This window comes from Pseudorca crassidens, chromosome 20 (genome assembly GCF_039906515.1).
Source record: "Pseudorca crassidens isolate mPseCra1 chromosome 20, mPseCra1.hap1, whole genome shotgun sequence".
Lineage (NCBI taxonomy): Eukaryota > Metazoa > Chordata > Mammalia > Artiodactyla > Delphinidae > Pseudorca > Pseudorca crassidens.
The window spans coordinates 36,113,221-36,359,314 of NC_090315.1; the positions used below are offsets into that span (position 1 = coordinate 36,113,221).

Sequence of the window (246,094 nt, forward strand, 5' to 3'; positions counted from 1 at the left end):
CTTGGCTTATTGTAGATGCACCTGTCGAGAGAATAGCGTTTACTTAGCTGAGTTACACGGAGGTGGACGGATTGCCTTGCTTAATTACGGCTCAAGCATACCCACCTCCTTCGATGTCATCCACACCATGTGGCAAGTTCCCTTGGGGACCCACACTGTGAAATAAATCTCTCAGGAAAGAGCTTATGTCTTCAGGCCCCCAAGATGGCCTTTAACCCAGGGAAGCCAAAGACAGAGAAATAGTGTAGGGGTGACTTCTTAGTAATATTCTCTGTGGGACCCCTTTGTTCAGTGATTCCACACCTGTTCCCTTCTAGAAGTGTAATGGATGGTAGGTGTCTGCCTGATGGCCCACTCATTCCCTGTCAGATTTGGGCCACAGTGTCGGAAGGTACAAGCCAAACAGTTTTCCCAGTTTGAGGATGGCCTGGGAGCCGGGTCAGCCACAGTTCACCCAGCTCTCTCCCTCCTGTCCACAGGATCATTCTTTGTGCCTCTTCTCACAAACCTCCAGCCTCTACTCTGGGTTTTGTGCCCAGAATTTGTTTTGGAGGCCTCAAAGGCAGTGCCACGTCTGCCCCTTCCAAATTCTTCCCAAAATAAACAGATGGTAGAGGAGTGGAGAGTTTCTTATCAAATCTCCCTCAATTGGTAGCTGCTACCCAGTAGCTTAGAGCTGAAAGGGCCCATAAGAATTAACTGTTTTCCAGGCTGGTAAAATAACTCTTTATCATGTTACATTTAATACATGTAAAAGAATGCCAGTAACATATCTTTAGATTATGAAGTGTTATAATAACAAGAATACCCAGGGACTTCCACTCACTTCAGTTCTAGAAAATAATCAATACTTCTGGTTCCTTTTGCATGGTTTCCTGCTGCCCCCGCCCCCAGAGTTACCACAGTCCTGGGTTTTATGTTTACTATGCCTTGTTTTATATATCTAATGAATATTATTTTGATTTGGTTTTGAACTCTGTCAAAATAATACCCTGCCACCCACATGCTTCTTTCACTCAATTTTACGTTTTAACTTTCAACCATGTTTTTGCAGTTCATTTTTACTGCTGAATGTTACTCGATTCTGGGAACATGCCACGATTTCTATAAGCATCCTCTTATTACTGGACATTTGGTTCGTTTCCAGTCCTTTTTTCTATTACAAACATTGTCACTGTGCACATTCATCCTCACATCTGAATCATTTATTTAAGAGTTGCTCTTGGGTAAGTTTCACCTAGAAGTTAAATTGCTGGCTTGTAGGGTCTGTGAGTGCTCAACGGCACAAGACGCTGCCAAAATGTACCAATTTACTCTCCCATCTGCTCGGTATGAGTCCTCATTATTAGATTTCTTAATTTTTGCCCAGTTAATGGGTATAAAATAATACCTCATGGTGATGCAGATTTGCATTTTCCTGAGCACTAATGAGGCTGAATATTTTATTATATGTTCATAGGCCATTCATGCTTCCTCTTCTGTGAAATTCCTTTTGTGTCTTGCTCATTTTTCTCTGAGGACATTTGTCTTTTTCTTACTGACCTATAGGAGTATTCTGGATACTAATCCTTTTTCAGTTATCTGTGTTGTAAAAAATCTCCCAGTTTGTGGCTTGTCTTTTAATTTTCTTTGTAGTATCTTTTGATGAATAGAAAAGTTCTTAACCTACCTTTGTTTTTTCTTTAAATATTTATTTATTTATTTGGCTGCACCGGGTCTTAGTTGTGGCACATGGGATCTAGTTCCCTGACCAGGGATCGAACCCTGGCCCCCTTCATTGGGAGTGCGGAGCCTTAGCCACTGGACCACCAGGGAAGACCCTACCTTTTTTCAATAAAAGAGAAAATAGGCACAAATAGGTAAGAGGAATTTTTCAATATAAAAGTATTACTATAGAAGAATGAAGTTGGACCCTTACCTAACACCATATACAAAAATTAACTCAAAATGGGTTAAAAACCTAGATGTAAGAGTTTCAGTTTTGTAAGCTGAGAAAGTTCTAGAGATCTGTTGCACAACAATGTGACTGTATATAACACTGTTGAACTGTACATTAAAAATGGTTAAGATGGTAAGTTTTAGGTTTTTTTTATCACAATTAAAATTTTTTAAGTGTTGTAGCTAATGACATCTATTATTTATTGAGTGTTTACTCTGTGCCAGGCACTACGATACCCACCTTATACACATTATCTTTTTATTTCTTTTATTCTTTTTTTTTTTTTTTGGTTTATTCTTTACAACCCTGAGAGAGAAATTACTGTTTCCCCTTATTTTCCAGAGACAGAGACAGGCTTAGTGAGGTTAAGCAACTGCCCAAGGTCACACAGCAACAAGCGCTGAGCCCAGGGTTGGAACCCTGATCCAGCTGATCCTGAAGGGAGATCTTAGCTGCTCCACTGTATTGTCCAGTAAGCAGCAGAGCCTGGCCAGGAACCATGGACATCCTCTTCCCACCACACCACTAGGTGTCTTTCTCTTCAGCTTTGGTCCTTCCAACACAGCTTCTCCAGGCATCACCACGCCATCACTCCTAAACATCTCCTTTGGGAAAATTGGCCCAAGTTATGCCTATATCACATAACCGTTATCTGCAATATAAATAGGACTCCTCTTTCTGTTTCAAAACACTGCTCATGTCATTGACAATTTGTGCTCATTCCTGAGATACAAGTTGCTATTTTTGAAAAGTTATTTTGCGTGGCATCTTGCCCCAGGGGCCCTTGGCCTGCTTAATCTGGTATCTCAATTGGCAGAACACAGTGCAGCCCTCTGGATTTGATTATGTGTCTAAGCTGCAACTTTGGCTGTTCCCAAACCTCCACTGCCTCCCTCCATCCCCACCCCACCCCCTCGCTCAAAACAAAGTGCTTAGAGGCTGATGGTTGACCTAATGGCAGGGAGGTCTGCAGAAAGAAGAGCCCACAGGGCAAGCCTGGCAGGTTTTCCGGCCTCTTCCAAAGTGGATTTCACTGAGAGCAGAAACTTATCCCATTCCTTCACTTCTCCAGTGATGCTCTAGCCTGTGCAAGCGCTGGGCACCGGGTCTACAGTGGGGAGTGGAATGGTCACTCCTCCCTGCCCTTGTGGAGTTTACATTCTCAAGGGGGGTTAGATCTGATTAACACAAGATCTGTGATATGAATTAAAGGGCGTGTGAAGGGGAACAGCTCAGGGGACCTTCTTTAAACTGGGTTCATAGGAGGCCTCTCTAAGTTAGGATATGCAGTCGGCCAGGTGAAGAGCCCAGAGAAGAATATTCCAGGCAGTGAGGGTAGCAAGTGCCAAGGTCCTGGGGCAGGAAGAAGTGGGGTCTGTGGCTTGGCCTATTCTGAGGAAGGGAAAGCAGGCCTGGGTGGCAGGAGCATGGAGGGCAAGGATGAGAGTGACAGATAGTGAAGTGGGGGAGGGAAGCAGGGGCCAGGCCATCACAAGCAAGAAGCCATACAAATTGCCTGAGAGCCTATGGCTGAAGCGCCATCCCAAGGTTGGCAGAGGGGCTGGAAGGGAGGGCCTCCAGGGGAGTGACATTTAAGCAAGATCTTATAGCAGTGATTCTCAAAGTGTGGTCCCCAGACCAACAGCATAAGCATCACTTGTGAATTGGTTAGAAATGCAGGTTCTCAGGCCCCACCCCAGACCTACTGCATCCCCCAGAGCACAAAGGACCAGGCCTGTACCCAGTAGATGCTCCATGTACTGCATGGTGAGTTGCAAGCTGCCCAGCTCCATAATGTGCCCCAGGGTTAAAATGCAGAGTCCTGTGATGGGGGCACACCGTGGCCAGCGGGTCGCACCCACCCGGGCACGGAAGAAGGACAGGGCTCGGCTCACGTGGGTTTGGCTGATTTCAAGGTGCAAAAGTAGAGACAGAAAGTGAGAGAGCGGCATGGACATATATACACTACCAAATGTAAAATAGATAGCTAGTGGGAGGCAGCCGCATAGCACAGGGAGATCAGCTTGGTGCTTTGTGACCACCTGGATGGGTGGGATAGGGAGGGTAGGAGGGAGACACAAGAGGGAGGGGATATGGGGATATATGTATACATATAGCTGATTCACTTTGTTATAAAGCAGAAACTAACACACCATTGTAAAGCAATTATACTCCAATAAAGATGTTAAAAAAAAAAAAGTAGAGACAGAAATGCATCTCTACAGCTCTGCCAAGTGAAACTTCACACCTGGCCTCCGTGTGCCCTGGGGCAGTGCTTAGACTTTTACAAGGTGTGGAAGGAATGAACATTCATTGGAAGACTTTAAACTACTTTTGAGTTACAAAAATCAGGCCAAAAACAAACAAAAAAAAAAACAAAGGAAAAAACACCAAGTAGCAGAGAAATTACCTAATCTTCAACCTCAGCTAACTCAAGACCAGCTGCAGAGGATGTTACCATATTATCTGTTAAGAAAACCCACTTTGGGGCTGGGAACCAGCCTGAGACGTCAACCCCCGGGGGTCCTTTTGAAAAGAAAGTTTTCCGCCTGCGAACAGAACAGAACGCTCACTTTTAAAAAGCCGCCTCCTACAGCACTGCAGAGCCTCAGTCCTGGACACTTTAATCACCCTGAGAGAGCAGGTTAATGGGGTTTTAATGAAAATAGAACCCAAATGGGCATTGAGCCCTATTTTTTTGCATCCAGGGGCGCTGCCAGAGTTGCATTTCCACAGGTGTTAGGGCTGGCCCCCTTTATGCAGTGAGACCATGCTGAGAATTACCTAAGGGAAGTGGGCTCATGGAGTCAATAATTTGAAAGTCCACAAAAAGCAGTTGGCGAACTCTCTCATCTATGGCCTGTTCTATCCAGGAAAAGACAGGTCAAATCATGTCCTCAAATCACCACAGGCGTTAAAAGCTTGGGCGTGGCATGTCCGGTACCACGGTGTGGCCAGTGAAGTTCATTGGCTGCTCCTCCAGCCAGTTCCAATCTTCAAAAAGTAAATAGGGTGCCGGTTTTCATCTCATTAGTGGTTTTAGGCAGGATCATTTAGTAATGAGGGACTCAGGTCCTGGGCTGAAGCCACCTGGGTTCGAAGCCCACGTTGGCCACTTTAGAGTTGCCCAGCTTGGGGGCAAGTGGGGTACCTCTGCGCCTCGCTTTGCTCATCTGTAAAATGGGTGTCATGATTGTACTGGTGTTGTAGGGTCTTGAAAGAACTGACTGGGTGGTCTGTAAAGTGCTTAGAGCCGTGCCACACCCACGGTAAGCCCTAGAATAGTGCTGGCTAGTGGGGGAGATTGGGAATCAAGTAGACATGACGATTTCAGACAAGCATAGGCCCAGGAAGCAGGTACGCAGACTAATGTGATGGAGAAACTGCGAGAGGGCTGGGGGTATAAGGAGTAGCCAGGCTCACAGAGGCAGCGAGAGCAGAGGCCCCGGGCAGGAAACAGCACAGAAAGGCCAGGGCGGCTGGAACACAGTGTGCAGGTTTGTGGCCTCGGAACCGTGATGAGAAAGCCCCAGGGAGAAACAGGTTTGGCCAAGATGATATAATCCCACCTGGCCAACAATGTGGCCCCTCCGCCTTTACCCTGGGCGCGCTGTGTGTAGTTTCCCACTGGGCTTTTGTCACTTAATTTCCAAGCTGCTCCAAGATCCTCACGATCGCTGCTCATGCTTAGGGCATAAGAATGTGCAGTAGGTCTGCGCTCCCGTTTACATAACCACCTGCCCCTGCCCGGTGACTGAGCCTGTTTCCAATCCTGACAGTAACCAGGATCGTGGTCCTTCCTGAGACTTCCTGGCAGCTTGAACGTGGAGCCCCTGAGCAGCCCCATGGTGGGGGGAAAGCACTTCGGAGTTTGGAGGCTTTTTTAATCTTAGAACTCTTTCATAGTTTAACTGTGTGTGTTGTATTTGGTTACATAAATAATATGTAAAAGATTCAGACAATCCAGAACAGAACATGAAGTCCCTTCACCATTACCTCCCCTGCCCAGCTCCCAGCGCCTCCCTGCAAGTAACCATCATCAACAAACAGGCGGCTTCCTTCCAGACCCCTTTCAAGGCCTTTACACTCTTACGCTCGTCCTTTGTTTTTACCAAATAATACATCTTGTGGGAGAGTCAGAGATCTAGCTACCGTGTTTTCTTTTTTTTAACAGCTGCACAGTTTTTCTAATATGGTGGTATTATATTTTATTGAATATTTTATTTTGTTTATTTTATTTACTCACCTTCTCTGAGGGTTTGGGCTGTTTACTAATTTTCACAATGCTTTCATGAATGTCGCTGGACTTATATTCGGGCTCACAGGCAAGAATTTCTGTCCAGCAGATTCCTGGAAATGGAATTGCTGGATCAAAGGGCAGGTACGCTTAAAATTTTCATAGCTTCTTCCAAATTATCCTTCCCAAATGTGCCATTTTCTTAAAAAAAAAATTCCTTTGGTTACAAAAAGTAATTCATGTTCTTGCAAAACGTGCACAGAATACAAATAAGACCAGAAAAGAAATTTTAACATACTCATAATTCCATCACCCAGGAATAACAGCTATTAACATATAGTTATTTGAGCTTTTTACTGTATCTCACAAAGATCTTTTCAAGTCATTAAAGCGTCTTCTCTGGTGATTTTTCTAGGTTGTTAATGTGGTTTAGGGACAAGACGAGGAAATCTTGTGTGGAAGGAGGGAAACTAAAAAGAAATTTTTTAAAGACTGTGCTGAACAGTTGATAACCCATGTGCAGGATATGTTCACCTGAACTACGTATGTAGAAGAATTACTCTACAATGCTGGTTCTTGGATGTCTCTGAGAATCTGATAAAGCTGCCTCCTTCCCAGCAATGTGTATGATCACGCAATTTACATATAATTTCAGGGGTTCATGTCCCTTGTCCCCCCACCAGAAAAAATCCATTGTCTACAGCATCATTTTAAATGGTTGCATTGAATACCTCAGGGTGGCTGAAGTACAGCTCATGTAACCCATAGGGTGTTAAGAATATGGACTCGAGGCAGACACACCCCATCAAATCCTGGCTCGACTGCGTGCTCTTCAGTCCCTCTGCCCGTTCCCTCACTTGTAAAATCCAGACAATAACAGGTGGGTTATAGGGTGGTCGGGAGTTTAAAGCGTTCATGTGCGTAAAATGTTTAAAACAGGGTCTAGCACGTGGTAAGTGCTAATTAAATGTCAGCTCTTATTATTTCCAGTGTTTGGCTTTTATAACATTTCTAACTCTATCTTTGCACACTTCTGTGATGACTTCCCGGGGATAAACTCCTAGATGTCGAATAGCTGCGTGGAAGCATTAGCGTATTTGTAAGATTTTGGATACATAATGCAAAACTCCTCTATAAAGACTCAGATTCAATCATTATCTAGGACTGAGTTTCCAGTGGTGAACAGATGGATGAAAATCCATGCCTTGGTGGAGTTTACATCAGAAAAGGGGTAGACCGTGAACAAAATAACAACGTGACCTATTAGAAGGTGACAAGTGCTGTGGAGAGAAAAGAAGCAGGGCTGGGGTGGGAGGGCTGGGATGGGGCGGCGGTTGAGGTTCTGAAGGGACCTGAAGGAGGCAGGGAAACGGGAGGACCGTGTTCCAGGTCGAGGGGACAGGTATGAGGGCTTGGGGGCAGGGACGTGCAGGGTGTGCCTGAGGGGAATCCAGGAGGAGAGGAGGACAGAGCTGGAAGGCGGCAGGGACACTTCATGGAGGGCCCGCAGGCTGAATCAAACTACACTTTGGGAGCAGTTTTAATTCTGTCCAACGATCAGTCTAGGAAGGATGAAGTAGGTGTTCAGGGGACAATTGGAATGAACTGAAATTATGTCTTCCTTGTTTCAGTCTATGCTTAAGGGCACTAAAAGGAAAAGACAGCTCTCAACGTTTCTCCAAGAAAATCAGAGGTTCCTTGTTTTCTGAGTAAAGCGTGTGAATGTCTCGCCTACTCAAGTCCAGTCTTTTTTCTTTTTTTTCTTCCTAGAACAGTAAGAACCAAGAACAAAATGAAAGACACAAGCTTGTTTTGTTTGTTCCTGGGCCGTGTTCCCGGGACAGCCTGTTTGCCAGGTGTGTGATTCTCAGATGATGTTTATCAAAGGAACTTAGGTCTACAAGTGTGAGATGACATTGCCCAGGGTCGAGGGTCCCTGGGCCCCACGCCTCACCCCCTCTTGTCTTCCCTGCACCCCGCAGCCACGAAGCATCAGCCCCAGAGACACATGCAGGGGGCAGAAAGGCCAGCTCAGAGGTTGCAGTTCAGGGCAAAGAAGTAGCAAACCACATGTTCATCTTGGGGACACCATGGCGGAGATAAGTGACCTGGAATTTCTACGCACTTCTTCCAACTGCAGAACCTCTGCTTCAAATAAACCAGGAAGTTCTGGGGGGTTGGGAAGGACCAGACTTTGAGCTGAAATGGTTAGAAATGAGAGGAGACGAATGGCTGTGGAAGTGAGGCTGGTGGGTGTGGGTGTTGCCGTACGGGGTCAAAGCTGAGCCCTGACAGGACGCTTGCCCCTCCTGTTTGGGTGTCATCTACACCTTTACAGGCGCTCCCATCGGTGACTCGGCTGGTCGACAGTATGTCATTGATCACCTACTGCGTACACTAGGCACAGGGCCGGTGCCACAGGAGAGGTTATAAAGAATCGTACCCGGAGGAGCTGCCAGTTCCCGCCGGGGAGGGAGGGACACTTTGCTCCACTTGTTGGCTAAGTGCCCCGCAAGCCTTGCCTGCTCCAAGTTAACACCAATCAGCTGGACGTTTCTTTGTCTCCACTCTCTCCCTTCCCTCCCTTCTTTCTGTTTTGCAGGTGGTACAGTTTTGTCATTATGAGATGGGGTTAGACATAATAGATAACTTCTCCTAATAACGGTACCTCAGTTTAAATTTTTAGCCAACTTCAAGCAAGTTTAAATGCTCATTGAAAAGGTAAAACTATATAAAAACAACCAAAGAAGAAGGGCAAACCTTCACCGCTTTTACTTCCTGCTCTTCGTCTCCCGAGATACCCGCTGTTAACATACCAGTATTTATTTACCAGCTTAGACCCTTTTTTCCCTGTACACACCTATTTCTGCATACAGTTTTTATACAGAAAGAGAGTATAAACCCTTGTTTAATTCACTTCTGTACTTCCAGCTTCAGGAACATGATAGACACTGAAAATATTTGTTAAATGAATTAAGAATTTCTGAAATTTGTCCTTCTCATTTAAAAATGCACCATGGACGGCCTTCCATGTCATCCAGTTCATTCTTTCTATGGCTGCGTAGTATTCTACAGAATATCTGCACGGTTGTTCAACCACAACCCTATTGTCAGACATGTGCTTACCCCTGCTTTCAGTATTGAAGCCCTTGCGCCTACCCCCTCCCACACTGACGTATTTCTCTAGGCAACTGCGGTAAACAGAGTAATGGCTTCCCAAAGATGCCGGCGTCCTAGTCCTCAGAGCCTGTGAATTTGTTTCCTTCCATGGCAAAAGGACTTGCAGGTGTGATTGAGCTGAGGCTCTCGAGACAGAGAAAGCCTTCTGGATTATCAGGTGTGTCCAATATAAGGCACTTTATAAGAAGGAGGCAGGAGGTTCAGGGTTGGCGGAGGAGTTGCGCGGAGGAATCTGGGGGAAAGCAGGCGCTGTGCTGACAGCAGAGGTTGGGGTGACGCCATTGCTGGAAGGCGTCATAAGCCAAAGAACGCGGACAGCCTCCAGGAGCTGGAAAAGGCAAAGAAATGGACTCTCCTCTAGAGCCTCCGGAAGGAATGCAGCCCCGCCGGCCCATTTTGGACTTCTGACCTCCAGAACTGTGAGATAATCAATTTGGGGTTTTTTTTTCCAATTTTTTTATAGTGGTAAAAATTTTACAGTGATAAAATTTACTGTCTTAACCTTTTTTAAGTATACCGTTCAGTGGCATTAAATACATGCATAATGTTTCATCAACACCATCTATCTCCATAACTTTTCATCTTGTAAAACAAATTCTGTACCTATTAAACAATAACTCGCCATTGCCCCCTCCCCTCTGCCCCGGCAACCAACCTTCTACTTTCTGTCTCTGATTCGGGCCACTCTGAATGTCTCATATAGTGGAATCATATGGTATTTGTCTTTTTGTGGCTGGCATATTTCACTTAGTATAACGTTCTTAAGATTCATCCATATTGTAGCATATGTCAGAATTTCCTTCTTTTTAAAGGCTGAATAATACTCCATTTTATGGTGGTGGATTTCTAGGCAGAACTGGGACAGGCATTCTTAGCTGAGACGCCAAGAGGTGGTTAAAACAGTATGAGAACATCAAGGTAGCTGATTCCAAGCAGAAAAAACAGCTGACAGTGTAGCGATGTATTTGAATCTGCTGTAATTAAGATTTTCCACAGACTGTGGGCTGGGTGAGAGACCTCGTTGACAACTTTATCAAACTTGTGATGTTTAAATTCAACAAAACGTTTACATAACAGATTTCAGAAGGAAATTAAATCTGTTTTTGTTTCACTTTTCTATTTTTAAAAAATATAAATGGGCTAAATGAAAGCTGATTTGATGTAGAATACTAAAGTGTGTAAATATGTTGGGGTCTAAAGCCCGTGGAGACACAAACAGGTGTGAGAAGTTCCATGCTCTTGATGGTCAGAAATGGGTGTGTAAATCCTAGAGAAGCTTTAATTAAACAGTTCAAAAAAGGTAGCTCCTTTCTACAGGTGTTTTGCAGATTTTGATAGTTGTAGATTCTTTTTTGCTGTGTTGTAAAACAAAAAACAAAAAAGCTAACTTTTAAACCAGAAAATTTTGTTTACCCATTCATTTGTCAGTGACCACTTGGGTTACTTGTACGTTTTAGCCATTGTCAGTAACGCTGCTATAAGCATTGGAGTACTAATACCTCTTTAAGATCCTCCTCTCAGCTCTTTTGGGTATATATCCAGAAGTGGAATTCCTGGATCATATGGTAATTCTATCTTAAATTTTTTGAGGAACCTTCATACTGTTTTCAACAGCAGCTGTATCAGTTTGTTTGTTTTTTTTAATTTATTTTATTTTTGGCTGCGTTGGGACTTCATTGCTGCACTCAGGCTTTCTCTAGTTGCGGTGAGCAGGGGCTATTCTTCCTTGCAGCGCATGGGCTTCTCATTGCGGTGGCTTCTGTTCTGGAGCACGGGCACTAGGCATGGGGGCTTCAGTAGTTGTGGCATGCTGGTTCAGCAGTTGTGGCTCGTGGGCTCTAGAGCGCAGGCTCAGTAGTTGTGGCGCACGGGCTTAGTTGCTCCGCGGCATGTGGGATCTTCCCAGACCAGGGCTCGAACCCTTGTCCCCTGCACTGGCAGGCGGATTCTTAACCACTGTGCCACCAGGGAAGTCCCTGTACTAGTTTTTAATATTCGCATCAGCAGTGCTCAAGGGTTCCAATTTCTCCACATCCTCACCAACACTTGTTTTCTGGGTTTTTTTTTGTTGTATGTTTGTTTGTTTTTAGTAGTAGCCATTCTAATGTGTGTGAGGTGATATATCATTGTAGTTTTGATTAGCATTTCCCTAATGATTAGTGATACCGAGCATCTTTTCATGTGCTTATTGGCCATGCGTATATCCTCTTTGGAGAAATACCTATTCAAGTTCCTTTGCCCATTTTTTTTTAATTTTTAAAATTTTTATACAATTTTAAAAGTTACACTAGATTTATTGTTATTATAAAATATTGGCTATATTCCCTGCGTTGTACAATACATCCCTGTAGCCTATCTTACACCCAATAGTTTGTACCTCCCACTCACCCACCCCTATATTGCCACTTCCCTCTTCTCTCTCCCCATTGGTAAACCACTGGTTTGTTGTATTTTTTAAGATTCCACATATAAGTGATATCATACAGTGTTTGCCTTTCTAACTTATTTCACTTATCATAATGCCCTCCAACTCCATGCATGTTGCTGCAAATGGCAAAATTTCGTTCTTTTTTATGATTGAGTAGTATTCCATTGTGTGCGTGTGTGTGTGTATATATATCACATCTTCTTTATCTATTCATCTGTTGATGGACACTTAGGTTGCTTCCATATCTTGGCAATTGTAAATAATGCTGCTGTGAACATTGGGGTGCATGTATCTTTCTGAATTAGTGTTTTTGGTTTTTTTTTAATATATATATACCCGGGAGTGGAATTGCTGGGTCATATGGTAGTTCTGTTTTTAGTTTTGTGAGAAACAGCCATACTGTCTTCCATAGTGGCTGCACCAATTTACATTCCCCCCAACAGTGTACAGGGGTTCCCTTTTCTCCACACTCTTGCCAACATTTATAGTTCATGTTCTTTTTAATGATAGCCAACCTGACAGGTGTGAGGTGATAACTCATTGTGGTTTTGATTTGCATTTCCCTGATTAGTGATGTTGAGCATCTTTTCATGGGCCTGTTGGTCATATGCATTCCCTCTTTGGAAAAATGTCTCTTCAGTTCTTCTGTGCATTTTTAAATTGGGTTGTTTGTTTTATCAATGTTGAGTTGTATGAGCTGTTTATATATATGATGGATATTAATCCTTTATCAGTCATATAATTTGCAAATATTTTCTCCCATTCAGTAGGTTGTCTTGTGGGGTTTTTTTTTGTTGTTGTTGTTGTCTTTGCGGTACGCGGGCCTCTCACTGTTGTGGCCTCTCCTGTTGCGGAGCACAGGCTCCGGATGCGCAGGCTCAGCGGCCATGGCTCACGGGCCCAGCCGCTCCGCGTCATGTGGGATCTTCCCAGACCGGGGCACGAACCCGTGTCCCCTGCATCGGCAGGCGGACTCTCAACCACTGCACCACCAGGGAGGCCCCAGGTTGTCTTGTATTGTTGATGGTTTCCTTTGCTGTGCAAGAGCTTTTAAGTTGAATTAGGTCCCATTTGTTTATTTTTGCTTTTTACTTTAAACCCTTATATATATGATTAGCAAATATTTTCTTCCATTCTGCAGGTTACCTTTTTACCCTGTTGATATTATCTTTTGATGCACGAAATTTTTAATATTCATGAAGTCCAGTCTATCTTTTTTGTTTTGTTGCCTATACCTTTGGTGTCATATTCAAGAAATGATTGCCAAATTCAGTGTCATGAAACTTTTTTTCCTGTTTTCTTCTACGGGTTGTATAGTTTTGGGTCTTACATTTAGGTCCTGATCCATTTTGAGTTAATTTTTATACTTGGCACTAGGTAAGGGTCCAGCTTCATTCTTTTCTGTGTGGATATCCAGTTTTCCCAGCACTTTTTTTTTTTTTTTTTCCCCCCGATACGCGGGCCTCTCACTGTTGTGGCCTCTCCCATTGCGGAGCACAGGCTCCGGACGCGCAGGCTCAGTGGCCATTGGCTCACGGGCTTAGCCGCTCCGCAGTCAGATTCTTAACCACTGCGCCACCAGGGAAGTCCCCTATTCTTTAATCTTTATTTCCTTCCTTCTGCTAGCTTTGGGTTTAGTTTGTTCTTTTTCAAGTTCCTTAACTTGTAAAGTTATGTTATTAATTTGAGATCTGTTTTTTTTAATGTGTTTATAGCTGTGCATTTTCCCCTTAGGACTGCTTTTGCTACATTATAGTTTTGGTATGTTGCATTTTTGTTTTCATTAAAACTAAGGAGTTTCTAATTCACCTTGTGATTTCTTCTTTGATCCATTGGTTGTTTAAGAGTGTGTTGTTAAATTTCAATATATTTGTGGATTTTCCAGTTTGCCTTCTGTCACTGATTGCTCACTTTATCTCATTGTGGTCAGAGAAAATATGATAGTTGTTTTTTTAAATCTGTTGACACTTAATTTTTGTGGCCTAACATATGGTCTAACCTGGAAAATATCCGCGTGCACATAAGAATGTGTACGCTTTTGGTGGTGGGTAGAGTGTGCAGTGTCTGTTATATATAGTTGGTTTGTTGTATCTATTTCCTTACTTCTGTCTGCTTGCTCTATCCATTATTTCTCTCTTCAATTCTGTCAATTTTTGCTTTATTTATTCAGTTGTATGTCATTAGAAATGTGTTTATAATATTACAGCAAGAGGATATATCAAATTTCTATTAATATATAATGTCCTACTTTGTCTCTTGTAAACTTTTTGATTTAAAATCTGTTTTGTAAAAAAAAAAAAAAAATCTGTTTTGTCCAGTGTTAGTACAGCCACCCCTGCTCTCTTTCGGTTACTGTTTGCATGGAATATCTTTTTCCATTCTTTCACTTTTGATCTAAAGTGAGTCTCTTGTGGATAGCATATAGTTGGACTGTGTTTTTTTAACCATTTTGCCAGTCTGTCTTCTGGGGTGTTTAATCCATTTACATTTAAGAGTAGTTACTGGGAAGGAGAGACTTCTGTCATCTTATTTGTTTTCTATACATTTTACGGCTTTGTTTCTCACTCCCTGCCTTACAGTACTGTCTTCCTTAGTGTTTAGTTGACTTTTTTTTTTTTTGGTAGTGAAATGTTTAAATTCCTTTCTCATTCCTTTTTGTTTATATTCTATAGCTATTTCCTTTGTGGGTACCATGGGGATTACAGTTAACATACTAAAGTTATAGCACTCTTATTTGAATTTATACCAGCTTAACTTCAATAATATACAAGAACTCTGCTCCTTTACAGCTCCATCTCCACCCCTTGCTGTTGTTATCACAGAATTACACCTTTATACATTGTGTGCCCCAGAATAATGTAAACTAATAATGATTTTTAATGCATTAGTCTCAAGTCATTTAGAAAACAAAGTGGAATTATAAGCCATTGTTATAATAATGTTAGCTTTTATAATTACTTGTTTATGTACCTTTACTGGGATCTTTATTTCTTCATATGGCTTCGAGTTGAATCTTTTTCTTTCTGTTTCTCAGTCTTGATTATTTCCATTGTCCTATCTTCAAGTTCACTGATTCTTATGCCTGTTCAAATTTGCCTTTGAATCCCTCTAGTTAATTTTTCATTTCAATTATTATACTTTTCAGCTCCAGAATTTCTTTTTGGCTTCTTTTTAGGTTTTATGTCTCATGATTGATGTTTCCATTTTTGTTCATACATTTTCCTGACTTCTTCCAAATCTTCCTTGAGTTCTTTGAGCGTCTTTAAGACAGTTGTTTTAAAAGTTGTTTTGTCTGCTGTATTTGCCATCAAGTCTTTTTCAGGGATAGTTCCTGTTGGTTTTATTTATTTTTTCTTTGAATGGGCCATACTTTTCTGTTTATTTGTATGCCTTATGATTTTTTTGGAAAAAATTTGAATATTTGGATTTAATAATGCGGTAATTATGGAGACCAGATTCTCCCTCTTACCGAGAGTTTGCTGTTTTTTGTTACTGCTTTGTTTAATAGCGTTTTTTTGTTTGTTTGCTTCCCATTGCTGTAGGCTATCTATGTGACAAGGATCAGCTGAGGTATAGTTTAAAGTCTTGGGTCTTTTCAGAGCCTTTCCTTGGGCATGCACGATCACTTGCTAACTTCCCCCATATATGCAGTTGTTTTGCATGTCTGATGGTTAATTTTGTGTCAGTTTGCCTGGGCTAAGGAATGCCCAGATAGCTGGTAAAAAATTATTTCTGGGTATGTTTGTGAGGGTGTTTTCAGAAGAGATTAGCAAAGAGATTAGAAGACAATCAATACACTGAGTGAAAAAGATCTGCCTTCACCAATGTGGGCAGGCCTCATCCCATGCATCAAGGGTCTGAATAGAACAAAAAGGCGGAGGAAGGGCAAATTATCTCCCTCTTTTTAAGCTGGGAGGTCCATCTTCTGCTGCCCTCAGAGATATCAGAGCTCCTGTTTCTTGCACTAGCAGCCCCTCACCCCCTGGTTCACAGGCCTTCAGCATTTTACTGAATTATGCCCATGGCCTTCCTGATTCTCCAGACTGCAGATCATGTGACTTCTCAGCCTCTGTAACATGAGCTGACTCCTATAATAAATTTCATATAGATATACATAGAGAGGGAGATATCTATATAGAGATATCAATCTACATATACCATATTGGTTCCCTTTCTCTGGAGAACCCTAATACAGTATCCTTGTCTTTAATGTTTGGCTCTAAAAAGGAGGAAAAAGAGAAAAATGAAGAGGGCAGTAAAGGGCACCCACCCTTTAAATCCCTTGGACGTCACTTCAGCTGGAGGTGGAGGGGCAGCAACAATCTAATCAGAAGCAGCAATGGGCAGTCAGAGCATAGATCGCCAACATTTGCAGCACAGGGTCCTCTTTTGCCCAACCTGGCTCCCACAAGCTGTATGCAAACAGCTGCCCACCATGGGAATGGGGGGATGGGTAACTGCTATGCTCAGAGCTGAAACTGACCAAAATGAAGCACAGTTTACCTGTCCAAGTCTTCCTCTGGAAGTTGCAATCCTTCAATAGACTCCAGAGTTCCAAAATACTTACATGAGACAGATTCTGCCGGTACAATTGTTGTCTGGGGGGCGGGGGGAGATAGATTGCTGATGCTTCCCATCCAACTATCTTTCCAGAATCCTTTCAATCTGTGTTCTTTGAAACCACCTAGTTCACAGTAATTTGTTATAGCAGCAGTAGAAAATTAATTCAGCAAGAGACCTAGAAATTTCTAGTTCAAAGTATAAACTCATTTTCTCAATTCATTTATTGTCTCTCATATAGACATGGTAGCCATCCTGGTCACTGCCCTCCTGACAATTCCCAGTGTGCCCATGTTCCTCTCAAAATGTCAATCCCAGAATGACCCACTGCTCTAGACCCTGCCCACTGGTACAGAGTAAGCATTTTGTTCGATTTGATCAGCGTGTCTGGGAATCTCGCATTAAGCTGTGCTCATTAAGCTAGAAATGAACTGAACACCTAAATCTACCTCAGTCCCATCTCTTTTGTCCTGTTCTTGTGTCATTGGTTTGTTTTGACCTTGGGGCAGGACTTTATCCTTTCTAAACTTCATGTTGTCTAAACAGTGAAATAATAGCATCTCCAGCATCAAGCTAGACTAGTTGTTTGTTGCCATTTCAATTCCTTGTGCTTTCGGAGAATAGAAAGAGCAGGTAGATTTGGCCCCTTAACCTGGGAGGAAGCTAATAGAGACATTATAAATAGAGTAGGTAAAAGCCACCATGTTAAAACTGGCTCAGCTTCAGGGCTTTACATGCCTAAGATGTTGGGGGTGGGCTCCCAATCCGGTTCCATCCGGTTCTCCCCACCGCCGCGGGTCCCCCCAGCTCGGGCGGCGAGAGGAGCGGCAGCGGCCAGGCAGCCCGGCTTCGAGAAGGCTCTCGGTGCGCCGCGGCCCGCAGGCACCGGGCACGCGCCCGCCCCGCCGCCGCGATGCCAAGAGGAAGGTCAGCTCCGCCGAGGGGGCGGCGAAAGAGGAGCCCAAGAGGAGATGGGCGAGGTTGTCCGCTAAACCGCCTCCTGCAAAAGTGGAAACGAAGCCAAAAAAAGGCGGCAGGAAAGGATAAATCTTCAGACAAAAAAGTGCAAACAAAAGGAAAAAGGGGAGCAAAGGGAAAACAGGCTGAAGTGACTAACCAAGAGACTAAAGAAGACTTAGCTGCAGAAGATGGAGAAACTAAAAACGAGGAGAGCCCAGCTTCTGATGAAGCAGGAGAGAAAGAAGCCAAATCTGATTAATATCACACACCTGGTCCTATCAGTGGTCCCTGTCTCCTTTCTTGTACAATCCAGAGGAATATCAACTATTTCGTAAATGCAAGTTTTTTAGTAGCTCTAGAAACATAAAAAGGAGGGAATCCCACCTCATCCCAGTTTTTAAGTGTAAATGCTTTTTTTAAGAGGTGAAATCATTTGGTGGTTGTTTATTTTTTCGTACAACCAGAAAATAGTGGGATATTGAATATGCGAGGCTTTGTCTTGTGTGTCAGCTTAACATTCCACAGATGGAGGGTAGCTTTTATAGCCTATAATACAAAGCATACTAAATGGCAGTTTGGAGTCAGTTGTGCATTTAATGTCTTAAACCCTTTACATTACTTCTCTTCCCATGTTACTTTTGGTAGAATTGTTTCCTAAAGCAAACCACTCACCCCTTGATCTTGGCTCTCCTGGGCAGAGTTTTGTGCACTCTCTAACATCTTTGGTCGGTGGTAGTCCAGTTCTCGTAACTGTTAATGTGCTGTGAACGACTGACAATTTGAGTATGTAGTGTATATGATATTGTGAATTAGTGGGACTTACGATGTAACAGCCTATCAATATTTGAAGATATTGGTACTTGATATACTGTGAAGGAAATTTTGCCTTCAAATTTTAAGCTGGAAAGTCCCTGGAATAACTGTTCAGAAAAGAATCACAGCTACGTGACTTTTTAGATTTTTGGAATGTATGTTGAGAATTGTGTACAAATTGAAATGTGTGTGTACTGATCCTCAAAACAATCAGTAAAATCTCAATTATGAAAAAAAAATGCCTAAGATATGATTTATAGGGGAAAACTTCACCAAAGAGCCCAGCTCAAAGCAGGGACTGAATTTTTTTTTTTTTTTTTTGTCGTATATGGCCTTTATTATGTTGAAGTAGGTTCCCTCTGTGCCCACTTTCTGGAGAGTTTTTATCATAAATGGTGTTGAATTTTGTCAAAAGCTTTTTCTGCATCTATTGAGGTGATCATATGGTTTTTATTCTTCAATCTGTTAATAAGGTGTATCACATTGATTGATTTGCGTATATTGAAGAATCCTTGCTTTCTGGGGATAAACTCCACTTGATCATGGTGTATGACCCTTTTAATGTGCTGTTGGATTCTGTTTGCTAGTATTTTGTTGAGGATTTTTGCATCTATATTCTTCAGTGATATTGGTCTGTAATTTTCTTTTTTTTGTAGTATCTTTGTCTGGTTTTGGTATCAGGGTGATGGTGGCCTCATAGAATGAGTTTGGGAGTGTTCCTTCCTCTGCAATTTTTTGGAAGAGTTTGAGAAGGATGGGTGTTAGCTCTTCTCTAAATGTTTGATAGAATTCACCTGTGAGGCCATCTGGTCCTGGACTTTTGTTTGTTGGAAGATTTTTAATCACAGTTTCAATTTCAGTGCTTGTGATTGGCCTGTTCATATTTTCTGTTTCTTCCTGGTTCAGCCTTGGAAGGTTATACCTTTCTAAGAATTTGTCCATTTCTTCCAGGTTGTCCATTTTATTGGCATAGAGTTGGCTTGTAGTAAGTAGTCTCTTAGGGTGCTTTGTATTTCTGCAGTGTCTGTTGTAACTTCTCCTTTTTCATTTCTAATTTTATTGATTTGAGTCCTCTCTCTCTTTTTCTTGATGAGTCTGGCTAATGGTTTATCAATTTTGTTTATCTTCTCAAAGAACCAACTTTTAGTTTTATTGATCTTTGCTATTGTTTTCTTTGTTTCTATTCCATTTATTTCCGCTCTGATCTTTATGATTTCTTTCCTTCTGCTAACTTTGGGTTTTGTTTGTTTTTCTTTCTCTAGTTCCTTTAGGTGTACGGTTAGATTGTTTATTTGAGATTTTTCTTGTTTCTTGAGGTAGGCTTGTATAGCTGTAAACTTCCCTCTTAGAACTGCTTTGGTGCATCCCATAGGTTTTGAATCGTCGTGTTTTCATTGTCATTTGTCTCTAGGTATTTTGTGATTTCCTCTTTGATTTCTTCAGTGATCTCTTGGTTATTTAGTAACGTATTGTTTAGCCTCCATGTGTTTGTGTTTTTTACGTTTTTTTCCCTGTAATTGATTTCTAATCTCATAGCATTGTGGTCAGAAAAGATGCTTAATATGATTTCAATTTTCTTAAATTTACTGAGGCTTGATTTGTGACCCAAGACGTGATCTATCCTGGAGAATGTTCCGTGCGCACCTGAGAAGAAAGTGTAATCTGCTGGTTTTGGATGGAATGTCCTATAAATATCAATTAAATCTATCTGGTCTATTGTGTCATTTAAAGCTTCTGTTTCTTTCTTTATTTTCATTTTGGATGATCTGTCCATTGGTGTAAGTGAGGTGTTAAAGTCCCCCACTATTATTGTGTTACTGTCGATTTCCTCTTTTAGAGCTGTTAGCAGTTGCCTTATGTATTGAGGTTCTCCTATGTTGGGTGCATATATATTTATAATTGTTATATCTTCTTGGATTGATCCCTTGATCATTATGTAGTGTCCTTCCTTGTCTCTTGTAATATTCTTTATTTTAAAGTCTATTTTATCTGATATGAGTATTGCTACTCCAGCTTTCTTTTGATTTCATTTGCATGGACTATCTTTTTCCATCCCCTCACTTTCAGTCTGTATGTGTCCCTAGGTCTGAAGTGGGTCTCTAGTAGACAGCATATATATAGGTGTTGTTTTTGTATCCATTCAGCCAGCCTTTGTCTTTTGGTTGGAGCATTTAATCCATTCACATTTAAGGTAATTATCGATAATGTATGTTCCTATGACCGTTTTCTTAATTGTTTTGGGTTTGTTTTTCTAGGTCCTTTTCTTCTCTTGTGTCTCCCACTTAGAGAAGTTCCTTTAGCATTTGTTGTAGAGCTGGTTTGGTGGTGCTGAATTCTCTTAGTTTTTGCTTGTCTGTAAAGCTTTTGTTTTCTCCATCGAATCTGAAGGAGATCCTTGCAGGGTAGAGTAATCTTGGTTGTAGGTTCTTCCCTTTCATCACTTTAAGTATATCATGCCACTCCCTTCTGGCTTGTAGAGTTTCTGCTGAGAAATCAGCTGTTAACCTCATGGGAGTTCCCTTGTATGTTATTTGTCATTTTTCCCTTGCTACTTTCAATAACTTTTCTTTGTCTTTAATTTTTGCCAATTTGATTACTGTGTGTCTCGGCGTGTTTCTCCTTGGGTTTATCCTGTATGGGACTCTCTGCGCTTCCTGGACTTGGGTGGCTATTTCCTTTCCGATGTTAGGGAAGTTTTCAACTATAATCTCTTCAAATATTTTCTTGGGTCCTTTCTCTCTTTCTTATCCTTCTGGGACCCCTATAATGCGCATGTTGTTGCGTTTAATGTTGTCCCAGAGGTCTCTTAGGCTGTCTTCATTTCTTTTCATTCTTTTTTCTTTATTCTGTTCCTCAGCAGTGAATTCCACCATTCTGTCTTCCACGTCACTTTTCCGTTCTTTTGCCTGAGTTATTCTGCCATTGATTCCTTCTAGTGTATTTTTCATTTCAGTTATTGTATTGTTCATCTCTGTTTGTTTGTTCTTTAATTCTTCTAGGTCTTTGTTAAACATTTCTTGCATCTTCTCTTTCTTTGCCTCTGTTCTTTTTCCGAGGTCCTGGATCATCTTCACTATCATTATTCTGAATTCTTTTACTGGAAGGTTGCCTGTCTCCACTTCATTTAGTTGTTTTTTGGGGTGTTATCTTGTTCCTTCATCTGGTACATAGTCCTCTGCCTTTTCATCTTGTCTATCTTTCTGTGAATCCAGGGACTGAATTTATGTTGGGAATTTATTTTGTCATTAGTGCCAGAGCAGCCAGGCCATCCAAATGTTGGCCCCAGATGCTGCAGACTTCCTCCGATGCCAGAAGAGAGGAGATACCCTGGGAGCCCCCAGGCTTCACACCTGTGTGACAGGCACCTCCCTTCAGCCCCCTGGGGCCCCACCCAGCACTTGGCCAAGCGAACTCTCAAGGACTGATAATTCTTTGGCACTTTGTTGTCTGATGGAGCTGGGTGGTTTTTACAAATGCAAAGCAAGTTAGAGTTTGGAGAGAGCCAATTCCATCCTGGTTCCTCTTTTACAGAGAGAAAGCCAAGGCTAGTTTGTGTAGACTTCAGAGTTCTCTAAGTTATGCTTTGTGGAATAGCCTCATGGGAAGTCTCTGTGGGGGCTTCCCTGGTGGTGCAGCGGTTAAGAATCTGCCTGCCAGTGCAGGGGACACGGGTTCGAGCCCTGGTCTGGGAAGATCCCACATGCCACGGAGCAACTAAGCCCGTGCGTCACAACTACTGAGCCTGCACTCTAGAGCCCGCGAGCCACAACTGCTGAAGCCCATGTGCCTAGAGCCTGTGCTCTGCAACAAGAGAAGCCCCCACAATGAGAAGCCTGCACACCGCAACAAAGAGTAGCCCCCGCTCGTGGCAACTAGAGGAAGCCTGGGCACAGCAACGAAGATGCAGTGCAGCCAAAAATAAATAACTAAAATAAATAAATTTAAAAAAGGAAGTCTCTGGGCATTTTTCACTCCAGCCAACGGCGGGTGTGCTGGGCCAAACCAGGAAAAATGCTTCCACACAGGGCTCACACATACTTGTATCGGAAGCACTAGATTCGTTTCCTAGGGCTGCTGTAACATAGTACCACAAACTGGGTGGCTTAAAACAATGGAAAGTTCTTGTTTCTCAGTTCTGGAGGCAGGTGGTCTGAAATCAAGGTATCAGCAGGGCCAAGTTCTCTCTGCAAGCTTCAGCGAAGATCCTTCCCTGCCCCTTCCAGCATCCGGTGGCTCCCGGCGACCCCTGGCATTCCCTGGCTTGCAGGTGCATCCCTCCAGTCTCTGCCTCTGTCATCACACAGCATGCTTTCTGTGTCTCTGCATCATCTTCCCTTTGCGTATGTCCATCTCTGTGCCCAAATTTCCCCTCTTGTAAGACCACCAGTCCTATTGCATCAGAGCCCACTCTACTGGGGGCCCTCTTCTTAACTTCATTACCTCTGCAAAGACCCTGTTGCAAAATAAAGTCACATCCACGGGTACCAAGGGTTAGGACTTCAATATCTCTTCTAGGGACACAATTCAACTGTAATAGGAGCTTTCTACCGGGAGACAGAATGAAGCAGGTAAAAAAGGCCTAGGGATGCTGGTTCCGTTAGCCATGTCCTAACTGAGATATGAGGGCACCTGGACAGGCAGCCCTGCAAACTAGTATTCCTGGCTCCCCCTGATTATGAATTGTAGAAGGAAGGGCTGATACAGGGCCCAGTCTCTGCACTGACTCTTTTTTTAACTTAAAAAAAATTTTTCTGGCCACACCACAGTGGCATGCAGTACTTCCCCAACCAGGGGTTGAACCCAGTGGAAGTGCGGAGTCTTAACCACTGGACCACCAGGGAAGTCCTCTGTACTGTTTTGAGAGCCTTCCTCAGACCCAAACTTGCTTCCCTGACTTGGCAAAGCAAGCCCCGGAGTCCCTTCGTCACCTGCCTCAGGATCCAGTTAGCAGTTGTTATCACTTGTATCAGTATTACTTATTCCACCCTCACTCCTTCCCAAAGTACTCCTTCTACCCCACACACGGCTTCCCCTGAGAAGAGCTCTGGTTAATTAATACGACCTTCCCTCCGCTTGCTGCATTTCCAATGTGCCATGGTGGCCTGTACGCACCGGCATCCCAGGCAGCCCCCCGGCACACCAGCCCCTCAGCCTCACTCTCCTCGCAGCTCTCGGCCGTGGAGGGTGAGGCTACCCCACTCCCGGGCCTCGCTGCCAGGGGAGCCTGTGTGCTTGGGTATTTTCTGGTTCCAAAACATTGCCAGTGACCTGCTCTCTCTGATCCTTAATGACACTTCTCACTTCAGTAAAGATTTGCAGATGCGTCCAAATCCACCACCTGGAAGATACCAAGAACCGTTATGTCCCATTTGAGTGGGGCCACTCGGGCTAATCGTTTCCGCAGGGGCAGTGGAGGGCCTGCATTGCTTCATCCCAGGGTCTTACATCCTTGACTGGAAGCATTCTCCAAGCCCACTGCAGCCTAGATAGAAAACTGCAGCGAGACTTTCCATTAGGTGGTTCTAGAAATGCCACCTTAGAGAACCATGAACTTGCCCGCGAGTGACAGGACTGCAGGTATTAAACTGTGTGTGCCATGCTGTCCCAGGCCTGCAGGCGAGGGCCCTGGCATCACCCACTCCATTTCCCTCCATACCGTCCCCGGAGGGCACTGCCATTGCCCAACAGGTTCTGGGAGATAGAAAGGAGAAGAACCATCCTGAGGGAACTGAGGTCAGGGGCAGCACATCTGCAGCAAGGGGTACAGGGCTGCTGTGCCAACTCGTCCATTCAATACACTGTGAGCAGTGCCTTCTGGAATTGGGTTCTGGCAGCAGTGCAGAGGCCTGGCAAGGGTGGGGCAGACATCCGTGAGTGAAGGAGAAGTTTTCTGGAAAGGAAAGTGAACATCTCATGGGAGCTGTATGATATGACGGAGAATGGTCACTAGACTGGAAGTGCCTGTGCCATCTGTACCTGGACCTGCTTTGTGCTCAAAAAGACGTGAACACTTTTTGGAACTTCAGTGGGCTGTGTTTCTTTGAGACGCTGCACCAGGATTGGATCACATGGGTGTTAGAGCCTCAGTGGGGTTCCATGTGCTTTGCCCTCTATAATCCTCATAACCACCCTGAGATGATGGCGGTGGTGTTATTATCCCCATTTTACAGATGAGAAAACCTAGGACCAGGCAGATTAAGTGACTGGTTGAAGATCTCCCATGACTGGTTTGTGCAGAGCTGGGATTTAGAACCCTGGCCTGGACACGTCACCTCTTCCCATCTCCTCGGTGACGTGTTCCTTGAGTCAGAATGGCCCAGCCCAGACTTGGGAATCCGGTGCTCCAGGGCCTGGAATTGGCCAGAGCTCTCAGAGCCATAAATAGACCCCATTCCCAGTGGGATGTGCTGTGTGGAGACACCGAGTCTCCTTGCAGCCCAGGAAAAGCATCAGCAATGCCCACAGGGAGAGTCTGCAGGGCTGCTCCCCCCCGCCGCCCCCCACCCCCGGGGAGAGCGTGGAGCTGCAGGTCCCACAGGGAAGGAAAGCCAGCCCAGCCTGGCTTTGTGCCTTTCTCCATTTGGCCTAAGAATGGAGGACACCCTTTGGATACCCCAGGACTTCACGGGCCGTGAGGGCCACAGTGGCCAAGAGGAGATAAATCTGAGTGCGTCCTTCTCAGTGGGCTGTCGGCGTGAGATTACAAATAAGTGACAGTTTCCATAATTACTGTGCTGTCTATTCTGAAGCGAGGGTGGATGCGGGTCAGGGCTCTAGAATCAGCGCCGGGTTCAAGTCCTGGTGCTTCTGTGGTGTTGGCCTCATGACCTCAGGCAGGTGAGCCAGCTGGCAAGACTGACCTTGGACTCGGCTCACCCTCACGGCTGCTTTCCCTCCAGACCAGCACCCACCCAACCCCACCCAGCACCCATCCCCACAACCAGCACACGAGTGGTGCCAAGACTCGCAAGTGGTGTGAACCAGACTACCTAGCACCTCCCATGAAGACATGCCCAGAGTTTGGGGCTCAAGCAACCTAAACAGGAAAGGGAGGAAGACATCCTCCAGATCAAGGGAGCCCAGAGCCTTCTCCGGGGTGGCTGGAGAAGGGCCTACACCAACCCACAGGACCCCCCCTGCCATTCCAGTGACCTCTTAGTCACACACTGCCACATCCACTGAACATCCACTCATCCATCACGTGCTAATAGGGAGCCCCCCAGTCTTATGGCATTTTGTTACGTCATCCTGAGCTAAGACGGTGCAGCTCCAGGCACAGAGTGTGTTTCTGAAGCCTCTGGTTCATTTCCATCATTAGGTTCAGGGCTGGGCACCAGTCAGCCAGGGAGCTGCACCCACCACCGTCAGGTTCTCCAGGGCTGATGACTGACACCGCATTGCCTGATTGCTTCCAAGGAACTGAGCCCCCAGCTTATCAGCCACTTGGTACCACACTCCCCATGCGCAGCCCTGAGCTGGCAAGGGTCTGTGCCAGGTCACTGTTCCCACATACCTTGCTCCAAGGGAAATCTCTGCATGGCTCCCAGCTCCCCAGGATCTGACATTTTAAAGCCTCCAGCCCCTCCCCCAACCCAGGTTGAAGGGATGCGTCAGGAACTCACTGGGTACGCAAATGTATACGTGTGTGTTCATAACACAATAGGCTGGATTCTTTCCTGATGTTTCACTTCAGACTGAGGTCTGCTGCAAAAGAAGACACTGGGAGGGGCTCACACGTGAGAATAGGATTCAGTTTCTGGAGGGTGAGAGGCCAGGCAACGGATGCCTGTCCAGAGAAACAAGGTGTCCCAACAGGCAGGTGTGCAAGCACAGCAACAAGAAATTCAGACAATGCACAGGAATTAAGTGCCTGTTGTTTGCCAGGCTCTGTGAGGGGCTCTGGGATACAGGCAGGACACAGGCCAGGGAGGCTTAGAAGTCAAGCTGTAGAATCAACCACCCCTGCTCCAACCCTGGCTCCATTTAGCATCTCTATGAAGCCAAGAACATCTTTTTTTTCTGCCAACATCCATTCTCAGCCCCTCTGGTAACTATACCCCTATTGTTGTCTGGGGAACCATCCCTCTGGTTCACGTTGTCCCAGAGAAGCTGACGTCAGGCCCAGTTCCTGGGGAAGAGTGAGGGATCCCCTCACCCTGAGCCAATCACTGGCTCCCAGGAGCAGGCAGGCACGTGACCAAGCCGGGGGCCCTGGTCACAACCCTAGACGCCCCTGAGCTCCTGCCAGACCTGAAACCAGAGAGGAGGTAGGGACCACTTCCTGTCTCCATCTGGCCGCTAGACAGAGCCCCAAACTGAAGCAAACACAAGGGAAGCAAGAACCAGAGACGGGCGGAAACTGAGGCCTGACAGCATGTGAGTCTTGGGTTAGCCATGCCTGAAATAGCTGCATCCCCACACCTCTCAGTTCAATAAGTAAATTAATTACCTCTTTTCTTTTAAATTGCCTTGTATAAGCCAGATTAAATTAGGTTTCTGCCATGTACAACTCTTCCAATACACATACGTACCCAAAGCAATTGCAGATTTATGAAAATGGAGAATGAACCAAGACAACAGTGTCTCCAGGTTGTACTTGGTTACACACGGTTGGTGAGGGGTAACTGATAAGATGCCGATTTGTGGTTAGCGTTGGCGAATGTCAGATGTAGGCAGTAGGGCTTCTCATCTAAGTGGCTTTGTGGATACCAGATAAAGTCTGACCTTTCCCCTTCTTTTTTTTTTAGGAGTTTATTCATTTATTTATTTATTTTTGCTGTGTTGCGTCTTCGTTTCTGTGCGAGGGCTTTCTCTAGTTGTGGCAAGCGGGGGCCACTCTTCATCGCGGTGCGTGGGCCTCTCACTATGGCGGCCTGTCTTGTTGCGGAGCACAGGCTCCAGACGCGCAGGCTCAGTAGTTGTGGCTCACGGGCCTAGTTGCTCCACGGCATGTGGGATCCTCCCAGACCAGGGCTCGAACCCGTGTCCCCTGCGTTAGCAGGCAGACTCTCAACCACTGTGCCACCAGGGAAGCCCTCCCCTTCTTTTTTGAGAGTGCCTCACAGGCAGACTGGTTACTCCTTGGGTACCCCAAGGGGTAAGAGCCTCACCTATCACTCTAGGGACCCTGAGGTTAGAGGTTTTCAACTCCCCACCCTGACAGCCTGCAATGGCCATAGCTCCATGCAGATTCACTGACCCCTGAGCGAGCACTTTCAACTCATCCAGGAACGGGATTCTTAGATTAAAAGAGGGGCAGGGAAAGGCACATTTCTGGAGAGAAGGCGACCTGAGCAGGAGATGGAATTCTGCGTGCATGTGGGGAGGGGCAGGGTCTGGCACCCAGAGGTGCTTAATAAACTGGTTCTTCCATAGATATGAATGAGTTAATGAGCAGACCTCACAGAGGGGCAGAGTATAGAGATGGTTATTATATAGGGAATTTCCTAAGATCTCAAAAGGCCTTGGGACATCAGTTGGCAAAATGTGCCTCAAATTCGTCAGATTTCTGCCATATTTGCATGCCACCTGACTGTTATCTACTTAACATTTTTCTTTAAAGTACCCCCTTTTTTAACTTAAGTATACCACTATGGCAAATACATGTACAATCCAGATGCAGTGATTCTAAGCCTGAGGCTGGGCTCTTTGCTCAAAAGGATTAGCCAGAGCTAGAGAGGCATTAAAGACAGCCAGCACCGAGCAGAGACTTCCTCTTTGCGTACTCAGCACTGAAAGGAAAGACTTAACTTGATATTTACTGCTATTTAATTATATGTTAGGTTATTCACTCAAAATCATCATGTATATCTTCTATATCCCAGGAAATACCGGCATAGCTCGAGGATGTTATGAATTCAGTTCCAAACCACTGCAATGAAGTGAATATCGCAATAAAGCAAGTCACAAGACTTCTTTTGTTTCCTAGTGCATGTAAAAGTTATGTTTACACTATACAGTGGTGTGTTATTTATCGTAATGTTTAATTTAAATGTTTAAATTATTTAATGTTACAATATTGCAAGAATTACTGAAACATGACAGAAGCATGAGGCGAGCAAATGCTGTTAGAAAAATGGAACCTATAGACTTGCTCAATGCAGGGTTGCCACAAACCTTCAATCTGTATAAAATGCGATGTCTGCAAAGTGCAGTAAAACAACACACAATAAAACCAGGTATACCTGTATGTCCTGAGCTGCCGGGACACTCAGTACAAAACTGCAGGACACTGCCAATCAGTGGCCTGTGGTCTCAGGGCTGTGCCCTTGGCTGGTCTAGTGAACCATCCTGCCACCCCTCTGGATTACCTGTGGGGCTGCTCACTTTCTTTAGGTTGAGGTCCTGGGTTTTTCTCCTTGATTCACAGGAGGCCAGCTGGTGCTTGGATCCTAGACTGGGTTGTTCAGGACCCTCCTGTTGAGCTCCCCATCCTGCTACAGGCTTATTAACTATCATAATTTCAAAGTAGTGACGAACAAAAACAATGTTTCAAGTTATCTGTAACACTTACGGTGATATGAAAATATCTGTGAGGGACTTCTTGGTGGCGCAGTGGTTAAGAATCCGCCTGCCAAGGCAGAGGACACAGGTTCGAGCCTTGGTCCGAGAAGATCCTACTTGCTGCGGAGCAACTAAGCCCGTGCGCCACAATTACAGAGCCTGCACTCCAGAGCCCGCTAGCCACAACTACTGAAGCCTGTGAGCCACAACTACTGAGCCCGCGAGCCAGAACTACTGAAGCCGGCGTGCCTAGAGTCTGTGCTCCGCAACAAGAGAAGCCACCGCAATGAGAAGCCCGCGCACAGCAATGAAGAGTAGCCCCCGCTCACCGCAACTAGAGAAAGCCCGTGTGCAGCCAAAAATTTAAAAAATAAATAAATTTATAAAAAAATCTGTGATTTCTCGTGCAGCAAAGACACTAATACTGCTGAGATGACTATGGTTTGTTGCCTACAGCTATAATTAAGGGAAATGCTGAGTTGAGTTAGAGGTTAGTGAAAAGAAAGATAGAATCTTTTTTGCTCATTGTTTTAAAATGTAGATTTTATTATCATTCAGATATGGTAAGGCCAACAGATCAAGAGATGATTGCCATTGAAAAGATAATTTGTGACTCCCAGATCCCAAGAGGAGGGGTCACACTGTGCCATGCCACACGGGGCCACACGGGGAAGCACCAGGGAGGGAGAAGGAGCGGGAGGAAAGCGTGGGGAAGAGCCTTTACCGTGGTCTATGGGAAAGAGGCAGTGATGCAAGGTAAGCAGGCTTAGGATTGGCTAGTTTGAATCATTTCAACGGGCTCTGGGGTGTAGAGGCTATTCTGGTTGGTACCTGCCCCGGGGAGATTGATGTACAATGGTTCAAACCCACTTAGGAAGAGGGAAGAGTGTTATCTGATAGATCTAATTATACACCTACACAATGACCCAGAAAGTCCTCTTAGCTCTTTAGCTAGGAGAAATGAAAGCATAATGCTCACCAAAAAAAAAAAAATTGCAAAAAAATGTTCATAGCAGCTTTTTTTCATAATAACCAAAAACTAGAAATGGCCCCAATGTCCATCAACAGGAGAATGGATAAACAAACTGTGGTTTATAATGGAATACTACTTGCCAATAAAAAAGGAACAACTACTTGGCAATAAAAGGAACAAACAACGATACACAAGCTAACATGGATGAAAAAAAAGAGTGGATATATGTATATGTATAACTGATTCACTTTGCTGTACACCTGAAGCTAACACAACATTGTAAATCAACTATACTCCAATAAAAATAAAAAAATAAAGATCATTGTAAGCCTCAAAAAAAAAAAAACACGATAATATGGATGAATCTCATAAACATGTTAAGTAGGAAAAGCCAAACGAAAAAGAGTATATTCCATTTATACGAAATTCTAGGACAGGCTAAGTCATGCACAGGACAGCCCCCAAGAACAAAGAATTATTTGGACCAAAATGTCAATGATGCTGAAAATGGTGGGGAAAAAATCAGAACAGTGGTTGTCTCTTGGAGGATGGAGGCAAGGATTGCCTGAGGAGGGCCATGAAGGAATTTTCTAGGGTAATGGTAAGGTCTCATATTTTGATTGTAGTTTGGGTTACACAGGTGTATTCATTTGTCAAAATTCAGCAAATGTGTACTTAGGATTTTCGCCTTTCATTGGATATAAATTTGATTAAAAACAAAAAAATTGAACATTAATGAATGACAAGTGTGCTGAAGTATTTAGGGGAGTGCAGTGATGCCTGTAATTTGCTTTGAAATACATTAAAAAATAAGGTGGATTGATGGATGGATAGAGGGATGGATAGATGGATAAATATATCTAGGTAATTATTTTTTCTTTTTTAAAATTTTATTCATTAAACTGTAGTTGAATTACAGTATTGTATTAGTTTTCAGGTGTATGGCTTTAGATTCTTTTCCATTATAGGTTATTACAAGATATTGACTATAGTTCCATGTGCTATGCAGTTGTCCTTGTTGTTTATCTATTTTATATATAGTGGTGTGTATCTATTACTCCTAATTTATCCCTTCCCCTTTGGTAACCATAAATATGTTTTCTATGTCTGTGACTCTGTTTCTGTTTTGTAAGTGAGTTGATTTGTATTTTTTTAGATCCACATCTAAATGATATCATATTTGTCTTTCTCTGTCTGACTTACTTCACTTTGTATGATATTCTCTAGGCCCATCCATGTTGCTGCAAATGGCAATATTTCATTCTTTTTAATGGCTGAGTAGTATTCCATTGTGTGTATATATATACATATATATATATATACCCCACATCTTCTTTATCCATTCATCTGTCAGTGGACATTTAGGTTGTTTCTATGTCTTGGAGATTGTGAATAGTGCTGCTTTGAACATTGGTGTACATGAATCTTTTTGAATTAGAGTTTTCATCTTTTCCAGATATATGCCCAGGAGTGGGATTGCTGGATCATATGGTAACTCTATTTTTAGTTTTTTTGAGGAACCTCCATACTGTTCTCCATAGTGGTGGCACCGATGTACATTCCTACCCGCAGTGTAGGAGGGTCCCCTTTTCTCCACACCCTCTCCAGCATTTATTGTGTGTGGACTCTTTGATGATGGCCATTCTGACCTAGGTAATTATTTACATTAAATTTTCTCCATTCATATGGTTAACGTGGCTTCTGTTGCCCACGTGGACCTTCCTGGATACGTCCATTGAGCAGCCATTCTAAAAGGCAAATGTGATCATGCCACTTCCCTGTTCAAGACTTTTTAATAGCTCCCCATCGCCAACCAGATAAACTGCTTAGCCCATCATTCAAGGCTCTTCAACATACAACAAACACACACATTATATACTCTAAGTTGTAGTCACAGCCAGCAACTTGCTATTTCATGAACACAATTCTAGCCTTTCTACAACCACTACCCCCAGGAGAGTTTGTACCTCCTCTTCTCTTTGCCTGGAATGTCTTCCTTCTCCTCCTGGAATGTCACCTGCTCCTCCTGGTAACTTCAATGTGTCAGTTACCTCCTCTGAGAAGCCTTCCTTGATTTTTCTCAGGGAGAGAAAAGAATTGCCTCTTGCTGGGCTTCCCTTGTGTCCTCCCAGAGCACTTATCCAGCTGTGTGAGTGCTGGCACCACTGCCTTCTCCCAGAGCAGTGGCTGCTCAAGGCTGGGGATCCATCCCTGCCCCTTACTGAAGCCTGTGAACCTAGAACTGCCTGGCATTGGGCAAAACTCAATTCGTGTCTGTTAAGTGAAAACCTATAGAAACAGATCTACCCTTCAGTCGATTTGCAAATTTAAGTCAAATCATGCCCAAGGGTAAAGAAGAACAGTATCTAAGATTTAACAAACAATAAAGTTAACGTTTTAAAAACTCAGGTTCCATCCCATTTTTTAAAAATTTATTTATTTATTTACTTATTTTGGGCTGCGTTGGGTCTCCATTGCTGCACGTGGGCTTTCTTTAGTTGCGGCGAATGGGGGCTTCCCTTCGTTACGGTGCACAGGCCTCTCATTGTGGTGGCTTCTCTTGTTGTGGAGCACGGGCTCTAGGTGCATGGGCTTCAGCAGTTGTGGCACGTGGGCTCAGTAGTTGTGGCTGGCAGGGGCTTCCCTTCGTTGCAGTGCACAGGCCTCTCATTGTGGTGGCTTCTTTTGTTGTGGAGCACGGGCTCTAGGTGTGTGGGCTTCAGCAGTTGTGGCACGTGGGCTCAGTAGTTGTGGCTCATGGGCTCCAGAGCACAGGCTCAGTAGTTGTGGCGCACAGGCCCCGTCGCTCAGTGGCATGTGGGATCCTCCCAGACCAGGGGTTGAACCCGTGTCCCCTGCATTGGCAGGCAGAAACACAAAAATTATTTTACAAACATAATTGTTAGCCTGGGTCTCGTTTTCCCTCTTTGCACAGAGTTCTACTCATTTTCAGAGAGAGGTCTGCTTCTCGGAGTGGCTTTAATAAATTCATAAAAGGTCATTTGACAAGTTTATAAAAGTTCATTTAACAAATTCATAAAAGCCAGACTTGCCTTGACACTTTGCCAGAAGGGTCAGTTTCCTCTTATTGCATGCATATTATTTTTAATTCTATTTTATTATTAAAATTATACATGCTTTTGTAAATTAAAAACAATGAAAAGTAAAACAGATAAGAGATGGGTAAAGAAGAAACTAGAAACTTCCTTAAAATCCACTACCCAGAAATAACCATTTTAGCATTTGGTGGACAGAATGCGCCAGTAAGAACCCAAGCTGACTCTTTTAAAAATGATCCAGTACTTTAGATTTTTCATGATTTCAGACTGTCTTTCTGCCTGATTGCTGAGCCTGGGCACACAGACAGTCAGGGCCTTACCTGTGGGAAGGAGACACCCCAGTCACAAAACACAGGTCTCGGCTCTGAGATCCACAGGGGTGGTGTGAGCATGGGTTCAAAGAAAAAAACAACAATGGGAAGATATCTCTGGAGGGTAATGAAATGACAGTCCAGTGAACATGTTTCAAAAGCACACTCATTTTTGAAAGATAGAGCTATTAAATTAGCAAAAAGGAACACATTAGACCCCACAGAGCTGAGTTTCCAAATGTCTTTTTGAAATAATTAACTCCAGGCATCAGGGATCAAGTATATTCACTGCAAGTGGGAAGTGGCTGCGGGACCTGAAGCTGGAAGGTGGCCCTGGAGAAGGGTGTGTGGAAGAGGGCTTGGGGAGGGGGCTGTGTCAGGAAAATAGGCATTTCCACCAACATGAGGAAGCTCTTGGGAAGAGGCGTGAAGAGCACAGGCTTGGAGATCTGGGCTAGAGTCTCTGTCCACCACTTACCAGCAGTAAGATTGCTAGTGAATTTCCCCAAGCTTTGATCTTCTCATCTATAAAATGGGGATAATCTCAGTTACTAGTTCATAGGATTATGGTGACAAATATATAGAACATTTCAGATGGATTAGCAGTCTGTGGTCAGCAGTTAATGCTTGCAGGTGATTCCTGTGGTTGCTCCTAGGATGAATGAGATGGAAGAGGTTCATAGCCAGTTCTGGAGTAGGAGGGGACAAAGCACCACCAGCGTCACCAAAATGACTTGGAACCTTAGAACCAGACTTGCTGATTCACTATAGGCAAGGAATCATACAGCAAGATTAAAGCAGGCAAAGTTAGCCTCAAGAGCCTCTGAAAAAAATAGATTGATCCTGGTGAACTAGTCAGCTATGGCTGCAATAATGCTGTGTAACAAACCACCCACAAATTCAGGGGCTTACCACCACAAGTGTTTGCTTTTCTTGCTCAGGGGTCTGCATGCTGGCTGGGGCAGTTCTGCTCTAGTCCACAGGGCATTGTCAGGCCTGCTCCCTGCACCTCATTCTGTGGCCCAAGGTCTGTATGTGGCAGCTACCCAGTGTGTGTCCTTTTCAATTCAATAGGCAGGAGTTCAAGGGCAGGCTCTTCAAGTTGGGCTCCCAAGTCTGGGGAAGACTTTGCTGGGATCCAGCTTTGCTCACTCCCCTGTGCTTCCAGGGAGGGGCATCCACAGAACAAACGTCAGTTGTCCTGGGTCCAAGAATAGTTACGGTGATTAATTAAGCTACAGAATTAATTAATTAATTAATCAAGCTACAGATACCAGCAATGCTAAACTGGAGGAAGTGGGAGGTGGTGAGGTTTGGGGAAGCCCACTCGTTCCATTCTCAGGGTCCTAGGATGGAGGACAAGGAAACAGGACTCTGAAAGGACTCCTTCCATGGGCATCTGGAAAAATCCCCAGCCGGTGGATTGGTGTCTAATTTCTCACAGTGGGCCACCTGCTTTGGAATCGTTGAGGAAGATTATTAAAGTCACAGATTCGTTGGTGCCTCTGGTCCCTCCTAACCAGGGTCCCGGAGTCAAGGCTTAGGGGCTGTGTGGGTCACAGAGTCTCCAGATGATTCTGAGAAACTTCAGCTAATCACTCAGGACCTGGGAGTTTTGAGTTTAAAATCGAGGAGGAGAAACAAATGCCTGCCCTCTGGTTTTATGTGCTAACATGTACCAAAAGCCTTAAATTCTGAGGAAAAGGGAAAATGTACAAGAAGTAATTTCCTGGAGTTTTCATTCTCATCTTCCAGAATTCCATGGCGCCAGCCATGATGTTAAGCAACTATTAACTTCAGCTATTGACCATTTTACGGACATGGAAACTGAGCTGAAGGTGACCCAGCTGCTGCCTAGACACCAACCAGTCGGGTCTGCAAGACTTTAGCTTCTGCTTCTCCTTCCCCGTCCCCAGGTGCCCTTCCTCCCAAGAGTTTGTGATCCAAATTAGTCCTTCCTTGCCTAGAGGAAGGCAGGATAGGGTGCCTGGTCAAAAGGTGTGTATCAGCGTTCGCTGTCCCTCAGGCCCTGCGCTAGTTGCTTCACAGGAATTCTCGTCTAATCCTCCACTCAGGGAAGTAAACAAGGAGGCAAATAAGGACAGAGAGATTAAGCAACTTGCTCAATGTCTCACAGCTCTAAGGCTGTGGGCTCCAGGGGCCTTGGGGATCCTGCTCCCAGCCTTAGCTCTTTTTTTAAATTTATTAAAAATTAAAAAAATTTTTTTTGGCTGCGTTGGGTCTTCGTTGCTGCACGTGGGCTTTCTCTAGTTACGGCGAGCAGGGGCTACTCTTCATTGCGCGTGGCTTCTCTTCTTGCAGAGCACAGGCTCTAGGCTCGGGGGCTTCAGTAGTTGTGGCACGCAGGCTCAGTAGTTGTGGCTCGCAGTCTGTAGAGTGCAGGCTCAGTAGTTGTGGCACACAGGCTTAGTTGCTCCGCGGCATGTGGGATCTTCCCGGACCAGGGCTTGAACCCGTGTCCCCTGCATTGGCAGGCGGATTCTTAACCACTTCACCACCAGGGAATCCCCCCAGCCTTAGCTCTTGACCTAAGCACCACTTCCCAGTTGCCACGGTGACTTAGCTTTTGGCTACAAGACCCAGAAGAGGCAACTCAAACGTGTTCAACTGTGAGCTCTTAAATCCATGCCCCTCTCCTGCTCCATATATAACATAAACACATGCCCTCCTCTCATGACACACATGCACACACATGCACATACACACACCATCCTCCCGTGCACACACACACTGGTGATTCGAGCCAGGGCTGTGATAAGGGGATGGTGAGTTTGGACTGTGCAGCTGCCGCTGCTTTTCTCAGGAAGCCGGGAGCTCACTGGATGTGTTGACTGCCTTGGCAAAGAGGAAAGTGCTCACAAGTCAGCAGAGGGGACTGGCTGTGCCACACCCCAGGGGCCTGCCAAGACCCAGAGAGGCTTCGAGGGGGAGGGGAGAGAGGAGAGCGAGGTCCTTGGTCCTCGCCATGGGATGCAGCAAGGTCACAGCTCTAGCAGGCAGCATCTGGGTGCCTACAGGAGGTAAGTAATGGGCCATAAATAATGCATCAGGGTGAGGCAGGAGCTGGTGGAAGAGAGAGACTCTGGATTTGGAGCCAGGAGACCCAGGAAGGAATCCCACCCTTGCTTTGAATTGAGGAAGGCTGGGACCTCCGTCTCATGAGCTGTTTCCCAAAATGTAAGCCAGGGGTACTAATCATAATGACTGGCCACTGTGAGGATAACAAGAGAAAAGAGGATGCAAATGAGTGTGAACAGAAAGGTCTTATCTAAATGTGAGGTGGTCTTATTGCTCTTACAATCGTTATTCCATCTAGAGGCAGTAGAGCGCAGTGGGTAAGAATAGAGACCCTGGAGCCCCCCTGCCTTTGTTTAGGCCCAATTACTGGCAGTAACTTTACCTTTCTAGACCTCAGTTTCCTAATCTGTAAAATGGGAATAACGATGGCACCCATCACATGGAATCATTATGAGGGCCGAACCAGTTAAGGATGCCTTGTACAGTGCCCAGCACAGTGGAGAAAGACACAAGAGCTGGCTATTCTCTCCTCTGGTGGATTGGTATCATCATGGTACTTACACAGTAGGGCTTGTTATGGACGGAATGTTTGTGTCCCCCAAATTCATATATTGAAATCCTAATGCCCCCCTGCCAATGTGATGGTATTTGGAGTTGGGGGCCTTTGAGAGGTGATTAGGTTATGAGGGTGGGGTGTTCAGAAGTGGGATTAGTGCCCTTATAAAAGGATCCCAGAGGGCTCGCTCTGTTCCACCTCCTCCTGCCCCATGTGAGGACACAGTGAGAAAACAGCTGTCTGCAACCTGGGAGAGGGTCCTCCCCAGGACCTGACCATGCTGGCACCCTGATCGCAGACTTCCAGCCTCTAGAACTGTTTATAAGCCACCCAGTTATGGTATTTTGTTATAGCAGCCTGAGCCGACTAACAGCTGTTAGGACCTGCCAGCAGAGGTACAGACTCAGTGCATGGTGTCCCTTCTGCTTATGGAAGCAGCAGGCGTTCACCCAAAGATGGCATCCTCAGGCCTGAGGCCATGGGCAGTCCAGGATGCTGACTCAACCTGCCCAGCAGCACTGCTCACTCACACCCTGGGGCTCCCTTCCCCTAGAAGGCCCCTCATGTCATTCTCTGTGACCCCACTCAGCCCAGCCTGCCAAGCCAATGGCTAGGATCAAACTCTAACCCATCCTGAGACTTGAGACCTCCCGATTACGCCGCTGATGTAGTAAATCCAGAATATACAAAAATACTTTTTTCTCGTATGTCTTTCCTGATAGTGAGTGGGGTGCATACAGTAATAATCTAATTCAGCTCAACAGTCATTTAATAAGTGACCTAGGTGTGCTCCTCAGCGTCAGGCATTGGGCACCGTACTGGTTTTTATTGCTGATGTGAAAAATTACCACATTAGTGGCTTAAAACATACAAATAAATTTTCTTATAGATCTGGAGGCCCAGAGTCTGGAATGGGTCTCCCTGGGCTAAAATCAGGATGTTGGCAGGGCTGCATTCCTTTTGGAGGTTCTAGAGGAGAATCCATTTCCTTGCTTTTTCCAGCCTCTAGAGACCATCTGCTTTCCCTGGCGTACGGCCCTTTCCTCCATCTTCAAAGCTAGCAGTGCCACCAAGCCAAGTCCTCATGCTGCCGTCTCTCTGGTTCTCTCCTGCCTCCCTCTCCCGCTTTGAAGGATCCATGTGATTACATCGGACCCACTCAGATAATCCAGGACCATCTCCTTCCTTTCAAGTCAGCTGAGAAGCAACTTCACTTCATCTGCAGCCTTCATTCCCCTGTGCCCAGTAATGTAACATATTCACAGGTTCCAGGGATGAGGACGCTGACGTATGTGACCACAGATCATTCACGGTGAGCCAAGTGCTGCATTGGTACTTTGCAGTCATTCACTCACTCACTCATTTATTCAACAGATATTGGTGGAGGGCTCCCACCTACTGAGCTCATCGTAAGTACCAGGCCCAGTGCTGGATGCTGAGGCTTAACAGCCAACAAGACACAGTCCCTGCTCTCAGGAAGCTCATAGTCCAGGGCGGAGATGGACCGGCACACAGACAACCACTGTACAGCTGAGCCAGTTACTTCACTTCTCTGAACCTGTTTCTTCATCTGTAAAATCAGAAAAATATAACTATAGCTCTCTCTCCAAATGTTGGGAGATTCAAATGAGATAACGTATGTAGGTAATGCTCTTAGCACTATGCCTGGCATATAGTAAGGGTTTCTTAAATGGCAGACTATTATTATTGGTATTATTATTGAGAATGTGGTATGATGGAAGCACAGAGGAAGGCAGTCAGGGAATCAGGGAGTCAGGTGAAGTCTAAATTGACACCCCCAGGGATGAGCAGGATTAGCCCAGGGAAGTGTAGGAAGTGGAAGGAAGGGGTCCCTGGGCAGAAAGAATGCACGTGCAAAGGCCCTGTGGTGAACAGGCCTCTCGATCCTCATGATACCCCAATAGCCCACCAGGTCTCTTCCTGCTGTGTACATGAGTTGTGCTCCCACTCCCAAAGTCCAGAGGCCAGAAAGACCTCCTGGCTTCTAAACACCCAGCTCCAAGGCAGTACTGCACCCACTGTACTCATCTCGAGGATCCCACCTACCCCCACACTTTGTACCTGGAACCACAAAATTCATTGTCCTAACAGCCACTCATCAGTGGCCCCCTACTAGGTGCTGGGCCCTGAGCTGAGGGCTCTTCAGTTAGCAACTCACTAACTCCTCACAGCTATATAATTAGACCTGTTGGAGAGAGGAGGAAATTCTGCAAGTGGGTGAAACTTATCCGAGGTCACCCAGGTAGTAGATGGTGAAACCCAAGGCTGTTCTGACTCCCCATCTCAAGGCCCGATCAGGCCAACAGCCCAGGCCTTTGATGGCTCAGCTCCATGCATGGAGGCTGGACCACGAGGAAACGAGATGAAGTGGGACCTTAGAAGAACATCTGGTCTACCCTAGAGTTTGAACTAGGGGTGCCTGGAGCCTGAGGTAAGGGCCAGGGCAGGGGCCAGGGCATTTGTTAAAAAGAACAGGCTCGTCTCTTTCCCAGGATAAGCTGCAACAGCAGCAAGGCGCAAGAAAACAAAGGACAAACTGGCTTGGACACTTAAGGAGGGTCCCAGACTGAGCCCTCCCACCCTCAGCAAAGCCTGGTCCTACCCAAGAGCGGGGACACCCGACCCAGAGCTAACGCAGGAGCCAGAGGGAGCTTCTCAGCCTATCTGTTCCTTGACTGGGGACAAAGCTGTGTGGACAAACAAGAAAAGCATATATGTCAGAGTCTTGGTATACACTGGTGGCTCCTGGCCCCTTCCCTCATCTTCAAAGCCAACAATGTAGGGCCACCTGTTTTCTCTTGGGGAGCGCTAACCCCTATCACATCATGATGTCCGGACTACCTTCTTGGAGCTAAACTTCTTTTCTTTTATGAAATCATGGTGATAATAGACGACAGTGTGCGTGTGCTTGTGGCAAAATAAATGATTGGTATCTGTGCAGCAAGGGGTTAGCTCAGCAGGCTTGGATTGCTCGAATCCTGGACTTTCCAAAGAAAGGACTAGTCCTTGGTGCTCCTGCTGCCTGGCGGGAGTGTTTGTGTGTGTTTCAGGCCTTGGGCCACACTGTATGGGTCTGACCAGATAGTTAACACTCACAGTGTGACCTCTGGGGAAAGCCTGTGTTGGAGGCCCGAGGCCCTGGGCCACACTGTGTCAGTTTGACTTCTGGGGGCCTGGAGACTGAGTAGCTTAGGTCAGTTGCGCAGGTGCTGCATGCCTATGTGACCGACTCTCAGTAAAAACCCTGCACTCCAAGGCTCAGGTGAGCGTTCCGCGGTTGGTACTCTGCTTGTGTTATCACACATCAGTGCTGGAAGCATTGACTGTGCCCCTGTGCGACTCCACTGGGAGGGGCACTGGAAGCTTGCGCCTGGTGTCTCCTGGACTCCACTCGTGCACCCTTCCTCTTTACTGATTTGATCCGTGTCCTTTCGCTGCAGTAAATGGTAACCATGAAGGAAATGGCTTTTCTGAGTTTTATGAGCCCTTCTAGCAAATCATCAAGCTTGAGGGTGGTCTTGGGGACCCTCAACACAGCATCCTCTGTCGGTTCCTCAGTTTCTATTGTCTGGAAACTTGGTTGGAACCTCTGATTCAACCCAATCCTGTCATTGTGGTGCTGAGGAACTGCAGCCCCCAGAGAGGGAGGTGTGCCCGGGGCAGCCTACCATAGGGTCCGCCCTAGGTCTGGGGCATGGCACCCCAACTCTGGGCATGGCTTTAGCTCAGGCCTGGGGTGGGGCTGGGACAATCACCCTGTAGAAAGGGGGCCATTCTCTCCAGAACTGCAGGACAAAGGCTTCTCCAGACACGTGTGTCCGCTTTGGAAGGAGAATGGCTTAGCTCTCCTCCAAAGAGCAAATCTTAGCTTTTCGTCTGCTTTCTGCAAATTCACGTCTACGTAAGAGCTCCCTGGGGCCCAGGGAAAGCTGTGCCTCCTCCCTGACCTCTTGGTCCTCCCTTCCCGCTGAAAGTGGGGTTGATCAGGTCCCTCAGGCTCACGACTGGGGCCAGCAGCAGAGTTAGGATCAAGGAAAGCCTGGAGGGCCACCCAGCACCCGCCAGGAGAGCTGTCTTTCCCTGGAACACTTCCTGTCCTTCAGGGGAAACTGAGACAGGGAACTCTTAGCTCTGGACCTTGTGACAAAGTGTGGACTTAAAAACATTCCTGGGCTTCCCTGGTGGCGCAGTGGTTGAGAGTCCACCTGCCAATGCAGGGGACACAGGTTCGTGCCCCGGTCCAGGAAGATTCCACATGCTGTGGAGCGGCTGGGCCCGTGAGCCATGGCCGCTGAGCCTGTGCATCTGGAGCCTGTGCTCCGCAACAGGAGAGGCCACAGCAGTGAGAGGCCCGGTACTGCAAAAGAAAAAAAAAAAAAAACATTTCTGAATCTGGGGCCAAATAGTTCCCTTCAGGACTGCCTTGGGTGTGTTTGTTTTTTTAGCTTTTTATTTGAAATAATTATAGATTTACAGGAAGTTGCAAAATAATAGAGAGAGGTCCTGTGTACCCTTAACTAAGTTTCCTCCAGTGGTAACACCTTACACATACAAGATCAAAAAAACTCAGGCTTTAAAGTGAAATTAGCACAATTGGGAAGGTGGGGCTGGCAACCACTCCACTCCTTCTCCGAGATTCCCCCAAGAACCTGCATAGGTGCGAAGCCAATCGGGACACCACACACAGGTCTCCTTTCAAGGATGGATGGGCTGGCATTGGCGGAGATCAGAGACCAAGCACCCAGGCAAAGGGAGGCTGCAGAGTGGCCTTAGGAGGTCATCCAAGAGATGTGGGCAAAGCAGCATCTTGGGGTAAATTGCTAGCAACACTGTTTCCAACAATGCAAAATTGGAAACATCCTAAATGCCCAACATGGGATCGGCTAAGAAAATAATGAAGCATCCACACAGTACAGTGCAGCTATTATTATTACATTGCGGAAGAATAGTTTTTATCAGGGTAAATGTTCACGATATACTGGCAAGTGAAAAAAGATTGAGTGGCAAAAATATGTGCAGTATGATTCCTTGGGGGGAAACACACACACACACACACACACACGGACACACACACACACACACACACACACACACACACACACAAATGCTGAAGGACATACCCCTCCCCTCTGTCCCAATGTTAATATGTTAACACTGGTTATCTTTAGGCAATGGAATTATGAGTGATTTTAATTTTTCCTCTGCATTGAGTTTTCTGCATTGAGCATATATGACTATTGGAATTTTAAAAATATATTATCAGACCTACCCCTTGCCTGGACTCAGCACATACTGGGGCTCCATGTGTCGTAGAGCTTCCAGGGGAGGTGGAAGGGCATTCTCAAAGGGACGGGGAGGAGGTTCTGCTGTCCTCTTGGATCGGGGAGGACAGATTGGGGTGTCTGGAGTCTCCTGGAGAGCAAAGGGCAGGCACTGAAGGGGGAGGGTCTTAACATGTTATGGGAGAAAGGGGGTGGCAACATAGCCACTGTGTGGTCCAGGGTGGCCCAGGAGCGGGGAGCAGATAATCTGGTGGCTGGTGAAATTCCAGAGGCAGCCTGAGACCAGACACTCACCGCTGCCTACTTGCTCATTCCAGCTTCCTCACCATCTGCTCACGCACACCCAGCCTTCTCCACCTAAATGCACGAGCTCCTGTCAGAGGGCAGGGCTGCAACATGCTCAGCTCTGTGCCTCCCTGAGCTTAGCATGGGGCCTAGCTGACCCACTGTAGGATGGATGGATGCTCTCCCCCGAACACCCTCTCTTCTATCTCCATCTGCTGACCTTCTACCTCTCTGCAGGCTCAGATGCCCCTACCTCCATGAAGCCCTTGCTGACCGCTCCAGGCCCCCCGTGTACTGCACGGTAACCTCAATTGCACATGTTAGCAGAGTCCGCCCAGTACCCAGATTATGGCACTCTGAGGTGGTTTCCTCCATTGGGGCACAAACCTGAAAGGCAAGGTCAGTGCCTGGTCTGCTCTGGTTCTCCAGTGCACTCAGCACAGGGCTTGGCACCAAAGAGGCACTCAACCAAGCCTATAAAAGAAGAGAAAGGATCCTCTCTTCTCTCCCTGAGGCCATCTTACTCATCATTAGTGAGGGGAGTGTTTGTGGGGACAGGGGGACAGTTCCTGCTCAACCTCCCCCTGCTAACAGAGGGAGATTCAATGGCCCCAGGCTCCCCTGCACCCCTGACCCCACCTGCTGCTGCTTTTCACTTGCTCCCAGTCACGGTCACAAGGGGACTGGAGAGGAACGGTGACTCAGCCCAATTCATCACCACAGTGGAAAAACCCAGTCACCTGTCCTCCTGGCAAAGGGACCGGAGCTGCCTCTGCATCTGGAAGGGCAGCAAGCCATACTTTTCTCAAGGTCCTTTTGTCTTTCACCTGCTGAAAAATCAAAGAGTAAAGGATGTAGGAATATTATCACTTGACACTGTAGACTTGCAGTGTGATATGACTCTCAGTGACCCGGGATGGTGTGTTTCCTCCATGCCAGGCTCCGAGTTAAGTGCCCATGTGTGTCATCTCACAGCAGTTTCACAACAAGTCCATTATTATCTGAAGTGGGCACTGGCCACTCTTTTGGCCATCAGCATCTGACATGCCCTTCCTATGAGGCAGAGTCCACCTCCTACTAGAGGAACTGAAAACACATTTTTCCCAGCCTCCCTTGAAGCTTCGACAGAGTGCCTTTTACAGGCATCTCCAATCAGACATCACATTCCTGACTGTGAATTAGAAACTGGTGACACGAACAAGCCGAGACCAAACCAAGTCCATTCTGGTGACAGTGTGGCAGTGGCAGCAGCAGCCCCTCTGGCTTCAGAGGCAGCCATGGTCCTGATGCCAGCACCCCGTGTCCCTGCCCAGGGGCGGTGCTGGCTGCAGCATCTGTTCCCGGGGATGGCAGCAGTGGTTTTGACCCCAGACCAATGCTACAGGGTTGGGCCTGGCTCCTGAGGTCCTGAGGGCTGCCCGTCATCCTTTTAACAAACCCTGTTTTGCTTAAATCAGACAGTAGGTTTCTGTTTCCTGCAGTCACCCAGACTGATTCGGTAGCCTGAGTTTCCGGATGGGGAAATGAAGGCCCAAAGAGATGTTCAGACAGGCTGGGTCTCGTCTCTAGCTGAGGTACAGGCCAGTCTCCTCCCTGGTTTACAAATGGGAAAAGGGAAGTCCAGAGAGGGCCACAACTTTAGCAGCATCTTTCAGGTAATGAGGAGCAAGGCTTGAGGGATGTGACTTGGAGCCCCCCCCCCCCCGTCCCAGCCAACAGCTTGGCCATCTGCCACGCTTGGCTTTCCTCTGTTAAAAACCCTGCCACCCAGCCTGCCCCCAAACACCCTGCCTCCCTCAAAGGGATGAAGAAGAGCCCCGGAGCAGAAGGAACTGAGAGCGTGTGCTTCTGCTCACTCAGCTGGGACTCTTCTGCCCAGCATGACTGACTCCTCCAGAAGGGGTCAGGGCCTCCCTCCCTGCCTATCCCATGAGCACCTTTTCTTTCTTTTTTTTTTTTAATAAATTTATTTATTTTTGGCTGTGTTGGGTCTTCGTTGCTGCATGCAGGCTTTCTCTAGTTGTGGCAAGCAGGGGCTACTCTTCGTTGCGGTGCGTGGGCTTGTCATTGCGGTGGCTTCTCTTGTTGTGGAGCATGGGCTCTAGGCGTGCGGGCTTCAGTAGTTGTGGCACGCGGGCTCTAGAGTGCAGGCTGAGTAGTTGTGGCGCACAGGCTTAGTTGCTCCACAGCATGTGGGATCTTCCCGGGCCAGGGATCAAACCGTGTCCCCTGCATTGGCAGGCGGATTCTTAACCACTGCGTCACCAGGGAAGTCCTAAGCACCTTTTTTTAAAAAATAAATTTATTTATTTATGGCCATGTCGGGTCTTGTTACTGCACGCGGGCTTTCTCTAGTTGCAGTGAGCGGGGCCTACTCTTCGTTGCGGTGCGAGGGCTTCTCATTGTGGTGGCTTCTCTTGTTGTGGAGCACGGGCTGTAGGCACAAGGGCTTCAGTAGTTGTGGCACATGGGCTTAGTTGCTCCGCGGCATGTGGGATATTCCCAGACCAGGGCTGGAACCCGTGTCCCCTGCATTGGCAGGCGGATTCTTAACCACTGCGCCACCAGGGAAGTCCCCTAAGCACCTTTTCTTGATGCAATAGCTCCCTGGTAGGAGTGCTCCCTGGTAGTGTTCTCAGAATCACATTGCTTCATCATCTATTAAAGCTTTATTTTTTAGGGGTTTAAATCTTCAACCTAACCCCCCACACACAAATGCCCACTTGGGGTTCATGAATTATCTAAACCAGATGGATTTGTCTGCATTAGTTCAAGTCTATGGCAGACACCATTCCACACACAGATCTGTCTGTGTGCAGATGTGTCACAGTGTCAAAGCTCTCATTAGGCAGCCTTTTACATCCTCCTGGGGCCTGTATTCCAATTCAGAACAGGCTAGGCCTCATGAATTACGTTACTAGAACATCAACAGTTAGTTTTATTCAATAACCAGGCCTGAAATTATTGGAAAGGATAGAATTCAGAAAAGCCTGAAAGAATCTATAATGCAATAATAACAGTTTTATCCTCAGTAATCACAAGGACTGTTTATTGAGCACTTCATCCATGTGTCTGGCACTATGCTAAGCATTTTATGCCATCATTTAATTCTTAGGAGCCCTCTGAGGTCAGCATTATCCCAGTTTTACAGAGTATAACATGAAGCCTCAGAGAGAGTAAGTCATACGGCCGGGAAATTATAGAACCAGCCTGTACTCTTAAGGACCGGTTCCAGGCTTGCATATGTAGAACCAGTTTCCTGGACGTTTTGGATGTAGAGGTTTACTCTGTCACCACCTCCCCTCATCATCCCTTTACAAAGGAGGAAACTGAGAGGCAAGAATTTCCCCAAGGTGAGCCCCAGAGTTGTAAGGAGGACCCAAGCTTGCTGCCTTCTGTGCAGTTTATATACTGCACCCCAAGCAGGAATGTGCACCCCATCTGGGGCCACCAAATCTTACCAGCTTCCTAAACGTTGCAGAGTCGGTTAATTCAAAGTCATAGTAGCTTTCACGGAAGCCTGGAGCCGAGGGAAAGCTGGGACCTCATTACAAACCAGCCCACTTAAAGGTTCAGTGAAGGGGGAGACGCACTGAAGGATCCTTTGACGTCTCAGCCGGCACCATCCCGGACCTCCCAGATGACCTGGTCCAACACAGTCACTCTGCACCGGAAAGGCTGGAATCGGGAGGGGCAGAGCCCCGCCCAAGGTCAGTGGCAGAGCCTGAATAGAACCCCTGTCTCCAGGAGCCCTCCTCTTGAGCTGTCTTGCCCAAGTAAATTTTTTCAGGTCATCACATTTCCATTCACCCTACAGTAGGACTCCATCCAGGGACTTTGGTGTTCCCTCTTTTGGGGTAACAGGTGTGAGAGCAACGTCACTGGGCCTGACCAGAGTGAGCCTGAGCACAAAAGGGGTCCCCAGTTCCCTTTCCTGCTCGCTCAGATAATGGAGGGTGAATGGGGGAGAGCAGGGACCTCGCCACATTCGGGGGGAGGGGGCGGGGCAAGGGCCCAGAACACCTCTGGCTGGAATCACTCCCGCATGAGTTCCCCAAGGAAACCCTAGGGCTCTGAAAACGGGGGACGACGACCCAAATCCCCCTCAGCGCCTGGCTCTTCCCAACCCCCAAGGGCTTTTCCCCAGCAGCTCCCAGCTGGCGACAGGGACGGGGGAGGGGGTGCTGTCTCCTCCAGGCTCCTGGGGAATCTAAACAAAGACTGGGGCAGAGACCGCTCCCTCCCGCGGGAGCCCGACGCCACGCGGCTACCAGGGGACTGGCGGCGCGGGCGGGGCCTCCCACCGCCCCCGGCGCACTCCGAGCAGCGGGGGACCCTTCCTCCGGGCGCCTGCAGGAGGTGAGGAGCAGGCCGATCGACCCGGGGTCTCCGCTAGGTTCGGGTGTCCGGGGGTCTAGCTCGCCAGCCCACTGGGCACTCCAGCCGCAGCGGGAGGCGGAAGCCGAGTGCGCAGAACCGCCTCCCGGGTCCAGACCCCAGGCCCGGCCCAGCACCCGGGCCGAGCGCCCACGCTCCCCGCGCCCTCGTGGGCACGCCCCCCGCGGCGCACCACCCCCGGCCCGGCCCCCGCCCCCAGCAGCGGCGGCTCTGCAGAGGGGCCGGGCGCTGCCTGCACCTGCACCCGCGCGTTGGCTGCAGCAGCGCAGAGGCCCGGCTCCCCGCCTGCGCGTCTGTCTTGCTCGCCTCACCCTAGGTGAGTCGGCGGCGCCCCGAGACCCATCTCCCCCCATTCCCCAGCCACTGCGGCCGCGGCCGGCCCCCCGCCCCGGCGCAGCCCCCGCGAGCGGGCCGCCTTGTCGCCGGGCCACACTTCGCCTACGAGGGCGGCACCCACCCCCTCAGCCCACTCCGCCCCGCTCGGGCTCTTCCTCCTCGCCTTCCCGGCCAGAGGCGCGGACCCCCAGGGCCACGGCCCCGCGGCCGCCCGCGCCTCCCTGATCGCGACATCGGGGGCGGCCGGGCCTCTCTGTTCGGGCGGCGGCACAGGGGCCCACACCCGCCGCCTCCCAGAGTGTCATCCGCACCCACCCCGCGCGCTCTCTCAGCCTCCCGGAGTTCACCCGGACCAGGTGGCGGCGGGCGCCTTTGAGGGGTGCGCGGCCGTGCAATTGGTGGATTTTTTTAAACCTGTTTGGAGGGGGGAGCGCGACGTGGGGGGCGGCGAGAGCTCTCCCGGCTCCCGGTTGCTCTTCCTGCTTCACTTCTCGCTCTCCTGCTGTTTCCCTCCTCGCCTCCCGCGCTCCTCTCCCCTGCTCGGCTGAGCGCGGGGCGCAGACATGAAGGTGCTGGGACACAAGATAGAGCTGCTGACAGGTACCGCCGGCCTCTCCCCGCCGCTGCCCCTCTGCGCGGCCCTCGCTGCCCGCTACTTGCCGAGTTGGAGCGGGACTTGGTGGCTGTGGCCGCGGGTTTGGGGTGGCTCGGGTTCGAGCAGGAGGAGGGGGTGCAGATACCAGCGAAGTCCTAGCTTGTGCGCTGCGGGTTCCTGTGCGGAGCCTGGCCCCGGGAGAGGACTTGGGGCGGTGCCCTGCTCGTCTTTGCTCTCTGAGGGGCCCGGCGTTTGGGTGGGTAGAGCGCTTGCCGCAGGGGCGCGCGTTCGAGGACTGGCCCCCTGGAGTCTCCGACTAGTCAAGCTCTAGGTCCCCAAAAAGGGAAAGAGAGCTTAGAGCCCCTGCCCTTCAATCAGTGTCACTCAGTCCCCCCAAGAAAGGAGCTTCCTGGGCTCCCAGCAGGACCTCTGCCGTGGGCCTCTGAGTTCCTGCTCCCCGTGAGAATCTGAGCACCTCTCCCTGGGAGGAGAAGTTACTTGCTTGGAGTAGAGGCCAAGTGGCCAGGAAAGTGGGAAGCCAGATTGGGCCCTGGTGACTGGGGAACTTCAGCCTTGGGGCCTCTGTGAAGAAATGGCCAGACACCCCACTGGAAGCCATATCCTGGGTGCTGTGGCTGGAGATAACAGAGGACACTGGGTCTGCCCAGAAGAGTAGGCGGGGCCAGGGGTCTGAAGGGTGGAGACGCTCTCCCAGGCATGAAGGGCAAACAGTACAGGTGGCTTCTGTGGTCTCCCCAAGGGAGAGGTGGGGAGAGACCTAGACAGGAGGATGGGGGCTAAGAAAGGGAAACAGTTGGGAAGTCCAGATCCCACCAGGTCCTGGGCTGTCGAAGTGCTCGATCAATGTGTACTGGATGGACATGTGGATTCCAGAAATCGTCCCCTGGCGCCTGGGAGATTTGATCCCTGACTTGGAGGACCTTACCATCTAGTGCAAGGGGACAGCACAGGAGCCCTGTTACAAGAAAGGGAAGGGGGCAACAGTGTGAGGACACACTCAGGAAACAGGTTGGAGTCTGAGGGGGGGGCAGGAGGAGAGCAGATAGATTTGAGCACGTGGCAGCGTTTGAACTGGACCCTAAACGACAGAACTTCTATTAACCGAGTGGGAGGTGGCATTACAGGCTGAAGGATGGACGGACCAGCATACGCAGAGGCCCTGGGATGTGAGAGAGGCTTGAACTGGGAGTGATGTGACGTGAAGCAGAGGCCGGAGGGCCTGAAGTGTGTGGGATGGGGTGGGCTGGGGGTTGGGTGAAGTTTCGGGCTGTGAGTACGTGTTCAAGTAACAGTGGCCACTCCTTAGCTCATGCCAAGCTCAGAGGGAAGAGAAGGTGGGCGCTGTTCCTGGAGCGCTAGAAACACTGGCCAGGTGCTCAGAAGCGCGAGATCTGAGCCCAGTTAGCCGTGCGGCTGGCACCCCCCCCCCCCAATCCCTTGCCAGCTTGCCTTGTAGAGCTCACCTGAGGCAGGCCAGTCCTCCTGACTCCAAAGGGAACCACAGCAGCGGCTGAACTTGTTAATCCGGCCCCCCCCCGCCCCGCCCCGCGAGGGAAAGTTTGCACCACCCCGTGGGTTTTTAGAGCCCTGCATGCAGGACAGAATTCCTAGATCCTTCCCCTTCTCCTCTTCCAGCCCCAGAAGGGCCTGGAGGAGGAGTGTTCGTGGGAGACATGCGTGAGGGCTGCAACGGGGGTCCAGGCTTTGGGGTCCCAATACAGTGTACCCTCGTCTTTTGGGTTCATGGGTCAGGGCCCCTCCTCCCTCATCAGACAGACGTGCCCGGTTCTCACAGGCTCTCTAGACCCCTGGCCAGTCTGGAACAGGACTCCGTCGGTGACTATCATCAGTCTTGGACTCCCATTGCACCTCTCACCAGGCCCTGGGAGACAGGCATCCCTGCCAGCCGCGCCACAGTGGTTTTTCTAGCCTTCCCTCTTTCTCCAGCTGCCTCCCATCTTCTTCCTCGTCCCACTGATCTGGGTTCAAATCCCAGCCCCGGTTCTGGCCAGCCGTGTGATTTCAGATAAGCTGCTTAACCTCCCTGACTTCAGTTTTCTCATCTTAGAGATGGAAATGTTGACCCCTCCCTCTGAGAGCTGGCGTGAGGCTCACTGAGATAGTAGAGGTGGCACACCCGGCTGGGGCCTGGCCCTGGTGGGCACCTCGTGGGCTTCATCTCCCCTCAGGTTCCTGGTCTTGGCTGTCCCTGTGATGGAGGGGTCCAGCTGCGCTGGCTGGTTGGCCACGAGGAAGTTTGGATGTATCTCCACCCACTTTATCCGTGTCACGTGCATCTGTGAGATTTTGACCCGTCTCCTCTGTTGGATGATGGGCAGGTCACAAGGTGGTGGCCGGTTTATTGTGGTGGCATACAGCAAGTGCTCAGTAGTTGTTGACTGAGTCCAGGCTCAGCAGCGTCTCCAGGATGATTTCTTAGAGGTCTCCAACTCCTTGCCCCACACCAGCATTAGGAAATTATTTCACTGAACCTTTTGTTAAACTCATGTTTATTTAGCTGTTTATAGTTTTCACATTCTCCCATTTTATCATCATGATCATTTACCAATGAGGTCAGTCTCTGCCTCACGTCCTGTGGCTGAGAAGAGGTGGAGCTGGGTTTCAAACCTGAGTCCTGAGCCCTGAGCCATCCCATGCATTTCTTTTTTATTTTTTTTTAATCTTTCGTGTTCGCCTTCCCGCCTGCCTTCCTTCCTTCTCCACACAGCATGTGGGATTTTAGTTCCCTGACCCACACCCTGTGCACTGGAAGCACGGAATCGTAACCACTGGACCACCAGAAAAGTCCCCCCATGCGTTTATAATTGCCTGGCTCCGGGCCAGTCTCATAGCTGCTCTACATTTCACTTTCCTCATCTGTGAAATAGGTTCATTGTGGTACCTCCCATACAGGTGTGAGACTGTATGTGTGTAAAACGTTGAGAGCAACATCTGGCAGGCAGGCAGCAAATGGCAGGTGTAGGGCTGTTGTCCCCGAGCTACCTTCTCTGGGTCCTGGAGTCTCCTCCCCTTCCCCCTGTGCTCCAGTCATCAGATTCCCTTCCTCAGGGAAGTTCCAGTTCCTCCTCTGGGTTCTCCACACAATCCAGGCCTCCCTGAGATGTGCCTCTGGGGGACCCTGCTTTGGCCTCAGGTTCCCGTCACCTGGGACAAGGTGAGGCACGACATCTGGGGTTGGGCCCTGCTGGCCGGACATCCACAGCTCTGACACCAGGTGGGCAAAGCCAGGTACCCCTCACTTGGCTGGAAGGATGCCCATGAGTTGTCACACGCAGCCCGAACATGTCTTTTTGTTCCAGAGGGAAGAAGGGGCTGTTCCTTCACAGGTGAGCGATGCTTAGGCGGCCGGCACTTAGAATTACAGACACCTTTACAGAGTTTTCCGGTGTAGGGAGGGCAGGGATTTGGGAATCAGGATGTGAATTTCAGGGTTTCCTCTCCACTTGTCAGCTCCCGAGCAAATTCTTAATTTCTCTCAGCCTCAGTCTCCTTATCAATAAATGGGAATAAAGGCCCTTCCTCGTTAGCGTGGTGAGAAGGAGCCCGGAACTCTGTCCTGCCCACACACAAGCTCCCTGTAGAGTCCCCAGAGGGCAGACTCTCGGTGCCTTTTTTTATTTCTTCGTGAGATGGGGAAAAGTGGGACATTCGTCTGTTTGCAGTAGAAAGGTGATGGTTTCTGTGCATTTATATTCCAATGGTCGGTCTCCAAGATGGTTCAGAGTCAGAGATCTAAAATGGCAGATTGAGGGCTCTGAAATAGTCCCTTGGGAGCCTCGGTATTAGACGTTGGAAACTTTAAAAAATATACTTGATGTGTGATTAGAAAGCAAGGCTTTTGCCAGTTCAGTCTGGAATTTTGGTATCATTTTAATGCATGGAATGTGTATTTAAATAGTGTTTGATTGTTGGCAGGTGTGTTGACCCATATATTTATATGTGGGGGAAACGGAGGCATTGATTTAACCCAGGAGGCTGAAAATAGGACCCTGAATCCTCATGTCCAGTTCATCCATTTTAGGAAACTTCACTGCTTCGCTGGGGTACTGCAAGAGATAGGTGTGAGGGGACACGTGGCCTGCAGGAAGAGGGGAGAAGGGAGCAGTTCATTAAGCGGGGCGTGGGGAGATGGGCAAGCTGTTCCGCTGGTGCAACTTCTATGAAGGGCAAGTTGGCAATGATGTATCAAAAGCTTAAAAATATGTATCATCTGTGACTCAGCAGTTGAATTTTTAGGAAAAAATAAAGATGTGTTCAGAGGTGTTTGTTCAAGGATGTTATCCCATAGTTGTTTATAGAAGAGAAGAAAAAACGGGAAACAACCTAAATGCCCAACAGTAGGGGAGGTTAAATAAATAGGAATGCATTCAAACCAGGGAACCCCAGGCAGCTGTGAATTATGCTACCAAAAGTTATTTACCCACCTGAACAGATGTCTCCTTATATACATGTAATAACGTGATGACAGCTCACAGCATGGCATTTGTCATGTGCCAGGCACAGCCCTAAGCACTTTCTGTATGTTAACTCATCATCATAACAACCCTATGAGGTATGTGCCGTTATTTCCTCCTTTTAACAGATGAGGAAACTGAAGCACAGGTTAAGTAACTTGCTTAAGGTCACACAGATGGCAAGTAACTGGCTGAAATTTGCACCAGGTTATCTGGCTCCAGAGTCCAAAATACGTTTCAGTTTAAAAAAACAAAAACCTTTTTTTCAGTGTATAGATTATTAGCACTGAAAATGAAAGGAGATAAGCAAAAATGTTAACAGTGTTTTCCTCTGGTTACTAGGATTGTATGTGATTTTTTATTTCTTTTTGCTCTTTTGCTTCTCTGACTTTTCTCAGTGAATGTGTATTGCGTGAAATTCAAGTTCTATTTTTAAAAATGAAAAATGAACAAATGTACAGGGGAGAGTGCTAAGTGCTAAGTGCTGGGGTTCGGGTGAAACCAGAATTCCTACAGGAATTCTGAAGGAGAGCTGAATTCCGGGGTTGTTGGGAGGGTGTGTTCTTGGAAAACTCGAGATAGGAAGAGTCATTCACCATGGGTATTGAAGTTGGCTTTCCATGTTTATAGGGAAGAGGATACAGACAAAGTGAGTAACGCAGATGGGGCTGCAAGGTCGTGGGGTGTGCGTGTGCGTGTGTCCAGGCGTGCTAGGCTGAATTATGGCCCCCAAACATACTCAGATCCTAATTCCTAGAACCTGTGAACGTTACTTTATATGACAACAGAGACTTTGCAGTTGTCCTTAAGTTAAGGATCTGGAGATGCGGAGATTATCCAGGTGAGCCCTAAATGCAACCACATGTGTTCCTGTAATGGGAGCCAGAGGGAGATGCAGCCGCAGACCACAGAAGAAGAAGGTAATGTGACGTCTGCAGCAAGGCGCTTCACTTGCTCCCACTGCTGGCCTTGTAGATGGAGGAAGGGGGCACAAGTCAAGGAATGCAAGGAACACAGCTCTAGAAGCTGGAAAAGGTGGGAGAACACATTCTCCCCCAGCACCTCCAGAGGGAGAGTGGTCCTGCCAATGCCTTGATTTCAGCTCAGGGCCACTGATTTGGGCTCCTGACCTCCGGAAGTGTAAGACAATAGACACGTCTTGTTTGAAGCCACCAAGGCTGTGGTGATTGGTTAGAGCAGCGCCAGGAAGCCAGTGCTGGGGTGCCTGCAGATCTGACCCGGTGCCTCAGCCACCGTAGAGGGTGGCCCTGTGGCCATGGGCTTGGGGTCTGGAAACCTGCTTCTGATCAGGCCCTGGCTGTTTGACCTTGGGCTGAGCCCACAGAGTAGTTCCGAGGATCAGCCGGGGAGATCATCATGACACTGTTTTGTAAGCACGAGAGCATCACCCACCCAAGCATCGGTAGGATGTGAGCTTCTGCTCGCCTGCCACAAACCTAGTCTCTGTGTCATAACAGAAAAGCTTTCATGGCACGCCCTTCCCCTTTCCTTAATCCTCAGGTACTGTAAACTCCAAACCACAGATGAAAGGTGTACTCCAACCAGAATGGCCATACGTCTTAAGCCCCGTAACCAATACCTTTGAGGACTGAGATGTTTTTTCAGTTCACGTGTTGGGGGCAGTGCATGGCAGGCACTGTGTGCCTGGAGATGCTCCAGTCCCGGGCAAGTGAGAATCCTGGCCTGTCCCACCTGAGCATACCCCTGTTCCTCGTCCATCAAGTGAGTGTTCTAAGCCCACTGCGCCCAAAGTCCTTGCCAGCTCCAGAGTTGTTTGCTTTGGAGACAGACATCATATGTGAACCCAGCATCCTGGGACAGGGCAGAGAGAGACAGTGGTCAGCGGTGGCCTGGAGGTCCCCTGCAATCTGAAGTGGTCATCCAGGAGGACCACAGGCCGCAGAATGTTCTGGGGCTCCTTTTTACCATTGCATCTTCGGATTCACCTGATGGAAGTGCCTGGGTTGGAAAAGGCCTGAACTGCCAGGGTGGACCGTGGTGTTGCCATTCAAGTGTGGTAGGGAAGCCCTGCCTCCAAGCCCATGAGCCCTCTGACCCCACGCCCAGGCCTGGCTACCCTGTGTGATTGCCAGACAGGTGGGTGCTGGGCTTCGCTTGGCCCCTCTGGACCATGCAGGTGAAAAGACCTTGCAAGTGACAGAAACTGAACTTAGCCTGACACAAAGAAGGGAGACTAGGGTGTCTGTGCAGCACAGTGGACCTATGGCCGCTGAAGGCCATCAGGCTCTGTTTCTCTCTCTCCCCCACTCCTATCAGTTCCATTCTTTGGGTTGGTTCGGCCCCAAGTCAGTCCCTTCCTCGTGGTGGCAAAATGGCTGCTGACTCACATACCATCCTCCTGATAACCCCAGCAAAGAGCTTCTCAAATATTCCAGCAAAGGCCTTGCCCTGATTGGAACCCACACCTCTCCCTGAACTGTCTCTGAAGCCAAATGTAGTGTGTCCACTTGGTTGCCGCACCCCGCTCCTACCTCTCCAGCTGTTCCTGCACACTCTCTACTGCTTTCTCCTCATCTCCTTTCTCTAGGGCTCATCCTGGGGCCGCTTCTCTGTCCTCACTCACTCCCTAACTGACCTCATCTAGTCTCATGCGTTCAGACATCGTCTGTGTGGTGACGTCTCCAGTCCCAGACTCTCCCCTGAAGTGCAGACTCTTATAACCACCTGCCATTTGCAGCCCCACCTGACTCAGGTCTAAGCCAGCCGCCTGGGCTTTCCCCCCACCTCTTTTTACCAAGGTCTTCCGGGCTCATAAATGGCAGCTCTCCCCCTCCAGTGGCCCAGGACAAAACCAAATCACCCTTGACTCTTCTCTCTCTCATACCCCACAGCTGATCCATCCGCAGCTCCCCCCTGGAGCTACCCTCAGAACATACCCAGAACCTGAGGACTTCTCACCACCTCCACAACGGCCGTCAGCATCTCTCTCCCGGATTAATACAGTGACTGGTCTCCCTGTTTCCACCCTCACCCCCTAGGTCTGTTCTACACATAGAACATGGAAGGAAATCCTGTCACATCATCCCACTGCTCCAAACCCTCCAAGGCATCTCACTCAGGAAAAGCCGGAGTTTTTCTAACAACCTTTTAGACGAAACGTGATCTGATGCCTCTGCTCTTCCCTCTTGGGCCGCATTCCTCCTTGTCTCCCCCAACTCACTCTGCTCCAGCCACGCTGGCTTCCTCACATCCACCTGAACACGCCAGGCAAACCCCTGCCTCACAGTCTTGGCGCTTGCTATTCCCTCTGCCCTGAGCGCTCTTCCAGGCATCCACAAGGGCCCCTCCCTCACCTCCTCCACGTCCTTGCTCTGGTCACCTTCTCAGTGAGGCCTGCTCTCACACCGTTTCAGATCGCAGCCCCCAGCCCCATGCTCTTTCCCCTTCTGTGACATTGCTTCCTTGTGCACCTGGCATGTCTGACACTGTATTTACTTAGATTTGTTGATTGTTTGCCTACCCCCTCCCCTGAAAGTTCCACAAAGGTAGGACTTTTTGTCTGTAATGATCAATCTTTTATCTCTGGTGCCTAGAATAGTGCTTGACACATAGTAGCTGCTCAATCAATATCTGGTGAGTGAATGAATGAATGAAAGAAGGAAGGAAGGAAGGACTTAGGCCTGGGGCACTTGGCCGCCCCTGGCCGCCCCTGGGGGTGTGGTCATCCCTGTACCGCATGGACTGAGGATGGGGCAAGGGTGCCATTTCCACAACCAGGTGCTGTTATGAGAAGAAATGGCCTGGGGTTGAGCAGGGCCCCCCTTCTGCAGACATCATATGTGAGGCAGGAAGACCCTGGGAGTTGCTTGGAGCGGGCGCTCCTCTGCCAGGTGGGTGTGCCGTTCTTCAGAACACGAGTGCGTGAGGCAATTCAGAGGGAAAGGGGGCTTTCCAGGAGAGAAATAGCCAGTGAGAAAGCTGCCCCTTTGGCCTCGCTCTCTCCTGCCGACCACGTTGCAGACCTCCGAGCTGGAGGAGGCTTGTTGCCTCGGCTTACCCCTTTGAATCTGGCGCAAAGATCCAGGACAAGCGTATCTTTGTTTCTGGAACATTTGCCAAATTAGGCAAAGATACAGGACTGAACTGAGGCACCTGTGTTAACGAAACTTGATAATTTGTGGCCGAAAGTGCCAAACTGAGCTTTTTAACTTTTGGATGTGGGTCCTAGTGACTCGTGTTGATGCAGTTACTGTGTGCTGGAAGGGGCTGGCGCACTCCCTGAAGCGAGGATGCTGTTCGATGCAGAGAGGAGGCTGTAGGCTCTGGATCAGCCCTAGAATTTCCCTGTGTCCCCTTGGGCAAGCCCCGTCCTGTTCCTTTTCTTTGAGTTCCTTTAGCATGTTATAGGCTGGGTCTCCAAGAAAACTGTCCCGAGTTTAGATTAGCTTCAATGACATGTGACAGAAAACCCACGATAATAATAGATTCAACAACAAAACAGAAACAGACTCACAGACATAGAAAACAAACTTATGGTTACCAAAGGGGGAAGTGGGGGGAGGGATAAAATAGGAGTTTGGGATACACAAAGTATAGATATGTGCTACTATATATAAAATAGATAAACAAGGACCTACTGTATAGCACAGGGTATTCTACTCAATACTCTGTAATGACCTGTATGGGAAAAGAATCTGAAATAAATAAATATATATATATATATATATATAAAAACTGAATCACTTTGCTCAACACCTAAAACTAACACAACATTATAAATCAACTATACCTCAATTAAAAAATAGATTAAACAAGATAAAAGTGTGTTTCCCTCTTTCATAAGCAGAGTCTAGAGATAGGCCGTCCAGAATTATGACTTCATGATTCTCAGGAACCTAGACTTCTATATTGCCACTCTGCCACCTTTAGTATCCAGCCTCAGGGTCCAAAATGGCTGTCAAGCTCCCACCATCACATCTATATTCCAGCCAGCAGGAGGAAGGAAAGGTTGAAGAATGACATGTCTCCTCCCTTTAAGAGCACTACCCCAAAGTCACATGCTTCCACTTACATCTAACTGGCTGATTGCTGTCACATGGTCATAAATAGGCTTTATTCCCATTGTCTACCTGCTTGTCTAAAATTTGGGAATCTATTAAGAAGAAGAAGAGAACAGGTATTGGGGGACAATTAACAGTCTCTGCCCCAGTAGGACTTTTTACTGGCTCCGTACAGAAGCTGCTCACATGGAGTGTGTTGTTGGGATTCCAGTTCTGTCTGCCCTTGCCCTTGGTCTGGGGATTGGAGGCTTATTATGTCTGCATTTATAGCAATTTTTTTTTTCTCAACCACTGTGCCACCAGGGAAGCCCCTATGTCTGCATTTAATACCTGGAACCACGTGTGTACAGAAACAGAGTTCACACATTGCTGCTGTACCTCAACAGAAGAAAGTTTTATAAAAGAGCTATGTTGGGCTTCCCTGGTGGCGCAGTGGTTGAGAGTCCACCTGCCGATGCAGGGGACACGGGTTCGTGCCCCGGTCTGGGAAGATCCCACATGCCGCGGAGCGGCTGGGCCCGTGGGCCATGGCCGCTGAACCTGCGCGTCCGGAGCCTGTGCTCCGCAACGGGAGGGGCCACAAGAGTGAGAGGCCTGCGTACGGCAAAAAAAAAAAAAAAAAAAAAAGAGCTATGCTATGGCAACTGGAAGATGCACCTTTTTTTCATAACATCTCTAAAATACAGTCTCTGTTGGTAAGTTGGGCACCAGGACTACTGTCCTTGCCATCACATGTACACCAAAATTTGCTGCTTGGAGAGAAATCCTGGAATCAGTAGTAGAGCACTCTTGGGAAATGCTGCACCACAGATGATTTTAATGTCAGAGGAGCTGGGACTTCATGGAAAAGCATAGCCAGCAACAACTTCAAGATGGAGTGATTCAGAGGCACTGGACCCTGAATGTGAAGAAGTTTTAGGAAGACCCGACACAGTTTATTTCACTTGCATTTTCCTTTTTAAGAATTTACAAGTGTTGTAAGCAACTATACTTCAATTAAAAAAAAAAAGAATTTACAAGAGTGATAGATGCTTTTAAAAATTTGGGTCTGGGACTTCCCTGGTGATCCAGTGGCTAAGACTCCGCACTCCCGATGCAGGGGGCCCAGGTTCGATCCCTGGTCAGCAAACTAGATCCCACATGCCGCAACTAAAGACCCCACATGCTGCAACTAAAGACCCCGCATGCCGCAGCTAAAAGATGCCACATGCTGCAACTAAAAGATCCTGCACAGAGAGACGAGGATCCCGCGTGCCGCAACTAAGACCCAGCACAGCTAAATAAATAAATAAATATTTTTTTAAAATTTTGGGCCTAAGTCTAAAAGAATAAAATATTAAAAAAATAAAGTATGTCCCCAAAGTTCTGAATAGTAAGAACTCATTATGTGAGTAGCAGTTCTGAAATTACTTTGTGTGTATACTTGGAGTGAACAAATAAAAATATTGGGGATAATGAGAACCAGGTTTCTCATTGTGGAAGAAAAACAATTACAAATAAAGGGGGGAAGTTAGAATAAACTGAGAGGTGTTGAATTGGAATTAGAGGTATCAGTATAAATTCCAGACTTTTAATAGATATACAGATACATAGATATAGAATGTGTGTGTGTGTGTGTGAGTGATTGAGGCAGAAAAAATGCAAGGTGAGTTTGGAACATCATATAGGGCTAGAAAATTAGAAATGACTCAAAAAAATGATGGGCGCATGGTGAAAGGGCCCAAGAGCCAGCTTGAAGGAACTCCCAATGGCCAAATCTGGCACAATGAGAGCAATAAAGTAATAATAGAGATTGATTATAACCCATAGAATAAAATAAGTAATTGAATAAATAAGTAGATGGAGAAGAAAAGACAGCTCTTTTTCTTTGAGGAGAATTCCAGTTAATGTAGAAGAGATGATGGAAACAGAAAATTATCGTTAAGCAAATACCACAGTAATAACTGTAGGCAAGCATCATCCATGGTTGCTAAAATTAGTGCACGAAAGTATGATGAGAAACAGGATGTCTGCATAGTCTCAGAGTATCTTCCCACAAGATACGTACTAATTACAAAGGAAAAAATAGTAACTTTATACTGGAGAAGCGTGGCAGACACCACCTGAATCGGGTGATCAAGCTTAACATCCCCAATAATAAAACAGATTGACATCTTGTAACCCATAAAATGGTACAATGACAAGGGCACATCTCTTCTGCTGTATTCTTACTAAAAATGCATCACCTTGGTCTAATCATCAGAAAACAACAGACAAACCCAAACTGAGGGACATTCTACAGATTTAACTAATCAGTATTTTTCAAGTGTCAACATCATAAAAGACAGACTGAGGCACTGTCCCTGATTGGAAGAGACTGCATGACAACTCTGTGCAATGTGGCATCCTGGACTGGGAGACTATTGGGAAAACTGGTGAAATTCATCTCAGGTCTGCAGATTACTTCACCATATTGTATCAGTATTTTCTTTCCTGGTTCCTCTTAATTGTATTAAGGTTCTGTAGCATGGTGACATTAGGGGAAGCTGAGTGAAAGGTATATGGGAAGTTTCTGTGCTTTGTTTTTTCTTTGATTTTTCTAAATTTGTAATTATTTCAAAATAAAAAGTTAAAAGGTAGAGGACAGTATTATGCCTTAATTTAATTGGCAGTGTTTTTTCTCTTCTTTTGGTACATAAAATGTTAGTGTCAGCTATGAGCGATGGTATCTTAGATTTGATAATATCTGCCGTGTAGAATAAAGTCTCCTTTTAGACCCTTCCAAACCCATATCCTTCTCCAGAGGTGAGCATTACTGTTACCCTGATTCATTTGAGGATTTAATTTGCAAATATATGTACCTGTTTGATGCATGTATTTTTTACATAAATGGGGCTTATTTATTTATACTTACTATTCTGCGGCATTCCTTTTTCTCTTAACTGCATATTTTAGAATGCTTTCCCTATCTGTGTGAGTGGAGCTGCCTTAATTTTTAAATAGCTGCATGGTGCTCTGGGGTGTAGATGTGCCATGGTTTATTTAACCATCCTCCTGACATTTGTTTGGGTTGTTTTCAGCTTTTTCCTGTTCCAAAGAGTGCTGCAGTGAGCATCCCTGTGCACAGCCTCTTAGTGTTTTTCTTTAGGATAAATATCTAGAGATATAATTGCAAAGTTGATAGATGTTTGCATTTTTGCAAACTACCAGCCCGCCCTCCAGATGAAGGTGAACCCACTGCAGTTGAGCCAACAGTGTATGAGAGTATGTGCTATTTCCCCACAAGCTCACCAACGCTGAATGTTACCAGTCGTTTAATACTTTGCAGTCTGGGTGAAGAAGCATTCCTTCACTCCATCTCATTCAACAAAAACATATCAAGTGTCAGAAAATATTAACAATCGTTTTCGTCATTATTGTTGTTGTTGTAGGGATGTGATAGGGAAAGGTATTTCAGGCAGAAGGAACGGCATGAACAAAGGCACGTGCTTCCTGTGGGTAGAATGGACCTACTGTGCTGTCCCAACCCTCTGAGGTAAGGGTCGGGACAGAGAGAATGATATGAGGGGCCAGCTACCCGGAGGCTCGAAACCCTCTACATAGCACAGTTGGAAGTTGAGTTTCTTGATTTCTGGGGTCCCTGAGTTCTGGGGCTTCTTTTCAAACCACAGGGCTGGCGTGGTGTGGGTGGAAGGACCTCAGGTGCTCAGGCTTGAACGTGAGTCGTCTGCCTGCCCTTAGCGACATCGTTCTTAATATGTGGCACAGACCCCTCCCCCAGGGCAGAGCTGGCCAAGCCAGGTTGGCTCTGCTCCCTGTTCCATTTGCTTGCGGCTTTTCTTGTAATAACGGGACCTTATAATCAGGACTTTCAGGAGTGCACCATCCACAGGGCATCTTGGACCAAGACCTTGACCATGACCTGCCAAGAGGCCCCCTCACTCCTGTGGTTAAAAAAAAAAAAAAGCCATTCCACAGCCCTTCCGCTTTTACAGTTTGGTTTCTCCCTGTCCCACAAGGTCTGGTTCGTCTGCATGTGCTAACTTTACCCTGTTGATGTCTGGCCTTCCTTCACCTTCAGCTCTTGCATTTCTTGGTGGGACAGGTCTGGGTGTTTTGGGGTGGGGAGCAATGCTTGGCTGGGCAGCACTGTCCTCACACAACCTTCCACGCCTCTGGCTCCCGGGTACTAAATGCTGTAGGAGCCCCCAGTGGCTGAGACAACCCAAAATCCCCACGTGTGTTTCCAAACGCCCCCTACTACTGCTGCGCCGCGCTCCCACTCAGCAGTTGCTTTATTCCATAGGTTGTGTAACTGCCGCTGATCAATTGAATTGAAGCACTTATGGACAAGGCTCAGGAATGATCATAGTAATTGTTTATAGTTTTAACCCTAATAAGTGTGAGGGTTCACGTGGCCCAGGATAGAATCACATTTAAAGAAGCACGAATCAGCAACCAAAAGTAATTGAAAAGAAATGCAGTTCCCCATAAAGAATCCACCCACATTCACGCTGCTCGGGAGCTCCTTTCTGTCCCCCAGCCAAAGAGCCCGGGCTTTCTCTCCCTCATCCCTTTCCCGTCCATTTATTGAAATATCAGCGGAGCCTCCCTGCCAGCAGGTATGAACCCTTCCTTAAATAGGAGACAAGAGAAAAAGAAACTGCAGAGTTGTCTTAAGTAGGCAAAGGAAGGTTAGGAGGACCCCAGTCACTTACATTATTTTTGTCCCATCCAAATGGGTCCAGAAATCTTCCATTTAAAAAGCATGTTTCTATCTGTTGTCTCTGTTGTACCTCAAAGCTCTCTGAGGTGGGCAGAGGAAGGCTACTGCTCCCATTTTGCAGGTAAGCAATCCTCTTAGTGATCTGCCCAAAATAAAGCTAGGCAGTGAGTGATACAGAAGAGATTCCAGGGACTCTAGGCCGGACCACCGAGAAGCTGAGGGCTGGAATTCACCCCAGGCCCATTTGGTTCTAACACTCTGTGTTGCCCTTAGAGAATCTGGGATCAAGAGGGAAAAAAAGGCAAAGTGAAAAGGTCCCTTGCTATTGCTTCACAGACCCCTGGGATCTCGCACCCCATTTGCCTTTTGCTCCCTGATTCCTGACACACCTGACTCAGGCTTCCTTGTGGGCGGTTGATAGGAATCTCACGCTCTCTTTTATTTATTATTTTTGATTTTTCTGAACTTTATTTTATAGCAATTGTCATGATTAGAGAAGTAGATAACACATTTAAAAACCTTCTCAGGGGGCTTCCCTGGTGGCGCAGTGGTTGAGAGTCCGCCTGCCGATGCAGGGGACACAGTGTCGTGCCCTGGTCCGGGAAGATCCCACATGCCGCGGAGCGGCTGGGCCCGTGAGCCATGGCCGCTGAGCCTGCGCGTCCGGAGCCTGCGCTCCGCAACGGGAGAGGCCACAACAGTGAGAGGCCCGCATACCGCAAAAAAAACAAACAAAACAAAAAACACCTTCTCAGGGCCAAGGGATGCCAGAATATTTACAAACACGTTCACGCTCTTTTTCTGAAAAATTTTTTCCGGCTTTATTGAGATACAGTTGACATATAACATTGTATAAGTTTCAGGCATACAATATACTGATCTGATGGGAATCTCATTTTCTTGTAACATCATCTAGCTGCTTTTTTTAAAATCATAACTTTCTTAGGAAGAAACTCGTCTGCCACCACCCTGTGGGAATGTCCCCTCCGGCCTCTGTTCCCGAGCCCCACATCACCTGCTGGGCCCTGGGCTGTCCCTGTTTTCCACAGGCTGACACATCCCCAGTTCTCTGGATTATGAGGTTTCTCTCTGCAGCCCCCTTCCCCGCCACCCCCTCATCACAGCCCATCTGTCCCTGCGCTGCCCACTCTCAGCCCTTTTAATAGAACCGTCCTTGGGGAGGATGGTCTCCACTGTGGTTTCATAACAGGCCTGGGAGAGGGCGGGGACACCCCAGTGCTGCCAAAGCTTTTAGTTGAATTCAGTATTCAGGGGGGTTGGCGGCTAAAAAGGCCCTAATGGGAGAAGAGTTTTGCAGGGTGCCCCTTCTTGCAGCTCCCCACCCGGATGGATGGATGAGTGTGCACATGTCAGAAAGGGTGGAAGAGAAAATGGGGGAGAGGGGAGAGGACGCCTTTCTAAAAATACAGCCCGTCTGCGTTGTGTTAGCTGGTTTCCCCAGAAGCCGCTGGGAACTGAGAGCTCCAGCATGGCACTAAGGTGCAGGGACCTGGGTATCTGGGTGGGCAGGGGCCTCCCTGCCTGGCCTTTTCATGCTGGGGACAAGGCTTTCCCAGGGGGGCTGCACAGCTCTGGATTAATCTTCCAGGAGGCCTGAGTGGCTAGCGGCTCCCAGCCCAGCCCCAGCACATCTCAACCCAGACTAGACTCAGGAGGGGAACCCCATGCGATTACAAGGCGCCGTCTATGTTAGCATTCTGGAGGACTGGTGCTCCCTGCTTCTGACAGGATGGAAGGAAGCCCAGGCAGTGTCTGGAGCTACGACCTGGTCTCAGGACCTCCCTGCCACAGCAATGGGTTCCATCCAAGGCCATGTGCCCTTGGGTCCCAGGAAGCCACTGCGCTGACTCCCCAGTCACTAGGGCTTCCACGGGGAGAAGCCAAAGGAGCAGGGGTGGGCAGGGCGGGGGGGCATCTTCTGACCAACCAGCTAGTGGGACTGTCAGCCTTTCAGGGCAGAAGGGAAAGTCTGAGGGCTTCACTCTTGAGAAAGACTAAAAATAGAATTGGGAAGGAAGGGAAGAGGGGTGGGAGGGAGGATGGGAGGAAGGATAGGAAGTCATCCTTCCATCCTTCCAGGTCAGGCCGCACTTCCCATCAGGGTGAAATCTAATAGTACAGGAAAGTGTACCTTGGGAGATGTGAAGTGCTTTGCAAGAATAAAGAGTTGTTAGTGATCTACAAACGGTCTTTCCTAAATATTGTTTTTTCCTGATTTCAGACTGTAGACCCTAATTTTCAGTCCTTCGCCCAGGGATAATGCCTGTTAACTTTGTGAAAAGCCTCCCAGGCTTTTCTATGGAACTATTCATATTTCTCATAATTTGGATAATACTGTATGTTTTATAACTGCTTTTTAAAAAAATCTATTACAACACAGGCATTTTACCGTGTTATTAAATAATCTTTTACAAGTTATTTACCCATAGTTTGTCTAGTGCCCTACTTATGGACATTTCGCTTTTTTAGCTTGTTTTGGATTTGTTTTTTTTGGATTATAAATGGCACTGTGGTGAACATTCTTACAGATAAATCATTAGGTGCCGTCTCTGGTTTCCTTAGGAAATTTCTCCCAGGGAGAAGATTGCTGAGTCCAAGAGTAAGAACCTTTTAAATGATCTTAATTCATTCTGTAAAACTGCCCTCCAGAAAGACGTACCGATTTATACGCTCACAAGCAGCGTGCGAAAAGTGCCAGTTGGGGTGCATCTTTGCCAGCACTGCAAATGTTGCCAATTCCATTGGCAAAAAAAAAAAAGAAAGGATATCTTTGACTTCTGGTGAGCTTGAACATTGTCCCGTGTATTTACTGGCCAGTTGTAATTCTTCTGTGAATTTCCAGCTCATCTCCTTGCCTAGTGTTTCTCTTGGTGCACTATGATTTGTGCCATCCTGAAATCCAAGTGAGGAATGGCAGTGCCAGGCTAGACAGACAGATTGTGGGGTCCTGGCACCCTCTGTCTGCCTTCCCCCACCACTGGATCCTCCAAGCACACACGTGCACATATGACCCCTTCCTCTCCTGAGGTTCAGAGGCCTGGGGTCTCCCACGAACACGCAGCCATTAGGGTCTGGGCCCCTCTGCCTGGAGGCTGTGGGTTGAGTGGTCACTGTGTCATCCCTCCCTGCTGGTGGTACATCATGACCAGCACCTTCAATGTCACTCTGCCTGCCACACTGCCAGGCCCGCCCTTCTGCCCTCTCAGAGCCATCCTCACCCAGGCCTGTCCTTCTAGGCACTCAGGACAGCCCTCAGCTCTCTTCCTCTGTGTCCTCCCGGAGCCCACTGTCCACTTCTGACCACAGGGCGCTTCCGACCCTGTGTTTGGCTTCCCCACACTTGTCCCTCTGTTTCTTAATAAATGCAGTTTACTTGAACTTATTCAAGGGTCATCCTGTATTGTGTCACCTTGCTTTTCTTTTCCTCTTTTTCTTTCTTCCTTCCCTCCATCCTTCCTCCCTCCCTCCCTTCCTTTCTTCCTCCCCCCGCCCTTGCTTCTTTCTTCCTTTTCTTTTGGGGGAGGCAGGGAACATGTTTTAACTTTTAAGACCAAATAATACAATGACCTTCCCTGAGCCAAGCAGGCGAGTCTTGCAGACGGAGCCTTGCTGCCCGGGTGAAGCGCCGCGCTGGGCCTGCGCTTGGGAACCGGGGGTCCGGGGATGGAGGGATCGGTGTGGTCCCCGGTGCCCCTGCCCCAGCCCGGGCTTGCGCTGTCCCCTCCGCCCGCCGAGAGAGTCCGAGCAGGGCCCAGGCGTGCCTGTCGCAGCAGGGCCCAACCCTCGTCCTCGCCTTCCCTCGCTAGGGCTGCTGCTCCACGACGGGACCATGGCCGGCCTGCAGGAACTGCGATTCCCCGAGGAGAAGCCACTGCTCCGGGGCCAGGACGCCACTGAGCTGGTGAGTCGCCCCTTCGCGGTCCTGAGGGCGGAGGGCGCCACCTCGTGACCGAGAAGGAAACCGCGCGCCTTCCCTTTAGTCTATTTTCTTTTAATTTATTTTTTTTAACATCTTTATTGGAGTATAATTGTTTTACAATGGTGTGTTAGTTTCTGCTTTATAACAAAGTGAATCAGTTATACATATACATATGTTCCCATATCTCTTCCCTCTTGCGTCTCCCTCCCTCACACCCTCCCTATCCCAACCCTCTAGGTGGTCACAAAGCACGGAGCTGATCTCCCTGTGCTATGCGGCTGCTTCCCACTAGCTCTCTGTTTTATGTTTGGTAGTGTATATATGTCCATGCCACTCTCTCACTTTGTCCCAGCTTACCCTTCCCCCTCCCCGTGTCCTCAAGTCCATTCTCTAGTAGGTCTGTGTCTTTATTCCCGTCTTACCCCTAGGTTCTTCATGATCTTTTTTTTTTTTTCTTAGACTCCATATATATGTGTTAGCATACGGTGTTTTTCTCTTTCTGACTTACTTGACTCTGTATGACAGACTCTAGGTCCATCCACCTCACTACAAATAGTCTTGCTGATGGCTAGGAGATGGCCCTCCATCCCGTGAGCCACCCTGAGAAGCCTTGTCCCCGCCTTGGGAGAGTTCCCGGTGGGCTGAACGCCCACGCAGCTAAAACCCAGCCAACCTCGCTGTGGCTTTGGCTGTCTTTGAGGCTGGGAGGCTCTGTAGAAGAGTTATTCCCATTTTAGTGATGAGAAAACCGAGGCACAGAAAGGTTAACTCACTTGGCCAGGGTCACACAGCTCTTGGGGAATGAGGCCCGTATTCAACCCCTGGTTGTGAGCGGCTGTTGAGCCCCAAGAGGGTCCCCGCTGGGCAGTGCTGCCTCCAGTAGGGTCACGATGCTTCCCCAACTACCTGGGCCTTTCATGTCTGCAGCCTCTCTTTTTTCCTCATAAGCCCCTGAGGTATGAGGGAAAGTATTACCAGCAGTGTTTCCAGGAGCAGTGGCATCAAGGCATCTGAGGTTGTTATTTTATCCCAAAGGGCCCTCGTCTGAACACCAGGCGTTAGATTTCAGAATTAGCTCTACCCACGTTTTCTTTTTTTTTTAATAGCATTTTTAAAAAATGTTCTTAATTTTATTTATTTGGCTCCGTTGGGTTTTCGTTAATGTGAGCAGGCTTTCTCTAGTTGCGGTGAGCAGGGGCTGCTCTTCATTGCGGTGCTCGGGCTTCTCATTGCGGTGGCCTCTCTTGTTGCGGAGCACGGGCTCTAGGCGCGAGAGCTTCAGTAGTTGTGGCTCGCGGGCTCTAGAGCGCAGGCTCAGTAGTTGCGGCGCACAGGCTTGGTTGCTCCGCAGCATGTGGGATCTTCCCGGACCAGGGCTCGAACCTGTGTCCCCTGCGTTGGCAGGCGGATTCTTACGTTTTCTTGTGGTAATACCCAGCACAGCTTCCCTTTCCCTCCTGCAGGGAAAAGCTATGGGTCCATTGCTCATAGAATTCTGGGGCATCACGGCTGTAGGTCCCTGCTGGTTATGCCGCCCAGCCCCCCTCGCTTTACAGGTGGGGAAGCCAGGAGCCCAGTCCCTGGATCCTCGGCACACCCTTCTTTGCTCTGCCCCAGCCTCCCAGATTCTCCCTCCAGAAGGAGATAAGCCCAAGAGCTGCTGAGTTCCACATGTTGGGACAGAGTGGCTGTCCAGGTGCCAGGGGCCCAACCACATGAGGCCAGCAGTCTTGTCCCCAAGAAGGGTACAGTCTTCTTTTTTTTCTTTTGCCCCGCCACTTGCGGGATCGTAGTTTCGCCCACCGCCCCCCCCCCCCGCCCCTGACCAGGGATTGAACCTGGGCCCTCAGCAGTGTGAGCGCGGGGTCCTAACCACTGGACCACCAGGGAATTCCTAGGGTGCAGTTTTACTTTTAAAACAGAACCTCAAGTTAACTTATGAGACCTGATTACCTGAGGGCAACCCCCAGGAATGGTCGGGGAACAGCTGTTGAGCTGGTCACTTGGTAGACTTTTGATTCTAATTCTACTTCCTCCCTGTTCCAAGCCCCCATCATCTCTTGCCCAGGTGCTCCCCGCTGGTACGGGTGTGCATCTGTGGGCGGCACAGAAAGCTGAGGGCACCTTGGCCTCGCATGTTCTCTTCCACTCTTCGCCTCGGCACGGCAGCCCCACCCGCCTTCCTTCTGCTTCAAGGAGCCTCCCCACTGGTCTCCTTGCTCTGTACAACCTTGTAAACTACATCGTGTCATTCCTGGCTTTCTGACGTGTTCCGTTCACTTGTTTCAGCCCTTCCTGAGTCCTGCCCTCGGCTTGGTAAGGCACCCTTGTATCCTAATTATAGATTTCCCTTTTTTGCTTAGACTGACCAGATTTGATTTCTATTACTGGCCACCGTCCCTCCTGAGGCCAGTTTTTAACTATTGTTCTTGGCTTTGGTAAGGTACCCCCGTAATTTTATCCTTTTTGCGTAAACTAAAAATTCCACACATCATGTCACTTTTCTGCTTCCAGCTGGCCAGTGGCTGCCGTAGCACTCAGAGTTGCAGCCACAGTCCTTCCCGGGGCCCAGGGTGTGCTCTGCACCCCCTCCCCCTGCTGGCTCCTATCCTGTCTCCCAGGCTCACTGCTCTTCCTCGAACAGGCTGGTCATATTCCCGGCTGTTTCCTCTGCCTGGGACACGCGAGCCGCAGGACTCCTCAGGGCTGGCCCTTCGTTTTGTTCAGGCTCTGCTCAGATGCCCCCTCGTCAGGAAGGCCTTCTCCGACCACCGGCTCTAATATTGACACCCGCACACCCTCCGGGCCTGGCACTTAGGGCTCTCGGGCTCTGCCCCACAGGCTCCTGGAGCAGAGACCCTGTCCGTTTGGTTCCCCGATCTCCCCAGTTCCTAGCACAGTGCCTGGTACACAGTAGGCTCTCAGTAAAGACTTGGGTCGGGTGGAAGCTATAGATTGTGATGCAGCTCAGAAGAAAGAAGAAAGAAGTTTTTCAGAACTCTCTGAAAAGTCCCTCCTCCCCACAAACAGCCCATCTTTCGAGGCATGCGAGCAGACACCAGCCTTCTTGTGAGGGCGTGGTGGGCCGGATGGTGGCTCTCAGGGACCCCTGCACTCATCACCAGGGCTCAGGGGTAGGGGGCTGCCTGCTGGTATGGGGTGTGCAGCTGTGGGTGGCACAGAGCGCGCAGGGCACCTTGGCCTCACACGTTCCATGCCTGTCTCTTCCACCCCCCCACCTTGGCAGGGCCCCTCGCACCCCTTCTCTGCCCAGCCTGGCCCAGCACCTTGCTGCCCCTCCCTCCCTGAGCCCCTTTGACCAGCCCCCGGGCTCTGCCTTCTTCCTGCTGCATTTGGTGTCTCTTACCTCATCCCACCTGGACCAGAGTTGGCTCCCCTGCACGATGGTCTGCGTCTCAGTCCTCCACGGAGGCTGCGAATCCCCAGCTGAGTTTCTCTCCTTTCTCGGGTCAGCACAAGCCCTGTAGACCTGGTCACTGGTCACATCTGCTTTTCCCAAGGCGTACTAATGGCCCCATCCTCAACCCCCCAAAATCCTCCTAGGTGCTCCCAGTGTGGCCTTTGCAGATTTCAGTGACAACTGGTGCAGTCCTGTCTTGAAGCTCTGCCTCGCTCTCTGCCTCTCTCTCCCAGGCGGTTACACCCACGGACAGATTCCCCTGTCCAGCTGCACGGGACAGAAGTGCCAGTCCTTTTCACTTTTTAAATCTTCCTCAACCTTCCAGGTGCAAATTCCCTGAATGCATTGAGGAGCAAATACTTCCACACGGTTACCCACCGTCCCTCCGCCATTGCAGACTCGCTTGCTTCTGAAGTCTTTGCCTGGTGTGTCCAGGGCTACGTGGAAGAATTGTTGATTCTCCCCATGCCTGCATCCCCACCTGGGTCTCCTTAGGCCGCTCCTGGGCCTGCTCCCCTCCTCTCAGCTGGGCCCTCTCTCCCACCGGTTTTCCTTGGAATGTTCATGTGGTTCCTCCCAGGCCTCCAGTGTCTCTGGATTGGCTTGTATTATGCCTGCTGTTTCTTGGTTTGGGGTCCTGCCCATCTGAAGCTTCCCATCCCCTTGAAAATCTCCTGCATCTCTTTCCCTGGCCCCCCCTCGGGCAAGGTCTTCCAAGGTAAGAGGATTCATTGATAACCAGCCTCGACCTTTTCCCCCAGACCCCTGCCCCCTTCTTTGGAGGGTCCAGGAGTGGCCACCATGCTCTCCTCCCCTCCCCAGGCAGAGCCCCCAGGCCCTGGAGGAACCAGGAGGGGAGGAGAGCCATTGTTGATTTCATCTGAGAGCTGGCTTTCCTTTTTTGTGTGAGAGCCTCTAGTGCTGTCTGATTTTTTCCATCACCCCTCCCACTCCAACTGCCAGAATGCAGGTGGGTGAAAACATCAGGTTCGCTGCTTTTCAGTGTTTTCCTCCCTGCTCCTGTGACTTGGGTTCATTTTCCTCCTTGTTGCACCTAGTAGCCAGTAGCCCTGCCCTTCGCTCGCTGTCCTCCCATAATATCCTGGTTCTCGTCTGTCTCATTTATCCACATATGTATCCAGTAGCATCTGTAGCACACAGAGTCCAGTGCAGCAGTGCCAAGGAAAGAGTGACTGCTCTCTGTGCCCCTTGTTTAATCCTCACAGACACTGAGGCTTGGAAGCTAAGTGATCTGCCCGCAGTGAGCAGAGGAGAGCAGAGAGGGTTCTAGACAGACCCAGTAGAAGGCAGGGCAGAGGCCCCAGATCTCTGCTCTTCCTGGATATGTGGGATCCCCCCATGAGGTTCCTTCCCCAGACAGAGACCCAGGGCGGGTGTAGAGTGTCTGAGGGCCGCCGGGCTGCATCGGGGAGAGCCTGGCGACGCAGACACATGGGGTTCAGGCCCCCATTCCTCCACTCTCCATTTTTGCCACCTTATAAACAGTGGGTATATGTAAGCCGTGCTCCCCTCACTCATGAAGTTAGACTTGTTCATCCAAATCTGTTTGTGTTTGAGGAGCCCGGTCCATGCCGGGCTTCATGCTGAGAGCTGAGCCAAACGTGGTCCATACCCTCCCGGTGCCTGCAGTCCAGTGGGAGGGATGGGCACCAATCAGAGACTCACACCAGTCACCATAAATGAGCCTAAAAGCAGGGGATTTTGGTGCTTTGAGAGCATGAAGCAGGCAGGTGTGGAAAGGTGAGAGCAGCTACTGCAGAGGCCCAGACAGCGCCTTTGTGCAGGTCAGAAAAGCCCCCTTCTCCCTCAGCTTCTCCATCCCTAAAGTGGGTGTGATAGGCCCGCCTCTGCGCTTGTGCCCTGATGGGCACCTCAAAAGTCATCTGTGGGGACAGCGGGCAAAGTGCTGAACAGCAAGAATTTGGGGTCAGAGATTATTCCATCACTTTCTAGCCATGTGCTTCCATCTCTCTGAGCCTCACCCTTCTCACCTGCAAAGTGGAAATCTTCACGTTTTCAATTAATAGGTAAAAAAAAATTAACAGGTAAAATCAATGTGTGTAGCTGCTCGTAGCCTCATCTGTCAGGTACTAAATGGCCTGATGCCCGGCGCTTGGGAAGCCCTCTGTCACTTTTGTTAACATTAAGATAGACTGGGGAGGGAATTCCCCGGCGGTCCAGTGGTTAAGACTCCGTGCTTCCACTGCAGGGAGCCGGCTTTGATCCCTCTTCTGGGAACTAAGATCCCACATGTCGCATGGTGTGGCCAAAAAAAAAAAAAGATAGCCTGGGGAACAGCAAGCGAGTCTGCTCAAGGCAGAGCCCCTGTGGCCGCCTGCCTTCCCTGCCTGGCCCAGCCTGGGGCCTAACGAGCCACCCCCTCTGTTTGCCTTGCTTTAGGAGAATTCCGACACCTTCCTCTTGGCTGTGGACACAGACTGGAAGGTAGGTCTCTGCTCAGCCTCCCCAGATGGGGACCAGCTGCTGGCTGGCCCCTCCCCCACCCAGCCTGTTTCAGAGGAGGCTCACAGCCCTTCCACGTGCCCCCAGCCTGAAGCCACAGGGACTGGGCAGTTGGAAGCCTCCAGGACCACCCCCACTGCTCACAGTGGCTTTGCCTCCCCTCTGTCCCGTGGAGAAATGCCCCCTCTCTCCTTGAACAGGACAGGGAAAGGAGGAGAGGTCTGGGGGAGTGAGGATGCTGTCATCTGAATCAGCACTTTCCTCCTATGAAAGCCAGGTTGATGCTCTGAAATAGCTCCCGTTTCCATGGCAACAGTTGCCCAGGACAACCATGTCCTCTTTAGTTTGATGCCAGATTCCCTGTGAAACTGAAATCATTCTTTGTTTTTATTTCTCTGCATGATGATTTCTGATTTTGCTTACTTGGCCAACCATTCCTCCCCTGTGAGTCCCATAGTGGCCGTTTATTTCCGGGTCTCAGAAAAGGCATGACAGCAGACACAATGGGAGCCTCACAGGGCTCCAGGGCCCCGCTGGCCATCATAACCTACCGAACAAAGTCAGGCTTTTCTGGGACCTTCCTCCTGGCTGGCAGGAGCTAGCCCCCAGGCCACCATCCAATTTGGGTCAGTCTCCCAGCCCCGTGACAGCCTCAGCCCTGTGGTCTGGACGCAGGGGTGACGTGGAAGGAGGGGTGGCCCGCCGGCTCCTCTCCCAGGCGCACGGAGCTGCAGCCAGGATCTGAGGATCTGGATACGAACTGTGCTTTTGACCCTGGGTCACCCGTCCTTCAAGGACGCAAGCAGAGGCATCAGAGTGGCCCTTGGGCACATGCTCTGGTCTCCTGGGAGCACCAGCTCCAAACACAAAGGCCTCTGGAGCTCGAGAAGACAGGATGAGGCCGGGGAGGTGTCCACAAGGTGGCCCAGGCCCAGCCAGAGTTCCCTTTGTCCTCCCTGCTCCAAATGAGGGCTGGAATGTGTGAACAAACAGACCCTCCTCCACAGGACGGGGCTGCTGAAATAAAGTCCAGAGCAATCAGCCCCTGCCCGACATTGAGTGGGACTCACTGGACGCCAACGGTGCTGACTGCCAGCCCCCAAAACACACGCACCCTGGGAGGCAGATTGGAGGGTGAAATAGGTGATGAGAATCCTGGGGTCCTCTGCACCCATCTGCCGGGCCCAGACTAGGGTGGTCACCCCATGTGTGTGGGACCTTGGTTCTCAAGATCCTTTGCTTGGTAAAGTGCAGCGTGTGTTGAAAGGTGCCTTACTGTGTACTCTGGGTACACCACACAGCGGCTGCTTTTTCTTTTAATTGTTTTTTCAGTAAAGCAGCTGCCAGGAGGGCCCTTGTCTGGGCCAAGGCCTGGCAGGGATTTTATCCTGCTCAGTCCCTTGCCTCAGTGGGCCCAGCCAGTGGGGGAGGCAGAAGGACAAACTAGAACTAGGAAGACCTGGGTCCAGGTCCTGGCCCTGCCACCTGACCTCCAGTACAGGTCACTACCTCATTTGTAGAGTGAGGTAGGCAGCTCAGCCCTCCCCGGGTGTTTGCAGGGTCAGGGTTGGTGCCCTTGGGCTGGGCACTCAGACCCTGGGCTGTGACTAGTGGCCACTAGAGCCAGACTGCCTGCGTGTGGTTCCTGGCTCTGTACCCACTGGCTGTGTGATGTTGGGCAGGTTGCAGAACATCTCTGTGCTTCATTTTCCTTGTTTGTAAAGTGGGTGTTCAGAGGATAAAATAAAGTAACATGTGCAAAGCATTTGGATGGAGTATGGCATGTGGGAGATACGGTACTAAGCATTTACTACTCTTAATGTGACCTCAGGCCCGGGGTGCTGAGCTCCACTGCTTACTAGCTGAGTGCTTCAGCACTTCATCCTTTCTCATAGGTTTGTGAAGATTATGTGTTACCCTTGCTCCCTAAGGCTACCTGTGCAAGCAGCTACACTGCTTTTCTACCATTTACAGATGTGGAGGCTCAGAGTTGTTGACTGACTTGCCTGAGGTCACACAGCAAAGACTAGCAGGGTTTGGCTAGCAGGACCTGAGCCTGCCTTATTCAGCCACAACTGTACAACCTCCAGGGAGGAGGCCAACAGGTTGGAGAGACACACAGATTATTCCATCTCTCCCCTGGGCAGGCCTGGGAGAGGCCTACATATAGGCCTGCATATAGGCCGCTACATGTAGTGATGTATGAGGATTTTCTTCATCCTAGCAGCTCTGTGAGGAAGGCACAATTCCTATTTGACAGTTGAGACCAAGGCACAGAGGAGTTTAAAAATCTTGTCCAAGGTCACCCAGCTAGTGGGTGGGGAAGCTGGAATTTAAACTCAGGTCTGTGGATTTGAAACCACTGAGCTGAGCAGAATTGGGAGGCCGTGGCTTGGGGTGGGCAGTGTCTGAGATCTCCCAGGTCCAAGGGTGGGAAAGGCTACTCAGAGGTTCAGGTGGGCATAAGGTTGGATGGGGACCATGAAGGGGCAGGGTTTTAGTGGCAGAAAGGGTGGGAGGCCACCCCACCCTGCCCCTATTCCAGAAGCATATGGGAGGATTTTGTGGGCTTGTCTGCAGACAGGGCTGTGCTTTTGCACACCACCTGAATTGCCAGAGCCTCTGCCTGTGCCGAAGTGGCTGCAGGGAACAGGGAACATGGACAGAACAGGAGGGGCTGGGGGATAGCCCATTCCACACCCCAGCTGCCCTGGGAGACCACAGGCCCCCAGCACTCTGCACTAGGCCCGCAGTGCGAGAGGTCAGAGAGGGGCAAGGAAAGTTATTGATGCCCCCCAGGCAGAGTTCATGGCCAGGAATAGCATACGTGGCAGGTGCTGGCCAGGTCACTAGGCACCCAGAAATGGGGAGGTGACCACCTTCCCCCAGGGCAGCCAGCCAGCGTGCAGGGCTGTCGGCATAGGCTGGGACGAGTGGCGTGTTCCCTCACCAAAGAGACAGAATGGGGGCACGGGCCCACACCCCTCCCTCTCTCTGTTGCTCTTGCTTCTCTCAGCCCTTGGGCTCCCTCCTCTGCTCCCCTCCCTGGCCTATTTCCTCTCCTTCTCTGCTCTCCTTTCCCTGCCCCTTCTAATCTCTCTACTCTGCCTGCATGTCTCTGGCCAGCTCCACCCCCAAATCTTGAGCCACGTGACCTCCAGCACCTGTCCTGCTGCTCAGGACAGCGGGAGGCGGGAGGCGGCTCGAGCCTCCTGCTCCCCAGAGACTCGAGAGCCAAGCCCCAGGCTGGGTGGCCCCAGGAAAGAGGGCTGGGTGTGTCTGCGGCAGGTGGGCATGCCCACATGGACAAGCTGCCTCCCGTCCCTCCTCCTGTCTCTAGTGGCCTCCAGCCCCTTTTGCAGGGTGGGGGTGGGGGAGGGCAGAGCTGGTGTGTGCCCACCATCTCCCTGGTCCTGCAATCTGCCCAGGCCCCCTGGCCCCATTTCCCCAGCATGAGCAGGCGCTGCGTATACATGTGGGCAAAGTGGGGGCTGCCCAAGGGGAGACCCTGGGGGTGGAGAAGGAGCAGTCCCCTGGAGTAGGGTCATGACCCAGGTTGCCCCAGGCAGCAGTGACTCCCCGTATCCCCTCAAGGTTAAGGGATCTAGGCCTTTCTGACGTGGAGGCTGGGCTTGGGGCGCTCTCGGGCCCTCCCTGCTCCCAGGGTATGGGTCAAGGGCTCTGCTGTCTAGGGCATGCCTGTGTGGTCCACCCTGCCCTGCTTCGGTGTGCTCGTCTTTGAGAGGCTCCTGTGTGCCTGTCACAGGGCACAGCTGTACACGTGGCCTCTTGTCTTCCTAGGACCCGTGTGCAGCTGCTGCTGTGAGCCTCTGTGCTGGGGGTGGGCCGGCTGCAGGGGCTGGGGACCATCAAGACTGATGTCTTGCTGGGGGTGGGAGGAGCAGGAGATGGGGTGAGTGAGAACCTCGGAAGCCAATCAGAGCCAAGTTTGTCTCCTGAAAGCCAATCTGGGAGCAGGGGCTCCGGGTGAGCGAGTGGCTGCTCAGAAACCCCGCAGGGAGGAGGGGCCAGCCCAGGGCCCCACCCCCCCCGCCACCCCCTGGCTCTACATATAAATGGCCCGGGAGCTGTGCCCCGTCATAGAGCCGCTGGTCTCCTACTTGCGTTGCCCCCTCTCTCTGGACTCTGGTGACTCAGGCCTTTGTTTGCCCTTCCTAGTCGAGGCGGGTCGCCTCCCTCAGCAAGATGCCGGAGTGCTGGGATGGGGTGAGTGCGGAGTCTGGCGGTGGCGAGGCGGGCGGGGAGGGAGGGGATCCCTCTACCTCTGTCTGGTGGTGGTTCTGCCTTCAGTCGCCTCACCTTGGGGGTCACTGGGCAAGGCCAGCAGGTTCCAGGCACCCTGGTCTGCTGCAGCGGTTGTGGGTAGCTGCTGGTCAGGGTCCGCAGGGAAGGGCGGGGAAGGCTGAAATCTCTGCACAAACTGGAACGGGCTGTGACTTGTTTGTAAGCCTGTACGGATCGGTGTGTAGGCATGTGTATATTCCACTGACGGTGTGCCCTCCGCCTGGCATGTGCCCACCTGGCTCTGCCTGGCGCCTGTGACCACCTCAGCCCTGTGGAAGCTGTTCCCTGCGTGTCTGTGCCAGCAGACACCTCCTGACCCTGCGCGGGTTGTCTTGGTTGTTTGGGGGACTGCAGGGTGCTAGTCAGGCAGAAGTAGGGAAGTCTGGGTTATGGTGTTAACTGGTCCGTCAGGCTGGGGTCCCTGAAGGGAGAAGGGGGTCGCTGCGCCTTATTTTCTGGGCGTAGGAAGGCAATGCTGGAGGGATGAACCTGCAGGGCTAGGGGCCCCGGGGGTACCAGGGTGCCTCCTTCTTCTGCCTGGGGGCAGCAGGTGCCCAGGCTCGGTGCTGTTCTAACTCCAGGAGGGAGAGGCAGGGGCACACATACCCCTCTACCCCGTAGCCTGCCCTGCCGGGTCCGGAGGCCATGGGGCCGACCTCTACCCAGGCAACGACGTCAGCGCCTACCCGCCGCTGCAGACCCGGTCCTTGAATTATTGATGCGGTTGATGGGAGGAATCCAAGCAGCCCTGCGCGCACTCAGAAGGCCCCCCCCGCTCCCCCCCCCCCCCCGCAGCGCTCAAGGTCACAGATGAGGGGAGCCGGACAGGCAGAGAGAGAGGACATTAGAGCCCCCTCCCTTGCTGCCGCAGTGCCTCGAGCTGGCGCCCACCTGGAGGCGGGGACGGGCTCTGACGTCACCAAGAGCCAATGAGAGCCCTCGGCCCTGGGGATCGGGGGACTCAAAGCGCGTCTGGCTGCGGCCTTTGGGGCCCCCCTCTTGGGGACCTTTGGCCTCTATCAGGATTACCTGGATCTGCACTCCTGGGTCGAGAGGGTGCAGGGAGGTCGGTGGAGGGTTGAGCCAAGGTCAGTGGGCCACCGGGCTGGTGCTCCCGATGGCCTGTCCAGGCCCAGCCCAGCCCAGCCCATCCCCAGGGGCCTGAGCCTTAGTGGTGCAAGCGCTGCGACTTAGTCCCGTTGCCCCTGGTGGGGCATGGGGACCTGGGCGGCCACACCGGGACTGGGAGGGGCAGACACTGCCCTCACACACACACCCACGGGGCAGTGGAGATCTGGGAGGACCACGCCCTGGGCCCTGACTTGCGCTCTGCTGGCTAGAGCTGACCCCGCTCCGAGAACTATGCCGCAGGAAGCGCACTGCAGCTCTTGTGCTGTGGACGCCCTCTCCTGCCCCCAGCCCACCCTACATAACACCGTGTGCCCCTCCTGCCCCATCCCACCTTCCTTAGCACTGTGCACTCTTCCTGCCCTCCAGCGCCAACAGAGCCTGGGGGGTGGGGATGAGGCAGGGGCCCCAGCAGGGACACGCACCCTGTGGAGGGGCTGCTTGCTCAGAAGTCTCTTGCATGGAGCCTGAGGTCTTCCTCAGAAAAAAGCAGCCTGAGGCTGGCCCCTGGCAAGGTTCCCCTCTGCCTTCTCGGAACTTGGCCTTGGGCAAGTCAGTTCTTTCCTAGCCTCAGTTTCCTCCTCTGTGAGGATAAATAAGAAGATACATGAAAAGCATCTGATCAGTGGTCAGTGAGCAGGAATTGTTCCTTGTTTTGATAGCCCTGAGGGAGGACAGGCCTGGGCCGTGGGGAGGCTGTGGCGGGCTCGGGCCTGCCTGGAGGACTCCCAGAAGTGTGGCTCCCGGGGTGCAGCCTCGAGCCACAGGGTTGGCACTGCCTTGTCTCTCCCCACTGGAGACAGGCCTCGACAGTGGTCCTCTGAGCCCAGACCCAAGAAGGCCAGTCTCCAAGAAGATGTTCCCTGCCTGAGTCTCCACTTTCCTGTCGGAGGCAAGAACTTAGGTTGTCTCTGAATCTGAGCATCCTAGTGTCCTCCACTTGAAAGATGGGGAAACGAGCTCCTTCTCTCTTGCATAACACCTGGCACACAGTAGGTGCTCAGTCACATCTGACTGTCCTTGACCCTAGCCCCACCTCCAACTCCCTGGGGCCACCCCCCTGTAGTTCCCAGGACTCCCCCTGGTGCCATCAGGGCTGTTTATTCAGCTTTGACAGACCCTCTTGGAGCCTCCCCATGAGTGGCCAAGAGGGAATAGTTTGCAGAAGGACCAGCCAGCAGGGCGCCTCCCCAGGGCTTAGAGATGCCCACCCACGGCAGCCCCCTTTCTGGGCCCCTTTCCAAGTGCTAAACACTCGGCAGATACCAGCTTGTTTAGTTCTCACAGAGTCCTGATGAGGTGGCTTAGGCAGCGGTGGCTGGGGCACAGAGAAGTGCATGCCCTGCTCAGAGTTACACAGTAGGGGCCGGAGCGGGTCTTGAACCTGCAGCATCCAGCTCCTGCTTCCTGGAGAACTGACGACCCTGAGCAGCGAAAGCAAAGGCGTGAACACGAGAGGACCTCAGAGTGGCCGCTGCAGAAGGCCTTTGGGGAGGGGGTGGGAGTCTAGCCTGAGGGAGGCCTTGGGGATCACGGAGGGGCAGGAGCAAGAGCCTGGAGGTGGAACCAGGGGCAGGTGTCGGGGTGGGAGGCTGGGCTGGCTAGCAAGGGGTCTTTGCCGTGGATTCTAGGTGAGCTGCTGAGGACAGTCCCCTTCAGGAGCTGCGGCCCTTTTGAAGGCTTTTGAGTCGAGGGGGAACATGGTGGGGGCGGGACTCAGTGGGGATGGCAGAGCTGTCCTGGAGGGGCTGCAATGAGATGGGGAAAATGGGCTTCACTGGACCCTGCAGGCCTGAGTGCAGCAGGGCCTGAGCCTAGGCCTGGGCAGTGGCAGCTTGTCCCACTGGCTGGTTTGCAGAGGAGACCAGAACTTTCACATGCAGACCAGTTCACGTTGCCCCTGTGCTGAACAGCCTTGGGAAGGGGTGCTCCCTCTGGTCTGTCCTCTTTGGGGGTGGCTGGGGGTGGTGAGAAGGGGACGCCCCACCCTATGGGGGTGAAAGTCCCGCCAGAGGCCCAGCAGCCCCCAGGCTGCCCCACAGCATCATTTCCCGGAAGAGCCAGGACTGGGGGCTGCCCGGAGTGTCCAGCGCTGTCTCTCCCCTCCAGGAGCACGACATCGAGACGCCTTACGGCCTTCTGCACGTGGTGATCCGGGGCTCCCCCAAGGGGAACCGCCCGGCCATCCTCACCTACCATGACGTGGGTCTCAACCGTAAGTGCGCCTCAGCGTCCTTTGGCCCTCCACTGCCTCGAATCTCCTGGAACAGAGAGGCCCCCCTCCCTCTTCACAGAGCCCCGTAGATCCCCACTCACACTTAGCTCTGTGCCCCTAGCCATTTGGGTCTCGGTTTCCCCGCTGAACCATGAGGCTGATCACCTCTGCCTCGACCTCCCTTGCAGCATCCATGGGCCTCCCTGCCCGCCTCTCCCGGCTCAGCCACAGCTGAGAGCTTTGTCTTTGCAGACAAGCTGTGCTTCAATACCTTCTTCAACTTCGAGGACATGCAGGAGATCACCAAGCACTTTGTGGTGTGTCACGTGGATGCCCCCGGTCAGCAGGTGGGGGCCTCGCAGTTTCCTCAGGGGTAGGTACCTGGAGCGACCCACTCCCCAGCTTTCCCCAGCCCTGTACCCCCCGGCTGCCCTGGGCCTGACCTGGTGCTCTGCCTGCAGGTACCAGTTCCCCTCCATGGAGCAGCTAGCCGCCATGCTCCCCAGTGTGGTGCAGCACTTTGGGTGAGTCCTCGCCCTGCCCTGCCCCTGTGCTGGGGGCCAGGGGGCGCCCACCATCTCCGCAGAGCCAGCAGGCTCCAGCTGAGCGCTGAGGGCTATGGGTGGGTCTGCTGTGGATGGCAATCATGGGAAACCCCTAGAGTGACCAGCCATGCTCTCTATCAGGTTCAAGTACGTGATTGGCATTGGCGTGGGAGCCGGAGCCTACGTGCTGGCCAAGTTTGCAGTGAGTCTCTCCACCCGCCCCTGTAACTAATCCCAGGACTGGTCTCTCCCAGGGGCCAGCCCCACAGGAACTTTCCTTCCTGTCTTCCTTTCCTCCTCCCCCTACTTCCTCTTCACTTAGGAAAAGTCCTTTTTTCTTTTTTTCCTCCAAGGAAATTAACTTTAAAAAAAAACAAGGTTACTTTTTCTATACAATTCCTTAAAACACTATGAGCCATAAGTTGCTTCAACCATTATCCAAAAGCAAACTTTCTCTTAGCAACAAACTATACAGCTAATTACTCCAGCCACTAAACAAGGATTATCCTAATCACTCATTCACTAATTAGGGTAATACTTAAACATGAATCATTTTTTAATCTAAAATTACACTTATGATAAGTTTGCGAGGTTTAAAGAAATTGAGGTTTCAGAAACATCATGTCGGGTAGGAGCTCACAAGCTTTCCATCTCTAAAAGCAAAAACTTAATTTTTAGGATTCAAAGTATTTCTTTCTTCAAAAAAAAAAAAAGAATAAAACAAAAAAACTGACCAAGAATTTTCAACTCCAATTTCCACTGCAGTACTTAACCACTTTGTTAACTGTCAACTATTCCCAGCCACCCCCAGACAACCTTGACATGACCTCAGTATTGTATATATATCACCATTTTCCCCTAACACAGGCAGACAGTCGAACAGAAAACTCGAATCTCTTTTACAATGTCTAACACAAAACAGGCTTTGGGGAGGTCAGTTTCTTAATATCACTAGGGTTTTTTCTATGAAAGCAAAGAAAGAAAATATTGCATTGAAGATGTTTAATCCTTAGTGTTGCAATAGTAACCTCTTCAAAGGTATATTAAAGGGGCTGAAAAACAGCGAAATAGGCATAGATAGATTCCAAATAAAAGGGTTTTGAAAGGTTCCAGTTGGGGAGGAGGATGGGCAGGGGCTCCCAGCTGAAGGCACTTGGTTATCAGTGGTACCTTGAAGCCCTTGCCGAGCGCGGCCTTCTCTTCAGATCCTAGCAACCGCCTGTGAGACGGGCAGGGCCAGAATTTTACAGTCCGTTTTCCAGGTGGGAAGACTGGGCTCCCTGCCCCGCCCCCCAAGCCCTGTCTCCCTGTCCCGGCAGCTCATCTTCCCCGACCTGGTGGAGGGGCTGGTGCTGATAAACATCGACCCCAACGGCAAAGGCTGGATCGACTGGGCGGCCACCAAGGTGAGCGCGGTCCGCCTGGAATGGGTGGGGGGGCGGGGGGGGCGGGGAGGGGCGGGGCGTGGCGTCCCGTCCCTCACACTGGCTCCGCCTCGGCCCGCAGCTCTCCAGCCTGACCAGCACTTTACCCGACACGGTGCTCTCCCACCTCTTCAGGCAGGTAAGGGGGCGGAGCCGTCCTCACGCGGGAGCCGGAGCGGCGGGTTGGGACTCTCCCGAGGGCCTGGTTCTGCCCCCCGCTCCCGGCCGGGCAGGAGGAAGAGGGTGGCGGGGTGATGGGGCATCAGACATGCCTCACCCCTACCCCGGGATCAGCCGCGAGACTGCAGCACCCGTGACGGACTGGGGAGACGGATGGGGCGGGGTCCCCTCCCCTCCCAAGGCCGTGGGCTCCCGCCACACATCCTTCCCCCTCCCGCCACACATCCTTCCCCCTCCCCCCACACACCCTTCCCCCTCCCCCCCTCCCTCCACACCTCTGGGGCTGGGGCAGGGGCCGCTCCGGCCAGAGATGCCCCCTCTGAGCCAGTCCCGGTCTGTGGCTCCACACTGCCCTGCCGCCCGTGCGCTCATCCCCCGTCCCCGGGGCCCAGGAGGAGCTGGTGAGCAACACAGAGTTGGTGCAGAGCTACCGGCAGCAGATCGGGAATGTGGTGAACCAGGCCAACCTGCAGCTCTTCTGGAACATGTACAACAGGTGTGGGCGGCTCGGGTCCCAGCTGGCGGCACCAGGACGGGAGCGCTCACGCAGTTGGGGGACCCCCCCCTCCCCGGTACAGCTGCCCACGGCTGGCAACACACTCTCCCAGTTCGTAGATGAGTGGACCGATGAGCCTCCGAGAGGGGTGACCTCTTGCCCAGGGTCACACCCCGCGAGGGGCAGAGGGGGAGCAGAGCTCTTCCACTCCTCCCCCTCCCTTGGGCGTTGCCAGTGGGAGCAGCGGGGGATGTGGGCGCCACCTGCTGCCCCCACTGCCCTGAGCCTCAGTGCTGACATCCCTAAGTTGAGAGGAGGTTGGATTAAGTGCTCCTTGGAGCCCCTTAGGGGTTGCCCTGCAGGGGAGTGGCCGCCCCCCCCCCCCCCCCCCCGCTGGCCTGCCCCTCCTTCTCTTTCTCCTACAAATATTTATTGAACGCCTGCTGTGTGCATGGTGCTGGAGAAACACTGGAGAAGGAGGGAAGCCCTGGCCTGCCTGCCTCTAAGGCACGGGACTCCCAGCACAGGTGGTGGTGCACAGCCCGTAATGAGAGCCAAATGTGAGGGCCCACCTGGCATGGCTTGGGGGGTCCCGGAAGAAGTCACGTGAGGGGAGCCCTCAGGCCCCTACTTGTGCAGAACAGGTCTCTGTCTCCCCAGTTTACCAATGGCATGTGTGAGGCTTTGTCTCACCGTTGAGACGCTAGAGCGTAAGCCCCCAATCTGGGGCCAGCCCAGCACCTCCAGGGCTGTTGGGCCATAATTGCCATGTGGAGGGACGGGGTTGAAATACGGCAGCGTCAGGCTTGGGGACATTCCCCAAAGCCCCGCCCCGGGATGCAGTCCTGGGATACCCACCTCCGCCTCTCCCTGCAGCCGCAGAGACCTGGACATTAACCGGCCTGGAACAGTGCCCAACGCCAAGACGCTCCGGTGAGTGCCCTGCCCCCTCCAGCCTGCCAGGCCTATGTAACCCCCTCTCCGGTGCCCAGGCCAGACAGCCCTTCTCCTCTGTGTCTGCAGCTGCCCTGTGATGCTGGTGGTCGGGGATAACGCACCTGCCGAGGAGGGGGTGGTGAGTGAAGGATTGTGCCCTGGTGCCAGTGGGTGGCAGGGGCAAAGGGGTCACTGGCTCCTGGCCAATGGGGCCAATTCCTGACCCTGCCCCGGGAAGCCTCGGGGGGACGCCGGATGGTGGGCTTCTCATCCCACTTCCCCACCATCTTGCCAGGTACCAGTGCCTGAGACAGCCCCCATCCTTCAGGTGACAGAGGCCTGGAGACAGGAGGGGCCTGGGTCCAGGACCGGCCCACCTGATTGCCCCGCCCTACCCCTCCCTGCAGCACGGCAGCCTCTCCACACTCTCCACCCATTTTAGGCCCAGAGACTAAGATCTCTCTTTTCTCTAAAATTGGATTCACTTGTTATGAAATAAGCAATTCATGAGCACAGCAATGGTCCCTCTTTGACCATCACATGCATCCATTATGTTTGGGGATCATTTGTCACCTCTCCTGTTGGAACTCTGAGGGCAGGCAGCCCGGGGTGTTCATGTCCCCCCAGAGGGTCAGGGGTCCAGGAGTGCCCAGAGAAGACCCCAGTGTGCACCCAAACTGCGACACCCTCCGTGTGCCTGAGGGCTTCGGGGAGCAGGGCTGTGGGCTGCGCCTGCCGTCTCGACCCCGGCAGGGTCAGGGCTTCAGAGTCTCCTGCTGACCCTCGGCCCTCCTTCACCTCTGACGCCCGACTTCTGGGGTGCCTTGCGCTTTCCCAGCCTCCCCCGCCAAGGTGGCCCTGGCTCGCTGTGAGGCCGCTGCCCAGCCCCTGCCCCCAGCCCAGCAGCAGTTGTGAGTGCAGTAGAGGGTCTCAGGCCCTCAGGGGGCTGCTTCCTGATCCCCAGGGCCTTGGCCTTGCCAAGGTGCCTGTGTCTGCCCCCTGCACTCCCTCCCTCACCTGTAGAGCCTCGCAACTCTGGGGATAGACCCTCCCTTAGCATCTGGGGCAGGGAGACGCCTGATAGCCCTCGGGCGCCTCACTCTGTTGAAGCCTGTTCCTTGTCCCCAGGTTGAGTGCAACTCCAAACTGGATCCAACCACCACGACCTTCCTGAAGGTGAGGCCCTCCTCCCCACCCTGCGCCCAGCCACAGGGAGGGGCCTGCCTGGGGGCCCAGCCAAGGCGGGAGCAGAGCAGGACGGTGTGTCTGGTCAGGGGAGCCTGTCCGGGTGTGCCAGGGACAGGCAGGGTGTGGTGTGAGGGGGCCCCTGCTCAGCTCACCCCCCTCTCTCCCCTGCAGATGGCAGATTCCGGGGGGCTCCCCCAGGTCACACAGGTGAGACTCTTGGCCCTCTCTCCGTCCCTTACCTGGCCAGGGGTTGGGGAAGCCTCCCCTCCCCCTGAATCCCAGGCAGGCAAACAAAGCACGTACCTGTCCCTCGCCCTGCAGCCCGGGAAGCTGACAGAAGCCTTCAAGTACTTCCTGCAAGGCATGGGCTACAGTAAGTATACCTCCACCCCACCCTGCCCTAGAGACTGGGGGGCAGGCAGCAAGTCGGGGCTGACGCTGTGCCTGGGGGCCTCTAGGGCATCTCCACCTAGGTTGTAATTTGATTGTCCCAGGCCAGCTTTGGGGCACTGTTCTCCTGACAGGGCTGGGCCTTTTGGGGTCGGGGACTCTTCTCCCAGCTCTGGGGCGGAGGGCCCGGGGCTGAGTCCTGCCGGGGAAGCCTGCCTAGGGGTGAGTCACTCACCCCACCCAGCGCCTGCTGGGCCTACAGCACCTGAGAAGGGCTGAGAAGATGCCGGATGGTACCAGGGGCATCAGAGGAGTGGACTTGGAGTCTGGGGACTGGGGAAGGCATGTGAGGCCATCTGGGTGTTAGGAGAGCTGAAGGCAGCCAAACTGGGGGTGGCATATCTGAAGACCCCGAGGAAAGAGGGGTGGAACTGGCTCCCTGCCCGCCCCCGACTTCCCCTCGTGCGGGGTTGAGACACTGCTCATGAGCACCACCAGCGCACATGCCCCCTTGTTGACACACGTGCATCTCCTCAGTTCCTTCCGTCTCCCCCTTGCGCCTGGCTCTCCTCCTGGAAGCAAACTTCCTCTGACCGAATTTTTCTTCGCCCCAGACCTCAGCCTCTGGAGCTTGGGCCTTCTGGGGAGGACAGGCCTGTGGGGGAAGGCTGGGGGGCCAGCCAGGAACAGACCCCCACCCCCCCGCCCCCAGGGGACCGGGGCCCCCTGCCAGCTTGTCTGTGGAGAAGTAGGGCAGCAAGAGGCCAAGACCCACAGTGAGACCCAGCAGGGGCTCTGAGGCTGGGCGCTGAGCCCAGGAAGTGCCTGGCGGACGCTGCTGGGATGGGTGGGTGAGCGGTACTTGTCACGGGGCTGGGACCCATTCTCAGGGCCCCAGGACAAATACCACCAGGCAGCCCAAGAGCTGGGAAGGATTTGGGAGGTCATACGGGCCTCCCGCGTTCTGTCCACGGGGAGAGTGAGCCCCAGCAGAATGGAGAGGGTGCTGGCACTAGGTTATAGGCCTTAAAGGCGTTGTGGGCGTGAGCCCCCAGTGCTGCAGCCCAGGCTGGAGAATCGGGGGGTGAGACGAGCACCCCACCCTGCTCTCCCAACTCCTAGGGCCAGACTGACATCAGTCAGTGCTGTGGTTCCTTCTGTGGCCGCTGCTTCGGTGGGTGGGCAGGAGGGGGCTTCCTGAGGCTCTGGCCCTGCCCCCAGCCTGCTCTGTGCCTTCCTCTCCTCTCTGACCCATCTCGACGCCCTCATCTCACCGGACCTCCTCTTCACCCGTGTTCTGTCTCCCCAACCCTGCCCCTCTGGCTCTGTCTTCTCTCTTAGTTGCATACTTGAAGGACCGAAGGCTGAGTGGAGGAGCAGGTAGCCCCGCATCCCCTCCCCTAATGCATGGACCGCCCCCCAGCTCCCCCCCGCCGCCACCCCAGGAGCCCCAGCTCCTTCCTCTGTGCAGTGCTGCAGCCAGGCCGCATCTTGCCATGGGAACTTCTTGTGTCCTGCTCTTCCGTGGGCTCTGTCCCATTTAGGGCTCCAGATTGGCTGGGTTTTAGATCAGCCTGCCTTCTAGGTTGCCATGGGCCCCGTGGCTTCCAACACTCTGGCAGTTGGAACCAGAACTTCTCAGAGGTGTCGGCCCTGGGGTCAGGGGCAAGCCATGCCTGAGCTGGACAGGTGGCTAGTTGAGGTCAGGAAGGTAGAATTTGCTTCCTGCAAGTCTCGCTTGTAAAACTCTGAATAAGGGCAGAAACAGGATTTAGGGCAGTCTGGGGCCATCACACCTCTTGCCCTTCTTTATAGAACTGGTCTCATTCCCCCTACCCCATCATCCTCTTGAGGGAGGCAGAGTTGAAAATAATGTCCCATCCTTGCTCCAGCTTAAGGACACCCCATTTTGGCCACAGCTCTGGCCAGCTCTTGTGAGGAGGGTCCTGCCGGCCTCCGTGGCCCCCCGCCCATTTGGCTCACTCCCTGTCGCTGGCGTTGCATGCCTGGGGCTTGACAGAGCAAGTGTAGAGCCCTGGCTTGGGATGAGCCTCCATGCCTTCGTCGGAAGAACCGGTCTCGCTGGCCGCTTTGCTTGCGTAAATCCTTCTCCCGCCTGCCTGCGCCCGGCCCCGCCTGCTGGTCCTCACCCCCAGTGCCCTCTCTGTCTGCAGTGCCCTCGGCCAGCATGACCCGTCTCGCCCGCTCTCGAACCTCGTCCCTCACCAGTGCCAGCTCGGTGGACGGCAGCCGCCCGCAGGCCTGCACCCACTCAGAGAGCAGTGAGGGGCTGGGCCAGGTCAACCACACCATGGAGGTGTCCTGTTGAAGCCCTTGGTCCCACGAAGATGCTCACCTGCCCCCCAACCTGCATCGACGTCCCACTGCCATCCTTGTGCAGCTCATTTCCCCTTTAGTTTATTTTTGCGAGGGCGAAGGGGAGGAAATGGGGTTACTTTTCTTTTGTTTAAAAAGGTGAGGGGATCCGTCCTAGATGCTGCAGTGGAACAGTCTCCAGATGGTTTGAGGGGCTCACTCCTCCCCTCCCCCCCTCCCCCCTCACCTCATTAACTTGGCTGACTTAGACCCTCTCTTCCAGTTTTCCAAGGCCCAGGCACAGTCAGGGCAGGGCTCCAGGGAAGAAGGAGATTAGCTAAGGGAAGACTTTGAGTCCTTCTCTGGCCAGGATCCAGGATAATATGCTGGATTAAAGAAAGCATGGGTTGACCCCCTCAAGCAGGCAGGTTTGAAGGTGGGATGGGGTTTTGAGACGGTAGGTGCTGGGACAGCAGGAACAGGGTCCAGCTCAGGCACTGGCATGAGAACCAGGAGACAGCAGCAGGGAGCACTCAGAGGCAGGAGCCCTGGAGCTCTGCAGGCCCCTTTCCCACCCCCGAGCCCCACAATCAAGCACATCTGTTTCTGATTTTAGCACCCGTGACAATCATCTGAACAGTAGCCACAAGGGGGCGCTTCAACCAGACAGCAGTTTTCCTGGTGCTCTGTGGGTGGGCCTGGTGCTGTAGGGCCAGGCAGGTAGGGGCTGAAAGGGGTTTCTCTGCCCAAGGAAGACAGAACACAGAGGACCTTGAGGGCAGGGACCCCACAGACTGTCCCAGCCCACAGTCTGCCGCCTCCTGGCCCTGTGCCGTTTCTGAGCCAAGGCCCTGAGGCAGAAAGTCACCTGGTCCTCTGCCTCTAGGGAGCTGACTAGGGCTGAGGTTAAAGGCTGGGGTAGCCTTTGAGTGTTGGGTACGCCTCTGAGAACTTCGTGGTGACTGCCTTTGGAAGCCAGCAGGCAGTGGTGGCTCAGAGTTCCTATAGAGTTCCCCCAGAGACCCCCTTTTCACCCCTAGGTTCCATGGAGGACAACTTAATCAGCAGCAGCATGGCCAAGGCCACTGGAAGCATTTCTAGGGAGAGTTCTAGTCAAGCTATGCCAATGTTTCACGTAGGCATCACTGAGAGAGTTCATTTGGAGAAAACTGGCCCAAGATAGCAGGACTTGGCAGTCCCAAATCACCATCCTAGCCATTTGGAGTAGGCTCAGGCTGGGGCTTGCTGGGTCCTGGGGTGGGAGGTAACGTTTCCTGAAATGAACAAGGGCCAGGCAGAGGAGGAAGGCTCCCCACACACCCCAGCCCCTTCCAGCCAGCTGAAGCCCAGGGCTGTGCCATATACTTCCTGTTCATCCACCTTACTGGGTAGAATCTCCTGACCTAGGAACCAGAAGCCATTTGTCTCTGAGCCTAAATCAGCTGCCACAAGCCCTCAAATGAGTAAAACAGAGAAGAGGGGAGAGCAATGAAAAATGCAGGGCTGTGGAGGGTGGGTGGGTGTGTGTGGGGCTAAGGGGACACCTGCATCCACATTTCCTTGGCACACATCACCCCCTTCTGTCATCTTAAGCCATTATAGAGCCCAGTGGAGTGTCTGTTAGTTCTATTCACTCACGTGCTTCCTTTGAATATAGAATGTGACTGTTTGAAAAGCCGGTAGAATTAATCCCTTTTACTGTAGATAGCGCTGTGAATCTTGGATTTTTTTTCCCGTGTTCTTTCAGATGAGATCTATAAATATCTATACATTATATATATATGTATATTGGGTACTCCGGCGTGTGGCTTTCCATCGGAGGTTGTCTTCTTTGGTCAAAGTGAACTATTAATGGAATTTGTTATTTTCTTCTCTGTACAAAGTGAAGAGCCTACTTTTGTGTATTCTGGTGCCTGATGTCATGAGACTTTGAGATGACAAAATGTAAAACAAAAACCCTTGTCAACGTAGAAAGAGTTAACTGTGCTGAAAAACTAATAAAGAAACTAAGAAGAATTTGAGTATGGTGATGCCATGCCCATCATGAGAAGCTTTGGAAGAGACAATGTTTAAACTGGTGAGGCTGGTGCTTCTTGGGTTTAGGTGGGTTTGACCGTTCAGAGTGAAGACAGGCATTTCCATCTATCTCTGTATTTCCATATCTTGTCACATCATCTTACCAATCCTTACATTAATTCCATAGGGTAGATACTAATTATCTTAGTTTCACAGTTGAGGAAACTGAATTTGCCTTAATAAGAGGCCAAGCTGGGAGGTGGCCTTGACAGTATTTGACTTCAAAACCCAGACCTGTAACTTTTATATTCGTTGCCTCATTTTCTTAAATTTAACGGCATGCTATTTCCCCATGTTTAACCACCATTTCTGATTCATTTACTCAGCCATTTATCCAATAAATAGATACTGAGTTCTTGCTGTGTGTCAGCAACTAAAGCAGCAAGTAAATAAAAATAAGCCCCTCCATGTGCTACCAGACGATGAAAAACTCAGCGGGTGTATTGTATCAATAGTTCTGGGAGCCCTGACTACACAACTCCGAAACACCTGCACAAACTGCTCTAATTGCGCACCCAGCCGGCCTCCAGCGAGGCCTTCCCTTCTCATCCAGAAATGGGATTTTGCACTTCAACCGGACTTCTACCCCCAGGGGTTTCAGCTGCCACAGACCAAGACTGGGAAGGGTTGTGCCTGGCTCAGACCAGGCTCAAGGCGGCAAGGGGACACATCTTCCTGCACCCGGCGGTTTCTTAACCCAAGTGGGGACACCCGGCCTCAAGGATGTTTTCAGCAGGGGTTGTACGACCAGGTGCAAACCCTCACTCTTCTTCCGCGTGGAAGTCGAAACGAACATCACGTGGTTCCGGGGCGGGAACATAGGCCCCGCCCCTGAGAGTCCTGCCCCCAGACGCCGGAAGCGCCTGCGCTGGGCTGCGGAGTCGCGGGGCTGCGCGCCCTTGGACCATGGCGACCCAGGCGAAGCGCCGGCGGGTGAGTTGTGGCGGCAGACGCAGGAGCACCCCTCTCCGCCGCGCCTCGCCGCTTCCCCGTCCGCAGCGCCGTCCCGCACGCGGCTGCGCGGCCTGCCGCGGGTCATTTGCCGCACTCCACATCCCCTCCCCCAACCCCGGCCCTTCCTCCGCGCGCGCCGCCGTCTTCTCCGCCCCCAGCGAGCTCTTCCGGGCGGGGCAACGCCACTGCGCTTGCTTATCTCAGGTGGCAGGGCTTGCGGGCAGCGAGGACCCGGCCCCGGTGGCCAGCTTCCTGAGCTGGTGCCGGCGGGTAGGACTGGAGCTGAGTCCCAAGGTGAGTGGGGGGCGGGGTAGAGGCGGGCGCGGCGGGGAAGCGGGCGCGGTGTAGCTCTGACCGGCCGCTCTCCCTGCTCAGGTGGCGGTGAGCCGGCAGGGCACGGTGGCCGGCTACGGCATGGTGGCCCGGGAGAGCGTGCAGCCCGGGGAGCTGCTGTTCGCGGTGCCGCGGGCCGCACTTCTGTCGCAGCACACCTGCTCAATCAGCGGCCTGCTGGAGCGAGGTGGTTACGCCGGCGGGGGTGGGACGCCGAGGCGGGCCTGCGGGGCCGGCCGGGGCCCTAACCTCTTCGTCTCCCTCAGAGCGAGGCGCGCTGCAGAGCCAGTCGGGATGGGTGCCGCTGCTGCTGGCGCTGCTGCACGAGCTGCAGGCCCCGGCCTCGCCCTGGAGCCCCTACTTTGCGCTGTGGCCCGAGCTGGGCCGCTTGGAGCACCCCATGTTCTGGTGAGAGCCGTAGGAGGGGCAGCACCGTAGGTAGCCTGGCTCGAACCGCCCTGCCCTTGGGACACGGGTTCCAAGCGCTAGTCTCGGTAGGTGGTGTGAAGAACCTGGGTGGGGGTGTCACTGCAGGCCAGAGGAGGAGCGCCGGCGATTGCTGCAGGGCACCGGCGTACCCGAGGCTGTGGAGAAGGATTTGGCCAACATCCGCAGCGAGTATTATTCCATCGTGCTGCCCTTCATGGAAGCCCACCCCGATCTTTTCAGCCCCAGGGTTCGCTCTCTGGAACTCTACCGCCAGCTCGTGGCTCTTGTGATGGCCTACAGGTCAGTGAGCGGAGCCTTAAAAAGGACCCTTTTTTTAAGAACTCTATTGAGGGACTAGAAGGGAAAGAACAGTGAACCCCACTCGTCTCTCACCCTGCACTGGGCTTTAGCAAAGTTCTCTCTGTGGCAGCTTTCAGGAACCACTGGAGGAAGAGGATGATGAAAAGGAGCCAAACTCTCCTTTGATGGTGCCTGCTGCAGACGTACTAAACCACTTAGCCAATCACAATGCCAATCTAGAATACTCTCCAGTGAGTGGATCTGTCCCAGTTCTTGTTCTTATGTGCTTGGATGATTGGGCATGTGATTCAAACCGATGTGTTATTTATGCTGGCCTGGCAGTTGAGCTAAACACTCCATTCTCCTCATACTAAAAATGTGTAGGTGGAATTATCTCCTCCTGTGTGTACTTTGCGTATTCCACTGAAATCGCCTGAACTGAAAACATCTCAAAACCTTACAAGAAGGCTGGGGTTAATCCTCTGATAAACCTTGCACCCTCACTGATTTGGTTCTATAGGTTGGTTGGTTCTGTGCAGTGCTAGTGAGCCAAGATTGTTTCCGGGCCCTGTGGACAGCAATCTGGAACAGCCATAGTGTCAATACTTTTCACAAGAGGGGATGTTCATAAGACCGGTTTAAGATGATACCAAGGCTGTGTTTGTATCAATTCTATTTGCTAAGTGGAAAGTTGCAAAAAAAGATCTAAGTTTATGGGATTAAAAATTAGGAAATGGCTGTTTAAAATAAATTTATTTTTGGCTGTGTTGGGTCTGTTGCTGCATGCAGGCTTTCTCTAGTTGCAGCATGCAGGAGGCTACTGTTCGTTGTGGTGTGTGGGCGTCTCATTGCGGAAGACGGGCTCTAGGCACACGGGCTCAGTAGTTGTGGTGCACGGGCTTAGTTGCTCCGTGGCATGTAGGATCTTCCTGGACCAGGGATCGAACCCGTGTCCCCTGCATTGGCAGGCAGATTCTTAACCACTGTGCCACCAGGGAAGTCCCTGGCTATTACTTTTAAAAGCTTGTGTCCATTTGCTGTTCCTACTTTGATCCTGGTTTTTTGCGTTTTGTTTCTGATTTTTTGCCACACTGCACAGAGCCTAGTTCCCCCTGCCCAGGGATTGAACCTGGGGCCCAGCAGTCTTAACCACTGGACTGCAAAGGAAGTGCCTAATTCTTCATTTTTGTAAAGCTAGCAACTTTTTGGGGGGGCTGTGTCGGGTCTTAGTTGTGTCACGCACGCTCTTTGTTGCTATGCACAGGCTTCTCTCTAGTTGTGGTGTGCGGGCTTTGTTGCCCCGTGGCATGTGGGATCTTAGTTCCCTCACCAGGGATTGAACCTGCGTCCCCTGCATTGGAAGGCGGATTCTTAACCACTGGACCACCAGAGAAGTCTCCAAAGCTAGCAACTTTTTTTTCTTTTTTGCGGTACGCGGGCCTCTCGCTGCTGTGGCCTCTCACTGCTGTGGCCTCTCCCGCCGCGGAGCACAGGCTCCGGATGCGCAGGCTCAGCGGCCATGGCTCACGAGCCCAGCCGCTCCGCGGCACACGGGATCCTCCCGGACCAGGGCACGGAACCCGTGTCCCCTGCATTGGTAGGCAGACTCTCAACCACTGTGCCACCAGGGAAGCCAGCTAGCAACTTTTTAAGTGTTTGTGAGATGACTGAGCAAAGATTACCTACTAAACTATGGGGATGACCTTTGACCTTTAAGTCTCGCCACTTTTATTCTACAGTACAGGATCTTAACAAGAACTAAAGGTAGAATGTTGGTAGGTATAGTGTCAGTCCCACCATCACTGAACTATACCTGCTGGAGGGAACTGTACCCTCCTAGGAGGGAAGTAATCTTCATGAGGCTGGCCTGGAAGGGCCTGGCCCCAGCTTCTCCCTTCCACCCCAGAATTGTCTTCGGATGGTGGCCACTCAGCCCATTCCTAAAGGCCATGAGATTTTCAACACTTATGGGCAAATGGCTAACTGGCAGTTGATTCACATGTATGGCTTTACTGAACCGTATCCTGACAACACGGATGACACGGCTGACATTCAGATGGTGACGGTTCGTGAAGCAGCGTTACAGGGTGAGTGATTAAACCTTGGACACTGGTGTATGTCTCCATCCCTGCCCCAGGTGCTCTGCCAATAGTAGTTGTTCCCTTTTTGTAGACTAAGGAGAAATGAGCTCTTGGGTATACTGACTTTCACACCAGTACTTTCTGTCTACAGGAACAAAAGTTGAAGCTGAAAGGCTCCTACTGTATGAACGCTGGGATTTCTTATGCAAACTGGAGATGGTAGGGGAAGAGGGAGCCTTTGTGATTGGGCGGGAAGAAGTGCTGACAGAAGAGGAACTGGCCATGACACTCAAGGTAAATGCTCAAAATAAGTATTTTAGATCTAGGTGCGAGGAAAGGTGGCATGGATGGAGAGGACACTTAAATGCTGTCACGGCAGGTTGGCTTCTCTAAATCAATTTCGGAAATACCCAAGTAAAGGGCCCCATGGTTGCTTCTAGGTACTGTGCATGCCTGCTGAGGAGTTCAGAGAATTTAAAGACCAGGATGGATGGGGAGATGATAAAAGGGAAGAGGACAGCCTGACAATCACAAATATCCCCAAACTCAAAGCATCATGGAGACAGCTTCTTCGGGACAGTGTTTTATTGACCCTGCAAACTTATGCCACAGACTTAAAAACTGAGCAAGATTTACTCAGTAGTAAGGAGGTCTACGCCACACTCAGCTGGAGGGAACAGCAAGCCTTACAGGTTCGTTATGGTCAGAAGATGATCTTACACCAATTGTTGGAACTGACTAACTAGCAGGTTCCCTTTTTCCTGAAGGAATGTCCAGGAGAAGAACTTTCTGCTAAGCTGGTACACATTGATGCTTGAAAAGAAGGATAATTTGGACCTTTTGTTTTGCATTTCATACTAAATACCAAAAGGAAAAGTAGCAAAACTGTTGTCTAGGATGAATTCCAAGGTAAGAGTGACATGCTGAAGGATTTGGGAACAGTAGATGTGGGAACTGCTGCTTATTGTTATGAACACTAATAAATTTTGTAGCTGTTTGGTTCTCAGGTTGATCCAAAGTTAGCAGAAATGTGATAGTGATAACATTTTGTTGTAGTCTGGCATTTAATAACATGGACTTTGAAAGTAGACCTGGTTCAAATCCAGGTCTATTTTGAACAAGTCACTTTCCCTTAGTTAACAACTGTTTCCTGTTGGAAGATTTAATAAGCTGTGTCACTGGGACTCTGAGCAATTGTTTAAATTCCTTAAGCAGCCTAGATGGCACAACTCACCCTTAAGAGACACCAATGACATTCAAGTCCCCATGTAAGATTTCTATTTAATCTTGAACCTTTTTGTCCTCTCTGGGCATAAAACTTGACAGTCATGAAAGGTAAGGTATATATTAGGTAAGTTTTAAATACATACCTACTCCTTTTCTTTTAGAAATTATATCTAACGTTGTAAAGCAATTATACTCCAATAAAGATGTTAATACTGAAACACCATGAGGGTAAAGGACGTTTTCAAATGGGCATTTTGAAACTGTTTAATCATAGAAACCTGCTCCAATAATTTTTCACTGTTGGAAAGGAAAAGGCAAACAACACTACACAAAAATCACTTCCTTGTTTAAAGATGCCAGATTGGTAGTGGGAAAACCTACCATTCAGCAAAAGTTGGTGTTCCCCAGTGGCCCCAATGGGAAGGCTGCGTGGTCCACTTTCCTCCTCACCACCAGCACTGGCCGCTACTGAGAAAGGCACAGTGGACTCGTGTGTGTGTCATGACTTTAATGTTCGACTACAGTATGCATACACATACAAGAAGTAGGGAAGCTAAAGCCCAGGAACTAGGAAGGCTACAAAATACAACACATGGACCAATACATTTACAAAACATTCAAAATCCTTACAAAAGGGGCTGTATTGGTCCTTTTGACTTTGTTGTTCAGCTTAGTCTGTATGGCCATTCATTGGGATAATGGGGAAGGGCAATTCATAATATTTGGTTCCTTTCCGCACAGTTTACAAGTTACCAGGAGAGAGATGGGGGAACTTTAGGCCTGGTTTGGCTTCCCTTTATAAAAAGAAGTGTCTCACAGGGCCCAAGGGGATGTGTTCTCCAGCAGAAAAGAGAAAATGGTGCTCTGCCAACAGCCAGCTTTAGATTTGGGGAAGAGGCAAAATAAAAATCCACGGGATCTCGATTGTGAACTCTTCCCATGTTTCCTGGCATACCAAATTCTACACATCCACATTTTTTAACAACTTTGTGATTTTCAAGGTCCCCATCCGTATTTTAAAAAAATAAGTCACATAGTATTTAAACTGGCTTTCCTGCTATTCTTTGGGACACCAGGAATGTCAGATGACATGGAGCTATGCCCAACCCCCGCCCCAACAAGTGCACGGCATCAGCAGCCTCTTCAATTTATAAGCTGGGAAGTAGGTACCACCAGTTTATCTACTTGCCTTGGACACATTTTGCACAAACCCAAGAAGTTCCAGACAAAGGTTTTCTCTTTCATATATTTACACAAGTTCAAAATGATATTCACAGCATCTTCTAAATGTTGGCCAGGAGTCCAAAAAATGCATTTAAATTTGGAACGTGTCCAAGTAGACAGGAAGCTGACCCAAACAGTAATTGGGGCAGATACCCGAGACCAAAGGGCCGGAAAAGTCAGGAAAAGCTGAAAGGATCTTCAGCCAGTTTATGAACTTGGTACAGTGGGACCTCCAGGCTGACAAATTTACAACAGAGATGTGGTTCCATCTAACTGGCACCTGTCCCTTCCATTACTTGCTGAGCCTGCTTTTGTCCCATGCAGCACTGTGCGACAGACTGGAATAACCTGAAGAATGGAGACAGTTAACAAGTTTGTGAGAAAACTTCAGGCCTGACTAAAACCTTGTGTCTTATTAATTTTGGTTACTATGACCTTCTTAATCACCCACCCAAGCTGGAGCCATCAAATGATTCTCATTCTTCTGTCTTAAGAATGTAACAATTTAAAAATTACTTTAACTCACTTTTCAATTTCTGGGGCACAGTGTACAAACTCGTGGTTCCAGAACTTAAACGCTGGATTTTTAATCAGCTCAATGAAGGTAATAAGAAGACCCCAAGGATGTGGCCTATTTACAATCAACCGTTCCAAAAGAACCCTGGAGAAGGGAAGAAAAAGTTAGTCAATGCACAGAAACATACAAATTCACGACCACTTCTCCATTTGTCTTTTTTCCTAACACTTTTTCCCTGATTATTACACTACATGCAAAAATGGTTAGCTTTACAAAAGGCAGGTGGATTAAGTCTTTTCTATAGAATGGTTAAATGGATTCTAGAATTACATAACAAACGTGGGTCTGAATCCCTCCTCTTCCCATTACTGAGCCTACAAGACTAAGTTAAGGTAAAGGATAGATAATAGATTACATGACACAGAGAAGATAATCGCTTAAAGAATACATACTCAATGAAAGTAAATAGGAAATAAGAATTTTACTATTAGTAGTACATATGTAAATTGGGTGGGATAATTCTTCACATCCCCTGATCTAACCAATTTTACTTCTAAATTTACCCTAAGGATGTAATAAAGCACAAGAACAAAGATTTAAGTTCGAGGAAGTTCACTAAAGCTTTATATAGTCCACAAAATAGGACTTTTACCGTCTAAACGTCTAATAATAAAACGCTAGTTAATTTTTAGTATATAAACCTAAGGAATACTAATGCTCAGAAACTACTATTAGGTGAAGGGGCAAGTTTAACAAGTCTGGTCCAGTTTTTTAAGTTTGTGTATATCTCTCTCACTAGGATGTACCCATTTCCTGATCTCCAGTGCTGTACATAGTCCAAGCAATCTGCAACAGATTCCTAACTATTGTTAGTAGAACACACGTATGATCCTGTTATTTCTCCTGCTTAAAACCTTCCAACCCAGAGGTAATGACAAGTCTAAGTTCTTTAACATGGCCTTTAAAAGGCCTGGGTGTTTCAGGACTGGTTAAATATGCTAACCCCACCACCTGAGAAAAACTCCTGATCTATCAAAATGCTGTGCCTTTTGTCGAAAACTTTTTGTTTCAGCAGTGATTAATAATTCTCTACTTGTGATTTTTTTTGCATCCATCAGACTAATTATCAGGAGGGCAGAACCATGCCCATTTCGTTCACAACTATTTAACACATTTAAGATGCTCAGTGAACATGGAATGCATAGGGAAAAAAACACTCAGAATTCGTAATAAAGGGGAAGAGGCTCCATTTAGAACCCTCTGAAAAACAGACCTCTCTCTTACCTTGTGATCTGTTCTTGGATAGCTTCAGTGTTGGCCTCTGCAAAAAGGTAGAGCATGGTGCAGCTGAAGTAGTGAGTGTGGCTATTTGGGTACCGCAGCTGATTTGCAATTGCATTCAAGAAGAGATACCGACCTAGATATTAAGAAAACCCAGCTTAGCGAGAATTTGCTCTGAAAGGCCAATGTGAGAAGACAAATCACATTCTGACTGGATGGATTTGCATTTCTGATATAGGTTCTCAAATTATCCTTTGGTTTCAACCAGCGGTGCTCAGGGCCCTAGAGTTCATTTCTGTGGGTTTTATTTCACTATTTTTCACATTAAAAAAATTGTAGTTAAAAAAATTAGTCTATTTAAAAATAAGAGACCTACTGCATATTAATATAACCTGTTAATAAAAAATTTAAGTATTTCCTCCCAAGAAACTTAAGAGAAGAATGTCACTGTTTCACATTCTGCTGGATTCTCATTTCTGCCCTTATGTTCAATCTGTTCCAGTATGGTTATTTCATGTGGCCTCTGGAAACAGTCACTGTACACTTGTGACAACATGAGTGTGAAAAAAAGCAAATGTCTTTTTATTATTAAAATAGTTTTAACCACACAGCCCTTTTTCTTTTTTAAAAAATATTTATTATATATTTATTTTGGCTGCACTGGGCCTTAGTTGCGGCATGCATGCGGGATCTAGTTCCCCAACCCAGGATCAAACCAGGGCCCCCTGCATTGGAAGCGTGGAGTCTTACCCACTGGACCACCAAGGAAGTCCCTCACGACCCTTCTATAAGGGTCTTGGGGATAATCCACTAAGGGTTCCCAGACTATACTTGGAGAAATGCTAGTTTAAACTTTATTGGAATAAGTATTAATTGGATTTGGTTGTCTCCCTCTGCTTGATATTACTGAGGTTTGTAAGGCCATCACAGTGAGCTTTAACACTAAAAGGCTATCCACTTTTTTTGTTGGGCTCTGGACATAATGGAATTCATTTGTGTTAAATCTTGATTTTAAGCTGCCTCAAACCCCCTCCTACAAATAGGCAAGTAGTATATACTCAAAATTAGCCTCTCAAAAATCCATAGTGAAGTTAAAAAAAGTAGGCATCCTCCTAAAGTGTATGCGTGTTAGGCTGAGCAGCACTATATCGTTGGTCACCATCTACTATACAGAACACCAAAATTGGTAGTTCAACCAAGCAAGATGCAAACCTACAACAGGATTATACTGTGAACTTTTTTGCAGAGCAGGTAGGGGAAGTTCTATTCATTAATCTTTACACATTTAATATTTAACATATTGCCTGGCAAAGAGGCATCAGTAAATGTTGGGATAAAAGGCAGGCTAACAAAAAAAGTAACATGAGCCTATTTTTAAAGAGAGGCTAGTAAAAAGAACATGTTTATTTTCACACTAAAAAAGAAAAATGCTACAATCATACATACTGAAATATTAACTGATGTGGTAAGGATTCTGGATGATTTTTTTCCTTTATGCTTTGCTGTGTCTTCTGCATTGAGCAAATACTATCGAATTCAAGATAAAATAACCAGCCAGACCCATAACCATATTGACAGAACATTCTCTATTGTGGCTTAAAGTATTTTTGGGACCAGACTGTGACAAAAAGTGCACAAATCTTGACTCTGAGAACTAGCTGGCTTCACTCACCTTCAGTGTCCAAGTCCACAGCCAGGTTCTGGAAGATGTCCATGTGAGCAGAGTGGGTGATCGTGCTCATTGAAGGTGTGCTGCCCTTGTTGTGGATGTGTGCAATTGCCTGAGTCCCTACATAGAGCACCAGTGCATTAATGAGCTGGAGGTTGTAGCGATTACCAGGCTCATTGGATACCTAAATGAACAAAACAGAAAGCTCCTGACTTACTGTCACAGAGGACTTAGGCATCGGATTTAGGCACCAATATTTCTAAGAACCCTTTTTATGCCTTTCATAGAAAAGCTGAACTGTTCCCAATATCCTCTGTGACTTAAATTTTAGAAATCTGCTTGAATTTGTGAGGTTATTTAACAAATACACACTTGCACAAGGGTAGTTGTGTCAACAGAAATGGGATTTCCCTTGGGAAACCAAAGCTTTGACAGTTACCAGCACAAAAATAAAGTTTATAAAGTCAAAATTTGCACTATCTCACTTATAAAAAAGATTTGGAGAGGGGAAAAATGTGGTTTCTTGGTATGGAAAAATAATACAGCCTCAATCAATTTGTGTACAGCAAATTGAACCAGAATCCATTTACTTAGAAGAGTCTTGGAGCAGGGGATGGTTATCAGCAATCTTTTCTTACAGAAAACCAGTCCATTCCCTGGCTGCCTCTTCCAAGGCTATATAGCTTGTCACTGGTAAAATGTATAATCCAGTTAATCTCATCCAACCATTAAAAATGACAATGTGCTTTAAAACCTTTAAAGCAGGTTGAAAAGACTAACTTACAAGAGACCATGCATAGGACTGTGTGTACAAAGTGAAAGACACAACCAAGAGTTTAAGTCAAACCACTAACCTGTAGGTTGCTCCGCAGATCAGACAGAAAAGTGACAGGTGATCGAGTTTTAAGATAGGAATCCAAATCCTTTTTGAACTGGGGTGGCATCACCCCAGTAAAATTGGTGAGAATCCGGGGTGCAATGTTAATTTCACTCAACATATCCACCTGCCACAAACAAATACAAGAATCATAATCAGAAGCATCTGTAGGCCTTAACAGCAAACTGTATCTATGCTAGAAAGTAGCTGGATTGTTTTTCTAAAGTTATACACTTTACATCTTGAAGAGTAATCAATATTTTAAGAAATTTTTATTGAAGTACAGCACAATGTTGTGTTAATTTCTGCTGTACAGCAAAGTGTTATTACTCATCTTTAATTAGAAGAAATAGATTCTTCTAATTAAAGGTACCCATATACAAAATGATAGTAATCTCTCATTCTATACTATTTTCTCATTCTTAAAATAAGGCATGATAGGTACCTTTTGTAGAGAAGTCTAGTTGATACCACTAATTGTGTTTTTCCTGGAATTCGATTTCAAAACAAGAGTACAGAATGAGATTCCTTGCTCACCAAGAGCCCTAGTCTTTGAAAAGATGCCCCAAGCTGAACAAGACATTGTACTTGCTACTTTAAAAAAAAATGCATGTGAAAAGATTAAAAAAACATACATAAAAATTACAATAGCCATGTCAGGGTGGTATGATTTTTAAAACAGTCCCTTCTCTCCTGATAATTTAAACAAAACACAAGTACACAAATCCAAAACACCTGTGAAATATGACATTACAAGTGTCTATTCTGCAGTTCGGTGCCACTGGGGCCACCCAGCAAATGACTGGCGCAATACCTAGGTTGAGGTTCTGTAAATATAGCTAAATTTAATATCAAAACTGAAAACAGCAACTAGACAAATACTGTGAATCAATATTCAGCAGCAGTATCATACTTTATCAGGCTTAATAACATGACAGCTTCCCGCAAAGAGCACCCTTACCCAACAACTTGTAGGTGTGTGTGCTGGGGACAGCAAATACCCCACTTACTAGAGAAAGGACTAAAATACTAAGATGTAACTTGCTTTTCCTTGAACTGTTTAGAACTTTACCTTCAGATTAGGAGTGAATGGGTCTGGGAGCCTCATGTTTCTTGGAAAGGCACTCAGAATCAGATTTCTTAGCTGGATACAATTAGGTGGGATCACGTCACAGAATCCATAATGGTAATCACAAAGGAACTCAGGGAAATCATGCAAAAGAACCAGCAGCACTCTTAAAGTGCCCTATATTTTAAAAACAAGAAAAACATTGGCTGTTTCTACATTAAGTAAGAAAATGGGAGTAGCATTTTTACTATTATGAATTTGAAGTAAAAAAAAAAAGTTTTCTTTTTAAGTGTAAATGTAAAAGCCAGAATTAATGGCTTCTTGGGCAGGAGGCAGGCACGTGCAAAACAGAATGCAATTTGAGATGGGCAAAGATTTCTTACCCAAGACACAAAAAGCAACATATAATAAAAGAAGAAAACTGGTAATTTTGACTACATTAAATTTAAAGCTTCTATCCCTCAAAAGACACATTACTTTTAAAGGAGTGAAAAGGCAAGCCACAAGAGTAGATGTTTGAATATACATCAACAAAGGGCTTACATCCAGAATACATAAAGAATCCCTGTTAAAATAAATAAGAAAAACCCAGATAATCCAATAGGAATATGAGCTGGAAGAACATCACAAAAGGAGGATACCCAAATGGCCACAAAAATCTCATTAAGAACTGAAGGAAATGCAAATTAAATCCACAATGAGATCCTACTGCACAACTGACAAAATGACTAAAACGGAAAACAATTTCAAGTATGGTAAGGATGGGAAGAAATAGTAATTCTAATGTGCTTCTGGAAGAGTTAACTGGTATACACATATATGAACGTATGAATGCCTTATGATCAAGTACTGGTTATGCAAATATGTTTGATTTTTGTACTTTTCTGAATATATGTTCTACTTTAAAAGCTTAATGATAGAGACATCCCTGGTGGTGCAGTGGTTAAGAATCCGCCTGCCAATGCAGGGGACCCGGGTTTGAACCCTGGTCTGGGAAGATCCCACATGCCGCAGATCAACTAAGCCCATGCGCCATAACCATGGAGCCTGCGCTCTACAGCCCACAAGCCACAACTACTGAAGCCCGTGCACCGCAACGAAGAGTAGCCCCTGCTTGACACAACTAGGGAAAGCCCATGCAGCAATGGAGATCCAACACAGCCAAAAATAAACAAATATATATATATATATATATATAGCTTAATGATAAAAACAAACGTTAGACCTCATATTCCCAGCTGAAGTGTTTGTTTTTAACTGCTTTAAGTGTTAAGTTTTAATTATTTTAATTTTAGAACTCCAAATTAATTACCTTGTAAAGGATTTGCATAGGTTTGGTGAGTTCCACATTTCTAAGGAAAGGCGCTAAATATTTGAATAAATCAATCAGTAGCTGTGCATACATAGGCCATCCCTGAAAGAAAGAAATGTATGAGTCATAATTATCCTCAGTCAGCTGTCGTCCTGCCACCAAAACCGTTGCCCAAGCAGCTACACTGTGACTTTATTATCTTTTCATATAGCTAGAGAATATGGACATTAGCACCTCTCTTAAAGACTGACTGGCCCGAGAAAGGAATAAGCAAAATTATGGAGATAATGGGGAATGATATTTGAAACAAACTGGCTCCAGAAACTCCAGGATATATAGGTCCTTGCGCCTGTAGCAACATTTTAAATAGGGGGAGGAACTTTCAGACAGAACACAAAACACGTAGCCAACTGAGAAACTTGGGTCTGTTTTCTTAATTTCTTTTAAGTCCTGGATCTCAAACATTTATTTTCCCACTCCCAATTCCTCAACTCCTGGCAAATAACCTCATCCAATTTACAACATGAATCCTCTATTTTCACCCAAACTTGGCCTCCTCACCATATCCCAATTATAACAATTATGTTCATTTTGAAGTAGTTTTTATTCAATATATTTTCCCTCCTCCTGGAATGCACTTATTTGTCAAACAAAATGAAATCCGTTCAAGGATTATTTCACTTTCTTTTTTACTAAACACACAGTATAGTTACAGTCTCCTGATCTGAAGGGTCAATCAAGGGTACTTCCTGGAGTACTCATTTGCCATTTAATTGCAAGATGGGAGAGAAACTTCTCATCACAGTTAAGACTAAAAACTCTTTACTCAAATTTGATCTGAATTTTTCAGATACAGTAGAGACGAGTGGTCCTCAACCCTGAATGTGAGAGCCTTTAGTATTTAGAGAACCTGTAAAACTGGCAGGTTTCTGAGTTCCATTACTCGGAGTTTTACATAGCTGTCTACAGAGGTGCTCTAAGGTTTCAACTTTTTTTGAAAATCCCTTAAGAGATTGACATAAGGAGACTCACAACAACTTGGAGAAGCAGTACCCTAATCATTGAGGAATGGCTTTCAGGCAGAGGCAGTCAAGTACTTGTTAGAGCCTTTCTCCACGACTTGACTCCACATTAAATATAAGAACTCCCAACTAAGCCTGAAAGAAGTACAATGACTACTGAATGACTAAGAGTGCTAATAAGTCCCAGGTAGTTACAGTCGTCATCTGTAGGAGATAAACTGCAGCCACACCTTCTGCTGTGGCGTATGTGCCAGCATTCTTGCAATAAATATCCGATGGGAGATCAGTTCAAGCCAAGCATACACAAAGCCAGGAGCTTTGGTAGGCCTCAAGATGTGGAATGTGTTGCTGAAAGAAGAAAACCTTAGTCAGAAGCACAAGCTTAGATATGGTTAAAACAAAACAAAACAAAACACATGAATATAATTAAGTGGACAACATGTAAGCTGCATTATGAATCAACATGCCTCAAATCCACGAAGTTCTACTTCTCAAATTTTACTACACTACAACAGCAATCCTTAACAGGAAATCCTTAACAGTATTATATTCAACAATACTCACCAGAAAGCTGTAAGTGTCTGGAAATTAATGGTTTCCAATACATGCTCAGGTGCATTGAGTTCCAAGAGCAGCATGATAAAAATTCGATGGTAGGGAAGCTGCTGAAATTCACTCTGCCGAACATCATGATCCTGCAGGAGAACTCCCACTACTATACCAAGGACCTATAGAGCACACAGATTATAGAGCTTGTAAATCACGAAGATAATTCATTTACCACTGTCTAGCCATGCTTTTTTACCTTGCATCGTTATGCCCCACATGAAAGGAAATATAAAATTACATACTGGTAGCCAAAGGGACCATGCATTGGGGTTTGATTTGCCCTACAGAATTTTGCATGGTTTCTTTGAATCTCCATACCCCTGTATATGGAAGTATGCTAGACATATATACTTTCCACAAGTTTTTCTAAAGCTCTAGAAATCAGCATGGTACATCATATTTTATCATGTTAACACAATCAACCTAATTTTTCTGGTCTGACATAAAGGTGACAAGAGGCAAATGATTTATCCTTCTCTTGGCATTTAGTAGATGGAAGGTCAGGTATGCTATTAGGTTGCAGAAATATTTAAGAACTATCCTGCATTCCACTTGATTTTATCACTGAAGAGTGGGGGATGTATGTGAACCCATTTGTAATTATCCGAGACCAAGCTCTAAGTTCATTTTTGCACTATCTTAACATTCAAATTTCCAGCAATTCCACTGCATAAATCAAACAGAAATTCTGCTTTGTTCCTTTTCAGAAAAATCAAGAAAACTGCAATGTCACTCATGGTATTTGAGTTACCAATTTTTGTTTAGCAATGGACATGTCTAGCCATCTCACTCACAGTGATTCTGTACATGGGGGCAAATCTCATACTACCTAAATACTTTCTAGTGTACTCATTACTAAACATTAACATACTGAAAATACGTTATATGTTTTTGTTTTGTTTTAGGGGAGGGGTGTCTTTCAGTTAAGGCACCATACTCTTCCTCTAAAATTCGGTGATTATATTTACATATTATCTATGAATTTAATATCTGGACAGAAAAGGGGATATTACAAAATGTTTTGAGAGCCCTGTAGGGTTAAGAGCCATTGATACAGACTTCAAGTGTGCAAAGACTAAGGCAAGAAAGGATTTCAGACCTTATTCAGCAGATTAATCTTTGTGACAGTGTTGGTGGCCTCCCCTGAGTGCTTTACTAGCAGTGCAATGAGTCGGACAAAGGCATCCAGGTTGTGATAGCACTTGGCTCGGATCATGGTGGGATTAGCAGCAGGATTGTGCTGCTGCTCTGCCTGAGCACGGTAACTGATTTCAACACACATTTCAGTACACAGACGAAAGAACCTTGTTATGAGGTCATCAGTCTTCAGGATTCCTTGCTGGTGCATCTACCAAGGGAACAAAAACATTACAAGGCACAATGAGATAATACACACGAATAAAATTTTAATTTTCATGTCAGAAGTATTCTTTCATTCAATCCTATTGTCACATTTCTGATTCTTACTTTGTAAAAAAAAAAAGGGGGGGGGGTCATGAAAATGACTTTTACATTAAGGATCCATGACACATTTCCTTCAGTTTTAAGTTTGATGGGAGTTGAGAGATAATAACATGGCAATTTTTAACAGCAGTCCATAGCCAATAATTTCAAAAGTTAATTATGCAAATTAAACCAACTTTTAATAAACCATTAAGTCATATTAAGACTTTCTGGTCAATGTGTATTTCTCCCAAGTAAGAGATTAAGTTACATATATTTTAGTTTCTCACATAATTTCTTCTAATAACAACAAAGTTCTTGAAACTCCAACTAGCTGCACTAGGAAAATCAAATAATTTATACAGTAAGTAAGTACCAAAGCAAAATGCTCACAGATCATACCTGGCTATTTTAATGTAAATTAAGATAAAGTAGAAAGGGCAAGTTTACTTAAAAGAAAGGATAAAATACAAATTTTATGACATATGATTTGGAAGTGGAGCAGAGAAGTTATTTCGCTAGTATGAAAGAAGAAAAAGAAAGAGTAACAAGCGTTAAGGCTGCAGAGGGAGGAGGTCAGTGCTGAAACCAAGCCCAGAATGAAAACTTGACCATTATCTTGGAAACTTTAAAACAATTTAAATGTCCCTTGATAAGCAATAAATAACACAGCTGAATTGACAATAATATACCCTAGGAAAAACAGAAGGCCAGCAAAGGGACGTTTGTACAATGAAATCTGAAAAACTAAGCAGGGGGAGAAGAAATGAGGATGGACTGCTATGATCAAGAAGGAGCAGAAAAGGAAAAAAGGAATTCTCAAAAGGATTCAAAAGAGAATAGAAAAGTATAATACATTATCTTTTTCAAATGGAGAGAACAAGAGCAAATAAGCCAACAAGAGAGCTGAGACAGGTGCCACATCCATACCCATGAAATATCAATGACCACAAAAACCAATTGATTTGAAATTCCTCTATCCAAATCAGAAATCAAACTGTAAGTATACAGTAACAGCTTTTCAATAGGGTATGTTTTTATAATTCCCTCGATTCTTTTAAGGGAGAAACTTACTTAGTATGATTTACTAAGAAATTAGTCATCTTGAAAAGTAAATCCAATTCCTGACAACTTCTAAAATTCAAATCAGCTCTTCCACATTCAATTGTCATTTATCTGATAATAGATCTAATTTGCATCTTTCTTTGGTGGCACACCTAAGCTTTGGTCTCAGTTTGAAGAAATACAATGGTCGAACTGCAGAAATAAGCTATTTTAGGTAGATAAGGTACTTAATTTAGAAAATAAAATAAAAATCTCCACCATTTAAATACTTAAGGTTTTTTGGTTGTGTTTTATTTTACTTCTAAATTAAAAAAAAAAATTTTTTTTTTTTTTGGCTGTATCTCAGGGCTTGCAGGATTCTTAGTTCCCTCAACCAGGGACTGAACCCAGGCCACTGCAGTGAAAGCACCAAATCCTAACCACTAGACCACCAGGGTACTCATTATTTTACTTTTTAAACATGGGCTATTATAAGAACTGTACAGATTAGCCCGTATCCCATCACTGCTGATTATCAAACTGGTAAAATTACTATATACATTTGGCAGTTTCATTATTCATTACCTGACCCATTGTACTTTGTAGCTGTGACAACTGAAATCGGACAAAAAGAACTAAAGGGGATGGGAAATGTTGACTTTACTGCTTAGTGACCAATGATGGGAAAATAAATAGTATCAATTTAACAGTAATGATGGTGACATTTTTGGTTTACATGAGTATGGAGGTAACTGACCACAGGTACATAATACTGAGCTTTAATATTGGAGGCATCACACCCTACTTATGTTGAATAAAAAGCACCTTTCTTTCCAAAAGCTCTACCTGTCCAACAAACGCAGAGAAAGCTTTGGTACTGTCACGACCAGCTGCTGCTGAATGGTAGAGATTCACCCATTCCCTCAGAAGATACTCTGCCTTCTCCCTCAGGCCTGGAGGATCATCATACTCTGAGGCTTGAGAGATCCCAGAATGCATCATAAAGTTAGGGCCTCCATGAGCACGATCAATCATTGCTTCATAGTTGGATCGCACTACTTCCATCAGCTGGGGCAATCTAGTACAATAAATCCAGAATGAAAATCAGTCTATTCATGGCTGTGATTTCACAGACATACAAGTTGGACAATTTGTTTATTTAAGAGAGACCACAAGAGTGATGATAATTTTACCATTCCCATATTTAAACAAAACTATCCTCGGTTTCTTCATATCTGTTTACTCATGAGGACATAATGTGCAAATGACTGACTTAAGTCACTTCTTGACAACAAAACGATGCCCAATGAAATGGAGCTGATGTTCGTGGTCAAAAAATTATTCACTGCATGCCCACTATGTGCCATGCTTTGTGTTATTCATCTTAATTCTCAACAGTTCTTCAAGATATTATTTCCATTTTATACAAGAAACAGGCTTAGGGAGGGTAAGTCGACTTGCCTAAAATCAGATTTTAAGCAGCAGAGCCAGGCCTTAAACAGAGGACTCTTGACACCAAATCTAGTGCTGTATGTACTGCTCTACAGCAAGAAGGCTTGGCAGCTAGTCAAGCTTTCATATCTCAAGGGACAATATTAGGCCTCACCAAAGCTTACCATATGTGGTAGGTAAAGCAGTTATATAACAGGTAACGTTACTAAGTCTATACAGTCATTTCTTAAGCTCTTAAAGACTGCTGAATACACAAGAATCCCAAAGCATTTCCTTCTCACCCTTCAGGAGCATTGCCTCTGGAGTGAGCATTAATCCTCATGAGGGTTTCAATGGTGTGGAACAGATCTGCCTCAGTAACATGGGCAACACTCCTTTCATCCACCAGCAGGATTTTTACCAATTGCATAGCAAATGCCACAGCCATGTAGTTTAAACCATTCTCCATTGACTGGAAACACAGAAAGCACAACGTAAGAAAGACAGCACTTACAGCAAACACACTTCTGAACTACCAGAGGTCACTTTTCCTGTTTAATTCCTTCCATACCTGAGCTAGGTGAAGATCATACTGTTGCATATTGACCAAATGATTGCGAATTAGCAACTCCACTGCCTCCACATTATATTTATATTCATCCCGACACTCAATTAGGCACCTAGAAAAGTCAGTATTTCTTTATTCATAAAGTCTTAACCATACTATATATCAGGTAAAATAAAGAGCCCATTTTATTAAATGGTAACTTGTTCCAAATTAAGGATGCCTTGAGAACCAACTAAAAATCAGTTTTCAAGATTCAAAATAACCAGTAAAGAAGTAGAACAGACGACCCAGTGTTAAAACACAAGTTTTGTTCTCGAAGTCTAGAAAACAAAGCATTCCATTTAAAACATTATTTATTTATGAACATCACTTCTATGAAATCACTGAAACCTTTTAAAATCCACGATCTATCATTTATTCCCCAAAACAAGGTACTGGTTTTCTGTATCCATCATGGGCACCAAACAGAAAAAGAACAAACATTCAACAATTCTCAGTATTTAGGGTCATGTATGTGAGAAAGCAGTTCACTAAATATTACTCTTCTAAGATGGCTACTGACCTTGTGATCTGTTTGTTACACCATGGAGACCCATACGCCCGGCCATCTTGAAGAGCTTTTAAGACCAAGAGGTGGCACTCTCTGTAGCGAAGCAGGAGGTCAGCATCAGCACCACTGGTGGCATCTAGTAAGCCCTCTACAGCCTATGGAAGAAAAAAAGTGTTCAGATCCATGGAAAATACAGTATTCAGCCCAATTATCAAACTCAATAACCAAACCTTAATGCAAAGTACAACATACCTTCTAAAGCCACAAGTTAACAATCTCTCCATTCACTAAAATCCCTTTCACTTGCCTAACACACACACTCTCTGAGTTCTTTGTAGTCCATGCTTAGTGCTCTTCCCTGTCAAGAAAGGTGACACTGTCCCTACACAGTAATAACCTAATGCTGCCCCATACCCTACCCCTTACCCAAGTACTTGGATCAACTGTCCCTCAAAATCTAAAGGGCTATCTTTCAAAGTTTCTTAAATAATAATTCCAGAAAATCTTACCTTTATGGAAAAAAGAGAAGATTTCACACTTTACTGTTGTAACTATTTACAACACTCTACTCTGGAGAAAATCATCTGCTTATTACAGAACACAACTTGCTTTATATTAATTTTTAAAATTTTAAGCATAACTTAAGTAGATAATGGTGCAGGTCACTAGATATTTACAAACCTAGTTTCTTCTAAAATTAACAGTTTAAGAACTAACCTTCTGGAGCAATCCAAGAGCAGCTATGGCATCCCGAGAGTTTCGAGATAATACTACAACCTCCAAAAGACTTCTAAGAGCCTGAGCTTGGGGGTTCATGGCCAAAGTTGGTGGGATGGCGTGAAGGTGCTGCTCCAGTTCTGTAATGCACTTATCATAAATCTGAGCTACGTCATCTGTTGCCCAAGCTTGCTGTTTTGGAGGAAATAACCAAAAAAGGAGAGGGGAGAAAGAAAAAAAAAAAAAAAAAAAAAGAGGAAAAAAATTAAAGATTTTCCACTGGCACAGGTAGCAATTTAAATGTCTATTGGGGGGCTTCCCTGGTGGTGCAGTGGTTAAGAATCCGTCTGCCAACGCAGGGGATACGCGTTCCAGCCCTGGCCCAGGAAGATCCCACATGCCGCGGAGCAACTAAGCCCATGCGCCACAACTACTGAAGCCCGTGCGCCTAGAGCCCATGCTCTGCAACGAGAAGCCACTGCAATGAGAAGCCCGCACACCGCAACGAAGAGCAGCCCCCGCTCGCCGCAACCAGAGAAAAGCCCACGTGCAGCAACGAAGACCCAACGCAGCCAAAAATAAAATAAATAAAAATTAAAAAAAAAAAAAGTCTACTGGGGGACTTCCCTGGTGGTCCAGTGATAAAGAATCCGCCTTCCAATGCAGGGGGAAAGGGTTCGATCCCTGGTCAGGGAAATAAGATCCCTCATGCCATGGAGCAACTAAGCCTGCATGCCACAACTACTGAGCCCACGAGCCTTAACGAGAGAGCCCGTGTGCTGCAACTACAGAGCCCACGTGCCCCGGAGCATGTGCACCACAACTAGAGAGAGTATCCACACGCCACAACGAAGAGCCCGTGCCGCAATTAAAGATCCCGCGAGCCGCAACTAAGACCTGACGCAGCCAAAAAAAATAAATATATTTTTTAAAAAGTCTATTGGTATATTAACTACCCTATTTTTTTTTCTCTCTCTCCTTTTTCATCAAAACATGGAGGGGCTCTTCCATTCCCCTTCCTGAACTGTTTGGTCTTGATGCCACTAAGTGGTGCAGTGCAAAGCAAGCACTGGTGGGGGTGTGTTTTGTTTACTTGATAGTGGAAAGCCTTGCAGACACCAATACAATCAAGTGATGAAAGAGCATGATAAATAATGGGAAAGGCTGAGAGCAGCACCACTTGTAGCATCTAATCTGCAGCCTATGAAAGTATATAATCCAAACCATGGAAAATATAGTATTCGGGCCAACTGTCAAAACCTAATAGGACAGAATAAGAACACAGAATCATTTCTGTGGTATTACTATCAAAGATGTACTACCTGAATCTATTCCTGAGAACATATTGTACAAACCCAAATCAGGTTATTCTATAAAATCACTGGCCTGTAATCAAAGTGGAAGGCCATGGGAAGATGAGAAAAGGAGCTGGAGTAGACTGACCTGTGGGAAAAAATTTAAATATAACAACTAAATGAAATGTGTGGTTCTTTTTTTTTGGGGGGGGGGGGTGCGCCACACAGCTTTCGGGATCTTAGTTCCCTGACCAGGGATTGAACCCAGGCCCCCGCAGTACAAGTACAGAGTCCTATCCACTGGACCGCCAGGGAATTCCCTGAAATGCGTGATTCTGATTTAGGTCCTTTTACTACAAAAAAAGAATACTGGGACACTTGGTAAAACGTGAATTAGGTCTAAGGATTAGATGATACTAAGGTATCAGTGTTAACTTCCTGATTTCAATGGTTATACAATGGTCACACAGAAAAACGTCTTTGTAGGAAACACAGACCAAAGAATTCAAGAGACTGGGCCATCAAGATCAGCACCTATGTTCAAATGGTTCAAAAGGAAAATGTTTCCCCTTACATTTTCAACTTTTGTTTAAATACCATTTCAAATTTTTAGGAAACGTTTTTACAAAGAACAGGGGAAGCCATGAGGTCACCACGTAAATTCCTTTAGTTAGGCCAAACATGAAAGTTAAATCAACTTCATGGAGTTAAAAAAATTCCCGAATGCCATGCTGATGTGATACAAAGAATATCTATACAACTCAACAACCGTGGGTAATCTTCTTCCCTATAACTTAAGCTCCCGGGAACCAGTGATAGATTAACTGACAAAAAACATTCAAATTAAACTGTAAATTACTCAATTTAATCCAAGACGAGTATTTACCTTCATGGGCTGAGCTAAAAATCCTGTGGGCTGACTTAAATCATTTGTAGGCAAGAAGCCAGGCACGTTGCGCGCAAACTCTTCATAAACAGCCAGCTGCTTTGGGTCCACACCACCAACCTTGGAAGAAGAAAACTTACTTTAACAAGATCCTCTTCACAATCAAGGGAAACCTTTTTATCAAAGTGGAAATTTTGCATGGGAGTAAGCACAGGGGTTCTGAGAAGGGACACAGGAGTCATTACAACATTTAATAGCATGACTGAATATGCATGCATGTGCGTGCACACAGTTCAGTGTTTCCTATTTCCCTGAGACCTGTTAGAGTCACCCTTATTTATAGATTAAGAGCTTTTCCACTGGGAAATGACTCAAGTAGGACCATGCTGCCAGTGCAATTCTCCAGTGCAGCTGGTAAAAATGATAAAATTTCTCAACATCGTCTTCTCACCAACAACCAACTAGCAATAAAAACTCAAGTATCAGAAGGGAAGACCAAGTTGGGAAACAAAAACTAAAAGGCACTTCAATAATGGGGGGGGGCACATCTAAGCTATTTCTATGTCTTCTCCACAGGTAACCTTTAAGTGAAATGAAATGCTTTCTCAGAAACAGCATTTAAACCCCCTATCCTAGTCCTGGTGAGGAGTTAAGCAACAAGAACAGAAAGAAAACAAAGATGGGGCAGGGAGAGACAGAGCCCCCAATTCTCACTTTTAGCCTGATTTGCTCTGGCATCCGCTCAGCTTGGTATGTTAACACAACAGGATCACAGTACCTGCGTCCTTCTTGCCTAGCATGTTTTCTCAGCTCAAATTCCTGCAAACAAAAATAGTCACTGAGGTTCTTGTTATGAGGCACTTTCTTAAATGGAAAAACAAAATACTTAAAAGGCAAATGCTAAACACTTACAGTTGCTAATCTCTTGTCCATCTCAGGGCCTGCTTTTTCTACTGCAGTCTTCTGAATAAAACAGCAAGCTAATTCACAATTGTCCTGAGCTAACTGAGCAGCTGCCTGATCCATCATTTCCCTTTGTTGTGGGGATGCAGTCTATTGGGAGGGGGAGAGACAGAAAAAAATTTAAAGTTTTCTGTGAGTAGATGAAACAGATAGATGGGATAATAGAAAATGCAGTGCTTAGACAAATTAATTTTAGAAGTTTCAACTCTACGTATGACTCATTAGCTGTGACCATGAAATAGTCTAACAATCTTCATCTACAAGATGAAAATACTACTCAACTGGAACATCTTACCAGGTTTCTGTGAAGATGGTGAACACTATGAAAGCAGTAAAGCAGTAAACAAAGGCATTATTAACCATGACATATGAGACCCCAAATTAATAACTGAGTTACCTGAAGAGAGTGTGTGTGTGTGTGTGTGTGCTCACACAGACATACAGAGTCACTTTAAGGTGTTTTGTACTGTTCTACTCCAAAGTACTTTAAATCTAAATTCTTCATGGTAAACAGAATCAAGACTGTTAACTTAGGCAGTTTTAAAAAAAAATCCTTAGTTTCTTTAAACCAGTAAATATCTGGAGTATCTACTATCTGCCAAACACTATTAAGGATATAATAGTGAGCAAAAACAGACACAATGCTTCATCTCACAGAACTTACAGTCTAAAGGGGAGGACATCAAACACATATGGTAACTATTATAATAAGTGGAAATGCTCACTGTTACTAGCAAAGGAAAAGAAACATTTTCAGATAAGCAATGAGTTTTATACAACAACAAGAAAATAATCAACTTACACGAAGGGCTGAGGCAAAACTGTTTTTCAGGTTGGTGGATATGCTCATGAGTAAAGGTTCCCTGCAAGTAATCATAGCCATTCCAGCTGTCAAGTTCCTCATCATGTGATGAGCTGCTATTCGCATTCGAGATTCCTCAGAATCCAGGGCAAAATCTTTCCTGACTATTTGCTCACAAGTAGTCATGGCAATCTTAATTGATCGATCCACTACAGGATGGACCAGCTCCTGGACGGCCCGTTCAATTGCTTGGCGCACACACTGCTTCAACTGTGGATGGGCCTGAAACAAGGGAATCTAGGGAGGAAAAAACAAGTCAACAGCTTGTTTAACTAAGACAATCCAATTTCTATCAGTAATAACACCCATGTTTTTGTCATTATTTCAAGGTTAACCATGAACTACCAATTTCTACTTTAAATTAACCAATGAAAAGCTAAGGAAACAACCTGGGCTCCAAAGAAGGCGTAGTAGTCAGTATATCTTGTGATAGATACATGATTATAGATAAAATTTAATGGGCAAACTGTTCATTACAAGATGCTTAAAGACACTACCTGCTTAGTCAAAATCTGTGGCCCAAGTACTCCTAAAGAAAGTAACTTCTTGGGACTTCCCTGGTGGTCCAGTGGTTAAAAATCCACCTTCCAATGCAGAGGACGCGGGTTCGATCCCTGTTTGGGGGACTAAGATACCACATGCCATGCCAAGGGGCAGCTAAGCCCGTGTGATGCCAACTACTGATCCCATGTGCTCTGGAGCCCGCATGCCACAACTAGAAAGAAGCCTGTGTGTGACAACTAAGACCCGACGCAGCCATAAATAAATGTTTAAGAAAGAAAAGAAACTTCTTTAGTAGCATGCGGAAATGCAAGAAGAATCAAGTTTACAGAGAAAAGGCTTTAAAAAAAAAAATCACATATTCAGTTTTAATAGGTTATGCCATATTTTTTTCCCCAAAATGATTATATTATACCCCCCACCAGCAATGCATAACCGTTTCTATTGTACCAACAGCTGGTATGATCATACTTTCAATTTTTGCCTAGTTGGGGGATTTTAAATTTTATATTGTGGTTTTAATTTGCACTTTCCTGACAGCTAATGAGGTTTAGCATTTTCCATATGCTGGATGACTTTTAATATTTCTTCTACAAAATATACCTTTAGTTTTTCTGTTGGGTTCTTTTCTTGGTTTGCAGGTTTATTTATATGCATTAAATACTAATCCTTTGTGGTTATATCTATTGGGACTATCATTTCTCTGTGGCTTGTCTGCTCACTTTCTGCATGGTACTTTTGTCTTTTAAATTAAAAAAACTTTATTGAAGTATAGTTGACTTAAAATATTACATTAGTTTCAGGTGTACAGCGTAGTAATTAGTATTTTTATAGATTACATTCCATTAAGTTATTACAAGATAATGGCTATAAGAGAAAAGGCTTTCTACAAAAACTATTATTTTCAAGATAGCAAGCGTTTTATAAAAATTTACCATACACTGAAACCTGCTTCATTGAAAGACTGCTTCCAGGTATTCACTGAATTTTTAAGAAACTTAAAAAAATATTCATGATGAACTTATAAAAATATTCAATTATTGGGAGTATTGTAAAAGAGAATCATAATTTCTCGACCTAGTTTTCCCCCAAAAAACCAAGTGCCACATCTACAGAAGCAAAAACAAACAAAAAACAGGTTAAAAATGATCTCTTTAAAACCCTTTCAAAGTCCTTTAAATACAAAACTTCAATGTATTTACGTTACGACTGTTTCAATTTCTAAAAAGCAAAGACCATGAAATCTGATTTTGAACTAAACAACTGTGTTAAGCAGAATAAGAGAATGAGGATAAACAAGCAATCATCACCCTCAATATACAGAGTAGAATACTACCTTTAAGTATAGGAAAAAGGGACTGATGGGAAGTTAAGAACAGACAATCTCACAGAATCAGGCCACAGAAACATAACTGAGCGTACTAAGTCCACTTCCAGACCTTGGCCTGGAGACTTTACACACACACACATGCACACACCAGCTCAGTTCCAGCTATCTTCCAAAAGATATGGCTTAATGCAAGACTAAGGTGACACGATAATAAAGAAGAAAAACCTGGAGATTTCCCTGGTGGCACAGTGGTTAAGAATCCGCCTGCCAATGCAGGGGACATGGGTTCAAGCCCTGGTCCGGGAAGATCCCACATGCCGCGGAGCAACTAAGCCCGTGTGCCACGACTACTGAGCCTGCCCTCTAGAGTCCGCAAGCCGTAACTCCTGAGCCCACGTGCTGCAACTACTGAAGCTTACGCACCTAGAGCCTGTGCTCCACAACAAGAGAAGCCACCGCAATGAGAAGCCCGTGCACAGCAGCGAAGAGTAGCCCCCGCTCGCCACAACTAGAGAAAGCCTGTGCACAGCAATGAAGACCCAACACAGCCAAAAATAAATAAATAATAATGATAAAATACAATAATAATAAAAAGAAAGAACAAAAACCTATGGTATACACTAAGCATCTTCTGACTATATAAGGAATACTTGGAGACTTTGATTATATTGGCAGCTTACTTAATTATCATGGGTTTGGACATGAGGGGCCAATATAAGTGATGTCTGATCACGACTTACTTTCAGAGTAGAAAAAAGATCTCAGCTATACTACACAGCAACTCATGATCCCTACTCTCTGCCACAAAAGCCTACAACCTAGGAATCCAGAAGGAAGGGGAAGAGGGATGGGAAAGTAACCAGTTTACCTTGTCACAAAGTAGGAATTTAGGAATAGGGTGGTGTTTACTTACTGTTGGGTTTAGAGTAATGTGTGGTGCCAGGCCCGCAAGGGAATAGACATTGATGTCATGGTAACTGTACTGTGGCTGTGGTGGAACCGTGGCTGTACAGGTGGTACTGGTAGCTGGTGTTGTAGAAGTTGCTAAATGTAGAGAGATAAAATAAGAGCTAATAAAAGGAGCACACTTCTTGACTTTACTATAAAATTAGCAGGGCATCATGTGGTCTTTATCTAATTAAACTAACTGAATGGCGGGGAGGGGTGGCACAGGTCACATTCTTCCACCTTTAATTATTATAAGGGAAATTGTTATTTTAATAGAGATTTGAACAAAGCATGTAAAACCGTACCGGTGCATGGTGGGCACAGAAAGCAATCGAGGGGTCATGCCACATTAGCAGGCCCAAGCCTTGTTCGATTATTCTATATTATAGATGTCAGTTTTCAACCTAGGCTGTTCCCTTGATTTACCTGCGGATTCTTAAACTGAGAGCTGAGAAAAAGAAGAAAAGCTGGTTCATTCTAACCACAACTCCCAATCATTCTACACTCCTACAGCCCCCGCACTTCCAGTCCTCCTGGACCCAGGTCAAATAATCCAGTCCCCTAACAGGTCGAGCTGGTCTGGCCACCCCCAGATTTGAGGAATAACACAGGTCATCATGCCAATGCAATTCTTTCTCGGAGACCTCAAACAATGTAAAAGATAACCTGGCTTAGTTGGGATATGAGAAATAACTGATTAATAATATTAGTTATGAATACCACATGAACTACCCAGATAGATTCTAATATAGTAAGACAATGCCTAAACATAACTAACTTTTCCTTAATAATTTAGAAGGCTCACCAGAAAGTACACAGTTTCAGCACCCCATTACACAGAATAATTATAATTTGTTATACGCATGGGAATGTACCATTAAAGAGAACATCTGATAAACAGAGGGCTAATTATCACACTTACTTGTGGTTGTGATTGGAGGGAGCTCTTCTGGCTGCTTGACATCTTTCTTTGGAGCAGAGAGTTGCTCATCTAAGTTCTTTAGGCGATCTTTATCCTTTAGGAGGTTTCCAGGTTTCAGCTCATTTATGTCTAATGCAAGGTTCTTGCAGAGGACCTCAATCTCAAACTTCAAGTTTAACTGCATAATTCCAGTATTCAATTAGAATATTAAAAATGAAAATTTAGCTTCATAATATACAGTATTCTCACCCATTTGTCATAGTGCTTCCCCCCAAATACCCTCTTTTTCCTGTAAATCTTAATAATGTAAAGCCAGAGAGTGTTCTTAGGGATAAGGAGCAACAAATTTACCTTTAAGTCATGTTCCTGATGTAGCTCAGCTAATACATTCATAATTGCCATTGTCCAGGGGTTGGGTGGCCTAAAAACCTAAAGAAAACCGTTATGTTAAATAAGCTTGCCCCAAAATTACTCTTTAATTTGTATTATCTAAAAGTTAAGCACTTACACCTATGTGGCCATAATAAAACCCCTAGCCTTCCCATTTACAATACTGTATTTCAGAAAAACACCAGAACCCAAAACCACCCATTAAAATCAGTCCTATAATACTACTTGGCCTCTCAATGTGGAAACCCGAGTTTCCCTGAGGAAAATTAACTGAACTAGCTCTATGTCCATAAGAACTAAGGTTATAGCCTCTAAACCTTGTGCTAAAACAAACTAACTCTTACAAATTAGCCATCAATAAAATATTAAAATTTACTCACCACACTACGAATGCTAGATTCTAAGACTTTGGCAACAAAGGGGACTACATAAAGCAACTCTTGCTGTCCTTTAACATAAGCCTCTAGCAGCAAAGATTTTACATCCAAGTCCTAGAATAAAAAACGTATTTTTAAAAGCTAGTAATATACTAGAAAATCCCTCACAAACACCCCCAATTATACCTTGCCAAACTCACCCCTGAAATTGGAATCAATAACCTGACCCTCGCCTTATGAAAAGGAAGGGGTAGCAATCACACCTTATTGGTTTTTGTTTATCCTGCTAAACAATGTAAGGCCATGAGCATGCAATTAGGGATTCAAAACATGGGCCAAACTTTTACAGCCCCAAATAAAGTCAAGACTTTTAAACAGAATATGCTGTATGAACATTCTCAAGTTTTACATGAGCTTTTAGTTGAAACTCACAGTGTGTAAGATGGGTTTATTTTTAGCTAGTGTGATCATTCCTAGCCAATGTCCCAAATTCTTCAGCAAAGAACGATCAGAGAAATTGGCTGCAGCTTTATCAGAGGTCAGGAGCACCTGAAATAGTGCAGGATTAAGGAAGGTATGACAATGAGCTTATAAAAAAATATTCTCAACTAAATGTTTAAGAATTCCATTATTCTACATTAAAAACAAGCTGTCAATAGAGAACATGCCCCCAAAGTAGATCTCGTCCATGTATCATTGTGATATTTTGTGTGTTCAGTGACATTTTAACCTTCAAATGCCTTTCCATTTAAAACAAACAAAAAAAAGGTAATACAAGTATATTGTATAAAGTAACACAAGGTTAAAAGTATCATGTATGGTCCCACAACTAAAAATTTTAGCTAGGTTTGAAGCAGAGACCCAACTGCAAATCTATCTGGAAGAGCTAAATTCAATTCAAATGAAGACTATAGCTATACTTTTTAAGTCCTTCCCAGACAGCAGGCATACTGAGGAACATAACAAGATTGCAGTAAATGTTGTGATCTTTAGCATTATCTCTGGAGACAACTAAGATAACTTTCTAGAATACAGTGTAATATTGCTTACACACTTATCACATTTCTAGGATACCTAATCCATTTCTTCAATTCTTTACTTCTTTCTTAAGGGGGACAGAACCAACACATGAGAGTGCCTTGGGTACACATGAAGAGTGTCTTGGGTACACACATATATCCACTTACTATATGATACCTTTTAATTTATGACTTTAAGTTTAAATCTGTAATTTAAACTTTTGTTTAAAAGAAAGGATCTTGAAATTCTGCTCCAGATTATGTGGAAATTTTTATATATCCCAATCATCCTTGCTATCAAATAACAAAGGCTGAATATAGTTATGTTCCTTAACTCCATACAGCAACAGCAGAATGGCACAAAGTCAGCTGTGCAACAGAAAGGAGACAGGAATTCTTTTGCACTACAGCGTAACCAAGAATAGGGAAAATTCCTATCCACAGGTTTAAATATAGTGCTGGTTCCTAAGCCAATATTCCAAGTTATTCAGCAAAGAATGTTTTCAGCTACATGCTGGTTCACACTGTTTTCTTGAAAAGTTATTCCTCCTAAGAAAAATACTTGGATTTTATAGAACAAGCATTAGCTCATTAGGAAGAGTTTGAACTTAAACTTCTGAGAATGCTAAACAACACCTATTCCACAATAGGTCTAGAGTCTTGAGATATCTGGCACTTAAGACATAAGGGAAAATACTCACTGCAGCACTGTTTCTGTAATAGTGAAAGATATTATCAACCAATATAATGGATTTCTATAAGACTATTAAAAAGAGAGGGATTAAAGCTAAGAGTATATAATCAAATAATATGCGGAGGGAGAAAAAAGAACTGAAACATCTACTGTCACTTTAAACTTTAAAATTACAAAATATGTAGTCCCTCAACCCCATCTTACTTACTCTCCACTTGACCAAAAGAGGATAAATTACTAATCTACAACCTGCTATTAACAGACCTGACACCAGAACTATTGTTTTCCTAAAAACATGCACAAAGGGTAAAGATTTCAAAACCATGCATAGAATGATGAAAACAAATTCACGAGTGGTTACTTTCAAAGTAAATAGCGCATAGAATATGTCTGTGAGACTAAATTCTTCAGGAAAATTTAGTTCTATATTTGAAACAAACCCTAGAGCAACTTTCATAAATACTTTAACATATACACATACAGGGGAAAACAGCAATACCCCTCCCCCTCCAATTACACCTGTACAATCAAGTATTCCCAAACTCAAAACATTAATAAAAAGAAATACAAGAACACTTACTTTGATGTTTCTATAGGTCTCATTCAGAACCATCTTATTAAATTCAGGATTCTTCAGTGTGTCAAGGAAGTTTGAATATAGGCTGTGAAAGTTTGGCTCAATACTGACTCTCTTCATAACCAGGTATTGTGAAACCCAAGGCATAAATTCTTCCTTCACAGTTTCCTTTAGTTCTTCAACCTAGAAAACCATTATGACATGGGAAGTATACAATTAAAAGATGATAAAATAACAGTTTTGTGTTTTCTTTCTGTGAACAATACTACAGCACGTGCTCCTTGCAAAATTAGAAGCTAAAGTACATGCTAGGGCTTCCCTGGTGGCTCAGTGGTTAAGAATCCGCTTGCCAATGCAGGGGACATGGGTTCTGAGCCCTGGTCGGGAAAGATCCCACATGCCACGGAGCAACTAAGCCCATGCGCCACAACTACTGAGGCCACGTGCCACAACTACTGAAGCCCATGCGCCTAGAGCCCATGCTCCATAACGACAGGCCACTGCATTGAGAAGCTCGCGCACCACACAAGGAAGAATAGCCCCTGCTCGCCACAACTAGAGAAAGCCTGCGCACAGCAACGAAGATCCAACACAGAAAAAAATAAATTAATTAATAAAAATAAATAAAGTACCATGCTACATCTCTCCCAATTTCAGACAGATGCTATCCAAGTACAGTATGTTCAATTCCATCTAAGTATAGAGTCAATCATCTCTAACTGGGTGATTAGAACTGAAACATCTACTGTCACTTTAAACTTTAAAATTACAAAATATGTAGTCCCTCAACCCCATTTACTTACTCTCCATTTGACCAAAAGAGGATATATTACTAATCTACAAACCTGCTATTAACAGACCTGACACCAGAACTATTGTTTTCCTAAATTTATATCTCCAGAAATTATCGGTAAAGTTTGAAACTTCTCTTCCAAAAGGGATGCTGAGTGCTTCAAAATTCTCCCCCAATCAATTATGGTGGGATTTTCAAAGGCAGCACTTGCATTATAAATTACATCTCAAAACCCACTTGTTAAGGCTAATCTTGTTGACTAAAACGGACATTTCCAAGTATTGTCTTAGCACATAATCTTGTGCATCATTACCTTTCAGAAGCTCTACCTCACTTACTAGGTGCCTAATGGTTTCTGGGAGGGCATGAATTGTGATTAGAAAGACAAATGAAATTTCCATCATCATGAAATCATTTTCAAGTTTACTTCAAAAAGGCTATAACTCACTGCAAAACAATGTTATTTGGGACTTCCCTGGAGGTCCAGTGGTTAAGACACCGCACTTCCACTGCAGGGGGTGTGGGTTCAATACCTGGTAGGGGAACTAAGATCCCACACGCCACAAGGTGCAGCCAAAATAGAAAAAAATAAAAAATAAAAAATAATACCAGTGCTATTTAATGTCTACAAAATCCACAACCAGTAGTTGTATATCCACATTCCCTTCGTTTTCATTCTATTATCTCTACCTTTAGAAGTATTAAAAGGGTGCAGAATGTCATATATAAATCCCCCAACCCATCAAGGAAAAGAATAGAGAGCATTTGTAGTGATATATAAACTACTATTTCAGACTCACCTTTTGTGTCATATTTGACTGGGAGAGGTTGTTGAAGATAAAAGCAATTTTCTCTTGGATATTTTCTGGGGGCTCTACGATTCTCTCTGTTTGATCTGTGGCCACAAGTAATGTATCTATATTTGTAGTATTAATAGAAGGCTAAAGAAATAAAATACATAAAATAAACAAACTGAAATCCTTCCTAGACAAATCCCGGGGCGGGAATGTATACAGATTTCTTTAGTATACAAAATATACATGGTGTGTATGACTGTGTACTGGAAGTGCTGGAAAGACTATGTATTGAACTATTATTAATAGTGGCTGTGTGTGGGAAATCGGGGTGGGAAGGCAGAGAGACAAAGGGAGAAATGCTTTTTTTTAGTCGGCATGTGTTGTTTATAATAAAATTAAAATACATGTTCACTACTGGATATATTACAACATATCAAATCCAACAAAGAAAAAAGACAGACCTACTTACTGGCACATCTTTCTTAAAGCTGACTCCAGTTGGCCTGGTGACTGTAACTGTTTTAGCAACAGTGGTGGTTGTTGAGGTGGTTACCATAGTGCTAACCTGACCAGCAAGGGGAGCTTTCGCTGGAACCTGGGCCTGGGCCTGGGCTTGAGCCAGTGCAATACTTCCAGGGGTTGTGATAGAGCCCTGCATTTTCACAGGAGGATCTCTAGATTGCTGTCCATACTCGATATACTATGGGGGTAGGGAGAGAGAAACACATTAAAAGAGTTCTTAACAGAAACTGAAATTTTTGAATTACACCTCGCTCACTACTGAGAGAATAGAAATTATTTCAGAGCATTCTTTTGGTTCATCTATCTCCCTTACGTCTCACCCCATTCTGGTCCATATTCCTATATCTATAATATATAATTAGATATAATATATATATAATATATAGTGGATACCATGAACTCCTTAAGGAGTAAAGGTAAAATATTAATATGTTTCTAAAGTATTTATCAGAGAACTAGTCTAACAAAACAAGTTCCAAAAGAGTAGCCACAAATGCCTGCATATAAATTTCCTTAAATCCCTTAATACGTGTAAAGTTTTAAAAATTATATAGTAAACTGATTTCTTTTTCTTAAATTTTATTTATTTATTTTTGGCTGTGTTGGGTCTTTGTTGCTGCATGCGGGCTTTCTCTAGTTGCTGCAAGTAGGGGCTACTCTTCCTTGTGGTGTGTGGGCTTCTCGTTGTGGTGGCTTCTCTTGTTGCAGAGCACAGGATCTAGGCGCGCGGGCTTCAGTAGTTGTGGCACGCAGGCTCAGTAGTTGTGGCTTAGTTGCTCTGCGGCATGTGGGATCTTCCTGGACCAGGGCTCGAACCCGTGCCCCCTGCATTGGCAGGCGGATTCTTAACCACTGCGCCACCAGGGAAGCCCAAACTAATTTCTTTTCTATTGGATGCTGATGAGAAAACCGTGGCCTAAAAAACACACTGCAATATGAGTCCGCTCTCAATAAAGCTATTACCACAAAACAGTGTATACCACACCACCTAGCCAACTGGAGGTAAGCATTATACTGGATGTTCTAGGACAAGGTTTTCTTTCCATTTCACAGACCAATAAAAGTCCTTCTCACACACAAATCAGAAGACTGACACACCCTTTGTGATACTATTTCCCACAGCTTGTACCTATAACAAAACAAACTATTATCTATATATACAATAACTTTATTCAAAAAAGGGGACGGGGCTTCCCTGCTGGCACAGTGGTTGAGAGTCTGCCTGCCGGTGCAGGGGACACGGGTTCGTGCCCCGGTCCGGGAAGATCCCACATGCCGCGGAGCGGCTGGGCCCGTGAGCCATGGCCGCTGAGCCTGCGCATCCGGAGCCTGTGCTCCGCAACGGGAGAGGCCACAACAGTGAGAGGCCCGCGTACAGGAAAAAAAAAAAGAGGGGGGGGACATTTTCAAGGAAGGACAATCTCTGAAGAAAGTACAGCCCTTTAAATTGACTATAGAAATATAAACAATGACCTCCCTTCTCTTCTCTGGGTATCTTGTTACAGTGGGAACTAGGATCACTGCTTTGTGTGATCACTTTCATACCACCTCCCTTGTTCTCTCTAGTCTTCCAAGGCCCATATTTCCAGCTCTCAATTCCAAAAACACTTGATTGTAGTAAGCCTCTGACCTCCCATCCTAGCTTTTCAAACTCTGCTTTCCTGTCTAGTTTTCAGTGCTATAGTTTTGGCACAGTCCTCCACCCCCTCAAGAGGCATGAATACACTCCTGCCCCCCATGCTATGGTTTCCTACGCTAAACCATCATAATGACCCTACCCTCCTACAAACAAACCCAGTGGGATGAGGTAGAAAGCGCTGGACTAAATTATAATAGAATTAAAAGTAAGTTCAAATTCTGATCTTTCTGATTTCTTAAAAATATGATCTTATAAAGCAGTTCATCTTTTATTTTAATAAAGTAAAATAAAGTCAATAGAGATTAATCAACTTTCTTTGTTCTCTATAAGCTGACTTTGACCAAAGGTAAGGCAAAAGTGTGAATGTTTAGTAATCACCTAAAAATCAATCATTAAAGTAATAGTTTACAAATTTCAAGAATAATCACAAAATGTGGCTTAAAATATATATTCTCTAGGTCCATTTCCTCAGGGACTGTCTCCTTTTTAACCTCAAAGGAATCTAAGCAGGTAGTTTAAGAAGGCTATATTTTGGGCTTCCCTGGTGGCGCAGTGGTTGGGAGTCCCCCTGCCGATGCAGGGGACACGGGTTCGTGCCCCGGTCCAGGAAGATCCCACATGCCGCGGAGTGGCTAGGCCGGTGAGCCATGGCCACTGAGCCTGCGCACCCGGAGACTGTGCTCCGCAATGGGAGAGGCCACAACAGTGAGAGGCCCGCGTACCGCACAAAAAAAAAAAAAAAAAAAAAAAGGAAGGCTGTATTTTTAAGAAACAGCTGGTCTGAAAGTTTTATATGAAACAGCTCTGGGAATTCCCTGGTGGTCCAGTGGTTAGGACTCGGCGCTTTCACTGCCGTGGCCCTGGTTCAATCCATGGTTGGGGAACTAAGATTCTACAAGCCGCGTGGAGCAGCACACCCCCCGCCCAAAACCACAGAAACAAAAAAACAAACCAAACCACCACCACCACCGAAACAACAAAAAGAAACAGCTCTGATTCATGTTAACATTTAAATCAGAGGGACAACTTTACTTATTTTAATCAAAGAGTCCCACTCCAAATCCTTTTTAGACTCAGGCAAGGGATTCTTGGTAACAGCGAAAGATGTCTACCTCAATAGCATTATTAGGCTAAAAGAACTAGCAAAAGCCTTTTATTAAATCAAGCAAAACCACTGCTTACAAAAGGTAACCCAAAATCTGTATTTTTTCATGATTAACCTGCAAAACAAGCAACAAATAATATGTATACTTGTATCATGCCAATCATTAAGAAATCTTAATGCCATTGCCAGTAAATCCAAATTCAAATTAAAATAGATAAACCATCCAACTACGTAGGTACTGAAGACACTTACCTCCTGTAAATGATGTGGAAATTGCATAAAGTGACTAATAGAAGCCAAGTGCTGACAATACTGGGGATAGTCCTTCAATCTGCCAACAAAAACATTCATTCTTTACCATTTCATGTAAGAACAGAGGCAGCACAATTTAAAATTTTTCAAAAGCTAGTCTAGGCCATTTCCCCCCTTTCTCCCTTTGAAATACCTTATTTGAAGAGAATGCCAAAAGGAAGAACAAAGAAGTAAGGGGGTGGATATTTATGAACTTCACCCCTTTTACATCAAAAAAGTTATTACTGATTGTTTTTTAAAGGTCTTATTCCACTTAATATTAGATTACAATGAGCCACTAAAACTACTGTCTGGAAACGACTCCAAATGTTCATCAACAGGTGAATAGAAAAACAATTTGCTAATGAACCCACAGAATGGAATACTACTCAGCAGTAAAAAGAAACAGACTACTGAAACATGCAGTAACATGGATAAATCTCAAAAGCATCATGCTATGTGCAAGTCAGACTCATACACATTGTGTATGATTCCATTTAAATAATACTCTGGAAAAACTAGACAAATCAGATCAGTGATTGCCAGGGGTTACATGTGAGGGAAAGTTAACTACAAAGGGGGAATAAGAAAACTTGGGGGTGACGAAAATATTCTGTATCTTGATTGTGGTGTTGGTGGCAGTGGTTATACAACTGTTAGAATTTGTCAAACTTCAAAGAGCTGTTCACCTGAAATACTGACTTTTACGTATATAAAGTATACCTCAATAAACAAACCAAAAAAATTGCTATTTCATTTTATACTTTTCCTACCACATATTTGTCAACTGTAACGAATTTAATTGTTTTCACTTCTTCCTCTTTTACTTCATACAGTCATGAAGATTAGTTAATATACATATCATGATAAGGCATGGCAAGAATTAGTTGAAAAGTAAGCTACTGTTTCTCCTTATATTAAAAAAGAGAAGCTTCACAGGAAACCTATCCACTCACCTATTTTTAAATCTATCTAGTGCAGCAATCCCAAAATAATACATTTTGGATCCAAAAGGCTTGCGTAAGGCTTCAAGAACATATCGTAGGGCCAAACCTAATGCCATGTAAGTGACCAGTCCTTTTTCGATTATACCACCGAACAGGCAGGCTGTTATATGTAACTCTTTATCAGGGTACTGGGGGAAGAACCGATATTCTTCGAACAAGTTCCTTAGCATACAGTTAAATACTTCTCGTTCTCTCTTTATGGTAGAATCTTTAAACCTCTGTAGCATTTCTAATACCTGGAGAAAGCAAGAAAAAATAATATACACATAAAGGAAACCATTATTAAGAGCATTCCTCAAATATTCTTTATTGTTAAGCAGAATATTTAAGAATAAACTGAGCTTGAGACAAATATTAAGGTTTCCAAAGATGCACAAACATATCAAAACACTTTGTGTTGGGATTTCACTTTGAAAAGGGCATTTAAGATTTACCTAAACCATAAAGAATTAGATCGTCCTAGACACTCACCTCATCAACAGACATGGTTGGATGTGGTGGGTGATTATATATTCTCTGGAAATAGCTGTTTGCTTCATCATCTATCTCTTTACTAAAGTGCTGATTTGCCTCTGGCCACACCTGAGACAAGTCCGCTGTTAGAAACAGAAAAGCAACCAGTGGGCATTTAGGCTCTTCCTTCACTCCCCCACATAAAGCATCACTCCCCCACATAAAGCAGAGCCAGAGAGACCAATACAGTTTGAATTTTAAGGAAAAAATAAAGTGTTTTAAGTGGTCAAGTTTCAATATTCAAGTGCTCTAGGGACACAAAAGATTCTCACAAAACTGCCTTACAACCATAGTCCTACCCTAGTACTTTCTTCATAAGGATTTATCACACCATGAAAGTTCACTAGGTTCAAATTCATAATGCACTTACCCTCAATAAAACCTCACTTGAGGTTAACAAATCTTTACTACTTTATTAAAAAAAAAAAATCACCTTTTACATGTAAGAATTCTCAATGCATGTGCATGACACTTGATATAAACACAATGCATGCTACAAAACATAACATTCAGACAAGTCTTTCACACTAACATTTTAAAGTCACTGTCACTTGGTATACTTTCAAACCTTGTATGATGAATGTTTAGACCCAATGACAAGGATATTTATAAGCCAATGATACCTATGTATTTACAAAGAGGACGTCTCTGATTTTGAAATAACCTACTAAAGGAGATTAAAACTTAAAAAATTGGTTTTTGTAGCATCATATATATGGCAATATTTATGTGTACTATAAGGCTATATATATCATAAAGCTATTATATTAAAATAAACATTAAAGTAAATATAGTTATTTACTTTATAAACTGCCAAGCTGAAACAGAAATCTGAAATTCTCCTGGCTGCTCCTGATTTGTTAAAAAAAAAAAAAAAAGGAAAGAAAAGGAAAGAAAAGAAAAAAAAACACTAAAAAATCTTTAGGATAAGTATAAGACTTACATACATAGACTTAAACTGATGAAAGTCTTTTCTCTTTACTTCTTACTTTTAGGATAACACCTCAAAGGATGCTACCTCTTATTAACAGTCACCTTGTTCTGGCAATCCAGGATCAAAGGTGGAATGATACCTCAAATTTTTGTTTTAATAATTTAAATGTATGAATTTACTCCCACTGACCTAGGAGGCGTATCAACGGCCCTACTAACAATATATTAAGATAAGTCAATGTCTTTGTCCATGTATCTCTAGGGACAACAAATTGGACATGCAAGTTTTATATGCATCAGTCACACTTCACAATCACAGACAACACTACCACTTACAAGGTTTCATCTTACTCTGCTGGAATGTAGGCTGGTTCAGTCCAGAGGTGCCCAGTTTCCTCTGCACAAAAGGATCGTTATTCACTGCAGGGAGTCCAAGAGCCCCAGTTCCTATACCAGTCAGGCTGCCTGTGCCAAGACCACCTACTAGAAAGAACGAAGGCAGCCAGAAGTTTTATCGTTACTCATATTCTTGACTTTATTCACATCAAAAAATAAGTTTTTACTTAAAAAATTATATTAATTAAAAAATTAGGGTCTTTTGTTAACTCAGTGGTAACTAGGTTACAGAGTTATTACAACATTTCACTCCTTAGGTTTTAGTACTCTAAACTTATACTCTGGCAATAAAAGGTTCAGATAGCTTAGGAGAAACATGTGGTTACTAGAGGGGGAAAAAATGTAACCTTTACTTCAACATTAAGTTAAAAGCCAAAATATGTGGGGCTTCCCTGGTGGCGCAGTGGTTGAGAGTCCGCCTGCCGATGCAGGGGACACAGGTTCGTGTCCCGGTCCGGGAGGATCCCACATGGCGCGGAGCGGCTGGGCCCGTGAACCATGGCCGCTGAGCCTGTGTGTCCGGAGCCTGTGCTCCGCAACGGGAGAGGCCAAAACAGTGAGAGGCCCGTGTACCGCAAAAAAAAAAAAAAAAAGCCAAAATATGTGGAAAAGTTTTAGGGATTTACTATCATTTCCAAGGTAGGTGCAAAAAGGCAGAACATATACCTGAATCTGGTGTGTGAAATATTCTACCTTTATTATACCAACCTTGAGTAATTCATAAAGCTATGAGTTTTGATCTAAGCCTAAGTTCTTCAGAATGTGGTTAACACACTTTTAATATTTGTACTATCATCTGATAATACAATCCTTACTGAATAATTCAACTAACTTTACAAGTACAAATATCCTCATTGCAATTTGACTAAATTAATGTAATGTTTTTCTCTTCCCAACTTTGGATATGAGCGCAATTTTTCACGATTTAGTTCAAGCAGCTTTCCTTTATCATAGTGACTCCAAAACACCTTATATACACTAAGGCATGATGAGGCTTACAAATAATCTGCACCCCTACCCACCAACCCCCTTACCTGGAAGCTGTGATGAAAGTCCTCCAATACCACTGAATGCAGTTGTCTGATTTGGGGTTGAAAGGGGTGGAAATGCTTTTGCTGGTGACTGTGGGGTACTGAATGCAGAACCCAAATTTGGAGGAAAGCCCTGCATACTCTGGGTGTGAGGGGCAGCTGAACCACCTATACTAAGAGATGCCATTCCAGCAAGAGGGTCAATCTAAAGAAAAACATTATAAAAACGTATTAAACATACTTCAAGCAAAGGCAGACAAACGACACAGGTAAAGCAATCTTTAGCAACAGCTCTTCAAATGCTTTATATAAACTGCAAAACCACACACAATCTTGATGATGCTTAAATCCCCAAATCAAGAGTACCAGTCATTTTTCTTATTATATCATAGATGGACTAGGTTTAAAGAGTTAGCCCCTGCCAAAGAACCAGAGCCACAATATGAGGGCTATAAAACTTCAAGAATAACATTTCATACGAATTTCTCTGAAGCTGTACTACTAAACATTTAGTAGTGACATGGGGCAGTCCGTAAAATTTCCCGTAAGCCCCTTTAAAAGAATTCTCTCAATGCAAGTTATTTAACTTTCAACACAATAAAAGCATTAGAAATTAGAAATCTAGTCAAAACAAATATATCTAGTCAAAATTTGAGAATCTTGGGGTTGGAGGAGATCAGCTCTGATTAAAAAAAAAAAAAAATCAAAACCAAAAAAAACCCCAAAACAAAAACAGAAACAAAAAACAAGGTATACTATTCACCAAAAGATTTTATAAAATATCTAATAACTGCACTTCTAAGCTTCTTAGTTTGTGGCATTATTTCAGACCTTTGTGACTATAGAAAATAATACACAAAATGCCTTTTATAAAGTGGTCACTGAAGAATCACTAAATGCTCTTTCTTTTCTTAAAATAAACCCCAATCTGCCATTCAATGCAGCTGAAAATAGAAGCGGAATATGTTGCTCCCAGAGAGAAGGGGGTGGTTGGTGTCAGGGAGTAACTTAAATGTACCTTGTTTTTAAAAGAGCAGTTCAGTTGAGAGCTGAAGAGCCCCAGTTATAACAAGTCCTTATGCTCTAGCACTGTTGCTTGGCCCGTGAAGCTACAAACAAGACACATCAGGTTCAAAGGCAGTGCTTATTTCTCAAGTCTAAGTTATTCTTATCTTAAAAAAGAAGCCCTAAATAAGTTGTTTTGTATCTTTCCTCTCATAGTCATGTTCTTTCTACTTAATGATTAAAATCTATTCTCAACCACAATGCCTATTTACGGATCTCCTTTAAGTGGATACTAGACATGCAGTTATCTAAAATATAATAAATTCAGACAAAAATTTCCTTTGAGTAGATTATTAATGATGATGTACAAGTTTATTCTATTCCAAGTCTATGAACAAATGGAGATGTACCAAGTGTAGTGTTCATTTACCTGAACAGGAGAAATGGCATCTAAGCTGCTAGCACTAGGAGGGCGTCCTTTTGGCATAACTCCAGGTGGTGGCTGTCTGGCCTTGTTCATAACATTACTGCAGTTGGCTACCATGGTGAGGATGGTTTCTGATAACTCCTGAGAAACACTCCTTAAGAGAAATGAAAAGTGAAAAACGTCACTTATTATTTCCTAGAACACCTAAATAAACAAATCTAGGTTTCTAATAAAGAAAACTTGCTAGAACCTATGGCCAAATTTCCACCATATCCCATGTTTTTGCACCTGTCATTAATCACCAGGATTTTCTGAGCACTGCCTTTCTCTTGAAAATATTTTTTACACCTCTGAAATTAAGCCTTGTGTATAGTGTTGCCTATGTATTTTGAAATACTATGCTGTAAGAAACATTCCATATCCTCAACTACTTCATCAAAAATTATGCCCAAAACTGGACATATCAAAGTAAACAGGTAAGCATTTTTTAGACTAGGTTCTCATAGTCAAAAATAAGACTTTTATTTAAGTATAGATAAAAATGCCATACCCATAGTCACTAACTATATTTGGCAAGCACATACAGAATTGACTGACTTCTAAAATGTCAAATAGGATGCGCGGGTTTGATCCTTGGTCGGAGAACTAAGATCCTGCATGCTGTGTAGCGTGGCCAACAAAAACAGCACTACATCAAAATCTACAATTTTTTTATTTTTGCCAACATGAAAAAAATGAGTGGTTCAAATACGGACTAGAGGGAGGGGGCAATGTAGGGGCAGGGGATTAAGAGGTACAAACTATTATGTATAAAATAAGCTACAAGGTTATATTGTACAATACAAGAAATACAGCCAGTATTTTATAATAACCATAAATGAAGTATAACCTTTAAAAATTATGAATTACTACACCTGTGACATATAATATTATAAATCAAGGATATTCAATAAAAATAAAAAATATGGGCTACAAATGAAAATGAACAATGAGTTATTTTTACATCCACTGAAGCAAGGGAGAAAAACATTACAGACCATGGAAAAGAAAAGAGAGATGTCAACTCCTAACGGTGTGGACCTACTTATTTAAGTTAGTAGTAAGTAGTAAAACCATTAATTTCCAAAAGATATTTCAAATAGAAGAACATGAGTAGCTGTCTCTAGCCTCTATGTACCTGGGTTAAAAATACCCACCTCCCCTGCAATTAAAACTTCATGTTAAAAAAACTTCATGGAGATAGCCATATTTCAACTTTCAGATTAGCTACAAGACAACGGGGAAATAGACCAACTGCCTCTGGTTATACTAAAAGGAGAACTTGCTATAGAGAAAACTTTTGCACCTAACAAAATTACACATGCATTTCCCTTTAACGTAACAATTACTTCTGGTGGGCCCAAATATACACTGGCAAAAATGATGTATGCAAAATGCTATTCGTTGCAACATTATTTGTGACACAGAGTGGAATAAACAGAATATCTACCAATGGGTAGATTTATTAAGGCACAAAACATCTATTCAGTGGAGTACAACAGATTAATTACAAGGAATAAGGAAACTATAATTTCATGGCATGGACTCTGGGATGTATGATCAAATGAAAGAAGCATAGTGCAATAAGTATATAATATGCTACCTTTTCTACCGGAAAGAGGAAAATATATACTTTTCTAACACAGAGATAACCCACAAAAAAACAAAAATGGTTAACTACAGGCGAATAAAAGAACAAGGTGTTAAAGTTCAGTGGGTTTAACAGTATTAAAGTTAGTGTTAAAGATGTGCCTAAAAATGCATACAGAATCACAGGGTAAAGAATAGCTTATTGATTCTTATTGATAAGAAAATCTCCAATCTTAGCTGAACACAAGGCTTACCCAAACAGAGATTTCAGGGACCAAAGATGACAAAGAATACAGACATTACTGAATTCGTTCAGAAAAGAGCAATAACAAAACAAAAAACGCTTGTGTGGGGGTAAAATCTGATTTCAAGAATTGCCACATTATTTAAACTTTCCAGTTTTCGACCACAAATTATAAGACATGCAACACATGCACACACACACACACACACACAAAGAAGGCATGGCCCATACGTAGGGAAAAAATGCTATCAAGAGAAACTGTCCCTCAGGAAGAACGGATGTTGGACTTAACCAGACAAAGACTTTAAATCAGCCATTTTAACTATGTTCAAAGAAAAAAAAAGTCAAAAGAACTACAGGGCCATTTCTCCACCTGTCTGGAAGGACATCGTTGTTGAGCTGTCAAGGAGAAAAACTACCATGGCTTCCAGTTCTTTGACAAAACCTCAGATGCGTGGCCTTCTGGCCAAGCGTCTGTGATTTCATATTGCTGGAGCATTCATTATCTCCTTGGGAATTGCAGCTTTCTGTTAAGTTTGCTGTGGCTGAACCAAGAAAGAAGGCCTATGCAGACTTCTACAGAAATTATGATTCCATACAAGATTTTGAGGAGATGAGGAAGGCTGGTATCTTTCAGAGTGTGAAGTGATTTTGGAATATAAAGAATTTCTTTGCATTTAGTTCCATGCAAGTTTGTCACTTACCTGTGTTCCTGAACTATGAAACTATGAACTACTAATATCTGGGCTAAGGAACAGCTTCTCTTGATAAATAAACGATTAACAAAAACAACAAAAAAAGAACTACAGGAAGTTTGAAAAAGATGTCTCAAAAAACAGAGTGTATCAATACAAATTTAAAAAGAAGAAAGTAAAATAACTGAAATGAGAACTTCACTACGGGTTCCCAACAGCAGATTCAAGCACGTAAAAAGCATCCAAGAACTTGAATATAGTCCAATAAAGATTGAAAAACTGAAAGGGAAAAAAATAAACACAGACTGAGACATGTGCAGCACTACCAAAGGTACCAACAAAACATAATGAGAGGAGATAGAAAGGGGTAGAAAGAGTATTTGTTGATAAAATGGCTGAAAACTTTCCGAATTTGATGAAAATTAATTTACACATCCAAGAAGCTCAACGAATTCCAAGTAATATAAGCTCAAAGAAATCCATGCCTAGAAACAACATAATCAAGCTGTTGAAAGAAATAAATCTTAGCAGCAGCAAGAGGGGCAACTTATATACAAGGGACCCTTTAAAAAAATTAATAGCTATGGAAGCCAGAAAGTAGTGGGACGGCATATTCAAAGTGTTGAAGAAAAAGTAATGTCAATCAGAAATCCTTTATTTGACAAAACTATCCTTCAAATATAAAGGAAAAATTAAGATATTCTCAGATAAACAAAAGCTGAGGTAATTCATCGTTAACAGACCTGCCCTAATAGGAAATAATAGAGTGACTTTCCTGGTGGCACAGTGGTTAAGACTCTGCCGCGCTACCAATGCAGGGGACCTGGGTTTGATCCCTGGTCAGGGAACTAGATCCCACATGCATGCTGCAACTAAGAGTTTGCATGCCACAACTAAGGAGACCACGAGCCGCAACTAATACCCAGCACAACCAAATAAACAAATACATAAATACTTTTAAAAAAAGGGGAAAGAAATAATAGAAACCCTTTGGGCTGAAATGAAGACACTATACAGTAACTCGAATCTGTATGAAAAAACAGAGCACCCGTAAAGGGACATAAGGAAATATAAAACACATTATGACTGTATTTCTCGCTTATATATAATCCTTTTATCTCCTACTTGGCTTAAAGGACAATGATTACATTAAACAATAACATCAAATCTTTTGATGGGCACACAACGTATAAAGATACTATTTGACAATAGAAGCACTTTGTTTTTGTTTTTTTATTCTTTGCGGTACGCGGGCCCCTCATCGCTGCGGCCGTGGAGCACAGGCTCCGGATGGGCAGGCTCAGCAGCCACGGCTCACGGGCCCAGCCGCTCCGCGGCACGTGGGACCCTCCTGGACTGGGGCACGAACCCGCGTCCCCTGCATCGGCAGGCGGACTCCCAACCACTGCGCCACCAGGGAAGCCCAAGAGCACCACTTTGAAGGAGGAAAGGAACAGAACCGTTTAGAGGAAATTTTTGCATCTTACTGAAATTCAGTTGGTGTTAATTGGAACTACATTGTTTTGAGTTAAAAATGTTAATTTTAATACCCAAAGGAAAAAAGAAACTCAAAAACATGTCAAAGTTAACAGCAAGGAAATTAAGGTGATACGCTAGAAAGATCTATTTAATATTAAAGGAAGAGACTTCCCTGGTGGTCCAGTGGTTAAGAATCCACCTGCCAATGCAGGGGACATGGGTTCGAGCCCTGGTCCGGGAAGATCGCACATGCTGCAGAGCAACTAAGCCCGTGCGCCACAACTACTGAGCCTGCACTCTAGAGTCCGCGAGCCACAACTACTAAGCCCACACGCCACAACTACCAAAGCCTGCGTGCCTAGAGCCCATGCCCCGCAACAAGAGAAGCCACCGCAATGAGAAGCCCACGCACCACAACGAAGAGCAGCCCCCTGCTTGCCGCAACTAGAGAAAGCCTGCACACAGCAACAAAGATCCAATGCAGCCAAAACTAAATAAATAAATAAATTAATTAAAGACAAAACGAAACAAAAAAAAACACTAAAGGAGGCAGTAATGGAGGAATGGAGATGCAAAACAGACATACGACATATAGAAAAACTAAGCAAAAGAGCATGGGTAAATCCTACCTTAGCAGTAATTATGTCAAATGTAAATAAATTAAATACTCCAATTAAAAGGCAGAAATGGTCAAAATGGATTTTTAAAAAATAATCCAATTATATGCTGTCTAAAGGAGACACTTTAGATTTTTAAAAAACACATATAACTTGAAAGTAAAAAATGAAAAAAGGTATGCCTTGCAAACCTTAACCAAAAGAGAACTACAATGACTATACTAATTTCAGACAAGATCGCCTTTAAGGAAAAATTAATAGACAAAGATACTTTATAATAATAAAAAGGCCAATCCAACAGAAAGACATACATACTTACAGAGTCCCAAAACATATGAAGGGAGAATTAAAGGGAGAAATAGATAATTCAAAAATATAGCTGGAGGCTTCTATACCTCACTTTCAGTAATGTGTAGAGTCAACACTACTTTATTATAAACTTCAAAGTTGCTGAGAGCCTAGATCTTAATTGTTCTCACCACAAAACATAAATGATAATTATATAACATGACAGAGATGTTAGCATAAAAAAGCCTAACCTTCCAATTAATAAATTTTTTAAAAGCTCAAACTAAACCCAAAATAAGCAGAAGGAAGGAAATAATAAAGTTTAGAGCTGCAATAAACTAAATGGAAGACCTGAATTACTAAAACCAGAAATTCAAAGAGAGGACATTACTACCAACATTACAGAACCAAGAAAGATTATGGGGTATCGTATAAAACAATTGTATGCTAACAAATTAAATAAGCTAGATGAAATAGACAAATTCCTAGAAAGACACAAACTACTGAATCTAACTCCAGAAGAAACAGAAAATCTCAACACAGCAATAACAAGTAGAGATACTGAATTAGTAAACAACATCCACCCACAAGAAAAAGCCCAAGACCAGAGGGATTCACTGAATTCTATGGAACATTTAAAGAATTAACACCAAACCTTCTCACAACAATTAGAAGACTGGACACTTATCAACTCATTTTATGAGGCCAATATTATCCTGATACCAAAACCAAAGACAACACAAGAAAACTACAGAACAATATCCCTTAGGAATACAGACACAAAAATGCTCACCAAATACTAGCAAACTGAATTCAGCAGCATATAAAAAGGAAGTGTATACAAAGACCAAGTGAGATTTATCCCAGGAAGGCAAGGTTTTCTAACATCCAAAAAATCAATTAACATAACATACCACACCAACAGAATAAAAAACAAAAACCACATGATCATCTCAATAGATGCAGACAGAAACATTTGACAAAATGCTTTAATGAAAAAACACCAAACAGGGACTTCCCTGGCAGTCCAGTGGTTAAGACTCTGAACTTCCACTGCAGGGGGCATAGGTTCCATCCCTGGGTCAGGGATCTAGGATCCCGTGTGCCTTGAGGCGCAACCAAAGCCAAACCAAACCAAACTCATCTCTCTCTCTCTCTCTCTCTCTCTCTCTTTCTCTCTCTCTCTCTCTCTCTCACACACACACACACACACACACACACACAAACTAGGAAACCCCCCTCAATGTGAAATATAACTATAAAAAAACCACAGCTAACATCAAAGTTAATTCTGAAACACTGGATACTTTTCTCCTAAATCAGGAACAAGATAAGGCTGTCTGCTCTCACCACTTCTATCCAACTTTAGACTGGAGGTTCATGACTTGTACAAAATACCTATCAATAAGCATAACAAAAGAAGTGCAAACATACTGAAAGAAATCAGAGCCCTAAAGAAATGGGTAAATATCTCAGATTCATGAATTGGAAGGCTTAATACTGTTAAAATGGCACTATCCCCCCAAATGATCTAAAGATTCTACATAATCCTTATCAAAATCTCACTGGGCTATGTAATTTATTTGCAGAAATTGACAAGATGACCCTAAAATTCTTATGAAAATTCAAGGGACGCAGAATGACCAAAACAATCTTGAAAAAGTAGAGCAAAGTTGGAGAACTCACACTTCCCAATTTTAAAAGTTACTAAAAAGCGATAGTAATCAAGACAGTGTGGTACTGGCATAAGGATAGACAAGATCAATGGAATAGAACTAAGAGCCCCAAAATAAACTCATGTATTATGTGTAACTGATCTTTTAGAAGACAATTCCACAGGGACAGGCCAGTCTCTTCAACAAATGGTGTTAGGACAAATGAATATTCACATGCAAAACTATGCATCTGGGACCCTGTCTCACACCACATACAAAAAAATTAACTCAAACAGATCTCATACATATTTTATGTAGTATATATAGTACTTTGGACTTAAAAACCACTGGATTACCTTAGATGTTGTCACTTTTAATCATTCAACCCCTTTTCCTCAAATCAACAGTTATCCATTCAATCCAATTCCAATATTAAACAGTCATTTTCAAGCATGCTATTCTTACCCTGCACAAGCTTGTAAACAGGCCAACATTGTCGCCAGAGTTTCTGGAGGAAGTTGAGCACTTTTGGGCTGATCTTTCTCTGGTGCAAGTCCACCCAAAATAGAAGGACACCGTCTCTTTAAAAAAGTCATACAAGCCTGGATAAAAGGTTCCTGGAAAAGAGAAAGTCTCTCTGTATTTGAAATTCACCATTAATTGCTTTCAGATAAGACTAAGCACTATGACTAAAATCCAGAATACAATAACATCTTCATTGCCACTTTCTTAAGCTATCTTGACCATCAAAAATTAAAAGCAGTAATAAACAGACAAATCCTTACTCCATGCTCTCGAATTTTATCTGTGAGCCACTTGTCAAGTTTGAGGTATTCACGACGTGAAGCAAGTGCAGCAAGGTCAATAACAAAGGCAAATGGAGTACCATTTAGCAGCATTGACAAGGCCTAAAGAAAAAGGATATTAGAAACTACGAGTCAAGCAACTGAGTGACTTTTCTGTCCTATTTTCTGTTTCCAGTTTTTATTTTCACAAACAAGTCTAAATAAAACATACTGCTAATATTTTCTTAGTCATAATTTTTTAAACAGCTTAGTAGAAATCAATGGTAACACTTGTCCCTACTTAAAATAAGATCACATTTCAAAGACAAACACATGACTTTACCTTCAAAATAAACTTTACCCTGTGTTTTTTCAAATAATTTAACCTAAAGCAAAGCAAAACACAAAAGCGTGAAAAATTATCCTTACCCATTTAAAAAAATCTAAACTCAGGCTTACTCTAACCTAAGTACAACTACAACACCATTACCAGTGATCAAAGACATCAAGAATCACACTATTTATCAAAAGACCCTGTTAATGCTAATGAAATCTGCAAAAGGGTTGAAAGCCAACCAGTTTCTCCAAAATTGTATCTCACAGATTACATCTGAGGTCAATTATCACTTGCTTTAAAACAGCCTTACAAATATCACAGAAGACCAAACAAAATTCAGTGAAATGTAAATGAAAACATTTTTACATTTCTAAAACCACTCTTCTTCCAATCTCTTTCTACAATACAAGGAAAAATTCTAAATCTCAACCATTCTAGCTAAGAGCTAGTTACATGTGAATTATTCCTAAAGCACCTATGTTACATAAAAATGTTATTTTTTATCATTAATAAAGAAAAACCGTTAATCTGTCCCTCCAAGCTCACCTTCAAGTCCTGGGCCACATCAAGTATTCGAGACAATTTGGCCTGGTCATACTGTTCCCCTCGCATGTACCATTCTGCCATCGCATGCATGATAAGTTGGCGGATTGAGGGAGACTGTCCCTAAGAAAAGAAAAAGGAGGGTTAAATAGCAATACTACTGACCATTTTGATAGGCTGTTGCAAATGCTAATTTTACTTGTATTTATGTAAAACTGAGGTGTATCAGTGCAGACAACAAAGCTCAAGCCTCAAGCATTGATTACAGTGACGTTTATTTTGTGGGAAAGCAGTTTTGTCCATATTTCCCAAATGAGGCCTACCCCAAAACCCTGGGGTCATGTAGTCACATACAACAAATTTATTTGTCCTATAAAAGTCTGCCTATACATTTTCAAAGCCGAAGTATGATGAGAATATGACGATGCATCAAGTTTATATGATCCCTTAAATTAAATCACAAATCACTGGCCTATAAAAACAAAACAGTTTACGGTAATCATCTCTCATGCTGCACAGGGTAGTGTTTTATCAGTATTTCTGGGACTAGAGTTTGTACATTCTAAATCTAGCTATTTTCACAAATGATCATGCTCATTTTTTGTAATTATTCAATTTCTTTTTTTTGCGGAAAACAGCCTGTCTTTGAAGACTGATCTAAAGGTGTACAGTTGAATGGTAATTTAGAAAATGTTTCTCACAGAAGCAACAGCAAGGCAATTACTATCACTGTCTAAATCACTTTCCAGTAACTGTCTTAGACTGACAGAAAGTCCTAGCAAAACAAGTATCTAACCAGGAGTGGAGATACAAGTCCTTCCACTCTGCCCTTTCCACCTCACAGATGTGGTGAGAAAAGCCTAAGAATGTCTGGGCTACAAACTTTTGGTTAAATGTCTGATAAACATTACTGTCATGTGATTTGAGTCTCTAGAAATGGAGTTGGTCTGACTGAAAGGCATGCAACCAAGGCTAATGTTTTTCATTTATAAAGTCTTATCTGAATTTTTAAAAGCACTTGTTTACAACAAACTACAGCAAGAATATCTTAAAAAGGGAAGGGACACATTGATATAAAGGGGAAGATGACTGCTTTTTCTTAAAGCTTCTACATATATCTTTATTTAAAATGTAGGCTATGCGGGGGGGAAATCAATGGACAAGAGAGTATTTGTCAAATATATTCTACAAAATTGGCAAGGGGTGGGGGGTGCAGGAGCACAAGGGCTTGAAATCTCAGCAGGAACCAAAATAAAATTTAAATGCTGGATCTGGATAAAACAAAATTATGTCAATTAAACTGTTTTTGTTTTTGTTTTCTGCGGTACACGGGCCTCTCCCGCTGCGGAGCACAGGCTCCAGACGCGCAGGCTCAGCGGCCATGGCTCACGGGCCCAGCCGCTCCGCAGCATGTGGGATCTTCCCGGACTGGGGCACGAACCCATGTCCCCTGCATCGGCAGGCGGACTCTCAACCACTGAGCCACCAGGGAAGCCCTCAATTAAACTGTTTTATGATCTTCTTCCATTTACTGTTAAAAAGTGAAATGAGAACCTTCCAGTTCTATGATAAATGATTAAGCTCTTTACTGCTATCGAAAGGATACTGGTACACTAGCAATACAGACCTTTCATAATACTGATTTTTTTAAAATTGTCTTGCCTCCTTGCTCTTTCAAGTTGTATACTTTAATGCCCACATGATGCTAAAAGATAAAATAAGTTTTATAGAAGTGTGACTTTTTCAGTGTCAAAATTCCATGATTAACAATTTCTCTAGGTAAACATCATCAAAAGAATGTCAATTATGCAGAAATAGAATCACAGATGTAGAAAACAAACTTGCAGTTACCAAGGGGGGAAGGGGAGGGTGGGCTGGGATGAACTGGGAGATTGGGATTCACATATACACACTACTAGTATAAAACAGATAACTAATGAGAACCTACTGTACAAAAACTCTACTCAATGCTCTGTGGTGACCTAAATGGGAAGGAAATCTAAAAAAGAGTGGATAGGGCTTCCCTTGTGGCGCAGTGGTTGAGAATCCGCCTGCCAATGCAGGGGACACGGGTTCGAGCCTTGGTCCAGGAAGATCCCACATGCCGCGGAGCAACTAAGCCTGTGTGCCACAACTACTGAGCCTGTGCTCTGGAGCCCGTGAGCCACAACTACTGAGCCCGCGTGCTGCAACTAATGAAGCCCGCGCACCTAGAGCCCGTGCTCCGCAGGAAGAGAAGCCACAGCAATGAGAAGCCAACGCACCGCAACGAAGAGTAGCCGCCTCTCACCACAACTAGAGAAAGCCCACGCGCAGCAACGAAGACCCAATGCAGCCAAAAATTAAATTTTAAAAAATAAAAAAGTGGATATATGTATACATATAACTGAATGACTTTGCTGCACAACAGAAACTAACACACCATTGTAAAGCAGCTATACTCCAATAAAAATTAATAAAAAAAGAAATGTCAGGACTTCCCTGGTGGTCCAGTGGTTAGGACTCCATGCTCCCAATGTAGGGAGCCTGGGTTTGATCCCTGGTCAGGGAACTAGATCCCCCAATGCCACAACCAAGACCCTGCATGTCACAACTAAAGATCCCACGTGCCGCACAGCCAAATTAAAAAAAAGAAAGAATGTCCATTATGGGGTGGGGGGAGATAAACTGGAAGATTGGGATTCACATATACACACTACTATATATAAAACAGATAACTAATAAGGACCTAATGTATAGCACAGGAAACTCTACTCAATACTCTGTAACGGCCTATATGGAAAATGAATCTGAAAAAGAGTGGATACATGTATATGTAATAACAGATTCACTTTGCTATACACCTGAAACTAACACAACATTGTAAATCAACTATATTCCAATAAAAATTAAAAAAAAAAAAGAATGTCCGTTTATTAAGACAAAGAAATGGTCATATCTTACCTGCCCATGCCATGCATAGTGCAAAATTATAGCTGAGTTAGGGTGGTTTCCAAGGAAGATTGGCATCAGAGTGGAGATGAGTTCATGGCGCAAGGTGTGCCAGGAGGTGTTGATTTGTAGTAAGGCCAATACCAGCATGTCTGGACAGTGTTTGATAGGGAAGCTGAAGAGCTGTTTGACTTGCTCATATTGCCCTACCTCTGCGAGCCTCAGCAGAGATTCAATCAAATCCAAGCTCTTCCTAACAAGAATGGAAGTAAGATACTCTATCAATGAAAACCTAAGTACACAAAATTCATTTTCCAAGTAAGTGATACCAGCTATCAAGACAAAACCAAGTTGTCATCTTTTAATATTTGAAAAATATTTAAATTGGTGTTCATCTCAAATATATAATGCTGGTATGCTTTCAAACTAATTTCAAAGGCAGTCCAAATTAAGAGAATACATGATGAAGGACAGCAGACATGACTGACCATGTGCATAACCATGGACCGCCTTACCAAAGAGTTACCATCAAAAACTTTTGTGATTAGAGTGCAAAATAAAAACAAATAGTAGTTTAGAAACAGTCAAAAATCCAACACAAATATAGATATAATTATACACAAGAAAAATTCTACATAAAAATACAGCCTGACACAACACTGTAAATCAACTATACTTCCATTAAAAAAAAAAAAAAAAAAAAAAAAGCCCAAACACTTAGTTCGGTAACACCAAGTTTTTACTTAGGTGCACAATGCCCCCTATGAATTATTCTTGCCCCAAGAAGCTAAATGTGGTTGACTTCAATCTAGCCTCAAGGTTTTGCTACCCTTAGTCCATGAAAACTATGGGGATAGGGATCAAATTAAACACCATGAGGAAACAGATACCCCATACCACAGGGTAGACTATAGGATAACTGATCCTACTTCTCCATTAAATCGATGGCCAAGAATTATATTTAAGAAAAAAAAAAAGGGAGAAGAAAGACTTACAGCATAAAAGAAACTATGTGGACCTTGTTTGGACTCTCAATCATACAAACTGTTAAAAAGCATTCTTGAGACAGTTAGGGAAATCTGAATATATAGCTACATTAAGGAATTATTAAATGTATATGACATTTCAATTTTATAAAATGGAAAGAGGCCTTTATCTGTTAAAATAAAATGAAGACATACTGCCGTACACATTAGACTTAACAGGAGAAAAAAAAAAAAACTATCCTGTACATCCAATGTTGGCTAGCACCTGGGGAAAGGACACACTTCAGAAAAAACCACTGCTTTGGTCAATCTTTCAGAACAGGGATCAGCAAACTACATCCACAAGCCAAATCTCACCCACTGCCTATTTTTGTAAATACTGTTTTGTTGGAACAGAGCCACACCCATATTTACATTGTGCTACAATTAAAGAGTTAAGTAGTTGCTACAGAGACCATCTGGCTTGTAAAGCCCTTTACAGGAAGTTTACCATCCTTTGTTTATAAGATGTGTCCCAGGGGAGTATGGTTGGGAAAAATGGAAGAAACATTATAAAGTAGATGTCTTTGGGGACCAATCCAGTCCATGCCCACTCTGCACAGCTGTGGGTTTATTATAACAGTGATGGAAGTACTTTTACCATCTTTATCTCACATCCCCAGAGAGGAGTTAGTTCCAGAAGAAACCAACTGAGCCAGTCAGATTCTCCAGCAGAGATTTTGAATTGAAACTCAGAGAAATAGATAATTCAGCTTAAAGTTTTAGATTTCATCCACTGGCCATATTGAGCCACTTAAAAAGAAAGCAAGCAAGCAAATCTACAGAGAGAAGAAAGGGATTTAACATTAAGGGAGAAGTAAAAACCTTCTAACATTTGATTGTTACAGAAAATATACAATGGCAGAAATTACAAGAGGAAAGATGTATCTAGTGATAAGGAGACTAAATATAGATTTTCATCCACCAACACCCTACTTTATAAAAATTTAGGGTAAGTAGGCTTACTAAAAATACTGTTTCGTTTAAACCTTTTAACTACGTAGTTGGCTCACTATTAATCTTGTAATTCAAAAAGTATAAGTGACCCTTTCAAGAAAAGCTAGATGAAGAGTGTTTACCATGTGGCAATTTCTCGATTGTCATCCTCTGGTGGTGCTTTCAGAATATCAGTGGCAACAGTATGACATGGGTAGTCGGCAAAACAGAAGATCTCTGGATTTATAAGGGAATGCTGAATGAAGGAGAGCTGGAACAAGAGAAAAAAGTCCTTACTACCATAAATGAGTGTGAATGTTATAAAAATGTGAAACATTTTCACTAGGCTAATCTCAATCTTAATTCTCATTCATCAGAATGAAATTTCCCTTTAAAATCTTAATTATGCGATCTTTCAAAACCACAGACAAGTCAGACAAATGAAAGGTGCATGGTGAGGTGACCCTGGAGACAAACATCATTAAACTATTGGGAAAACAGTTTGATTGCTACACTTCAGCGGAGTCTGACTGGTACTAAACTATAATAATGTTCCTTCAAAATTTATCAGTCTCTGCTTTTCTGAGCAATGCCAAACAAATTCTACATTAAAAGAATATTTTAATCAATGGATAGACGGCACTATCTAAGCCATGATTCTTTGCCTCTTCTATAGCTAAACATCATTCACTTACCTGGCCTTCTGCATGTTTCCAAGGTCTGTATATGAGGTCTACAGGGAACACTTCCATACCCAGACCCCTCTGAATGCCATACACTACATTATGAAGCCCTTTACTGTCACGAATTTGAAATCCAGGATGGTCCAGTTCGTAAGTTACTTCCTTGAAATTCAAACTTGGGTTCTAAAAAAGAAAAGCATTTCAAAGTTTAATGAAAAGGGACTTCCCTGGTGATGCAGTGGTTAAGAACCCGCCTGCCAATGCAGGTGACACAGGTTCGATCTCTGGTCCAGGAAGATCCCACATGCTGTGGAGCAACTAAGCCCATACACCACAATTACTGAGCCCACGTGCAGCAACTACTGAAGCCTGCGCGGCTAGAGCCTGTGCTCCGCAACAAGAGAAGCCACCGTGAACGAGAAGCCCGCGCACCGCAACAAAGAGTAGCCCCCACTCTCTGAAACTAGAGAAAGCCCACGCACAGCAACGAAGAACCAACGTAGCCAAAAAAAAGTTTAATGAACAAAAGTGTTTGACTGCTTTATCCAAAGAGCCATATTAAATCTGAAGTTCAATCAAGATGGTCTAATTATAGACTCAAAGTCATCTAAATCTTTCTGGCATTTCCAAAGAGACTTGGAAAGGTAAATTCTTAATATTCAAAATAAACTGGCTCTACCAGCAAGCTACTCCAAGTTACCTTTCAGTTCACAACATACTCGTGAATACGTGAGTACATAAAGGGGAAATCTCTTCCCCTACTTTAGTCCAACGAACACTCCCATCCCAATATGGCAAACAGATAACACTTCACTTAGTGCCTCATCTTTATAGTAAGATTCCACTACCTTGGAACAAAGCTGCAAAGATAAATCAATTATCCCAAATATCAATCTTAATTAACAAGGACTTCCCAGGTGGTGCAGTGGTTAAGAATCCTCTGGCCAATGCAGGGGACATGGGGGTTTGATCCCTGGTCCGGGGATCCCACATGCCGCGGAGCAACTAAGCCCGTGCGCCACAACTACTGAGCCTGTGCTCTAGAGCCCACGAGCCACAACTACTGAGCCCACGTGCCACAACTACTGAAGCCCGCGCCTAGAGCCTGTGCTCCACAACAAGAGAAGACACCGCAATGAGAAGCCCGTGCACCGCAATGAAGAGTAGCCCCTGCTCGCCGCAACTAGAGAAAGCCCGTGCGCAGCAATGAAGACCCAATGCAGCCAAAAATAAATAAATAAATTTATTTTTTTTAAAAAATCTTAATTAACTAAAGATCTCCCCTAAATGCATCCCAATGTATGCATCAGGAAAAGTGGCCTAGATTCTTTATGTCAAAATGACTAAAAATTCCATTCAAAAATGTTTTATGAAAAGGTATTCATAAAAGCAGTATGAGATTCCTTAAAGAAACACAAAGCAAAGGAAACACATTTAGAGAAGATAATTTACCAAACACTCTGCACCAAGCAATAAGAATATTTTGTGCTTGGGACTTCCCGGGCGGTCCAGTGGTTAAGACCCTGTGCTCCCGATGCCGGGGGCACAAGTTCGATCCCTGGTCGGGGAACTAAAACCCCGCATGCTGCACAGCGTGGCCAAAAAGAAAAGGGGGAAAGAAAAAACAGAAGAATATTTTGTGCTTGAAAGAAGAAAAGGCTGCGCACACTTCATAATTAAATCTCCAACCAAAGCGTTATGTCCAGTTTAGTTTTGCTCTAAGGTGACACCTTTCAATCCATAAAGACTTTAATGCTTGCTTTGTATATGGTACAAAGAATAAACGTCAGTTGGGGTATTCACTCTAAGACAACAATGGCATTCAGAGGTAACATTTTTTTCTTCCTAAAATTTGTTTCAAGGACTGGCTGTGACAGAATAAAACCATAAATATACTATTAAACAGCATTATCCTAGAGAGAGTTAAGTTTGGTAAATCCACAGGCGTGCCCCTATGGTTTCCTCCTCCCATCCTTGGAAGTAAATCAGAAAAATTATTAACCCAATGTGTATCTGAAATTGTCCTCTGTTCCCTTTCTACAAAAAATTGTACAGAAACTCAAATATACGAGAAAAAGGAAGAAGAAAAGAGATTACTAATTCAACTATTCAAATCCACAGTGAAGGCGTTCAATTTATAGCCTTTGCACTCTCTGAAATCAAAACATAGGTTCAGATAACATGGAAACCTGTCCTTGTCTGCAATTTTTTTAAAAAAGAGTTTTTCAATAGTGCAATAAAGTACAAAGATGAAACTGAGGGAAAAGCATGTTTTCGTATTTGCAAGACAACCACAGGTTAAAAACAAATCAGTAGGGCTTCCCTGGTGGCGCAGTGGTTGACAGTCCACCTGCCGATGCAGGGGACACAGGTTCGCGCCCCGGTCCGGGAAGATCCCACGTGCCGCGGAGTGGCTGGGCCCGTGAGCCATGGCCACTGAGCCTGCGCGTCCAGAGCCTGTGTTCCGCAACGGGAGAGGCCACAACAGTGAGAGGCCCACGTACCGCAAAAAAAGAAAAAAGAGTCCGCCTGCCAATGCAGGGGACACGGGTTTGAGCCCTGGTCCGGGAAGATCCCACATGCCACAGAGCAACTAAGCCCATGCGCCACAACTACTGAAGCCCGCACGCCTAGAGTTCGTGCTCTGCAACAAGAGAAGCCACAGCAGTGCGAAGCCTGTGCACCGCAACGAAGAGTAGCCCCTGCTTGCTGCAACTAGAGAAAGCCCGTGCGAAGCAACGAAGACAAAAATAAATTAATTACTTTTTTAAAAATTAAAAAAGAAAAAAACCAAACCAATTAGTAACTGGTTATCCTTAAGTGCTAAAACTGTGGTTTTATTTTGCTTTTCTTCCTTTTCACTCTCTAAGTTTTCTGCCATGATCACGTGTTATTTTTTCCCCTCCTCTATTACTAAAGAGTAGGTCTGAACACCATAAACCCATCTACTATTAAGAAAAATAAAAAGAAAACCCACTGATGCTGTTAGTAATAAGGTCACACAGAGAACAGTATGATTCCCTGTTACTCAATTTTACTTACAAGTTACAAATGTAGGAAACTAAAAATGAGAAATAGGATAGACAAATGACCTGACACCTTATCAAGAATGTTAGGGAAGTATTTATTTGTAGTCTTTAGTGTTACATTTTGTTCCTTGACATTTTATGAACAAGACTGAAAACATTACATCTTGATCTTGACTCCACTGTTCTCTCACTGACTAAATTTCATCACTCCCTTTTAATAACTAGAAGTTTCACTTTTTTATATTTTATTTTAACAGTTCAATATTTTAGGAGAGGTACGTTGTTTATTTGGGGACCAATTATTTAGTCTATGGATATTTCAGAAGTGGAAGTAGTAAGGTAAGTATGGCTTTTTTTATCCCTATAATAATATCCCATAAAGAAGGTTGGCAGGGTTTTTGTTGCACCTTCCAGAAAAATTTCAGAAGACTTTCTTTCTCCTCAGTAATTCCTCATACAATCATTACTTTGTAACATATTCATCCTCCCCAAAAAACCACACACTAACAACCTACCAAACCACCTCAGCAGTGCTACTCAGAATTGCATAGCAACAATTCATTATGAACAAAGCTAGAGTTTGATTGCATACTATTTCCAGTACATAATTATCTCGGACCCTTCATTACTTTTTTTTTTTTTTTTTCCGGTACGCAGGCCTGTCACTGTTGTGGCCTCTCCCGCTGCGGAGCACAGGCTCTGGACGCGCAGGCTCAGTGGCCATGGCTCACAGGCCCAGCCGCTCCGCGGAATGTGGGATCTTCCCGGACCGGGGCATGAACCCGTGTCCCCTGCATCGGCAGGCGGACTCTCAACCACTGCGCCACCAGGGAAGCCTGCTTCATTACTTTTGAAGTCAGAAATTATAAAACACTGCAGTTCTCCTTCAGCTAGGCATTTTATTCATTAAAATTTTCTTTCTTTGGGCTATATCATACTAACATCATAAATATATAACATTACATGTGTACTCACCAGTTCTTTGAGAACATCAATCAAGACTTCTACATTCCATGTGTGTGCCTGTGCTCCATCACTTTTATCTTTTCCATCACTCCAGATCCCACTGCCAGGAGCAGAGATACTCTGTAGAATTAAAATCTGAATTAAACAAAGCCAACTACTCAATGTGTTCAGCTCTGGTTGGTAGAACAATCATACTGTAATTTAATAAATAAAATAAAGAGGGCAGGACATTAATTCACTTTGTAAAATAGTTTATTTCCACACCTACCTGTAATGGAATTCCATCTGTTAATCCTGAATGAGTTCGAGCCATCATTCCCAAAACCCTTGCAACCTGGGCAGCTGTGACCTCCCGAACACCAAACTGCATGATTATATTGCGACATTCTTCAATACTGAAACAGAAATTTAACTTCAAAAAATGGTACCCTCACTCTTGCACTGCTGGTGGGAATGTGAATTGGTTCAGCCACTATGGAGAACAGTATGGAGGTTCCTTAAAAAACTACAAATAGAACTACCATATGACCCAGCAATCCCACTACTGGGCATATACCCTGAGAAAACCGAAATTCAAAAAGAGTCATGTACCAAAATGTTCATTGCAGCTCTATTTACAATAGCCCGGAGATGGAAACAACCTAAGTGCCCATCATCGGATGAATGGATAAAGAAGATGTGGCACATATATACAATGGAATATTACTCAGCCATAAAAAGAAACGAAATTGAGCTATTTGTAATGAGGTGGATAGACCTAGAGTCTGTCATACAGAGTGAAGTAAGTCAGAAAGAAAAAGACAAATACCGTATGCTAACACATATATACGGAATTTAAGAAAAAAAAAATGTCATGAAGAACCTAGGGGTAAGGCAGGAATAAAGACGCAGACCTCCTAGAGAACGGACTTGAGGTTATGGGGAGGGGGAAGGGTGAGCTGTGACAGGGCGAGAGAGAGTCATGGACATATACACACTAACAAACGTAGTAAGGTAGATAGCTAGTGGGAAGCAGCCGCATGGCACAGGGATATTGGCTCGGTGCTTTGTGACAGCCTGGAGGGGTGGGATAGGGAGGGTGGGAGGGAGGGAGACGCAAGAGGGAAGACATATGGGAACATAAGTTTATGTATGACTGATTCACTTTGTTATAAAGCAGAAACTAACACACCATTGTAAAGCAATTATACCCCAATAAAGATGTTAAAAAAAAAAAATGGTACCCTCAATACCAAGGTTAAGAAACACTCATATAAAACACTCATATAAAACGAGTGAAGTCGCTAGAGTTTTACTAACATAGAGAGTAATAAGCTTCATTTCTTGTTACTTTCACATAGCTAGGAGTGTAAAATCCACCTACTTAAGGAAACAGAAAACGTTTAAAATACCGATGGAAGAAGGAAATATGAGTTAACAGTAGTATCTACAAAGAGACATAAAATTATGTCAATATTCGGTATAAATCAAGTTATTCTTTAAAATACTGATAACTCAAGAGTTATTCTGATATGTACAAAGTCCTGAAAATGTATTTTAACTTTTTCACTTTGCATCAACAAAAGTTTTATGCCAGGCACATTTATACACACACAAGAAATACACTTTCAAACATAAGCGGAAATGTGGTTTGTATGAGTTTTAAAAACATTAAATGTTACACTTAAAGTCAAAGCAAAGCACATTAATGCCCTTAATAACATATTCTCAGAAAAATATTAACAATCCACTATATCACAGTCCTATGTGCTACCATTAGGGTGAAACAATTTCCTTTTATGCCCCTGGCAGGTGAGGAAAATAAGTGAGAGGCAGGGTATGAAAAAGGCAGAAAAGGAAGACTGTAGAAATCAAGGTACAGCAAGGAAACTGAGGGTGCGGGCAGGGAAGAGCATATTAGACATGATGGATGGGAAATGATGCAAGTTCCATGAACACTTGCCTCAATGCCCTCCCTCTCAAAAGCTAAAACTGCCTACCATGGCGACTAGGCTAGGAACCTCTGATCCTTAAATTTGAGAAACTAGGGAGGATGGAGAGATGGAAATTTAGCCATGAGAACATTTATAGCTGCCACCAAAACTAATATGTGGAAGATTAAATTTAGAAGCAAAATTCTTGAGGCAAAGATAATACATTAAGGAATCTTTAGGAACTTGCTTTAAAGAATTACATTGTGCTTTTCACAAGAGTAATCAGAAGTTTAAAATGTCTGACTACCAACCTTGCACAAAAGCCATAGCCCACTTCTTGCATGAAGTCAGCCAAAGAGCTCTCCATCATGGTTTTAGCTACCCCTCCAGAATCAGGCAGGATTCTGTCCATTAGGATGTCCCGTTTTTCAGGGTATAAAAGTGGTGCAAGCACCACGGGACAGCGTTCCTGGGGAAAATCTGAAGAAGGAAAAAGATAATTATAACTGCTATATTGATTAATAACAAACTATCCTCTTTTACTCTTTAAAAGCCTCTCAAACCTGAGTTTTCACAAGTCCATATTCAAACCAAAGTTATTCAGTTTTTCCAATCCAGCTAGCCTAGCCCAAGTTATGACTTCAACCCCAATTCTAAAATTTGAATGTTCTTATGTCACAAAAAATGGTCATAAGTATATTTTTAATTTTTTTATTAGGATCCCATTATCTATTGCACCCTAAATATTACTTTAAAATTTCATAAAAGGGCTATCAATTCCCATGCAAGGAAGACATCAGAAATAATTGGTACATCAGTCTCTCTCTATTTCACTGACAAGTGGAAAACGTCCTATTACTGAGAAAGTTAATGAAGTTTAAATTAAACTATATCAATGTTAAGAAGTAAACAATAATAAGAGTGAAACTGGATAGTGGTTAGTCCACTATAAAAGATTTGTTTTAAACACTATCTCTAAAAAAAGGATCAGAGGAAGGAGGATGGCAACAACAGAACCAGGAGTTATCTTAGCATAACAATGCCAACAGCCAAGAGGTAAAGTGGATATATGATAGTGATTGACATTTTAAACTAAAGAGAGCATGTCACAAATACTGTAGTCTCTGTCTCCCTAAAAGGGAAAAATCTGACCACGTGGAAATATACCAAGTCTGAAATGAGATTGTACTTAGATAACAATATTGCTGGTAAGTGCTCGTCATTTTATACCTTGTCTATAATGAGGCTTTTATCATTTTCATATTTTAAATTATAAAATACTCTCTTCCTTGAAAGATTACGAAGTTAACAGAAAAGTAAATCACTGCCTTCATTTGTATTCTACAATCCTTTGTAATGTGTGTTCATCCAAAGAAATCATCTTTTGTAGGCTACAGACACTCCTTTTTACCTCTGCGCAGCGTCTTAAGAAAAGCGTCTATCTGTTCCTGTCCAACTCCAAAGGCTCCCTTCTGCCCAAAGAGGAGATGGGAGAGGAGGAGGTGTAGGACTTCTATTGCTATATCCTGGAAGCCACCTTCTTGATTTCCACTGACGTCTGCGTCAATGTAAGAACGCAGAAGATCTGGAAGCTTCTGTTTGATAAACTGGGCAGCTAGAAATGAGATAAATAAAAAACCACAAGTTATTTTTGCACCACGATGGGTAAGAAGTCACATATCATCAAAATACAGGTGATCATCATTCTCACTCACCAACTCACCCTTCACCCTCTAATGTTTTTACAGCTCTAGCTGGTAGGCATAAAAATAAAAGACCAGTTACCAGGGACTTGGCGGTGGAGGGCAGGGGCAGGAGGAGGAGAGGGAATGGAGAATTTTTGGATGGGTACAGAGTTTCAGTTTTGCAAGACAAAGAAGTTCCAGACATCCATTATACAACAATGTGAATATAGTTAACACTACTGAATTATACACTTGAAAATGGTTACGAAGGTAAATTTTATGTTTTTACCATACGTACATATACATACATACATAAAAGAGACCAAAAGAAAATAATCTTACTCTCTAAACTATGGAGGCTCAAGACTCAGAAGCCCACGGGTTTTAAAGACTCTAACTTCACTATAGGATCTTTAGGGAAAAGGAAACTTACCAAAACCTCTGAGATCTGAGCTGGAAGAATTCAAGAGGGCAAGGCCAAAAATTACCTGAAACAAGAAGGGTTAGATTGACCAAAGAGTCAAATAGTTGTTTTATTTCTAATTTTGCCTACATCTCTTTTCTTAAATCACTTACCTCTTGTACTTTGCTTAACTTGAGAACTTTACTCAGCTGGGCAAATAAGTGGGGTGCAGGCTTTAAACTCTGAAACAAACCAAACTTTATTTTAAAATAAGAACATACAATTTTCAAAAAGTTTATAAAAGCATCTGTTTACCCAATTATGGTGCTACATAGGAGTGACAATTCTGTAGTGCTGCTACCAACAGCTGTGGAACTGTGTTCTGACAAGCTTAAGCCTTCACATGATCTGGTTTTATTAAGATTCTAATTATTATCAAACCACCTTGACTTTGTTAGAAAGCTACAAAAACTCCAAAGAAAGTATCTGAAATTTTTATTTACAATATGATATTATGAGGCCAAGGATTAAGGCCTTTTTAGAAAACCTAATAAAAGATCACATTCTTAGGACCACTAAAGATAAAAGGAATACCAACCTTCTGATAGTGCAATGGATTATCAATGGCATAGGACAGCGTGGAGATAAAATTTGGCTTCGTAATCAGTGACGCACACTCCTGAATCAGAAACTGAGTCTTTAAAAATAACAAATGAATTTTCATTAGCACTAACAGTCATCTTCTTGCACAAACAGAAGCAGCATTGCTCAGAACATTAAAGGGTAATCTGATACTGTACACTGTTTCTACATCAGCTCTTTAAAAATCCTATTGAAACTACCAAAGTCTATTAGCAACAGGTGTTAAACCAAAACCTCTACAGAAGAAAGTCCACTGACAAGATAACTATAAGGAGTAATATCATGACAAACTGTTCCCAGATTGAGAATCAAACCATAGAAACTCAAACTAGGTGAAGAGATCCTCTCTCTGCCTTACTTACTTGTCAAGCTGGACTTCCCCACAGTCCTGCTTCCTTCAGGCAGGTCTGATTCCCAGCTCTCTAAACCTGAACTAAGTAGCTGTAATGGTCTGCAGTCAGGCAGGAGAAGAGAAGGACAAGAAAAGGAAAAGTCCCACTGCCTTTTAGCCATTCAGCTAAGATTATTTTTGGATCCTTTATGTGTTTGCTACACAGCTATGCCCAAAATGAAATTCATGGAACAATTAGATCTAAGTGAATATATATACTATGTAAGCCCCAAATACCTGATGAAAATCTTTGCCACTGCTTTTACCATCGCCACTGAAATCCACATGCGAAAATAGGCAGCGTAATAAATGCCTGTCTGCCTCAGGACCGTGCCGATTCACAATCTAAAAAGACCAAAAATATGAGTTTGCTGAGAGTGACTTTTCTTTTTTAAAAAAAATTCATCTCTAGGACAACATCCCAAATTACATTAATTGTTCATTTTGGAACAAGAGTTCTAGGAATTATTGAGATGGAGGTGCCAACATTTTATAATTAAATATTTTTTAAAGTGTAGGCACTAGCAGGAAAGAGAGAAGAAGAAAAACTACCAGTAATTAGCCCCATGTAACAGTGTGCTCTGACCAACCTCTACACCAAAAACACCAAACAGCAGCACAAATGACATGTTTAAGTTGTAAGGCGACAATTTTATAACTGGACTCATGAGAGCATCACTTTTCTATCCATTGTTGTTTTTAACCCCTAAAAAGTATAACCTGAAATCTAACATAACTGTGACTCTCTGTAATAGCCTATAGGGCAAGGCCCTAAAGGAACTGGTCTGATATCAGTACTGGCCCTGAGCTTCTTGCTGTTCCTCAAATTTACCAATGTTTGTACTTGCTATTCCCTCTAACTAGAAAACTCTAGATATCTACATGCGGTTTGTTCTCTCACTTCCTTTAGGTTTCTGCTCTAAAGCCACCTCATCAGTCAGAGGTTTCCTAACTACCATCCCTAAAATAGCAACATGAACTGCCCCACCATCACCGCTCATCCTGCTTTACTTTTCTCCACAGTACTTAGCACCACCCGATAATTTCTGTTTATTGTCTATGTCTCACTCGACTGTAAGTTGCATGAGAAAAGGGAATTTATGTAGTTGTGTTCACTTCACATTTAGGTCAGGAAAAGAGCTTATTTAGTACAATGTATGTGCAGAGTAATCATTTGCTTATTAAATGCCACATTAAAATTTTATAATAGTAAATATTTAACTACCTACTTTGGCCTAAAAATGTGACTGGGCTTCCTTGGTTTAATCTTTAACAACTCTGCCAAAAATTACTCCCATTTTATAAATGAGAAAGTGGACACTTCAAACAAACTCCATGAGCCTAAAATCCAATAGTCTATGAGTTAGGAGTCTGGTATTCATAGTCCAACTCCAAAGTCTATACTCTTTCTACTGTATCATAATTATGTCACAGCCAGCTAAGTTAACTTATTTCAGTTTCAGTTTTCCCCATCCAGAACATGTGAGAGTTAAGTAAGACCAAGCTTTACACTGCCTCAGACATCTTAAAGTTAAAATCTATATAATCATAGGTTATTTTTTCCTATCCCCTGGAACCCTGAAGACATTATCTTAAAGAGCCAATTCAAATTAATTAAGAAGAATTACCTATGCTCCAACCAACCAGACCTCTCCCTTGAAAGAACAAGAATAACTGGCTTAACAAACATTTGTTGAGTACATGCTAGATACCATTCAAGGTATAGCAAATATAACAGCAGAGGAGACCAATGTGTTCCACAGCTCTCATGAAGTAGAAAAGTACAGGCAAACAATTTCTGATAATATTAACTCATGAAGAAAACAGGGTTATATGATATTGACAGGACGGTGGGGGGGGGGGGTATACCTCAGAGAGGCCATCCCTAAAGATGTAACATGTAAACTGAGACTTAAAATATTTAGGCGACAACCAAAGATACAATGAAGGAAGAGCATTTGAGACAGAAGGTAAACAATACATAAAGGATTTTAGTAACAGAAAAAAGGCCAGCAGGAGTCAGGGAACCAGATCATGGTTAATTAGCGTACTGACTTAATTGGTACTTTTTTTTTTTTTAAAGAAGATGTTGGGGGTAGGAGTTTATTAATTTATTTATTTATTTTTGCTGTGTTGAGTCTTCGTTTCTGTGCGAGGGCTTTCTCTAGTTGTGGCAAGCGGGGGCCACTCGTCATCACGGTGCACGGGCCTCTCACTATCGCAGCCTCTCTTTTTGCGGAGCACAGGCTCCAGACGTGCAAGCTCAGTAGTTGTGGCTCACGGGCCTAGTTGCTCTGCAGCATGTGGGATCCTCCCAGACCAGGGCTCGAACCCGTGTCCCCTGCATTAGCAGGCAGATTCTCAACCACTGCGCCACCAGGGAAGCCCTTAACTGGTACTCTTACACCAACCTAAAAGATGGAAAGACAGGGCTTTCCTGGTGGCGCAGTGTTTGAGAGTCCGCCTGCCAATGCAGGGGACACGAGTTCGTGCCCCGGTCCGGGAAGATCCCACATGCCACAGAGCGGCTGGGCCCGAGCCATGGCCGCTGAGACTGCGCTCCGCAACGGGAGAGGCCACAGCAGTGAGAGGCCCACGTACCACAAAAAAAAAAAAAAAAAAAAAGGAAAGACATTCCAAGAGACTGTCAATGGCCACTGAAACCCCAGAAATTTTTGTTTTAATTAGGATCACCGAATTTAATGAATATCCCTTATCCTTAGCATTTATTTCTGTAACATTTTATAATTTTAAAATTGCTTTTACAACAACTCAATCTTCACAACAACCCTAAGAAGTATATACATATAATACATATAATACACCATGTTATTACAGACAAGGTTTGTTTTGTTTTCTTTTTTTAATCAAGATTGCAAAGACTAAAGACAAATGTCATATAATTTGCTGGATAAGTGGTAGAATCAGAAAGTGTGTTTTATGGCTGCTAAGTGAATGAAATAGTCCTCCTGTGATACCATGCTACCCTTCTCTAGGAGCAACTGTTTTCTTTTAAAACTAAAGTGGTATTTTAAAAACATGATCTTGGGTTGCAAAGATGCTGAAATAAGATTTCATTGATCCCATAAGATTAAGCCTTATACATTTTCCCTTAGGTTCAAACCATTACACCCACTGGGCAGGGGAGACTAGCAAAATCAACAACCTTTTAGTGAAGTTAACTACACCTTACAATTTGATAGCAAAATCTTTGGCTATTAAAAATAAAGTAACTTTATCAAAGGCATTCATTCTACAATACTTTTGTAATAATCTGATTTGTGGCTAGAGTAACATATTCTCATCTAAGAGTCACATATTAAGAGGAACACTAAAAAATAGTGCATCCACGATGGATGGTAGAGATTCAGAAAATCATGCAGAATGGTTGGGGAAATGGGGCACTATTTGGCCTAGAGAGCACACATAAGGGAAGAATAAAGACTTAATTATGTGAAGGGTACTTGAATATTAAATCCTCACAAAAAGAGTCCCAAACAGTTTATTTTAGCTTGTTATAAAGATACTCCTAATAAGGTTGTCCACAAATGGTAATGAGTAAATGAAGTAGTCAACTAACTTCCACAGTCAGAAACATCAAAAATCCCTACCTCTATTAATACTTTAAAAGTCATTCTTTGGGTAGAATACTGATAAAGCAGCAATTATCTGAGGAATTGTAATATCAACCCCAGCTCCTAAAAACAGCTTAGAAAAAAACCCACATTGGGACTTCCCTGGTGGTGCAGTAGTTAAGACTTGGCTTCCAGTTCAGGCGGCACGGGTTCAATCCCTGGTTGGGGAACTAAGATCCTGGTGCAGCCAAAAAACCCCCGAACAAACAGGAGAAAACAAACCACATCTATAGAGATTTTCACATAAAAACAAGATTTATATAAAGAAAACTACTAAATCTAGCCTAACAGATGACCTCAGAGGCCCAAGATTCTATATAATTACAAAGTACCAGATTTTTAAAATTTAAATTGAAGACAGTAACTCACTACATTACAATGATTATAGGAATTGGAATAATTGGATTGTACGTAAACATACATATACTCCACCACACAAATAATGTAGGATCTTCATATTTCTTAAACTTGTTATACATATTCTAACCATTAAAAATAGTCATTCCAGGGCTTCCCTGGTGGCGCAGTGGTTGAGAGTCCGCCTGCCGATGCAGGGGACACGGGTTCGTGCCCTGGTCCGGGAAGATCCCACATGCCGCGGAGCGGCTGGGCCCATGAGCCATGGCTGCTGAGCCTGTGTGTCCGGAGCTCCGCAACGGGAGAGGCCACAACAGTGAGAGGCCCGCGTACAGCAAAAAAAAAAAAAAAAAATAAAGGCATTCCAGGTTTTTACTGTATTATCTGTATGAATGCTTTGGGTTACTTTATAAAAAATAGTGTACCTATTCAAAACAGTTTAACATACTGAAAAGACCATGAAAAATTTTTGCAGTAAACATAAAGGGTTACTTTTAACACAAAAGGCACAGAACTGTCAAACTCCTAAGTAAAAGATGGTGGAACTAAGAGCCCTTTTTTCCTATTCTAGCCTCTCATATATTATTTTTCTTCTAGCCTCTCATATGAAAAAACAAAAATCCATTTTCAACAAAACATTCACATAAGAAGTGGTCCAGAGAGATATGTCAGATAGCTTATTCTCAGTACCTCAAATGACGGGCTAAATGCAGCTTTCTATTTGGGACTGATAAATCCAGAAATAAAAATGTTTAGGACTGATGAATGTCCCAAAACACACATAGTTATCCTTTGTTCAAGTGATGAATCTGGAGCACAGATGAGCCATGAAAGAAGACTGTCCATTTAGAGACCCAGATCTATATATGGAAATTAGAAAATGGCAAAGGAGACAGAGCTGAGGGAACCAAGCTCAAGATGCTACTTTTAATGTCTGTAAGCAAACCATCGAGTTAAAGGAGAATCCTGGAGAAGCAGAATAACAAAGAAGAAGAGGTAACAATTACCAAACCTGGATACAGAACATGGCAGACTACCCCAACACACTTCCCCACCCTCAAGCATCCCCAAGATGGTTTATATGTGAGTAAATAATGTGTTGATTCAAAGACAAGCAAAAACTCAGCCTGGAACCTATTTGAAGAAACTGTAAAACAGAGCAAAGCAACAAACAAGACAGGTGAAGAACATACTTTCAAAAGACTTACCCCCCACCCAGAAAAAAAAAATTTTTTAATTTAAAAGAAACAAAAGACTTACACAAACAAACAGAAGAGTTCAGACAAATAGTATTCCATATCCTTGAAGAGATTATAGGAGCTGTTTTTGTTTTTTAAAAGGAAAGTCCTCAAAAAGGTAAAACAAAACATTAGGTTCAAGTACAACATAACAGAAGGAAATGAAAGCAAACTTTTGGCACTTAAGAAAGCAAAACTCTTACAGAAAAGATAACTTAATAATCAATATATAATATCTCAATCCACAAGAAATGAAAAGAAAAACATTCAAAGAAAACAACAAAAATATCCCTGAAATAAACATTTGAGTTGGAAGAATGAAAGGTATACCATAGCACAAGAAAGGCTGATGCAGAATAATCAATACTACAGCATACACTCGAAGTTAATAAACTCTAATGAAAAGGAAATTCAGGGACTTCCCTGGTGGCGCAGTGGTTAAGAATCCGCCTGCCAATGCAGGGGACACAGGTTCGAGCCCTGGTCCAGGAAGATCGCACATGCCACGGAGCAACTAAGCCCATGCGCCACAACTACTGAAGCTCGCGCGCCTAGAGCCTGTGCTCCACAACAAGAGAAGCCACCGCAATGAAAACCCTGTGCACCGTAATGAAGAGTAGCCTCCACTCTCCACAATTAGAGAAAGCCCGTGCGCAGCAACAAAGACCCAACACAGCCAAATAAATAATTCTTTTTTTTTAAAAAAAGGAAATTCATAGGGATATTGAGGTTAGGAATAGATGCTGGCAGGAAAAGTTAGTCACCTAAAATGCATGAGGGAGGAGAGAGACAAAGGAAGATAGGCAGCTTTTGGTAACTGATGCTGTTGAAAGAATAATGGGGAACAATATTTGCAAAACTAGGGGGAATATATATATATCTACTGATAACTGGACTTCCAATAAAAACAAGAAAGATATTCTCAAGCATGAAAGAACTCAGGTAACGGCACCTGAGTTCCAAATGAAACAAATCTTCTGACAATGATCTATGGTCAAAAAAATGTATGAAAATAAAAGATATTTTCAGGAATATAAAAACTGCAGTAAAAGAACAGGCTGCAAGTACTCAATCCATTTCAATATATAATACATTTTTAACAAGACTAAGCAACTCTTTAAAAAATTTTTTTTAAACTGAAGTATAGTTAATTTACAATGTTGTGTTAGTTTCAAGTGTACAGAAAAGTGATTCAGTTACATATGTTTATCTTTTTCAGATTCTTTTTTATTATAGGTTATTATAAGATATTGAGTATAGTTCCCTGTGCTATACAGGTCCTTGTTATTTACCTATTTTATATAATAGTAGGGTGTATTTATTAATCCCGAACTCCTAATTTATCTCCCCCTTCCCTCCACTATCCCCTTTGGTAACCGTGAGTTTGTTTTCGATCTCTGTGAGTCTCTTTCTGTTTCGTAAATTAGTTCATTTGTATCATTTTTGTAGATTCCACAAATAAGTGATTTCATATATTTGTCTTTCTCTTATTAATATATCTCTAAGTCCATCCATGTTCCTGCAAATGTCATTTTTTCATTCTTTCATTCTTTTTTATGGCTAATATTCCACTGTGTGTGTACACACACACACACACACACACACACACACACACATCTTCTTTATCCATTCATCTCTCAATGGACATTTAGGTTGCTTCCATGTCTTGGGTATTGTAATAGTGCTGCTATGAACACTGGGCGTGCATGTATCTTTTCTAATTAAGAGTTTTCTGCCAATATATGCCCTGGAGTGGGATTGCAGGATCATATGGTAACTCTATTTTTAGCTTTTCAAGTAACCTCCATAGTGTTCTCCATAGTGGCTGCACCAATTTACATTCCCACCAGCAGTGTAGGAGGGTTCCTTTTTCTCCACACCCTCTCCAGCATTTAGTATTTGTAGACTTATTTTTAATAATGGCCATTCTGACTGGTGTGAGGTGATACCTCATTGCATAAACTACTCTTTTAATAAAAGTCATTTTATAGATTTGACTTGGGAAATAAACGTTTTACATGGTATCAAGCAAAATTAGATTACTATTAAAAGTACTTTGTAAATATTGAAAATAATATGAAAACAATGAACCCAAACTCCATATCCAGTTGGTGGTGTGGCATAACTATTCCAAGAAGAACCATTTTAAATGACTTTAAAACAGTAACTTGATTTTACATCTCTAGTGAGATATACCTTAAAAGCTCCCCCACCAACCCCACCAAAAAATGGTAAACTACTTTCCATAATCACAGTGCTGTTAAGTAGAGTCACAGATAATCTGAGACTCTTGACTGTGGAGTGTGGAATAAAACAAATGACTTTTCATTACTGAAAACAGGAATTTTCTGCACTGGAAGTAAGGAGAGACAGATTTTAGGTAATGAATTGAAATAAAAATCCCTTGGTCCTGAAATTAAACTGGAAGTATTAGTATGAAATCATGGTGTATTTTCTCCTTAGCTTTGTCCACTGAAAGGCCTAATAATGGCCAACTGAGTATCAGTAAACAATATAAGTGTTGAAATAACTTTCTAGGCCCAAAATGGAGTGTTCCTGCCCTTGGTGTAACATCAGCAAACCAAAACTTAGATAACTCTGGAGCCCCCGTAAATGTTTCGCTTGACCAGAAACACAGTATATTCAGTCAGCCAATTCCCAAACACCAAGCCGATTCTGGGTGCTCTAACCGCTATCTAACCCCTAACAAGGTTGACTATGTGGTCCCAGCCAATCATATATTTTCTATTTGTCTTTTCTTTATTCTTTTTTTTTTGGCCGTGCCAGGCAGCATGTGGAATCTTAGTTTCCTGACCAGGGCTCAAACCCGTGCCCCTTGCGTTGGGAGCATGGAGTTTTAACTACTGGACCACCAGCAAAGTCTCTGTTCTTTATTCTTTACCCTATAAAAGGTTCTTGTCTTCTGCCCATTTTGCAGTTCTCTGAAGTAAGACTGTCCATTTCATGAAATGTTAAATAAAGTTTGTTTGTATAACCTAAATGGTCTTAATCATTTATTTACACAAGAGTCGGTAATCTCTAAATACCATTTCCCAGTAAAATAAAACCAAGACCTCTTAGAGAAATTGCTAATTTTCCAGGTCTGAAGCAAGAAACATACGAGTCTGGAATATTTCAGTTTCCAAGTTTCTGGAATCACAACAAAGAAAACAAATAAGAATACAGTCAAAAGGACTCAGAAGCCAACATGAATAAGTTTACACTGGCCAAAGAGGATAATGCATGAATATCAATAATACTTTCAGTGAATTCAAACACATCAAATACGTTAAAAATACATGAGTTCCTAATATTAAAAAACTCATTTATTGGTCATATTTGGAGGATGCTAGGAAACAAGTCATTTTGAAAACCGGCAAATAGAGAGAGAGAATCAAGCCCTTCCTATATAAACTGTACTTCGGGCAACCAGATAGTTACAGTTGGTAAGGGCAAGTTTCCCTTTACAGAACTATTTCAACTAATAAAAAACGTCTAACAACTAGAATGTCACCACTTTCCAATCCCTAACAAATCAATGAATCCAGGCAATGAACAAAGCCTGCTAAAAATAACAAAAATAGAGATGACTAGACATTATGAACCTCCTAATAAAAGTATACACCACCACCTGTAAAACTGTCCTAAGGGAGAAAAAACCTTAATCTGATTAAGCTCCCAAATTTAATTACCAATTTACAGGAAATACAACAGTCAGAAGAACATGTAAAATACCATGCTGGGAATGTAATCAGCAATATTCAGACTGTGGGTAACTACAGGACAACCTGATTTCTTTAACAAAATAACTGCAAGAAAAATAGAGGGAGAGAAAACCCAGATTTTAAAAGAGATTTAGTAAGGGCCAATGCAACAAACAGACTGGGGAAAGGGGTGGGGGGGTGGTTCTAACTCAAGTTAACTTTAAAATTTTTTTTATGAAGCAAACTGAGGAAATGTGAATGTTAACTAGATATTTGATGTTTAAGAATTATTTTGCTGGGGGATGGGGTGTGGGGGAGGATTGGGAGTTTGGGATTAGCAGGTGCAAACTATTATACAGAATGGATAAACAGCAACATCCTCCTATATAGTACAGGGAACTATATTCAGTGTCCTGTAATAAACCATAATGGAAAAGAATATGAAAAATATACATATGTATAACTGAATCACTCTGCTGTACACCAGAAACACATTGTAAATCAAATATACTTCAATACAATTTTTTTTAAAAGAATTACTGTGCTTTTTTTACAAAAAGATGTGACAGGGCTTCCCTGGCGGCGCAGTGGTTGAGAGTCTGCCTGCTAATGCAGGGGACACGGGTTCGAGCCCTGGTCTGGGAGGATCCCACATGCCGCGGAGCGGCTGGGCCTGTGAGCCACGACTGCTGAGCCTGCGCGTCTGGAGCCTGTGCTCCGCGGCAGGAGAGGCCCGCGCACCGCGATGAAGAGTGGCCCCCCGCTTGCCACAACTAGGGAAAGCCCTCGCACAGAAATGAAGACCCAACACAGCCAAAAGTAAATAAATAAATTTAAAAAAAAAAGATGTAATAACAGTATTGAGGTTAGGTTTATATAAATAGATGAAATTATAACTGGGATCTGCTTTAAAACAACCGAGGACAATGGGTTAGATGAAACAAGATTGGTCATGACTTCAAATGAAGGTAGATGATAGATTCATGGGGGCTATATTATACTACTCGTGTGAGTAGCATAAATAAATTTTACATACTTAATTTTAATATAAATTTTACTTATTTAATAAATTTTAATTTTTAACTTTTACATATGAAATAGATTTGAAATTTTAATAAAATGTTTTAACATTATATTTACAGAGACTATCATTTAAAGAACAGTATAAAATATTTTTATAAGCTACTTTTTTTTTTTCGGTACACGGGCCTCTCACTGTTGTGGCCTCTCCCATTGCGGAGCACAGGCTCCGGACGACACGCAGGCTCAGCGGCCATGGCTCATGGGCCCACCCGCTCCGCGGCATGTGGGATCTTCCCAGACCGGGGCACGAACCTGTGTCCCCTGCATCGGCAGGCGGACTCTCAACCACTGCGCCACCAGGGAAGCCCTATAAGCTACTTTTAATGCAAAGACAAAAAATACTCAGAAGTGTTAAAAAGCTGAGTAGAAAAACCAGAGTTGATTTTATTTTTTTCTATATTTTACTTACATAATTTCTGTAATAATGACAACAAATATTTTTAAAGAAAAGAACAACTATAGGAGTTACTCTCTAAAGCAGGGGTCCCCAAGCCCTGGGCCTCAAACAAGCAGCCGCACAGCGGGAGGTGAGCGGTGGTGAGCAGTGGGCAAGGAGCAAAGCTTCATCTGCACTCCCCATCGCTCGCATTACAAGCCTGAACCATCACCATCTCCCTCCCGCATCCCCGCCCATTTTTTCCAGGAAACTGATCACTGGTGCTAAAAAGGTTGGGGACGCTGCTCTAAAGAACATCATAAAATCCTGACTGAGGGGGCAAATTAAATTTTAAACTTGTTTTTTCACCTATAAAATGGTAATATTAACTAGCTCATTGTTCATGTTTAGGGAACTCATACATCTAATAAATAAACATTCCTTCTTCCTACTAGTCAGTAGGAGAAATAACAAAGGGAACACAATCCTAGCCAACCTATTAGTCTAAGCCCCAAAAAGTATGGCACTAAAATATATCAGGCATCTAAGAAGTGCAATAAGCCTTTACATATCACCAAAGGAAATCAAGACAGAGTCAAGAACTAGAACCCTGCTCCCATCCCAGTTCTAAATTCCTAATCATTCTAAAAGTAAAAGAGAGGCGACTATCTGCAAGGGTAGCACTGAGGACACACTTGTCTAAAGACTATCTGTAACACTGAAAACCTCAGCCATAGGCTGAAACCAAGCATTGTAACATTTACCTTCAAAATTAATTACTTACTCATTTATTCCTTCTTTCATTCCAATTGCATTTGAACACTTACTAAATGTTAGGTTTAAGAGACATAAACTAAAGGATAGTCCCACACCATGAGGTCTTGGGAGTAGTCTTGGGATCAAACCAATTAAAATATAGTATTAAATTGACCAGATCACGCAGAGCCTTGCTGGGGTAAATTCAGACAGTGCCACCATATTTCCCACTTCAAGTTAAAGTTGCAGGTGCCCCAGCAATCAGCTCCTTCAGTGTCTGTCTAAGCTGCAATCATACTACCCAAGGGAACAAGCCCTCCTGAGGGAGCCCTCACACAATAACAACAGGGATATGAAGGCCTAGCCATTTGGCCCCCTATGGGACAACTCTGATACCCATCCCAGAATTCCCCATGGAGTTGATGAAGATTTCCACTGTAGTTCTCCTCCTGTCCAATTCTGTTTCCAACCAGTCCTCCTTCTCCTACAGGTGTTGAAACCTTATAAATAACCTGCATTCCAAAATGTTTCATATCTGCTTCCAAAAGAACAGCAATAGAGGCCCAGCTTAGGAGTATGAGCTTTAAATTGAGTGGGACAGAGACACACAAAAGATTTTAAAGTGGCAAAGAGACTATTAGATATACATTTTAGAAAGGCCACTCTGACAAAAAGTGGAAGATGTTTTAGAGTAGGGGCTGTCAGGGCATCAAACTTGGGACTAGATGACCTTCCAATCCAGAGTCTCTAATTTCCTTCTACTTCTGTCTTCCGTGAACAATTACAAAGAGATTCAACATAGGAATGTTGTGGGTTCCAATCTCACATCTGCCACTTTCAGGCAGAGTACCAGTGGGCAAAAATATTTAATGTCTTTGAACCTTAGTGTAAAATGGAACAATACTACCCACCACCCATCCTGCATGACTGCGACAACAATGTGAGAACTGACATAAAATCACATTAACAATACTGGAACACTGTAAATGCTTGAATGGTTGCTATGACGAGAGAACTGACCGTACACAGAATTACTGAACTGACAGAATGTTTAGCATTTTTCATTCAACACTGTAAGATCAATCCATGTTGTTCCACAAAATAGTCTCACTGCTTCTTAGTATACCTTGTTAATGGACACTCAGTTGTTTCCAACTTTGGGCTATCACAATACATGTTTTTTTGATCAATGTATATATGCATTTCTGTTCGTTACACACAGAGAAACAGAACTGCTGGGTCATAAGTGATATGTTCAACAACTAAAACAGCTTCTGAGATGCTAGTATCAATTTTCTTAATCTGCATGGTTATTAATAGCTATGTTCACTTTATGAAAATTCATCTGCACACTTACGATTTATGAATTGTTTGGTATATACATTTTAATTCAATAAAAAGTTGATTAGGAGTTACTCAGTTTTCCTCAGTCTCTCCCATGTATACGTTATTAAATCTTTGAAAAAAAAGCTCACACACACACAAAAAGAGTATGTGACACACAGCAGATGTTTAAATAGTAGCTGCATGAAACTGTTAGGTCACATTCAGACCAACACAGCTTTCAGAATGAGCCTAAGGAATTAATCCAAATAAAGGAAAAGGAGGGTAAGTCTTCACTGGCAAGGTGGTATTGGATTTAGTTCTTGAAAGAACAGAATTCCAAGAAAAGCATTTAAAACTGGACTTACAGTAGGGCCCTGAAACTTTTTACTGAGGAGCTTTGACTTTGTTCGGTAGTAAGAGGACCACTGAAGGTATTAGAACAATGAACTTAAGCACTATAATTTGTTAAAGCAGCATCAAATGTAATAAACTCCATAAGCATACACACCTGCTTTTTCAATGTACCAGAGAAACAGTGCTACATGTAAAGAAAAAAATCAAACAGAAATATATAATTCTAAGAATTGAGCTTTTCCATTAGAGAGAAGAGTTGCCCAAGCTTGAGTTTCTAGGAATCTATCCTACAAACATACTGACAGATATATGCATGCAAGAAATAACCTTGTAACAACACTGTCAATAGCAAAAAAAAAATTTTACATAACCTAAATGTGCATCAATAGTGAAGTAAATTCTATATGATTCACCCATACCATGGTTTACTATGCACCCTTAAAAGAATGAAGCTTTTTGTGTACGGATAAGGAATCATTTCCAGGATAAACTAGTTAACTAAACAAATTAAATAAATCAAGATGCAGAACAGTTTATACTGTGTGTCACCATATGAAAAGGGATGGGAAATATTTCCCTATTTTCCATATGCAAATATCTTTGTAAGGACAGTTAAGAAATAGCTAGTATCAGTTGCCTATGGGTAGGAGAAATGGGTAGCTAGAGTAATCAGGTTAATATACTATCTAGTTTTTTAAATTTATTTATTTTTGGCTGCACTGGGTCTTTGTTGCTGCACGCAGGCTTTCTCTAGTTGCGGCGAGCGGGGGCTACTCTTCATTGTAGTGTGCGGGCTTCTCATTGTGGTGGCTTCTCTTGTTGTGGACCACGGGCTCTAGGCTCACAGGCTTCAGCAGTTGTGGCATGAGGGCTCAGTAGTTGTGGCTCGCGGGCTTAGTTGTTCTGCGGCATGTGGGATCTTCCTGGACCAGGGCTCAAACCCATGTCCCCTGCACTGGTCAGGGAAGTCCCACTATATTATCTATTTTAAAAATAAAATTAGGGCTTCTCTGGTGGCAGGGTGGTACTTCCCTGGTGGTCCAGTAGGTAAGAATCCACCTTCCAATGCAGGGGATGCGGGTTCAATCCCTGGTCGGGGAACTAAGATCCCACATGCCCTGGGGCAATTAAGCCCATGTGCCACAACTAGAGAGCCCAAGTGCCGCAACTACTGAGCCCATGTGCTCTGGAGCCGCAACTAAGACCTGACGCAGCCAAATAAACAACAGAAAATTTAAAAAAGATTGTGGGGGTACAAACTGAAATTTCTCCAAAGATATACAAATAAGCACATGAAAAGGTGCTCAGCATCATTAACTCTAAATCAAAACTACAATGGGATACCAGTTCACACCCACTAGAATGGCTAAAAGCAAAGACACACAGTAACAAGTATTAGTGAGGATCAAGAAAAACTAGAGCCTTCATACACTGCTCCTAGAAGTGAAAAGTGATACAGTGTTCTGGAAAACAGTCTAGCAGTTCTTTAGAAAGTCAGAGTTACCATGTGACCCAGCAATTCCATTTTTTGGTAAATATCCTCAAACTTTAAAATAAACATCCACCCAAAACTTGTAAATGAATGTTGACAGCCACAATATTCACAACAGCCAAAAGGTGGAACCAAACCTAAATATCTAAATGCATGCTCCAACATGGATCAACCTTGAAAACTTATGCTAGTGAAAGAAGGCAGAAACAAAAGGCCTCATATGGTATGATTCCATTTATATGAAATGTCCAGAAAGGCAAATCCATGGAAGCACAAAGTAGGTTAGTGGTTACCAGGGGCTGGAGGGAAGAAGAAATGGAAAGCAACTGCTAATGGATTCAGGTGTTTCTTTTAGGGGTGATGAAAACATTCTGGAGTTAGATGGTGACAGCTGAACAACCTTGTGAAAGCTCTCTTTTATATATTAAACTGAAATCACTTGAAATAAGGAGCAAAGGTTACTTTTCATGCAACATACCCACAAAAATTTCCAATTTTCTTTTCACTGCATACTCATTCCTTTAATGGTGCTTGTTTTCTCACTAGTTTACTTACATGCTGTATTTCCTGCTGGCTGGCTCGGTAGTTTTTCTTGGTTAAATTGTCCACCAGGTAGCTGATTTGAGACAAGGCCAGCGAGAGCGAGTCAAGATTCATTGCTGGTTGGGGCGGAAGCAGGCGGCCGAGCCCGGCGCAAAATCACCATTATTCCCCTTTAGTCACCTCAGAGGCAGGTTAATGCTTTCTTTGTAATTAGCCTATATCTGATGTCTGTACAGTGTCTTCAGTTCTTTACCAGGGGTCTTACTCTGTTCTGAAACATGGCACCTGTTAAAAAAAAAAAAAAAAGATATTTTAATTAGTTAATGTTTTATTAGGGTTAAAAAGGGTTAAATAACCATCTTTCCATCTTAATACCTGAAATATCACTAAGCATTTTTTTTAAAAAAGTAAGATGTCTCAACCACTATTGATAAAAGATGCCAAGTTTTAAAAATTAGGTAGGGCTGGTATAAAAAAGAAAAATCACACCCACCCACCCACAAAAAAGTTGTCGTTTTAGCAAGATGTCCTATAATATTTGAGGCTTCTACTCTATCAATTTCAATGATAATTTATACTATCCCCTTTAGAAGCCACAGAAAACTGATTAAGTAAAATTAGGGTCTGTGGAAAGAAACACTCATCTGACATTTTCAATCCCTCTTCTCACACTATCTACAACTTATTTATAAGATCCCATTTATTCACCTTACAACTTATGTATTGCTTCAGAATCAGACAATAGTTTGGTCTTTAAGTTTTATCTTAGGATATATGTTTTCGGTATTTGAACGGCTAGCTTAAAAGTAAGTTAAGGGCCTCAGAACCCAAATTCCTTCCTGCACTAGGAAAATTTAGAAAGGGAAGCTCGAAGCAGCAATATAGCTAAAATGACAGGATGCTTATCATTTTAATTCCAACAACCTGGTGAGTCAGAGGAACATTCTGTATCACAACACAAAAAAACAAACAAAGAACACAAGTGTTTTTAAGAATTCACCAAGTACCACTGCTGAAACAAAAATCTTTGAATCCAAGGAGCTAAGCTTGTCCACAGCTTCATGATCTGAAATCTGCTCATACTTTCATTACCATCAGAACTTACTATGTAAGGTAAAGAAAATTCATGAAGATTAAAAGCCCCTTGGTAAGGGCATTTAAGCCTTTATCTTTAATAACTTATTAACAATGTAGAAAGACTACACTGTCCCTACATTTTTGTTCTGTTTTGTTCATACAAAGCAAAGATTCTACCTATGCTATCCTTTTCCACATCCTCCCTAAAAAAAAAAAAGAGAGAGAATCTTGGGAATGTGGCAAGTTATTTTTGTTTATTCTAAAGTAATAACATATGAGAAGTTAAAGATAAATTGTGTTTATAGCTATCCATTATATGTAACTAAACTTGCTTGCTATAAATTCTTAGAGCAAGCTGTTCCTTCATATTACGATGACAGCATATTTTCTGTATCAGACAATCAAAAATCCAAGTCTGAGAACACACCATAAAACAGAGGACTTATCAGATTGTTAACAACATTATTAACTGGTACCATCTTTTCTGAAACTCAAAGTGGCAATATTGTAAATAAAGAGTTTCTTACACTACCCCTGAACCTAAATTCCACAATTAAGACTGTATCCCTCCATGTATATTGCCTCAACAACTCAAGGAAACAGAGGTTTTGACTGAAATACTGTGTATCATAGCAAAAAGAAAGTGCAGCAAAAAGTAACTGCTTAAATAAATTATGGTATATCCAAACAAGGCAGTTGTTAAAAAGAATGAAGCAAAACTGTGCAGGAAAGATACTCATTAAGACAAAAAAAAAAAGGACACAGATAAGAATTCCCTGGTGGTCCAGTGGTTAGGACTTGGCATTCTCACTGAGTGGCCCCAGGTTCAATCCCTGGCCAGGAAACTAAAGATCCTGCAAGCTGCACGGTGCGACCAAAACACTAAACTAAAACTAAAACAATAAAATAAAACGTTCATTCTTAGTACCAAATATAATTCAAAGTATTTTTAATTTTTACAAGTTGCGTTCAGCTAAAACTGTATTATTCAAAGTATATTATTCACAGGAACAGTAGTTACTTTACACTATATTACACACATCTAATAATTATTATTCACAATTACATACAAAAAGGCAATAGATGATAAGAGTTTGCAAGACATAAAGTTTCTCCTTGCTCAGAATTTGTATCACAAATGCTGACACAGAGGGACAACAGAATCACTTTATCATGAAATAGATGTGATCATAGCCTATTTTAATTATTTTTTTACCTATGGTACAGCACAAATCCAGCAAAACAAGTGTTGAACGACCTTCCAAGAAAATGAATTCCTGATACTTTGGCACTTCAACTTTATCTTCTGATACGAGCCCCATGACAAGGGTTACAACTTCTCCATGTTAACATCTAAAGGCTGTGAAGGAGGGAATTCCCTGGTGGTCCAGTGGTTAGGACGTGGCGCTTTCGCTGCCAGGACCTGGGTTCAATCCCTGGTTGGGCAGCTAAGATCCCACAAGCCTCGAGGCATGGACAAAACAAACAAACAAACAAACAAAAAAGACTGCGAAGGATAAAAACACTAGTGTAACACAAATTTCAACAAGCCAATCGTCATTACATGAGCAAGTTAATGCATTAAACTAATGACCAATTTTGAACCATCACCTTATGAGATCTATTAGTAGGATGACAACATAATTTATTAACCAAACTACGACGCTTCTGAAAATAAAGAGGGTACCATTAACAATTTACACCAAGACAACAGGTATAAACTAGGACACGTGATCACCTTAACCATCCAGAAGCCTTAGACAAGCTGATCCCTCCCTCCAAGATACACCTTTGTTACTTTGTTTCTAAAATGCCATTTCACTGGTCTCTTGTTCTCAGTCTCCTTTACTGGCCCTTCCTTTTTTTGACCTCGCAGTATTGGAGTCCTTGGACTTCTCTATATTCACTTTCTTGATATACTTCAGTCTTATGGCTTTCAAAACCACCTATAGCAATAACTCCTATAAGTTCTATCTCCAACCCAAATTTCTCACGATGTCTAGAAATATATTATTTAATTTCCTAATGACATCTCAAATATTGTACAACATGTTCAAAACTGAACTCCTGGGACTTCCCTGGTGGTCCAGTGGTTAAGACTCTGCACTTCCAATGCAGGGGGCTCGGGTTCGATCCCTGGTCAGGGAACCAAGATCCCACATGCCGCGTGGCACAGCCCAAAAGAAAAAGAGCTCCTGATCTTCACACCCTGCCCCCATAATGTTCCACCCCATATGTGTTTACCCCATCTCAGTTGATACCAACTCTGTCCTTAAAGTTACTCAGGCCAAATTCTTAGACTTCCCACTCCCCATAATCAATCTGTCAAAAAATTCTTTTGGCTCTACCTATAAAATATACACAGAATCCAGTCATTTCTCACCATAGCTATGATAACAAAGCACCATCATTTCTCACTTGGATTACTATGTTAACTTCCTAACTAGTCTTCCTGCTTCCACCCTTGCTCCCTACAAGTCTATTCTCAACACAACAGCCAAAGAAAAAGACTTTTCAAATATTAAAAACTCAGGGCTTCCCTGGTGATGAAGTGCTTGAGAAACCGCCTGTCAGTGCAGGGGACACAGGTTCGATCCCTGGTCCGGGAAGATCCCGTATGCCGCAGAGCAACTAAGCCTCTGTGCGACAACTACTGAGCCTGCGCTCTAGAGCCCGCGAGCCACAACTACTGAGCCCACATGCCACAACTACTGAAGCCCGAGCGCCTAGAGCCCGTGCTCCGCAACAAGAGAAGCCACCAGAATGAGAAGCCCGCGAACCGCAACGAAGAGTAGGCCCTGCTCGCTGCAACCAGAGAAAAACCCGCGCGCAGCAATGAAGACCCAACGCAGCCAGAAACAATAAATAAAATAAATAAATTTATATACATAAAAAAAACCTCAGATAGGTCATCCTGTGCTCAAAACCCTCCACTGACTCAGAATGGAAGCCTGAGCCCTTATAATGGCCTATGAACGAACGCAACTTGATGGAACCTAGCCACCGGTACTCTTCTGGCCTTCCTCTTCTTCACTCCCCCTTCCTCAATCCCCTTTAGCTACAATGGCCTCCTTGCTGCTTCTCCAGCACACTCTCACCTTAGATGCCTCTGCCTGGAATCCTCTTCTTCCAGATACCCAGATGGCTAACTACCTCACTTCTTCAAGTCTACACAAATGTCACCTTCTCAGTGAGGATCACCCTGACCACAAAATTGCAACCCCCACCCTTTTTTCCACATTACATCACCAAACATGGGTAACATTTATATTTGCCCATCTCCTCATATGTAAATTCCATGAAGGCAGTGATCATAATTGTCTATTGTTCACCAACTTATTACAAGCACTACATAGTAGGAGCTCACTACATATTTGAAGAGCTGTAAACTGAAGCTTAGGATTTTGCAACCTATATTTTGACTCTACCAAAAGGCATGGAAACCCACTGAAATTTTCCTAGTCAGAAATAACAATCACACGAGAGGAAATAACAATCACATGAGAGTAAATAACAGATGATTTTTAATTTAATTGCCTCAGTAGCATACACTACCAAGTTGTTAAGACCCTTCTAAGTAACCTTTAGCATCATAATGTGTATATATAAATTGAGTCACAATGTTTTATAGAACATGTTTCTTGAAATATGTTAAATGCAAAGCTATAAAGTGACTATTCAACAGCTTTCCACTAAAATGTTTAGATGTTAAATTCTTTCAAGATCACTAAATTTGAGATTCCAAGATATTCCTTAACTGTAAGGAATTTGTGGCCCAGGAGCATTCTATTTGTATATGCAGTGCCTAGTATTGGTCTCCATAATACACCAGGGACTCAGAGACTTTAAATAATTATTAATTTCCTATCAAGGCAAAGTCTTAAAGAACAGTTCAAAAACAGCTACCACTTCAATAGGCCTCCTTATCTTCATTATTAAAAATGTACACAGGCATAGTCTTCCAAAACCCCAAAGGACTTGTTATCACAGAGCTGGGATTTCAACAGTGGAAACAATAATAGCAACAATCTTGCAACAAAAACACTAAATCCTTCCAAGCAGTAATTCTACTACTGTTATTCCCCCCAGCATTTCTCAATTTAACACTATGAATGAAAGGGCACTGACATTTGACAGCAATATACTATAAGACAGCTGTTACCTGAACAGTGATAACAAAAAATCTCCCAAAGATATGGTTGTATAAAAAGTAAAACAGCAATTCTGGAAGACTGTTTAAATGTGTTCTCAGTATTTTTCCTAATATTTAAAATTTTAGAAACAATCTATATCCGTCAGTGAAGGATTATCTACCTACATGCAATGGAATCCCACCCAACATGTGAAAGACATTTAAAACGCAGTTTTGCTGTAAACATTCACTACACACTGGAAAATGAAAGAAAGCTTATAAAATGGTATGTAGACGTCCAACTTATGTAAAATTACTTCACATTTTAACTGGAGAACACTACACAGTATTACAAATTGTTTCCTAAACACCCAATCTAAGGAATACAGAAGCAGTTGTGGTTTATAGCTAATCCTCTAAGTGTTATGTAAAAGAATACCCATGACACTGACTGAAAAGCTGCAGTACTCTGAACAGCATGATCCCATCCCATAAACACATCCATGTTAACATGTGCAAAAAAATAAGCTCTAGATTAACAGAGATTACAGAGAGGATTTCACTTAAAATTCCATTTTTACAGAAGTCCAAGAAATCTATACACTTCATACATGTAACATATGCACAATGTTATTCACTGCAGCAATATTTATCACAGCAAAGGAATGGCCGTGAGTTAGTGACTGGTGAATAAACATCTTGGACTATGTACAAAGTAGTCTACCCTTTGTTTAAGCTTTAATTTCTATATATATGCTACTTTTTGTTTTGTATATATGCATACATATATGTAGTTGCTTTTTTGCAAAAAATACACAGGAAAGATCAGACATAAACTAATAAAAAGTTACCTATACTGGAGTGGGTGAGAACTGGGTAGATGACATAGAAATCAGAACAAAAATTCACAGCTTGTATCTTTTATATGGTTTTGACTTTTGAACCATATTTACGTTTGAAATTTAATTAAATAAGATAAAAACTAATATCAAGCACAAAGAATGAACTGGAATATCAAGCTGATAACAAAGAACACAGTGAAAACAAATATTTCAAGTAACTACTGAACACAGTATCTGAACAACCCTTGATGTACAGTGGGATATATTTTTAAGGACAGAGAAAATTCAAAGAAATTTGACTCAATAAGCTTACTGTTAGCAATAATATTTCATTGCAATTTTAAGCTACTTTTATATATTACTGGATACAGCAAATAAATTAATAGGAATCCAGATTCAGTGCAGATCAATGTAGTAAAGATGAAACTTTTAAAAACCTGAAATATTTTATTCAAAATAGAAGTATCAACAGGAACTCATTTTTAAAATTTCCTAATTGAGTCTAATAAAACATACTAGATTGTACAATAAAAACTACAAAACTGTTTAAAGAAATCAATAGAAAGATGACAGGAACAGGGGACATTCCCTGGTGGTGCAGTAGTTAAGAATCCGCCTGCCAGTGCAGGGGCCACGGGTTCAAGCCCTGGTCCAGGAAGATCCCACATGCCGTGGAGCAACTAAGCCCTTGTGCCACAACTACTGAGCCCATGTGCCACAATTACTGAAGCCCGCACACCTAGAGCCTGTGCTCTACAACGGGAGAAGCCACCGCAATGAGAAGCCTGCGCACCACAACGAAGAGTAGCCCCCACTCGCTACAACTAGAGAAAGCCCGTGCGCAGCAACCAAGATCCAATGCAGCCAAAAATAAATAAATAAGTAAACTTTAAAAAAAGACAGGAACAAATGGAAGGACATTCCATGTTCATGCATTGAAAGAGTTAATATTGTTAAAATGTCCCGGCTACCCAAAGCCATCTACAGATTCAACACAATCCTTATCAAAATTCCAATGCATTTTCCATAGGGGGAAAAAAAAAATCCTAATTTTTTTTTTTTTTTTTTTTTTGGCGGTACGCGGGCCTCTCACTGTTGTGGCCTCTCCCGTTGCGGAGCACGCTCAGCGGCCATGGCTCATGGGCCTAGATGCTCCGTGGCATGTGGGATCTTCCCGAACCGGGGCACGAACCCGTATCCCCTGCATCAGCAGGCAGACTCTCAACCACTGCGCCACCAGGGAAGCCCAAAAAATCCTAAAATTTTTATGAAACCACAAAAGATCCTGAATAGCCAAAGCAATCATAAAAAAGAAAAAAACCAGGGACTTCCCTGGTGGCACAGTGGTTAAGAATCTGCCTGCCAATGCAGGGGACACGGGTTCAAGCCCTGGTCTGGGAAGATTCCACATGCCGTGGAGCAACTAAGTCCATGCGCCACAACTACTGAGCCTGAGCCTGCACTCTAGAGCCCGCAAGCCACAACTACTGAGCCCACGTGCCTAGGGCCTGTGCTCTGCAACAAGAGAAGCCACAATGAGAAGCCCACGCAAACCACAACGAAGAGTAGCCCCTGCTCGGTGCAATTAGAGAAAGCACTCACGCAGCAATGAAGACCCAACGTGGCCAAAAATAAATAAATTTATTTATTAAAAAAAAGAGAACCTACAGAAAGGGAGACAATATTTGCAAACCATGTATCAGATAAGGGGTTAATATTCAAAGTTCATAAAGAACTCATTCAACTCAATAACACAAAAACAAAACACATGTGATTTAAAAATGGGCAGAGGAACTAAGTAGACAAAGATGACATCACAATAGCCAACAGGTACATTAAAACTCTAATCCTCAGGGAAATGCAAATCAAAACCACGGTATCACCTCACACCTGTAAGAATGGCTATCAATAGGAAGACAAGAGGTTAAGTGTTGGCAAGGATGTATAGGAAAGGGAACCCCTATGCACTGTTCGTGGGATTATAAACTGGTTCAGTCACTATGGAGAACAATGTGGAGGTTCCTCAAAAAATTAAAAACTACCATACAATCCAACAATCCCACTTCTGCATATACATCCAAAGATGAAAATAGGTTATCAAAGAGATATCTGTACTCCCATGTTTATTGCAGTATTATTCACAATAGCCAACATATGGAAACAACCTAAGTGTCCATCAATGGATGAACGTATAAAGATGCAGGATATACAGCGGACCCTTGAATGACACAGGTTTGAACTACGTGGGTCCACCTATACGCAGGTTTTGTCAGTAAATATGTACTATGGCACTACACAATCTGTGGTTAGATGTGGAACTGCACATAATGACACCAACTGTAAAGTTATATGTGGGAACTGATGCCCCTAATTCCACATTGTTCAAGAGTCAACTCTGTATACAATGGAATTCTGTTCAGCCATGAGGGGGAAAAAACATCCTGCCATATGCTGTAACATGGTTGGGTCCTGAGGACATTATGCTAAGTGAGATGAGTCAGACAAAGACCATGACTTCCCTTCTATTCCACAAAGAACCTCCCCCCCCCACCTAACTTATAGATACAGAGAGGTGATAACTGATTGATGGTTTCCAGAGGTATGCATGTATTAAATTTTTATGTGAAGGTGGTCAAAAGGTACAAGATTCCAGTTATAAAGTAAATAAGTCCTGGGGATGTAATGTACAACATCTAGAATGTACAACTTTTAGAATAAATCTTGAAAGTCAGGAAAAAAGGAAAAAACAGATTTTTTCATAACTCTGTGTGGTGATGTTTAGATTTATTGTGATCATTTTGAAATATATGCAAATTTCAAATCATTATGTTGTACACCTGAAACTAATATAGTATGTTGAGCATCTTAATAAAAAATAAATTAAGGGACTTCCCTGGTGGCGCAGTGGTTAAGAATCCACCTGCCAGCCAATGCAGGGGACACGGGTTCGAGTCCTGGTCCGGGAAGATCCCACATGCCATGGAGCAACTAAGCCCACGTGCCAAAACTACTGAGCCTGTGCTCTAGAGCCTACAAGCCACAACTACTGAGCCCATGCGCCGCAACTACTGAAGCCTGTGTGCCTAGAGCCCGTGCTCCACAACAAGAGAAGCCAACGCAAAGAAAAGCCTGTGCGCTGCAATGAAGACCCAGAGCAGCCAAAAATAAATAAATAAAATAAATTTATTTAAAAATTAATTAATTAAAATGTTAAAAAAATTGAACTTGAAAAAACCAAGTGGAATGGTGGTTACCAGGGGTGGGGGACTGGGTGTTTAAAGGTACACACTTGCAACTAGTAGATAAATAAGTCCTGGAGATCTAATACATAGTACAGTGATTACACACAACAAAACTGTATTATAAACATTAAATCTGCTAAGATCTTAACTGTCCCCACCACTAGAAGAAAGGATGATAATTATACATTGATAGAGGTGTTAGCTAACAGTACAATGGCAATCATATTGCAATATAAATGTATCAAATCAATGTGTTATACACCTTAAATGATACCCCAAAAGCAATGAGCCCATCTAACTTCTGGATCATGGTTTCTAAATACTAAAAAGAACCAAGGTTCCTTGGAGATATGACTAACAAGGAAGATGCAAGGTGAGTTTGGCTCATCCTATGACAAAAATAGGAAACACTTAAAAATTTCGTCAGAGAGAAATGAGCCAATTAAAAGGATTCTTCTAATTTTGGGTCTATCTGAGCACCAAAAGGAACTTATAAGCAATGTTTCTATAATCTTCCCTAAATGCAGCATCATTTAGAAATGCTTGAGGGAACAAAACATAGAAATAATCTGGTGATTTTACTATTGCCAATCTGTATACTCTAAATTGTTGATTTATCTCAAACATATATATTTTTGAATCCACACACACTGGTGATCAAGTTTACTTTTTGCAGCCACAAATTTCTTTCTACGAATTCTAAGTTGTTCATATGTGTGCAGATGAAGAAAATTCCAAACAGTTAAGCATCCTGACATAAACAGAAGATTAAATGAAAATGTGTTACCTAAATCTGAAATTTCAGTAAGCCACTATGGATAAAAGTTCCTTCCAATAAATCATAGGGTAAAAAAATTGACTACAACTATAATACAGTGAATAAGAATCCCTAAATCCATGATTATACTTAAAGAGGAAGGACAAGATGCACCAGAAAGGTGCTGGCTAACAAATTTAGAAAGTATAAAAGAAAAATAAAGTTACCATTGTGTAATACCCCTGACCAGTATAAAAACTGATTCAGGCAAGAATCACCAATGCCTAAAAATCCTAAGGTGGGACATTTGTACAGTATTACCCACTAATTACAAAGGGAAAGAAATGTTCCTCTACCATAGAGATATGACTGTCACTACCTTAAGTAAATGATCAAGTTACTAATGGTGAGACTACCCAACAAATGTGCCTACTGATGTGTTGCAATGTGAAGTGTCACTTTGGAGTATTCTTGCCAAAGATGGCTAACATAAACCTAACCACACCTCTACACCTATCAATTCACAGGAAATAAAGGGTTTAAGGAACAAGTTTAACTATACATGAGAACCTAATCAGACAAATCCAAGTGTTGGATTATTCTACCAGACCACTGGCCTACACTCGCGAGCCAGAAAGTCAGGAAGAGAGAGGAGAAAGTGGGGTCTGTTCTAGATTACAAAACCAAAATGAAAAGGTTTAACGTGAACAGTAATCTGAGCTTGATTCAAAAAAGCTATAAAAGGGTGGTCCAGTGATTAAGACTCCACGCTCCCAATGCAAGGGGCCCAGCCAGGTTCGATCCCTGGTCAGGGAACTAGATCCCACATGCCGCAACTAAGAGACCACGTGCCCTCAACTAAGACCTGCCGCAGCCAAATAAATAAATAAATATTTTTTTAAAAAGCTACAAAAGATATTCTTGAGGCATCTGGGGAAGTTTTTAAACTGACTGGATATTATAAAAGTATTTAATATTCTGGGAGGGATAAATTGGGAGACCGGGATTGACATATACACACTACTATATACAAAAAAGGTCACTAATAAGGACTTACTGTATAGCACAGGGAACTCTACTCAACATTCTGTAATGGCCTATATGGGAAAGGAATAAGTGGATATATGTATGTGTATAATTGATTCACTTTGATGTATACCTGAAACTAACACAACATTGTAAATCAACTATACTCTAATATAAGGTTTTTTAAGTATTTAATATTCTTAGATGTAGTATGACTATGCCAGAAAGTCTTAACTTGTAGGAGATACATGCCGAAACATCTGGGATCAAATACTTCAGTAAAAATATAAAAATATAGAGAAAATAAACATGGCAAAACGTTAACTGTTTAATCTAGGAAGAAGTTATGGGATTGTTCACTGTATTATTCTTTGCATTTTTCTGTACGTGTGAAATTTTTCTTAACAAAACTGAGGATGGGGGCATGTATTACCTTTATAATTTAAAGCAGGAATTACAAGCACGTGATAGGATTTCCAAAAATTCACTTTGTACTCAAGTGTATTTTAATTTTTACAAGTATATGGTAATTTTTACAAAATGAAAATTTAAGCTAAGTTTAAGCAATTTTTAAAATAATTCAAAATTTAAAGCCATAATACCAGTAACTACACATAACACAAGGGTAAATGACCTTGAATAAGTGATGAACCTCTATGCTTCCCCCTCCCCATTGGTAAAATTAGGCCTCAACTATATCACAGCTTTCCCAAAGGGTTTATCTTTAAGAGGCAGGAGGTGTAGCAGGGATAAGGATCTCCTAAGCCCTCAAGGCAACAACAGGAGGTATCCATTACAAGCACAGTGGATGATGCTCTATCACCTCAACATCAGCTTTAACAGCTAGCTAAAAAGTAAGCAACTATCAAATCTTTTCAGTGGAGCTGATGGAGAAGTTTACAAACCACATGCTAAAGGAGTACAGCCAGGCAGACCAAATTGGTACTGACTGGTCCAGAGTGATGATATGGTAAAGCTGAGTGGTTGGCTTCTGACAGGAGCAATTAATACCCTTAAATCTCTTGTCTTCTCTGTTAAAGTGGCATCCAAGACAGCTGCAATGCTGCTATGCACACAAACTCTCAAATTAAAGCTTCATCTTTACTTTCACATCATTTTTAATGTTGGGCTCAAAATACATTCACATTTTTCTAAAGGTATTACATTTTGTCAATAAAAAAGGATGAGCCTTGGGCTTCCCTGGTGGCGCAGTAGTTGACAGTCTGCCTGCCGATGCAGGGGACACAGGTTCATGCCCCGGTCCGGGAAGATCCCACGTGCCGCAGAGCGGCTGGGCCTGTGAGCCATGACCGCTGAGCCTGCGTGTGCTCCGCAACGGGAGAGGCCCAACAGTGAGAGGCCCGCGTACTGCAAAAAGGCTCGGGGAAAAAAAAAGCTCGAAAAAATGTTTTAAATGTATCACATATTTATTTATGCAAATGAGGCTTCTCTTTGATGATGACTGTCAACAATTTGGAGACTGTTAAAATGTATGTAGCCTTTTCAAGCATAAAACCGACATAAACCTGATTACAGAAACAAGCTCAAATTCATTAAACTTTGAAAATATTTTTAATTGAAAAAGTTTACTATTATCATCCCTTATTTTATCAGGATTATGCAAAATGTCAAATGCTCCTTTTCCATTTCGCTCCAGTGTACCATAAAAATCATCTGCTAGAGGTGGCCCTCCTATTAATTCAAACATTTGAGCCTAACCATATACCATGTACATAACTTTAGATGCTATAGAAAACACAAAAGTAAACACTGATCTCAAGGGGCTTAACAGAATACATAATTTACTGTAATGCTTGCAACTAAGGCAACTGTATATAAGAACTGGGAGAAGAAAGAGAGGTATTTAAAATGCTGATTCCTGGGAATTCCCTGGCTATCCAGTGTTTAGGACTCTGAGCTTTCACTGCCGTGGGCAGGGGTTCAATCCTTGGTCAGGGAACTAAGATCCTGCAAGCTACGCAGCATGGCCAAAAAAAAATAATTAAAAAATTAAAAGTAAATAAAATGCTGATTCCTAAGCATTACCCTACACCAAAAGAGTCAAAATCTTTAGGGAAAGACAACAGGACACTGCATTTTAAACTCTGGAGGTGGGCTTCCCTGGTGGCGCAGTGGTTGAGAGTCCGCCTGCCGATGCAGATGACACGGGTTCGAGCCTGGGTCCGGGAAGATCCCACATGCCGCGGAGTGGCTGGGCCCGGGAGCCATGGCCGCTGACCCTACGCAGGCTGAGCCTCTGCAACGCGAGAGGCCACAACAGTGAGAGGCCTGCAGAACCGCAAACAAAACAAAACAAAAAACTCTGGAGGTGATTCTTATGCATTTTAAAGTTAGAAAACCACTGACTTTACAAATAGCTCTGGGATTAGTTTAAGAGAAGTATAGCTTGAGGCAACCTCTTGCTACTAAGATAAGGAAAGCCCCTCCCACTGATTCCTTTTTCTCCCCTTTATTTCTTTCAGCTGGACCAAAGACATGTCTAAAGACACTTTGGTTTCCCATAGCAACCTTAATAGTTACCACCTAACTTGCTCTAGGTTTAAGTACCAATAGGTACCTTAAGAAGCCAAACAGACCAGACCAAAGGCTATCAGTTTATTGAACCCCCAACTTCCAGTATTAAAAATACATAGAATTCTGAGGTCTACTAATACCAAAGTCTGACTTTGAAAATTCCCAAGTCTTAAAAGTAGCATCCTGATTAGAAGAAGCTGAGTTGAGCCTTCTTCTCTCATTCATTTTCTCCAATTATGGAAATGTTCCACAACAGCACTGTTCAATGTGGCAGCTACTAACCACATGTGGCTACTTGAAATGTGGCTAGGGTGACTGAATTTTTAATATTTTACTTAATTTTAACTAATCTTAGTATAAAATTAGGGACTTCCCTGGCGGTCCAGTGGTTAAGACTCCACGCTTCCAATGCAGGGGGCTCAGGTTCGATCCTGGTTGGGGAATTAAAATACCACATGCGTTGTGGTGTGGCCAAAAAAAAAAAGGCCACATGTGGGTACTGTTACCATAATTGACAAAGTTGCAAAGTACTAATGGCCCATATAAATCAGGGAAAAGTATGTACTCTAGCATCCAGAAGCAACCATTACTAATTTTCCCAGATGTCCCACTTCTTCCTTTGGTTTTAAGAGAGCTCACTACTTTCTACAGAACTTCATGACCAACTAAGCACTAACTTAAAACAAAATACATACCCTGATATTTAATATTCCTCCAGGAGGCAGGGACTCTAGATTTACACTGCACAGTTCCAAGCCATTCATCCAAAATGTTGGCTCACTTATTAAAATTTCAGTTATAATTACTGTGTACATAATAGGATAACTTATAGGAGCATAATCACAACAAACACTTAAATACTAGAATTGTTCTAAGCATTTTACATACAGTTGACCCTTAAACAGGGGTTTGAAATGAGAGGATCCACTTATTCGTGGATTTTTTCAATACAGTACTATATCCAAAGTTGTTTGAATCTATGAATAAAAAGAGCCAACTGTAAAGTTACCCGTGAAATTTTGACTTCAAAGCTGTTGGTGCTCCACCTCTCATGCTATTCAAGGGTCAACTATATTAGTGTATTTAAACCTGATAACTCGTTGAGGAAGATATTATCTCAACTTTAAAGTTTAACTTGCAGCTACTAATACAGTTGTGAAGACATGATAATAATAGAGCAATAGATGTATGATTTTTAAAACTTGTATTATAACTTCAAAATCAATATTTTAAGAGTGTAATTGTTTTGGGGTTCTTTTTTGTGGTTTTTTTTGGCTGTGTTAAGTCTTCGTTGCTGCGCGCGGGCTTTCTCTAGTTGCTTCATTGCGGTGCGCAGGCTTCTCACTGCAGTGGCTTCTGTTGCGGAGCATGGGCTCTAGGCACGTGGGCTTAGTAGTTGTGGCACACTGGCTTAGGCCGGCTTAGCTGCTCCACAGCATGTGGGATCTTCCCAGACCAGAGATCGAACCTGTGTCCTCCTGCATTGGCAGGCAAATTCTTAACCACTGTGCCACCAGGGAAGTCCCTAACTTTTAATGCCATTTCCTGATATAAATATCTCCAACCTTACAGAAAGTGATGAATAGTAAGAGCTTTAGGTCCCTAAACCCCCATCTCTGCACTTTGTCTTTTAACTCATTTCTTTTTCATCCAGGAAATGACCAACTCTTTATTTTTTTAAGATTTACTTTATTATTTATTTAATTTATTTTTTGGCTGCTTAGAGTCTTAGTTGCGGCACGTGGGATCTTCCGCTGAGGCATGCAGGATCTTTTGTTGCGGCGCGCGGGCTTCTCTTCCGTGGCGTGTGGGTTTTCTCTCTAGTTGTGGCGGGCAGGATCCAAGGTGCATGGGCTCTGTAGTTGTGGTGCGCAGGTTCCAGAGCATGTGGTCCCTGTAGTTTGCGGCACACAGACTCCCTAGTTGAGGCCTGCGAGCTCAGTGGCCCCGAGGCATGTGGGATCTTAGTTCCCTGACCAGGGATCCAACCCACGTCCCCTGCTTTGCAAGGTGGGTTCTTTACCACTGGACCACCAGGGAAGTCCCAGACCAACTGTTTAAAATGTATCAACTGAGAACTGCCTAGGTATCCATCAAAAGGGCACTGGTTAAGTAAATCATAAAATGGAATATCATTTAACGCTAATAAAAAGAAGCTAGAAAGGTTGGAAATATCTATTAGGGTTTTTAAAAGCAAGTGACATGTTGTATGTATGTCCTTATACGCAGAGTATCTAGAAGGATACAAACAGTAACCATAAATGAAAAGTTAGATGAAAGAAGCTGAAAAGGAAATTGAACTTTTTTCCCCCACTGATAGAAAAGTAATTTTAGGGCTTCCCTGGTGGTGCAGTGGTTACGAATCTGCCTGCCAATGCAGGGAACATGGGTTCGAGCCCTGGTCCGGGAAGATCTCACATGCCACGGAGCACCTAAGCTTGTGTGCCACAACTACTGAACCTGCGCTCTAGAGCCCGCAAGCCACAACTACTGAGCCCACTCACAACTACTGAAGCCCATGCACCTAGAGCCCGTGCTCCACAACAAGAGAAGCCACCGCAATGAGAAGCCCGCACACTGCAACAAAGAGTAGCCCCAGCTCGCCACAACTAGAGAAAGCCCGCGCGCAGCAACCAAGACCCAAAGCAGCCAAAAAAAAAGAGAGAGAAAAGAAAACTTAGGTCAATAAAGTTTGTTTGTTTGCATATTCTAAGGTTCTCTATACAGAATCCCAATCTATAGAGGTCTGAACCTCAGTCACTGTGCAGAAGAGTTAATTTAACATAGAAGGCCTGAGGCTGCTATACTTAGGAAGGCTTGCCAGGTTGGCTCTTGGCCGGTGTCAGAATTTGGATTTTGAGAGAACGAATTCCCACTCCCAGAACTAATAAGAGTGGCTCACTGTGCCTAAACTGTACCCAAAAACGTGGTTTATGTTGAACACCTGCTTTCCCTCTGGGAACCTGGAATTTTGCTATGTGGTAGGCAGAAGGTGCCTACATGACCAACCTAGGCACTGAGTTTCTAATAAGCTTCCCTGCCAGGAGGCATTTCATACACATATGCTGTCACAATTGCTGGAGGAATTAAGTAGGTCCTGTGTGACTCCACTGGGAGAGGCACTAGAAGAGGCTCATGCTTGGGAGAATGAGCCTAGTTTTCTCTGGACTCCACCCCACATGCATTTTCCCTTTCCTGATTTTGCTTTGTATCCTTTTGCTGTAATAAATCATAACCCTGAGTACAACCATATGCCAAGTCCTGTGAGTCCTTCTAGTGACTGAACCTGAACCTGGGGATGGTAGTCCTGGGGGACCCCCACACACACTCATCCTGTTACTAGCCAAGAGGAAAAGCCTTCTGAAGGTAACTGGGACTCATTTTGTGGGTTTCTTCTCTAGTATGTGCAGAATCCATTTCAGAATTTTGCATTTTATCATAAAGACAATCCTGGAAGCTATTTGGATTGCCTTAGATATGTTTTAGGGAATAGGGAAGTGGCAGAGTCTGATTAGATAATCATCAAATCTGTTTCCTCTTCCTGGATAAACAGCTAGACTATATTTCTCAGCCTCTTGCACAGGTGTGGCCAACAAACTAAGTTATACCCAATGAAATGTAGGCCAAATATGATACCAGCCACTGGTCCATAAAACCTCCTACTCACAACCCTCTGGTTCTTTCACCAAGCACCAGCTATGAACAGAACTCCTAACACCTAGAGGAGGGTGGCACCAAAAGATGGAAGGAGTCTCGGTTCTTGAATTACTGCATAGAAGGTAACCTAAATGAACACTCTCAATGAAAGTTATCTGAGGAAAGTTATCTGAGTATAAACGTCTACTTTGCTAAGCCACTGATACCTTGGGGTTGTTTGTTACAACCCTAGCCTGCTTTTGCCTACCAAAAGAAGACATGATTGGGTGAAAACTTTTAGAAGTTACTCTTGACAATGTGAAACACTGAGAAAGAAGAGTAGGTCACAGAGAAATTAAGACTATCAGTGGGAAAAAGAAGTGAATGCACTCAAGAGGGAACTGCAAGGATTCTAAAACTGTGAAGAATAAGGAAAGAAGTGAATAAAGAGAAGGAATCAAACACACCTTTCCAGACTAAGCAGCTGGGTTCCACTCACTCCTGACATGAAACAACTGAGGAAGACAAAGTGTGAAGGGCAAGAAAGATAATGAGGCATGCCTTGAGTAAAGCGTACAGATGAAATCCACTGGGCAGTTAGATTTACAGTCTGGAGCATGGAAAGTGTGGGCTGCTAATAACACATCTCAGTGTCATCAACATATAGATGATAGCATGGGAGAACTATAGAAATGAGAATAAGAGAGGGCCTATAGAGTAGCAGTTCCCCAACCTTTTTTGGCACCAGGGACCAGTTTTATGGAAGACAATTTTTCTACTGGGGGGCGGGGGGGATGGTTCGGGCAGTAATTTTGAGCAAAGGTTCAGGTGGTAATGCGAGCTATGATGGGGAGAAGCAGATGAAGCTTCTCTCACTTGCCCACCACTCAACTCCTGCTGTGTGGTGGGGAGGGGTTGGGGACCCCTGCTATAGAGAGTCCTAAGGAAGCTTAGCACTTAAGGGAAGGTGAAAAAAAACAACCCAAAACAGAGGAACTCAAAAACTAAAAACAGGGACTTCCCTGGTGTGCAGTGGTTAAGACTCTGAGCTCCCAAATGCCGGGGACCCAGTTCGACCCCTGGTCAGGGAACTAGATTCCACATGCATGCTGCAACTAAGGAGCCCACATGCCTGCCTGCGTGCCACAACTAAGGAGCCCAGGAGCTGCAACTAAGACCTGGCACAACCAAATAAATAAATATTACCAAAAAAAAAAAAAAAAACCCTAAATACAGAACTACTATATGATCCAGCAATTCCACTCCCAGGTATATGTCAGAAGAAAATTAAAACACTAGTTCGAAAAGATACATGCACCTCAATGCACATAGCAGCATTATTTATAACAGCCAAGATATGGAAGCAATGTAAGTGTCCATCAACGGAGGAATATATAAAGTAGATGTGCCCATTTATATACACACATATATAAAATGGACTATTACTCAGGCATAAAAAAAATGAGGGACTTCCCTGGTGGTCCAGTGGTTAAGACTCCATGCTCCCACTGCTGGGGGTGTGGGTTCAATCCCTGGTCGGGGAGCTAAGATCCCACATGCCATGTGGCTCAACCAAAAAAAAAAAAAAAAGAAATTCTGCCATTTGCAACAACGTGGATGGACCTACAGGGTATTATGCTTAGTGGAGTCAAAGACAAATACTGTATGCTATCTTATATGTGAAATCTTAAAAAAAACACAAATGAATATAACAAAACAGAAACAGATTCACAGACAGAACAAACTAGTGGTTAAAGGTTGGAGACGGATGGGAGAAGGGGCAAGACAGGCGCAAGAGATTAAAAGGTACAAGCTACTATGTATAAAATAAATAAGCTCTAAGGATATATTGTACAGCACAGGGAATACAGCCAATATTTTACAGTAATTTTAAATAGAGTATAACCTCTAAAAACATTGAATCACTACGTTGTACACCTGAAACTCATATAACATTGTAAATCAACTATACTTCAAAAAGAAAAAAACAAAGGAAGTCAAAAAGGGAAATAAAGAGTGGACAGAGAGGTGGAAGAAACAGTGATTAATATCAGAAACCAAGGAGAGTCCTCTTCTTAATGGTAATAAGTAAAACCTAGAAACAGACAGCATCCCTAAGAGAGCTCCAAGGAAGAATCTTTGTCCACTGTGGTAGGCAGCCTCTAAAATAACCCCAATGATCCCTGCCTAATATTTACTTACACCTTTAAGTAATCTGCTCCCCTTAAGTGTGGGCTGGACTTTAAACGTGGCTTGTGGGCTGGACTTTAAACGTGGCTTCAAAATAAGAGAACAGAAAGCCATTTCCAAGATTAAGTTACAAGAAGACTGACTTCTGTCTGGTTTACCTCTCTCCGAGCCTGTGCTCTGACAGAAAGAAGCAAGCAGTCATGTTGTGAGTAACCCTGTGGAGAGGGCAATGTGGCACAGAACTGATATGTCCCAAACAATAGCCGGCAAGGATCTGAGACCTGCCAACTGCTACATGAGTAAGCTTGTACCCTTCAGACCCTTCTCACTACCCTTCAGACATGAGATGAGTATGGCCTGTGAATACTTGCACTGCAACTTTGTGAGAGACACTGAGTCAGAAGCATCTAGCCAGGTTGTGCCTGTGAAATAATAAAAAGCAAAGAAGCTTTAAACAGCTAAATTTGGAGGTCATTTGTTGTACAGCAACTGATAACTAATACATCCGTAATAGTCTATGAAAACCATGGGGGAGAGATCTTATGACATACATTTGGCAGTATAAAAAAAAAAAGAAACTATTATAAATTATCAGAATTACCAACTAGGAGATCCCTAATACCTTCAAGACCGGGACGTTAGTGGTCAGGAGGACAAAACCATAAGGTAATAAGACCAGGGCCTAGCTCAAGCCCCAGCCCCTCTGAAACCTTCCAAACACATCAGATTGTCTACAGGTTGATGTGCTGATCTACCTTCCCTTCCCTTCCCTTCAGTATGCATGACACATACTGTTAAAATTTAATCACACTGTTCTCTATTGTTTCATGTGTATTATCCTTTTCATCAGTGCCTGGGGACATACTTTGGGTTTATTCCCTATCTCTTCTTTGCCACCACTCCCAACCAAACAACCAGCTTTGAGGGCATCAAAAATTTTCCATAACCCTGCTAAATAAGTCCAATACCATATTCAGTTTCTAGGTCCCTAAAATACAATTTGACTAGACTTAACAGAAAACAAAATGTAGTCGAAGTTTGGTAAATTTCTTCTACCTTCATCACCCATCAAAGGTGGAGATACTTTTCCATAATCTCATTTCAGGTTGGTTTGTCTTTAATTGTGATAGCATCACTATCTTATGTATCACTTACAAACTTTATTTGGCAGTTTTTTTTCTGACATGATACATCCCAATTTCAGAGGTGTTAAAATGTTAAAAATTTCTTTTAGAATCAGTGAAATACGGTATTCCTTTTCCATATGTAGTGTTTTCACATATGCTGCTGTAAAATTAAAATAATTTTAAGTAAACTTGTGACTTACCCCAACAATAGTTGGATAAAAGTTAAGTAAAATAACCCTGACAACAAATATGAACCCCAAAAGGGTATTTATACTGGTATTTATAAACTAGAGGGCAATATCATCTCCAAAAGCATTTTGAAAGGGAGAGCCACTGGTATTCAATGAGAATTAGAGATGCAATAAACATCTTGCAAGGAAGGAGGACAGCACCACCAATAAACTATTCTGCCCAAACATCAATAGTGTCCTTATTGAGAAAACAGCTTTTGCATCCACTTTCTGCAGGTGGGCCCTACATGCAAACACCTCAAGTTTGGCTTCCCACAAAGTTAATACAAAGCCAAGCACAACTTAAATCCACCAAATGGTAGGAAATAGTATATGGCTAATGTGAAGTGGCTACCAAAACTTATCAGAGAAACAGTTTACACACTACTATTATGTATATTAACCTAGTCAAATACTTGTTGAGTACTTACTATGTGTCAGGTATTTGAGATACATCAGTGAACAGCCATGCATACATCCCTGCATTCCCAATGGGGGAAAGAAACAGTAATCATAAAAAATTATCAAGCATTTCAAGAGACACTAAGTACTATGGAAAAATAGCAAGAGTAAAGGTGAACCACACTGGGGGTGAGGAGGGCGGGAGGAGATTGCAAAGTAGGGTGGTCAGAGTAAGCCTTATGGAGAAAATAGTATTTGAAATTTTAAGGAGCTGAGGGGTTTAGCCATGCACATATCTGAGAGAAGAATGTTCCAGACAGAGGGACTGTCAGTTAATGCAAAGGCTTCCTCAGAGAGTACATGGCATATGTGAGAAAAAGCATGGAGGCCAAGTGTAGGTGAAGTACTTAGTGAGGGGGAGAGTAAAGAGAGTAAGTTGGGGAGAAGGGGGAACATATGAAGAGGTATAGGGCAGGGCTAAATCCTGTTAGGTGATAAAAGGACTTTCTTTGGCTTTTAATAAAGACAAATGGAGAATCAATGGGTGGTTTTGAGCAGAAGACACAATATAATTTTTAAAAATATAAGAATCACTCCAGATGATGAACTGAGAATAAACTACAGGGGAGCAAGGGTAGAAAGCAAGGTAGATAATAGCACATTAAGAGGAAATTAGTGACTAAAACCCAAACACAGAAGAACCCTACAAAGCTATACACAAATATCCCAAAACAAGGTTACTATATTAAAGTAAGTTACCATACCAACGTTTTGCAGTTGCCAGAATCCTTTGAGGGCTTACTGATTGAAGAAGACAAAAATCAAAATGAAATACTTTCAAGTAATTTTTACATTTTACCTTTGGACAGACAACCTCAACTTCTGTAATCTTTGGTGTAACTGTCTGTTTGAAAAGGGAACAGGAATATTCCTAAAATATCCATGCCATAACAGTGGATATATATACATGGTACACTTACCTCTTCATTACCTAAAGAACAAAAAGCACTAATATGAGTAATCCAAATCAAGGACATCCCCAAATTATGTATTACTGGGCTTAGAAAGGTCTAGTGTAAAACTTTTTTTTAGAACCCAGCTGGCAAGGGATAAGGAAATATTCAAGAACATTATGGTCAACAGGTAATAAATCGGTTTGAAATGAAAGCTTTGCCAAGGATAAAAACAAATGGATCAAGAGTTGACTGGGACTTCCCTGGTGGTCCAGTGGTTAAGACTCTGCACTTCCAGTGCAGGGGGCACGGGTTCGATCCCTGGGGTCAGGGAACTAAGACCCACATACTGGGCGGTGTGGCCAAAAAAAAGGCAACAGAACCTTAATAGTAACTTTTAAAGCACATTTAATAGCCTTGTGTGGATAGCTTCACAATTTTATTTCACCTTATTTTACTTATTTACTTATTTTTTGGCCACTCAGCATGTGGGATCTTAGTTCCCCAACCAGGGATTGAACCCGCAACCCCTGAAGTGGAAGCACAGAGTCTTAACCACTGGATCGCCAGGGAAGGCACTTCACAATTCTAGAAGAATTACTACAATCTGTACATCAGCATAGTTTAAACAACTGTTAGTATTAGCAAATAACCATCCATTTTTAAAAACTGAAAAAGTGAAAAGAGCCCAAAAAGCATGTTTACTCCAAAATCAGAAAAGAACCAAGTTCTTGATCTGAAATCAACTGACTATTCAGAAGCATCTTCCCAGTAGCATGTGTAAAATTATAAAGCTATACACTATGTATTTAAGATAACTAAAAAATAATAACAGAGAGTACCCTTCTTAGAACTACTTTATCTTAAAACTGTAACTACACCAGAAGAAAACTTACTCAAATTATCTGTCACAATTCAATTTACAGTGCTGAAGAACATTTTAAAACTTAAGTCGCTCCATCCTTTGAAGGCCTCAATGGAAATGCAAGTTTATTACACTGAGGTTAAGTAACGACCATTCCCAATAATTGCAAAAGACTATCTTTTTGTCAGACTAGAGTTTTATATTTTCACACTGAAGAGATGAAAAACTCAAATCTTGTGTCTTGTCCTCCAAAAATAAGTGGTTGATCATAGATTATTCTCACCTTTATGATGAATGATCAGATTCACAGAACTTTTCCTTGTACTGAATAGCAGTAGGGAAAGACAGAATCACCATTAGGCTAGAGTAGGAAAACCTGGTCTAACATTAAACTTAGGGAAGTCACCTCACTTTCCTGGGCTTCAATTTCCTACAGATGACACCATAATTCTGTATGACTAGATTTCAAAGTTTAACCTTCTAAAAGATGTCAACAGAATTATAAGTATATAGCTCCAAGAAAAACAGTCTGTGTCCTCAAAAGAAAACCAGAGTGTACTGTTTTCCAAGAACACCATGTTCTATAAATCTACCCAACTGTAACAAATGAAGTATTATTCAATTACCATTCAGGGCAACTGTATGTATATGTTTGGAGGATGGGAGACTTCTTACCTACTATAAAATGAGACAACTTATAAGGCAATACATGGTAAAGATAAGTGAAACTAGCCAAGAGGAATGTAAGAAATCAATTTTGCTTAGGGAAGTCAGGGAAAAGATTATAGACAGTACATCTGAGTATGAACTGGAATGATGGATAATGTTTTTGTAGATACAGACGATGATATTCCAGATAAAAGGGGCAAAAATGTATTTGGGAACCACTGTGCAACAGTCTTAAATTTAACTAAAGTGTAAGTTGTAATATACTGCTATAAGTAGGGAGGGATCAATACTTACACAATAAGCTCCAGGCCAAAGTACTTGAAAAACTTTGGCGTATAGGATGCCTAGTTTCAAACCAATGATTTAGTAGACAATTTGGCATTAATGTAAAGAATTAACTGTATTCCCAGAATCATTTACAATTAGAACATATTCACATATTACTTATGTAATAAAGAAATCCAATAAACAAATGATGGGGAAAAGATACTGGAGATTAGTTAGAAAGCTACTGCAGAAAAGACAGGGTCTGAAACAAAGGAGTAACTATTCTTATGAGTCTACCAAAAAATTTAAAAGTAACACTGCATTTCAAAACTAAGAGCTCTAAATCCAAGGTGACAAAATTTCAAATTAATTTTCTGAAAGGGAAAATGCTGAGCTCTTAATATGAAGTTTAAGAGCAATAAAATGGTGTCTTTCACAATATGCTTTCATTCCATGTTACATTTCATATAATTAGTCCAAAAAACAACCAAAAAGCACAACAATAAAACCAACACCTCTCCTGCAGACAGTTTAACATCTCATTCAACATTTTAATTTAGCCTAGAGGTATATCCTGAGCCTTCCAGCATTAAAGACAGAAATGCATTTTTCCCCCAGAAATGCATTTCTTAAACCTATGCTCCACACTCTCAAAGGCTGCATTTCCTTCAAATCTCAACACAGGATTTCAGATTAAGTCTACACCTCTAATTAGTGACTTCTCAAACAATGCTTTCCAACGAATAATTTGTTTTATTTGCTTTGCTACATTCTTGCAAATGTATGAATGAAAAGTACGGTAAAATTAACTACTGTGTACATATAGGGTGCAAAAGGTTTTGAGCCCATTTTAGCTTTGAAACATGCTTCTGAAAAATTGTGAGCAAACAGAAGAGGAACTGCTGGATCTTTCTTTATATAAGGTCTTAAAATAAGACTCAGTAGGATGCCATTTTGAAACTTCCCAGCAGGAAGTTCAGTTTGATCAGAGGGCTGGTTAAGAAATGCTTCAACTAATAATATGAACTGACTTGAAAGTCAGCTTTGTTCTTTTACAAAAGAATATACCAAATTCATAGCAGGTACTACTTTTGTTAATTCAAGAATCATAAACTTCTCATGAAAAATAAGTGTCTTGAAATATCTGAGCATTCAATTAAAATTACTGTGATAAATTCTCTTCCAAGGTATTGAGTACCAGAGATCTGTTACGTGGTAGAATGAAATAAAGACTCAAGTTCATAAATTTAAATTGGCTAAAAAGAAAGCTTTTCATAACTAGATCAGAATCTAACCAAAAACATACTTGGAAAAAGCAAGGATAATTTGAGATTAGTCTTAAAACATGCTGTCAAGAAATAGGAAGCATTTCCTCTTCTGTCCTCACAATTGTTTTTGCTTTTTTTTTTTAATGACTTAACCCAAAGTTAGGAGAACATCACAGTACTTAGCCTGAAAAGATCCATATTAAAGAGATTGGGATTTAAAACCCCAGTAGAAATTTAAGAGACCATAAAGAAAGAAGCTAAGCCAGAGATCCATTCGAGTGAGTTAGGAACCAAAAGCGTTTCAGTTCTGTTCCACCATAATGCCACAAAAGGCTGCCTTAAAACTTCTACGATTACAATCTTAGGCAAGAAAGGGTAATACTTTCAGTTATTGATCGTCAAATCTTGGTGCCTTGATTCTAGACTTAAGTTTCCACGGAAGGACTTGGGCCCCCACTTGTTGAAAAGAGACCAACTCTCTAAACAAGTTTTATCATCATGGGACCTTTTCAGTCAAAGCACAACTATATGTCTAAAACTTTATGTATCATCAGCTCATTTTCTCCTCAGACAAGGTAACAATCTGTAGTGTCCTACAACAGGATTATTTAAACTGATACCATATATCTTATTAATAGCTAAAATACTACACTGCCAATCTTTGGATGGGTAGGAATGTCAACCTGAGCATATTAAACCCAAATACTTCTACACAAACAAGTTTGTTCTTATTCTGTTTGACCTATTTCCTGATTTTGTACGTGTCCAACCATTTTTTCATCCGTGTATCCCTAACTCCTATCAAACGGATTGTCATGAGGCAAATGTTCATAATTTTTTTCGCAAACGGTAATAAACTACACTCACTCAATTATTAACTGGTCAAATAAACTCCCCAAGGCAATCGAATTTTAGAGAAAGAGGGAGACTAAGTGCTATTACTCACTTTCAGGAAAAAAATACTTTTTATTAGAGCCCTAAAAACTGTGATATTTGAATGACTTCAAGGGGCAAAGTTTCTGCTCGAAGTTTACTTTAAACACAACATTTCCAAACCACAGACATCCTAGTGAGGGTACTCCTCTGTGGGAGCCCGGTGGTGTGAAATCTACAGAGGGGGTGGTACTGAAAAAGAACACCTGTGCGTTTGGCCTCACGGAACCCTCTAGTAAGACCTGTAGTAAGTCTCTCTGCCACCAGCGCTGAGGCCTACAAGTGCTCGGCTAGGAAGCGGGCACTGCCTACGGATGAGCGGAACCGCCACTACAGCACAGACACTGGGCCCGGTGGATGGGGGCCGACTTTGGAGACAGAGTGAGCGCCCGGGCGCGCGAGTGGAACAAAACCTGTGGCAAGAAGTAAGGAGGAAGTGCTCTCTCCCGCCCGCCCCTCCCACCTGCGGACACCCGAAACACCCGGGATTTGACAACGTGCTGGGGGCGGGGGAGGGGACTGGCAGTTCCAGGTCCGCCCAGAGAAACTGGGAGCCTGTACTCCAAACACGGGCCCCTCGCCCCCGGAGCTAGGCCTCCGGGGCCGATGCCCGCTGCACCCATCCGGCAGTTGAGGAGCTCGTGGGGGTCTGAGAAGGGTGCAGTCCGCGCGAACCGAGGCCCAGCCGCCCCAGCTGCCGCCACCGCTGCCCTCAGAGCCTCCAGGCCCGGGCCGGGGGCCATCCCGGGTCTCATCCCGCGCTCTGCCCTCCGCTTTATGGAGCCTTCGCCTCGGCCTCTTCTCTTCAGAGCCCAAAAACTCTACAGCCGAGGGGAGAGAGTCCGCCCTCTCTCGCCTCTCCACTTCCCCGTCCCGACTGCCCCTCACACAGCGGAGCGCCGGGAAACGCTCCCAGTGGCCCCGGGACCACCCCCGGTCCTTCCCGCATCGGCACCCGCTTTCCGTAGCTGACACCGCCCGCCGGCCCCAGCACCCGACCCCAGCCCACCTCACCTCAGGCGGCTCCGGCGGCGCTGGACGCAGGAAACTCCTGGGTCCCCGACTCCGGCTCTCCTCGACCCCTCTTCGGTTAACTCCGCTTGTTTCTCTACAAAATGGCGCCGGAGGTCGCGCGCTCACGTCGCGGCCTTTCCCCTCCCCGTTCCCATTTCATCATTCGCTGGCCGCCCGAGGAGGGAGGGCCCCAGCACCAGCCAATGATCGTACCCCGCCCGTGGCTCCTGCCCAATCACCGACGGGTGCCCGCGGATTTAAACCAATCACACACTATCACTTGCAGAAGTCAAGGAAGAAACCAGGCTCTTGCTAGCAACTACCAATCCAGACTCCTACTTCGCGGGCTTTGGCCAATTGCCGCTCACCAGTCCCCAGGGACGGGAGTAGGAGCCCTTGCGCCTGCGCTCGAGGCGAGGGCCAATGGAGAGACGCAGATAACTTCGATTTGGGGTTTTACGGACTTCCCACCTGCCCTCGAGGTCGTCGACCAATGGGGGCCTGGCATTGCCTCTGAGAAACAATAAATAAAGGAGAGGGCCCTTAAATCCTCGCCACCTTGCGCGGGCACTACTCTGAGAGGGAAAAACGGTCTTCCGATACTCTCCTTCCTCTTTCGAAGTGTCAAGTCTGGTAGACCACCGGGCTTCCCAATCTTAAACATTTCCCCACCCCCACCCCCACCCCCACCCTTCTTGTCCATTTGGCGGGGAACGCCAGCTCCCAGAAAGCAAGCCAGCCTGTAACTAGAGTGGTGGCGCTTTTGCATCCTGGGATATGTAGTTCCCCCCTCCCCATTCCTGTCGCAAACGTAGTGCGAGTTCTTCCGTCACTGACTGCGCCCTAGGAGGAGTAATGCGTGCTGGAGAACGTAGTCCCCCAGGTTCCCGTTTGGTCCTAGCCTGCCTCACTTTCGTCAAGAGAACTTTCCCATCTAGTTCTGCCTGTTGAAGAAGGGACTCTTTACAGAGAGGTAGGAAGCTCAGTCTCTCTTTGGCTTAGTCCCTGCAATTGGTATCAGAAAGAATACTTACGCCCTTTGCTCTCGGGAGAAAGAATAGAGAAACATTTTTTTAAAGATTTTGTGGTCACGTGTTCCTAGCTGAGTGTGGGAGGAGTGGAAGGAAGTGTTGGCTGGTGGCTCTTTTAAGTTTTGAAAAAAATGTATCCTCATCACCCCGTCCTGAGGCTATGCTGGGTTGCTTGTCTCCTAGCCATCTCTCTCATACCACCTTTTGTGCCTAAAAATGCTTTAAAAAAATTATGGTAAAAACACATAGCATAAAAATTACCATCTTAGCTGTTTTTAAGTGTACCGCATAGTAGTGTTAAAACTATATGCATATTATTGTGCACCTGATCTCTAGAACTTTTTCATCTTGCAAAACTGAAACTGTATGCCCATCAAACAACTCCCCATCTCCTCCTCCCAATCCTTGACAACCACCCTTCTATTTTCTAAGAGTTTGACTACTTTACATACCTCATATAGGTGGAATCATGAAGAATTTGTCTTTTTGTGACTGGCTTATTTCACTAACGTCCTAGAAATACTTACTGACACCTGCCCATTCCTTGGTTGGAGGCAAACTCTTTCAGCAGACATTTACTGAGTGGTGATTTCAAACAACTGTAGGATACCTAGGGACCCCACATACAGCAAGGGCAAGGATTGCTTCAGTCCTGTTCATGGCTGTATCCCAGCACCTAGCACAGTGCCTGGCACATGGTAGACATGTGAGCAAATAAATGTTGAAAAATCAGGAAATGGAGAAATGGACTTAAAACATTATGATATTAGTGATAGAAGGCCCCCTAAACAGACCAAGGATGAGGAATAAGTCCCTTCTATACCTTGTTGCTGTATAAAATTGCTAAAACCTCTATGGATAGCAGAATTTTGGCCAAATTTATCAAAACTGAAAATGCACAGACCCATTGACCCAGTGTCTAGGAATTTATTCCACAGGTGAATATTGCAGATTTGTACAGAGATGAATATATAAAGATATTCACTGATGCATTGTTAATGGAGTCCCAAAAGATTGGACACAATAGGGAAGAGGATAAATAAGTGTATGGTACTGTTATACAATGGAATACTACAGAGTTTTTAAAACCGGTGAGGTAGTCTATGGGTACTGATATGGAATAATTCAAAGATTTATTGTTAAATTTGAAAGTTAAGTGCAGAAAAAGAAAAAACGAAACAAAAAAACTGATGGTATAATCAGTATGTTACCATTTGTGTAGGAGAAAATAACTATATTTGTATTTACATATAAATAAATGCATAAAAAGATTTGAAAAGATACACCCTTTCCCCAAACTGACACCAGTTGTTATCCCTAGGGAGGGGAGTGGAATGAGGAAGGGTAAAGGGAGCTTTTGCTTTTTGTTTTGTGTATTACTATATTATTTGAACTTTTTGCAAAGAGGATGTATTCATGTTCTATTTGTATAATTTAAAATAAAATTTTTTTAAAAGGAGACAGCTAATGACATCCATAGAGGTCAACTATCTAAGATCAATTCTGTAATTCTACAACTAAATCAGGTCTCAGACATAAATCTCCTAAAGTCAGTTGAATGAAATAAAGCTGAGTTGCCTTTCCCCACTTCCGCCTGTCTTTATACTGAGGCTGCTCTGGGAGACCCTTCTGCCCACTGCCAGTGCCGCCCTCCCACGCCCCATCCTCACCCCCAGCTACACCAACACCACTGCTAGGATTTGACGTGCCTTGGGGACTTAGCCTAGTACTTGCAGGATTTGCACAATAAATAGCCTGGAGATCAAAGTCCTTCAACTGTGTGTTGTCAAGAATTCTGGGTGGCTTCTATCCCTGCTAGAAAAGAGAGAGACTCATAGAATGTTTACAAATTGGAAGGGTTAATGGAGATAACTTAGTGTACTTTTTTCACTTTACTGAAAGACATAGTTGGAAATCATGCCCAGACAAACTAGTTTACTAGAGACTATCACAAAGGCATCACCTTGTAACTTAGCAATTATGTGTTCTGGGGTTCAAACATAATTAGAAATAGGATATTTTTACCAGCTGTTAATTACTCACCTGGCCTCTTTCCTCAGCCTTCTTCCAATCCTTCACCCCCAGTTAACTGTGCTTCCCATGCTCTAGAAGAACTATACAAACTCTTTTGTTTCCCAAAATAGCCTGGAGAGGGAAATCTAAGTGTTAGGAAACAAAAGCCTTATTGAATTGGCTTGGGGTGGAGGCAAAAATACCTAGAACACAAAGGACTTTGAGAGGTTGAGATCTGTGCAAACTGTGTTATAAAATGTTTGGTGCTTGAATGAAGAAGAGATACAAGGCCTTTTTATTCAGTGTTCTTGTTTTTCAGTCCCATTTATCAGAGAGTCAGTAACTTCAATTTACAGTAGTTTTGTTTTGTTTTGTTGTGTTTTGGCTGCATTGGACAGCATGCGGGATCTTAGTTCCCTGACAAGGGATCGAACCCATTCCCCCTGCAGTGGAAGCATGGAGTCCTAACCACTGGACCACCAGGGAGTTCCCAGTTTATAGTAGTTTTGACTGTCTTATCCAAAGCAACTGACTGACAGCCTAAAGCTAAATTCTGATCTCCTTCCAGACCATCAGCAATGCCTAAGCAAACCTTATGGCTCCCTGGGCACCCAGGCTTTGGTATGACTTTGGTGGCTCTACCCTGATGGGAGGATGACCAGGGAGGCACATTGCAGAAAGCCCATTGAGGAATTCAGAAACCCAGGCCCCGAACCAGGCTGTGCCCCTAACTTTCTGTGTAACCTTGGGAAAGTCATTTCCCCTCCCTGCACTTCTTTTTCCCTCTTTACTATTCTGAGGATATTGGGTTTGGCTCCCAAAGTGTGTTCTGTGGACTCCTAGGAAGCCAAAGACTTACTGTGTGGTCCTGGAATTCTTATGTGCACATAGGTTTATTAATCAACTAATATACTCTAAAAGTAAAACTTTACATGCTTTATCTCATCCACACCTCAAGACCCTGTAGCGTAGGGACCCCATTTTACAGATCATAAAACTGAAGCTTAGAGAGGTGAGTCACTTGCCCAAGGTCACATACCTAGTCAATGGCAAAGCAAGCCTTGAAACCCAAGCTCTCTGACTTCAGGGCTTACATTCCCAGCCACTGTCCTCTAAGCCTTTGTTTGGAAACCCCCGTGCCTAGGTGATCTCCCAACTGTCATGTTCAGTGGTCCGTAGTGATCAGATACTTTCCAAGCCAAAAAATGTGATGCATCGTCTGATAGGGTGTTATAAATGAGTGAGACAGATTCTGAAAATACTGCTGTGAGTTTGGTGTTTTCCAGTTGAGTTTACATTTGAATTTTTAGATTCTCTCTTTTTTTAAAAATTTTATTTATTTTTGGATGCGTTGGGTCTTCGTTGCTGCGTGCGGGCTCGCTCTAGTTGCGGCGAGGGGGGCTACTCTTCGTAGTCGTGCGCAGGCTTCTCATTGCGGTGGCTTCTCTTGTTGCTGACCACAGGCTCTAGGCGCGTGGGCTTCAGTAGTTGTGGCACGTAGGCTCAGTAATTGTGGCTCACGGGCTCTAGAGCGCAGGCTTAGTAGTTGTGGTGCACGGGCTTAGTTGCTCCACGGCATGTGGTATCTTCCTGGACTGGGGATCGAACCTGTGTCCCCTGCATTGGCAGGTGGATTCTTACCTACTGTGCCACCAGGGAAGTCCCTAGATTCTCTCTTTAATACGGGATTTTGTCCCAAGACTGTGTAGGAAACTCCTGACTTTTTTTAAAGGTTATTTATCCCTCTCTCTCTTTTCATGAGAGAACAGGGAAGAAGCTAGGAGGAAAAAGGAAAAGCCACAAAGCATCTCCTCTGGTTCATGGTTAGTTTAGCACTGAGTGGATGCTTGCAAACAAGTTAGAGCAGGTCTGAGAATCCTACCTGGGCTTTAGACAGATTCGCGGACTTTAGGATTATTGATGGAATTCTTCTGAGCTGGACAGAGTCTGTATGACTCTGCCGTAACTTTCTGTGTCCTCCCTGATTACTCGTTATTCTCTGCCCATCTGGGCCCCTGCCTTGGCAGATAGCTCTCGTTTAGTACTACAGACTTCTCTGGGCACTGTCTCAGCTCCTCAGCCCCCAACTTACACTTAACATGGTTTACCTAAAACCCGTCTCTACTGTCATCTTAGAGGGGTAAACTTACAAGGTATCCTCAGCTGAAGGTGGGAGGGGGCAATGAGTTGAGCATTGTCTTCCAAATTCCTTTTTTTAGGGTGGAGGGCCACACCTCCCGGCTTGCAGGATCTTAGTTCCCCAACCAGGGATTGAACCAGGGCCTCAGCAGTGAAAACCCAGAATTCTAACCACTGGACCAACCAGGGAACTCCCCTTCCAAATTCCTCTTGACCATTCCATACTTCCTTCTCTAGGTTATTAAGTCCATCAGACATTTAATCTCTTCCAAATACAGTACAGAGTCTTGGAAGTCTGAGAAAAAGAGGCCTCTGTCTTTAATATGTTTACAGTCACTCTTTGGAGAAGCAAAAGACAGACCAGGAAATCATTAGTGAACAATTCAAGCCTGTATGTTACCTATAGAATGAATAGGTCAATAATCTAAATGCTGGAAGCTGATCCAGGAGAAATACTTTTGCTGGAATTCTTTCAGGATATGTAGCTTAAAACAGTACCCCCTCCCTGAACCCCAAAAGGTAAGCTTACTAGCCACCCACACTGGCCTGAAAAGGACTTTTCATGACCAAGAATCCCTGAATTCAAATATATTGGGGGCCTCTTGGGCTTCCCTGGTGGCACAGTGGTTGAGAGTCCGCCTGCCGATGCAGGGGGCACGGGTTCGTGCCCCGGTCCAGGAAGATCCCACATGCCGCGGAGCGGCTGGGCCCGTGAGCCATGGCCGCTGAGCCTGCGTGTCCGGAGCCTTGCTCCGCAATGGGAGAGGCCACAACAGTGAGAGGCCCGCGTACCGAGAAAAAAAAAAGAAAATCAAATATTTGTCCTTCCCCACACTACCCCCCCCCAGAAGCTACAGCAGCTATCATTAATTAGCTCATCATATTTGGTAGGCAAAAATCTTCCAAAATTCAGAACCCGTAGGGAAAATAATAAGCAAACATATTTGGAATAAAATATTGGGGAATCTCTACGGAGGCCCATTTCAACCCCCAAAATCTGAGGCTAATTAGCCTCATTCACTGACCTGAGGATGAGGCTAGGCCCATATTTGTCATTGTAGCCCTGTGGTTTTAGAGTAGTCACAGATGGTGAAAGAAAGGACAGACTCCAGGTTCAAGTAAAAAGGAAAGCGTTTGGAATAATGTCATTCAAGCTGCTATAACAAAATACTGTAGACCCAGTAGCTTATAAAAACAGAAATTTATTCCTCACAGTTCTGGAGGCTGGGAAGCCCAAGATAAAGGCACCAGCAGATTCAGTGTCTGGGGAGAGCCCAGAGCCCACTTCCTCGTTCATAGATGTACATCTTGCTGTAACCTCACATGGTAGAAGAAGCAAGGGAGTTCTCTGGCATCCCTTTTATAAAAGCATTAATCTCATTCATGAGGGTTCCACCCTTATGACCTAATCACCGCCCAAAGGCCTTACCTCCCAATACATCACACACACCCCTCCACCACCAGGGCAGAACCCTCATTTCTTCAACAGATAATCATTGATTAAACAACAGCTGTGTCCTGGAACATAGCTCAGAGCAGAATAGGCACTTCAGGTGTCTGTGCAGGTTGACGTTGCTCATGATCATCTGCTCAGACTAGCAGAGCAGCCAACTGTCAAAGAATCACAGATGTGATCAATGTTAACAAAGGGGGAACATAGGGAGTTTTGGGGAGCCTGCAACCCAGTCCGGGGATTCAAGGACTCTCTAAGGATGTGAAAAGGAGTAGGAGTTCTCTAAACAGAATGGCAGAAAGGGAGTACATTCCAGCAAAGAGCTAAGCCTCACCGAGATGATACTGGCATCTTTGAAGAATTAAAAGACCAGGAAGGTTGGAGCCTAGAGAGGCAGCCAGAGGACCATTTAAGCCTCTGTGCTCAGCCCTTTATCCTAAGGGCTCTGGGAGCCTTTGAAGGGTTGGATGGAACAGCTGTTGTGCTCATATTTGCACTGTTTGAAGGTCACACTGGCTGTTGCGTGAAGCAAGTACTGGTGTCCAGCCAGAGAAGTTGCTGGGAGACTAGCCAGGAGGCTACCGCAGGAGTCCAGGGGAGGTGCTGGCCATGGGAATGGAGCAAAGTGGGCTTTGGCAACTGATGGAGTGTGAAAGGTGAGGGAGAAAAAGTGAAGGATTGTCTGCCCTTGGGCACCTCCTTCCTCCCACCTCAACTCCGCCTCTTGATGCAGGGAGACTGGAGGAGCAGGTGTGGAGGCAGAGACAGTGAGTTCAATTTGAAGGTGAATGTGTTTCACACATTCAGGCCGTGGGCTAAAGCTCTGGGCGGCTGAGAGCCAGAACTGCTGATGGAGGCACTGACAAGCCGGTTGCCCTGGGGGAGCCTTCAGAGAGCAGAGGCCTCGGGGCCCTGAGAAGAGCTGTGCTCAGGCTCCTGGTTGAGGAGGGAAGAGTCTCCAGCATGCTGGGAAACAGCCCAACCCAGGAGGCCTGAGGACTGCTGGAGGCTGAGTGAAGTCACACAAGCCAGAGGACTGAGGGACCCAATGTGTTTGAGCAGTCAAGCAGGGAGGAGGTTGACAAGGCCTTGGGCTGTGGGACCTTTTCTGTGGCTGAGAGGGAGTTTGAGCCAGATGGGATCAGGCTGCAGAGGAGAGCTGTAGCTGGAGGGCAAAGGAGGGTTTGTACTTTTTAAGATAGAGGGATTGGGGCACATTTAAATGCTAATAAATTTCTTTTGGAAAGAAGTTATCTCTCCTCCCTGTGATGTCTCCTCCCAGGAGTTCAGGTTTAGACAGCTGGAGGGCCAAGGTCTTCTTTGTTTTTGAAATACTTGGGCTTTGATCTTCTTCCGTCCTCCTTCTCCTGAGGGTTCTTCTCCCAGGCAGAAGGTATCCAGCAACAGCACCCACTTAGAGCTGCCTGGGAAGTGACTCTTCCTCTGACTGTTGACTTCTGGGAGAAGAAAGGGCTGCAGCCATCCCGCCCCCACCCTGGCCACCCGGAGTCCACCCTTCCCCTGGGGCATCACGTCCTCACTGGCTGCTTCAGGGCCTCCACAGACCTCTCCCCACCCACGAAGTTGTAAGCCAGGTCACTGCCCCCTTTATAGACAAGGGCTCAGAGGTCATTCTGCAGCAGCTCCCAGGGGAAAGGGACCATGTCCATATACTGCATCTGGTACTGAGGGCAAACCTGGGCGCTGCAGGCAGAAGCAGCTGAGGATGTCCAGACATCCGGCGTCTACTCCAGGAAACTGGGAACTGGGATTCCTGGAGCCCCTTTTCAGCCTTGCCTCTTAATCAGCAAAAAGTTGCCTGTAGATATGGGCCTGTCCCCTCTCCCAGGATAACGATGGTTTCCCTAGTGCCTAGGCTCTAGGACCCCACCTCCATCCCATCTTCTTCCAATTGCAACAGGTGCCTCGCCCTCATCCATTTCCTCTTTCAACAAATATTTGAGTGTTTACTGTATTCTGTCGTGGTCCGAACGCGGGTTGGAAAAGAATTTCCAGACACAAAGCAGAATGTAAAGAGGTTAGAATTTATTAGAGGGAATGGTCGCTGCCAGGACAGCAGGCCGACTTCCTAGTAGTCTGGGAGAGCCAGCCCCGAACACGTGCTATTAGTCAGTTTTTATAGCCCTAGAACAAGGAAACGGTCCGAGGTGAAATTTTTGTTTTCTGATTGGTCGAGGCACATATACCTTCCTTCTTTAGAGTGGGAGTGGGATGGGGCAGATGCCTTTCCTTATTTGGGACGAGAGAGGAACAGGTCTCGTAGCCCAGGTGGGCTCAGGAATTTCGTACCCATCGCAACATGGTGATTAGAGTCCAGTAGGATGTGTAACGCTGAAACTTTTTCAGGCAGGGTTGTCCTTTGTCCTTGAAACACCATTGTCCTTGGAGCACCACACGTTCCAGGCACTGTTACAGGTGCTGGGATCATAGTAGTGAACCAACAGCCTGCCCTACCCTACATCTTAGTGTCAGCTATCTCTGCCCTACCTCTCCCCAAGAAGGCCCCCCAATCTTGGGAGGTCATATCCACGCTCTCGTGCCTCTGCCAGTGGCTGCTAGATCTCCTCGGGCTTACCTGCACAGTTCCTAGGCAGGGAGGGAGTTGAGGGTGTGGCTCAGCTACAGGTATGTGGTACGGCCTGGCCTGGATACATTCAGGCACCCCAGAAATGGGGCCGTCAGGAGGCTGGAAGCAGAGAGTATGGAAGGGGTTATGGGGTTGAAAGCCTCAGATATTCCCTCCCACCATCCCATTTTCCATGCCAGTCCCCCAATACTTGGTGAACCTCATAGAGATGCTATTTTGGGATCCCACAAGCTCGTCCCATGCTCTACAGCCCTGAGCCCCTTCTGTAATTCTGCTCATCCCCTTCCCATGCAGACTAAGTCCTTCTCTCTCTCTAGAATCCTTCTCTGTAAAACAGAAGAGTTGGCCTAGATGATCTCAAAGTCCTTTCTGTCTGGAAATGTTCTGACTTCCACAGCAGCCCCTGGTCCACCCTGTACTCCAAATGGGAGTTGTCAGGGAGAGTTACCTGGAGAAGGCAGGACAGAGAGAGGAGGGGCAGCCAGGCCACTTTGCACGTCTTCCTCTCTTACCATCACTACGTGATAGTCCCAAGAAGTAAGGATCCCAAGGACACACCTGTCCTGGTCAGGGGACCCTGGGGAAGTGCTGCCTGTTCCCCCATTCCCACCATCCTGAGCACCTCACATTCTGATCTCTTTCAGGCTCAGACCATGCTGTCCACAGTCCAAGGCTGCCCTAGGTAAGCTTTTTTTTTTTAATATTTATTTATTTGGTTGCACCAGGTCTTACTTGCAGCAGGCAGCCTCCTTAGTTGTGGCTCCAGGGCTCCTTAGTTGTGGCATGTGAACTCTTAGTTGCAGCATGCATGTGGGATCTAGTTCCCTGACCAGGGATCGAACCCAAGCCCCCTGCATTGAGAGCGTGGAGTTTTATCCACTGCGCCACCAGGGAAGTCCCCAACAAATTGTTTTGTTTTGTTTTTTAAAGAATCAATTTTATTTATTTATTATTTTTGGTTGCGTTCATCTTTGTTTGTACACACGGGCTTTCTGTAGTTGTGGTGAGCGGGGGCTACTCTTTGTTGCGGTGCACAGGCTTATTGTGGTGGCTTCTCTTGTTGCAGAGCACGGGCTCTAGGCGCGCAGGCTTCAGTAGTTGTGGCTCATGGGCTCTAGAGTGCAGGCTCAGTAGTTGTGGCACACGGGCTTAGTTGCAGGGATTGAACTCGTGTCCCCTGAATTGGCAGGCAGATTCTTAACCACTGTGCCACCAGGGAAGTCCCCCCAACAAATAGTTTTTAAGTGCCTCCTATGTGCCAGGTGTTGGGAATATAGCAGCAAAAAAGCAAAGTTCCTGCAGTCATTGATTTTGCATTTAAACAGGGGGTTGTGATAAACAATACTACTAAGGAAATAATGTTGAGCAGTCTAAGTGCTATGAAAAGAAATGGAGCAGAATAAGGTGCTGGAGTGACAGAGGTGGGAAGGTTGGGGAGGTGGTAGCAGCTCTTTTTGTTTGGGGAGACCTCTCTGATAAAGGGTCTGAGCAGAGACCTGAAAGAAGTGAGGGAGGAAACCACACAGACATCTGGTGGCTGAGGGTTCCAGGCAGGAGACCAGAAAGTACAAAGTCCCTGAGTCTGTAGCTGAGGCTGAGCAGTGGGAGAGGAGGAGTAACAGAAAAAGAGGTCAGAGAGGAGCCAGAATTATGGGGCCCTGTCAGCCATGGTAGATGAGGACTTTGGCTTTCATCCTAGTAAGAAGAGAAGCCATAGAAGATTTTGAGCTGAGGATGTGAGCTGACCTTAGTTTTAAAAGGTTACTGCAAGAAGAAGACTACAGGAGAGCAAAGGGGTGGAGGGCAGCAGGAATCTTCAAAGTAGAAGGATGTAATAGTCCAGGCAAGAGATGATGGTGGCGCTCGCTTCAGCAGCACGTATACTAAAATTGGAACGATATAGAGAAGATTAGCATGGTCCCTGCGCAAGGATGACACGCAAATTCGTGAAGCGTTCCATAACTTTATGTGTATAACTGATTCACCTTGTTATAAAACAGAAAGTAACACACCATTGTAAAGCAATTATCTCCAATAAAGATGTTAAAAAATAATAATAATCAGCCCAAGTTCTTCATTCTGTTCTTGGATTTTGTTAAAAAAGATCCAAAGGGGAAAAACATTCTTCTGGAGCAAGATTCTTTTCAAAACTCTGTCAGAAAGAATAAAATAAGAAAGAACATGAAAAAAAAAAAAGAGATGATGGTGTATTGGACTAGTTGCAAAGGTGGAGAAAAGCATTACCTCTAATAATTATCTCCAGACTACAGGGCACAGCACTCACTGTCTCCCATCCCACCTCACCAACCAGTTCCTGGGGTGGCCACGTTGGCCTGGTACCTTCAGAAGAGGTTGCTCATGCCAGCAGCGTTAAGGCCCCTGGTAGCCATGTGCCCCTCAGCAGAGTGAGTAGAGGTTGCAGATGTTGAGGGCAATGCCCTGAATCATACCATAAGCTTCCAGGACCTGCAGAGAGGAATCAGTCCAAGGACTTTCCAGGGTTGAGGGTAAAAACACAATTTACTACTCTTTCAGGCACAGGGTCTGTTGACTGGGACACCTAACATGGTGAAAACGGCCAGCAAAGCATGAGGGACTGAGCCTGTGCCCTCTGGCCTCTTGGGTCAGGAGGCAGTCTTGGAGCTGACCCCCAGGGACACATCCATGCCATACCACAGGGAGCTGAGGGCACTGCTGCTACCCTCCTCGTGGGAGAGAGCTACCAATTATAAGCCAGCTCCACAAAGTCAGGGGGCTGGATTATGCTCTAGAGGCCAGGATTCACAATTTTTTTTTTTTTTTTTAAGTTTTGACCCCATTTAGATAGGCCCAAAGGCTCTGTGGTCCTCTTATCTCACCCCTTCCTACTCCTAGTGGTATTCTACTATCTCCACGTGGCCATGCACAGCAGGAACTTTGCAAGGCTGCATGGCAGGCAAACCCCTGGTAGAAATCTGGAGTGAGATTGCACATTAATCTAATGTGAAAATCAGAATTTGGTGAGCCGTGATTGCTCCCTGTGCACAATAACCCAAGGGTCAAAGGAAAATGCGAGGCATTTGTCATTTTGGGCTCTGGCAATGGCTAATCAGAGCCTTAAGGGCCCAGCACCAGCCCCGGGAGCAGAGGCAGAAAACACTGCTCTGGGAAGGTCATCCCCTCAGAGTTGTCATCATTCCCTGTGAGACCTCCTGCTGTTTATTTGGTTTAAAAAAATCATAGAGTGCTGAAGTTTGCGTTCAGATTTGCATCACTTGCATTCAGATATGCACACCCTCTTGGGAGGAAGAGACAGGAGTGGTGTGACAGCAAATACTGTGGGAGGAATTGGGGACAGTCCTATCTCCTGTGTCAGAGAAAATGTTATCTCTGATGTGGATCAGGGCCTATCTGCTAAGTGTTTTGCCAAGGCCTTTGTAGGTTTCTTCTGGATTAGGGCAGGGTAGGGGGCAGAGTTGGAGGCCCTGTGGGGAGACCACATAGCCCAGGGGAGAAACCCTGTCCTTGGACACAAAAAAACCTGAATTCTAGTCCACAGTCTGCCCCTTACTGCCTGGAAGGCTTTGGGATAGTTTGTTTTCCTGTAAAATAGGGAGGAAATATTACCTGAATTTTTAAATGAGGACAGTATATTGTATTTGCAATTTAAAAGCAATGAGAAACAAGAAAAAAAATGTTTTAAATTTTATTTTTATGTATTTACATTTTTTTCTAGTTTTATTGAGATATAATCGACACATAACATTGTATTAGTTTAAGGTATACACCATAATGATTTGACATATGTATATGTTACAAAATGATTACCACAATAAGTTTAGTTAATATCCATCACCTCACATAGTTACAGTTTTTCTTCTTGTGATGAGAACTTTTTTTTTTAAATTATTTATTTATTTATTTTTAGCTGCATTGGGTCTTCGCTGCTGCTTGCGGTCTTTCTGTAGTTGCAGAGAGCGGGGGCTACTCTTCGTTGTGGTACGCAGGCTTCTCATTGCAGTGGCTTCTCTTGTTGCGGAGCGTGACCTCTAGTTGCGTGGGCTCTAGTAGTTGTGGCCCACGGGCTTAGTTGCTCCACGGCATGTCGGATCTTCCCGGACCAGGGCTCGAACCCTTGTCCCCTGCATTGGCAGGCAGATTCTTAACCACTGCGCCACCAGGGAAGCCTGTGATGAGAACTTTTTTTTTTTTTGCGGTACGCGGGCCTCTCACTGCTGTGGCCTCTTGTTGCGGAGCACAGGCTCCAGATGCGCAGGCTCAGCGGCCATGGCTCACGGGCCCAGCCGCTCCGTGGCATGTGGGATCTTCCCGGACCGGGGCACGAACCTGTATCCCCTGCATCGGCAGGCGGACTCTCAACTACTGCGCCACCAGGGAAGCCCGTGATGAGAACTTTTAAGATTACTCTCCTAGCAACTTTCAAATATACAGAACACTATTATTAATTATAGTCACCATGCTGTACATTACATCCCCAGGACTTATTTATCTTTTTTTTTAATATATATAAATTTATTTATTTTATTCTTGGCTGCCTTGGATCTTCGTTGCTGCGCACAGGCTTTCTCTAGTTGCTGTGAGCGGGGGCTACTCTTCCTTGTGGTGCATGTGCTCCTCATTGCATTAGCTTCTCTTGTTGCGGAGCACAGGCTCTAAGGCGTGCAGGCTTCAGTAGTTGTGGCACGAGGGCTCAGTAGTTGTGGCTCGCGGGCTCTAGAGTGCAGGCTCAGTAGTTGTGTTGTACGAGCTTAGTTGCTCCATGGCATGTGGGATCTTCCCGGACCAGGGCTCAAACCCATGTCCCCTGCATTGGCATGCGGATTCTTAACCACTGCGCCACCAGGGACATGCCCTTATTTATCTTATAACTGGAAGTTTGTACCTTTTGACCATCTTCAGAAATTTCCCCAGCCTCTAGAAATAAGAATTTTTAAATCCCCATGTGAGTCCCACCAATCTGCCTTCCTCACAGGGTTGCTGTAAACTGATTGGGGGGTGTGCTCTGTGTGTGTATGTGTGTATAAGAACAGCTCTGTGCACTGGGGTTCTGAGCTCTTTTCCTTTGCTCTCCCACCAGCTGAGGAGGAGAGAGGTGCCCTCTTTCCAACCCTCACCGAGGAGAGGGGTGACTCACCCCATTGAAGCAGTTGTCCTCTGTGGTATAAAAGCAGAGCAGTAGTAGGTGTTGAGGGAAGTCCAGAGGCTGTGGACTGAGACCTGGAATCAGGCAGTGAGGGTGTGGCCACCTGGGCTCACCTCCACTCCCAGGGCAGTTACTCCATTTCCTGCCATATTGATTACCTCTGATCAATCTAAACTGGCCTGCCTGGTGGCATCATCTGCCTCTGGCCTAAGGATGACAGAAAGCCAGCTGCCTCAAAAGTAGACATGCCGGGCTTCCCTGGTGGCGCAGTGGTTGAGAGTCTGCCTGCCGATGCAGGGGACGTGGGTTTGTGCCCTGGTTCGGGAAGATCCCACATGCCGCGGAGCGGCTGGGCCCATGAGCCATGGCCACTGAGCCTGCGTGTCCGGAGCCTGTGCTCCGCAGCGGGAGAGGCCACAACAGTGAGAGGCCTGTGTACCGCAAAAAAAAAAAAAAAAGTTGACATGCCAAGGACTAGAAGGATACAGGACTTACTCATTGCCAATGAGGCCATGGTAGTAACCATAGTCTATCAGAGGATCATCACCCAGCTGGTAGTTGCTCATTTCCTTCTCATTCCAAAGCCCTGATACCAGAAGATACAAATAAGTGCTGAGAAGCCCCTCCTTTTGGTAACAGTGATAATGGCTAAGCTTGAGTGCTAGGCCCTGCTCTGAGCCCTGCATATTCATTGTCTCCTTTATTCACCCTAATCCTGTGAAGCAGGTACTATTGTGTGCATCCCTTTTTTGGGGGGAGGGGGAGGTCACACCGAGTGGCTTGCGAGGATTTTAGTTCCCCGACCAGGGATTGAAGCCACGCCCTTGGCAGTGAAAGTGCAGAGTCCTAACCACTGGACCACCAGGGAATTCATTTCCTTTTCTTTCTTTCTTGTTCTTTGTGCATTCCCATTTTCCAGATGAGCAAACTGAGACACAGAGAGGCTAAAGAGCTTGCTCAAGGCCACACAGCCAGTCAGTGGCAGAGCCAGGTTTCAAACCCAGGTTAGTGCCATTTCCAGGTCTACACTTAGTGTCTTGGCTATACTGCCTCGTGCAGCATTAACAGAGAACCATACTCAGCATCTCAGAGCAGCTGATGTCTCAGATTAGCCTTATGTACAGATGGGGAAACAGGCCAGAGGGGATAGAGATCAAGGTCAGAGGTTGATCCCTGGTTCCAGATGTATCCTGAATCTTTCCATTGATCTCCACCTCCAGTGCTCTCATTCTAGTCCATGTGTCACCATCATCTCTGCCTGGACCACTAGAACAGGCCCTACTGGTTTCCTTCCTTCTACTCTTCCCCGACCCCCGCAATCCATCCTCCTGTTAAAACCCCTCCAATGGCTTCCTGGAGAATCCTTACCATGGCTTACAAGGCCCCCAGGATCCCGTTCATCTGTCCAGTGGCACTCCACCACGTGCCCCTGCTCACTCTGCTCCCGCCACAGAGGCCTTCTTTCCACCTGGGTTATTCTGCCTCAGGTTTGCACTTATTTTTCTCTCTTCCTGGACCGCTTTTCTTGAGGCTCTTCTCGTGCCTTCTTCTTGTCATTCAGCCCACTTGTCTCCTACTCAGGAAGGTTTCCCAACTATGATGTCTAAAGCAGTCCGTCATAGCTCATAGCATTCTCTGAAACGACCTTGTTTATATGTGTGTGTACACTTATTGCCTATTTTTCCCCCACCTAGAAGGCAGAGACTGCCTTGGTCACTACCGTATTCCAGTCTGAGCCAGGCTGGGTGCTCAAAGAATATTTGAAGAGTGAAGGACAGGATAAAGATTACTGGGCAGTGCTGGCCTTTTACACCTGTTCAGAAGTCAAGGACCTGAGACTTACTTGAAGTTGATAGAAAATGGACCCTTGACAATTTGTGCACTCGGGGTGGCGGGGCACATATATACTCTCATAACTTTCTCCAAAGACGCAGAAGTCATGGCTGGCAAAAGTGGGGAGCTTTTCAAAGAAATTCAGCAGTGCTTGGCAGTTGTCAGAAGCCCCCTGAACGGAGAGGAAGTGGGGCCCAAGGTGGGGGTCAAAGTGGGAAAGAATCACAGACAGGCTCCCCTGCCCCAGCCAAAGGGTGAGAAGAGATCATATACTCATTTGCACATTTTGCTGAGCTCCCCTCTTACCCGCTCTGGTCCATCCTCCCTTTCACTTTAACATGGCAGAGCTGGTCTGACCCAGGCAGTCCAGGGCTTCACACTCTTCAGAGCTTCCTATCACCCTTAACCCTAATGGGGCTTATGAGACTTTTGGTAGTCAGGCCCTGTACAGCTCACCAGCCCGATTCTCCCGCTTTTTTTTTTTTTTTTATTTTTTATTTTGGCCACACCATGCAACATGCTTAGTTCCCTGACCAGGGATCGAACCTGCGCCCCCTGCATTGGAAGCATGGAGTCTTACCCGCTGGACCACCAGGGAAGTTCCTGTCACCCTCCGTCTTAAACGTAATGCTCCAGCCTCTCAGGCATCAGCTTTCCCTATCTCCAAGCCTTTGTCCCTGCTTACACTCTGTGAGTAGACTCTTTTCCTCCACAATCACTGGGCTTTGTTCCCTGAGGCCAAGGGTGATGTACATCTCCCTGCTCTGTGCTTCCCAATCCCCTCTAGCTCCTCTTTTGCCATATTCCTCACACTTGTAATGACTAGTTTGATGTCTGCTTCTGCCCTAGACTGTAAGCTCCATGAGGAGGGACTGGACCACTTCCTTCACTGCTGTTTCCCCCATGTGTAGCACTGTACCTGGCACACAGTAAATTACTAAGAAGAAGATTGTTGCATTCAATTTCAGATTAGAAAATGAAGGTCCAGGGAATTCCCTGGAGACCCAGTGGTTAGGACTCCGCACTTTCACTGCCAGAGCCCAGGTTCAATCCCCGGTCGGGGAACTAAGATCCCACAAGCTGTGTGTACGGCCGAAAAAAAAAAAAAGAAAGAAAGAAAGAAAAAAAAAGAAAATGAGCGTCCAGGGACTTCCTGTTGGCTCACTGCTTAAGAATCCACCTGGCAATGCAGGGGACACGGGTTCAAGCCCTGGTACGGGAAGATCCCACAAGCCGCGGAGCAACTAAGCCCATGCGCCACAACTACTGAGCCTGCACTCTAGAGCCCGCGAGCCACAACTACTGAGCCCACGTGCCACAACTACTGAAGCCCGTACGCTTAGAGCCTGTGCTCTGCAACAAGAGAAGCCACCAAAATGAGAAGCCTGCGCACCACAATGAAGAGTAGCCCCCGCTCGCCGCAACCAGAGAAAGCCCGCGCGCAGCGACAAAGACCCAACACAGCCAAAAATAAATTAATTAATTAAAAAAAATAGAAAATGAGGGTCCAGAGATCATTTTGTCTGGCTCCTTAAACTCATAGGTGGGGAAACTCAGGTTCAGGAAAGGTGAGTGACTTGCCCACGGTCACACAAAGAGTAGCTTGCAGAGTCAGCTGCCTGGTCACCACCTGCTTCAAAGCTGGCTCAGGCTTCCTCTGGCCCAGCTGATAAATCCCTCATCTTCTCACAAAGTATCTCTTCGTATACAGTCTGATCTCTGCGACAGCCTTGGGGATGATGATAATGATAGCTGACACTGAGTGTTTTCAATATTCTAGTCATTTGTGTGTATTCACTTCCTTAATCTTTTGCATGACCCTGTGGGATAGGTACTGTTATTAGCATCCCATGTCACAGATGAGGAAACTGAGGCACAGGATATTTAAAGGAACTTGCCCAAGGTCAGATAGCTGGGAAATGGCAGAACTGGGATTGGAACCTGGCAGTCTGACTCTTAACCATGACACTGTCCAGCTGGCCTTGTATATAGGAGGGAGGCATTATTATCCTTTCTCTATCAGCCCCCAGGGTGAGGTTTGGCTTTCTTTGATTCAAAAGCAGGGGCCACAAACCTACTGCCTGCAGGAACTAGGCAGAAAACATGAATGGGTGAAGCAGACAGGTGTCAGGCAACAGGGCCTGGTGGGGACAGTGGTAAACTGGAGAGCACAGGGTCTTCTACAGCCACTCACCCTTGCTGCACCTCCGCTCCAGAAGGGTGTTACTAAGAGCAAATGCAGGCTCAGAGTTGACTTTTTAACAGAAGTCACAAGTCTGAATTTTTAAGTGAAATCTCTCAATTGTGTAAACGGTGGCAACCAAAATTCAAGTTTTCTTCGCTCTAATAGGCAGGGCAAGGAAAACATATCCACGGGCTGAATGGCTGCAGCTCACAGGCCACAGTTTGCAGCCTCTTGTCTGAGACAGAAGGCATTTCCTTTCTTCCTCCAGCTCCCGTCCTCTCGTCCTCCCTCTACCTCCATCTAGCCTTCTTGCCCTTCTTCCTTTCCTTCCCCTTCCTTCCGTCTTCCCTGTCCCCACCTTGAGTGGTGCAGCCACCCACCTGTTGGTCATTGGTCTGGTAGTTCTGGCTGAGAGAGTAGGAGGAACCCACACCAGCGGGGACTCCAGGTCCAGAACACTGGCCACCAGGTTCCAGCTGTGTGGGTTCGTGTCGGCGTTCCCTCTGTAGGGAGGAGGGAGATGTGTGGGTGTCCTTTGGGCTGCAGGGGCCAAGGGCACCCGTACGGCTGAACGCAGTGGTCGTGGGGCTCTTGCCCATGCCTCCTAACAAGATGGCAGCCAGAGAGGGGCATAGGTGGATGCTCCAGTCCAGGAGTAGGTGGCTCCAGGGCATCCCCTAGGTTGGCATTCCACAGGGGAGGCTAGGGAAGCCCTCTTTCTTCTAGCCTCTCCAAACCCTCCCTAGAGAGAATCCTTTCACCACCTGAGTAACAGAGGGTGTTCCCACTTAAGGCCAAACTTTGCCATGGAGCTTCTTCCTGAGCCCCAAATCTGCTCCTTGCTGGCCCTGTTCTCTGTTCCCTTTTGTCGAGAGACAACTTGTCTGCCAGCTACTGTGCTAAGTACTCTATGGGAATTGCTCCTATTCCTCACAGCAACCTTTGAAGTAGGTTCTTTTTTTTTTTTTTTTAGGCCACACTGCGCAGCTTGCAGGATTCTAGTTCCCTGACCAGGGACTGATCCCAGGCCTTCGGCAGTGAAAGCATGGAGTCCTAACCACAGGACCGCCAGGGAATTCCCATGAAGTAGGTTCTATTATTATTCCCATTTCTCAGATGAGAAAACTGAGGCCCAACCAGGTTTATTTACCTTAAGCCATATAGCTAGTATATGGCAGAGCCCACATTTGAACGAGTCAGTCAGTTTCCAAGGCACATATTATGCTAAACTTCTCCTAAATCTTCACAATACTAATACTGTTGTCATCCCCTTCACTGAGGCCTGCAGAGAGAGGTTAAGTAACTCGTCCAAGTTCACACAGCTGGGAGGTGTTGGAGATGGGGCTTGAACCACCTCTGTCTTATCGCAGCATGTGAACTGACCCTGCACCTGAGTCATGCTCAGGACGGTTTGCTTTCCGTGGAATTTTACTCACCTGATGCTAAAAAGTCCGTAAGGCAATTGATCGGTGAAAATACTGGGACTCAGAGAGGGGGAGTGACCGGCCCAAGGTGACACCAACTACAGTTCATGCCTCCTGAATCTAAGTCCAGCGTTCTTTCCACCACATTGAGCTGCTGGCTGTTCTGTTGCTCTCCCAGAGTTTCTGGCTCTGAAGGCCTGAGTCTAATTCTCCAACCCTCACCACCTGGCACTAGATCGAGCAGGGCTCCTTAGGGAACTTCACGATAGCTCCATATGTGATGGCTTGGGGTTTGGGAGGGGTTTGCAGGACAGTTAGTGGCAAACTCCAGCTGGAACCACAGGGTTCCCGAGTCAGAAGGACCTCAGCAGTCATGTGCTGCAACCCTCCCACTATAAAGGAAGGAAACCTGAGGCCCTGAGAGGGAAAGAAACCTGCGTGGGGATGCACAGCAAGTCGTTGTTTGGACCAACAGTGACTTTCCTTACAGCCTGTGCCCTGTTGAGGGCAGGCAAGCAGTGAAGAGATGGAGCAGTCATTTAGCACTGGGTTCGGCCTTGGAAGATTTCTTTTTTTTCTTTTTGATTTAATTTAATTTTATTATTATTATTTTTTGGCCACGCCGAGTGGTCTGTGGGATCTTATTTACCAGACCAGGGATGGAACCTGTGCCCTCTGCAGTGGAAACGTGGAGCCCTAACCCCTGGACCACCAGGGAATTTCCAGTCTTCTCTCATCTTAATTAAACTGTGTGAAGTTAGGTTTTAGCTCCTGGCAGGCAAGATCCTCGTAGGCTGGGAGCAGCTGTGTCTGGGATTCAATAAAAGCAGTGAAACCCAGCCAAACCGGAGCGTAAAGTCCCTTTAAAATGACAAAAAAAAAGAAGAAGAAGAAGAAGGGGGACAAGATTTTAATAAAGAAAGAAAGAATCAAAATCCAAACCTGACTACCCAGCAGAGCACCTTGGCAGGATGCATTCGGAGTGGCCTGTCCTGGCTGCCACACCTGCTGTGCACACACCCTGGCCCAGGCCCAGTGCTGAGGACTTTCCAACACTGAGCTCACTTAATCCACCCAACAAACCTGTCAGATGCTATTTTTGTTTCCATTGTGCAGATGTAGAAATTCAGGCTCAGGGAGGTAAAGTGCCTCTCCTGTGATTTCTTAGGCAGTGACTTTAGAGTTCACTTATCAAGTAAGATAATGCATGGGATGTGTTGAACACAGTGCCAAGTGCATAGTAAATGCTCAATAAAGTTTAGGACTATAAGATCCTACCAACTGAATATGGTAAAACCAGGACTCAAATTCAGACCTCTCCAACTCCAGCCTTGTGCTCTATTTTGATTATCTGGGGTCTCCCCGTGCCCCAGCCCTGCTCAGTTAAACCTTGATTGATTTGAACTTGGCTACCCGGAGCTCACAATTAGGTTGATTTTTTTTTTTCCTGAGCTTTCTACTCAGAATAGTAAAAAAAAAAAAAAAAAAAAAAAAATCCACAGGAAACAGACTAGGATTCAGAATTTAGTCTATGAAGACAATTTCTCAGGAATATTCTTTTTTTTTAATATTTATTTATTTGGTTGCACCAGGTCTTAGTTATGGCACGCGGGACCTTCTTTGCAGCGTGCAGGATCTTTAGTTGCCGCATGCGGGATCTAGTTCCCTGACCAGGGATTGAACCCGAGCCCCGTTTATTGGGAGCATGGAGTCTTAACCACTGGGCCACCAGTGGTGGCCTTTCAGGAATATTCTTTAGTTAATACCCACTCCAGCCGGTTATCTGCACCTCTCTGTCCTCAAGCCTAAACAGGGAGTGACACATCATAGATGCTTAAAAACAACTTGTGGAGGAAAGAAAGGAAGAAGAGAAGGAAGTAAGGAAGCTCTCTGGCAGGACCTTAAGTCCCCAAAGAAAGATTCAGATACATTGTATTTATGAGATGTTCTTTGCTAAAGAAGAAACGATTCCTAACACATTTTGGAATTTTTAATTTTAAACATTAAGGATATACAGGTTAGGGATATACATGTTAATCAGGAATTCAGTTAAGCAGGATGGTTGGTTGCTGGTTCTGGTTACTTGAGGTCCAGCATAATAGCATAGCACCCAGAAGTGCATGGTGCCCCAGGGGCTTGGCTCAGAAGAAGGCAGAGTCAGCGTCTCCCTGGCCTTCTGTTAACCATAAGCAGCCAGACAAGCAGGGAGGATGTTGGGGTCCGAGAACAGCCAACGTTTATGGTATAGCTGAGAGGCTACATCTTTCTCACTTCATTCCCTACACAGCCCTGGCTAGTGTTCCTGGCCAGTCCCATTCCCTTTGTCAGCCTGAGCTTCTGGGCAGAGGCTGGTAGGACAGCTGGTTCTGGTGCTGACAGGACAGCTGGCTCTGAGGCTGGCACCTGCTCAGTCGCTGGCATTTCAGAACCTCAGGGCAGATGCTGGCTTGCAGGGTAGCACCTGGGTGGGCTGGGATTGGCTGATTTGGTTCAAGGTTAATTGCAGGGCTCCAAAACCCAGATATCCCCAGGTGCCAGGCAGGGAACATATATGAAAGAAGCTGCCAGGTTGGAACTATACTGAAATCCAGCTCTAGCTGGTGGTTTCCAAACAGGATTGAGGACAGTGTTGCTAGACATGCCAGTTTCTCAGAGAAGCGGGACATCCGGATTTCTGTCATTGTTCTTAATTTAAAAATTCTTTTTTTTTTTTCTTTTTTGCCTGTGTTGGTCTTCATTGCTGCAAGCGCACTTTCTCTAGTTGTGGCGAGCAGGGGCTACTCTTCGTTGCGGTGCGTGGGCTTTTCATTGCAGTGGCTTCTCTCGTTGCAGAGCACTGGCTCTAGGCGCACGGGCTTCAGTAGTTGTGGCTTGCAGGCTCTAGAGCGCAGGCTCAGTGGTTGTGGTGCACGGGCTTAGTTGCTCTGCGGCATGTGGGATCTTCCTGGACCAGGGCTCGAACCCGTGTCCCCTGCATTGGCAGGCAGAGTCTTAACCACTGCGCCACCAGGGAAGTCCCTCTTCTTCTTCTTTTTTTTTTTTTTTTTTTTAACTAGATGACTAGTTTATTGTAAAAGGATGTAACACAAGAACAGCCAGATGGAAGAGATGCACAGGGCAGGGTATGGGGAAGGGGCATGGAGTGTCCATGCTCTCCAACCACAGCACTCTCCCAGCACCTCCACCTTTTCACCGACCTGGAATCTCTGAACTGCATCCTCTGGGTTTTTATAGAGGCTTTTTTTCATTGGCATGGTTGAGTAAGGCATTGGCCATTAGGCTGCAGATTTAATAACCTCCAGTCCCTCTCCCCTTCCTGGAGGTCAGGGGGTGGGACTGAAAGTTCCAACCCTCTAATAACACAGTTGGTTTCCTGGCAACCAGCCCTCAACCTTAGGGCAGTGCGAACATCATCTCATTAACATAACAAAAGACTTTAAATCACTTAGGAAATTCCAAGGGTTTTAGGAGCTCCAAAGTAATTTAAAAATTCTTCTTCCTTTTTTTCTTTCCTTTTTTCTCCTCTCTCTCTCTCTCTCTCTCTCCTTCCTTTCTTTCCTTTCTTCCTCTTCTTTCTTCTCCTTCTCCTCCTCCTTCTTTTTAAAAGATAAGCACACAATGAGTTCTATTTACAACCCCTGGATAAGGAATTGAGGAGAAAAAGGCTGAGGACAATATAATCTGCCAGGGCTGGGAGGGACCACAGAATCTATCTCACTGAGAATAAACTAACAAGTGGCCCATGGACACAGCTTCTCATTCCCCCAATCTCATTTTTGGACATTCAGAGCCAAGCCCAGGGGAGGTCATCTCGTCTTAGTTGGCCCCTGCTCCAACCATTGCCGCCCCAGGAGATGGAGCTGGTAACGTTCCCAGCAAGAGCCTCTTTTCTCCACGTTGGGCCTTCAAAAGACACCTCAGTGAGTATGAATGGTGCAATTCTAGCTAGTAGGATGTCAGTGAAATGACACATGACCCAAGTCCTCTTTTCCAGGAAAAGTTTGCTATTTAGAGAGACTTGAGGTGAACTCTTCTAAGTGAAGAATTCTATCTTTATTAATTTAAAGTAGCCTCTGGGAGTTCCCTGGTGGCCTAGTGGTTAGGATTCCAGGCTTTCACTGCCATTGCCTGGGTTCAATCCCTGGTCAGGGAACTGAGATCCTGTAAGCCATGGGGCCAAAAAGGAAAAAAAAGGCACCCTCTAATGCTAAATATGACCTTTTTAAAAGAATTACGATAATAAAACATTTATTTGTTTATTCCTCAGTACAGACAAGGCATTTTTTATAAATCCAATACAATTTTTGTAACAACCCTTTGAGCTAAGTATTTATGTATATTTTCCAGATTATGTGGTAGATAAAGGTGGCCACAAATTCTTTGTCACTTCTCTCGTGGAGGGGTGGGTCTAGCTCCCCCCACTTGAATCTGGTGACCAGCTATAAATTGGGGTTCCCACGACTCCCACCTCAGAGGTGTTTGCTAGAATGACTTACAGAACTCAGGGAAACATTTACTCACGTTTACTGGTTTATCGTAAAAGATATTATAAAAGGTACAGGTGAATGGCCAGGCTGAAGAGGTACATAGGATGAGGTCCAGAAGGGTCCCACATGCAGGAGCGTCTGTCCCTGTGGAGTCAGGATGTACCACCCTACTGGCATGTGGGTGTGTCCACCAACTCGGAACCCCTTCCAACCATGTAGTGCTAGGATTTCTATGGGGGCTTCATCACATAGGCATGATTGATTATTAACTCAATCTCCAGCTCCTCTCCCCTTCCCAGAGGTTGGGGGGCTGGGGCTGAAAGTTCCGAGCTTCTGATCGTGGCGTGTGGTCTTTCTGGTGACCTGCACCAATCCTGAAGTTATCCAGGAGCCCCCCAATCATTGCCTCATTAGAACAAAAGACACTCCTATTGCCCAGGAAATTCCAAGGGATTTAGGAGCTCTGTGTCAGGAAACAGGGTCCAAGACCAAATATTAGAACAGAAAATGCTCCAAGTACCCTTATCATTTAGGAAATTACAGAAGTTTTAGGAGCTCTATGCCAGAAATGGGGCAGAGACCAATATATTTATTTTTTATTATTTCACAAGTTGTATTGTTTATTGAAGAATGGAGAAGGCTGCCAAGGGTCTTCACTCCAACAAGTATTGTAATGTATGGATAAGGAAATCAAGGCCCATAAAGTTTAACTAACTGCCTAAGTCCTCACGAGAAGCAGCAAAGCTAGAATTCAAACATGGCCTATAGGAGACATTCAATTTTTACTTCTCCTATTTAAAAAAATATTAGGGACTTCCCTGGTGGCCCTGTGGTTAGGACTCCACACTCCCACTGCAGGGGGCATGGGTTCAACCCCTGGTTGGGGAACTAGGATCTTGCATGCTGCATGGTGTGGAAAAAAAAAAAATTGTTTTATGATCACTTTTTTAAACTTTTTTTTTGGACCACACCCTGCGGCATATGGGATCTTAGTTCCCAGACCAGGGATTGAACCCTCACCCACTGCAGTGGAAGTACAGAGTCTTAACCACTGGACAGCCAGGGAAGTCCCTCTAACAACTTTCATAGATGGACATGCAACAGTGTTAATCATATTTATCATATTATACATTATATCCCTGGTACTGATTTATCTTATAACTAGAAGTTTGTACCTTTTGACTACTTTCATCCAACTCCCTCTCCCCTGATCCCCTGCCTCTGGTAACGATCTCTTTTTCTATGATTTAGTTTATTTTTTGAAGTATAATTGACCTAAAACATTGTGTTACTTCCTGATGCACAATATAGTGATTTGATATTTCTACACATTTCAAAATGATCACCGTGATAAATCTAGTTACCATCTTTCACCATGTAAAGATATTACATAATTATTGACAGTATTCCTCACACTGTACATTTCATACCTCTGATTCATTTATTTTGTAACTGGAAGTTTGTACCTTTTAATCTCCCCCACCTGTTTTTCTTATCTCCCCACCCTACTCCTCTGGCAACCACCTGTTTGTTCTCTGTATCTATGATGCTGTTTCTGTTTTGTTGTGTTTGTTTGTTTGTTTTTAAGATTCCACAAATAATTGAAATCATATATTGTCTTTCTCTGTCTGACTTATTTCACTTAGCATAATATCCTCTAGGTCCATCCATGTTGTCGCAAATGGCAAGATTTCATTCTTTTTTATGGACCACATCTTCTTTATCCATTCATCTATCACTGGGCCCTTAGGTTGCCTCCATATCTTGGCTATTGTAAGTATAAACATAATTTTAAGTTAAAAAAACCCCAACTAGTCATGCATTTTGTTTTATAAATCCAGTGGTAATAAAAAGCTCATATCCGGGACTTCCCTGATGGTCCAGTGGTTAAGAATCTGCCTTCCAATGCAGGGGACATGGGTTCGATCCCTGATCAGGGAGCTAAGATCCCACAGGCCACGGAGCAACTAAGCCCACGCGCCACAACTAGAGAGAAGACCGCGTGCCACAACTAAGACCCAACACAGCCAAAAATAAATAAATATATATTTTTAAAAAGCTCATATCAAATGCCAGCAGTCCTTTGTCCCAGCTTTGCCCACCTCTAGCTCGTTGTGTTGCCTACATGCATCTCTTTTAACCTGTTTCTTTGGGCATTATCTCACTATTTTAAGATAATGTGCTTATACTGCTATTTTGTGATTTAAAAATTAAAAGCAGTAATTATTGATTAAAGATTTAGCTTTCTTACACCTGCACCCTAAAGTCCCTTCCTCCCCTTTTAAAATGAGGTTCTGTCACAATACAGCCCTTAGGGTTAAATAATCAGTATGTACATTATTATGAGTATGTAAATATTGTTCACTGCTGTGCTGCGTATTGATAGTTTAGGTACTTCCCTGGTGGTCCATTTGGTAAGACTCTGCTCTTAATGCAGGGGGCCCGGGTTAGATCCCTGGATGGGAAACCAGATCCCTCATGCATGCTGCAACTAAGAGTTCACATGCCACAACTAAAGATCCCTCATGCCACAACTAAGACCCAGCGCAGCCTAAATAAATAAATAATAAAATAAATTTAAAAAAAAGTATTGGTAGTTTACTATGATTACCTTTCCTTCTTTGTAAAACTTGTTTGTTTTTCCTGTGGTTAATAATGGCCATATTTTCCCATTTGCTTTGTTATATACATACTTATCCAAATGCTCCAACAGATCTGTCAGTAATTATTCCAAATGCTTAGACAAGTCAGATAAGCTCTTCGTTTTATTTTTTCCCTGGAGACCTTCCTTTGATTGCTCTCCGTACTCCTGCTTCAGCTGAACTGGCCACGTTTTGGTCAGCTGCCCAGCTGCCATTTGGAAACCATCATTTGGTTCTTCTGAGGTAGATTCTTGGTTTCCTGGATGCTTTGCCTTACACTTTCTTGCTTTACAACTCTGTTTTGCTGAAGCATGTTCTCCAGTGACTTTCTGAGAAAGGCTACACAGGATGTAAATTTATGTACCCTTTACTTATCTGGAAATGTTTTTGTTTCAGTCTCACACTTGATTGAAGGTTTGGTTGTGCACTGAAATCTAGGTTGAAAAGTTTCACTCAAAAATTATGAAGGCATTGATGTGTTATCTTCTAGCTCGCAGTGATGCCAAGAAGCATGCCCTCCCTGCCCACCACTATCTCAGAAAATCTTTAAGATTTTCTCTTTATTTCCAGTGTGCAGCTCTTAAAATTCAATTTACTGGCTCAAATATGGAGACTCATATCTTTCAGTTCTGCAAAATTTTCTTGAGTTATTTTTTTGGTAATATCTGTCTTTCTCTGCTCTCCCACTTCCTGCCCCTGTCCATTTTCTTTCTTCTCTATTTCTGGAACTCCTGTTAGTCAGATGTTGGATCTGAGTTGAAACTCTAATTTTCTTATCTCTTCTTTCCCATCTCTTTGTCAGTGAAAGCAGTGAGTCCTAACCACGGGACAGCCAGGGAATTCCCTCCATCTCTGTCTTTTTGTTCTGCTTTCCAGGGGATTTTCTTAACTATCTTTAACTCTTTGATTTATTTTTAAATTTGGCAATCATACTTTTAATTTTTAGGTGCTAGTTTTCATTTTGTTCATTTTTCAAAGCATTCTCTTCTTGCTTTATAATTGTGATATCTGCTTCATTTAATTTCCCTTCCCTTAGGAATTCCCTGGTGGTCCAGTGGTTAGGATTCTGTGCTCCACTGCAGGGGGCCCTGGTTGGGGAACTAAGATCCCGAGAGTAGGGTGGCGTGGCCAAAAAAAAAAAAAAATTCCCTTCTCTCTAAAGAACTCCTTTTAACACTTCTTTCAAGGCAAGTCTACTGGCAACAAATTCCCTCAATTTTTGTTTGTCTGAGAGAGTATTTCTCCTTCACTGTTGAAGGATAATTTTACAGGATATAGAATTCTAGGTTTCTGTTAACATTTAAAATATTTCACTCAACTCTCTTCATGCTTGCATAGTTTCTGAGAAGTCAGATGTCCAGTTGACCCTGGAACAACATGGGTTTGAACTGCAAGGGTCTATATATAGTGGATTTTTTTCAATAGTAAATACTGCAATACTACACGATCCGCAGTTGGTTGAATCTTTAGATGCAGAACTGCAGATATGGAGGAACCTCGGATACAGAGGGCTGACTATAAATTATATGGAGATTTTCAAGTATGTAGAGGGTTGGAGCCCCTAACCCTCATATTGTTCAAGGGTCAACAGTAATTCCTTTTTTTTTTTTTTGGCCACACTGTGAGGCTTGTGAGATCTTAGTTCCCCGACCAGGGATTGAACCCAGCCCCTGGCAGTGAAAGTGCCGAGTCCTAACCACTGTACTGCCAAGGAATTCCCTTGTAATTCTTAACCTTTGCTTCTCTATAGGCGTTTTTTCCCTCTGGCTTCTTTCAGGACTTAATCTTTGATTTTCTGTATTTTTTGAAAATGATATGACTTGGTGTCATATATTTTGGCATTTATCCTGCTGGGTGTTCTCTGAGCTTCCTGGTCTGTCATTAATCAGGTGCCTGAAATTAATTTGGGGGAAATTCTCAGTCATTATTGTTTCAAATATTTTTCTGTTCCTTTCTCTCTTTTCCTTCTGATATTCTGTGTACATTATTCCTTTTGTGTACATTATTCTGTGTACATTATTCCTTTTGTTTTTCCACAGACTTTTTTTTTTTCTATTTGCTTTTCAGTTTTGGAGGTTTCTATTGAGATATCCTGAAGCTCAGAGATTCTTTCCTAAGTTGTATCCAGCCTGTACAGTATAGGCACTCTTCATCTCTCCTACAGTGTTTTTTATCTCTAGCATTTCTTTTTGGTTCTTTCTTAGAATTTCCATCTCTCTGCTTACATTGCACATCTATTGTTCTTGCAGGCTGTCTGCTTCATCCATGAGAGCCCTTAGCATCTTAACCATAGTCGTTAAAATTCCTGGTCTGATAATTCTAACACTCCTGCCATATCTGAGTCTAGCTCTGATGCTTGCTCTGTCTCTTAAAACTATGTCTTTAGGGGCTTCCCTGGTGGCACAGTGGTTGAGAGTCCGCCTGCCGATGCAGGGGACACGGGTTCGTGCCCCGGTCCGGGAAGATCCCACATGCCGCGGAGCGGCTGGGCCTGTGAACCATGGCCGCTGGTCCTGCGCGTCCGGAGCCTGTGCTCCGCAATGGGAGAGGCCACAACAGTGAGAGGCCCACGTACCGCAAAAAAAACCCAAAAAAACTCTGTTTTTTGCCTTTTAGTATATCTTGTAATTTTTTATTGATAGCCAGACATAATGTACTAGGTGAAAGGAACTGCTGTAGATTGGCCTTTAGTAATAAGGTTGCAAGGTGTAAGGGAAGGGGAAGTGTTCTGTAGTCCTATGACTGGATCACAGTCTCTTAGTGAGCCTGTGATGGACTGGCTCACTAAGAGAAAGACTATGGACTTCACTTATCTTCTCCCTCCAGTCCCCCCAGGGTGGCTAGAGTGGGATGGAGTTGTGTGTTTCCCTTCCCTTAGGTCTGTTAGGCTCTGATAAAATCCCCGTAGGTTAGGCTCTGGTTAAATTTTAAGTGTCTCCTGAGGGTATATCTTATTAACAACAACAGAATGCTCTAGCACATTTCAAAATGGTTCCTTTTACCCTCCTCTGCTGGAAACATGAGGGATTTTTTTCTGATGTTTACTATGAGAACCTGGTAGAACTTCAGGTAAAACCCACAAAGTCACAAAGTATGCTCCCTTCCCCCAGTAGGACTGGATTCCTTGGTGGTTTTTTTTTGGCTGCACTGGGTCTTCATTGCTGCATGTGGGCTTTCTCTAGTTGCGGCGAGCGGGAGCTACTCTTCATTGCGGTGCGTGGGCCTCTCACTGTGGTGGCTTCTCTTGTTGCGGAGCACCGGCTCTAGGCGCACGGGTTTCAGTAGTTGTGGCACACAGGCTCAGTAGTTGTGGCTCACGGGCTTAGTTGCTTCGTGGCATGTGGGATCTTCCCAGACCAGGGATCGAACCCATGTCCCCTGCATTGGCAGGTGGATTCTTAACCACTGTGCCACCAGGGAAGCCCTTCCTTGGTGTTTTTATTTCTCAGATTTGTCCACACTGAGCCTCCAGCAATTCATCAATTACAGTTCAGGTTTCCTTACCCTGGCACTGACTCCCACAGAGGTTTCTGCTTGTGGGTTTCTGCTCTGTATTTGTCTGTCTTTCTCTCCAATTCTGGGGGCAGTGGTGTGCCTTATAATCTGACTTATTGTACATATCTAAGAAGAGTTGACTTTCCAGTTTGTTCAACTTTTTACTTGTTGTTAGGATGGAGTGGCCACTTCCAAGCTTCTTACATATTGGACTGGAAACACATCAATTTCATTTTTAATGGAAGAATATCCAAATAGGCATCTTGTGCCTATTCCTTCCCCCCTCCCCACCCCACTGCCCCCTCAGGAAACACAAAGTATTTGGAGGACAGGGTGTCTGCCGTCTTCCTTCTTCCTGACGACAATGTCTCTGGCCTTCCTCCACACCTATGGAAAAATTTTTCATTGTATCATAGCAATGAATTACCAAATCTGGATTTGCAATACTGACTCTACATCTAGCACATGTACCTACATAATTAGTTTCTGTGATTATTTGATTGGTCTGATTCCCCCACCAGATTGGAGGCCATGATCTAGAAGTGGCCCTGCCCCAGTATAGGGACATCATTCAGAAGTGCTAGGCAGCAGTTCACCAGGAACCCTAATGACTCAGGACTGGACTGTCCTCTGAGGCCATAGGCTCCTCACTTTCGTAAGCCGAAATTATTCAGAGGCGACCTCTATTGACTAAAGGAAGAAATTGCAGTTACCCTCCCACCCCACCCCCCTTCTTTCCAGTACAGGGAAATGACCAACATAATCCCTGCTATCTGCCAGGCACTTCACGTATATTATGCCATTTGTCCTTGGATTTATAATATTTGCATCTATAAGATGGGCACCATCACTCCTACTTCATAGTCGAGGAGAGTGGGGTTCAGAGAAGTGAACTAATTTCTGAGTTCCCACTGTAAAGAAGCACTGCTGAGATCCACCCCAGGTCTGTCTGAAGCCAAAGCCTTTGGTCTGTCCACCAGTCCCCTGCTATTCAAAGTGCAGTCCAAGGACCAAAGCATGGGCGAAGCTGGGAGCGTTAACAATGCAGACTGCAGGCCCCACTCCAGATCTACTGAATCAGAATTTGTATCCTAAGGAGATAAAAATTTTGTATGCACATTAAAGATTGAGAAGTACCCTGACTCCAAGGAAGTGCTAGGGGAACCTCTGCCTGTGTCCTCCTGAGGAGAAACTGAGTTTTCGTATTTCTTCTGCAAACGTGGATTTCTGGTTATAAAGCACTTCTGTCATTTTTCTCGTGTACTTTCTTGACATTGGCTCTCCTTTATCCTGGGAGGTAAGTAAGGTCAGTGATGATCAGTCCCATGTTAGAGAGTCTGGAAACAGAAGCCCAGAGAGGGGAAGAGACTTGCCCAGAGCCACCAGCCAGCAGGCATCCCACAACTTGACACGGTTTGGATGGGACAGTAAGTCAAAGGTTTTAGGGTCTGATGTTGGTGCCAGCATGAGGGCTGGAGGTTCCTGAGCTTGCCTTCCGGGGTCAGAAATCACCAGATTGAGAGAGCCCTCTGCTCACTTGTTCATTCATGCACGGCAAGAGGGCTCCAATTTTACTCCCTGGGCACACTATGTAACATCTCTCAGCTTTCACTTTTGCATAGAGTTGTCATGAAGACCAAATGTGAATGATGCAAGTTAAGTGCTGGCACAAAGTAAGAAATCAACAAGTGTTAGTTGATATTCATTCAATCATTTGTTCAACAACTACTGAACACTTGCTATGTGCCAGGCACTGACTAAAATACCTGATGGACAAGGGAGATGTGACCCTGCTCCCGTGGAACTTACAGTCTAACAGGGAGACAGACACTGATTAAATGCTTACAAGTCTTGATTGAATTTGGCTGGGCATTTGCCTGTGGCCTAGACGTAACCTTTCCTTCCCTCTGTTCACTCAGAGAAAGTGAAACCAAACCTCAAGCTCTTGGTCCACTAGGCAGGTGTGAACCATGGCCCAAAGCTGTCCCACCTGTCTAGTCTTGCAACATGTTTCCTCCTTGGAGAGGGTCCCCACCTCCACCAGGAGGGAGGGATCTTTGCAAAATACCCGAACAGGGATGGGGAGTGTGGTAGAAGGTGGGCGGGTTCAACTTTATTCTGAGGACCAGGGGGAGCCGTTGCAGACCATCTCAGAATGCTCTGCTCTCACCTCTGTTGCTCTCCCACACCCACTCCACCGACAATGGCCACTTTCCAGTTCCTCAAATGACCATGTTCCTCCCATCACAGGGCATTTGCACATGCATTTCCCACAGCCTGGAAAGGTCTCCCCACCTCTCTTCACTTCGTGCATTCTGCTCATCACTCAGGGGCCAGTTCATATGTCAATTCCTCCAGGAAACCTTCCTTGACTCCCCAGGGAAGCTTCAGACCCCCAAATGTAACATTCTGTATTTTCCCTTCTTGGCATTTATCACAACTTGCATGTTTATGTTTGTGATGATTTGCTAAGCATCAGTCTTCCCCAGTAGACTGACAGCAGAGCTGGTGTGTTTTGCTGAATTTCTTCTCCCCAGCATTGAGCACAGTGAGAGGCTCCATAACCAGGACAATAGCGCCTGCTCTCAACACCTGCCTCTGAAAGGACAAAGCGGGAGGGATGCTCAGGGGTTTGAAGCTCACCCCAAAACTTGAGGTCAGGGAGGGACATACAACACAGAAGCTAATCTGAGGCTGCAGTGGTGCAGGGAAGACACAGGAAGGACTTGAACCAAGGTAGAGGCAGCAGGACAGACCAAGGCGGAGTCCCAAGTCAGTGGGGAAAGTCTGATGGGATGTGGAAGGAGAGAGAAGTGTTAAGAACCACTTGCAGGTTTCCGGCTTGGGAAAGGGAGCGTGATGGGCCCATTCTCGAGTAAGGGGTCACAGACGGTGAGGCCAAACGGCCTTATCGCACCCCAACCCCTACTCCCACTCCAGCCCGTCTTCCTCCTGTCAGTGGCCTGGACTGTCCCTGGCACCAGACACAGGCCACGCAGCTCAGCAGCACAAGTCCCTTTTTATTAACCATCCTCCCTGGTCTGAATGTGCAGAAGTAGAAAAGAAACAGTAAAATGCCCTGGCAGAGAGGGCAGGGGAAGGTGCTCCTGAGGTTAGGCCAGATTCCAGCTCATTTTCCCCGTACATGCCCCCAGCCCTCACTGAAATCCAACATTAGGAGGCAGTGCAGCCCTGCTGCTGATGGGCCATCCTCCTGACCGTATCTGGGGTGGGCACTGGCAGGGCCTGGTGCTGTGCAGCAGGCCGACAGAAAACGGCCACGTGGGTCTGGCCCCCAGGGAACGTGAGGAAAGGCAGGTCACCCAGTCCGGGGGTCTGAGCAGAAGCCTGTTTGGCCCCCCAAGGCTCTGCGTCTTCTGTCTCACTGTCCTGAGGGCAGGGATCCCTCTCACCCCACCACTGCATTCAGAGGTTTTAGGCAGGAGGGGCCAGGGAGAACGCTAGGTGTTCCAGGCAGAGGAAGCCTGATTCGGTGCCTAGGCTTGGCCTAAGTGAGTGGCCAAGGTGTTCAAGATATGAAAGGGGAAAATATCCTTCCTCACCCCGCCTGGGGCACAACGTAGGTGTGACCTCAGTGTGATCGACAGGCCGCCGAGGCCAGGCCTGGTAGACCTGTGGAGCGGAGGAAGTGGACGAGAGAGGGTTTGGTCCACCCCCACCCCCATACTTATGTGAACAGGAGAGACTGAGCTACATAGAAAAATGGGGTGGTGGCGAAGAGGTGATGGGGGACAGGAGCAGACGAGATCCAGACTGGAAGGGAAACTTGTAGGCTGGCGTGACTACACTCAGACGTTGCCTAGTCAGTGGCCACCCAGCTGCCTTTCTTGTCTCCAGGGTACCAGGCTGGGTTGGCAGGGAAGGGGAGACGTGCAGGGCAGGGAGAAGAGAAGCAGCCATTCAAAGTGAAGATGCCAGACAGGTTCACCTTGATCCTCACCAGCCCAGCCTGCATGGGGTTCCCAGCTTGCTCCCTCACCCCACCTTGTGCCTCTGAAAAGAGGGACCCATCAGGAATCTGAGAGAGAAAAGCACACTCCGGCCTTGGGGAAAGTTAAGGGAGGAGTACTCACAGCACCGTGGCACGGGACGGCCCCTGGCCCCTGGCTCAGAGCCGGGCTGGCACCGTTTGTAAACATTAGACTTGGTGATGTCTGGGGATGGAGGAGCAGAGGGATGCCTGGACCATCAGGTCTGGGTAAGAAGACAGGGTGAGGCCCCAAAAGGCTTGGGAAATGTCAACCAGCCATGGGCAAGAGGGCTGTCAGGCTCACCACAGGCCCAGGAGGCAGTGGACAAGGCATCCATCTGCCTGCCTCGGGGCACCTGTACGATTTCAGTGCTACCTTTGGAACTTGCCGGAGGAAGCCACTGCTGGCTGGGCTGCCGACAGACTGGAGCAGGCACTGAGCCCCGGGGTAATGAGCACAGCCCCTACCCAGGGCAGGCTTCTCTGTGGAGGATGGCAGCCCTTGGTCCACACTCTTTCTCCAGAGGGAAGTCAGGCTGAGTTGTCCCTTCGGAGACCTACCGACTCTCTTCACCCGTGGCTTCCAGGCATGGAGAAATTGAGAGGTGGAAGAGGGGGGAAGGTTCTTCTGTGACACGAGACCTCCTCCTACCATCCATGGCACTGCCAGGATGCGGGGGCAGGAAGGGAGCTGGGTTTGAACTGTCCAGGGTTGTGGGGACTGATTTCACCCCAGAACTGTCCCTGGAAAAGGATGTCCAGATGTCATCCCACCAGTAGAGGGGAATGATGCCGGACTCAGGGTGGTCCTGAAGCTCTACGAAATGGGTTCCAGGGTCCAATGGCAAAGGCCAAGAATTCCCTGGGAGGCACTGGTTATGCCAAGAGATCCACAAAAATGGCGTTGGCTGTGGTCTGGCCGAAGATGAAGGCTCCCAGGGTGACCAAGAGGACTCCGTAACTGACCATCGCCCACCAGCTGTAGAGCAGAGGGTGAGAGAGGGCCTGGTCAGTTGATCCACTTGTGAATTTGCCAACCTCTCTCTCTATATATATATCAGTTAATTACTCTAATTACTTGTACCACTTCTCCTATGGGAAGAGCACTTCCTACTTCTCAACGACTTTCATACAACAGTTTATGGGGCTGGGTGTATGATCCCTAGACCATGGGTAAAGAGGCCAAGACCTAATGGGATTAATTGACTGGTCACAGCACACCAAGGGCAGGACCAGAATTAGAATCATGTCTCCTGGGACTTCCCTGGTGGTCCAGTGGCTAAGACTCTGAGCTCCCAATGCGGGGGGCCCGGATTCCATCCCTGATCAGGGAACTAGATCCCACATGCCGCAACTAAGAGCTCGCATGCTGCAACTAAAGACCCCCGTGTGCCACAACTAAAGATCCTGCATGCCACAACTAAAAGATCCCACATGCCATAATGGAAGATCCCACGTGCTGCAACTAAGACCTGGGACAGCCAAATAAATAAATATTAAAAAAAAAAAAAGAATGCATATCTCCTGATGGAAAGATGGTCAGGAAAAAGCAGGTCACATGGAGTGATCCATTTCATTAAAAAAATAAATAAAAAAGGAGACATCTGCAAAGATATGTATCAAAAATAGCTACAGGGTTACAACTGGAATTTTTTCTTTCTTTTTTTTTTTTTTCCTGTTTTTGCCTGCCTGGCTTGTGGGATCTTAATTCCCTGACCAGGGATTGAACCCATGCCCTCAGCAGTGAAAGCAGAGTCCTAACCACTGGACCGCCAAGAAATTTCCTGGTTATATCTGGATATTAAAGGTGATTATTATTTTCTTTAGACTTGTCTGTATTTTTAAAGTTTTCTATAATCAATGAATATTACTTGCACAATATATTTTTTTAAAAGCATGCAACCTGGTCATAACTTCTCTACCATTCAGGGACATGCACGTATTAAAAGAATGCAGTGTTTTGCAAAATGTGGCCTATACATACAATGGAATATTATTCAGCCTTAAAAAGGCTGCTACAACATAGATGGACCTTGAGGACATTATGCTAAGTGAAAGAAGCCAGGTACAAAAAGATAAGTACTGTATAATTCCAGTTACATGAGGTACCTAGAAGAGTCAAATTCACACAGACAAAAAGTAGAATGGTGGCGGCGAGGGGAGAGGGAATGGGGAATTACTGTTTAATGGGTACAGAATTTCAGTTTAGGATGATGAAAAAGTTCTGGAGGTAGATGGTGGGGATGGTTACACAAAAATATGAGTGAACTTAATATCACTGAACTGAACACTTTAAATGGTAAAAATGGTTAATTTTTTAAACATGTAGTGTTTTGTATCCATTAGACTAACAAATATTGAAAAGGCTGCTATATACAGTCCTGGCAGGGGTGTGGGGAACAGGGCACTTTCATTCACTGCTTCTGGGACTCTGACTGGTACTGCCTTTTTGGAGTGTAATTTGAACCTGTGTGCCAGAGTAAAAATGAGCGTGCCTTATGATGGAGCAATTTCCTTCTAAGAATCGATGCTACTGAGATCCTCGAACAGCTGTGCCAAGGTGTACATGCAGAAGTGTGTTCACATTCAGGACACATTCAAACAGCAAAATATTCTACGGCCATGGAAAAAGGAAGCAGTAGATCTTCTTGTGTGGACATAGAATGATCTCCAAAATACGTGGTTAAGCGAAAAAAGCAAGTAGCAGAAAAGTGTGTCTGGCATGAAACCATTTTTGAAAAAACCTAACCAGACACAAAACCCCATGTGTTTGTGTATATGCGTGCATAGCTTTGTGTACACAGACACATGTGCACACACAGAAACAGTCTACAAGGGCACAGGCTGTGCTGATCTCATGGAGCTCTCTCAGGAGAAGGGAGCGGTGGGGAGCGGGCTGTGGGGTAAGAGGGACTTCCATTTTTTTCTCTAAAATCCTCAGTAGTTGATGACTACTAAGAACCTGTTGTATAAAAAAATAAAATTAAATTAAAAAATTAAAAACAAATCCTCAGTAGTATTTGAACTGTTACAACTAACATGTTATACATTTTAAAAGAAGTATTCAAAAAAGTTTTTCAAAGTACACAAGTCTCCTGACTCCTATCCATTTAAAGGCCACCCCCCATCCAGTACCTCCCTGAGAGGACCACGGGCCGGGCCCTGCTTTACCTGGCTGGCTTGACTTCCTCCATCTCAGAGAGTTTGGCTTGAATGAGGCACAGCCCTAGAAGAGAAGAGGTGGCCCTGGGAGCTTGGGTGGGCACCCCCCCCACACCACCCAGCAGTCCAGCCTCCCCCTTTGCCAGGAGGCAGTGATGGTGGGTGGAGAAAGGCCTGTGTTTACTCCTCCACACATTCTGCCTCTGTCTCCACTCTGCACCCAGCTGGACACCTGGCATCTGGTCTCCCAGGAGGAGCCAGCACCTGCCAGGCACCCCTTGGGCTGCATGCAAGCCCCAGAGCTAAAGGGGCAGCACAGGGAGGTGACTCAGTGGTGTCTACATTGCAGGGCCCTTCCCAGTGCACTTCTGAGCAGATGTGTCCCCCTTGCTCCAAGCAAAGTGGCAAGGGATTTCCAGGTGGCCTCCTAGAGAGAAGTAAGCTGGGTACAGGCAGAACTCATGACTGGGCAGATAGGACAGTTGCCCAGGGATCTGGTGGCAGATCGTGTCTGAAACTCAGGTCTCCCGACCCGTGTCACGGTGCCACCACCAGACCCTAATTACCCCGTCATGGGCTGACCCACCCAGATCCCTGATAGTCGGGGAGTAACAGGTACCTGAATGAAGAGTTAAGAGTATAGGCTGTGGACCTAGACAGACTTGGGTTTGAAAAGCTTCTATTAGTCTTTAGCTGAGTTTGTTAACCTCTAGGCAAGCTTGTTACCCTCTCTGATCCTCACACCTCCTCACCAGTGAAATGGAGATGACAACTACATCTTCTTTGCAGGAGATAACGTTTAAACACACCAGAGCCTGAAGTGGGTGATCAATAACCCGGGAGGTGATGCGCTCAGGCCAGGAGGCCCTGGGAGAGAGTGCTGCGGGGATGCCAGGGGTCCACACCTGGGAAGACGAAGATGAAGCAGGCGGCCAGCCCTCCAATGACCGAGATGACCTTGCCGATGTCAGGGATGAAGAGCGCCAGCAGCAGGGTAAGCAGGAACCAGACCAGCGTCTGCAGTACTCGCCGCCGCCGCTCCCGCCCCACGTCCTCCTCCACCGGCATCCCCTGGTAGCGCAGCCACAGGCCTTCGACCACCGCCCTGCCCACACAGAGAGCGGCTCAGAGGCGCCCCTGCTAACAGCTCCCCACCTCCAGCCATGGAGCCAGACCCCCGACTGGGTGGACTGTAGGCAAGCCTCTAACCCCTGGGCCTCAGTTTCCTCTTCTTTGAAATGGGCCTAGCAGCACTCTTCTCAGGGTTGCCATGGGGACCGGACGGGATGGTGAATGGGAACGGCTTAGTGCCTTGCCTGGCCCAGGACTAGCACACCCCATGGGAACATATACTACTAGTCTCCTGAAAAGGAAGGGTCTGGGGTACCCAGAAAGCAGGGTGTTCAGGAAAGGATCTGGACTAGAGGTTCTCAGAGGACTCACAGAATGTTTTGGTGACTCTGGGACAAAGGGGACCCCCAAAGACCCGGCTGGGAGTACTTGCAGGGCCATGCGAGGCACTGACTCTTTCCTCTGGGCTTCCGGTTCTCCTTCTATAAAATGGATTCTACACAAGGCCCATGTTCAAAGGGCTTTCAGAGGCCCTGGTGAAAGGGAGCACCCCGGTGGGGTGGAGAGGGGACTCACCGCCCACAGAAGTGCAGGATAGGGTAGGAGGTTAGCACGCTCAGGATGATGAAGGCACGGGCGACGGCCACAGCCATGTCCTCCGACGGGTAGGACAGGAGCACATCGGGGTCCACAGCAGCTCCGAAGGTCAGGAAGCCACAGATGCCTGAGGGCAGGGACAAGAGGGCTGGGTCCAGGCGACCCTCGGAGGGTTAGGGCCATGGACCGTTCACCGCTGGGTCCAGCAGCAGGTGGGGAGATGACGGAGCAGCTCTGGAGGCTAAGACTGAAGCTCAGAGGGGTGTCGAGGCTGGGATCAGAAGCCTCCCTCCCTGACTTCTCACATCTCCCGCCCCCACACCGTCACCTTTCTGATCTTGAACTCACCCAGCAGTTCCTGTCTCAGAGCTTCCGCATTAACGTTGTCTGCCCATCTCCTCATCATTCAGGTCTCAGCTCCGTTGTCCCCTCCTCAGAATGCTTCCCCACCCAGCCCGTCCACAATAACCCCTGCCCCCAGGCACTCCCTCACACCACCCTGTTCTGTGTTCTTCAGAGCACTCCTCTCTCTTGGAACTTTTTTTTTTTTTTACTCGTTTATTGTCTGTCGCCCCAGGAGAACGGGACTCTGCCTATTTGCCACCCTTGTTCCTGCTGTGTCTTCAGAAACTAGAACAGTGCTGGTCCTGAGAACCATCTGTGGAAGGAATCACAGGGCCATTCTTTGTGGTCTCCCAGCACTGCTCCCTCACCCAAACCATTTTCTACACAACACCCAGAGCCGGGTGTCCCCAAGCCACGCCCCTGTTGAAGCGCTTCCTCTCTGCCTCCCAACAGTCCTCAGGGATCTGGCTGTGTTCCCTGTCTGGCCGTGCTGCCCGCCACCCACCCTCAACTCGCTCCACTCCAGCTATGCAGACCTTCTTCTGTCCCGGCCTCAGGGACTTGGCGTTTTCTGGTTCGTCTGTCTGGAATGCTTTTCCCCCAGGTCTTCAGATTCTAGCTCCTTCTCATGATTTGGCCTTCCCCAATTGCCACCTCCTCAGAGAGGAGCCACCTGTGACCTACCCACCAAAGCCAACCCCACTCAGTCCCACTCACAGCTTCCCGTTTCCCTATTACTATGGCACTCACCACTGTCTGGATTTCCTTACTGACTCCTGACTGACTTGCTCCTATAAGACTCTCTCTCCGACTAGATTGTCAATTCCATGAGGGCAGGACGGGGTCTATCTATCTCCATGCCATCCCCCATGCTGAGAAAGTTCCTGGGACTTACTAGGCACCCACTGAGAGCTGCTGAATGAACGCATGCATACATCTTTCTCATTTGGGCAGGAGGAGGCCCAGGGTGGCCCAAGTTCAAGCCAGTGCCTACAGAAGTGTCTGACGTGTTGGGAGTGCAGGGCTGTCCCCAGGAAATCCTGGGCCAGACAACTTGGGGACAAAGAGGGAAAGTGGGAGCCCTCTAAGCCCTGCCCTCGGAGGGGAGCACTCACCTGTGCCCATGTAGACAGCGAGGGCTATGACCATGGCGGCCGTCACCACCCCACCCCAGGTCTTCACCTCAGGCCGCCGCATGCTGTTGAAGACGGGAACACTGCTCACGTGGCACTGTCAGGGTGAAGGGCAGGGTCATGGTGGGCAAGTGACCTCACCCCCAAGGATAAGGGGCAAGTCCTGGGGCCCCCACTCCGTCCTTCCTTCCAGGACTCCCCCATCCTGCCTGTAACGTGGATTCCATCCCAGGATGGGGAGTGAGCTAAGGGGACAAAAGGGACCTTGCAACTAGCACCTGAAATCCGAAGCAGATGGTGGGCATGGCATTGAACACGGCTATCCAGGAAGCTGGCCTGCGGACAAACACACAAGATGCTGCTGCCCGGGAGCCCCTCAGAGTCACCAACCGCCGCCATGCTCTTACTCTTCATTCAGCCCCCCACGGCCTCCACCAGCCAGCATGCACACATTCAACCCACAGAAGTCTGGGGACTGGGAGAGGACACATCTCCATTTACAGGTCAGTAAACTGAGGCTCTGGAAGGCCCTCCTGGGACCAAAATTCAGAACTTTTGGCTCTTGCACTTGGGCTTTTGCTTCTCTGATTTGTTCCTTTCAAGAAAAAGGAAACTTTTTTTTTTTTAAATTAAGAAAATGGATTCATTCTCACGTGGAAGATACAGATATTACAGATAAGCACATGTTGAAACATGTGCAATTCCACCTTGGCAGCTTCCATAACCTGAGGCCTAGTCTCACATTGGCTCATCTGTTGGACATTAGTGGCAAAGTCTCCCTCATCTCCGGCTGTCACTCTTCTCTCCAGCAAAAAGAGATCAGGACCTCTTGCCTCCTTCCTAAAATGACCAATGAGTCAAGCCCCAATGAGCTAATGAGCCTTGGGAAGAGCACCTGTGTGGCTTTTTGATGCCTGACCCAGCACCTCCTGGGGCCCGAGTGGCAGCTTCTACCCCATGTGTCTCCCGGGGGCCCTCACCCACCTGTTCAGGATGTCCGCTGGGGTCATCTCTTTATCAGGCCAGATGTATTTGATGATAACGATGGCAGTGACATACCAGGTGCCCACGACGCTCAGGAAGCTGCCAGGAAGGATAGATTAAGCTTCTTCCCCCCTATCCCCAGCTGCCTTTTCTCTCATTCCACCCCCAGGGACATCCACCCTTAACTTTAGTGACCACAAGTGTCTAATGAACCAACTGGGAGACTATCCCAAACAAAGACTCAAGAAATGCATGAGACATAAGTTTCAGAGAAACAAGCCACATTTAGGAAGCCAGGAGGGGACCAGACTGACACTTGTGGCCACTGGGAAATGAGGTGGTTCAGCTCCATGGCTCAGAGACCACAGCAGGGGGCTGGGCTTCAAAGCACATCTGCTACTTCAATCAGAGCAGCCCAGACTTGGCGAGAGGTGCAAGCAGGGCCTTTGAGAAGTAGGAGATGCTGGAGGGTTGAAGGCACAAATACTGGGAAGTCAACATTAAAGGAAACCTTGGAGACACTGAGTGTGACCCCTTCGATAAAGGATCACAGGAAACAGCTTAGAATCCCACAGCTTTTCAGACTCTGAGCCAGGAAGCTAGTCCCTTCCCTTCATACCAAGCTGCATGGAAAATGCTGCCAGGCTGACAATCCCAAATGATCAAGAGTCCCATCCTCCGTGGGAAAGACAAGGACCAGGCTAGGAGACAGCCTTCACACATGATTATCATGCATCCCTTCTTCGACAAGGACATTTGGAACTGAATCTCTCACTGATACAAAGAGCCACTGTCTCCCTTGCTGCTGACACAAAAGGAAGGTCTTATGCCGGAACCCCTGCAAGCCCCGGTCTACCCTGCCTTGCCCACTCTTGCTGCCCCAGGAGATGAGGTGGCATGGAGCAGAGGGGTTCCCCTGCAGCCCTTGGGTCTCCAGCTGCCTGTGATCAGAGCTGCTGTCCAGCGCAGGCTGGGGTGGGGCCTCCGAACCTGGCATATTTCTGGAAGCCGATCTCCCTGGGGATGGAAAGGGGCAGGATGAAGAGGAAGGCAGTGAGGCTGATGGTGAACTTGCGGTCTGTGTACCAGGGGCTGCCGCCGGCCCCCTCAGGCTCCTTTGCCATCACAGCTATAACTGCACAGGGAGGAAGGAGGGAACGTGATGCCAGGCTACTGCAGGGTGTGGTCCTCCACCTCTGCTGGGACCTCCATCTGTCTAATGGGCCCAGCAGCCAGGAGGGAGGACTCCCAGATGAATGCCGGGCCCAGGCCAGGCCTTGGGCAGGTGTTCCATGCTCTTTCCCACCCACCGCATGACCCCCAGGGCTGGGGGTGGGTACTGAGGGGGGACCTCACTCTTGTCCTGCTGGTCCCCGATGATGATGAGGAAGGCGATGCAGGTCCCGAAGGTGTAGGTGGCAATGGCCACCTCACACAGCACGCCTGTCAGCTTGCCACACACAGCCCACACCACCTCCTGGTAGGTCCTCTCATTGCTGGCCTGGGAGCAGTAGGCCAGGATGACGAGGCCACTGATGATGAAAACCAGCATGGCCTGCGGGTAGGGGCATAGCAAGAGGGTGTGGGAAAGGCCTGGCAGCAAAGAGCAGCCTGGTCTTGCTCAGCATTTACTGGCCCGGTGCCCAATGCCCATCTGGCGAATTAGCCTTATCTTGCAGGACAATTTTAATGGATTACTGGAGTTGAGATTTTCTTTAAAAACAAGAAGTTTTGAGGAAAATTTCAAACATACACAAAGGTAGACAGAATGGTATAATGGACCCCTATGTACCCATCACTCAAATTCAAAAATCATCAATCTACAGCCAATCTTGTTTCATCTATTCCCTCTCCCACTCTGGATTATTTTGAAGAAAATACGAGCTATCATATCATTTCATCAGTAAATATTTCAGCACGGCTCTAAGGTATGGGCCTGCTTTTTAAACGTAACCATGAAATTATTAAATATGCAGTCGACGTCCAAACTTCCCTGATAGCTGGGAAGGCTTTTGAAGCCTCATCTGGGCTCAAAGGAAAGAATGCTGGAATAGATTAGTAATGTCTGCCATGTGTGATGGAGAAAGAGTGGTAGCATGTGTCTCCAACTGACCACTCCTGATCCAGAGCCTCCCTTTTGAGGTGAAGAGCCCAGACCCACCACTAGAACTGCACCTTTGCCCGCCAGGCTTGCTCACTCACCATCTGCAGCGTGATGCCAGCTGCCACTCCCCCGGCAGTGCTGAAGGCTGCTGGGAAGTTGAGCAGCCCTGCGCCCAGGCAGGCATTGACAACGATGAAGATGGCTCCAAGTGTGGAAGTGGTGCCTCTGCCCAGACCCCCAGGAGGGGCCTCCCCCTCACTCTTGGGGGCTATGTCCACAGAGGGACTCTGCAGCAGACGGGCACGCTCCCCGGAGTCTGTGCTTAAGCCCCACTCGCCAAGGTCACTGTTGATGCTGACCTGGGCCATGGCCCTGGGAGTCCTGTTCCTGCAGGGTCTGTGGGTTCTGTCTCACGACCACATGCCCTGGGGAGCTGAGAGAACACCTTCAGCTGGAGGGTGCCACCAGCCTGTTTGGGGCTGTTATCCTAGGAGGCCTGTGGGCTCTGGCTCTCCTCAACCTAGATGGGAAAGGCAGATACTACTGTTATCCCAAGAGACACAGAAAGGTGAAACAACTTTCCCAAGATCAGATGGCTGAGATCCAAACCCGGGTGTGCCGCTGTGCAGAACACTGCATTGGGTGCCACAGTGCGATGGCAGAGACAGAAATGTGTCAGATGTAATTCCTGCCTGCTTCAGGCCTACAGACCTATCAGGTAAATAAGACATAAACACAGAAGAGAGGGGTACTGATATGTCAGCACTAGAGGCCATGCATCGGGCAGGAGAGTCATGGACATATCTTATCTCATTCATTCCTTATGACAGTGATCATAAGGTTCAGAGAGATCAGATCACTCATCCAGGGTCACAAAGTAGCAAGTTGCAAAGCAGGATTTAGATCCAGATCTGTCTGGCTTCCTCATTTGTTTCTACACCACAGGGTCGCAAGAACAATCCTCACCCAGGACTGTGGGTATTTCAATGTCTTACAGCCCAGCATACCTCCCTCCAGAGTCTAAATTCTGTGGAGCTTTCAAAGCCCTTCAAAATTGAGGCCAATTCTTACTTATCTCCCCACATGCCTGACCTAACCACTGCCCATCACAGGGACATCCCCTCCAATGCCCCCAGCACACTGGGGGGTTGAGAATGGCTAGCAAGGCCTCTTGGGTAGTCAGATGCTTGCCATTGCTCCTCCTGTGATGGCTGAACAAAGTTGGGAGCCTTAAACTCATTAGAGAGAAAAGGGGGAGTTTGGGTGCTCTCAGACATCTGTCACCAAGCCTGAAACCAAGGGACACAGCTCCAGGGGAAATGTCTCCCTGCTGGCTCCAAGTCCAGAAAGATCAGTCAGCTGCCACAGGGCTTCCTCTTGTGCAACCTGCCACCCACCCAGCCAGCAACTCGGCAAAAAATCAAAGCGGTGAGCAGTGGAGGCAGTTTTGGTCTCCCAAGTTTCCAGCGTAGCTCCAGAGACAGCCCTGCAAAGTTAGCGCTGCTTGAGCGGTGAGACCTTGTCCTCCACCCTGCTCACATCCCAGACACAGAGGTCTCTGCACTGGTCTGAAATCTCTCAGCCCCGCTCCCCTCAAACTACTCTGCTCCATGGTCCCCAGCTTACCTGCTCTTTCCACCTCTCCGGCTTTGGTGGAGGGACAGCTGCTCCTTACAGCTCCTTCTCCCCAAAGATCTGGGATTTGATTCTCCTCACTTCCCTCTCTGCCCTCAGTTTCTTCTTTCTCAAACTCTACGTAAAATTTGTCAGCAGAGAAAGAGTCAGCTGTTTCTGTGCGGGCCAGCAGAGTGAAGGGAACTGAGGCGCTCTAACTCACGGAGTGGAGCAGCAGCTCACTTAGGGAAACAGGCCCACGGACAGAAAGAGGCTAGACTAATGTCACAGCGGCTCGTCGGCAGAGCCAGAACTAGAACCCTGATGCCCACACGCTCAGGCCAGAGCTGTAACTACTGCAGTAGGCCCCTCAGATCCCAACGGAGCAGGTTCCCAGGCCAGCCTGGGGCTGGATCCCAGAAATACAAGGGGTGACCTGCATTGGAAGGTGGGCCAGGGCGCACCCAGGGCGGGGGGTGGGGGCGATCCTCAGGCCTGAAGCGAGGAGAGTGGGCTGCTGTGAGGTAAACTGGGGACGGGCTCCGGCGCTCGATCCGGGCCTAGGACTGATTAGGTGGAGACTAGGTGGGGACAGGCCGGGCTAAGGCGCGGCAAGGGCCGGCCGACCGAAGGCGGGTGTGGGGCGGAGGACGCCGGGCTACAGAGTCCTGCAGGGAGTGGGTAGGACTCTGCCGCGGTGGCGGCCCTGGGGACCCAGGGACCTAACGTTTCCACCTCCACTAACCTGTACCTCCTTTCACTTACCTGCGGTGCTTTGAGCCCGGGCCGGCTGCGGAGACACGTGAGCAGCGGTCACATGACCGCTGGGGCGGACCGCGGGGCACACTGGGAGCTGTAGTTTTCGGCAAGGCGTTAGTCTTGGACACCAGCTCTCTAATCCTCAACCCAACCGCATTGCCCCAAACCAGCCTCGGCCCCCAGCCCGCCCGTGTTTATCCTGTTACTTTAGTCCTGGCCTCTTGGCCAAGCCGCACCTCCTGCCTCCTAGCAAGAGCATTAGGAGGTTTGGTGTCTTTGCCAGTACGGATGCTGTGGGCCAGAGCTATTTGGCCTTATTATCCTCCTTTGTCTCCCTTCTTACGTTCACACCCACAGCCAGTGACCCTGGACTTTTTCACTAGGGACAGCGAGGGGTCATTTGTACCTCCTTGAGCTGTGGCTGGCCTGAGGGTTGTTCATGGCTATAACCCTAGGGCCTAGATTCTACAACTGGGGATCTGAGGCATTGGTGTCACTCACGTAAATATTTGTTGAATGAAGGAATGGGTGTCCAGAGCCCTGGCTTCTGTTTGTGGCTGTGTGCCACTTGCAGGCTGTCACATAATCTTTGGCATTCCAATGTCTTCATCTATGTTATATCCTCTCCGTGCATCAAAGGTCCTTGCTGGTGAGGTCCTGTGTACTGTTTACCCAGTTTCCCTCAATGGTGACATTTTGCAGAACTATTGTACAATATCACAACCAGGATACTGACATTGACACAATCCACAGATCATGTTCAGATTTCCTCAGTTATATTTATAGTCATTTTTTAGTTTGTATTTAGTTCTGTACAACTTAATCATGTGTAGGGTTTACACCACATTCAAGATTCTGAACATTTCCATCACCACAAGGATCCCTCCTGTTACCCTTTTATAACCACACTCACCTCCCTCCAGCAAGGCCCCCCTTCTGTAACTCCTCGCAATCACTAATCTGTTCTCCATTTCTAAAAGTTTGTCATTTCAAAGCATGTTATATAAAAGGAATCATACAGTCTGCAACTTTCTAGGATTGGCTATTTTTACTCAGCAGAAGCATAATTTCCCAGAGACTCATGCCGTGTGTGTATGTTTTATTTATTACTGAGTAACAATATTCCATGGTATCTGCAGTTTGTGCAACTAATCACTTTTGAAGGACATCTGAGCTGTTGCAGGTTTTTTAAAACATAAATAACAGCTTTATTGAGATTTATGAATTTTACCAAAAAATTTATACTTTCAGTGCCCAATACAGTGGTTTTTAGTATATTCAGAGTTTTGCAATCATTGCCACTATCTAATATCAGAACATTGTTATCACTCCCCCCAAAACCGTGTAACCATTAGCAGGCACTCTCCATTCATCCCTCCCCCAGGCCCCTGGCAACCACTCATCTACTTTGTGCTCTGGATGAGCTGTTTTCAAGGTTCACCCATGTTGAAGCATATATTAGTACTTTATTCCTTTTTATTGCCGAGTAATATTACAAGTATGTATGTGTATGGCTATATCACATCTTGTTTATTCATTCATCAGTTGTTTGGACATTTGTAGTTTCCATTTTTTGGCTATTATGAATAATGCCACAATGAATGTTCAGGTACACTTTTTGTGCACACGTTTTCATTTATTTTAGGTATATATGTAGAAGTAGAATTGCTCGGTCAAATGTTAACTCTATGTTTAACCTTTTGAGAAATTGCCAGACTTTTATTTTTTTAAATAAATATATTTATTTTTGGCTGCGTTGGGTCTTATTGCTATGTGCGGGCTTTCTCCAGTTGCGGTGAACGGGGGCTAGTCTTCGTTGCGGTGCATGGACTTCTCATTGCGGTGGCTTCTCTTGCTGCGAAGCACAGGCTCTAGGTGCGGGCTTCAGTAGTTGTGGCGCATGGGCTTAGTTGCTCCGTGGCATGTGGGATCTTCGCGGACCAGGGCTGGAACCCGTGTCTCCAGCATTGGCAGGCGGATTCTTAACCACTGCGCCACCAGGGAAGCCCTGCCAGACTGTTTTCTAAAGCAACTGCACCATTTTACATTCTGACAAACTGTGTAAGAGTTCTAGTTTCCCCATATCCCTGATAACCCTTGTTATTGTCTGATTATAGCCATCCTAGTGGGTATGAAGTGATTCTCATTGTCGTTTTGAGTTGCATTTCCCTGATGACTCATGTTAGCATCTTTTCATGTGCTTATTGGCCATTAGTATGTTTTCTATGAAGAAGTGTCTATTCAGACCCCCTTTTTATTATCAAGTTGTAAGAGTTCTTTACATATTCTGGATACAAATCCCTTATCAGTTATGTGATTTGCAATACTATTCTCAACATTTTTATAAGATTATCATTAAAAAAAAAAGAAAAAGTTGGTCTTTCAGTTATTAGATATAAATAAATCAATAATTTCTATTAAAATTGTTTTCCAATCAACTATACTCCAATAAAATTAATTTTAAAAATTTCCACAGGGCTTCCCTGGTGGCGCAGTGGTTGAGAGTCTGCCTGCCAATGCAGGAGACGCGGGTTTGTGCCCCAGTCTGGGAGGATCCCGCGTGCCGCGGAGCGGCTGGGCCCATGAGCCATGGCTGCTGAGCCTGCGCATCTGGAGCCTGTGCTCCGCAACGGGAGAGGCCACAGTGGTGAGAGGCCCGCGTACTGCAAAAAAAAAAAAAAAAAAAATTCCACAGCCTACAAGTAAGGAAAAAAGTTTCAAACAAAATTCTCAAGTTGGTTGAGTGAGCTGGACTTCGGCTGTTTAGATGTAAGCCTAAGGCAGTTGTTCTAATAGCACCCAATGGCTGGCCCATGCATCAGCTGTATCTGCACCACCTAGAAAGTTTTGTTTTTCTCATTTAAAAAAATAGATTTGCAAGCCTTACCTGAGACATATTGAGTCAGAGTGCCTAGAGGTAAGGCCAGGGAACTAATAATAATAATAATTAAAAAAATCCAGATTTGGGAACTATCCTACCTCAACTGATGGTAAACAAGGCATGACTACTCTTTCTGGGCAGGCAAGCTACCTCCTCCATCAAGTGGAAGAACATCTTAGACCCTAGTAGGAAATGAGGAAAAGGTTGATGGCCAACAGACTGAACTGTGAGGAAAACATCAGGTTCACACCCTACATGACTTTTCAGTGAGGAATAGGACTTGGTCCAGGGTGAGCTGGAAATACATGTGTTTAAAAATAACAAGGTCAGTCGGGTGGTCAAGTTCCTTTTCCAGCTGAGGTCTTGGCATCCAACTTTGAATCATTTTGGCTCCAGACAGGGAGACTTAAAGCAGTTTCTTCTAAGCTAGGCTGTCATCTCCTTTACAGAGCAGCTGACTAATATGTTTACTGTTTCCCCACTTAAGATAGTTTCCCAAAGACATTCCGGGAATCAGTCCATTCACTTGACCTTTTACCACCTTGGTGTATCCATTAGCAATAGGAACACAGAAAGCCAAGAAGGAGTGAGCCCATCATATACTGTGTCTCTCAGAGAGCGAGGAGAAGCAAGGGGGAACGAACAAGTTGAGCATGCTTTCCCCTCCCAACAATAATCAGAATGCTGTGGTTGGGCTCTGGGCCTGACTCCTGCTCCACTGCCTGTCTGCCCAGTAGCTGTCCTATCCTGAATGGCTCCTGGCATTAAGCAGAAGGTGATAGAATTACCTTGGGATGTCTGCTGACAGAGCATATAACTTTATAGTAGAGGCTGCACACTGGCGATCTACTGTTTGCATCTTGCTTGCAAATCATTAAAAAAAGAAAAAAAAAGAGTTGCCAGCTTTTAAGCATCAATAGACCTCCCATAAAAATCAGGATTTCGGGGCTTCCCTGGTGGCGCAGTGGTTGAGAGTCCGCCTGCCGATGCAGGGGACGCGGGTTCGGGCCCCGGTTCGGGAAGATCCCACATGCTGCGGAGCAGCTGGGCCCGTGAGCCATGGCCGCTGAGCCTGTGCGTCTGGAGTCTGTGCTCCGCAACAGGAGAGGCCACAACAGTGAGAGGCCCACATACCGCAAAAAAAAAAAAAAAAAAAAAAAATCAGGATTTCCATTTTACTTGAAAAATTTAAGACCTGCAGCCCTGGGTTTTCATTTTCACAGTGCCTGTCACTTACTTCCCTACTATGCCTCATCTCTGAGGATGTGGGCTGGTCACTGACAATCATCTCACACCCAGTTCACATCACTTTTTTACTTTACATGCACTGTTTGTTTATATTACCTACTTGACTCCTCTAGACACCCAAAGTTGCCACCTCCCCTCCCCATCTCCTCATCACTGCCTCTATCCACAGGATCCTTTGAGGCACTCCATTTACTTGTCTACCAAG

The 246,094-nt window shown here is 45.1% G+C and overlaps 4 protein-coding genes, 2 long non-coding RNA genes, 5 other non-coding genes and 2 pseudogenes across 32 annotated transcripts; 7 read left to right on the forward strand and 6 right to left on the reverse strand.

Moving 5' to 3' along the window:
* The first annotated feature begins 5,260 nt into the window (after window positions 1–5,260).
* On the forward strand, window positions 5,261–17,628 carry LOC137214520 (non-histone chromosomal protein HMG-14 pseudogene; annotated as a pseudogene).
* Window positions 17,629–32,157: 14,529 nt separating this feature from the next.
* Window positions 32,158–46,858, reverse strand: LOC137214446 (uncharacterized). Its single transcript, XR_010938911.1, has 5 exons — window positions 45,608–46,858; window positions 42,887–42,976; window positions 33,442–33,488; window positions 32,973–33,080; window positions 32,158–32,448 (listed from the first exon to the last, which is right to left on the reverse strand). It is a non-coding gene; the product is annotated as an uncharacterized lncRNA (long non-coding RNA).
* On the forward strand, window positions 46,396–88,702 carry NDRG4 (NDRG family member 4). Of its 9 annotated transcripts, none has more exons than XM_067718272.1 (17): window positions 46,396–46,505; window positions 65,546–65,640; window positions 71,501–71,545; window positions 79,106–79,211; window positions 79,464–79,584; window positions 79,673–79,735; window positions 79,898–79,958; window positions 81,076–81,162; window positions 81,263–81,319; window positions 81,753–81,856; window positions 82,733–82,789; window positions 82,880–82,931; window positions 83,921–83,968; window positions 84,152–84,187; window positions 84,302–84,353; window positions 85,712–85,750; window positions 86,545–88,702. In XM_067718272.1, the coding sequence occupies exons 2-17, from the start codon at window positions 65,569–65,571 to the stop codon at window positions 86,697–86,699; spliced, it is 1,155 nt and encodes a 384-aa protein (XP_067574373.1). In that variant the 5' UTR covers window positions 46,396–46,505; window positions 65,546–65,568; the 3' UTR covers window positions 86,700–88,702. The 9 variants fall into 9 exon arrangements, with proteins under 9 accessions (XP_067574373.1, XP_067574375.1, XP_067574371.1 ...); XM_067718270.1 differs by lacking the exon at window positions 46,396–46,505 and adding an exon at window positions 46,742–46,860; XM_067718267.1 differs by lacking the exon at window positions 46,396–46,505 and adding an exon at window positions 47,335–47,480.
* TRNAV-CAC (transfer RNA valine (anticodon CAC)) lies at window positions 67,476–67,548 on the reverse strand. The gene has a single exon. It is a non-coding gene; the product is annotated as a tRNA-Val (tRNA).
* An 856-nt stretch (window positions 88,703–89,558) lies between the features above and the next one.
* SETD6 (SET domain containing 6, protein lysine methyltransferase) lies at window positions 89,559–94,306 on the forward strand. Of its 6 annotated transcripts, none has more exons than XM_067718265.1 (9): window positions 89,559–89,695; window positions 89,921–90,010; window positions 90,092–90,236; window positions 90,316–90,457; window positions 90,584–90,778; window positions 90,909–91,029; window positions 92,685–92,865; window positions 93,011–93,153; window positions 93,300–94,306. In XM_067718265.1, the coding sequence occupies exons 1-9, from the start codon at window positions 89,669–89,671 to the stop codon at window positions 93,603–93,605; spliced, it is 1,350 nt and encodes a 449-aa protein (XP_067574366.1). In that variant the 5' UTR covers window positions 89,559–89,668; the 3' UTR covers window positions 93,606–94,306. The 6 variants fall into 6 exon arrangements, with proteins under 6 accessions (XP_067574366.1, XP_067574367.1, XP_067574363.1 ...); XM_067718266.1 differs by having other exon boundaries at window positions 90,719–90,778; XM_067718262.1 differs by having other exon boundaries at window positions 89,568–90,010; window positions 93,300–93,551; window positions 93,627–94,306.
* Window positions 94,307–94,579: 273 nt separating this feature from the next.
* Window positions 94,580–195,704, reverse strand: CNOT1 (CCR4-NOT transcription complex subunit 1). Of its 6 annotated transcripts, none has more exons than XM_067718257.1 (49): window positions 195,548–195,704; window positions 168,395–168,667; window positions 153,756–153,863; window positions 153,084–153,182; window positions 152,659–152,727; window positions 152,516–152,570; window positions 151,809–152,012; window positions 150,709–150,877; window positions 148,753–148,879; window positions 148,494–148,604; window positions 144,502–144,672; window positions 143,950–144,077; window positions 141,858–142,098; window positions 138,918–139,037; window positions 138,035–138,157; window positions 137,715–137,866; window positions 130,646–130,796; window positions 129,214–129,415; window positions 128,120–128,263; window positions 126,809–126,933; window positions 126,287–126,573; window positions 125,292–125,370; window positions 122,243–122,473; window positions 121,777–121,917; window positions 120,187–120,366; window positions 118,326–118,442; window positions 117,897–118,007; window positions 117,478–117,555; window positions 117,127–117,304; window positions 116,170–116,300; window positions 113,366–113,662; window positions 112,513–112,653; window positions 112,315–112,419; window positions 111,601–111,720; window positions 109,420–109,611; window positions 108,715–108,857; window positions 108,156–108,264; window positions 107,887–108,056; window positions 107,000–107,231; window positions 104,766–105,014; window positions 103,622–103,785; window positions 103,288–103,405; window positions 102,036–102,137; window positions 100,727–100,900; window positions 99,632–99,781; window positions 98,781–98,961; window positions 97,112–97,244; window positions 95,837–95,971; window positions 94,580–95,658 (listed from the first exon to the last, which is right to left on the reverse strand). In XM_067718257.1, exons 2-49 carry the CDS (start codon window positions 168,494–168,496, stop codon window positions 95,580–95,582), a joined length of 7,128 nt encoding a protein of 2,375 aa, XP_067574358.1. In that variant the 5' UTR covers window positions 168,497–168,667; window positions 195,548–195,704; the 3' UTR covers window positions 94,580–95,579. The 6 variants fall into 6 exon arrangements, with proteins under 6 accessions (XP_067574358.1, XP_067574355.1, XP_067574359.1 ...); XM_067718254.1 differs by having other exon boundaries at window positions 106,979–107,231; XM_067718258.1 differs by having other exon boundaries at window positions 128,135–128,266.
* On the reverse strand, window positions 119,234–119,372 carry LOC137215765 (small nucleolar RNA SNORA46). The gene has a single exon (XR_010939401.1). It is a non-coding gene; the product is annotated as a small nucleolar RNA SNORA46 (small nucleolar RNA).
* On the reverse strand, window positions 130,221–130,356 carry LOC137215767 (small nucleolar RNA SNORA50). The gene has a single exon (XR_010939403.1). It is a non-coding gene; the product is annotated as a small nucleolar RNA SNORA50 (small nucleolar RNA).
* LOC137214475 (cytochrome c oxidase subunit 6C-like) lies at window positions 132,910–133,233 on the forward strand (annotated as a pseudogene).
* Window positions 171,535–171,607, forward strand: TRNAG-UCC (transfer RNA glycine (anticodon UCC)). Its single transcript has one exon. It is a non-coding gene; the product is annotated as a tRNA-Gly (tRNA).
* Window positions 195,705–196,380: 676 nt separating the features above from the next.
* On the forward strand, window positions 196,381–234,080 carry LOC137214973 (uncharacterized). Its single transcript, XR_010939115.1, has 3 exons — window positions 196,381–196,520; window positions 205,436–205,473; window positions 233,943–234,080. It is a non-coding gene; the product is annotated as an uncharacterized lncRNA (long non-coding RNA).
* On the forward strand, window positions 206,651–206,757 carry LOC137215803 (U6 spliceosomal RNA). Its single transcript, XR_010939436.1, has one exon. It is a non-coding gene; the product is annotated as a U6 spliceosomal RNA (small nuclear RNA).
* On the reverse strand, window positions 229,001–239,755 carry SLC38A7 (solute carrier family 38 member 7). Of its 4 annotated transcripts, none has more exons than XM_067719424.1 (10): window positions 239,486–239,755; window positions 238,640–238,838; window positions 238,274–238,418; window positions 237,284–237,382; window positions 236,578–236,635; window positions 236,282–236,396; window positions 234,801–234,948; window positions 234,059–234,258; window positions 233,163–233,217; window positions 230,728–230,970 (listed from the first exon to the last, which is right to left on the reverse strand). In XM_067719424.1, the coding sequence occupies exons 1-10, from the start codon at window positions 239,753–239,755 to the stop codon at window positions 230,868–230,870; spliced, it is 1,392 nt and encodes a 463-aa protein (XP_067575525.1). In that variant the 3' UTR covers window positions 230,728–230,867. The 4 variants fall into 4 exon arrangements, with proteins under 4 accessions (XP_067575528.1, XP_067575525.1, XP_067575527.1 ...); XM_067719426.1 differs by lacking the exon at window positions 230,728–230,970 and adding an exon at window positions 232,289–232,953; XM_067719425.1 differs by lacking the exon at window positions 230,728–230,970 and adding an exon at window positions 232,289–232,956.
* Window positions 239,756–246,094: the final 6,339 nt, after the last annotated feature.

Coding starts and splice junctions, on each gene's coding strand:
- NDRG4 (XM_067718267.1), top strand. CDS start 47,444: ATGAAGGTGCTGGGACACAAGATAGAGCTGCTGACAG. Junction 65,641..71,500: donor GCCAGGACGCCACTGAGCTG/GTGAGTCGCCCC, acceptor GCCTTGCTTTAG/GAGAATTCCGACACCTTCCT. Junction 79,959..81,075: donor ACGTGCTGGCCAAGTTTGCA/GTGAGTCTCTCC, acceptor CTGTCCCGGCAG/CTCATCTTCCCCGACCTGGT.
- SETD6 (XM_067718259.1), top strand. CDS start 89,669: ATGGCGACCCAGGCGAAGCGCCGGCGGGTGAGTTGTGGCGGCAGACGC. Junction 90,779..90,908: donor GCTCTTGTGATGGCCTACAG/GTCAGTGAGCGG, acceptor TCTCTGTGGCAG/CTTTCAGGAACCACTGGAGG. Junction 93,154..93,299: donor AACTGGCCATGACACTCAAG/GTAAATGCTCAA, acceptor GGTTGCTTCTAG/GTACTGTGCATGCCTGCTGA.
- CNOT1 (XM_067718253.1), bottom strand. CDS start 168,496: ATGAATCTTGACTCGCTCTCGCTGGCCTTGTCTCAAATCAGCTACCTG. Junction 122,474..125,291: donor TTCCACATCATTTACAGGAG/GTAAGTGTCTTC, acceptor CTACCCCCATAG/TATATCGAGTATGGACAGCA. Junction 107,232..107,886: donor AGAGGCAATGCTCCTGAAGG/GTGAGAAGGAAA, acceptor TTATTGTACTAG/ATTGCCCCAGCTGATGGAAG.
- SLC38A7 (XM_067719424.1), bottom strand. CDS start 239,755: ATGGCCCAGGTCAGCATCAACAGTGACCTTGGCGAGTGGGGCTTAAGC. Junction 236,397..236,577: donor CCATCTGCTTCGGATTTCAG/GTGCTAGTTGCA, acceptor TCACCCTGACAG/TGCCACGTGAGCAGTGTTCC. Junction 234,949..236,281: donor CGCTGTCTACATGGGCACAG/GTGAGTGCTCCC, acceptor CCCTGCCCTCAG/GCATCTGTGGCTTCCTGACC.